Source organism: Strigops habroptila, chromosome W (genome assembly GCF_004027225.2).
Source record: "Strigops habroptila isolate Jane chromosome W, bStrHab1.2.pri, whole genome shotgun sequence".
NCBI lineage: Eukaryota > Metazoa > Chordata > Aves > Psittaciformes > Psittacidae > Strigops > Strigops habroptila.
In genome coordinates, this window is record NC_044301.2 from 12,740,891 (window position 1) to 13,029,248 (window position 288,358).

The following is a 288,358-nucleotide window of genomic DNA, read 5'->3' on the forward strand; positions in this document are numbered from 1 at the left end:
GAATGATGACTAATAAGCTTAGTTTGACTTTGCACTGTAAAAATGCTCTCTTTTAGAGTAAGAGAATGAAATAACTACATTGATTAAGCCAATTATGATTTCTGTATTCCATGAACCAAGGAGGGTGTTGGAATGTAATGCCACATTCATGCTGCTCTTGTAAAGGTTCAACATTCTGTCAAATCTGAGATCTTGATAAGTACCAGGATATTGTCAGAATATATTGCTGTCTTTTTTACAAAAAAATATGTCAGTGTGGTGTGGTAGAAACACTCACCTGGTCTTGTTGACCATTGCTGGCATGCAGCTTGACAGCAAGGTTTATTCCCATCATCCAGCTGTCATGCTTGGACTTCTGTATTACAGATGTTTACTGTTACAGGCTTTTCATGGGCTATGTTTTCTGTGGGTCTTTGTGCTTTGGAGTCTTTGTGAATGGAGTTTTTGCTTTTATTTGCTCATGTGCCCACCCCAAAATCTTCCTGAGCTGCTTTAGAAGTGAATCCATGAATTGCTTGGGGCTTGACTTGAGTATGCTTGGGGCTTGACTTGAGTATGCTGAGTTACTTCTGTTAAAAACAAGGAAAAATAAGACATAAATGCTCTTTGGCCTCAATCAAACTATGCAATATAGCAAGCATACCAGAGAGCTGAATTCCTTGTGATACAGAAGTCGCACAGCTCTTGTGTCCTTCCAAATCCGGTCCTTGATCCAAGGTTAGGAGAACTTGTACTCAGTGGCTGCCCAAGAATCTTGCATCCAAATAACTCAGTGGTTTTCCTACTTCCCCCTGCCTTGCCCATCAGTTTATAAGTGTTTTGACTCTGAATGATGTGTTGTCAAAGTGTATCCCTCCTGTCAGTCTTGTATTGTTGTCAATTGGAGCTTGTCTTGCAAACCCACCAGTGTGGCTTACCCTCTGGAGTGAGTTAGGGGCCACTTTGAGATATTTGCATCTCTGCTGTAGAGCATGTCAGGCATTCTGGTTTTGCCATGCCCCTCCAGGTAGCTGTAGGTCTTGCTTTTGTGCTCCTGTCTTGTTCAGGTGTGGGTGTGGTGCTTACAGTAAAGAATACCTGTGACATTTGCAATCCATCCCAAGTAAGTTTTAATTTCCACTGCTTGTGCGTGTGTATGTGAGTTTGATTTTGCTGCTTCCGTGGCAAAGACAGACTGGGGATAATATGGGCTCTCTCCAGAAGCTAACGGGAGAACTGGCTACCCTGGATTTGGAGAAGGCTGAGATTCTCAATGACTTCTTTGCCTCAGTCTTCACCGGCAAGTGCTCTGACCACACTGCCCAAGTCTCGGAAGGCAGATGCAGGGACTGTGAGAATGAAGACCTTAGGCCCACTGTAGGAGAGGATCAGGTTCGAGACCATCTTAAGAACCTGAATGTGCACAAGTCCATAGGACCTGATGAAATCCATCCACGGGTCCTGAAGGAGCTGGCAAATGAAGTTGCTAAGCCACTGTCCATCATATTTGAAAAATCATGGCAGTCAGGTGAAGTTCCTGATGACTAGAAGAAGGGTACTATAACCCCCATTTTCAAGAAGGGGAGAATGGAAGACCCAGGGAACTACAGACCAGTCAGTCTCACCTCTGCCTGGCAAAATCTTGGAGCAGATTCTCCTGGAAAGCATGCTAAGGCACATGAAAAACAACAAGGTGGTTGGTGACAGCCAACATGGCTTCACTAAGGGCAAATCCTGCCTGACCAATTTGGTGGCCTTCTATGATGGGGCTATGGAACTGATGGATAGGAGCAAAGCAGTTGACGTCATCTACCTGGACTTGTGCAAAGCGTTTGACACTGTCCTGCACAACATACTTGTCTCTAAACTGGAGGGACGTAAGTTTGATGGATGGACCACTTGGTGGATAAAGAATTGGCTGGATGGCCGCCCACAGAGAGTTGTGGTCAATGGCTCAATGTCCAACTGGAGACCAGTAACAAGCGGTGTCCATTGGGTTGGTGTTGGGACCTGTCCTGTTCAACATCTTTGTCGGCGACATGGACAGTGGGATTGAGTGCGCCCTCAGCAAGTTTGCCAACGACACCAAGCTGTGTGGTTCAGTTGATACGCTGGAAGGAAGGGATGCCATCCAGAGGGACCTTGACACGCTTGTGAGGTGGGCCAAATGCCAACCTCATGAAGTTCAACCAAGCCAAGTGTAAGGTCCTACACCTGGGTCAGGGCAATCCCAGGCACTGCTACAGGTTGGGCAGAGAAGAGATTCAGAGCAGCCCTGCAGAGAAGGACTTGGGGGTGTTGGTTGATGAGAAACTGAACATGAGCCAGCAGTGTATGCTTGCAGCCCAGAAAGCCAACTGTATCCTGGGCTGCATCAAAAGAAGCGTGACCAGCAGGTCAAAGGAGGTGATCCTGCCCCTCTACTCTGCTCTCGTGAGACCCCACAAGGGCCACAATGATGATAAGAGGGCTAGAGCACCTCCCGTATGAAGACAGGCTGAGAGAGTTGGGGCTGTTCAGCCTGGAGAAGAGAAGGCTGCATGGAGACCTCGTAGCAGCCTTCCAGTATCTGAAGGGGGCCTACGGGGATGCCAGAGAGGGAGTCTTCATTAGGGACTGTAGTGGTAGGCCAAGGGGTAATGGGTTTAAACTAAAACAAGAGAAGTTCGGGTTAGATATAAAGAAGTTCATTACTGTAAGGGTGGTGAGGCACTGGAACAGGTTTCCCAAAGAAGTGGTAAATGCTCCATCCCTGGCAGTGTTCAAGGCCAGGTTAGACACTCTTGGGTGACATGGTCTACTATGAGGCATCCCTGCCCATGGCAGGGGGGTTGGAACTAGATGATCTTAAGGTCCTTTCCAACTCTTAGGATTCTATGATTCTAATTCAGGGATAAATGATCCATGTGGTCAGGATTTCTGGTAAAGGTTCTTTGTTCTCCCATTGCTTTGTTTTTCCAGTGAGGTTTGTTCCTTGTGTTCCTTTTCTTCCCCCTACTAAGTACTAATGAAACAGGTACACTGTTTTCCCCTAGTTCTACATCTTGTGAATAGCTCTTCTCTACCAGTTGATCACATCTTCTCACCTTTACATGCATTCTTCTGAGTAGTTTACCTATATTTGTCATTTACTTAACCCACCTTGTACCTCACACTGCTTCTCCCTACTAAAACCATTTACTATTTGGTTGTCTTTAATTCAGGTTAAGCTTGATTTGCTCCTCTGAGTTCAAAAAGGAATTTCAGTGTATGCACAACATGGGAGAGAAACAGAAAATCTCTCTGCAGTTGTCTGTATTCATTCCCGCCCCAGCATGTGCAGTATAAGGGGTTCAGCCTCTTCCATTCCCAACCCCAGGTTTTCCCTAGTGCTAGGCAGAACAAAGTCTGAAGGCTTTCTTTTGGTAATTGAAACTATTTGGAGATTTTCTTCTTTGGAAGTAGCCACTGCCAATGAGCAGCTGGCATGCGAGAGGGTCGTTATGCTTCCCTATTCAGTATTTTTAGTTAAGGAACAAATAATTTCTTTTGGGAAAAAAATGTTGGTTTTTTTTCTATTTGTATGTCGGTGGCCTTTATAGGAAAAGCACATAAAATATTTAGATTAAATTTGCTTAGTTGTGTAATTTTAGGGGGGATTTTTGTATTTACAAGGTTTCTATGCATTTTTTACAATATACTTGTTTTGTGTTAGAATTATTAGAAAGATTTTTTTTTAAATGTGTTACCACATTTTTTATGGTTGATCCCTTTATTATCATTCCTTTTGAATGCTACCAAGATTTTAATTAACCCTGTAAATGAATTTTCCCCCACAGATATTTGCATTAAGTCAATATAATGAGTTATAGCATGGGTATGTAGCTTTAAGGGAATAAGGCTAGTAGTGTAGCTTAATTATGGAGAGATCTTTTGGGAGAAGGGCAGTTGCAGTGTTTCAATTGCACTTAAAAGACTAAATTAGGAAATTAAATTTTTGCTGGGATTTTTTAAGCTGTTTCCATCCTGTGTTGTTTACACTCAAGCATTATTTAAATATATTTGTGCAGTGTGTAATTCTCCTTCATTCTGTTGGGATAATACTAATGTAACAGATATGAAAAGTTTGGGAAAGTGTCATATCCCAGTGGATATGACATGAGTTTGGGGGAGGGAGAAGAAAGATCTATTAGTGTATTTTTTCCATTTAATTACATACACATTTTTGCATTAGCTGAGACTAAAGTAACTGAACTTACAATTGAATTGTAAGTAAAATTAGTGTTTTGGGGTGGGGGGAAATAAAGAAGGAGTTTGCAGAACTGCAGGTAAAAATATCCTTCAGTTGCCCTGCAGTGCAATTGCCCTGACTGCCTATGCAAAGTATAACCCAAGTTTGATACATCAGACCCTTCTGCTATTGCTCTGATTTTACCTTCTCTTCTTGAGGTGTTATTGTAAGGCTCACTAAGTAGAACCTTCCCTGGAACATTAATCAAATGACACCTCCATTTTATAATTTTACATTTGTATTTTTGTTCTTGTTTCTGTTTCGTAAGGGATCCTGCCTTATTCATATGTTAGTGCAAGTGCAAGCTTTAGGTGTAGTAACAAATGCACATTACATGCTACCGTGGGTTCTCATAATGGAAGAAAAATGTGCGGTTTTAATGGCACTTTGACCTATTGCTGAAACACTGAGTTTTGCAATGGGACAAACTCTCAACAATTGAAAACACTCTACATCTACATTAGGTGTCCTGAAAGTGCAGAAAAAGGCAGTTACTCCAGTTGTACCCACAGATAATCTGGTCTTGATTTTTTTTTTCCCCCTTCCAATAGTTATATGATCTAAGAAAAATACATGTTCCTTGATTTACTTTAGTTGACATAAATTGCCCAGTGCAGAGTCTGGTCTACCTACATCCATTTATTTTCATGGAGTAGTTGCACATAAAATTGTAAGAGCAGAGCAGGGAAGCTGTTTGGTTACTTACCAGTAACCTCCCTTGCAGCATTGCTTTGTGGCTCACACACAAGAAGAAAAGGGAGATGAGAATTTTCCTGGGTTAAGTAGCACTTGCTTTGTTTACATGTTCAGTATAATGTTGGGTGACAAAAGGGAGGTTCCCTTTTTAAAGTATTTGACTTGTGCTTTGGGGACTTAGTTGCCACTGTGCAAATTGTGCTGTAATATTGTACCAAGGATCAGTGAAAAGTGTTTTATCTTTTTTTAATGTTGTTTGTATTTGACCGGGTTTTATAAAGGTAAGAAATCAGTGTTGTATTTTGATCTAAAATTTGTGTATGGTAAAAGTAACTGTGCTTTTATGTATTGGAGGTTTGTTCAGAACTTGAATTATTTTATAGAAGGGTACAGACCAAAATTAATTCTTAAAGGTGTTTCATAAACTAACCAAATAAAACACTGATGGTTTGAAAACTTGTTAACTGCTCCTTATGCTTTTTCTTTCTCATTTTAAAAGACAGGAAGAACGTAATTCAAGATTTTCTCTCAAGGTCTTATGAAAAACGAAGGGGGGGAAAAAAGGAAAGTAGATTTTATAAATACCATCTCCCATGAGTTATCTGTTTAATAATAAAACACTTGTCGTGGTTTGAGCCCAGCTGGTAACTCGGAACCACGCAGCCGCTCGCTCACTCCCCCCCCTTCTTCCTCTCCCCGCTCCCGGAGGGATGGGGAGGAGAATCGGAAGAATGTAACTCCCACGGGTTGAGATAAGAGCAGTCCCGTAACTAAGGTGTAATACAAAACCACTACTGCTACCACCAATAACAATAATGATAAGGGAAATGACAAGGGGAGAGGATACAATTGCTCACCACCCGCCGACCGATACCCAGCCCGACCCAAGCAGTGATCTGGGCCTTCCGGGTAACTCCCCCCGGTTTATATACTGGGCATGACGTGCTGTGGTATGGAATACCCCTTTGGCTAGTTTGGGTCAGGTGTCCTGTCTCTGCTTCCTCCCGGCTTCCCCTCCTCCCTGGCAAAGCATGAGACTGAGAAAGTCCTTGGTCAGAGTAAACGTTACTTAGCAACAACTAAAAACATCGGTGTTATCAGCATTGTTCCCAGGCTGAAAGTTAAAAAACACAGCACTGCACTAGCTACTAAGAAGGAGAAAAATGACTGCTATAGCTGAACCCAGGACAACACTGCTACATGCCAGAAGTTTAATCAAAGGGGAAAACCCAAAGGAAATAAATGGAGGAGGAAAGGCTAAGGAAATAAGGGGAGATGGGAACGGTCCCTCTCCGTCTCTGTCTGGGCAGTAAATGTTATGGCTGCAGGGCCATGGGTGGTGTTGATGGCCACTCCATGAGAAATGGGAGTGGGAAGGAGCTTCCCTTCACCTGTGAAAGCCCTCACAATTGTTTAAAGGTCTCTTATTCTCCCCTGCAGTCACCTTCACTTGTCCTCTTCACAGATACTGCTGCTTTCATGTGACCTTTAAAAGCAGACAAGAAAAATATGTAAAGCATAACTGCTCCCAGGGCCAGGTACAAACAGCTCCTTCCAGGGCTGCCAGATCTGTGGCGACCTCCAGTTGCACTACAGCGTGCATACATAACTTCTTCAAGTTCAGAGGTCTGGGCTTTTTTAAGATGCCAAGAAGCTGCAACTCAAATTAAGCAACTTGCTTCCTTCATGCTGTGCTTCTCCCTTTATTGATGTACCGGCCACTGCTTCTGCTAGTGCTGCCTCTGACGAGACAGAAGAACCAGACTATTAATAGGAGGGTTTGTTGTCTGTGGCAAGAGGTGGGAGTGCAATGACAGCAATAAACTCTGCCACTGCAATAGTCCTATACCTTTTGACCTTCAGGAAAATGCATCATTTCACCCAGAGCTCTGTCTACTTTTTCTTAAATAAATGGATATTGAGGCAAGGCCAAATGTGAGGTAGGGTCAAGGAAAAGCTGAGGTTCAGGGTAGCTTCTGCAAGGACAGGAAGGGGGGGAGGCAGCAGCACCACAGCAGAGTGTAAAATGGGTGCTCTAAACACGTATTTTAAGAGAGATGGTGGGTGTTAGGAAAGAAAGATGGGTATTTGCTCAATAAAAACCTTTTCCTGCTTAGTTCAACAGCCGTACTAAGCGAAGCACAGGTCCTGAACCACCAGCCGGTTTGTAGAGAGCCTGAGGCCTCCAATGTAAACAAGGGCTGATGATAAGGAATATCATGTTGATTTACCCTTGTTGCTGGTGTTCCCATGGTTATGGCTGCATAGATGGGCTCTGGCGTATCTCCCCTGTCTTACTGAGTCTTGGAAACAAAGACAGAAGGGTAAACTTGGGATTTATCTTTACTCCACAGCCTGGAATCCTAACAGAAAGGGAAGAGGGCTGCTGCCTGGTTTCCTTTACCTTTTATGCACGGAGGAGAAAAAAGTTGAAGTTTCCATTTCTTCCTCTTTTTAACCCCTCATTTTTTTTCTAAAATATTGCAGAAGAAATATAGAAATGGTTCCTTGAACAGAATTTTCAGCTGAGGCTCTCAATACCTAGGAGTAAGGGCTCCCTGTGCCACCTCAACCACACGGTACCTGCCAGGGCAGCCGTGTGCTGTGTTTATGCAACAGGATGTGGGACTCATGATGTCTGTGCCACAGGGGATCACAGTTGTCCATGAGCTTCTACCCCAACCTGAGAGAAGAGCATCCCACCAGCTTTGTCCTGGCAGGAACATGTGAGGAGCGACAATGCAGCTGTCAAAGGCTCTGGAGCTGCTGTGGAGGCATTGGGGTGTGGGAGCAGCCCTGGCTTTGCTGAGCCAGGTTCTTCCCAGGGCTGGTGCCTCCTTGGTAAGAGGTGACATCTGTGTCCCCTGTGGAGCCAAGGTCTCAGAGCAGGCTTTCACTAGGCTGAGTTTCCAGGTGAAGAAGAGAAAGGAGGTGATGTGGGAAGGACGAGAAGCTTTGCAGAGTAGATAACTGGCTCCTGGCCTCCAGAATCTCAAATCCAGCAGCAAGCCCCGCTGTCTGCTAAGCTCTGTGATGCTAAGTCAGCCCTTTGGCACAATGATCACTGAAAATATAAGATTAACAGAAGAGTTAATTGCAGTTCAGAATTCAATATAACCCTTTACTTTTTGTCTGGAAGCTGCTATAAAGACAGAGTAAAAAATTAATGCAGGGTCCTGGGAAAGGTGCAAGTCATTTGAGATTAATTGTTGCCACTCACCAGATTTTGCTGCTCCAAGTGAAGGCAGTGGCAGCAGGATCAGGGATATTATTTTTGCCTTTTCTCCAGTGTATTTTGGAGCTCTGTTATGTGTGGCCTCTAAGGAATCGTGAACCCCAACACCATGGGCTGGGCTGAAGGAATTGGCTAATGGATAATTTATGGTAAGAGCAAAAGGTATTTTTAACCACCAGGATATGCTTATCGCAAGGAAAGGGTAAGCAGCACTCCTGTCTTTCCAGGGAAGGGGAAGTGCTGAGCATGACTTTAGGTTTTTCCAACTTCTTTCCAAACTCTGACAGGGGTTTTTTTCTTGCTGAGACATGTCCTTGGATTAAATCAAGGAGTTAAATAGATGTCAATCCTGGGTCACAGGTGAAAAATATTAAATGCTAGGCATGCAGTGTTTTTCCATTGCATGTGATGTACGTTCAGGAAAGAGTGCTTTGAAATTAGTCTGCTTTTTTAAATATACTAAGAGCCTGTCCAGAAGCTTTTCATTTTTAAGGGCAACTTTGATGTTTTCTGTCTTGAAGAAGAAAGCATATTCCCCTCGCAATACCCCACCCTGCTGCTTCTGCAGCACATCAGGCCCTTACCATTGTGGGCTGCTTTTTGGCTTGGATGCTTTGCTCAGAAAGGGGCTGGATCCGTCCCCTTGCTGTCCATGGTGCCTGTTTGAACTCTGCCACCCCAGGAGAGCGCCCAGGGACGTCTGACCTTGGCTCCTGAAGTGAGTGCAGGGTTCACCTTGCCGGCAGTGGGGCCCTGATGTTCTGCACGGACTGTGCTGCTCTCCTGTTCCTTAATCCTGCCCCGGGACTAGAAAAGCCTTTAAATGAGACACATCGCAATTTACTTGCAGGACAGACAATAAGGATGCCTTTCAGGGCACCTAGGCATGAGAGGTTTTGCTGATCCTGTAAATACCCGCTTGCCTGTTTCAGTCAGTTGTAGGAGTAACAAAGAAAAGAAATGCTTTGAAATGCTAAAAGCTGCCTGACCAAAGAGACAGGCTGAGGTTGTTAGCATGGTGCCTCATACCATTCCCACCTATGAGCAGTGCTGCTGCCCACCTCCTCAAAACCAGTCTAGTCTCTCCTCCTGCTGGTGTCCTCATCAGCTGCAAGACCTCCCTCTTCCCCCTCTCCAGGCCCTTCCCCAGCACACCCTTCTCCATGGATGGTTGAGTCCTTAATGCTCCTGCTCGTGCTCTTTTTTGGCAGTCTCAGATGTAAGAGCTGTAGCCCATACACTGAAATAACTGCACAGTGCTGTAGAGCTGGCTGCAGTCTCCATGAGATGAGGTGGCTGGGCAGCGGGTTAGGTATGACCCTGTGGCATGCCATCAATGCCCACTTGCAGTTCACCTCGGATTTTCTTTCATCACTGGATGTGGTGACCTTGCAGGGAGGGGGAGGGCTGTGCTGCACTGCTCCTCCCAAAGGAGTGGGCTTGTCCTAGACTGCTTCTCCTTCATATGCTTGTGTCTGAGGCACTCACTCTGGCACTGGGGAGAGGGAGGTGCTCCCCCAGGGACTGCTTGGTCTGAGATCTGAATGTCTCCTTGGGAAGGGAAAGATATAAGGAAGAAGTTCATTACTGTGAGGGTGGTGAGGCACTGGAACAGGTTGCCCAAAGAAGTGGTACATGCTCCATCCTTGGCAGTGCTCAAGGCCAGGTTGGACAGAGGCTTGAGCGACATGGTCTAGTGTGAGGTGTCCTTACTGTCGTGGTTTAAGCCCAGCTGGTAACTCAGAGCCATGCAGCCGCTCGCTCACTCACTCCCCCGCTTCTTCCCCCCTGCTCCTGGAGGGATGGGGAGGAGAAGCAAAAGAGTGTAACTCCCATGGGTTGAGATAGGAACAGTCCACTAAATAAGGTACCATACAAAACTACTACTACTACCACCAATAATAATAATGATAAAGGAAATAACAAGGGGAGAGAATTGTCCTGGGTTCAGCTATAGCAGTCATTTTTCTCCTTCTTAGTAGCTGGTGCAGTGCTGTGTTTTTTAACTTTCAGCCTGGGAACAACGCTGATAACACTGATGTTTTTAGTTGTTGCTAAGTAATGTTTATTCCAACCAAGGACTTTCTCAGTCTCATGCTTTTCCAGGGAGGAGGTGAAGCCGGGAGGAAGCAGAGACAGGACACCTGACCCAAACTGGCCAAAGGGGTATTCCATACCACAGCACGTCATGCCCAGTATATAAACCGGGGGGAGTTACCTGGAAGGCCCAGATCACTGCTTGGGTCGGGCTGGGTATCGGTCGGCGGGTGGCGAGCAATTGTATCCTCTCCCCTTGTTATTTCACTAATCATTATTATCATTGGTGGTAGCAGTAGTGGTGTTGTATTATACCTTAGTTGCGGGACTGCTCTTATCTCAACCCGTGGGAGTTACATTCTTCTGATTCTCCTCCCCATCCCTCCGGGAGCGGGGGGAGGAAGAAGGTGGGGGGGGAGTGAGCGAGCGGCTGCGTGGTTCCGAGTTACCGGCTGGGCTCAAACCACGACAGTTCTTTTTGGCACCCAACGTGGGGCACGAAGGGTTGAGATAACGACAGATCTGACCAGAGTGTGTCTAATCATATTTGTGATAAGCATTCATTGTTACTACTCGTCACAATGGTGATTATTTGGCTCTCAGACTTGTTGCGCTTGATCTCAGAGTTTCAGCATGTTGTACCTTACTTACAGCCACTATTTGCTGTTTTAGTGCTTATCGGCTGGGGGGCCTGGGCTAAGGTTCTTGTTTCACTGTACTTCATGGTAATGACTTGTAATACAATAGACTCATTGATCATGAAACTGGTCTGGTTTGTGCTTCCAGCGTGGCCATCACCTCTATACTTTTTGGGAGGTATATAATGAAATATTTTAGCAATTGCATATCTTTTTTTTTTCTCCTCGGGGGGTCAACTTACGAAGGAGGCATTCTCTTTCACCCCCCATTCCCCCACCAGCCTATTTGCAACAGCAGTTGAGAGTTCTGAAGGTTTTAGATGGCCTTTGAATACCCTTGAAACCTGCCTGCTGATTGTGCTGGGGATCAGCATGTTGGCAAACATAGGGAGTGTGTTTTACCCACGGCCATCCCGCCCTGGGAAAACCCTATTTCGTCTGATCTCGAAAGTTAAGCAGTATCAGGTTCAAATCTGGTCTAGGGTTAGACGATGATATAGGAGGACCACCAAGAGGTTTTCCCTGAGGCTGGACAGTCATGAGTGGCAGGGTGCGTGGGCTACTATGGGCAAGTATCTAGACCAGTGGGCCCCTCCAGTGCTTTGGAACTTCACCCCTGAAAAAGTGCAACATCCGGAAAAACTAGTAAAACACTTAAACGAGGTGTGCTGTCGTCCTGGTTATACCAGAGAGGGACAAATCTTGGCAACGTGCTGGGGCTTGGCCTACGCCTACAGAGCCCTGCTCAACACTCTCCAGCACCTTCAAAGGGAAAAAAATGTCTCTAGATCTGATGGCAAAGCAACAGACAACGCAGCTATACCAACTACAAGTACAACAGCTACTCAAACTCTGACCACAACAGACAACGCAACTACTCCAACTTCAAATACAGCAGCTACACCAACCCCAGTGACAAGCACAGCAGCTACTCAAACCCTGACAGCAACAAACAATGCGGCTACTCCAAGCACCACAGCTATACCAACCCCAGTGACAAGCACAGCAGCTACTCAAACCCCAACAGCAACAGTCAACCTGGCTACTCTAAGCACCGCAGCTACACCAACCCCAGTGACAAGCACAGTAGTTACTCACACCCTGACAGCAACAGACAATGCAGCTGTTGGTGTTACTCAACTCCCAAGCACAACAGCTGCACCAACCCTGGCAACAGAAACTGCAGCCACGTCAACCCTAGTGGCAGACACTGCAGTCACTCCAACCACAGTGACAAACACTGCAGCTAAGCCAAATGGCCAGTTTGTGATAATGTCTGTTGCCCCTGTAAGCAAAAGCAAACGAGATGCACAAAGAGCAACCGGTGAAGCGAAGAAAGATGAAGAACCAATGCCATTACTACACGGAACAGCATCATAACAGAGTTACTACTGCGTGGATCAGAGGAAGAGGAAGAAGAAGAAGAGGTCACTTCTCGACCCCGGACCTCAACCGAGCTGCGGAATATGCGAAAAGATTTCACCCGTCTTCCAGGGGAGCACATTGTCACCTGGTTGCTCCGATGCTGGGACAATGGGGCCGATGGTCACGAACTAGAAGGTAGGGAAGCCAAGCAGCTGGGATCACTTGCTAAGGAAGGAGGAATTGACAAAGCGATTGTAAGAGAGAAGCGAGCCCTCAGTCTTTGGAGGCGGCTCCTGGCAGCTGTGAAGGAAAGGTTTCCCTACAAAGACGATATAACAAGTCGCTCAGCCAACTGGACCACGATAGAGAAAGGCATCCAGTCCCTGAGGGAATCAGCCATTATAGAGATGATCTATCCTAGGCCGGATGCCAGGAACACATCCGTAGATCCAGATGAAGTTGAATGTACACGACCCATGTGGTGGAAACTTACACGGAGTGCACCATCATCATATGCCCACACATTGGCATCAATGACCTGGAATGACGGAATATCACCAACAGTGGATTGCCTGATTCGTCAACTCCGAGAGTTCGAAGACAATCTCACCCCTTCCATCATTTCAGCTGTGGAAAAACTGTCCCAGGAGTACAAACAATTGAGAGACGATTTATCCGATCTATCCAGCTCCCCACGTGTACCAACCCATGTCTCAGCTATTAACAGAAGGCGCCCTACTGCTCGAGAAAGAAAATATAGGAGGTACACGCCACTGGCCACCCTATGGTTTTACCTGCGGGATCACGGAGAAGACATGAGAAAGTGGGATGGAAAACCTACTTCAGCTCTGGAGCAACGGGTGCATGAACTGAAGAGGAGAACAATGGTCAAGGATGATCCTCCCATGAAAGCTGCTGCTCCAGTCTCTGGAGAGCAGTTTCCCAGATGGAGTGAAAGAGCTGATTTTACTCCAGCTCCTGTGATAAGGAATACTAATCCCTTTCAGCAAAACATAAAAGGACAATCTTATGACCACCATTACAGGGGCCCTGCCTCCAGCCAGGTGGAGGAGAGGGATAATCGGGTTTACTGGACTGTGTGGATCAGATGGCCTGGCACATCAGTCCCACAGAAGTATAAGGCTCTAGTAGATACCGGTGCACAGTGCACCCTGATGCCATCAAGGTATCAAGGGGTGAAACCCATTTATATTTCTGGAGTGACAGGAGGATCCCAAGCGTTAACTATGCTGGAAGCTGAAATCAGCCTGACTGGGAGGAAGTGGCAAAAGCACCCCATTGTGACTGGTCCAGGGGCTCCATGCATCCTTGGCATAGACTATCTCAGGAGAGGGTACTTCAAAGACCCAAAAGGGTATAGATGGGCTTTTGGTAGAGCTGCCTTGGAGACAGAGGAAATTAAGCAGCTGTCCACCTTACCCGGTCTCTCAGAGGATCCTTCTGTTGTGGGGTTGCTGAAGGTCGAAGAACAACAAGTGCCAATTGCGACCACAACAGTGCACCAGCGGCAATATCGCACCAACCGAGACTCTCTGATTCCCATCCATAAGCTGATCCGTAGACTGGAGAGCCAAGGAGTGATCAGCAGGACCTGCTCACCCTTTAATAGCCCCATATGGCCAGTGCAAAAGTCTAACGGAGAGTGGAGACTAACAGTAGACTATCGTGGCCTGAATGAAGTCACACCACCATTGTGTGCTGCTGTACTGGACATGCTAGAACTTCAATAGGAACTGGAGTCAAAGGCAGCCAAGTGGGATGCCACAACTGATATTGCCAATGCATTTTTCTCAATCCCTTTGGCAGCAGAGTGCAGGCCACAGTTTGCTTTCACTTGGAGGGGTGTCCAGTACACTTGGAACCGACTGCCCCAGGGGTGGAAACACAGCCCTACCATCTGCCATGGATTGATCCAGACTGCACTGAAACAGGGGCAAGCTCCAGAACACCTGCAATACATTGATGACGTCATCGTGTGGGGTGATACAGAGGAAGAAGTTTTTGAGAAAGGGAGGAAGATCATCCAAATCCTGCTGAAGGCCGGTTTTGCCATAAAACGGAATAAGGTCAAGGGACCTGCACAGGAGATTCAATTTTTGGGAATAAAATGGCAAGATGCACGTCGCCAGATCCCCACAGATGTGATCAACAAGATAACAGCAATGTCTCCACCAACTAACAAGAAAGAAACACAAGCTTTCTTAGGTGTTGTGGGGTTCTGGAGAATGCACATCCCAAATTACAGTCTGATTGTAAGCCCTCTCTACCACGTGACCCGGAAGAAGAATGATTTCAAATGGGGCCCTGAGCAACAACAAGCCTTTGAACAAATTAAACGAGAAATAGTTCATGCAGTAGCCCTTGGACCAGTCCGGGCCGGGCCAGATGTGACAAATGTGCTCTATACCGCAGCTGGGGAGAAAGGTCCTACCTGGAGCCTCTGGCAGAAAGCTCCAGGGGAGACTCGAGGTCGACCCCTTGGCTTTTGGAGTCGGGGATATAAAGGATCCGAGGCCAGCTACACTCTCTCTGAAAAAGAGATACTGGCAGCCTATGAAGGGGATTGAGCTGCCTCAGAAGTGATTGGAACTGAAGCGCAGCTCCTCCTGGCACCCCGGTTGCCTGTGCTGGGCTGGATGTTCAAAGGCAGGGTCTCCTCTACACATCATGCAACTGATGCTACATGGAGTAAGTGGGCCTCACTAATTACACAACGAGCTCGAATAGGAAATCCCAGTCATCCAGGAATTCTAGAAGTCATCATGGACTGGCCAGAGGGCAAAGATTTTGGGATGTCACCAGAAGAGGAGGTGACGCGTGCTGAAGAGGCCCCACCATATAATGAACTGTCAGAGAGTGAAAAGCAATATGCCTTGTTTACTGATGAGTCCTGCCCTATTGTGGGAAAGCATCAGAGATGGAAGGCAGCTGTGTGGAGTCCCCTGGGACAAGTTGCAGAAACTGCTGAGGGAGAGGGTGAATCGAGTCAGTTTGCAGAGGTGAAAGCCATCCAGCTGGCCTTGGACATTGCTGAACAAGAAAAATGGCCAGTACTTTATCTCTCTATTGACTCATGGATGGTGGCAAATGCCCTGTGGGGGTGGTTGCAGCAATGGAAGCAGAGCAACTGGCAACGCAGAAGTAAACCCATCTGGGCTGCTGCGTTGTGGCAAGATATCGCTGCCCGGGTGCAGAACCTGGTGGTGAAGGTATGCCACATAGATGCTCATGTACCCAAGAGTCGGGCCACTGAGGAACACCAGAATAACCAGCAAGTGGATAAAGCTGTTAAGATTGAAGTGGCTCAGATGGACTTAGATTGGCAACATAAGGGTGAATTATTTTTATCCCAGTGGGCCCATGACACCTCAGGCCATAAAGGCAGAGATGCAACATATAGATGGGCTCGTGATCGAGGGGTGGATTTAACAATGGACACTATTGCCCAGGTTATTCACGAATGTGAAACATGTGCTGCAATTAAGCAAGCCAAGTGGTTAAAGCCTCTCTGGTATGGAGGACGATGGCTGAAGTACAAGTATGGGGAGGCCTGGCAGATTGACTATATCACACTCCCACCGACCCGCCAAGGCAACCGCTATGTGCTTACCATGGTGGAAGCAACCACCGGATGGCTGGAAACATACTCTGTGCCCCACGCCACTGCCCGGAACACTATCCTGGGCCTTGAGAAAGAAGTTTTGTGGCGACACGGCACCCCAGAGAGAATTGAGTCAGACAATGGGACTCATTTCTGGAACAACCTCATAGACACTTGTGCCAAAGAGGATGGCATTGAGTGGGTATATCACATCCCCTACCATGCACCAGCCTCTGGGAAAATCCAACGGTACAATGGGCTGTTAAGAACTACACTGAGAGCAATGGGTGGTGGGACTTTCAAACACCGGGATACACATTTACCAAAACCCACCTGGTTGGTCAACACTAGGGGATCTGCCAACAGGGCTAGCCCAGCCCGATCAGAACTTTTACGTACTGTAGAGGGGGATAAAGTTCCTGTGGTGCACATCAAGAATTTGTTGGGGAAGACAGTCTGGGTTATTCCTGCTTCAGGTAAAGGCAAACCCACTCGTGGGGTTGCTTTTGTTCACGGACCTGGATATACTTGGTGGGTAATGCGGGAAGATGGGGAAGTCTGATGTGTACCTCAAGGGGATTTGATTTTGGGGGAAAACAGCCAATGAACTCAATTGTATGCTGTTGCCTGCTCTATAACACTTTTATAGCCCACCAGCTAGATATCTTCAGGTCGCCAGCAATTGACCCTGACTTCCCTCCGATCATCACCTCAACAAAGAATGAGTTTTGTGGAAACCAGACAAGCTCAGCAGTGACCAGGCACGTTCGGAGGTGTCATCAGCAGGCAAGAACCCAACACTACACACCGTCCCTCCTGCCCTGAAAGACTATTACAAGAGATGGAGCCTGACATCATGGACTGGATGAGTTCAGCAATTTTACAGGGATTGGTCCATGGACTAGGGAATGATATCTTTCTCTTTGTGTGTGGGTGTGGGTGTATATATATGTGTATATATGGGACAGGGGTGATGGTGTGTTGAGAGATGTGGGATCTGAGCATGACGTGAATGGTATGGAATAAGGGGTGGATACTGTCCTGGGTTCAGCTATAGCAGTCATTTTTCTCCTTCTTAGTAGCTGGTGCAGTGCTGTGTTTTTTAACTTTCAGCCTGGGAACAACACTGATAACACTGATGTTTTTAGTTGTTGCTAAGTAATGTTTATTCCGACCAAGGACTTTCTCAGTCTCATGCTCTGCCAGGGAGGAGGTGAAGCCGGGAGGAAACAGAGACAGGACACCTGACCCAAACTGGCCAAAGGGGTATTCCATACCACAGCACGTCATGCCCAGTATATAAACCGGGGGGAGTTACCTGGAAGGCCCGTAGCACTGCTCGGGTCGGGCTGGATATCGGTCGGCGGGTGGTGAGCAATTGTATTCTCTCCCCTTGTTATTTCACTAATCATTATTATCATTGGTGGTAGCAGTAGTGGTTTTGTATTATACCTTAGTTGCGGGACTGCTCTTATCTCAACCCGTGGGAGTTACATTCTTTCGATTCTCCTCCCCATCCCTCCGGGAGTGGGAGGAGGAAGAAGGGGGGGGAGTGAGCGAGCGGCTGCGTGGGTCCGAGTTACTGGCTGGGCTCAAACCACAACAGGAATATAAAACTAAAAGGTGAAAAGAAAACAATAAACACAAGTGATGCACAATACAATTGCTCACCACCCACCCACCAATACCCAGCTTGACCCGAGCAGCGATCTGGGCATTCCAGGTAACTCCCCCCAGTTTATATACTGGGCATGACATGCTGTGGTATAGAATACCCTTTTGGCTAGTTTGGGTCAGGTGTCCTGTCTCTGCTTCCTCCTGGCTTCTTGTGCCCCTCCTCACTGGCAGAGCATGAGACTGAAAAGTCCTTGATTGGGGTAAGCATTACTTAGCAACATCTCAAAGCATTGGTGTGTTATCAGCGTTATTCTCAGGCTAAAGTTGAAAACACAGCACTGCACCAGCTACTAGGAAGGAGAAAAATAACTGTTACAGCTGAACCCAGTACACCTGCCCACGGCAGAGGGGTTTGAACTAGATGATCTTATGTTCTTTTCCACCCCGAACTCTTCTATGATTCTAAGGGCCTATCTGTTCTCATCAGCTGCCCACAGAGCTGAGGTAGATGCTTTCCTCTGTGAAGGGCTTGGTCATCAGGTGGGGTGATTCTTTACTTCTTGCTATCTGTGCTTCAGCAAGTTTTGCTGATTTGCGATTAAATATTTTTTCATGTTGGTTTTAATTGCCTTCTCATTTCCCCATACTACAGAGTAATGCTGAAGAATCCATTTTCAGTCTTTCAATTAATTTCCTTCTCATTTTATCTGTGTCTGTGCCATTCTCCTTGCTGTTGTAGTGTAAAATATTCAGGGAAAAATGTGAAGTTCCTTCATCTGAAAGTCATGTACCACATCTTAGAGCTTGCCATGAGGCACGAGAACATTCCTGGCTCTACCTGCTTTGAAGAGCAAACAAAGGAAAGCTGCAAGCACCATGTTGTCTGCTCTTGGCAGATGCTTTGGAAACCAGCCCATTTTCATGGAAATTGGGTTGTTGCTGTTGGTTTATTTTTTGTTAGGACTTGACTGATTCCTCACTCATTTTTCCATTTTCATAAAGCAGTTTGTGAATCACATGCACATAAAGCAAAGGAGTTAGCAAATGCTGCTTCCCTTTGATGTACAGTAATCTAGCCTTCTCATTTTTGTAAATGCTCCCTGGAATTTTCCATCTTATTATGAATATTTCAATGAAAGTTGGAAAAGCAAACCCACCCACCCCCACCCCCCCGTGGGATAATTACGGAATATGATTTAGAAATTAAACTTATATTTAAAAATGTAGCATTGCTCACACATAAAGGAAAAACGGACTTTCAGGGTAAGCTGCAGCTGCACGTGGTATGCCAGGAATTCACTCCACAGCGGTTCCCGTGGCAACATTGCTTGATGGAGGATGGAGCAGAGTGGAGATTCTGCGGCCAAACTCTGTCCCAACACCAGCAGAGATGGGAACTAGGTGGTACTTAAAACTGATAAGCTGCATACTTGCTGCCCTGAGCCAACAGCCTGTCATCTTTTGACAAAATGCTGTCCTTTGTGCGAACTTTGCTTCATTATAATGCATTTTAATACAAAAACACACCTCCACCTCCAATGCTACCCGCCTCCAAAGTGAGACCACCCCTCTTTGAGCATGCTCTTTGAATTTTTTGTGGCATATACCTTTAAAAGCGAAGCGAGGAAAATTTACACCAATAACAATAAAGGTATGTATGACTAGAGTCACTCAAGCTCCACCTTGAAAGCGAAAAATACTATAAAAATGACCCAAAAAGTGGGGGGCTTTAGGGAAGACATCATCGTGGACGAGCCGAGGAAAACCCCATCAGCTGACTACTCTCGACTCCTGGGACCGGTCGACGGGCTGGACCTTTCTTCCCCCCCATAGGGACGCCTTTGGGTAAGACTTGCACTGTATCCAGTGCTTCCCCGGGAAAATTAGGAATCTCTATATAGAGTTACTTTTTACTTTTATACTTTAAAGCCAGGCTGTATTATTCATAACTTTGTCGCGCGGTTGTATACTTTATTATTTGCACGTGCTTTTGCAGACAGTGTATTTATCACCGGCAATCCACAAGAACCTGTATCTGTTGCTTTAATAAACTGCACTGTTTAAGTAGCTAATCGTAAATCTCTCATTGAACGCGACCAGCTCCCTCAGTGTGGCCGTGCTAGTTCGTGAGCACGATTAGACTGAAGGTGCAGTGCACTATTAGTGCATCCGGAATCGTGATTATTCAATATATTGAATGCGACCGGACTGATAGTGGCAAATTGGGCATCACTCAGAATCTAAGCCTAGCCGCACCCAGCCCCTCTAATATCTGAGGATCAGCTGGAAAGCAAGGGGGTTTATTTTCTGCCAAATTATTTTACCCTTTTCACGCAACACCCCCACACACTACCTTGTACTTGTTTAAAAGGAACAGGAAGGTTGTGTAAGCTAAAATGAAATCAAAACTGGTTTGAAGCCGAGTGATTGTGAAACCCACATGTTAAGAAATGAGACCAGGAAAGGGCTGAGGAAGAACATTCTGAATCAAACCCCTCAGGTGTGGGGCAGTGGCTGAGGTTAAACAGTCCCTGCTCAGAGAACTGTGCTGGACTCACTACTTGGTACAAGAATAACATTATGCCATTGTAGTATTTTCCTAAGTTGGAATCTTAGGAAACACAGGCATGTTCCATTTCTCTCCATTCAGAGATGTAATGTTAGCATCAGATCCAATGCACCACTACTCGGTTCAATGCGTACAGCATTTCCTAACTTTTTTTTCTCCATGCTGAGTGGCATTTTACGTTCTCCAGATATTAGTCTGGTGATTGACATCAATCAAAATCTAATAATTTCTTGCTACCTGCTATTGACTGCCCACTCCAGCTTTCTGGGCTTCTTTTTTTCCATAGCCTAACCTGTTCCTTGGAGCTGATGTAATTAAAATGGCACAAACTTCAGACCCTGTTCTGAGATGACAGATGCTCCTTGGATTTGCACTTCATTGTACAAACGCATTGTTCTAAAGGTCCTAAAGATTAACTTTTTCTTGCCTAAATAGATGCCAAGAATAATTTAGGGTAGCATAGCTGTTGCCTACTTTATCCTTGAGTTTTAAAAGGAAGGTATATTATTATTCCAAATTGTTTCATACCCGTAGAAGTGAATTTTAACTAGACATCTTCTCTGTTTCCACTCTTTCACTGTCATTGGCAGTATTGCAAGAGAACATCTTCCTACAATATTTCTCTGAAATGTTCAGTTCTGTGGATGTACTTGGATTTGTGGTTAAATAAATAGAGAAATGTCCTCTCTTTCTTTATGATTGCATATAACCATTTGGAAAAGAGAGTTATCTGAGTCAGAGAACACTAGAACAACATAGTTCCATAGAGGAAATAGCCATCATCACAGCCACAGGCACCTATACCCCTGTGAACCAACACCCTATTTCCAACATGGGATGTCAGTGTTGCTCTTGGGGTTGATCCTGAGTTATAAGCAGCGTTAAGACTGCAAAGTAAGGCCCCAGTCCAACAAGCTATGCTTAGGTTTTGTATTTGGTATGACTTTGCGAGGCCCCTGTGGGCATAGGAGACTGCTGGACAGGGAAGTCTTGCTTGGACCTAGAATGACACATGGTTGAAAGCAGAACAGATCAGGAAATCTGAAAATTTGGAGGATCAAGGGAGTGCGTTCTCAGCAGAGCTTCTCACAGATTCTTCCACCACTCCCCTACTGTACCAGTTTATTAAAGAGATCTGGAAAAAAAGCCCTAGTTTTTGCCAGGCTGGGTGACTCCTATCACAGCTATGACAGGTTTATTCCATTTGCAAGTCAAAACAAGTTTCTCCTTTCTCTTGAAGGTACATAATTACCAAGATCATCCTTATTGCTACACCTGTCACCATTGCCTATAATCTTTGGGTATTTGCACTTTCCTGGCACAGTCCTGATTGGCAAAACAAAGCTTGCATGTGTGATGTTTAGCATAAGAGACTCTTCTCATTAGCACTGGATGCCATGAATCAGAATGATTAAGTGATTTGTCCAAAGCACAGAGTAGATTTAGTGTTTCTGCACTGCAGTCCTACTAAATTATGAATGTCACTAAATTCACAAATATTGCCTAAAAATATTAAATCCTAATCTCATAAATATGATCTGTTTCTATTTATACTGGGGCCCTCAAATCTTAACCATTTATTTTTTCCTATGAACAAAAAGTTCCTAGAAACTTGAAATTATGGTAGTTTACATTTCCTCCATGCCAAAAAAAGCCACGAAGGTAGTAGTTCTGTTTAGACAATATATTGTTTGGAGCCAGAAAAGAATCTAAAATTTTACCTGCTTCCTTTGGTTAATTGTTGTTCTTGCTTTGGCTAACTTCAAGTAACCTACATGCAGGTTATCAGCGAGTGAACTGCAGGTAGCAGTTAGGTGAACTGTTACGAGAAACTCAGCAGAGATGAAGACAAATGGTCCAGCAACAAGGATGGACAACCGGTCCCTGGTGGCCTCAGTTTTGTTCCTTGCCCTTCTTTGTACCAGCTGTGTGACTGGCAGGCTAGAGAGAGGTAGATCTTTGAACATGCCAGAAAGTTGTTCAAGACCATCCTCTGATCTCTTGACTTCAAAGTTAGCTTCCTGCCTTGGAGGAGATGCTTCTGTCTTGTTCCCTGTTTTGAGATAGGAAAAACCAGAACTGACTGGTCTGAAGCGCTAATCTGTGATGACCAAAAGGCTCTCGACCCTCCTGAACAGGGGCTGTTCAAGCACCTGCGGTAACTCCAGATGTTATTTGGGGAGCAGAGCCACCACAACGGGGTGTAGACTAGGGGAAGGGGAGGAAAGGCTGCCCACACAGGTGGCTGATACCATCATAATTGGAAGGATTTTGCTTAGAGCTTCTGACACACAGAAAAGCCTGGTATTAGCTGACATCTGTGAGATAAAGAATTTTTTCCTGTACTCCTGCTCTGAAACTGTCCTGTAGCTGCAGAGGCAGATGGATATCTCCTTTTGCCATAGGGCCCAGCAAGATGTACAGAGACTCGCCTTTAATGCTTCAGTGCACAGACATGCAGCTGGAAGGAGGAAGTCTGAACAAGATGAAACTGCTCCAGAACCTTTAGCCCTCCGTGCTCGCTCTCTTTGAGTTTCCAGTCATCTTAATCCTCTTCCACTGCCCAGCAGAAACATGCCATATTCTCAAGGGAGATTGTCCTGGGTACAGCAGTAGCAGTCATTTTTAGTAATGTTTACTCCGATCAAGGACTTTGTCAGTCTCATGCTCTGCCAGGGAGGAGGGGAAGCCAGGAGGAAACAGAGACAGGACACCTGACCCAAACTACCCAAAGGGGTATTCCATACCACAGCACATCATGCCCAGTATATAAACTGGGGGGGGTTACGGGGAAGGCCCAGATCGCTCATCAGATCGGGCTGGGTATCGGTCGGCAGGTGGTGAGAAACTGTATTCTCTCCCCTTGTTATTTCCCTTATTATTATTATTGGTGCTAGTAGTAGTAGTTTTGTATTATACCTTAGTTACTGGACTGTTCTTATCTCAACCCATGGGAGTTACATTCTTTTGATTCTCCTCCCCATCCCTCCAGGAGTGGGGGGAGGAAGAAGGGAGGGGAGTGAGCGAGCGGCTGCATGGTTCTGAGTTACCGGCTGCACTTAAACCATGACATACTGTAAATGGCCTGGGTTCAGCTATAGCAGTCATTTTTCTCCTTCTTAGTAGCTGGTGCAGTGCTGTGTTTTTGACTTTCAGCCTGGGAGCAATGCTGATAACACTGATGTTTTTAGTTGTTGCTAAGTAATGTTTACTCCGACCAAGGACTTTCTCAGTCTCATACTCTTTCAGGGAGGAGGGGAAGCCGGGAGGAAGCAGAGACAGGACACCTGACCCAAAATGGCCAAAGGGGTATTCCATACCACAGCACGTCATGCCCAGTATATAAACTGGGGGGGGGGTTACCCGGATGGTACAGATCGCTGATCGGGTCGGGCTGGGTATCGGTCAGTGGGTGGTGAGCAATTGTATATTCTCCCCTTGTTATTTCCCTTATCATTATTATTATTGGTGGTAGCAGTAGTGGTTTTGTGATATACCTTAGTTACTGGACTGTTCTTATCTCGACCCATGGGACCTACATTCTTTTGATTCTCCTCCCCATCCCTCTGGGAGAGGGGGAAGGAAGAAGGGGGGGAGTGAGCGAGCGGCTGCATGGTTCCGAGTTACCAGCTGGGCTTAAACCACGACAACCCAGGACACAGTTGTAGGAGTAGATTCTGGAAAAGTTATAGATCTTGAATATCCTTTCAATGCCCTTGAAAGCACCCTTCTCCTTTTCCTGGGAACCACAACAGTTCCTTCTGGCGCTCAACGTGGGGCATGAAGGGTTGAGATAATGACAGATCTGACCTGAGTGTGTCTAATCGTATTTCTGATAAGCATTCATTGTTTGAGATTAACAGTCACTCGTTATGATATTGCTTTATTTGCTCTCAGAGTTGTTGCGCTTGATCTCAGAATTTCAGCATGTTGTACCTTACTTACAGCCAGTATTTGCTGTTTTAGTGTTTATCGGCTGGGGGGCCTGGGCTAAGGTTATTGTTTCACTGTACTTTATGGCAATGACTTGTAATGCAATAGACTCATTGATCATGAAACTGGGCTGGCTTGTGTTCCCAGCATGGTCATCACCTCTATACTATGGGTGGTATATAATGGAATTTTTTAGCAATTACACATCTTTCTTTTTCCTCCCCTTGGGGGGTCAACCTATGGAGGAGATATTCCCTCACACTCTCTACTCCCCCAGCAGGCCATTTACAGTAGGAGTAGATTCTGGAAAAGTTACAGATCTTGAATATGCTTTCAATGCCCTTGAAAGCACCCTGCTCCTTTTGCTAGGAACCAGCTTGTTGCTGCATATGTTCTCTATGTTTTGCCTACAGCCACGCCACCCTGAGAATGCCCAATCTTGTCCGATCTCGGAAGTTAAGCAAGGTCGGGCTCAGGTCTTGCCTAGGGTTAAACGACAATATAGGAGGACCACCAAGAGATTTTCCCTGAGGCTGGACAGTCATGACTGGCAGGGTGTTTGGGACAGTATGGGCAAGTATCTAGTCCAGTGGACCCCTCCAGTGCTTTGGAAGCGTCGGAGATGGAAGGCAGCTGTGTGGAGTCCCCTGCAACAAGTTGCAGAAACTGCTGAAGGAGAGGGTGAATCAAGTCAGTTTGCAGAGGTGAAAGCCATCCAGCTGGCCTTGGACATTGCTGAACGAGAAAAATGGCCAGTACTTTATCTCTCTATTGACTCATGGATGGTGGCAAATGCCCTGTGGGGGTGGTTGCAGCAATGGAAGCAGAGCAACTGGCAACGCAGAAGTAAACCCATCTGGGCTGCTGCACTGTGGCAAGATATTGCTGCTCGGGTGCAGAACCTGGTGGTGAAGGTACGCCACGTAGATGCTCATGTACCCAAGAGTCGGGCCACTGAGGAACACCAGAACAACCAGCAAGTGGATAAAGCTGCTAAGACTGAAGTGGTTCAGATGGACTTAGATTGGCAACATAAGGGTGAATTATTTTTAGCTCGGTGGGCTCATGACTCCTCAGGCCATCAAGGCAGAGATGCAACATATAGATGGGCTTGTGATGGAGGGGTGGACTTAACAATTGACACTATTGCCCAGATTATTTATGAATGTGAAACATGTGCTGCAATTAAAAAAGCCAAGCGGTTAAAGCCTCTCTGGTATGGAGGACGATGGCTGAAGTACAAGTATGGGGAGGCCTGGCAGATTGACTATATCACACTCCCACTGACCCACCAAGGCAACCGCTATGTGCTTACCATGGTGGAAGTGACCAGCGGATGGCTGGAAACATATGCTGTGCCCCACGCCACTGCCCGGAACACTATCCTGGGCCTTGAAAAACAAGATTTGTGGCAACACGGCACCCCAGAGAGAATTGAGTCAGACAATGGGACTCATTTCCAGAACAACCTTATAGACACTTGGGCCAAAGAGCATGGCAGTGAGTGGGTATATCACATCCCCTACCATGCACCAGCCTCTGGGAAAATCGAACAGTACAATGGGCTGTTAAGAACTACACTGAGAGCAATAGGTGGTGGGGCTTTCAAAAATTGGGATACACATTTACCAAAACCCACCTGGTTGGTCAACACTGGGGGATCTGCCAACAGGACTGTCCTGTCCCAATCAGAACTTTTACGTACTGTAGAGGGGGATAAAGTTCCTGTGGTGCACATAAAGAATTTGTTGGGGAAGACAGTCTGGGTTATTCCTGCTTCAGGTAAAGGCAAACCCACTCGTGGGGTTGCTTTTGCTCAGGGACCTGGATATACTTGGTGGGTAATGCGGGAAGATGGGGAAGTCCGATGTGTACCTCAAGGGGATTTAATTTTGGGGGAAAACAGCCAATGAACTCAATTGTACGCTGTTGCCTGCTCTATAACACTTTTATAGCCCACCAGCTAGATATCTTCAGGTCGCCAGCAATTGACCCTGACTTCCCTCCGATCATCACCCCAACAAAGAATGAATTTTGAGGAAACCAGAAGAGCTCAGCAGTGACCAGATGAGTTCAGCGGTGTCATCATGTTGCGTGAAAGGGTAAAATAATTTGGCAGAAAATAAACCCCCTTGCTTTCCAGCTGATCCTCAGATATTAGAGGGGCTGGGTGCGGCTAGGCTTAGATTCTGAGTGATGCCCAATTTGCCACTATCAGTCTGGTCGCATTCATTATATTGAATAATCACGATTCCGGATGCACTAATAGTGCACTGCACCTTCAGTCTAATCGTGCTCACGAACTAGCACGGCCACACTGAGGGAGCTGGTCGCGTTCAATGAGAGATTTACTATTAGCTACTTAAACAGCTACTTATTAAAGCAACAGATACAGGTTCTTGTGGATTGCCGGTGATAAATACACTGTCTGCAAAAGCACGTGCAAATAATAAAGTATACAACCGCGCGACAAAGTTATGAATAATACAGCCTGGCTTTAAAGTATAAAAGTAAAAAGTAACTCTATATAGAGATTCCTAATTTTCCCGGGGAAGCACTGGATACAGTGCAAGTCTTACCCAAAGGCATCCCTATGGGGGGGAAGAAAGGTCCAGCCCATCGACCGGTCCCAGGAGTCGAGAGTAGTCAGCTGATGGGGTCTTCCTCGGCTCGTCCACGATGATGTCTTCCCTAAAGCCCCCCACTTTTTGGGTCATTTTTATAGTATTTTTCGCTTTCAAGTTGGAGCTTGAGTGACTCTAGTCATACATACCTTTATTGTTATTGGTGTAAATTTTCCTCGCTTCGCTTTTAAAGGTATATGCCACAAAAAATTCAAAGAGCATGCTCAAAGAGGGGTGGTCTCACTTTGGAGGCGGGTAGCATTGGAGGTGGAGGTGTGTTTTCATATTAAAATGCATTATAATGAAGCAAAGTTCGCACAAAGGACAGCATTTTGTCAAAAGATGACAGACCGTTGGCTCAGGGCAGCAAGTATGCAGCTTATCAGTTTTAAGTACCACCTAGTTCCCATCTCTGCTGGTGTTATGACAGAGTTTGGCCGCAGAATCTCCACTCTGCTCCATCCTCCATCAAGCAATGTTGCCACGGGAACCGCTGTGGAGTGAATTCCTGGCATACCACGTGCAGCTGCATCTTACCCTGAAAGTCTGTTTTTCCTTTATGTGTGAGCAATGCTACATTTTTAAATATAAGTTTAATTTCTAAATCATATTCCGTAATTATCCCACACATCAGCAGGCAACAATCTGTGGGAGAGGATGGAAAGTATTTGATTATTGCCAAAGAGAAGTAACTGTTGGGCTGGAGAAGAAAGAGTTAAAGAAGAAACGAAGTACATTCTGCAATCAAGCAGAGCAACCCAGGTGGACAGAAGCAGGAGAACAGAAAGATAAGGAACTGGTTATTTTGGGACTGTTTGTGAAATGACAAAGAATGTTGAAAAAACAAAACTGTAAACCAGGAACTAAACATGATGTGATAAAATAGCTTGGTATAAGACTTAGAGCAATAGGCTAAAGATAGCTTTTGCTAGAATGGTATAAAAGCTACAGCAATAGGCAATAAAGTGATTCGCTGCATGAAGATGCTTTGAGTCCGTACCTTTCATATGTCACAAAAATCCTACACTACACACCGTCCCTCCTGCCCTGAAAGACTATTACAAGAGATGGAGCCTGACATCATCGACTAGATGAATTCAGCATCTTTATAGGGATTGGTCCATGGACTAAGGAATGATATCTCTCTCTTTGTGTGTGGGTGTGGGTGTGTTTTTATATATATGTATGAGACAAAAGAGATGGTATACTGAAAAATGTGGGATCTGAGCATGACGTGAATGGTATGGAATAAGGGGTGGATACTGTCCTGGGTTCAGCTATAGCAGTCATTTTTCTCCTTCTTAGTAGCTGGTGCAGTGCTGTGTTTTTTAACTTTCAGCCTGGGAACAACGCTGATAACACTGATGTTTTTAGTTGTTGCTAAGTAATGTTTACTCCAACCAAAGACTTTCTCAGTCTCATGCTCTTTCAGGGAGGAGGGGAAGCCGGGAGGAAGCAGAGACAGGACACCTGACCCAAACTGGCCAAAGGGGTATTCCATACCACAGCACGTCATGCCCAGTATATAAACTGGGGGGGGGTTACCTGGATGGTCCAGATAGCTGCTTGGGTCGGGCTGGGTATCGGTCGGCAGGTGGTGAGCAATTGTATCCTCTCCCCTTGTTATTTCCCTTATCATTATTATCATTGGTGGTAGCAGTAGTGGTTTTGTGATATACCTTAGTTACTGGACTGTTCTTATCTCGACCCATGGGACCTACATTCTTTCGATTCTCCTCCTTATCCCTCTGGGAGTGGGGGGAGGAAGAAGGGGGGTAGTGAGTGAGCAGCTGCGTGGTTCTTAGTAACCAGCTGGGCTTAAACCACAACAGTCCAGGACATAGTTGTAGGAGTAGATTCTGGAAAAGTTAAAGATCTTGAATATCCTTTCAATGCCCTTGAAAGCACCCTACTCCTTTTGCTGGGAACCAGCTTGTTGCTGCATATGCTCTCTCTGTTTTGCCTACAGTGTGACCACCCTGCGAATGCCCGATCTTGTCCGATCTCGGAAGCTAAGCAGGGTCCGGCTTGGGTCTTGTCTAAGGTTAAACAACCATTTAACAATACTACCAAGAGATCTTCCCCAAGGCTGGACAGTCATGAGTAGCAGGGTATGTAGGATCGTATGGGCAAGCACTTAAGCCCGTTGGCTCCTCCAGTGCTTTGGAGTTTCACTCCTGAACAAATGAGGAATCCGGAAAAATTAGCAGAACACTTAGACGAGGCATGCTGTTGTCCTGGCAATACCAGAGAGGGACAACTAGCCACAACGTGCTGGGGCTTGGCCTATGCCTATAGGGCCCTGTTCTGTAAGGAGGAGGAAAAAGAGGTCCCTGGATGTGATGGCAAAGCAACAGACAATGTAGCTACTCAAACCCCAAGCACAGCAGCTACCCCAACTCCAGTGACAAGCACAACAGCTACTCAAACCCTGACTATAACAGACAATGCAACTACTCCAAGCACAGCAGCTACACCGACCCCAGAAATAAGTGCAGCACCTACTCAAACCCAGACAGCAACAGACGATACAGATGCTGGTGCTACTCAGCCCCCAAGCACAACAGCTGCACCAACCCTGAAAACAGACACTGCAGCCACTCCAACCACAGTGAAAGACACTGCAGCTAAACCAAACGACCATTTCGTGCCAGTATCGGTTGCCCCTGTAAGCAAGGGGAAAAGCAAACAAGAGGCACAAAGAGCAACTTGTGCAGTGAAGAAAGATGAAGACCCAGTGCACGTACTAGAGGGGACAGCATCTGAACAAGAGTTATTACTACGTGAATCAGAGGAAGAGGTAACTTCTCAATCCTGGACCTAGACTGAGCTGTGGAATACGCAAAAAGATTTCACCCATCTTCCAGGGGAGCACACTGTCACCTGGTTGCTCCGATGCTGGGACAATGGGGCCGACGGTCATGAACTAGAAGGTAGAGAAGCCAAGCAGCTGGGATCACTTGCTAGAGAAGGAGGAATAGACAAAGCAATTGCAAAAGAGAAATGAGCCCTCAGCCTTTTAAGGCGGCTCTTGGCAGCTGTGAAGGAAGGGTTTCCCTATAAGGACGATGTTATGAGTTCCTCAGGCAAGTGGACCACAGTAGAGAGAGGCATCCAGTCCCTGAGGGAATCAGCCATTATAGAGATGATCTATCATAGGCCAGATGCCGGTACTGCATCTGTAGATCCAGCTGAAGTCGAATTTACACAATCCATGTGGCAGAAACTTACACAGAGTGCGCCACCATCAAATGCCCGCTTATTGGCATCAATGACCTGGAGTGAGGCAGCACCACCAACAGTCAATGAATTGAGTCGTCAACTCCGAGAGTTCGAAGAAAATCTCACCCCTTCCATCATTTCAGCTGTGGAAAAACTGTTCCATGAGTTCAAACAATTGAGAGATGATTTATCCAATCTATCTAGCTCCCCCTGTGTACCAACACCCGTCTCAGTTATTAATAGAAGGCGCCCTAGTGCCCAAGAGAGAAAATATAGGAGGTACACGCCATGGGCCACCCTATGGTTTTACCTGCGGGATCAAGGAGAAGACATGAGAAAGTGGAATGGAAAACCTACCTCAGTTCTGGAGGAACAGGTACGAGAACTGAAGAGGAGAACAACGGTCAAGGATGATCCTCCCAGGAAAGTTGCTGCTCCGGTCTCTGGTGGGTGGTTTCCGAGATGGAGTGAAAGAGCTGATTTTACTCCAGCTCCTGTGATAAGGAATACTAATCCCTTTCTACAAGACATAAGTGGGGAATCTTATGATCACTATTAGAGGGGCCCTGCCTCCAGCCAGGTGGAGGAGAGGGACAATCGGGTTTATTGGACTGTGTGGATCAGATGGCCTGGCACATCAGTCCCACAGGAGTATAAGGATCCAGTAGATACCGGTGCACAGCATACCCTGATGCAATCAAACTAACATGGGTGGAACCCATTTATATTTCTGGAGTGACAGGAGGATCCCAGGAGTTCCCTGTACTGGAGACTGAAATCAGCCTGACTGGGAGGAAGTGGCAAAAGCACCCCATTGTGACTGGTCCAGGAGCTCCATGCATCCTTGGCATAGACTATCTCAGGAGAGGGTACTTCAAAGACCCAAAAGGGTACCGATGGGCTTTTGGTATAGCAGCCTTGGAGACAGAGGAAACGAAGCAGCTGTCCACCTTGCCTGGTCTCTCAGAGGATCCTTCTGTTGTGGGGTTGCTGAAGGTCGAAGAACAACAAGCGCCAATCGGGACCACAACAGTGCACTGGTGGCAATATCGCACCAGCTGAGACTCCCTGATTCCCATCCATAAGCTGATCCGTAAACTGGAGAGCCAAGGAGTGATCAGCAGGACCCGCTCACCCTTTAATAGCCCCATATGGCCAGTGCAAAAGTCTAATGGAGAATGGAGACTAACAGTAGACTATCGTGGCCTGAATGTAGTCACACCACCATTGAGTGCTGCTGTACCGGACATGCTAGGACTTCACTATGAACTGGAATCAAAGGCAGCCAAGTGGGATGCCACAATTGATATTGCCAATGCATTTTTCTCAATTCCTTTGGCAGCAGAATGCAGGCCACAGTTTGCTTTCACTTGGAGGGGCGTCCAGTACACTTGGAAACGACTGCCCCAGGGGTGGAAACACAGCCCTACCATCTGCCATGGATTGATCCAGACTGCACTGGAACAGGGGCAAGCTCCAGAACACCTGCAATACATTGATGACATCATCGTGTGGGGTGATACAGCAGAAGAAGTTTTTGAGAAAGGGAAGAAAATAATCCAAATCCTTCTGAAGGCCGGTTTTGCCATAAAATGGAATAAGGTCAAGGGACCTGCACAGGAGATTCAATTTTTGGGAAGAAAATGGCAAGATGGACGCCGCCAGATCCCCACAGATGTGATCAACAAGATAACAGCAATGTCTCCACCAACTAACAAGAAAGAAACACAAGCTTTCTTAGGTGTGGGGTTCTGGAGAATGCACATCCCAAATTACAGTCTGATTGTAAGCCCTCTCTACCACGTGACCCGGAAGAAGAAAGATTTCAAATGGGGCCCTGAGCAACAACAAGCCTTTGAACAAATTAAACGAGAAATAGTTCATGCAGTAGCCCTTGGACCAGTCCGGGCCGGGCCAGATGTGAAAAATGTGCTCTATACCGCAGCTGGGGAGAAAGGTCCTACCTGGAGCCTCTGGCAGAAAGCTCCAGGGGAGACTCGAGGTCGACCTCTCGGCTTTTGGAGTCAGGGATACAGAGGATCCGAGGCCAGCTACACTCCCACTGAAAAAGAGATACTGGCAGCCTATGAAGGGGTTCGAGCTGCCTCAGAAGTGATTGGATCTGAAGCACAGCTCCTCCCGGCATCTTGGTTGCCCATGTTGGGCTGGATGTTCAAAGACAGGGTCTCCTCTATACATCATGCATCTGATGCTACATGGAGTAAGTAAGTGGGCTGCACTAATTACGCAGCAAGCTTGAATAGAAAATCCCAGTTGTCCAGGAATTCTAGAAGTCATCATGGACTGGCCAGAGGGCAAAGATTTTGGAATGTCACCAGAAGAGGAGGTGATGCATGCTGAAGAGGCCCCACCATATAATGAACTGTCAGAGAGTGAAAAGCAATATGCCTTGTTTACTGATGGGTCCTGCCATATTGTGGGAAAGCATCAGAGATGGAAGGCAGCTGTGTGGAGTCCCCTGCAACAAGTTGCAGAAACTGCTGAAGGAGAGGGTGAATCAAGTCAGTTTGCAGAGGTGAAAGCCATCCAGCTGGCCTTGGACATTGCTGAATGAGAAAAATGGCCAGTAATTTATGTCAATACTGACTCATGGATGGTGACAAATGCCCTGTGGGGGTGGTTGCAGCAATGGAAGCAGAGCAACTGGCAATGCAGAAGTAAACCCATCTGGGCTTAGACTGGCAACATAAGTGTGAATTATTTTGAGCCCGGTGGGCCCATGACACCTCAGGCCATCAAGGCAGAGATGCAACATATAGATGGGCTTGTGATCAATGGGTGGACTTAGCAATGGGCACTATTGCCCGGATTATTTACGAATGTGAAATGTGCTGCATTTAGGCAAGCCAAACAGTTAAAGCCTCTCTGGTATGGAGGACGATGGCTGAAGTACAAGTATGGGGAGGCCTGGCAGATTGACTATATCTCACTCCCACTGACCCACCAAGGCAAGCGCTATGTGCTTACCATGGTAGAAGCAACCACCGGATGGCTGGAAGCCTACACTGTGCCCCACGCCACTGCCCGGAATACTATCCTGGGCCTTGAGAAACAAGTTTTGTGGCGACACGGCACCCCAGAGAGAATTGAGTCAGACAATGGGACTCATTTCCGGAACAACCTCATAGACACTTGGGCCAAAGAGCATGGCATTGAGTGGGTATATCACATCCCCTATCATGCACCAGCCTCTGGGAAAATTGAACGGTACAATGGGCTGTTAAAAACTACACTGAGAGCAGTTGGTGGTGGGACTTTCAAACACTGGGATACACATTTAGCAAAACCCACCTGGTTGGTCAACACTGGGGGATCTGCCAACAGGACTGTCCCGTCCCAATCAGAACTTTTACGTACTGTAGAGGGGGATAAAGTTCCTGTGGTGCACATCAAGAATTTGTTGGGGAAGACAGTCTGGGTTATTCCTGCTTCAGGTAAAGGCAAACCCACTTGTGGGGTTGCTTTTGTTCACGGACCTGGATATACTTGGTGGGTAATGCAGGAAGATGGAGAAGTCCAATGTGTACCTCAAGGGGATTTAATTTTGGAGGAAAACAGCCAATGAATTCAATTGTATGCCTTTGCCTGCTCTATTACACTTTTATACCCCACCAGCTACATGTCTTCAGGTCACCATCACCTGACCCTGACTTCCCTCCCATCATTACCACAACCAAGAATGAACTTTGATGAAACCAGAGGAGCTCAGCAGTGACCAGACAAGTTCGGTGGTGTCATCAGCAGGCAACAATCCAACACTACACACCATCCTTCCTGCCCTGAAGGACTGTTACAAGAGATGATGCCTGACATCATGGACTGGATGAATTCAGCACCTTTATAGGGATTGGTCCCTAGACTAAGGAATGTTATCTCTCTTTGTGTGTGTGTGGGTGTATATGTATATATTTTTATATGTGTGTATTATATATATATGAGACAAAAGCGATGGCATATTTTAAAATGTGGGATCTGAGCACGACCTGAATAGTATGGAATAAGGGGTGGATACTGTCCTGGGTTCAGCTACAGAAGTCATTTTTTCTCCTTCTTAGTAGCTGGTGCAGTGTTGTGTTTTCGACTTTAGTCTGGGAACAATGCTGATAATACACCAATGTGTTTAGTTGTTGCTAAGTAATGTTTACTCCGACCAAGGACTTTCTCAGTCTCATGCTCTGCCAGGGAGGACGGGAAGCCAGGAGGAAGGAGAGACAGGACACCTGACCCAAACTGGCCAAAGTGGTATTCCATACCACAGCACGGCATGCCCAGTATATAAACTGGGGGGGGTTTACCTGGAAGGCCCAGATTGCTGCTCGCTTCGGGCTGCATATCGGTCGGTGGGTGGTGAGCAATTGTATTCTCTCCCTGTGGAGACTGAAGGCACAGACTCCGGCGATCTGCAGCCCAAAGACCTTTATTGCTTTAACAGAGCCTTATTTATACAGTAAGAAATGTAAGCAGTTGCCACCAGGCAACTCCTGATAGGGTTTAGCCTTTGTTCACACACCCCTGCTATACGTTGATTGGTTAAGGTGTTACCTACACGCGCGCAGTCTCTGTTAGCCAAGTCCCTGCTTTTCTACTAACTATGTCTCTTCACTCAGATAACTTTCTCAAAGTGATTTTTTCTTTTCTCTTCAGAGGCACAGGGCTCTATCATCAAGGTCAAATACTCCTATTCTGTTGCCGTCCAAGTCAGGGGCCTCCTGCTACAATTCCCCCTTTTTGTCTTTCTACCACTAGAACTTGATGAAGCATTTTTTGTATCATATTTTGCAAGCACGTCAATATGCAAGGTATTATAAGCACTATACAGATAATAATAATTCCTAAGAACAGCAGCCCTCCTTTGACCAGTGATAGCAATAGTGCAGTTATGCCCCAACCCCTCAGAAGGCTGTCGATCCCAAAAAAACCATCATCTTCTCGTAACTTCTGTGTCTGTTCCATTAAGGTTCTGATGTTGGCATGTATAGATTGTGAGTGATCAGATAAATTCACGCAGCACATCCCCTCTAAATCCTGGCATCCATGTCCGTGTGCTAACAACAAAAAATCAACGGCTGCTCGATTTTGTAGAGTAGTGTGCCTAATAGACTCAACGTCTAGCAAAAGCCCACTTAAAGCTAATGATGTTGCATTACTTTGTTTGGCAAGCCAGCATCCTAATCTGTTTAAAGTTGTGAGAGCTTGTGCAGTGGCTACTCCTGGTGTAAAAAAGGATGCTGAGATTATCTGTGCAGGATTCCAGAATGTAGCCGTGTCTTTGCAGTCAGGAGTAAAAGCATGAACAGATCTCTTTAACCTGTAGAGACGGTGAAATCTAGCATAATTTAGTATCATAGAGATATTTGGGGTTAATATTGTTAGTCTGCCTATACTACATGGTCCCCCACGAGCGTGGGAGGGAATGCCAGGCCATGCTCTGTCACCACATATTAGGAAAAAAACGGGTGGTAACCATAAAGGTTGATCAGTGGATCGTGACATGTTATTGGACGTATAGTTACACCAGGCACTGGCATTACGGAATATAGGTAAAGTAGCATTCAACCATTGTACAGTTCTGCCGCTATTGCCTCCAGAGTAGTTAAGGTAGAGACAATAGTCCATTTTTACTGAGCCTAGCAGGTCTATTTCTTGTGGTTCCAAGTCAGCGTGGGACAGGTATGGCACCCACTCATCCCAATTGTCCACTACTCCATTCTTTTGTGCCACTACCTGTTGGGCTGGAGGAACAGGCCAATTATCGGCAGGCTGCCCTACAAGGCAAGTGGTAAATAGATTGGATGGAGACGACATCGATAAACATAGTGTATCTTGTCCTGTGTAATTTGCCAAGGTGACCCATATATTTGTTTTTGGCTGGGATGGGACCCAAATCGAGCTACTTAATGTAAGGAGGGTGAAAAAGACGACAAGACAAAATAGGCCTCGCTTGCCAAAACTCATCATTTCCCAAGGATCTTGGCTGCAGGGAGCGATTTGGTCCCTTTGAGTCAACAACTCCTTTTATCACCTTTCTAAGTTTCCATTTAAACCTACGTGCACACTTATCCTTTGTCTTTTCCCAATCACTTTCCCAAACCTGCCAAAGGTGCGGGACTAGGTGAGTCTTTCCACACACTAACCCCACAATTTGAGGTCTGTGTGTTGTTACTGTATCTTTCCTGCACCGCTTACACAATGCCTCTCTCAACTTGGAATCACAGAACCACTTCCGCCCACATTCCACACATTCACATTTAGTCCATACAGTATGTTCATTCGTATTACAAACGATACAAGGAATTCTTCTCTCTATACGACTTTCCAAAGGTGCTTCCTCAACCTCTCCCAATCTAACGTAAGCAGGCCACTGGTCCAGTCGCAGTATACTCCAGAGCGAGAAATGTTAACAGACATATGATTACACCATATAGAAGCGTTTCAATAGACAGACAAAGAAGAGCTAACAATTTGCATTAATGATTGATTCTGACCTGTATAATTAAAATACAAACATTCATCCATTCTAACAGAACCTAACAAATCAATTTTTTGAGGTTCAAAAAATTAAGAACATTCATAGGGTGTGTATCCCCCACTCCCACTTTTTTGTTTTGTTAGCATAGTCTTGAGGGTACCATGCGCACACTCAACAATTGCTTGGCCCATGGGAGAGTGTGGGATATCCGTTGTTGGAAAAGGGCTAAGGTAGTTTTGGCTGTATATCCAGGTCTATTATCAGTTTTTACTCTTTTTTTTTTCCTCTCTTTTTTTTTTTCTTCATGCAGCAAATCACTTCATTGCCTATTGCTCTAGCTTTTATACCATTCTAGCAAAGCTATCTTTAGCCTATTGCTCTAACTCTTATATACCAAGCTATTTTATCACATCATGTTTAGTTCCTGGTCCACAGTTCTGCCCTCTCAACATTCTTCGTCATTTCACAAACAGTCCCAAAACAACCAGTTCTTTACCTTTCTGTTCTCCAGCTCCTGTCCAGCTGGGTTGCTCTGCTCACACAGTGTACTTTGCTTCTTCTTTAACTCTTTCTTCTCTGGCCAAGTAGTTATTTCTTTTTGGCAATAATCAAATAGTTTCTATCCTCTCCCACATAGTGTATTGCATGTCCGTCATTATCAAACGAAACGACATTTTAAAGTCATTTGGGGTAAATACATGAGTATCACAGAGAGTCTGTATCAAATGAGTTGTATACGGACTCCCAAGTCCATGGTCCGTCACTGTTCGTCTGATATCTTTGATAAGAGCATACAAGAGACCTTCCCATCGCGGATCTTGATCAGGCATATACAACACAGGGAAAGCACACAATACATTCATATCCCCCGTTCGTCTCGCTTCTCCCTTTACACCTGCCCACTTATCATGAGGGTCTGGGGGATATAAATCAGGCTCCTTTTCCGGATCAATAATCCCTGGGTCAAAAGGGACATTTGGGTCATCATAGGAATTATCAGGAGGCAGAACCACAGGAGCAGTAGCAGCAGCAGCAGGCTGAGTTTTTGGTCTTACGGCAGAGTCCGCCAAAGAGGGGGACGGAGGAGGAGCCAAAAGTGCTGCTTCTACTTCCTTTGATTGTGAGCAGACACGAGCTTTTAAAGTTTCAAAAATAGTTCGCCAAGGGGTCAGTAAAGTGGCAGCTACCTTATCATTTTTCGTGGCACAGTCCCACAGTACTTCCCCAGCTCGCAACCATGTCTCTACATGAAAAGCAGTTTTTGCATCCGCTGCTACGCCTTTGTTTTTAAGCCAGGCGAGTAACAAGCGGAGTGTATTCTCATCATAAGCGACACCTCTTCTTTGCAGAATCTTTTTGAAAATGCAGATAATGGACTTTTCTTCCGAGGACATATTCGCCCCCATCGTAATGCCCCAGCCTCTCACCTTTTATCACGGTGATTATTCCCTGGGGTGCAGCTCTCTGGTCCCGCTGCTCCTGTCTCTAGAATGGCTGGGGTCTCCACCGGTCGCTCTAATTGCTGCGTTCAGGTCCTGCGTGGGGCGCCATTTGTGGAGATTGAAGGCACGGACTCTGGCGATCTGCAGACCAAAGACCTTTATTGCTTCAACAGAGCCTTATTTATACAGTAATAAATGTAAGCAGTTGCCACCAGGCAACTCCTGATAGGGTATAGCCTTTTCTTCACACACCCCTGCTATACATTAATCGGTTAAGGTGTAGCATTTGCCACTCGGCAACTCCTAATAGGTATAGCCCTTTGTTCTACAGTAACAGATGTGAGCATTTTGCCACCAGGCAACTCCTGATAGGGTATAGCCTTTGTTCACACACCCCTGCTATACGTTGATTGGTTAAGGTGTTACCTACACGCGCGCAGTCTCTGTTAGCCAAGTCCCTGCTTTTCTACTAACTATGTCTCTTCACTCAGATAACTTTCTCAAAGTGGTTTTTTCTTTTCTCTTCAGAGGCACAGGGCTCTATCATCAAGGTCAAATACTCCTATTCTGTTGCCATCCAAGTCAGGGCCTCCTGCTACATCTCCCCTTATTATTCCCCTTAGCATTATTATTATTGGTGTTTGTAGTAGTAGCTTTTTATTATACCTTAGTTACTAGACTGTTCTTATCTCAACCCGTGGGAGTGACATTCTTTTGATTCTCCTCCTCATCCCTCTGGGAGCAGGGGAAGGAAGAAGGGGGGGAGATAGCGAGCAGCTGTGTGGTTCTGAGTTACCGGTTGGGCTTAAACCACAACAGAGATGAACCTCATGTGAATGCCCCTGTGGTTTTGATGGCTGGAGGAAGGAAGGCTGAGTCTCTTTCCTCAGAAATTTAGACAAGCCTCTTTAGTATATTCACACATCTCAATTTGTTTTCACAAGGCAAGTTGGTGACAAGTAACACCATAACCTCCTCTGAGACTTCTCACCCAAAGCATTATGCAAATTTTATGTAAACTTACTCTCACCATGCAAGATAAGTCAAGCCTGAATGGCATTTTTGTTGATGGATGTCCTGGGGCTCAGAGTGCCATGTCCTACCAGGGGTCCCCTGAGGCATGCACCAAGTCTGGAGCATTCCCAAGGGGTAGAGAATTTAGGAGCAGTGGTGGCTCACAAAACTTGCTGGGCTCAAGCTTACACTCAAGTCCTCCTGCTGCAGCATCCAGCCCTCCCATGTGGCAGCAGGGTTGTTCTGCTACATCAGCATCATCGTGGCTCTGTCTAGGAAGGAGCCACTCTCACCCAGGCCACAGGGAAACCCGCAGTAGCCACTCAGTGGGAAAAAAATCTCTTTATGTGCCCGCTGTCACGGGCAGCTTGGGAATTGGCACGCTGAGGGTAAATAAATGAATTTATAGTAAAGCCTGGTTATTGTTTTTAAAGACCTATTGAAAGGAGAAGACTGTTCTTAATTTTCTCTCATAATCTCATTTCAAGGTGTTTAGCTCACAAAGGTCTGTCAGAACATGGGGCCTGGACTTTTATCTTCACTCTCTAGTTGAAAACCAGGAGGACACTGTTTTTTCCCTCCTGGCTGTGGTCAGGAGAAGCCATAGCCGATATGGGACAGGATCCTGTGGGCCACAGCCATACCGATTCCTTGTCCAGAAGTGAAAAGAGCTGTTAATCCTGCCTTGTTTGCTTTGCACACCACACCCCTGCTTATTGCCCACAATCTCGATTACAGAGGCGGTCAAACTTGCTTCCTGTTAAAAACAATAGCCCTGGCTGACACATTGCCTCGTAATGCACAGAGCAAAGTGCTGGGGAACGCCAGGTGGGTTTTAGGAGCAGATGGGCCCTGTGGCTGGGGCTGCTGACACTGGGGGTCCCTGCAGAGGGGTCACCGCCTGCACCCCAGGCTGGCAGCAGACTGGAGAAAAACAGGGCACTGGGGAAAAATGTAAGGGTGGAAAGAAATGCCTTTACAAAGGATGTTAATTAGGGGAAATGTATCTGTGAACATGGGGAAAACTTCCTGAAAACAGGCATTAACAGGATCATCAAAGGCTTATGAATTTAATGGGAATTTCTATAGGGAAGCTAGTTTGTAAGTGTTCAACTGTTTCAAAATCTGAGTCATGCTTTTCTCTGTAAGAAAGAGGATATTACTTTGTTGCAGAAAAATAATTAGTTTTCATTTGAAGGATTGTAAGTTTGTTTTACTTCTAGGAAATGTGTGTAACAATCAGAGCCAATGTTATTCCTGTCTAATAGCACTATTGGGAAGAGTTGTGCTGCATAGGAGTCCCTCTGCAGAGGATATATAGAAAATGTCCCAGGTATTTCTCAGGAACTATGCTGGATGGCAGCCAAAATGCCATGGAGGACGTAACATACCCAGCACTTCCATGTACAAACATTTTTGTGTTCGCAGTGTCTGACTAACAAAGGACAATACAAGCTGGTGTGAGCAGATTTGCTGTCCTCTGAATACCCGGCCACCAATGCCAAAAATCTCTGATTTTTGGTATATCAAGATACGACCAGTGACTGTGTCTGTGGTCTTAGGATGTGTACCAACTTCCAAAAATGGGAATTACCTTTCTCTTGTTTGAAATCGAGAATGTCATTGTCTTGTGTACAGGGCCACTGCCATTTACCCTGGTGAGGTGCCACTGGGTTCAGTTGTTTACGCTGCAGCTGAACTGACCAAACAGTGCAATGAAGGGGTGGTGAGTCAGGCCCACAATTGTTTAAGTGCAGGGAAACAAGCTGTGTGTGCAAAGTGATCTGGGCACCAGAGCTGGAAAATCCATCCAAACCCTTTTGCTATTGGTTTGAGGAGACTCATGTTATGAAAGTGTTCCTGGGCAATGGCCAGGAACACTTATTATTAAGGCTTATTTTTCAAGGGATGCTGGCATGTTGGGAAACTTTGCATTTACTTTGATTTTAATGGGGTTTTTTGTTCTGCATTCTAACTCAGAATAATACCTCTCCCTGTGAGCTGGAATTACAGCTGGAACCAGGTTACGGGTTCAAAATTAATCTGGTATCCCAGATGTGATAGCAGTTAGAAATAATTTTCCCTATTTCTGCCTACAGTTTTTAAGGGAATCCTGGGCATACCTTGGTTTTAGCCTTGCTTTAGGATCGGATGACATCTGACTCCATCGCTTTGTGAGCCTTCAGATAATTTACTGTTTCCATTTCTCTTCCAGCATGATCTATACAATCCTCCCCTGAGACGTTTTAATGTCTGGAATGAACTCCCCCATCTTCTCCGGTGAACACTGAGGCAGATGATTAATTGTAGCCAAATCTACCCCTTTTTCTCTCGAAATTATTCCTTACTGTCTCCTTCTTTTTTTCCTTGTTTTTTGACTAACAACAACCTCATGAAATGTCTGACTCTCTGTTTTTTCTAGGGAAAAATTTTAAACAAAACCACATTCAGACACACAGACATAGACACAGAAAGCATGAACAATGAGCGCTCACAATCAACCAAGAGCATGCTCACAGAGGCATGCCTATATAGAGATACAATGACGTAAATCAACACCCAGAAGCATTTATTAAGTTACCCAGATATATACACAGAGGGCAGGCAGATGGGTTAAGGCTGGGGTTTTACTGGTTGATAAATGAAAACATCACTTTAAGGCCCACAGGAGAGTATTTTGGAAAAGCACTGGCAGCACCAGATATTAAAGGTGATAATATCTCTTTATTCAATCTTGCAGACTAATTGGTTTATCCTAGGATGTGGCAACTCCTGCTGCACAGCAATTGTGAACCCATACACTTTCATAATCAAAATCAGTATGAAAACAGCATAGCAGTCTTTCTTGAAACCATCCTGTTCCCTGGCAAGGCATGATTCCTGGAACTTGCATCCCTAAACTCCCTCTTTGGATTGCCCTGGGCAGCCTTCTCTTTTTTCTTTCTAAAAGATATGAAAGCAATCTGAATTCCCTGTGTACAATCATGGGAAGAATTATTTCCAGAACCCAGCTGCGCAGCTCCCCATGTGTTAAATAGACTTTTTCTTGATTGCCCATTGTCCTCAGAATATGGGGAATTAAGAAATACTACAGTCTACTAATGCCTGGTACTTGGTTACCCCCACACCCATTTAGGGAGGCATTTTAGCCACAGAAGGAAGTTAACTGAAACAGCTGCATGAAGTAAACCAGCTGAATGTCTTTCTTTTCTGGCCTACATGCAGGTTTTCTCATTAAAAACTACTGCTAAGCTAACTATAATCTCTTTAGATGACCTAGAACCATGGGAGTCACCTGTATCTTCTATGCTTATATATGTAAGCATATATACTTATATATATAAGTATATGCTTATACTGAGTTGAGTTCTGTAGTATGAGGCCCCTAAACATGTTAAATCAGCCCCATGATCCCTACTTGAACCTTTCTACCCAGTGCCCCAGTCCTTCTAACTTCACCTAACATTTTATTTCTTGTTTCACTGTTAAAATTTGGATAGTGTTTAGAACTGTAATGACCTTTGTTCTTGACTGCAGGACAAACAAGAGGCCAAACCCCGGCTATCTGTACTCACAAACAAGACCCAGTACACACAGAATGCCCTTATTCTGCTACTGTTGACAATGGTAAGGTAGCCCAACTCCACGTGTTACATCCACTATCTCCTGCAGCTCCTCCCTTTCCTCCCATCACCTGTGTAGATGTGGTAAACAAATGTAAATTGATACCTGCATTGGTGCAATTTGCTGATGGAGTTACCCAAGTCACAAGTTATTTTGCAGTAACAGCTCTACCATCCCTAATGCTCTCAAGGTCTTACTAAAGGCTCCAAGAGCTGGTGCTAGATAGGAGGTGTTTTCCTAGAGTGTCTTTTTCTGCTTTTGTATCTTAAAGCTTTCCCTAGCATTAGTGAAAAGCTCAATCAAAATGCACTCTTTTTAGCCTTTTTTTTTTTTGTATTATGGAAAAATAGCCTTATATACTGGAAGCTCATAGAAAATGCCTCTGTAGTAGCTCAGAAACTCTGATTTTGATGGTCAGCTGCAGCCTTAGGGACTATCAAAGTTATATGTGTGATTTTTGTTTTCTTTTTTATGCCTCTTTTTTTTTTTTTTTTTTGGTTATTATGCATTTCTTCTAGGTATATGCTACAGCCTGTCCATTACTGACCATCTGTTCTTTTCAGAGAATTCTCTGGATTTGTCATCTTCTTCCTCTGTTGCGTGTCAGCCGGGGACTGTCCTAAGCAAATTGCTGCCCTTCTCTTATTCTGTTTCCCCTTGGATTGTAAAGCCTCTAAGGATATTATACTTTCAAGAAATCAGCTATACTCAGCTGATAGACAGGTAAAAATTGCAAAGTGTGTAATTACTACAGCGTACCCAAACATCTGATTCTTTCAGTTTGTATCTGGGAATCTATAAATCATGAAAGATAACTACATTAAACTGATGCTTCTCTCTGTCCTTCGTATTTGTTTTCTTAGACTTCTTAGGCCAAGGACTGCATTATATTTACAAGGTGCTTAGCACAACAAAGCCACAACAAGCACTGGATGATGTACACTATCATCAGATGGGAGTTCGTACTTTGCTTTATAACCCTGCTCGTATTAAGGTAAGGAAGGGACTGAGGACAAGTGGGAGAGTTTTAGCTGCCTTTTGTGTAACATTGTTTTGAAATTATTGTAACACAGGAATTTATTACTAAAAACAGTAACTAAGGATGTTATTTTATCTTATCTTTTTTGACTCTGATACCTCTTCACCAGAGGAAGTATCTGGATACTAATCTTGCTAATACTTGATGCTCTTTCCTATTCTGCTTTTTCTCCCTCTGGTCTTTCAAAAAAGAATCCAAGTCTTTCAGCATTTCATCCACTTCTAATTTCACTTCCTCAGCATGTTGGTTCAGTGAGTGAAGATATACTTCCCTAATCCATGGACTACCTTTTTCTTTTTCAGTTGTTCTTCCTCTGTTTTGGGGAAACTTCATCTCGCTGTGACAAGCTCTCAGCTGTGCATCATATTCTGTTTCCCTTTGACTTCTAATGCTTATTTGTGTTACAGTGATGTTTTATATGCAAGAGATAATAGAACATTTTGGACCGATGAGCACTCAACTTGGAATGGCTGGTAGGATGTGACCTGTTGATGAAATAGGAAATATTAGCTGGGGGTGGGAACAATAATGCAGACTTTTCACTACATCCTGCCAAATGACAGATTTTTACATACATCTTGATGGTAGTAAGCACTAAAGGAAAAAGGGATGGCAGCCTGATGAGTTTTGTTGGGAGCTCTTCTTTTTCTAGGCCTTTTTCCATGCCTGGGTGTGGGTGGCCCTGGAAGAATGTAGATGCTTTTAGGGAAGAAGTTCACCACTTAGGGCTGCTGTCACTCAGAAGGGTGAATACAGGAGAAGGACAGCTGATACCTTAGCTGCACTATCTGATCGGGTGCAGCAAAGCAGAAAAGACATTTCCGGCTGTTCCCCTTCTTTGTATCTTCTGCTTATTTCTTTCCTATCTACTTGTTTGTTTTAGTTGCCTCTTTGTTTCTGTTTGTTCAATTCAGACTTAGACCTGAGGTTATAGACTTGAGACTTCCTCTTTTCACTTAAATAAATTCTTTCACCACACCAGGTCTGTTAATGCTGCTTCTGTTCAGATGTATTTTACCTACTTTGTATAGTGCTCCATCCTACTAGTATCAGATCAGGTGAAAGTCAGACTGGAGCACTGTTCAGATCAGCAGATGGCAGGCTCCTTCTAGCAATCAATACCACCAGCTTCATCCTACACCCCCCTACATCAGAACATCTGATGGTGACAGGCAGGAAAAAAGTACAATTTCTGCATCATGCACTCAAAAGCGTGCATTATGTCAGTGAGGAATCAAAGATATTTGTCACCAGAGTCTGCGCAGCATGCAGTTAGCCCTGTAGTGTAATGTGCATCAGCTGGGAAAAAAGAAACACAGCTACTACTGAGTAAAACAGACAAGATGAGAAATCTGGATGTCAGAGATGTCAGAGAATTACAAGTTCACATCAGAGTCTGATTTCCTGCTTACTACTCCAACTGTGAGGTGTCCTTCAAAATTAGTGTTAGGCTCAGAAGTGGGTGATGAAAAATTCAGGGAAAAGAAAGAGATGCTTGTAAATGCAGTCTTTATTTTATGTGTCTGTGATCAATGGTACCCTAATCGAGCCTTTCCTTCCCTTAGGGGCAACTACAGGACTGCTCCTTGCAGGGTGGTTTCTTTAATTTTTATCTAGTTAGGTTTTAAATGTCCATCACCCCTTTTAGGAAACAATTCTGTCTCCCAAAGTTTTACAATTTACTGAATCTCCTTAACACCACCATGCTGATTAATTTAAACTTCAAATGCAGGCCACTTAGCATTACTGAGACAGCATCTCTTTTATGTTTTATATGTTTGATTGAATGTGTCGTATTCCCCAGTTTCACTAAAGAATGGTTTAAAAGTATTTTTTAACAATACAGCATTGTTATGAAAATGAGCTGACTAGTGAGTTTGATAGCGGGAATTTGCTCTGAGTCAACAGTGGCAATTTGCAAGCATTGACTAATGAATTCCATAATCCATGCAGCACCTCTGTGAATAAGGGAAGAAAGCTCCATTATCTCTAATATGCTTTGGGGATTCAAACATGAGAGGGACAGCTGCTGTGTGAGTCTGAATGGATATTGAATACAAGCTGGGAATTCCTGGTGCTTGCTTCTCTGCCTGGAAAAATTGTATCTCGCATCTCTGTACGGACAATTCCCAGGGACATAGTAAGCAGACAAGAGCAGCAGGGGTTTTTGACAGAAAGTGTGAATGTGGTAGGCCCGCACAGCCTCCGACAGAAAACTTCAGTGAGAGACAAATAAAAGGATTGACTTGGGGAAAGAGGTTACCAAAACATCTGTTAATACCATAACATTCTGTAAAATAAATCAGGAATAATTAAAAGGTGTAGTAAGGGCTTATTTTATTCCTTTTTCTTGTTTTCCCTTTTAAAGTATACTACAAATCCAGCAAAGCCCCTCTGGGGACAGTGCTCTCTCCCCTGGTAAGCGCATCCCCTGCTGAGGCACCTCAAGGTTTGTATCTGGCCCATGCCACTGCATGGATTTACTCTCAAGCAAGGTGCCTTTAGGCAGTATTTTTTTCCTGCATAGGTTTTTGCATCTTAAGTGTTTTCTCATGGGTTTTTCAAGCCCCCTACTGCTATGCAACCTGTGTTATTGGCACTGAGCACTACTCACAAATTGCTGTCTTTTCCTTCAGAATGTCACATTGTTTTTGTTTTAACACATGGTTATAAGTGGGTGTTACCAAGCTTCTTAAGAAGCTATGTCAGGACAGTGCTTCTGTTTTGGCACCCAGCAATGACCTCTGCAGAACACCTGGTGGACTTGATCATAGACAGGCAAGAGACCAAATGCTGAAAAAGTGTTTTTTCTTAAGACTGGAGTCCCAGCTGGTATTTGCAAACAATTGTGTTTCTGGGCCTTCCTGGTTTTATGGGCATAAAACTGAACAGGTGTTCTGAATAATACAGATCACAACCAAAGTAGTTTTGAGGAAGGGAACAAAAAGATAGACCCAGAAGTCTATCTGCCTTAAACTGCACGGTGGGTATATCCCAGTTTTCCAGGCTGTGGTGTCTTTCAGGAAGTGAGGATTCTCTTTACAAAGCCCATTACAAAATGGTGGTGAAAAATAAAAACAGAGCAAGATACAAAGAAAGGCAAATGAAAAGGCAGAGCTCAGGAGTAGGGCACGGGACTGGCAGGTGGGATCTGAACTGTACTTCTGCCACTGACCTCTCTTCTGGAGGAACCATCTTTACCTCTGCCTACTTCCTCACCAGCCTGACTCTGGTTTTGGTCTAATTGCACTGATATTTCTGCAGAGCAGAATAAATCTCTATCTATATCTCTTTCATCCTTCAAATTTAACCCATATCTAGAGGCCTTAACTTAAAAGAACTACTTGGTAGTAATATCAATGAAATAAACTACTCAATTTTTATTTCCAAAGCCCGTGTTTCTCTCTGAGCACAGAAATTAAGTATTTTATAGAAAACCTCATGAATTCACAGATTATTCAAAACCGATAGGCTGGAGAGTATGGAACTCTGTCTGGGGATGGGTGACGAGTCAACAGAGTGTTTGTGGGTCAGGATCAAAGGGAGAACAGCAATGGGGGACATCATTACTGTGGAGATCTGTTACAGGCTGCCTGATCAAGAGGACTCTGGATGAAGCTCTCTACAGACAAATAAGAGCAGCCTCACGCTCACAGGCCCTTGTCCTCATGGGGGACTTCAACCATCCTGATATCTGTTGGAGGGACGGTACAGCCTGGCACAAGCAATCCAGGAGATTCCTTGATTTTTGTGAAAGACAACTTCCTCTTGCAAGTAATAGAGGAGCCGACAAGGAGAGGTGCTATGCTTGACCTCGTGCTCACCACCAGGGAGGGGCTGGTTGGAAATGTGACACTCCAGGGCAGCCTTGGCTGTAGTGATCATGAGATGGCCGAGTTTGAGATCCTCAGGACAGTGAGAAGAGCATGCAGCAAGCTCACTGCCCTGGACTTCAAGAGAGCAGACTTTGGCCTCTTCAGGAACCTGCTTAGTAAGGTTCCATGGGATATAGTCCTAGAGGGCAGGGGGGCCCAAGACTGCTGGTTGATATTCAAGGATCACCTGCTACATGCTCAGGAGTGTTGCATCCCGACTAGAAGGAAGTGTGGCAGGAGGGCCAGGAGACCTCCATGGATGGACAAGGAGCTGCTGAGGAAACTTAGAGGGGAAAAAAGCAGCTTATAGAAGGTGGAAGCGAGGACAGGCGGCCTGGGAAGAATATAGGAACATTGTCTGGGAAGCTAGGGACCAGGTTAGGAAAGCTAAGGCCCCCCAGTTAGAATTAAATCTGGCAAGGAATGTGAAAGATAACAAGAAAGGATTCTGTAGGTACGTATCAAAAGACTAGGGACAACGTGGGCCCTCTCTGGAAGCTATTGGGAGAAATGGCTACCCTGGATTTGGAGAAAGCTGAGGTTCTTAATGACTTCTTTGCCTCAGTCTTCACTAGCAAATGCTCTGACCACACCACCCAAGTCTTGGAAGGCAGATGCAGGGACTGTGAGAACGAAGACCTTAGGCCGACTGCAGGAGAGGATCAGGTTCGACACCATCTTAAGAACCTGAACATGCACACATCCATGGGACCTGATGAAATCCATCTGCGGGTGCTGAGGGAGCTGGCGAATGAAGTTGCTAAACCACTGTCCATCATATTTGAAAAATCCTGGCAGTCAGGTGAAGTTCCTGATGACTGGAAGAAGGGTAATATAACCCCCATTTTCAAGAAGGGGAAGGTGGAAGACCCGGGGAACTACAGACCAGTCAGCCTCACCTCTGTGCCTGGCAAAATCTTGGAGCAGATTCTCCTGGAAAGCATGCTAAGGCACATGAAAAACAACGAGGTGGTTGGTGACAGCCAACATGGCTTCACTCAGGGGAAATCCTGCCTGACCAATTTGGTGGCCTTCTATGATGGAGCCACGGAACTGATGGACAGGGGCAGAGCAGTTGACATCATCTACCTGGACTTGTGCAAAGCATTTGACACTGTCCTGCACAACATACTTGTCTCTAAATTGGAGAGACATCAATTTGATAGATGGACCACTCAGTGGATAAAGAAATGGCTCGATGGCCGCACGCAGAGTTGTGGTAAATGGCTCGATGTCCAGTTGGAAACCTGTAACGAGTGGTGTCCCTCAGGTGTCTCTGTTGGGACCGGTCCTGTTCACCATCTTTGTCGGCGACATGGACAGTGGGATTGAGTGCGCCCTCAGCAAGTTTGCTGACGACACCAAGCTGTGTGGTTCGGTTGATACGCTGGAGGGAAGGGATGCCATCCAGAGGGACCTTGACATGCTTGTGAGGTTGGCCAATGCCAACCTTATGAAGTTCAACCAAGCCAAGTGTAAGGTCCTACACCTGGGTCAGGGCAATCCCAGGCACTGCTACAGGTTGGGCAGAGAAGAGATTCAGAGCAGCCCTGCAGAGAAGAACTTGGGGGTGTTGGTTGATGAGAAGCTCAACATGAGCCAGCAGTGTGCGCTTGCAGCCCAGAAAGCCAACCGTATCCTGGGCTGCATCAAAAGAAGTGTGACCAGCAGGTCAAAGGAGGTGATCCTGCCCCTCTATTCTGCTCTTGTGAGACCTCACTTGGAGTATTGTGTGTGTCCATTTCTGGTGTCCTCAACATAAAAAGGACATGGAGCTGTTGGAGCAAGTCCAGAGGAGGGCCACGAGGATGATAAGAGGGCTGGAGCACCTCCCATATGAAGACAGGCTGAGAGAGTTGGGGCTGTTCAGCCTGGAGAAGAGAAGGCTGCGTGGTGACCTCATGGCAGCCTTCCAGTATCTGAAGGGGGCCTATAAGGGTGCTGGGGAGGGACTCTTCATTAGCGACTGTAGAGGTAGGACAAGGGGTAATGGCTTCAAACTTAAACAGGGGATGTTTAGATTAGATATAAGGAAGAAGTTCTTTACTGTGAGGGTGGTGAAGCACTGGAATGGGTTGCCCAGGGAGGTTGTGGATGCTCCATCCCTGGCAGTGTTAAAGGCCAGGTTGGACAGAGCCTTGGGCCACACGGTTCACTGCGAGGTGTCCCTGCCCATGGCGGGGGGGTCGGAACTAGATGATCTTAAGTTCCTTTCCAACCCTAAGTATTCTACGATTCTATGATAGCACACCCATAAGCACCTTGTGAGTAGCTAGAGGTACCTTTCCACTGATGTACTATTTATTATCGATTATTTGCTCAGGGATTATTATATGAATGAATATCTCCCTATTTCACAACGAATTTATGGTTGGATTTGCACACAAAAATTAGGTTTTGGGGAGAAAACCGAAACATACAGCAATCCCCAAACGTCATCTTGAAATACTGCCAAGCATGTATACCCGAGATGTCTATTGGGCCGCATGGAGACAGAAGAGGAAGTGTGGAAAAACACAAAGCCAGGAATGCAATTCATCCAACTTGTGTTGGTGTAATTTATTAGAGATATGAGGAGGGGTGTTAGTTTCCACGTGTTCAGCCTTGGGTCATATACCAGCCATTTACTGCAGGTTGGATGTGTGTTTTGGCAAGCTGTGCAAGCAGTGTGTTTCAATTTCACTTCCCTAGACAGGGCTTTTGGTTGCCCTGTTCTGGCAGGCAGTGTGAGATTTCATACCTTGATCTTATGGTTCTGTGCCGAGTTTATTTCAGAGAGAACACCTGTAGCCCGAGAGTGTGGATCCAGTGGGAGCTGCAAATGCAGAGCACCTCTGAGGGCTTGGACCTCTGTCCTTGACAGGGGTTGCTAGGAGTGGCACTGCCTGATGTGCTGGGCTTTTGAAATATTTCAATCGATTTCAACACTTCAGAATGGTGGATTTCCAGCGGAGGCTTGGATCTTTTTCAGGTACCTCTTGGGTTGACCACTATAGACCAGCCTTGCTCTTTTTTTTTTTTTTTTTTTTTTTTTGCTACCTTCTGTGGAACACAAGTGGAAAACATCTGCTCTAATTTGCCAGGAAATTCACTTAAGAACACCAGTCTCTTTACATATCTTCCTCCCATTGATGCAGCTCTCAGAGGTGACAATTACAGTAGATTTAAAGCAGTGGTTTGAGCAGGTGGCTAGTTTGCACAAACTTTCACCAAAATAGTCACACTGGTTGCAGTTCTTACTGAGGGAAGTGTTGGTGCAGGCGAGTGTATGCGCATAATCCTACTATTGACACTGTTATTGTTTTACCACAACAGGGCCTCAGGTCAAACAAGAACAGGTGTCCCTTTTACCATACACCCTAGGAACTCTTAGAAAGGGTAAACAGTTTACATCTAAACAAAGCTGTCCTTTTAAAATTTGGCTTGCAAGTCATCTCTTTTATTATTATTATTATTGCAGATGCATGCATAGTTACAGGCATGAATAGATCTGGTTTTATTTCAGTGTAAATGCATGTGTCATTCACCCCTAAGCATTACGTGGTATCCAATGCTCTGTGGGAACCGCCTGTACTGTTTAGTGCATAATACCCAGTGGGTTTGTTTAAGTTCAGGAGGTAAGTAATTACCAGTGCTATGAGATACTGACAATTTGAACCTCTATAAATGAGATTTTTGTCTTCCTGTTGGTTGTATTATTCATGTCATTAAATGAGTGTCTGTCTTCTAACCTTTGCCAAATTGTGTAATTCTGCATCATTCATGGAGTATTCCAGAAACATCCTAGCTTTTTATAAACAATTTTGATGCTAACATGCAACAAAAGTATCCCTCAAATTTGCTAGTAAGTGATAGGTTATAAAACCTTCCCTCCTGAAAGTGTTTAAACAGCAATTCTCCTGTCAAATGTGAGCCTGTTTCAACATGACAGCTCTATAACACGTGATGGATATGCTTGCAGTAATTGTAGTCCAGCTTGTCTTAGCAGCCACTACAAAAGGCTTTATGGCAAAGGATCCCAAACCCTTCCAGAGATCATCCCTTTCCCAACCTCCCTCAATTAGAGATGAGCTTAAACTTTTAAGCATGAAGGCTTAATGCTTTCTCCAAGTATTTTTCTAGCATCAAGTAAAACAGCCTTGTAAATACCTTCTGCATTCTGGACCTTGGCAATATCCACTACGATGAGTTCCACAGTTTAATAGCAAGTGCATGTATTATATAAAGTGTAATATTTTTTTTGTTGGTCCTAACCTGATTGTTCAAATGAGGAAATTGAAAAGGAAATCCAAGTTCTACTGCTACCTTTTAAATAGTTGAGAAAGTATAGTTGAAGCAAGTATAAACAGTGCCATTCCTCTTGACATGGCATCCATACTGCACACAGCTGAGCTGTTAAACAGTTAGAGGTCTTAGAAGGGAATTAATTTTTTCACTTTTTTTTTTTTTGTAAACAACTGTTCTGCTTCATGGACTGTCAGCATGGTACTAGCGAGGTACCACTCTCCTGGGCTTGTGCTCCGACCCCCTGCCATTCCCAGGTTCGTGCTTCAGGGGAGCACAGCAGTTCCCAGTCCCCCTGTGAAGCCAGAGGAACACCAGTGGGGGAGCCACTGGTGAAGCGACAGCCACCAGGAATGGGGCTTCCCTCGCCCTTTTCTGCGGCGGCTGCACAAAACCTTAATACCGGAATGACTACGCCCGAAACTCAACCTGTAGCGTACCATCACCTCACGCTTCCCTCCTCCCCATGGCAGAGTCGGCCACCCCCAGGGCTCCCGTCAGCGCGAGGGTTGAACCAAAGCGAGATTTACCTCACTACCCCCTCGCCCCTTTTCCCTCGCGTCCTCCCCGCGCTGGGGGTTCCTCTCATGGCGGAGAGCCCAATGGCGGCGGGGCTGCCCCGCGCAGGTGTGCGGAGTACCCGCGCACCTCCCACCCGCCCCGCTCCAGCCACGTCCCCTAAGGGGGACGGGACGGGGACGCAGCCCCTCTGACGGGAAGAGGCCAAAGGAGGGGGAAGGGGAGTGGCGCAACAGCCGCTCGCGCCGCTTCCCGCGCACCTCGCGCGGTCGCTGCCCTCAGCGGCCATTGACGTCAGGGAGGGCGGCACATGATCCCGCCGTAGCCAATCGGGTGTGCCCGGCGCCGCTCCGGCGAGAGGCTGTCGGCAGTCCTCGCTGTTCTCACCATCTTCTCCTCTTGCGGCGGTGGCCGCGCGCGTGGGCACCCGCCCCGTGGGGAAGGAAGAAAGGATACGCGGCTGGACGTCCCCCTGTCAGCCGCCACCGTCGGCTTTTGTCCGCAGCCCCCGCCAGGAGCCGATCTTCCGCTCGGCCGGCGTCCGCCTGCGAGCATGGACACGACGCTCTGAGGGCGCGGGGGACCCGCCGGGGGCGGATTTGAAAGTTTGAATAAGAATTTTTATCGCTTCCATTTCCTCCTGCCCCCTCTCCTGCTCCGGTGCGGTTCAGTCCCTTCCCCCATCTTCCCTTGGCAGGCTTTTTTTTTCTTAATATTTTTTTCTTTTTTAATCCGCCGCGTGGGGTTGAATTTTTTTATTATTTTATTTTATTTTATTTTACTTGGTTACACTCGTTTCTACCGCCCGTAGAGACCGGTGTCCTCGGGCGGCCGCCGCCGAGCGCCACCCCGACCCGCGGGGCTGCCATGGATCGCACCGGCGGCTCTGGTGGAGGCAGCGACTGCAGGCAGACTGAGGAGAGCAAGCCGCCGCTGGGCGAGATGTCTGCTCCCGAGGGGAATAAAATGGGTGCCGCGCCGTGCCGGAGAGCCCTGCTCCACGGCAACGGCATGAGGTACAAGCTGCTGCAGGAGGGGGACATCCAGGTGTGTGTCATCCGGCACCCCCGGACGTTTCTCAGCAAGATCCTCGCCTCCAAGTTTCTGCGGCGGTGGGAGCCGCACCACTTGACCCTGGCGGACAACAGCGTTGCCTCGGCCACGGTAAGAGCCCGGCGGGGGGCGGCCACAGCGCGGCCCCGGCGGCTTCCTCGCCCCGCGGGGCATCTGCGGGGACGGTGACGCCTGCGCCGGTGTGTGCGGCGGGTCCGCGCCGGGCCCCTCCGGGGGCTGTGTGTATCTTGTGTGTGTGAGGGGGGCTTCCGGAATGCCTGCGGGGGTTTGGTTCCCTCTTTGTAATGCTGGGGATATTTAATTTTGCAGTTTCGGTGGGGTTTCTCGAGCAAGTCTAGTCTTTTGTTATTATCCTCCTTCTTACTACTACTATTATTAATATTATTTGGGCTTTTGCCCCCTCCCCCCTTTTTAAATTTTAATTCCTTCTCTACATGATACTGACACGAAATCGCCACACTGAGCCGTTTCAATCAAAACCCAAAGCCGGCAGATCCCTGTTGGCACATTGGCCAGGTTGGAAGTGAGGGATGCTTTTAATTCGAGAGTGAAGGCTTGGGGTTTGCACGGTCTGGATGGTTTAGGCCTGGTTTTGGGGCTCTGATTTTGACAGTCATATCATACCCTGCCCAGGCACTGGCAATGTGATTGTAAAACATGGAGATTCCTTCACGGTTTTCTTCCTAATGGAAAATGATGCTAGAGAAAAATGCAAGGTGGTACAAAAGCTGTACAATAGATAGTCTTTAACACATACAACTTAAAATTTCATGACCAGTGTTATTTGAACATTCGTATAGTATGTGATATGACTACACCCATATTTTGTCTAACAGTGATTAACACAGGTTACAAAACATGCTTTGTACTGATTTTTAATCATTCAGCACTTCAATCCTGTCACTTTTTGATTTATATGTGAATGTATCATTTTTCTCAATTACTTCATTCTGGCCTTCCTATAGGACACTGGTGATATGAGAGTGTGGATTGGCTTTTGTGTAGATTTCTGTTAATGGTGTATTGAAATGGGTTTCATACAGCCGGGGCTGTGCTCAGAGGGTGGATTTTTTCACACTTTGATATGCAGAGGCATTGTGTGTGTAAATGTCTCCCCTGCACCATGCTCTGGTGTGGAGTATTCAAAGCAGGTTTTCAGTGGGAGCTACTTTAACCTTCAGGTAGGCCATCTGCCTGTTCTCACAAAGCTCTTTTTTTGTGCCACAACATCCCTGCTTACCATTTCCACTGGGCTGTCAAGGATGTTTCTAAGGGAATATTCTTCTTTGATGGAACTACTGTGTAAAGGGAGAAGGAAAACTCAGTCGAGCATTGAGAAACCCCCTGAAAGACATGAGCACTATGAGTTTTTGCAGCTCTTCATTTTATTAAGATACCATCAGTGTAGAGGGGAAGGTGAGTATCAGTGGAGATGAGGCATTTTCCAGGCAGTATCCATAGTTGATTATTTCTGAGCAGAGGAGAAAGATACTGGTAGAGAGAGGCATGATGATGCTTCAGATGTTAATCTCTGCAGTGTGGCAATACTAGGCATGAAGTCGTATTTGTACAGGAGACATCAAACTCTGCTTGCTGGCAAAGCTGTTGCCAAAGAACCCATCTCTGAAAAAATGTATGAAGTCCTATGGGGTTGTGATTTAATTAACATTGACATGTTCTCATTCCCAATTATTTTACGTATATAAATAGCAAGAAGATACTAAAACATTGTACGTACCGTTGCAGGCTCCATTTCGTTCAGCAGTGCTCTTTGTGCTTGGTCTTGTGCCTTATATTTTTTTTCAGTACTAACTCACCAAGTAAATACCGTTGGTCGCAGAAATATCTGTGCTTTATTATTTCAAATAGTGTCTTCAGTTTCCATGGGGTAATTGGGGCACTAGGATAAGATCCGTGTTCACTTGTTGCCTGAATGTGTGGGTATGTTTAGCAGGTATCTTTCAGACATTGGTTCTATGATATCTAGATTTTACTACTCTTTCTTTTTTTTTTTTTTTTTTTTTTAACTGAAAAGGTGGGATTTAAGCAAAATCCATGGCAGTTTAACCCCAGGTAGATATTTAAACACAACTAATTTGGTTTTCAAGAGCTGTGGAAAAATATCCATACCATCCATTGAAAGTGAGCATTGGGAGCACTTAACTTTGATAACAGGGTTATTTTTACACATAGGTCTTTCCACTGGCAGGGTGCTTTATGAGCAGCCAGTAATTGATCTTCACATCATCCCTTTGCAAATCCTCTGGCATGACCAGTTTTACTGCATTCTATATAATGTGAATAAAATTGAACAGGAAAATAACATCACTTTGTTTTGCATTTGAAAGCAAAAGTTGTAATGACAGCTAAATCCAGATCTGGCAAATTATGTCCCTGACTACAGTGGATAAGTTATTTGTTGATTTTATCCTTTTTTTTTGTTGTCACTTGAGACATATTTGAATTCAAGTTTTCTTCCCACAAGCTCTTACTTGTCAATGCCTGGGCTGTAATATAGGAGTTAGCATTAGTTTGTGCATGGGATTGTTCATCTGCAGCTTTTTCCATGAATAGACACTGTATGTGCCCATATATAAGTCTGAATAATGAGACCTTACCTACTTTTTTTTTGAGATGTGATTACTTCTGTTTTTTTTAATTAGACAGTTACATGATTTGTGCTGACAAGATAGCAAAGATAGCAGAAGCGCTACACAAGAATGCAATGGAACAAGCATTAGGCCTCTTAGCTAAATTCAGGGAGGAATAAAATAATGTTCTCTACAAAGTGCTTTTCCTGACATTATCACAAACAACTGTTACAATTAAAGTAAGTCCATGTTAATAAAATAATAATATTCTAAATTGGTATATGTGCTCAGTTAACAAATGGAAAGGTATTAGCTTGTGGAGTGGAGAGTCCTGTAACTGTAGGTGTTGGGAGTTTATCTGATTTATGTGTTGTTTCCATTGTTTCCTTCATGTTTCTCATTTGTGAAAGAATGGGTAAAATGTAGTACAGTTTCACTCCCATCTTGGCCAGGCTTTCATTCTGGTTAAGGTTTATTTGGTGACAATAAATACAGATCTGTAACTTTATTTATTTATTTATTAAAAAAAGTAAATGCTAAAGTCCCAGTAGGAAACTTCGATACTAAGAAACTTTGTTTGCCAGGCATCAGCTTGCCTGGGGATTAATCTGCCTTTCTCCCCCATGGGAGGAATAATGTTTATTTTATAAACACCTACCAAACTCATAAGTAGCTCTCTTACTAATTTTTTTTTTCCTAGTGAGATCTGTCCTTGCACAGCCTGAAGGGCAGCAATTGTAAATACAAAGACAGAAGTAAAATCCAATTTAATATTCCTTGTGTGACTCCGTGTGTGTGTGTGTGAAGAATAACCCTGTGGCTATCTTCAGCAGACATGTTAAATTTTAATTTTCAGTAGTTTAAAGGTAGCTGTCATAACTGAACTTCCATGCCTTTAATGTCCTTCTGCCTTGTCCGTTTCATGTCTCTGCCCTGCTTTTTTCTTTCCTTCTTTTTCTTTCACCAGTTGGGAGTAGATGTTTAGGTCAATGAGTTGTAGAGTACGTATGTATGCGCAGCAGGCAAGGGAAGAATAAACAAGTGATTAATTTTCCCTGGCTAGGGACGACCTCTCTAATTCCCATCTGGGAAGATAAGACATAATTGAAACCATGAAGTTACTCATTATTATCCTTCAAGGAGGTGGAAACTTTGGCTTTTCATGTCCATTTCACATTTCTTGGTTTTGCCTTGGCAGGTGAGTTTAATGTAATGTCGTATTCAAAGCTGGTGACAATCCTGAAAAGATGTGTCTCTTACACTTTTTCCTGTACAAAAGTGATGTGAGGACAATAGTTTGTTGACAAGATAGCTAATCAGAAGTATATTTGAAACAAGAATGTAGGTGGATTAGGGACCTACATTTGTATTTTTTTTCTAGAGACAAGAACATACCCAATTAATATTAAATGAGGTGGGGGAGGATGATCTGTTTCAAATAGGAGAAGTGGAGTAGAAAATTGTCTTCTAATTGTTTTTTGAAATTCAACAATTCTGCTACTGCATGTGTTTCAGCATGCTATTGCATGTCTTTCCTTCCTTCTTTTGGTAAAGAGAGAGCAAAAATTCCTATCAAGCTGGACTACTTGTGTACTTTAACACAGGTTCCTATTAGTTAGAAAAACACACTTTTTAAAATTAAATTTCCCTTGAAAAACAATTAGCTCAAGTGGGAAGTATTATGCACAGCTCAGAAGTTTCAAAGCAATCTTATAAGTTTGGTTTTTTTTTTTTTTGTTTAAGCTTTCCTGGAAAAGGAATATTGTAGCGTTATCCATATTCTAAATAGAATAATTATGAATTAGCTATAATAATAAGGAGTAAACTGTCTGGTGAACCAAGTGCTGTCCCTAAGCCCTGTGTTATTGATGGAGCTCTATGAATGTGATTCAAAATTAGCTTGATAGACCTGCCATCATTACATGTATAAATAAGTATGAACACATAAATAACAAAGCAATTTAAGATTTTTTTTATCTGTTGTAACATTGGAATGATAAATTATTATTTAAATTTAACATTTCTCATTCTTTACTATTGCAAATGATTGTTTTCATTTGACAAGAAGTTTTTGGTGTACATGATTTGCCTATTCTGTTGCTATCTATCAGGTATTTTCTTCAGGCACATCAGAAAGAACATTGGATGTTGTAATTGGCGCATAACCCATAATAATTTAGAATTCTCTGCACATTGAGACCAAATTGCTCTGTGTTATCTATGCTGGTGAAATTGAGATTCTGTTTCAGAAGTGAACGTAGGCATGCACCTGCATTAATGAAACCCAAATTTTTCTAAAGACTTGGTGATTTAATGGAATGTTACTCTGTTGTGACAAACTTCTTTTGCTATATTAGTTAGTAGCTCGGCATAAGAAAAAATGGTATTTCTTTAAAGTTGTTTAATGCCTATCAAACATACCTTTGAATATATAGTTCCTACAGTGGCTAAAAAGCATATTTATAAATCAGTAGTGTTAAGGTATGTGTTTATATATCACAGAGCTTATAAAATATGAAAACAGAAGCTATATTCATTGATGGAGAGCTCTCGAAGCTATTAGCATTAACACCCAGGCAGTAAATTTTACATGCTTAGGAGCATAAATAAAAAGGATACTCAGAAATACTTCTGCCTCATTTTTTGTTTTGGCTGGGGAGTAAAGATGTGGTGCTAGCCACAGCATGATGGTAATAGTCCCCCTGAGGAAGCTTCTAAATTGCCTCTGGTCCTCAATAGAGACCTGATCCTGTATCAGAGCAGGGACTGGAGGAGCTCAGCATCCCTCATGGGGCTGGGCCTTCGTGGAGCTGTGAGATCATCTTTTTTGTAGTGGAACATTCTAACTGGTGATGGAAAGAATGTGCTAGATCATCGAAGATGGGGTGTGGTCCTTCTAGGAAAGGAGGTACTGCCCTGAGAAACTGTGGATGCCCCATCATTGGAAGTGTTCAACGTCTGGTTGGATGGGACTTTGAGCAACTTTATCTAGTGAAAGATGTCCCTGCCCAGGTCAGGGGGGTTGGATGAGATGATCCTTAAAGGTCCCTTCCAGCACAAACTGTTTTACGATTCTGTGATTCTGTAAACCACAAAAAGGATCTTTAGTTTTTTGGAGGTGAAAGGCTAGGTTGAGAGTCCCATCTGCATTGATGTTCCAGTTTGCAAGTTGAGGTTTGTGTTGTTAGCAAGAGTGGGAGAACAGGCTGAAGCTTTGGTCCCACCAAAATCATTGACAGAACTGTGTACACTGAGGGATGTTTTCAGAGGAGAATGGTGGTAGGTTTAATATGTAGAAAGGAGTTTTGTGGGGGGGTTTTTTTGTGTTTTTTTTTTTTTTTTTTTTTTTAGCAATTTATTGCATATAACTTCTTTGTACTTTTGAAGTTCCTAAATAACAGGTGAGTTTTAACATGATACAATAAAAAGGCTACTCTCATTTCCTTCTATGTTAGTAAGCATGGCTGGACTAATAGGTTTTTACTCATCTCCCTGTATAGGGTTTATGAAAGAAGAGACCTACCTCAAATAGTTCAGTCTTTAGAAGTAATTAGATTGTGGGTTGCATGGGTAGGTTGTGGCTTGTTTATTGGTGTTTTGAGCAGTGCTAGTTGTATCAGTTTGTTCTGTGTCTGCATGTGTTTATAGATATGTAGTGCTTAATTCGATAAGCAATTGTGTGTTTGAAGATGATATTGATGCTTTAGCATGTGTAATCCATATAGAGTGCTTATGCAGGTATGTGCACTCAATAAAATAACTTTTTTGCACAGTCTGACAATGGAGTGTCATTGGCAGTAATGCTGTCTTAGGTAGTCCTGGCCAGTGCTGTTCCATTTCTTCATCTGTGCCGTACTGTGTCAATCTGTCTTTTGTATGTGTTTAACAGTTTGCAGGGTCATGTTGAGAAAATCTGTGTGAACTGGCTGGGGAACACTTTCTCTGTTTGAACCTTTTGCAGATTTGTTGTCTTTTAACTGGATCAGGGAACTGATCTGTTTCAGTGTATAGTCTGCCAGATTGTTGAGGAAGAGGAGACAGGGAAACATGGTAGGCTGGAATTGCCACTAAAACCAATGTATTATTAAATCATTGCATAAAATTTTCCTGTTTTGCACAATATTTAAGAATGCAGGGGCAATACCAGGAAAGAGAAAAGACAATTGAAAAGCATACATTATAGCTGAACACATCAGTGGTGAGCGAAGTTTCAGCTCTTGTGGTTGTGGAAGAAAACATGAAGGAGTCAGAAACAGATGCTAAATTAAAAGGCCTTCACTACATAGGCTTAAAAGTTAGGACAATTTAACAATACTCTCTAGGTTTTGGAGGAAGGTGGTCTTGTTTCAGGGTTTGTGGATATTTGATGTTACCAGTACTGGCATTTCCAGTAATTAAAGTGATTTCTTGACTTTGCCACTTGGGCTGTCCCATGTCTGATGGGACAGGACCAATAGGGTGGGAAATACAAAAGCAGGTTAACATGCTGGTCCACAGACTGTGGTGTCCAGGGCATGAGTTTATGGTGCAGGCTATTTCCTTCTGCTTTAATCTGAGTTTTCAGTATGTTTTAAAATAATTTTAAGTCTTTTTTTTTTTGGGAGGGGGGGAATCTTGGGGAAAAAAGGCATCTGTGTGTTTTCTGGATTTGAGCATGTCTGCTAGATGTGTGCCATTACTAATTGAGCTTAAGAAACTTGTCAAGTTGCAATGACTAAAATGTGAATTGGAAGTACACTCGGTCACGTACATTCTTGGTCTCACCCTGTTGAAATCAGTAGGGTAATATGAGGAGAGGGATTACCATTCATTGCCTGTAATGTGAATGGCAGGATGTGTTGTTCAGAGAGCCAGAAAGGTTCAACAAAAGATCACGTGCAGCTTTCAGGTTGGCTGCTGGCTGTGGGGGATAGCTGGCTTTGCTGCCAGGCTCATACAGCTTTCTGCAGAATAGAGCCCTGCTTTTTTTCTTTGGTTGGCTCTTTCGTGAGCAAGAGGATTGCTAGAAATTTCACTGTTAGACAGAACTGATGTAGAAGCTGTTGCTATTTCACCCATTTTATGTCAACATTTAGATGGCACTGTCCTGATGGAAAATGAGTTTGTGACTTTACTTTCTTCTATGGGGAAAATGGGGGCTGAGGACAGAGAAACTAATGAGGACTGCTCACCACAGTCTGAAAGCCCTGGCATGGACAGCAATGAACATCTTCAAGACATGACAGACCATGGGACCAAGTGCTTTCTCTGTACCTTCATACCCTGCAAAGCTGAGGAAGACACGTGGTTTGCTGCAGTGTATTAGTGTTTAATTATTTAGTAGAGTTGTGGTGGGTCAGCAAATATACTTACTGACATCCCCGTAGCTGATAAGTGAAGGTACCGTGGGAGGAGTGTAAGCTGATGTCAGTGATGCAGGGAAATGTGATTTGGCTTGCTGAGCAGCCCTGGGTCAGACTGCACTGGGGTGCATGCCCTTCTCATTCAGTATTCCCAGAAAGGTCCTGCCAGCCGCTGCTGCTGCTCTGTGGGGCATGTGCCAGCTCCCCCGTGCATCTCTTCCCCAGACAACAGAGGTTTATTAAGAAAAAATTGCTGCTTGCTGCAAATTGATCTCTCTTCCCCCATTTTGGTCTTGAAATTCACTGAAATAGTGCTGTGGCATGTGGTCCTGGCTGAAGCTTGCATGAGGGTGTATCCTCTACAGGGGCTGCCCCAAATTTCTTGGAGGTGTAGGAAGATGATGCTGCTGCTTCTGCTGTTGCCTTGCTTGATATTCCTACCTGTAGCCATTTTCGCTTTGGAGGCAGTGGCAAAGTCTGAGGTTTAGAGTGGAATAAGCCTTTTATGGGCCCTTGAAGTGTGTCTCTCTCTTGTCTGCTCAGAATTAACACTTGTTTCGGAGGCAAGAGCTCTTGCACTTTTCAAAGTATGTTGCAGTTTCTCTAAAGTTCATTCTTGTTCCTGTGACTAAGAGACTGCACGATTTTTCTCATTGGCCAAAAAAATTAAAAAGAAGAAATTGCTTTCACTGTTATTGAGAAGATTAATAATCAGGGCTTCAAAAAGGATGAAGAAAAAATGAATATCCAATGCTTCTGAAACTTCAGATCTCTAATTCCATGATATTAAGAATGGGGATGTCAAAAGCTTGGAACCGTCACTAAAGGGCTTTTGCTTTTTGGATTTCCAGTGCTTAGAGAATGCTGGCTATTTGAATACAAGCTTTTGGGATTGGCAGGTGTCTCTTACCATGTCTGGTTTCTGTTGTAATGGGGTTCTATTGTTCCATGGAGTTTTTTGTTTGCTGCTGTAATACAATCAGTGTGTATTATGAGCAGGCTATGGTTTTACTCTGTTTGTGCAAGCACCTAAGACTTTGTTATCCATTTTCAGGGATAGGTATTATTAATAGTAGAGTAGAAACTGCTTTAAAAAATAAAGTGTCTGAAACTTGCCGAGTGGAATCCAACTTTTTAATCAAAATACTAAGGGTGTGTATGTTTTCTCCATAAAAATGAATGTCTGACCTTCTGTGAACAAAAAAAAAAAAAGAGGGATGATTTTTGGCCTTTAAAATAATCAGAAATAAACAATTTTTGAATGACAGTATAATGATTTCATTCTGCAAGTCCTTGGGTTTCAATGTCACTGTACTTCAACTATCCCAAAGTGCTTTATCATCAGTGGGTGTGGGTGTATATATTTGTGTATATATGGGACAGGGGCGATGGTGTGTTGAGAGATGTGGGATCTGAGCATGACATGAATGGTATGGAATAAGGGGTGGATACTGTCCTGGGTTCAGCTATAGCAGTCATTTTTCTCCTTCTTAGTAGCTGGTGCAGTGCTGTGTTTTTTAACTTTCAGCCTGGGATCAATGCTGATAACACTGATGTTTTTAGTTGTTGCTAAGTAATGTTTACTCCGACCAAAGACTTTCTCAGTCTCATGCTCTTTCAGGGAGGAGGGGAAGCCGGGAGGAAGCAGAGACAGGACACCTGACCCAAACTGGCCAAAGGGGTATTCCATACCACAGCACGTCATGCCCAGTATATAAACTGGGGGGAGTTACCCGGAAGGCCCAGATCACTGCTCGGGTCGGGCTAGGTATCGGTCGGCGGGTGGTGAGCAATTGTATCCTCTCCCCTTGTTATTTTCCTCATCATTATTATTATTGGTGGTAGCAGCAGTAGTTTTGTATGGTACTTTAGTTACTGGACTGCTCTTATCTCAACCCGTGGGAGTTCCATTCTTTCGATTCTCCTCCCCATCCCTCCGGGAGCGGGGGGAGGAAGAAGGGGGGGAGTGAGCGAGTGGCTGCGTGGTTCCGAGTTACTGGCTGGGCTCAAACCACGACATGGGGAAAACAGAGAGACTTTTCAGGCATGTCTGCTACTGTTGGTTCATGGTTAATTTGCAGTTGGTGTATGCATCTGTGGTTCACTCTGGAGTGTCTTAGGTTGGACACCAAGAATCAGTAGCATGTCGTGCCTTGCCCTAATGTTCATGATGAATCACTGATAGGGGTTGGAGCAGAAATGTAGTTCCTTTGCTTTGTCCGCCAGGCTGCATCTTCGCTCCTGATTTTGATGGCTATTTGTTTTCTTAATGGTTGTAAATCTCCTTAAGAATCAGTGGAAGTGCTGGGAGAGTGTTTCTCGTATCTATGCAGTTATTCTAGTTGGGGATCTCAGTGTCGAGTTGTTCTTGGCAGCTCGAAAGGTAGTTGCACAAAGAGAGATTTCTTTGCCCATTGGATGTCAGTGACGGAGAGTTGTGAGTGCGAGCCTGCCTTGAATGCTCTGGCTTCCATGATGCTCTGACTATAGCTATGGTGTTCTGTCATCTCAACAGTTTGCTTAGTATCTTGGCGCTGAGAAAAAGTGGGAGGAGACCAAAACTGTGAAAGCCCCGGTGATTCTTTGAAGAACAGCCTTTACTTTTGCGGTGGAGGAGACTTCCATCTATTTGGATGGACTGTGTTGAATGAGATCCAACTGTGTCCTTGTCTTACTGCTCAGTTATGAAATGCCCATAGTTTGAGTACCTGTTGATTCCTTGTAAAGATGAATCATGTTCAATGAAGTGTTCCTTATCCAACAGTAAGTTAGAACAGAGAGAGGTTTATTTGGATGTCTGGAGAAAGAGAAAACAATGTCATGTTACAGATGTCATTCAGTCATTGTTTAAACCAGATGAAAATCTGTGCAACTATTCAGTGCGGGAATACTGATGCTTCTTCATATATTCCTTACAAAAGGAATAGCAGCTCCAGCTGTGTAGTAAGGCCTCAAAATAATATTCCTGATCATTTTTGTTATGAAATGCAGCCAGTTTTCTTTCCTGGTATATGGAGGTGAGGAACATTGATGAAATAGATTACACAAGTACAAATTATTAGTCATTACTTTGTTTAGTATTTCTTTCAACTTCTTTTTTTGTCACTGCTATTAATTTTAGATTTTTTTTTTTAACTAAAAAGTATCTTGACATCCAGAGGCACAGAACAGGCTCTTGCTCTTCTCCCAGAGGAGCAAGCAGCTTGGGTGGAGTCCTGGCACTGAAAATCCCATCTGATTTGCAACCAAATAATGTGGACATTGAAGAAAACAAAATGTGCTGGCACAAAACTTTGTCGCTGAAGGTGAAAGTACAGACACAGTCAACATGTCTTGTCTGGCTGAAAACACATTTTCTAAGGTTAGATAATTCATATTTTCTGATTGCTGTGAACAAAACGGGAAATAAAGCTGGATGAGTTTGAAATTAAATGAAATGTGCAGGACCAGACGTGCACTTTGGTATTAAATATTGACATACCCCTTAAAGGTAACCACTTTGCCTTTGGAGCCCAGCATTTGCCTGAAGACTCTAACATCTTGCTCTTGTGTTTATGGTGGAACTCTGTCTGGGGACAGGTGATCAGTCAACAGAGAGCTTGTGGGTCAGGGTCAAAGGGAGAACAGCGATGGGGGACATTACTGTGGAGATCTGTTACAGGCTGCCTGATCAAGAGGACTCTCTGGATGAAGCGCTCTATAGACAGATAGGAGCAGCCTCACGCTCGCAGGCCCTTGTCCTCATGGGGGACTTCAACCATCCTGATATCTGTTAGAGGGACGGTATGGCCCAGCAGAAGCAATCCAGGAGGTTCCTCGACTGCGTGGAAGACAACTTCCTCTTTCAAGTAATAGAGGAGCTGACAAGGAGAGGTGCCATGCTTGACCTCGTGCTCACCACCAGGGAGGGGCTGGTTGGAAATGTGACACTCCAGGGCAGCCTTGGCTGTAGTGATCACAAGATGGTCGAGTTTGAGATCCTCAGGACAGTGAGAAGAGCATGCAGCAAGCTCACTGCCCTGGACTTGAAGAGAGCAGACTTTGGCCTCTTCAGGATCCTGCTTAGTAAGGTTCCATGGGATATAGCCCTAGAGGGCAGGGGGGCCCAAGACTGCTGGTTGATATTCAAGGATCACCTGCTACGTGCTCAGGAGTGTTGCATCCCGACTAGAAGAAAGTGCAGCAGGAGGGCCAGGAGACCTCCATGGATGGACAAGGAGCTGCTGAGGAAACTTAGAGGGGAAAAAAGAAGCTTATAGAAGGTGGAAGCAAGGACAGGCGGCCTGGGAAGAATACAGGGATATTGTCCGGGAAGCTAGGGACCAGGTTAGGGAAGCTAAGGCCCAGTTAGAACTGAGTCTGGCAAGGGATGTGAAAGATAACAGGAAGGGCTTCTATAGGTACATAGCAAATAAAAGACAGACTAGGGACAACGTGGGCCCTCTCCGGAAGCTAACAGGAGAACTGGCTACCATGGATTTGGAGAAGGCTGAGGTTCTAAATGACTTCTTTACCTCAGGCTTCACCAGCAAATGCTCTGACCACACCACGAATGTCTTGGAAAGCAGATGCAGGGACTGTGAGAATGAAGACCTTAGGCCCACTGTAGGAGAGGATCAGGTTCGAGACCATCTTAAGAACCTGAACATGCACAAGTCCATGGGACCTGATGAAATCCATCCGCGGGTCCTGAAGGAGCTGGCGAATGAAGTTGCTAAGCCACTGTCCATCATATTTGAAAAATCCTGGCAGTCAGGTAAAGTTCCTGATGACTAGAAGAAGGGTAATATAACCCCCATTTTCAAGAAGGGGAGAATGGAAGACCCAGGGAACTACAGACCAGTCAGCCTCACCTCTGTGCCTGGCAAAATCTTGGAGCAGATTCTCCTGGAAAGCATTCTAAGGCACATGAAACACAATGAGGTAGTTGGTGACAGCCAACATGGCTTCACTAAGGGCAAATCCTGCCTGACCAATTTGGTGGCCTTCTATGATGGGGCTATGGAACTGATGGATAGGAGCAAAGCAGTCGATGTCATCTACCTGGATTTGTGCAAAGCATTTGACTCTGTCCCGCATGACATCCTTGTCTCTAAATTGGAGAGACATCAATTTGATAGATGGACCACTCAGTGGATAAAGAAATGGCTGGATGGCCACCCACAAAGAGTTGTGGTCAACGGCTCAATGTCCAGTTGGAAAACAGTAGTGAGTGGTGTCCCTCAGGGATCGATGTTGGGACCTGTCTTGTTCAACATCTTTATCGGCGACATGGACAGTGGGATTGAGTGCGCCCTCAGCAAGTTTGCCAGTGACACCAAGCTGCGTAGTTCGGTTGATACGCTGGAGGGAAGGGATGCCATCCAGAGGCACCTTGACCTGCTTGTGAGGTGGGCCAAATGCCAACCTCATGAAGTTCAACCAAGCCAAGTGTAAGGTCCTACACCTGGGTCAGGGCAATCCCAGGCACTGCTACAGGTTGGGCAGAGAAGAGATTCAGAGCAGCCCTGCAGAGAAGGACTTGGGGGTGTTGGTTGACGAGAAGCTTAACATGAGCTGGCAGTGTGCCCTTGCAGCCCAGAAAGCCAACTGTATCCTGGGCTGCATCAAAAGAAGCATGACCAGCAGGTCAAAGGAGGTGGTCCTGTCCCTCTACTCTGCTCTCGTGAGACCTCACTTGGAGTATTGTGTGCAGTTCTGGTGTCCTCAACATTAAAAGGACATGGAGCTGTTGGAGCAAGTCCAGAGGAGGGCCACGAGGATGATAAGGGGGCTGGAGCACCTCCCGTATGAAGACAGGCTGAGAGAGTTGGGGCTGTTCAGCCTGGAGAAGAGAAGGCTGCGTGGAGACCTCATAGCAGCCTTCCAGTATCTGAAGGGGGCCTACAAGGATGCTGGGGAGGGACTCTTCCTTAGGGACTGTAGTGGTAGGATGAGGGGTAACGGGTTCAAACTGAAACAGGGGAAGTTTAGGTTAGATATAAGGAAGAAGTTCTTTACAGTGAGGGTGGTGAGGCACTGGAACAGGTTGCTCAAAGAAGTGATAAATGCACCATCCCTGGTGGTGTTCAAGGCCAGGTTGGGCAGAGCCTTGGGCGACATGGTTTAGTGCAAGGTGTCCCTGCCCATGGCAGGGGGGTTGGAACTAGATGATCTTAAGGTCCTTTCCAACCCTAACTATTCTATGATTCTATGACTTGGGTTGATTAATGTACTTTAAATCTGGTGAAATCAAATCTGTCCTGGGAGTTGACTGTGTATAAAGCTGCTCCCTCTTGGAGATAGATGACATGGGAGAGCACTGCGCCCTCGGTGCTTGTCCAAATACAGAATCAGTCCTCTGTTGCTTTAAACCTGTGGACTGGTGTGTAGGTTGGTTGTTTGGTTTTAAACCTGGGGTGAGTTGGCATTGAGGTAGCACTAACTACATGCATTATCTATGTATCATGCGGGCTGTATGCATTTATGGTACTACAGCATGGGCTGAGTGGACTTGAAGGGGGAAGGGAAAGAAACGAGGCGATGATGTGAAAAATTTAAACAAACCAGCTTCAACTTAGAGATTGGATCTGTGTGTTCCAGCTGAAAAGGCAAGTCTGAGTTAGTGGCTGCAGCGTGCTTGTGACTGGAGTTTTTTGACTCATCTTGAAGGGATGTAGTCCACAGTGCAGCCTTTTCATATGAGGTGAAGATGGCCTTCTGGGGCAGCCCATAATGTATGAGGCCTATGCCATTGTATCTTCCATTTGAATCCAGCTTAAAAATCATGGAAATACTTAAATATGGTGTATTATGTTTTTCCTAATGCCTCTTCATTTATCATACCCACTTTAACTGAGATAAAGGTGCAGTGCTGTGTTACATTATTTAGCTTTAGCATCAAGGATTTGAGAGGTTGTGTCTCTGTTTATCAGATTTTCTTAGCAGAAATAGGAGGGGAAAAATCCTTACCCTGTGCCTCTTGCCTGTACAATCTGTACCTGGTGATCTTTAGAGAGCTGCTGTCTTGAGACTCTTGTGCTGTGCTCTGATTTCGTGTTACCCTTCCCCCCCTCCATGGCATTTGTTAGAAAAGCCTGTACAATGCTCTGCTGTTTCCAAACACTGGGAAGTTTTCCCCTTAGCTTCCTGTTTTTGTAGTGTGCTTGTGAAAAAACCTTGTCTTCTTTGCACTGGAGTTAGCATTAATGTAAATGCATTCACCATGAGCTACTGTGTGTTCCAGCATGTAGGGACCCAACCGTATCTTCAGCAAGCCTTATTACTCTTTATTTATGGTAGGACTAGATTAAAAAAGACTTGTGCATGTAAAAGTGAAAGCACAGGCAGTGTTAAATTATGCAGTCATGAGCTTGTTATTTCCCTTCCCCCCAAGCATGCAAGCCAGTTAGTAACCTAGTGATCTATACATGAGGCTTTAATTGGATATATGCCCAGAGTGCAGATTAACATGGAAAAGCTATAAAGGCATGGGTTCACAAACTTTATTTGACCACGCAAGGACCCCTCTGCATGATCCCATGTAGAATGTGTGAGGGCTTCTCAAAACAAAGAAATACCTTCATGTATTTGGGCAGATCTCCATGTAAAGCATAGGATACAGCAGTGATGTCTCTGTGCTAAGGTCAATAGACTGTTGCTTAAATAGGACTTCCTCAGCCTAGTTTTCACTTCATGTTCTTGGGAGTGCTTTAGGTGGGGCAGAGGCACATCTGTGGCCTCTGTGCAATTTACCTGACTACTTAAGTTTTAGTTTTGAAATTGTCGAAGTTTTCTTTTTACAATTGGATGTAATCTTGGCTGCCTTTGGAGGTAAGGAGGGAGGTGAAGCTCCCTGTAGTGAAATGAAAACAAGCAGATGTCTTGACTGCAGCTGACTAGAGATGAATCATTTTGTATAAACTTGCCTAGAGAACATGATCTTATTCCTCTATAAACCTATACTCCAGAGGGAAGGGAGAATCCCCATTAGTCAATAACAGCCTCCTGGCCTAAAATTCCAGTGTTTCTAGTTTGCAAATCACATGAAACACATACAGGCTACTAGCTGTATTCAGCAATTTCTCAAGTTTGAAAACACTTCTAACATGGATTCTGTGTCTCTTCTGGGATTTCTTTTATACTAAATGAAAATTACAGTATCCCTAAATCATATGTGTAAAACCAGCTACAGTCACACCCCTATGTCCCTTAAACCAGTTCAATAATGATAAAATATCTTTTAAATTGCCATAGTATTGCAATAGTTTAGTGGCTTAGGAGAGCCATGTTGCAGGCATAGTAGACCTTTCTGACCCTTCATATGATGGAGAGCAGTAAGGCATACCACTTATCTCAAAACTCTCTTCTTTCCCCCCTTCCACTTCCCATGACTTACTGGAAAGGGCTGACATGTTCAGAAATGAGAGTGGTGGCCCTGGGTCTCCCTGTGGGAATGGTGCTGAGCTTGGTCATACATTTGGGTCCCAGAGTGATCTACCCATGTTGGCTTCTTCAGCCATTGCTGTCTTATTTCCTCCTGCAAGTTAGGGTCCTGTGCCAGGATAGCATTGCAGTTTATTTGTAATATAGCTCAGCGTTGGCGATGTGCTGCTTGCAAGCCTCCTGCTATCTTGGTACTGTTTATAAACTTACACAGTTGTTCCCTGAAGATGGTGGTATAGAAATGTTATCTCCTGTAACATAAGTCCTAATCAACACAGAGTGGAGAGCTGATGGTAACTATGCTTGAATAGTTGCAGAAAATAAGGTAACCCTAATTAAAGTTTTGTGCAAGTAGTTTCAGCATTTGATTCCCACCATTTGCCTGGCTAATGAAGACAGAGAACAGTCCTTAGCTCTCTGCCTGCAGCAAGGACATGGGAATTGAAGCGACTCATTCTCAGGGACACGGCAGTGGGAATGAGGCACTGTTGTGGTTGCAGATAATTCCCTGTAAGTCTCTGTTGTGCAGAATGCATTAATTGAAGAGATTCATGAGCTGCTTAATGTCACATCACTTTGCTCATCAGGGAACTGGAAATCTCATCCATACAGGAAAAAAACCAGGAACTCTCTGGTTGTGAGTAAATCTTAACAGTTGTGAAGAGAATATGTTGCCCAGCATATTGTCCTGTATTGAACCTCTTGCCATCCTATCTGCTGTGGGGACAGAGACAGCAGTGAGTAGTGGAGATGATGAGAGAACTGTTTGCTGCTGGTTTCTTCTGTGAAGTACAGCAGAAAGATGGATGCTTCCTGTTTGTAACTGATCACCATCTGTGATGATTGCATTGGTCTTGGAAGTGGCATCTCTTTATATTCGAGAGAGGATGTGGCATAGGATACCCCTGCAGAGAGCTGGAAATACAACATGATACTGTGTGGTCTTTGCCTGTTCTGTAGTGGATGGGAGCTTATGTATCTCAGGGGAGCATGCTCCTACGTGTTCCTAGTAGGCAGATCTGATGCATTGTGTAGGTAGCAGAAAATAAACAGTGCAGCCCACCATTTGCAGATTTAAACTGGAGAAGGGAATGTGCTGCACTTACGGAAATCAGTCTTGCCATGTGCGATATCTGTTTTGAGAATCAAATGTACCCTAATTCTGTTTTTCACCAAGTGCCTGTATTTCTGACTGTCTTGCCCATTGCAGGTCCAGGTGAGAGCTAGTACAGAGTGAGTCCCATGGCATTTGCCAGAGTTTATCACATGGCCTTTTAAGACAGTGCTTCAGCCTGAGTTTTTATCCCTGTATTAGTTTTATGACATGGGGAACATTGCACAGAAAAATACAGTTTAACACTTTAATAGCTACTGCTTAAAAAAATGGGATACACTTTTTGTGTTGGTTTTTTTTTTTTGTTTTTGGTTTTTTTTGTTGTTGTTTTTGGTTTTTTTTGTCTAGAAATTAGTCAAAATCAAAATGTGGCTGCCCAATTCCTGGCAGTGTTCAAGGCCAGGTTGGACAGGGCATTGACCAACCTGGTCTAGTGGAAGGTGTGCCTGCCCGTGGCAGGGGGTTGGAACTGGATGAGCTTTAAGGTCCCTTCCAACTCAAACCATTCTATGATTCTATGAAGATTCCTGCGTATTGATTGAATTACTAAGTGTAAAGCATTTCTGAAGATGTCCTGGGTCCAGCTGTAGCAGTCATTTTTTTCCTTCTTAGTAGCTGGTGCAGTGCTGTGTTTTCAACTTTAGCCTGAGAACAATGCTGATAACACACCAATGTTTTTAGTTGTTGCTAAGTAATGCTTACTCTGATCGAGGACTTTTCAGTCTCTCATGCTCTGCCAGTGAGGAGGGGCACGGGAAGCCGGGAGGAAGCAGAGACAGGACACATGACCCAAAGTAGCCAAAGGGGTATTCCATACCACAGCACATCATGCCCAGTATATAAACTGGGGGGAGTTACCCGGAAGGCCCGGATCACTGCTCGGGTTGGGCTGGGTATCGGTCGGTGGGTGTTGAGCAATTGTATCCTCTCCCCTGAGTATTTCCCTTATCATTATTGTTATTGGTGGTAGCAGTAGTGGTTTTGTATTATACCTTAGTTACTGGACTGTTCTTATGTCAACCTGTGGGAGTTAGATTCTTTCGATTCTCCTCCCCATCCCTCCGGGAACAGGGGGAGGAAGAAGGGGGGGAGTGAGTGAGTGGCTGTGTGGTTCTGAGTTACCGGCTGGTCTTAAACCATGACAGAAGATCATTTTATCTTACAGCTTTTGATCTGATCCTTGACAAAGGAGAGCTGGAGCGAAAGGAGATGCTCTTTCCTGTGGCTTTGTGTCACTGCTATCCTGAATTTTGGGAGAATCAATGAGACCTTAGGGCTGGACTTTGGATACCTTTTGTCTTTCTAGCATCTGATTCCACCAGGAGGTTGTAGTGGTTTTTGTTGCATGACTCAAACTCGCATCTACCATGAACAGCCATAATTTTACCATTTTGCCAAGGTGAGTAGCTCCAGAGAGGATGCCTTCAGCACCGGAGTGTGAGGAAAACACAGCGTCCAGGAGTCTTGACCCTGAATGACAAGAGCCAACAAGGGAGCCTCAAGTCCTTGTCAGGACTTGTCTAGGACATGGCGGCTCTGTTGACATGAGCAGCTGACTCATAGGGGGCGGCGCCAGGAGGGACGGCACCATCCTGAGCAGATAAAATGGCCCTAGGGAGCGCGGGCGACCAGGGTGTGGCACGGCAGTTCACGCATGCCGGTGAGTGGAAAGGATCCAGTAGCTTGGCAGGCTTCAGAGGTAAGCTCAGCCAACAATCATTGAGAAAGTGCTCTAGGATGGCATCCTCTCGACAGAAAGCAAAGAAAACTAAGTCCTCTCTGCTGGCCAGGAAGGACATGGTGACCCAGACAGAGGTCCCTTATAAACATGTAACTGTCCAGGCATCTGGCTGTAGTGAGTGCCAGAGCCTGTTGGTGATGTTAGATGATGGCTGTATAAGATGTTAGCAGGTCAATGATTTGCTCTGCATGGTGGTAGAGCTACGGGAAGAGGGGGAACGGCTAAGGAGCATAAGGGAATCTGAGGAGCAGATTGACTGGTGAACCCACACTCTACCGTCACCGAGAGTAGCAAGCCAGCCACCTGAAACAAAAGAACTTCAGGATCCACTACCTTCTTGCCATTGAGCAGATGGAAGGAGCCTAGAAGACAAGGGAGGTTGGAAATGGGTTTCTCATTGGAGTAGATGGCATATTACCCCCCAGAGGCCCTGGTACTTCAGGATCAGGAAAGTGAGGAAGATGATGATAAGGGATCATCCAGGTTAGAAGAGCTCCCACAGAAAAGTCGGAAGACACCTCATTTTATGACCAGCTGTACTAGGAAAAAAAAAAAAAAAGAGTGGTGGTGATTGGTGACTCCACCCTAAGGGGAACAGAGGGCCCCATATGTCGGCCTGACCAGACTCACAGAGAAGTCTGCTGCCTCCCTGGGGCCAGGGTAAGGGACGTCACCAGAAAACTCACTTGTCTGGTATGGCCCTGCGACTACTATCCTTTATTAGTCTTCCAGGTGGGCAATGAAGAAATTCCCTCAAGAAGCCTGAGGGGACTCAAGAAGGACTTCAGGGCCTTGGGGCGACTGGTGCAGGGTTCAGGAGCCAAGTAGCGTTCTCGTCCCTCCTGCCAGTTGCAAACAATGACAATGGTAACATCAGAAAAATCTCATTAATTAATTCCTGGCTCCATGACTGGTGTCAGTGCCAGAATTTTGGGTTTGTTGACCATGGGTCAGTTCATATAGCACCAAGCCTGCTGGCAGCAGATGGGGTACACCTGTCCCAAAGGGGGAAAAGGATTCTAGCCCAGGAGCTAGCAGGGCTTATAGAGAGGGCTTTAAACTAGGTTTGAAGGGGGAAGGGGATAACACCAGGCTCGCTAGACATGAGCCACGGGGTAGCATGCCACTGTTGGAGTCCAGATCCACAGGGCAACTTAAATGCATTTATGCCAATGCCTGCAGCATGGGCAACAAACAGGAGGAGCTGGAAGCTATTGTGCAGCAGGGAAATCGTGACATAATCGCCATCACAGAAACGTGGTGGAATGATTCACAATTGGAGTGCTGCAATGGATGGCTACAGGCCCTTCAGAAGGGATAGGAAAGGAAAGAGAGGTGGTAGGGTTGTGTTGTATATCAGGGAGTGCATTGACTGCCTTGAACTCAATGTTGTGAGTGAGAAGGCTGAATGTTTGTGGGTGAAGATCAGGGGGAAGACCAACCAAGCTGATATCCTGGTAGGAGTCTGTTATAGACCACCCAGCCAGGATGAAGCTACAGATGAAGTGTTCTTCAAACAACTGGGAGAAGTTTCACGATCGCTTGCCCTTGTTCTCGTGGGGGACTTCAACCTACCAGATGTCTGCTGGAAGTACAACACAGCAGAGAAGAAACAATCCGGGAGGTTCTTGGAGGGTGTGGAAGATTAATTTTCTAACCCAGCTGGTTAGTGAGCCAACTAGGGGAGATGCCTGACTAGATTTGCTGTTCGCAAACGGAGAAGGACTGGTGGGTGATGTGATGGTTGGAGGCCGTCTTGGGAAAAGCAATCATGAAGTGATTGAATTTTCAATCCTTGGAGAAGTCGGGGAAAAAAGGTCAGCAAAACCTCCACCTTAGAGTTCCGGAGGGCTGACTTTGGCCTGTTTAGGACGCTGGTTGGCAGAATTTCTTGGGAAACATTACCGAAGGACAAAGGGGTCCAGGAAGGCTGGACACTCTTCAAGAATGAAACCCTTAAGGCACAGGAGTGGGTGGTGCCTATGTGCAGAAAATCAAACCAGCGGGGAAGAAGACCAGCCTGGCTGAACAGGGAGATGTTGCCTGAACTCGGGGGGGGGAAGAGAATTTATCACCTGTGGAAGAAGGGACAGTTACCCCATGAAAAGTACAAGGATGTTGTTAGGTTATGTAGAGAGAAAGTGAGAAAGGCGAAGGCACAGATGGAACTAGATCTGGCCACTGCCATAAAAGATAATAAAGAGTACTTTTTCAAATATATTAGCAATAAAAGGAGGGCCAAGGAGAACCTCCCATCCTCTGCTGCGTACTAGGGGAAAACTAGTGACTGAGGATGAGAAAAAGGCTGAGGTATTTAATGCTGCTTTTGCCTCAGTCTTTAATAGTCACACCAGCCATCCTCAGGGTACTCAGTTCCCTGAGTTGGATGGCAGAGATGGGGAGCTGATTCAAGTCCCCATAATTCAGGAAGAAACAGTTAGCGACCTCCTGCTCCACTTAGACGTATACAAGTCCATGGGGCCAGATGGGTTACACCCAAGAGTGCTGAAGGAGCTGGCAGAGGAGCTTGCCAAGCCACTCCCCATCATCTATCAGCAGTCCTGGTCTAGTGGGCAGGTCCCAGAGGATTGGAGGTTGGCCAACGTGATGCCTCTCTACAGAAAGGGCAGGAAGGATGACCCTGGAAACTACAGGCCTGTCAGCCTGACCTCAGTGCCAGGGAAGGTCATGTAGCAGATGATCCTAAGTGAGATCATAAAGCATGTGTGGGAAAACAGAGGGATCAGGCCCAGTCAGCATGGGTTCATGAAAGGCAGGTCCTGCTTGACCAACCTGATCTCCTTCTACGGTAAGGTGACCCGCCTGGTTGATGAGGGAAAGGCTGTGGACATTGTCTATTTGGATTTAAGTAAAGCATTTGACACCTTCTCCCACAGCGTTCTCCTGGAGAAATTGGCTGCTCATGGCCTGGATAGGTGGATTCTTCGCTGGGTTGGAAACTGGCTGGATGGCTGAGCCCGAAGAGTGGTGGTAAATGGCATCACATCTAGTTGGCGACCATTCACTAGTGGTGTCCCTCAGGGCTCAGTGTTAGGGCCAGTGTTGTTTAATATCTTCATTGATGATCTGGATGAGGGGATTGAGTGCACCCTCAGTAAACTTGTGGACGACACCAAGTTGGCTGGGAGTGTTGATCAGCTGAAGGATAGGAAGGCTCTGCAGAGGGATCTGGACAGGTTGGATTGATGGGCTGTGGCCATGACATGAGGTTCAACAAGGCAAAATGCCAGGTCCTACATTTGGGCCACAACAACCCCATGCAACGCTCCAGGCTTGGGGAAGAGTGGCTGGAAAGCTGCTCAGCAGAAAAGGACCTGGGGGTGCTACAGTAAGGTGACCCGCCTGGTTGATCAGGGAAAGGCTGTGGACATTGTCTATTTGGATTTAAGTAAAGCATTTGACACTGCCTCCCACAGCGTTCTCCTGGAGAAATTGGCTGCTCATGGCCTGGATAGGTGGATTCTTTGCTGGGTTGGTGTCCTGGGTCCAGCTGTAGCAGTCATTTTTCTCCTTCTTAGTAGCTGGTGCAGTGCTGTGTTTTCGACTTTAGTCTGAGAACAATGCCGATAACACACCGATGTTTTAGTTGTTGCTAAGTAATGTTTACTCCGATCAAGGACTTTCTCAGTCTCATGCTCTGCCAGGGAGGAGGGGCACGGGAAGCCAGGAGGAAGCAGAGACAGGACACCTGTTCTTAACCCATGGGATTTACATTCTTTCGATTCTCTTCCCCATCCCTCCGGGAGCGGGGCAGGGAAGAAGGGGGGGGAGTGAGCGAGCTGCTGCGTGGTTCTGAGTTACCGGCTGGGCTTAAACTACGACAGTTGGAAACTGGCTGGATGGCCGAGCCCAAAGAGTGTTGGTAAACGGCATCACATCTAGTTGGAGACTGGTCACTTAGTGGTGTCCCTCAGGGCTCGGTGTTAGGGCCAGTGTTGTTTAATATCTTCATAGATGATCTGAATGAGGGGATTAAGTGCACCCTCAGTAAATTTGTGGACAACACTGAGTTGGCTGGGAGTGCGTAACGGATGGGATCCTAGCTGAGAGTTGATTCCCTCTCATGACTGAGACACATAATAAAGTATGTTTTTTTTTGTCACAGTGTATTTGGTAGAGTATATATATTTAAGTTCATTGTGACTGTTTGTCGGAAAGAGACAGGAAAACATAGGTGTGAAGCTGTTCTATGACCTTCATACTTGGCTGCACTGGGGCGCCTGGCCAACGCTCTCGGCACGGACAACAGTGAGATTATGAGAAACTGCGCAGGCTCACGAGTAAACAATTAGAGATCTGGCATAAAGCCGGTTGTTTTTCTAAGGGTATAAAAGCGGGACCCTCTTGTGGCCAAATCTGAAGCCACGCCTATGGGTGGATGCACTGTGTAGGAATTTTCCCAATTACCTGAGACTCCTGGTATCGGCTGCAACGGGGCTTCCCAGCTGGAAGTGGGGGCCTGGATGATGATTCAGTGCTAATTGGTGATGTATTTCTTCTTAATCTCTGTTCTCTCTATGCAGTAATGATTTGATGCATTGCTAATTTTCCTCTGTACTTTACTCTCTCTGCATAGATCTCTGATTTGCTTCATTGTACTTATTTACTGTATATATAGAGATATATACCCGATTTGTGTTAGTGCACTTATTCGCTTTAGTGTGCTTGCTTAATAAACTGTGCACGTTATACAGCTAGTGCATGGTCATTTTGTGGCGTACCCTGCCTATCAGCAGAACAATTTGGCGTAGTCAGCAGGACACAAAACAAAATGGCATTTTTTTAAGATAAAGAATAAGGTTTCTAAGATGGTGGAGCTGGATAGCCCCGGCTGGGAACAATTACCTTATCATAACATAGCTGCTGAAGGGTCGTGTTATGGTTTATGTGAGAACTGGGACTTCTGATGTAGTTAAATGTTTGCAAAAAGTTTCAGTAGAAAAAGGGGAGGAATTGATTGCTCTGGGGAGATAAGGGTGAATTCTGCTGGCTGCATACCGAAAGCAGCATCAGCAGAGAGCAAATGCAGAAGATTGATTTGGAGAAACAAGTTTGTGAATTGCAGGGAAAAATAGTTATGGTGCAGTGCCCAAATCGACTATTAACTGATAAATTGGACACTTATCAAACAGTAGCAGAAAAAGTGGCTGTTCGGGTCACCCAATATAAATATCAAAAGCAAAGGGGTTGAGTTAACCGGAAAAAAGTGCACACAGTGATCACAGAGGCAGGAAGGAATTGGGACCCTGAGAAATGGGATGGAGAGGTGTGGGATTCAACCAATTTGGATAGTAGTTCAGAGGGTGAGGTGTTCATTGAAGCAAAGACAATATTACAAAGGAAATTGGAACACGACCCTCTAGGTCATCCGGTTAGGTGGGATGTGGTAGATTTCACTCAGCACACAATTAATGATATTATGGACAGGTTCAAACAAAAGCCCGGAGAATCTTTGCTTTCTTGGGCCATCAGGTTGCATGATTTAAGGGCTTCGGGAGTTAAATTGGATCCAGACAATGTTAAGAAATTTGTAATGTTAAGCTCCAACTCATTTGTTCAGGACACTTTCCGAGGCACCGAGGATGAGACTAATTTGTTAGCAGTGGTAGTGGAAGGCTGTAACAGAAAATACCCCACAGAAGGGGAATAGGCCGGTGCAGATCGACCTTGACATACTTTACGGGATTGTGTTCCGTGTGTTAAGGAGGAGGGGATGAAGACTGCTGTTTTTGTCGGAGATGCAGAAGCTGTGCTGCAGGTTCCACTATCACTTTCAGTTCGGAACAGGATTATTAGGACCGCACCACATAGAATCATAGAATAGTTAGGGTTGGAAAGGACCTTAAGATCATCTAGTTCCAACCCCCCTGCCATGGGCAGGGACACCTCGCACTAAACCATGTCGCCCAAGGCTCTGCCCAACCTGGCCTTGAACACCGCCAGGGATGGAGCACTCACAACTTCCTTGGGCAACCCATTCCAGTGCCTCACCACCCTCACTGTAAAGAACTTCTTCCTTATATCTAACCTAAACTTCCCCTGTTTATGTTTGAACCCGTTACCCCTTGTCCTACCACTACAAGTCGCTAATGAAGAGTCCCTCCCCAGCATCCTTGTAGGCCCCCTTCAGATACTGGAAGGCTGCTATGAGGTCTCCACGCAGCCTTCTCTTCTCCAGGCTGAACAGCCCCAACTCTCTCAGCCTGTCTTCATATGGGAGGTGCTCCAGCCCCCTTATCATCCTTGTGGTCCTCCTGTGGACTTGCTCCACCAGCTCCATGTCCTTTTTATGTTGAGGACACCAGAACTGCACACAGTACTCCAAGTGGGGTCTCACGAGAGCAGAGTACATGCATATAAAGGTATTATGATGACTTTATTGATAAATGAAACTGGAAACCCCATAGGAGAAGTCATAGAAAAAACCCGGCCGTTAGGAGATTTGGGGGAATGGGGCCCCAAACAAAACACGAGAGGCAATAACAGGAGGGGCAAGGTGAAAGAGAATCGACTCTCTCGGAAAGGTATGTTTGCTGCCTTGCTGGAAGATGGGATGGCCCGAGACAAGATTGACGGAATTTCCACCAATGAAATGTGGAGATTGTACAAGCAACGTGGGTTGCATAAATCTGTGAAAAGGGTAAACAATTCAAGCTCAAAGTTGACGACATGACGGATGGAGCAATTTGACCTGCTCCCCACTTCGAGCCTCAACGGGACGGTACACTTACCAATGGAGGGCCCCCCATTGGCGAGTCGATGGTTCCGGGGGATGAAAAGGGATGGGATCAGTACACTGATTTTTATCCGTGACCAGATGTTAAAACGTTAAAACAATTGAGAGAATTAAAAACGAGCTGAGATGAGGGCCATGCTCCAGCACAGGGATGGGCGAGATACGAGCGAGATGAGTGTTAATCAGCTGAAGGATAAGAAGGTTCTGCAGAGGGATCTGGACAGGTTGGATTAATGGGCTGTGGCCATGACATGAGGTTCAACAGGGCAAAATGCCAGGTCCTGCATTTGGGCCACAGCAACCCCATGCAATGCTCCAGGCTTGGGGAAGAGTGGCTGGAAAGCTGCTCGGCAGAAAAGGACCTGACGGCCAGCTGAACATGAGCCAGCTGGTGTTCAGGCAGCCAATGGCATCCTGGCCCGTATCAGAAATAGCGTAGCCATCAGGGCCAGAGAGGTGATCATCCCTCTGTACTCAGCACTGGTGAGGCTGCACCTCGAATACTTCTGGGCCCCTCACTACAAGAAAGACATTGAGGTGCTGGAGTGTGTCCAGAGAAGGGCAACGAAGCTGGTGAAGGGTCTGGAGAACAAGTCTTATGAGGAACGGCTGAGGGAACTGGGGTTGTTTAGCCTGGAGAAGAGAAGGCTTAGGGGGGACCTTGTTGCTCTCTACAACTATCTGAATGAAGGTTGTAGTGAGGTGGGGTTCAGTCTCAAGTAACAAGCAATAGGACAAGAGGTATTGGCCTCAAGCTGCGCTGGGGGGGTGGTGTGTGTTTAGATTGGATATTAGGAAAAATTTCTTTGCAGAGAGGGTGATAAGGTATTAGAACAGGCTTCCCAGGGAAGTGGTGGAGTCGCCATCCCTGGAAGTGTTCAAAAACTGTGTAGATGAGGCCCTCAGTGATATGGTTTAGTGGTGGTCTTGGAAGTAATGATGTAATGGTTGGACTTGATGTTCTTAAAGGTCTTTTCCAACCTAGTTGATTCTATGATTTTATTCTATGATTCTAATGTGCTCTCTACATTCTGTCTGTGGCAAGCTGGTTATGTAATAAGTATCTTTTAGATCCACTAATAACCAAGTTTTCCTTTTTCTATGTCTTTGGGAACATTTCATTATTTTGTCTGGCAGTGTATCACTACTCTGAATCGTGTGTGGAAAAGTGTCTGAAGCAAATTAAACAAAATGACTTGTGAGTAAAATATCAAGCCAAAACACTGTTGAGATGAAGATCATTGAGTTGATGGGTATAGTCTATATTGAACTGGGAAACCTTTAATGATACCGGGAGAAAATTTGACCATAATAGACAAAGTTGCACTTGAGGTTTCTGTGATTTAAAAAAATTATCTCTCTATCTCTGTGGTTTATTTTTCCTGTGGTCATATGGCATGAACTATTACAAACATGAAGGAGTCTTAGCGGAAGATCCATCAGGTTGCCTGTTCAGGAAAGCCTCGCTTGGACTACAGCTCAAAAAAATGGAGAGGATGGGAGTGAAAAAAAAAATAAAAATTAGTATTTATATTTGTGGATTGGCATTTCTAGATCCTGGGAGTTTATTCCGTTGTTTTTACTCAAAGCATCTTTCTTGGGAATCACTAAGAGCGATTTGGCATCTGTACCATACTAGTAAAAACAATCTTAACTACTTATAATTAATCAATCGTGTAAGCTGGCAGTCACTGATTTGAGGGGATGGAATAATAAACATAAGGACAGTGTGAATTCTGCATTGACTGGCAACATATGTCAGAGTAAGAGCTGCTTTATTTTTCTGGTGCTGAATTGCTTTAGTGTGTGGACTTTTAAATAAGCAGCACTTTAAGAAAGTGTATAAGTTGCTTGAGCTGAAGTCTATATCTTGGCTGAAATATGGCATAATTGTATGTCATCATGTGTATCGTGACATACGAGATCCTTGTGAAGAGAAGAAAGAGAAGATGCTGTCATGTTTTCCCTGTTGTATCTATCTGGTTTTACTAGGTGGGAAAATAAACCATTGAACTGGTTATATTGTGCTTGTTGCTTCCTGCTCCCCTGTTTATTTCTTTTTTAAATTAGGATGGCTTAGTGTAAAAACAAGAAGCCAGATAGAGATCCAGCAAGGGAAGGAATGATGGTTTTCAAATGGTGAAACTTGTTTTTGAGTTTTGTTTTTCTTAATGGAGAGAAAGTGGTAATTTTACTTTTTCTTATCAGGTTAATTCACAGCAAGATCTTTAAACAAAGCAAGCTACTTGGACTTATTTTTGAAGAGAGGATTTTTTTTGGGAACACTTTATTGGTTCAGACTTTTATGGTCCCTCTTGGACTGTCTCCTTAGGTTGTATATGTATGTCTCTTTCAGTCGAACTAGACAGGACAGTACTCCCTTTGCTTTGATTCTTTTATTTTTTGAGCATCAAAATCTTACAAAATGCCTGTTTCCCTATGGAAAGAGAACCGCTTTAGGGAGAGTTGATGTTCTGGGCAGTATATCCAAGATAACTATAGATGCTAGAGGAAGAGAAAGCAGCCTTGGGAACAATAGGGGGGCTTTAAAAAGCTGTTTAAATTGTGCCAAACTGCTACTTTTTTTTTTTCCTTTTTGATTGTCATAGAAATGTGCCAGTCCATGTCTCTCACAGATGAGCTCACTGAATGGCTGTGCAGGATGAGTCTGGTTTCAATGAAGATGTTTATACTTGAGGAACACAGATGGACTTAAAACACAGCCCAGAATCTAAACACCCCATAGCTCCTGGGGGAGGGGAGTAATAGGAAATGAAATCTGGGTTTTATAGCTCAGGCCTGCATCTGTCCTCCTTGATTTGGCTTTCTGAGTTGTTATGGGAAAGTGGAAGAGGAATATTGTCTGCAGTAAAGAGGGTTTGTTTGTTGTTGGGCTTTGGGGGGAGGATGATTTGGCTCAACTCCATTGAGCTGGAAGAACTTTCCTGCCTAGATGTCTTTGCGGGACTGTCACGGCTGAGGTTAGTTGGCTGCAGAGATGTTACTCAAATGTGCAGTCTTTAACCGGTAATTTTTCTGTCATTTCTGTTCTTGCTGTTACTCTTTGCCTTTTGAAATAAAATGTTTTGAATGAGAGCTGACAATCTTATCTCCTGTGCAGCAGGCAAAATGCTGTGATATAGGCTTGGTAGAAGTTACGCTTAAATTTTGCTGGCGCAAATGACTGCAAATGGTAGAAGCAGTATCAGACCTATGAGATACCAAAGAATTTGCAGATAACACAACTAATAATCTTCAGTGAGGTGTGTCATTGAGCATTGAACAAATGTGGTGCAGTCAACAAACACTGTACTGTGGTGAACGGGGTGGCATTCAGTGCAGGCAAAAATGTTGTCTGCAGGATTTAGTATCTGGATTGCTTATGAGCATAATTCTGTGAATTCTTTTTACTTCTAAGCAGCCCATTAATTATTTTCATCTACGTTTAGCACTGTCAGAATGCCTCAAAGGAGCTTAGGTGTAAAATGATAATAGCTGCAGTATCTCCAGGGTTTTCAGGTATCCAAATGATTTATCTGTCTGTCTTGCTTTCCTTGGTTTTCTATTCCTGGAGCTCAACTGCTGGAAACGATGCATGTTGCTGAATGCAGAATAGTCCTTGCTGTGCCAAGGCTTGTACTTGGAAGAATGGGATACTATGTCCTATTAATTGGTATAAATAATCAAGCATATGGAATAAATGAAATACGGGCTGGGTTTTTTTGTTTTAAAAAAGTATTCCCAACAATTGGAAGGGTGGAACGTAGCATCTTTTAAAATTAAATCCACCTTTACCAGAAGCTTTCACTGTTGGAGAATACTTAAAGACTTTCCACTCAAACCTGTTTGAGTATATTTGAGCCTTGTCTTTGACCAAAGTGTTGAATTCAGCTGTTCAGACTCTTCTCTTAATACTCCATTTTTTCTTGTTATTCACTTTAAAGTGTCCTGCTTGAACTTGTATTGGAAGACAGGTTGGGCTAGAATTGCCTTGCCTTTTATTAAAAAATATTTATTTTAAGGTAAGATGAATTCTTCACATGCAACAAGCTTTGGGAAATGCAATTTCTGTGCAGAGAAATTCCTCTTCTGCTGGCTTTACCCATATTTTGTGGGATCTTAAAAGGTTCTATCGCTCTGTTAAAGACCTTGCTCAGTCAACTGATCTCATCCTCAGAGGGGGAAGAGGGACTCTTAGTAGAGGTGTAGTCTCTCACAGATGAGGATGCTACTACATGTGTGTCGTGTGCTGTGCATCTCAGCGCTTTGCTGGCGTTAGCTGTCAGGCAGCTCCAGCCAGTTAGGAAAGCTGCAGATGAGCAAAGTGTTAAATAAGAACAAAATGGTTGTTTTAACTGAGCTAAGTAAAATGCCAGAGTTAAGGTGTCCGTTTCCTGCTTCTCACCAAGGGATGGTCAGCTTGGCAGGGACTGTGGGACCGGGAGCTCCTGTGCTCCTCCAGCTCTGCCACCGACCCATAGCCCACCAGGCAAAGTGCCTGGGAGCCCTGCCTGTTTTCCCATTCCCATTGGAGAGGTGGTGTTAACAGGCTTGCTTACTGTATGTATGTATTTTAAGGCTTAATCAATTAGGCATCAACTGGAATTTTTGAGAAATTAATTTATAAAACTACTCAGTTTTGTGCTAGAGTTCTCTGAATAATTCATCTTGTATTTCTTCTAGTTTTGTAATAAATATAGAAAACTGACAATAGCTTTTTCTATTCCCAAATCCATCTCTTTAATTCTTTTTTCTAAGGGCCTTTCTGGAATGGGAGTGCACAACTCCCATTGTACTTACTTATATTGTATTTAAGGAGCTATAGTGATCAGCATGACTGCTGCCAGATGTGTGGGATTATAGAATCAAAATCCTAGAATGGTCTGGGTTGGAAGGAACCTTAAAGATCATCTAGTTCCAACCCTCCTGCCACAGGCAATGACAATTAAAATGGAATTAAGATGGAAATAGTTAAATGACCATTTTAAAATATTTATTTTCAGTTATAGCCTAGAACCCAGACCACAATATTTTAGACAGAAGTTTTCTTTGGGTAATGCCACTGTTTTCAGTATGTCCTGGATAGGTTAAAACAGTGTGTCAGAGCAGGAATCCTAAATGATCAGAGAGGCCATGTTTTTATAGGACATTTGCTGTCCTACTTGCATGAGAAGTTTGCAGTGATGTAATAATATTAAAAATGATCACTTTCACTGTAGGAGCATTGATGCAGTGCTATTGGAAATTACCAGTTTCACTGTAGGAGTGTTCACTTTTCATTTGAGATCATTAAAATAATCTTGTTTTTACTTTTGTAATTGGCTTAGGTTGCCCTTCTTGGGGGAGGGGAGGCTTTGGGGTTTTGTTGGTTAGTTTGGTGGGGTTTTTGTGGTGTTGGGTTGTTTTGTTGTGGTGTTTTTTTTGGCTTTTTTTGTGGGTGGTTTTTTTTTGTTTGTTTGTTGGGTTTTTTTTGGTTTTTTTATTTTTTTTTTTTTTACTTGTAACACAGTTTTAACATTTGGATTGTTTGAAACAAAAACAAGAGAAGTCCCAACATGAGCAGAGCAGAGAATATTTTTAAAGGACTTTATGGCTCTAAGTTCCTAACACAGTCCAGATGTCTCCTATCTCTGCTCTTTCCATAGAATTTTCTTGTGTATTGTTGTTGGATTTTGAACTTGGTCCAAGCTGTGTGCCAAGTCCTGAAATAAAGTAAGTCAGTGAATTGTTCTTAGATGTTTCTCCTTAATCCAAGCCAACCCAAATCAAACTTTAGCTCTGACCTCAGGACTGCACATGCAAATATTTTCCTTTGCCTCCTCAGTTTCAAAGTAGTAAAAGCAGGAGATTACCACTGTGCAGTATTTAAACAGAGGCCTATGCGACATCTGTGCAGCTGAAGCAACTGCATTACTTGGGACCCAGTGCCTGTTAAAACACTAGTGACGTTTGCTAGTGCTGTGATTCTTCATCGTGATTCCTATTGGGTCAGGATGCACACTATGACCACACTGGAAAAGAATTTATTTGGAGGTGTGTTATGTCTACAATTAGATAGCAACCAAAAGGAAGTTTCTGTAGTGCTCTCTTGCAAATGTTTCTGCTTAGATGTCCTGGAAATTATTGATGGGGAAAACATGGTAACCCCCAAAACATCCGAACTAAGTTCTAGGATAAACTGACTGTAGATTCTTTCCTTAGGCAAGTACTTGTCTCCATTGTATTTAAGCACTCCAGTCAAGTTGGCCTGGCATGCAAAAAAACTGTGACTGAATGGGCCACCTATCATTGTTCAACATTCTAGTGACAGCACAGCAGCTTATGTGGGGGGAAAAAAGCATTGGGAAGGTAGTGTTATTTTGAACAAGTTGAGTTGCTGGACAGAAGTAGACTTAACAGTATGCAACAAATTCTCTGCAGAACGTCAGTGGGTTTGAGATCTGCTGGTTTAAATCTTAAGTTTTGTCTTTTGATTGGTCAGGTTCAGATAAGTTCAACCATATCTGTTGTCTAACCTTTTGTTAGACCCAGCTTTCACTGAAATTGATGTGGAGCTTTCCTTTGGCTCAGCAGGCTTTGCACTGTGTCCTCAAATGTGTGTGGTCTACCGGGTGTTCTGGTGTAGCTGATCATCCTTGGTACAGTCGTCAAAACAGGTAGGATGCAGGAGTCTGACAGTACTGTCTTGCATCAGGGAATGAGAGTTTACAGCATGCTCTGTGTTTGCCTCAGTTCATGTTTTTTGGGAATCTCACAACAATTGTATATGCATATTTGGCTGCTCAGGGAATACTAATACAAAACTTTTCTGTAGAGTAAAAGAAAGCTCATTTTTTAACAAGGGAATAGCAATAACCCTATTTGATAGAAACGTGTCTAGGAAAGTTTACTTGCCTGACTATATTGCATATCATCTGGGCTAGTAGGATTACTTTAATCAGTTTTATTCCCTCTGGTCTTCAAGCCAGTGTGTGTCTTTCTGGCTCAATTCTGTATAAACATGAAATGGGTAACTAAGAGATCCTGCTTTGGGGCCAGAGAGCTCAAAATTTACCTTTCAGAAGTAGCCAGAACAGCCATGTGCTTTAAAATAACCAATGACTTTCATGATGAATTCTCTAACTTGAGCTAAGTGTTGGCCGGCACATTCGCATGCTATGTGGTAGCAGTTGGACATGCAATTATGAAGTTTTTATGCAATGATGAATACCAGGGACAGCAGTAAATGAGTTCTTTTACAGAGAAATGCCATAAAAAAACCCAAACATTTCAGCCCTGGCATGTCTTGTAATTCTTTCATCACTTAGAGCTTTTGTATGCACATGACTTTGTTAGAATCATAGAATGGTTAGGGTTGGAAAGGACCTTAAGATCATCTAGATCCAACCCCCTTGCTATGGGCTGGGATGCCTCACACTAGACCATGTTGCCCAAGAGTCTGTCCAACCTGGCCTTGGACACTGCCAGGGATGGAGCATTTATCACTTCTTTGGGCAACCTGTTCCAGTGCTTCACCACCCTCACAGTAAAGAACTTCCTTATATCCAACCTGAGCTTCCCCTGTTTAAGTTTGAACCCATTACCCCTTGTCCTGTCACTACAGTCCCTGATGAAGAGTCCCTCTCCCTTGTTTCCTGTGAGATGCTGTGTTTGATGCTCATCTCTTGGATGTTCAGGACTATTTGCTTTCCATGTAGAACATCAGGCATGGATTGACCAGTCACCCTAGGCTTCCCTTGCTTGTGCACCGTGTGTGGGATTTTTCCCTTGAGTGTGGACCTCATCTGAATTCCATGTCAGAGCCTCTCTGCTCTGTCTGTTGGCTCCTTGCACAAGGGCTGGACCTGATTGGTTTGGAGAGTGACCTTTCCATCAGGGCTGACCTGCTGAGCTCACTGGCATGGGATCAGGAAACCAATTCCTGACTCAGTCTGGTCTTCTGCTGCTGGTAATTTGTTGTAGCACCCTCAGCCTAAACACTGATCTGCATGATATACCCCACGTCAGAAATTGCCTGGGTATGTGAAACTAGGTTCCATTCTTTGTCACATCAGGAAAGATGTAAAGGTGAATTTTGTGCTCTGCCCTGGAGGAACTGGGAATCAGCCTGCCAGAGCAGGAGGTATATATTGGAGTCACAGGAAGTTTTCTTTCCTTTGGTGCTGCTCAGAGCTTCTCTCTGGAAACAGCTTAGTAAAGATGCTGGGAGAAAGGCTGTGGCAGGCACAATGTTCGTATGTGTGTTTACAGATAGATAAAATCTGCTCAGGAGATCTTTTGACCTTCGAAAAAGGGATGGTTAGAGATAAAACTCTGTCAGGGGACAATGATAAAAGAACTGAGGCTGAAAATGAAAGAGCTGCTGGGTGATAAGAGGAAGCTCCTGCGTTTTGAGAGTTGGACTTCAGCTAGATAAAAATCTTAAAAGCCCTGTGCAGATCAGCAGAATAGGTTTCACTAGGTTTCACTTCATTTTCCTTCTGCCACCCAGCCTGTAGGAAGCAGTTTTCATGCTTCCCTGGCAGCAAGATTTTTTTGAATGTGGGAAACCTGATAGTGTGTTTGCTTAACTACCAGACTATGGCCTAGTGCCCTTTCTGGTTTCCTTATGGAGTAAGTGCAGTGATGGGAAGAATGTGCTTCTTAGACATGTAGTCATCTCGGTGATGATAGTAAACTGTAACACTGATACTCTGTTTAGCCTACCTCTGACTGCGGAGCCATTGCCATGGTATGTGGGGGTCACTGACAGGATAACAAGAAGTCTGCTTTAGGTTTTGAATGCAAAAGAGAAACTAGAAGTGAATTTTTTTTTTTTTTCTGATTTGGTTTTTTGAGAAACTGTAGATGTTTGTTCTAAACTGTCAACCTAATACATGTTAATTTAATCCATCGAGACTTTTGCAGTGACATGCCAACGGAAAGCCTCCACTATATGCTAGCAGGGGTTTTCACAAATTAGTCCATTTTAACTGTACTTAGTGTGACCAGATTGCTTGCAGAATATAAAGAGAATTTGCTTGGGTGTTTAAAAGCCATGCTACAACCATTTGAATGACTTAGAGTAGATGTATACAAAGAAAACCCCATGAATTTTGGAGGGTTCCTCTTAAAATTTTACATTTGTAAAATGGCTTTAGTATCATTTTGCTTGATGTTCAGGTCAATGGAAAGGAATTTAAATAATACAAGTAAGAACAGCTACCCCCTAAGAAGCCCCAGTCTGTATATATGACTGATGGCTTACTGAATTGAATTTGTAAAACCTGCCAACCAAAAGCAAAATGTTTTGAATTATAGAAACTTAACATGAGCCAGCAGTGTGTGCTTGCAGCCCGGAAAGCCAACCATATCCTGGGCTGCATCAAAAGAAGCGTGACCAGCAGCAGGTCAAAGGAGGTGATCCTGCCCCTCTACTCTGCTCTCATGAGACCCCACTTGGAGTACTGTGTACAGTTCTGGTGTCCTCAACAAAAAGGACATGGAGCTATTGGAGCAAGTCCAGAGGAGGGCCACGAGGATGATAAGGGGGCTGGAGCACCTCCCGTATGAAGACAGGCTGAGAGAGCTGGGGCTGTTCAGCCTGGAGAAGAGAAGGCTGCGTGGTGACCTCATAGCAGCCTTCCAGTATCTGAAGGGGGCCTACAAGGATGCTGGGGAGGGACTCTTCCTTAGGGACTGTAGTGGTAGGACAAGGGGTAATGGCTTCAAACTTAAACAGGGGAAGTTCAGGTTAGATATAAGGAAGAAGTTCTTTACAGTGAGGGTGGTGAGGCACTGGAACAGGTTGTCCAAAGAAGTGATAAATGCTCCATCCCTGGCAGTGTTTAAGGCCAGGTTGGACAGATTCTTGGGCGACATGGTTTAGTGCGAGGTGTCCCTGCCCATGGCAGGGGGGTTGGAACTAGATGATCTTAAGGTCCTTTCCAACCCTAACTATTCTATGATAGAAATGTAAACTGAAAATATTAAGGCAATGAACTTGTACTGGAGACAAAAGGCTCTTCTGAAATTATGGCAAAATGGGTTTATTTTATTGGAATTTTAATGTTTGTGTTTTGTTTGTTTCTATTTGGGGTATGTGTTTAGAAAACCAGCTTGCTGGAGTTGTGTGCTAATTTCAGACTGCTTTTCAGCAGTCTCAAATGGAAATGAAACTAGGTGTCAAACACAGTAAAAATGAGTTTAAGATTCTGAGGAATCAACAGCTAGGACTTGTAGGTTTTGATACTGCAAAATACTGCATACTCTCAAATCCTGTTGGAAATTGAGTGCTCTGCAATGTGCAGAATCGGAGCCAAGAAGCTATCAAGCCAGGTAGAGGTGCACTAGGAAGTGATTTGGCAAACATTTGTTTCATCATGACAGAGCTATTTGTGATTGTAAATGCTTACAGGATCCTCATGCCTTGGTCCTGAGCTACAGCCTTGCACAGCTGCAGTGTAGGAGCCTGATGCAAAGCCTAATTAAATTAGGGGACATTTGAATTGGCTACACTGGCTTTTGGATTAAAACTTGAGACTTTAGTTCTTCAGAAGACTTTTACTTAGTGTATAAGTAACATATACACTAAAGATCATGATTTCTAACAGTTGCTGTTATGGGAAAGTGCTTTGGTTTTCTGCCTGGAAATGTAATTTACAGGGAAGGATATTTGTAAAATATTTTAGAAGGTTTGTATATAGTATGTGTCAAGTGACACCTTATTGGTGTGGTGTCATACAAAGGGGTGTTTATTAGTTACGTATTAAGATTGTCTGGTGTAGTTCTGCCACTTTGTAAGATACCCATTGTGGACTGTTGTTCTGCTGACAGGCAGGGTATGCTACAAAATTGACCACACACTAGCTGTATAATATGCACAGTTTATTAAACAAGCACACTAAAACAAGCACACTAATGTGAATTAGGTAAATATCTCTATATGGTGAATAAGTACAATAAAGCATACCAGAGATATAGGTATATAAGTAAAGTACCGAAGAAAGTTACCAATGCATCAAATCATTACTGCATAGAGAGAGCAGAGATTAAGAAGAAATACATCACCAATTAGCACTGAATCATCATCCAGGCCCACACTTCCAGCTGGGAATCCCCATTACAGCTGATGCTGGGAGTCTCAAGTAATTGGGAAAAATCCTACACGGTGTGTCCACCCATAGGTGAGGCTTCGGATTTGGCCACAAGAGGGTCCCGATTTTATACCCTTATCAAAACAACCGGCTTTATGCCAGATCTCTAATTGTTTACTCGTGAGCCTGTGCAGTTTCTCATGATCTCACCGTTGTCCACTCTGAGAGCATTGGCCAGGTGCCCCAGTGCAGCCAAGTATGAAGGTCATAGAACAGCTGCACACCTATGTTTTCCTGTCTCTTTCTGACAGTCATGACGAACATAAACATATATACTCTACCCAATACACTGTGACAAAAAACATACTTTATTATGTGTCTCAGTCATGAGAGGGAATCAACTCTCAGCTAGGTTCCCATCCATTACAACTGTTACCCCAGGGAATCTGATAAATCATGACGTGCATTGTTATGATACGCTTTATAATTGGGCAGTATTATCTGTGTATCTTTGGTGGGGAAGTGGAGCCATAGACTCTTGTACAAAGCCAAATCCAAAGTCTGAGTCAGAGCAAGAAGTGGAAGAATACCTTCAGAAGTCCAAGTTAAACAATGGAAATGAATTAATTTGGGGGGGGGGGGGAAGTTTTTATACAGGTACTTCTAACCCTGATTGGTAGAACCTTCTCTTAACATGCAAGCCAGTTGTTATTACAGACACCTTTGGTGATTAAGGTTTTCCAAGTCAAATTGTGTTTGAGTTGTACAAAAGCTGAAGAGCTGTTCTTAAAAGAATACTCTCTCCTGCAAATGCTCAAGAAATTTTACAGAATTGTTCCAGCACCCCTCTCATACTGAAGGCTTTTTTGAGAGATGATTTTTCTAATACTTGGTGTGACAGGTTTATATCTTCAAATCCTTGTAAAAAATGAAATAAAGCATTTAACTACGTGCTACTGGAAAATAAGGTTCAATGTTCAACTGTAGTGCCTCATTCAGCCTTTTCTCTTTCCGGTTTCATTCACCAAAGAATTCTCAATAAAATGCTGTTTCTTAGTCATGGGTGACTTGTTCTGTGGTGCTGAGGGTGTTTTCTGATCATCTGTCTGTGTCTTATGTGGCATTATTAATCTGTTTTCCCAGTCACATGTATGGATGTGTAATAAAGGCCAGGAAAATAGGTCAGGGTCAGTCAGTATCTCCAATACTACTAAAACACCTCACTTGTCAGTTCCTACATTTTATAACTTTCTTGTTGCTGCTTGTTCATTATTTCTTTACCTCTGGAGGTCAGAGATGAGTTTTAGGAAGCAGGTTTTCAGTTTGCCTGACAAATATGTTGTAATTAACTTCCATATGGTACCAGACAAGCGTTTCTTCCATTTCATTAGCATTGTTGTTGACCATTTCCTAAAGAATTGTAAGTCTGCATTTCTATCCCTTGGGGAATGAATTGGAAACCCCCTAGTAACAACAAAGGGGAAATTAATGGTATATCTTCCCAATGTTGAAGTGGGAGAGAAAGAAGGCAAGTGTTGCAGATTTACCTGAAATTGCCAAGTTAGGAGGGATAGCTGCAAGGAATGAAAATAAAGAGAGTAATTCTGGTTGGAGAAGTTGCCTTAACTCATAGGATGAACGTGATGTCAGGCGTGATGTTTTCTCCATTTCAGTGAGTCAGATGTTTGTTCTGTTTGTCTGGATCTTTGTCCTGGGTTCAGCTGCAGCAGTAATTTTTCTCCTTCTTAGTAGCTGGTGCAGTGCTGTGTTTTTGACTTTCAGCCTGGGAACAATGCTGATAACACTGATGTTTTCAGTTGTTGCTAAGTAATGTTTACTCTGACCAAGGACTTTCTCCATCTCATGCTCTGCCAGTGAGGAGGGGCACGGGAAGCCAGGAGGAAGCAGAGACAGGACACCTGACCCAAACTGGCCAAAGGGGTATTCCATACCACAGCACGTCATGCCCAGTATATAAACCAGGGGGAGTTACCTGGAAGGCCCAGATCACTGCTCGGGTCAGGCTGGGTATCGGTCGGCGGGTGGTGAGCAATTGTATTCTCTCCCCTTGTTATTTCCTTTATCATTATTGTTATTGGTGGTAGCAGTAGTAGTTTTGTATTATACCTTAGTTACTGGACTGTTCTTATCTCAACCCATGGGAGTTATATTCTTTCGATTCTCCTCCCTGTCCCTACGGGAACAGGGGGAGGAAGAAGGGGGAGAGTGAGTGAGCGGCTGCATGGTTCCGAGTTACCAGCTGGGCTTAAACTACAACAGTCTTTCAGACAGCAGCAGAGGAATGATGAACACTGGGACTGAAACCTTCTGAAAATGAAGCCATTTTTTCCTCAGGAAGAGTTTCACTGCACATGGGAAACTTGCTCTGAGTAGAATTGCAGACATTCAGCGGCACTGTATTATTTAAAGAATTGAGGGCGTTCATTCTTTTTCACCCTAAACGGGGTTTTGCTGTACTTGCGGTCATCCTGAGCAAATCATTGTGTCTTTATTTGTGTGTTTTACTGCATTAGGCCAGCAGCCTTCAATAAACAATGTTAACTTTTATGCAGCTGTTAAATACACTGACCTTTAGTATTGGTTTGCACAAGCCATGCACAATGTGAGTACCACTGAAATATCACGGCTGATTTAAGCAAGTTGTTGTGCTGCAATCAAAATATGACATTTCTATTACTGAACAGATGCTTCAGCTGTGAGCGCGATGCTGTTTCCCAGACCTGGTTCTCTCTTTCCATCTTTTGATGCTTTGGTGTGGCACCATTTCTCTTTCAGTCTTGGCTTCCTTGCCTGAAAAATAGAAATAAAAATTCTGTGTTTTTGGGAATAACCAGGTTAATATTTACTGAGTGCTCTGAAGCTGTATTGTCCCATGATACACTGCACGGGGTCAACGTGACTATTGCTAAATCACACTCTAGTCAGAATTAGTGTCATTAATAGCTCTGAGTCTGGGGAAAGAGTCACTGCAAATACTTTAACAGCTACTTTAACTGTTTCCTTTTAAGCAAACAAAACCTCTTGACATTTCTGCTGAGCAAGTTATAATGGCTTAACTTATTAAAATGCTGCAGTGTGTTGTTCCTTACTGGCTACAGTAGGCTTTTTTCTTTTCATTGAACCAACTGATTATTGAAATACCACCGAAAATGATGGCAGTTCTTCAGCTCAGTGGATTGGGTGAATGGCTTGCTGTTACTCAAGTTTGTGCCCTGAGAACATGCAAGCTACAGTAATTCAGCAACAGGAGAAAAGGGGAACCTAGAATCAGTGACACACGTTCAGTAATTCTACTTTCCATTCCCAGTGTGTTGACTTTAAGGAGGGGAATGCCCTGTTTTGACACAATTTAACTCTGTATTTCCCAGTGGGTTGATACTACTGTAGCAGGTATCCTTTGAGAGATCAAGAACAGGGAGAGACTGGTTTCTGGTTGAGTCCATTCAAACAGCTGTACTAGGGGCTCAGTTTCACCATGACAAATACTGTAGAAGAGGTATTTTCATTACAGGACCTCCCTGTGTGATATGCATTGTGCCCCCTTGAGATGAGAAGAGTGAGAGAGACTACATGTGCATGAACATTCTGCAAGGAGAATGGGAAAGATGGGTGTCCTGGATTCAGCTATAGCAGTAATTTTTCTCCTTCTTAGTAGCTGGTGCAGTGCTGTGTTTTTTAACTTTCAGCCTGGGAACAACGCTGATAACACCGATGTTTTTAGTTGTTGCTAAGTAATGTTTATTCCAACCAAGGACTTTCTCAGTCTCATGCTTTGCCAGGGAGGAGGGGAAGCCGGGAGGAAGCAGAGACAGGACACCTGACCCAAACTAGCCAAAGGGGTATTCCATACCACAGCATGTCATGCCCAGTATATAAACCGGGGGGAGTTACCCAGAAGGCCCAGATCACTGCTCAGGTCGGGCTGGATATCGGTGGGCGGGTGGTGAGCAATTGTATCCTCTCCCCTTGTTATTTCCCTTATCATTATTATCATTGCTGGTGGCAGTAGTGGTTTTGTATTATACCTTAGTTACTGGACTGCTCTTATCTCAACCTGTGGGAGTTACATTCTTTCAATTCTCCTCCCCATCCCTCCGGGAGCGGGGGAAGGAAGAAGGGGGGGAGTGAGCGAGCGACTGCGTGGTTCCGAGTTACTGGCTGGGCTTAAACCACGACAATGGGAGAGGAGGAAGGCGCAAGATCTGAGGAGTTCTTGCCTATAAAAATTACTTAAACTTCTAATATCTTGTATTTGCCATCTGTGAAATGGATGTGATTTCTCTGTGCCCAAAGGCAAAACCAGCCCATAAAAGAAATAGTAGAGCCAAGTGAGGTTGGAGAAGCTATTGGGTTTTTTCTCAGGTATGAACTGGTTAGAAATTCTTCAGTCAATCCTTCCCTTTGTTTGTCGCAAACCAGAAAGTATTTCTATAGGGAAAATGAATGAAAATACTGCAAATAAAAAAACAGCACTAGAAGAGAGAAGCGAAATATGCTAATTTAGTTAAAATCTGTGTGAAAGTGTGGGATTATGTTCTCCTCTGTGGACAACTAAGAAAACAAGACTGGTTACCAGTTGAATGTATGTTTGCCTAAGTGTATGCTTGCAAGTGAGAGATGTTGTCCTGGGTTCGGCTGATGTCAGGAGAGAGGAAGCGGGTTAGTCCTTTCATATAATTCTCATTTTGCACGTCTCAGCTTTCTGCTTTGTAAACTGTTGTGAGAGATATGCAAAGTGAAAGGTTTATTAGTCAAAAGATTCAGGAAATAGATTCAAATTGAGAGACTAACTCTAACCTTATTCACAGTCTTCTCTTTTTCATTGACTAGAAAGAAAGAAAAGAGGAAAGAAAGAAAGAAATCCACAACAACCAAACCCCCTCCTTACTTTTAGCTAGAATCAACTGCAGTAGGCAGCTCCATTTTGTTTTGCTTTTCCTCTCAGTTGGAGCTCTCATGTTGCTCAGGCCTTCAATTAGGAGGACTCCTCTTCAAGATTCACATTGGGACTATGATGAGCAGCTGCAGAGTTGGATTAAAGATGTGATCAACCTGCAGATTTTTTTTTATTCTTTATTGCAGCATTAATTTTTAGCCCTCAGTTCTGAGTTTAAACTGCAAAATTTGTCTTTCAAATTCCCTTGTGAGTGGATAGGAGTTGAGGGTACTCAGCCCTTGTGGGAAGACCTTGGTGTTTTGCAGGATTAGACCACAAAGTCCTGTGGTGATTTGCACAGTGCACATATTTAGAGCAGCCTGAGATATTTTGGGTAGAAGATTATTTGGGGAAAAGTGGGGGAATTCCTGCTTTTCTGGTACAGAACAAAAATTCAAATAGTTTCTCATAACTTCAGGCTCTGAAGGTTTTGGTTTACAGTTTGCATGTGATGGGCGTAACCTGTGAGGAAAGAAATGGTGTTTATCTGAGATGCGTGACAGTGAATGACAGGACAAAGGTTAGGTGTGTGTGGAAAAGGTTGGGCATTGATGTCCTAAAGATGTTTTTTTGAAAGCTATAGCTATCAGGGAGCAGAGACCTCCCTCTACACAATTAGGCATGTTTTGATCAAAAAGTCACTGGTGGAGGTCCTCCTGCAGCAGGTGGCTGAGCTGCGGGAGGCTGTTGGAGAGCTAAAAGATGCCAGGGAAGCTGAGAGGAAGCTGGGCTGCTTGCTCCAGGCCCAAACTGCGCAGGGGCTGCAAACGTCCAGCATTGCTCGTATAGGAAAGAAGGAGGGCAGCAACCCAGGAAGCTGGGAATTAGTCACGAGAAAAACGAACAAAAAAAGGAGGAAGAGGACAATTAACGACAAGGGGCTTCCTCCTAAATCTGATGTCCCCACCCAGAACCGCTTCGCGGTTCTGCAGGAGGCTAATGAGAAAGCACCCACCACACCTAATGAGCACCCTGCTGATGCACCAGTAAAGAGGATCGCTACTGGTGCCTCCAGGAAAAAGAGGAGGGTCATAGTAGTAGGGGACTCTACTTTGAAAGGCACAGAGGCGCTCATCTGCCGGCCTGATCCAGTCTCGAGGGAGGTGTGTTGCCTGCCGGGGGCTCGGATCAGGGATGTTGCTGAGAGGCTGCCTGCTCTAGTAAGTCCTGCTGACTATTACCCCCTTCTAGTGGTCCATGTGGGTGCTAGAGATATAGATAGCAGTAGCCTGGAGGACATTAAGAAGGACTACAGAGCCCTGGGAGAGGTGGTTAGGGGCTCTGGAGCTCAGATAGTTTTTTCATTGATTCTCCAGGGCAAAGGGGAGGACCTTAAAAAAGCTAGGCGTGTCTGGCAGGTTAATAAATGGTTAGAATGGTGGTGCCATAGTCAGGGGTTTGGCTATTTAGAACATGGGGCTCCATTTGGGAGGCCAGATGTACTGGAGGCTGGTGGAGCTGGTCTGACAAAGAAGGGGAAGAGCTGTTTTGGTAGGAGGCTTGCCAGGCTGGTCAGGAAAGCTTTAAACTAGATGTGTTGGGGGAGGGGAGCATTGATCCATCCCAACACTCCTGGTCAGTTGCCAGCACCTGTAATAAGTGCTTGGAGCCATGTAGAGATGTTCCAGCTGCCCCAGCCATTGAGTCGGCTTCATTTGGAGCTCGGCTAAGGTGCCTCTATACAAACGCCCGTAGTATGGGGAACAAGCAAGAGGAATTAGAGATGTGTGCAAGGCTACGGGAATATGATGTCATTGGTATCACAGAAACATGGTGGGATGGCTCCTATGACTGGAATGTCGGAATGGAAGGTTACAGGCTGTTTAGAAAAGACAGGCCAGGCAGACGGGGAGGGGGCATTGCTATCTATGTCAGTGATAGGCTAGAGAGTATGGAACTCTGTCTGGGGACGGGTGATGAGGTAACAGAGTGTTTGTGGGTCAGGATCAAAGGGAAAACAGCAACAGGGGACATTACGGTGGGGATCTGTTACAGGCCGCCTGATCAAGAGGACTCTGTGGATGAAGCGCTCTACAGACAGATAGGAGCAGCCTCACGCTCGCAGGCCCTGGTCCTCATGGGGGACTTCAACCATCCTGACATCTGTTGGAGGGACGGTACGGCCCGGCACAAGCAATCCAGGAGGTTCCTCGATTGTGTGGAAGACAACTTCCTCTTTCAAGCAGTAGAGGAGCCAACGAGGAGAGGTGCCATGCTGGACCTTGTGCTCACCAACAGGGAGGGACTGGTTGGAAATGTGACACTCCAGGGCAGCCTTGGCTCTAGTGATCACGAGATGGTTGAGTTTGAGATCCTCAGGACGGTGAGAAGAGCGTGCAGCAAGCTCACTGCCCTGGACTTCAAGAAAGCAGACTTTGGCCTCTTCAGGAACCTCCTTAGTAAGGTTTCCTGGGATACAGTCCTAGAGGGCAGGGGGGCCCAAGACTGCTGGTCGGTATTCAAGGATCACCTGCTACGTGCTCAAGAGTGTTGCATCCCGACTAGAAGAAAGTGCAGCAGGAGGGCCAGGAGACCTCCATGGATGGACAAGGAGCTGCTGAGGAAACTTAGAGGGAAAAAAGAAGCTTATAGAAGGTGGAAGCAAGGACAGGCGGCCTGGGAAGAATACAGGAGCATTGCCCGAGAAGCTAGGGACCGGGTTAGGAAAGCTAAGGCCCAGCTAGAATTAAGTTTGGCAAGGGATGTAAAAGATAACAGGAAAGGATTCTATAGATACGTAGCAAATAAAAGACAGACTAGGGACAATGTAGGCCCTCTCCAGAAGCTATCAGGAGAACTGGCTACCATGGATTTGGAGAAGGCTGAGGTTCTTAATGACTTCTTTGCCTCAGTCTTCACCAGCAAATGCTCTGACCACACAACCCAAGTCTTGGAAAGCAAATGCAGGGACTGTGAGAACGAAGACCTTAGGCCGACTGTAGGAGAGGATCAGGTTCGAGACCATCTTAAGAACCTGAACGTGCACAAGTCCATGGGACCTGATGAAATCCATCTGCGGGTCCTGAAGGAGCTGGCGAATGAAGTTGCTAAGCCACTGTCCATCATATTCGAAAAATCCTGGCAGTCAGGTGAAGTTCCCGATGACTGGAAGAAGGGTAATATAACCCCCATTTTCAAGAAGGGGAAGGTGGAAGACCCAGGGAACTACAGACCAGTCAGTCTCACCTCTGTGCCTGGCAAAATCTTGGAACAGTTTCTCCTGGAAAACATGCTAAGGCACATGAAAAACAACGAGGTGGTTGGTGACAGCCAACATGGCTTCACTAAGGGGAAATCCTGCCTGACCAATTTGGTGGCCTTCTATGATGGAGCCACGGAACTGATGGACAGCGGCAGAGCAGTTGATGTCATCTACCTGGACTTGTGCAAAGCATTCGACACTGTCCCGCACGACATCCTTGTCTCTAAATTGGAGAGACATCAATTTGATAGATGGACCACTCGGTGGATAAAAAACTGGCTCGATGGCCGCACGCAAAGAGTTGTGGTAAATGGCTCGATGTCCAGTTGGAAACCTGTAACGAGTGGTGTCCCTCAGGGATCGGTGTTGGGACCGGTCCTGTTCAACATCTTTGTCGGCGACATGGACAGTGGGATTGAGTGCGCCCTCAGCAAGTTTGCCGATGACACCAAGCTGTGTGGTTCGGTTGATACGCTGGAGGGAAGGGATGCCATCCAGAGGGACCTTGACACGCTTGTGAGGTGGGCCGATGCCAACCTTATGAAGTTTAACCAAGCCAAGTGCAAGGTCCTACACCTGGGTCGGGGCAACCCCAGGCACTGCTACAGGCTGGGCACAGAAGAGATTCAGAGCAGCCCTGCAGAGAAGGACTTGGGGGTGTTGGTTGACGAGAAGCTTAACATGAGCCGGCAGTGTGTGCTTGCAGCCCAGAAAGCCAACCATATCCTGGGCTGCATCAAAAGAAGCGTGACCAGCAGGTCGAAGGAGGTGATCCTGCCCCTCTACTCTGCTCTTGTGAGACCCCACTTGGAGTACTGCATACAGTTCTGGTGTCCTCAACATAAAAAGGACATGGAGCTGTTGGAGCGAGTCCAGAGGAGGGCCACGAGGATGATAAGAGGGCTGGAGCACCTCCCATATGAAGACAGGCTGAAAGTTGGGGCTGTTCAGCCTGGAGAAGAGAAGGCTGCGTGGAGACCTCATAGCAGCCTTCCAGTATCTGAAGGGGGCCTACAAGGATGCTGGGGAGGGACTCTTCCTTAGGGACTGTAGTGGTAGGAGAAGGGGTAATGGGTTCAAACTTAAACAGAGGAAGTTTAGATTAGATATAAGGAAGAAGTTCTTTACAGTGAGGGTGGTGAAGCACTGGAATGGGTTGCCCAGGGAGGTTGTGGATGCTCCATCCCTGGCGGTGTTCAAGGCCAGGTTGGGCAGAGCCTTGGGCGACATGGTTTAGTGCGAGGTGTCCCTGCCCATGGCAGGGGGGTTGGAACTAGATGATCTTAAGGTCCTTTCCAACCCTTACGATTCTACGATTCTACGAAAAAGATATGTTAGTCTCACTCTTAATCTCTTACACAGAGGTGATAATACTGTCAGCTTTCTCATACTTTACTGAAATAAAGTGTTATGTTAGAGACTGGCTCAGTGATTTTTCATGGACTTCACCCCATGTTTAAGATAATTGCTACAATACATTTCTGCCTAAGAATAAATTGATTTCTGAACAGCATATTTTTTTTTTTTCCACTGCTTATCAAACTGGTCTCTCCAGGCAGTTTGTTTAAAGATCAGATGCTTTATGCTTATGGGGCACTGCAGGAAGGTTCGTTGATGGATTGGTAAACAAAAAAAAAAAATCCTAACTCAGGAAACACTGGGCTTCATGAAATAGAGCATGGTAGGTATTTATTTTGACTGCCAGGTTTAATTGAGCTTTGTGTTCTCTCAATTTTTAAGAATGCTATGTGGTCTTAAGTGGTAACTTAAGAGCATTTAACATACCTTTGGCAGTTCTGTCCTCAGCACCTGCATGAGCTAGTCATTACCACAGCAAAAACCCGATGCTTTGTTCCTGCTAAAAAGCCCCAGTATCCCCCTGGTTTGTCCGTGCAGCTTACTTGAGCTGTCTTAGATGAAAACAAAAGCAAGGGAGAAGCAAGAAGTGGATCTGTTGACAGCTATGACAGAGATCAAATTCCAAGCCAGGCCATGGGATTCCTGAGAAGGGGCTACTAAACAGGACTCTCCTTTGATTAATTGGAGATAGGGTGACACCTTGGATGTCAGAACTGTATTTGAGCTTGGAATCAGACACAGAGGGTCAAAGAGATAAGATGCTTAAGGGCTGAAATGTGATCTCTGCTGCTTCCCTTTCTCCCTTCTCTGCTTTCTGGCTGTTGTATAGACCTGCAGGTCCTTCCTGGTCATGTGGCTTCGTTTTATGTTCAGCACTAGCTCTGCTAATCATGAGTTCAGAAACATGCAGCAGAATTGGTTGCTTTTTCTGCATTACCTGACATTTTTTAGTATTGCCACCCTAGTAATCAAACTTCTTTACAGCCTTGTAGTTCCCTTGGCTCAGGCTTTGGACACTTCCACCCATTGCTCAACTAGCCTTTCAAGACTTGCTTCTTTTGCCCCAAGTAAGTTTCTCATCAAAGACAATGTTTTTTGAGTGGTTAATCACTTTTCCTTATCTTCCCTGACACACTGATAGCAACTCTTGTACATTTATTTATTTATTTATTTATTTTAATAAATACAGATTGTCAATGTTTAAAGAAACAGAAGGAAAAGAAGGTCTATGGAAATCAAGATTTACTACCTTCGGTGCCTCATTAGTGGATGCTGTGGAGAAATGCAAAGAAATAGCCTACAGTGTCAATGTAAATATAGTTTAAAAATTAAAAATATCTGTATATTTGCTTGATATCTCCGGTAGAAGAATATTTCGTCTCTTTTCTTTCACTTCACTCTTTCCTTGGGCTTGGACAGGTTTACTTTAGCCAGACTGCTGACCTAAGATGAAAGGCTTGGGATGGAATTCAGTTTACTTGACTTGAACAGTATAAAGCTTGTTATAAAGGCGTCTAATTAAACCAGTCTGCTAAAAATCCTTTTGTTGTCAGCTGAATTCAGTGGCTGCTGAGAGTAATTCATACTCTGCAGGTTTAGTCATTTGGTGTCTGAAGGGCAGTCATGTAGTTGGGACTCAAATCAGGCCATTTATGGAGCATGGATACTTGGGCAGTGCAGGTTACGGTGAGGCTACCTTCATGTAGCCATTTTCTGGGTCTTGGTGATAGTCCTGTGTGTATGTAACCTATAGATTTAGATGCTACAGGGCTTTTTTAATCAGACCTATATGTTAAGTTCTCTTTGTCCCCAGTGCATGCACATCACTCGTGTGGTTACAGGTTTGAAATCACTCAACTGTCTATAAATGCTTGGAGGGCAGCAGGTAGCACCTGCAGCTGGTTTGCTCAGAAGTTGCTTCCGTGCCACACTGAACTCCAAGCATCTTAGGGAGACCAACTGACAGAACTAAGGTTTCTAAAATGTGCAGGACCATTCTTTGTAAGGCAATAATACTTTAAAAGTATTTAAAGAGGCAGTTTGAAACTGTATGAAAACCTCCAGAGATGAGGAAAATACTAATTACCAAAGCTTTTAAATTGTATTCCATTTTGAGTCTGGTCTACTTTGATAGTGACCAGAAGCTTTCAGTATGTAAAGACTTTTCAGCTGTTACCAACACTGTTGTTTGGGAGTGCTTTTCCAATTTTTGATATTTTGATTATAGGGATGCCCCAAAAGCATTGCCTTTCACTGAGCTCCTCAGCAGGCTGGTAACTCGCCTCTCCTGGGCAGATCTGAGAAATTTTAACAGGGACAGTGTGAGATGATGACAGTCCTTTGGCAGGTGTTTCTCCCCATACCTGTTGGTTGGGCTCCTTTTTCAATGTTGTTTTTCTGAGTTCAAATTAGGAATACCTAAAGCATCCTATAGAATTTCTCTTATGCAAACACTTGAAGGCTAACTGTTGGGGGAGCATAAATTATTACATGTTGCTGTTCTGAAGCAGTGTCTTGGGAGTCTTGGATGTGCTTTTGTTAACAGAAGAATTATAAATCCAATTCTATGCCGAGCTTAGGCAAAATGCTGGGAAGTGATTTAGGATAGAGTAGTGCTGCTCCCTTAACTTAGGGTCATTAAATGATGGGGTGCTTTCAATAAGTTCAAGTGACCTTGCTTTTAAAGCTTGCTTCTTAATTGAGGTGATCCTGCATTGAAAACTGTCAAAGAGGAAACACCTCTTTGGAAAAAAGGCAGGCAGTGTTTGTTTGCATCCAGAAGTGCTCTCTGTGGTAGCGTACTCTTTACAAAAGAAATAATTATGCAAAAACACATTCTAAGAACAACATGATTGAGGAATTTGATTCATTACCTGAGTATAATAACCAAAGTTTGAACCCAACATGCAACCAAGAGGCCATTTAAAACAATTATGTGTTTTAAATTGGGAGACATAAAAAGCAGCAGAAGCGTAACTTTCCTTGTAGTTTACCTGTGGCCAAAGGCCTTTTCACTTTTTTGAATGCCATAAATGAGATGCCATGGAAGTTGCATAGGGTTCTCCTAGTCACTACCTATCTTTAAAATCCCATTTCAAACCCCCAGATTTTATCAGCTGGTTTACAACCTTCGTTAAGGTAGGGTTTGAATCCGACCAGCAAAGGATGAGGTCCTTCCTATTATGTGATATGACCCTGCTGCTGTTCTTGGATGTATGGCAGATGACCAAAGACCTTAGCAGGAGGCTGTGTTTGTGTGTACTGACCATGGGAAGAGATTATTAACTCTATAAGCTTGTTTTTTTGTTGTGTTTTGAAGGAGCCTTACAGTTTTCACTGATTATGCTGAACAATATAAAGTTGTTTGGTTCTGGACTTGGTTGGTTTTCTTTTTTCCCTTTCCTTTCCTTGATGGCTTTTGAGACTGGCCTTAGAATAGGCCTTGAGTGGTTGCTCTTTTTGTGGATGGATCATTATTTGTAAAAATGAGCAGTACTGCAGTTACCAGAGATGCTATGCAATGGCATTTCTGGAGCAGAAGTTGCAATGACAGGGAGACAGGACTTTTTAAAAGAAAACCTCTCTTTAGCTGATCTTCCTTTTTTCTGAATGACACGTGGTTTTGTTTACATGAATGGTCTACATACATAGTCCATTTATGTATGTTCTGTACATTGAGCAATGTATTTTATAGACTGAAAAATCTAACATTCATGAAATGCTTTTTTTTTTTTTTTTTTTTGACTGTTGGGAAGATCTCAAATCTAGAGTTGTTTCATAATCCCTCAGCCTCTCACAAAATTATTTTGTGAAAACTTTGGCTTTCAATAATGTATGGTTTTCAGGTTTGGCAGCATAGTAGTGCTTTTGTTGTTTAACTCATGCAACAATAGATTAATGTGAGGCAGAGCTGTGTGCTAGGAAAAACTAATTTAGTTGTCTCTGGAACCTTTGAGATTTTTGTATGCTTCTGAGATAGGGTCACTTGTCTTCAGTGCAGTACTGTAAATGGGAATGTTTCATAGGTTTCTGTTTGTATTCCCTATATCATGATGTGTCTGTAAACCCCTGTCTTGGGGCTGGTGGCTGTACAGATGCAGAGCACAAAGACAGCCTCTGTCAGGAGCCTTGCAGTCAGTGGAGTAAGAGATACCTTGGTCAGTTCAGGCCAAAGGGTCTCAGGGAGGTTTTTTCCTTAATCCTTCATAATGGATCAGTCTGATACAGTGGCCTCATAGTATTTTTACTATTATTTTAATCTTGCTTCTCCTTCTCACTACACTTTTTGACACCACTGAATGCAGCTTTTCATCAGCTGCTCATGCTCACTCCTAGGGTCTAGTCTGAATGCTCACCATTTCTTTCAGGTGGTATATTTATGGTAAGACACGGAAAAACCTCGAAGAATATGCTTTTCTTCCCTTCATCTTGGAACAGCAATAGACCTTGGGTGGGCGTCTTCCCATTTTTAGGTAAGGTATTGTGGTAATTACACAATTTAGGTGTATCCTAGATGAAAATAATGTATTACCTAATATAGAACAGTTCAGGAAACAATATGATGCCAACATTGTATTTTTTCCATTTGTGTTTTGAGGTTGTTTGTTTCCTCCTAGAAGAATACGTGTCCTTGGATAAGGTTGTTTGTGCATATAAATAGCTGTTTCAACTTCTTGGGTAATTGATCAGAAGATAGTCCAGTTATAGTTAGTAAACCAGCCTGTGAAATGAAAACAGAGTAATTTTTTATATGAGGAGTAAACACAAAACTGCTAAATCCTTTTCAAGCATACCGTCTTCCTGTATTGTATTGATTGCTAACATATCTCAGAATATGATTCATAGATATTGACCTGCACAGGAACTTGGGAAGGTGGTTGAAAACCAAGTGAACAACATTGCTTGGGCCCCCACCCTTACTGTCTCAGATTTGTCCCTCTGCCATCCAAATCCTGATGACTTCTTGGGGCAGGTGCTCACTGAGCAGTGTGGTTTCCTCTTAAATTAGCCTCTTGTTCAAGTGATGCTCACACAGAGTGGAATTGGGTCCTGAAAAGCTCCAACCTCAGTGATTGCTTTTAGCTCCAGCTCATGCTCCTCAGGTGTTGAAGGGTCTATAATAGACACATATGTTCATTATTTCCTGTTTGGTTTAATTTTAGATGAACCAGAAATGAGGTATGATTTCAATGAAAAACAGTGTCAGAGGGGTGAAGAAAGAGTTGTTGAGATGTGTGAGGAAAAACAATGTTGTATCAAGTCTGCAATACCTAAGAAGAATTAGTCATGTTCCTCAAAAATAGGCAGTGACTCTGTTCACCTTTCTAATTAATCAATTTTAGGTTAATCATTTATTAATTCTGCTTGAACATGAAACCTTTGAGTGGGTGTTTACTTTTGGTCACTTGCAGTTGATCTCTTAGGACATAAGTAATGTTTGCATGTCTTATGATAATTTTGCGTGTTTAGCTGAGTGATACCCTAGAAATTTTTGATTTGCAGCTGACCCTGCACATAGTCTTCAGAATGGTATTTATTTTCTCTTTCCACCTTAGTTTCCTTCCCTGTAAAACAGTATTAATCTTTAATTCTTTGCACAATAGATTATAAAAGTATTAATCATCTAATGTTCTTGCAGTGGCCTTATCTTCAGTGCAATAGTCACTTAAATGAGTACACTCACGTCATAGGACTTGGATGGAGGAAGGAGTGACTGGGGTGTGAGACATCAGGAAGCTGTGTGAGGGAACTGGCTGAGCAGAGAGGCTGGCTCAGCCAGAAGTGGTTGATGAGTTACTAGTGCTACAGGCTGAAGATGAAACTTGAGTTACAGTTTGAGCTTGTGAACATGATAAAGTCTTTATAGGTGGATCTGTAGCATTATTTATTTTTACTCCACAGAACCTGGCTCGTTCCTGCATTCAAAAACAGAGTCCTAACTTGAAATGTAATAATGCAGTCAGCTGTTCACAAGTTAATTTCAAGGAGGAAAAGGCAATTAAAAAAAGAAAAAGGGCAGCAATTATTATTAATTTGTATTAAAAACAGCTTCTCTTGGTCAATATTGACATATTCACTTGAAACCTGCCACTCTAAACAAGAAGCCCCTTGCAGGGAGTAGAAATACAAAAGCAAAATGATAGCTTTCCATGTGCTGTCTAAACTCTTTCAATAGCTGTGGCCTGTTCCTTTGTCTGCGTGGTACACAATTTCCAGGTTGTGCCAGGGTTATTGTAGTTCTGGCCTTGAAGATGGTTTTACTGCGGAAGGAGGAATAAGGACCTTACAACTGGAGTATGATAAAAGTCTGTTAAAACCTGAAAACTTGCTTTTTGGACCTTGATTTTTATTGCCTTTTTTTTTTTTTAAATTTTATTTTTATTTTAACGTAGTTTAAGGGATTTTTGTAGTGGAATTGATCTATGTGGGGTTTTTTTTCTGTCCAGAGGAGTCATGAATTGCTGGAGGCTGGAAAGGTATTACAGGGGAAATCACTGTGTTTCCCTATTCTTAGATTCTTCACTAGAGGTATGTTGGTGGACAGTGCCAGAGGAAGAGGACAAGATGGGACATTTGAGCTCATGAGTAGGGCTTTCTTATGTTCCCTCTCTGCCAGGGGGGCAATTCTAGCAGTGGATGCTGGAAAAGGTGTAATCTAAAAAAGAGTATTTAGTTTGGTCTGGGTATTCTTGTGGTCTGAGGGAGACTGGGTTTCGAGTCTCTGCTCTGAGGACATTTCTACATAGATATTTCAAGGCAAGCAGTAGTGAGAAAGTACAGTTAATTACCTCCTCCTGCATGATCTCATTTGTGCACTAATAAGAACTTTATAAAAGGCAGGAAATCGGACAGAACAAAGCTTTAACCTGAATCCCCATGTTTTCACCTGAAAACCCTGGCTTTACAGCTGTTCTTTTCATCAGGATCTGAGAGAGGGAGACCTAGAGTGCACATTTGTTTGCTTTTCTTTTTATCTTATTTATATTTATTGGGAACACAAAAAGGGTGCCACAAAATAGTTTGAAAATGAAAAGTGGGTTTGTTTGCAGTGAAAATAATATTGCTTGTACCTTTTGAATTAAAATTTCTTGGGTGAATCAAAATTCTCCTGCAGGATAAGAACTAGAAACAACAACAACAAAATCCTTAGATAAGTGCTGTGGTTGTACAGGAAGGAGAAAGGAGAATTGCAGGGAGGTATTGGCTCATAACTCAAAATTTGGTTTCAACTTGCAGATACTTCTGCTAGTAAAACAGTCGCCAAACTTTTGATCCAGATGGAGTCCTGATAGTAATTACTTGTTCGTATGGTAAAATGTTGTGGTTTAAGCCCATCTGGTAACTCAGAACCACGCAGCCGCTCGCTCACTCCCCCACCTTCTTCCCCCCCTGCTCCTGGAGGGATGGGGAGGAGAATGGAAAGAATGTAACTCCCATGGGTTGAGATAAGAGCAGTCCAGTAACTAAGGTATAATACAAAACCACTACTGCTACCACCAATAATAATGATGATAAGGGAAATAACAAGGGGAGAGGATATAAAACTAAGAGACGAAAGGAAAAAAACCAATAAACACATGTGATGCACAACACAATTGCTGACCACCCTGACCGATACCCAGCCCGACCCGAGCAGCGTTCTGGGCCTTCCAGGTAACTCCTCCCAGTTTATATACTGGACATGACGTGCTGTGGTATGGAATACCCCTTTGGCTAGTTTGGGTCAGGTGTCCTGTCTCTGCTTCCTCCTGGCTTCCCGTGCCCCTCCTCCCTGACAGAGCATGAGACTGAGAAGTCCTTGATCAGAGTAAGCGTTACTTAGCAACAACTAAAAATATTGGTGTGTTATCAGCATTGTTCTCAGGCTAAAGTCGAAAACACAGCACTGCACCAGCTACTAAGAAGGAGAAAAATAACTTACAGCTGAACCCAGGACATACAATCATTGCTACTCCTCTCACAGCTATTCTTGAAGAGAGTCGGGTGTTTTTGTCTTAGGTATCTATTGCTGCTCCCTCTGCTTTCTAGGCACAACATAACACTATTTTGTGGGAGTATTGCTCTTGGCATTGATACTTCCTGTCTGGATTCTAGTGCATCTTGGTTGTGGTTTTTGACAACTGAATTACATCTTTTGGATTTTTTTTTCTTTCTATTTATACTCCCTCCCTGTAACTACCCAGAAGATACTAAAGCCTCAAGGGCGTAAGTGAATTAACTGATTTCATAGGAAAACTACCAGCGTGCTATCATGTCTGTGCACCTCAGGTCACATCTGATGCAGGTGTTGTTCTCTCTAAGAATGCCTTTTCTGCACACAGGCATGTTTTGGTGAGAGGTGACTGCGCTATGACCAGGCAGCAAAGTCCTGGCCTGGTGCCATGGGCATTACGTGGGGAGGCTCTGTGCCAGGAAGTTAGGGGCTGCACAGTTGCATCACCTCTGTCCCTTTGTGAATCTCTCCCGAGTATCTGTGCCATCTAAAAATTCAAACAAAATGTCAGTCAACTGTGGTTCCACAGCAACTGTCAGTATTCTTGTTGGAGGACTTAGAGGCCAAAGAACAAACCGGTGACAGAGCTGCATTGCTATGTATATAGGGGCTGCTCTGTGGTGAAATAGGGCAGTGGCCTCATCGTGATGCCTTTCACCTGCTCATATCTGATGTTAAGTTCACCTTTGAAACCAAGTCACTAGTCTAAATTCTGTTGTGACAACAGGAGTGCAAACAGGCTGTGTTAATCTGTGTTCAGTATGGAGGCCCGGCGGCTCTGATGTCAAGTGACTTGTGCCACACTAAAAAAGTAGAGAGAGAAGCTGTTAAACAATCCAATGCAGCAAAGTTAATAAGTAGTTCAGCAGCTGAAGAGGCCAGAGGGACAGCCTACGTGACAAGTGTTTCAGATGCCCTCCCTGTCTAGTGTTACTAGTGGAGCTTGTCCTATGGATAGAGTAGCAACATTTTGCCTTGGACTGCTTGGGTGAACAGTTGGGCCAAGAGCTGCTAATGCTCTGGGACTGTGTCTAAAAGGTGGGATGTAGCAGCGTAAGCCAAAGAAAGTGAGTGAAAAGCAGAAGTTAGGAAAAGAAATATTCCAGAAACTGAGCTGAGAGCTCTCTTCTTTCTTCCCCCTTCCCTGCCCTCACAGAAGAAATGTAAAAGAGGGTTATATACCATCTGAGGGGAAAATAGTTGCATGGAAAGGCAGTTAGAAAACCTCATCACTAATTTTAAATGTATTTAATTAAATGCTGTGCTAAGTAATGTGCTGAAATTGAGCCATTTTGAGCAGAAACACAGAATACCAGTATTGTACGTAGACCTATAAAAAAGCTGGTTGTGTTGTAGGTATTTAGATGATGCCAAAACATGGCAGTCTGTCACTTGTGCCTGCCATTGAAATTGATTGCAAAAGTCCTTTTAAAATTCATTGAACATCCTAAGACATAAAGTTTTATGAGTAACCTACCCTTGCAGGTTGTGGGTTACAAGGCCTTTTACCACCTTGAACTTAAACATTATATTTGAGCTAATTTTACAGCTGGGGCTAAAATACGAAGAACTGCATCCATTGCTAGTTTATCTTGATCATCATAAACAATAAAATGTGTGCCCTCTGACAGCCCTTTATATGTATGACTGAAATTTATACATGTAAGTGCTGCCACTGAAGTTAAGAGCATTCTTTTAACAACTTGGGTCCTCATTTCTTTAGGTTGATTTGCCCAGCACAACCACTGGAAAGTTTTATTCTTTAGTTTCTTTACATTTTAGGCTTGCAGTGCATATCAGATTTCTAATATTTGGGTATCATTGTAGAGATACAGTCGTCTTCTGTTACCACATATTCAGTCTTCCATTGTTGGTTATAAAAACACAAAACTGATAATTGCAGTAGCAATTGATCTTATAATTCAGATTTAAAATAACAGATCTTAAAATACACCTAATCTCCCCCTAACAGCTGTTTATATTTCTTTTGGAGAGATACTTCTAAGTATCAGTCTCTGATTTATGCAGTGGAGAGGTTACTTGATTTAAATCCAAACACTAAAACGAGTTTGTAGAGTTAGGTGCCAGCAGAAATTGAAACACTGGTTTGCTGCTGGTGTGGTATTTGCAGCTAATTGAGTTGTGGATACTAAGAAAGGAAGACCTCAGCTTGATGTGACACTGCAGAATTTTTACCCTGGTTAGTAATTTTGAAGACTTGCTTGCAAACAAGGGTTCAATGGGCACACTCATGAAATTGTGTGGGTAGTGATGTCAGAAAAATTTACCAGCTGCATGTTACCCAGAAGCCTAAATCTTCTGCCTCAGAAATGTAAGGAGAATGAGAACTGACCTATGGGCTTTGTAAGAATGCCAGTTAGGAGAAACTGAAGGAGATACTAATTTGATTTTTGCTAACACAAAGCTAATGGTAGAAAATGGAGTGATTTGATCTATTTTTAATAGTTCTCTAAATCTCAACCAGTACATTATATTCTATGAAAGGGACATTTGAAATGATTTGGCTTGCCATTACGTTCTATAAATTTGAGTAAGTACACTAGCAGCTAACTAAATAAAATAGATAATACAGGAGTATAGGCTAGTAAAAGCATTGCCAAAGGAAAAACAGAAGAAAAAGGGAAAAACTGGAAGTAAATATCTTTAAAGGTACTAGGAGCTATTACCTTCAAACCTCATTAACTGCTTTCCTTTTCCCCCTATTTAGAAGTGTCTTACCTCAAAGGTAATTGGTTTCATGCTCATCAAACATTAATGGTATTAATTTTTAATTAACTTAACAGTAGCATTGTCCATCTGTCAGTGCAAACCTAATCTGTTAAACAGATAAAATCAACAAGTCTACAAGTTCATTGTAGGTCGGCAGGCAACACTTGCATATATGCATTCAAGGTTCTCTGTTATATAATGGAGAGACTTTTATAGAAATACACAAATGCAGAGACTTCTGAAATCAAATGTGCCTTGATGTGCTAATACAGGATGGCAGATGAAGTGTCCTAGCTCACGGTTAGAGGGTACCTAAAGCTGGTAATCTCTTTAGCCAAAATCTGAAGTTAGTCTCTTTGACAAATGCCCAGATTTTCAGAAGAGTGGAGCCCTTTGGAGATGCTGATGAAGAACACTACAGAATGCTCAATGTTTCTCAAATTTGGCCTCTGGTTGAACATCTTCATTTGGAAACCCCATCCCCTCCATGTGCACCACCCCCTGAGTTTGGATTACAAAAGGCATTTTGAATGGAAACAATTGCTGCATGTGTTTTTGCTTTTGCACTTTTTAAAGTTGGCTGTGCAGCTGTGAATAGAGGAGCATGTATATGTATCTGTGGGAACACTCAGCTTTTTATGAAAATGTTACTTGTGCTACTAGAGGTTGAGAACTGCTCTCTTAAAATAATTTGAAGTAAGACAAGTGGTGTAAAACTATTCCAGTTTCCTGTTTGGATGCTAAAATGTGCTTTTGAACAACAGTTAAATTTAACACTGTGGTTTTGGTTTGGACAGAGATAAGCATCGGCAGCATGAGGAGAGCAGTTTCCTTTGCTATGCTTGAAACGGTGTCTAAATGGTCTGTTTTGTGTCTGTTTTGTACCTGACTGGTGGGAGCTAGAGCAGTGCTGTTTCTAAAAAGTGGGCAGATACAGGCTTAGATTCCTCAGGAATTTTTACTTTTGCAATAACCTCCTCCAACAGCAGTTTAAAGCAGGCTCTTGCATCTCACCATGCTGCTCCAGATTTAAACCGTGTCGCCTAATCCAGTGATACTTGGATAGAGAGTTTACTCATCTTTATCACTTGAGCAGCACGTGTCCTGTGTTCTCGGCTGTTGTTGGGCTTGTATCTCAGGGAAAATCTCCCTGAGCTCATGTCAGGCTATGGATTCCTCTCTGGACCACAGAGAAGAAAAGCAGATTCTGTCAGCCTCTGTAGCTACAAATCATAGCTCCAGTTGTAAATTCATCCTAAAATACTCTACTGTCGTAGTTTAAGCCCAGCTGGTAACTCGGAACCATGCAGCCGCTCGCTCACTCCCCCCCTTCTTCCTCCCCCTGCTCCTGGAGGGATGGGGAGGAGAATCAAAAGAATGTAACTAACTCCCATGGGTTGAGATAAGAGCAGTCCAGTAACTAAGGTATAATACAAAACCACTACTACTACCACCAACAATAATAATGATAAGGGAAATAACAAGGGGAGAGGATACAATTGCTCACCACCCACCGACCGATACCCAGCCCGACCCAAGCGGTGATCTGGGCCTTCCGGGTAACTCCCCCCGGTTTATATACTGGGCATGACGTGCCATGGTATGGAATACCCCTTTGGCCAGTTTGGGTCAGGTGTCCCGTCTCTGCTTCCTCCTGACTACCCCTCCTCCCTGGCAGAGCATGAGACTGAGAAAGTCCTTGGTCGGAGTAAACATTACTTAGCAACAACTAAAAACATTGGTGTGTTATCAGCGTTGTTCCCAGGCTGAAAGTCAAAAACACAGCACTGCACCAGCTACTAAGAAGGCGAAAAATGACTGCTGTAGCTGAACCCAGGACATCTACACAATGCCTAAGACTAGCTGGCATGTTGTACTAGCCTTTTAGCTAAAAAGCTAAAATTTTGGTTTTAAAATCTCAGGTTTTCTTAACAAGGGTATTACCAGACACTGCTAACTAGCTCTGTTTCTTTTTCAAAAGAGGAATGTCCTTCCAGTTTCTGGAGTGATGGCAACTGTTAAAGAACTAACTTCATTGGGGGGAGTTGCTTTCCACCATTCATTGTTTGGAAACTAATTGCTCATTGTTTCAAACTTCACTGAGAGTACCTGCATTGAGACCAGCAAATGGTTGGCCAGTAAAAGCATGTTGAGAAAGGAGGTTTTTCTTGTTGCCTTTCCACAAATGGCTGTTCTGAGCCAGTTGGGAAGGTTTTACAGATATTTATGGAGTTTGGGCCCCAAACTGACCCATAGTCTTTATCGGCCAGTATAATATCTGCAGTCATGTGAAAAGAGAATGTGTGGTGGATCTCTTCCTAGCCCAGCATCTGTGATGAGGCAGCATCGTAAAGTTTGGTCCACAGAGAAGTGATTTTACTTGTTTTCTAAAAGTGCTCTGCTAAGGTGAGATGGTTTGCCTGGTGGAGGTAGACCTGTGGTGGGAAGAGACCTCACATGGGAGCGTTCAGAGAAAGACAGCTTAGTTTATCTGCCTTTACTCTCACCATCTTTCACTGAGCTGAGAAATTGGCATCTGTATGTTTTGCTTTCAGTGCCAGCATTGGCTGCCAGGAACTGCTGCCTCCCTGGGCAGGGCTCTCAGAGTGGAAAACCAAGGGAGCACAGAAGAGTTGTTGATTACTGCAGATAGACAAATTGGCTTCTGAAGGACCACCCATGGCCTAAGCACACTAGTAAAGATATGCTTGGGTAGGGAGTACCAGAGGGATCTGGACAGGCTGGATCCATGGGCTGAGGGCAATTGTATGAGGTTCCACAATGCTCAGTGCTGGGTTCTGCATTTGGGTCACAACAACCCCGTGCAATGCTATGGACTTGGGGAAGAGTGGCTGGAAAGCTGCTCGGTGGAAAAGGACCCAGGGGTGCTGATCAACAGCCAGCTGAACATGAGCCAGCTTGTGCCCAGATGGCCAAGAAGGCCAACGACATCCTGGCCTGTTTCAGAAATAGTGTGGCCAGCAAGGCCAGGGAAGTGATCATCCCCCTGTACTGGGCACTGGTGAGGCCGCAACTCAAATACTATGTTTGTTTCTGGGCCACTCATTCCAAGAAAGACGTGGAGCTGCTGGAGTGGGTCCGGAGAAGGGCAATGAAGCTGGTGAAGGGCCTGGAGCACAAGTCTTCTGAGGAGTGGCTGAGGGAACTGGGGTTGTTTAGCCTGGAGGAAAGGATGCTGAGGGGAGACCTTATAGCTCTCTACAAATATCTGAAAGGAGGATGTAGTGAGATGCGGTCAGTCTCTTCTCCCAAGTAACAAGTGATAGGACAAGTGATAGGATTTGAACTAGATGGTCTTTAAGGTCCCCTCCAACCCTAACCATTCTTGATTCTGTGACAAAAGGAAATGGCCTCAAGTTGCACCAGGGGAGGTTTATATTGGATATTAGGAAAAATTTATTCACTGCAAGGGTTGTCAACCATTGGAACAGGCTGCCCAGGGAAGCGGTTGAGTCACCATCCCTGGAGGTATTTAAAAGATGTATAGATGTGACACTTAGGGACATGGTTTAGTGGTGGACTTGGCAGTGCCAGGTTAATGGTTGGACTTGGTGATCTTAAAGGTCTTTTCCAACCTAAATGATTCTATGATTCTATCCCCTGAGAACTCTGGGGAACCTTTCCCTTGAAATATGAGCAGAAAATTTGTTTTCTGTATTCCATATCTGCTGGACTACAGATGTATTCACAATCTTTTCAGCACTGTATGAAGTTTTCAGTTTTCAAGAGCGTGAGAGAAGCAAAGAGAACGGACTTGATGTGAATGCTGCAATGTGGTGTGGCATTCTGACATTCTCATAGAATGGCTTTTGATAAAAGTCTGGGCTGATGAAGGTCACCACCTACATAATATATCTCCCAGCAAACTCAGGTACCGGGACTATTAAACTCTGCATCACTTTCAATCCAGTCCCTTCCTCCTGCTCTGCTTTCTTCACATCACACACCATTTACCAGTTCAGGGCAGGTGAAGATGAGTTCAGCCATTGCATTGTGGGTCTGCCCATGTTTAGGGAAGGTTCTTGCATTTGTGCAAAAATTGCACATGAACAACAAGTTATGCTTTTTTTGGGAATGGTACTTCTGTTTTAGTGTATGTTCAACTCCAGCTAATAACTGATGTGAACAAGTGCCAAGTACTAAGCAAAGAGTAGAGGAGGTTGAAGGGCATGAACAGAAATGCATGGTGGTTGCTGAAGACATCATTTGCTCAAGTTTGTCAGGAAATTTGGTGATTGTAATTTTTCTTGGTCAGTAAAGTGTTAGCGTTTTAGAAGTAGGCAGGTTTTCCAGCAAATATGAAGGTAAAGTACATTTGCTGTGGGAGAAAAAAGTACTTTTATGATAGTTGGGAACATACTGAACTCAGTCCTTTGAAGCACAACAAATTGTCATGAGGTGTTTTTTTAAAACATTAGATCTATTTAATTTATTTTCAGATGACTGTCTAGTGGTGATTTTTGTAAATTCTACTTTGTAAAGTACACTTCTGATTCAAAAAAATGTCCATTTTTATACCATTTCCACTAACGTTTATCCTGTTCTGGACATTGACTCTGGATGAAGTACATTAGAAGTAAATTTGGGAAGAATTATCTACTGTTTCACAGACACCTGGGGTGTGTGGCTTTTATTATGGTGTATATTACTAATACAGGAGTTGGGTGGAGACTATCATAATTTTACTGTTCAGTGTATAAATAGTAATTACAAATGGAACTTGAACATCTAGTAATTTCTAACAGTATTTGACTGAGTGATCTGTGCTTTTATGATTGTAAGGATGCAAATTGTGCTGAAGATCCTTTCTTCCAGAATCCTTTGTGCATGTCTCTGTGTGTATATATATATATGCATGAGTACTTGGCCTGTGTAAGTAGGAGAGAAAATCGCTTGCTGAGATCTAATCTTTTATTCTTGGTGTAAATATTCTTGTACTTTTGCTTCCTTCATTGTTTTGCTAACAGCTGCCATCCTTTGAAAAGGGAGCACTGAAACATGAAGGGAGATGGGAGGAGGGGGAATCTCCCATGCTGTGTGCAAATGTACCATAATTGTTTACGTTCATTTTTGGTCTGGTTGTGAGTGCAAATCTTGTAACTCTTCACATCTGTTTTGGGCGTTTTCATCCAAGAATGCGACAAAACTTTAATGAATAGCTTTTTTACAGTTAAGTTTTAATAGCCGGGTTTAATTGAGGGAAAACCGATACGCTGGAAGATAAGCTCTGAAAGCGACCGGCTGGTTGGATGACTTCAGTTTTGGGTGACTGGGTTAAGATACTTGTGAGCCATTTTCAGAGGAGCTACATATCTTCTTCTAAGCCTGCTTGTGATGGGGATTTCAGGAGTCCGAATCCTAGATGTCTAGGTCCTGTTGGCTGAAATGAGCACAAATGTCTAGCCACCAAGAATTAATGGGAAATTAATGTTTGATTGCAGGAAACTTGGTCATATCTCAAGTATTTGATAGATCAGAGTAGAACACGGCTCTGTGAACTAAACACAAATGAGTCTTTCTGCTTTCTGTTTGAGTTTTTAATCTTTGTTTTAGAAGATTGAAGGAACAAGGTAATCAATTAAACTAGCTGTTTACCCTGAGGTATTTTCTGTATTCTTCATATGCATACAAGATCTACTTCCTCTTTATCCCCCTTTTCTTCTTTTACAGGCTAACGGTAGGTTTTCTGACCAAAGTTAATTTAGGAGTTGTGAGGAGGTTTTTGTTAATTGCAGGCCTAGAAATCTGATGTCCTAAGATGTCTAATCTGTCTGTCACACTCGTTGCTCATTTGATTGTTCTTTGTCAATGCCTCGCAGTTCCTACTGGGATTTTTGACACATGCAATTTGAACTTGTTTATCTTTTGCACAGAAAACTTTGTTAACATTTTGCTAGAGGCTGACAGCAAGGACAGCATCCCAAATAATCTCCAATCAACAACTTTTACAACAAGTTGGACAGGAAGCAACACCCATGCTGTGCATTTACTGACCAGCCCTCAGATCAGGCACACAGCCATTTCCAATCACCCAGCAATTGATTTTTGTTAGAGACAGCAGCTGTGCACAAGTGGGAACCTTAATACATGCCTCCTGGCATGGGCCTCTCTTCTCTGTTTACTTACTAGCAGTGCTGACCTTTAGATAATTTCTCTCCTTTTGATGCTGACCTCTTAGGATGACAGCGATTCATAATAGAAGCATCCAAAAAATGTCGAGCTAGATGTAAAAGTGCCTCACCCATGTTTCAGGCCTGAATCTTTTCTGGGGGAAGGGGTCATTACTTAGGATGATCAGTGTGATTTGATCATTCACCTGCAGACCTCTGCTCCATGCATGCTACGGTGCCTGTTTTCATAGGCAAGGTGAAGTCTTCGCCTTCTTGGTGAGCCTTTCTTTAGGTTTCTATTTATTTATTTAATTTATCTTTGCTGTGGTGCTCCTGCCTGTGGGTACTTTGTACTTTTAAAAACTGAAGCAAACATGCCGTGTTAGCTACAGTAGATAAAGCAACTGTGTAAATATACAGTGACCACACTTTTGAGCCCCTTTGTTGGAACAGCTGAGTTTATGAATGATTCCCGTGTTCCTCAGCAACCAGCCCTGGTGCAGAAGGTCCTGGCTGCGGGTGGAGGAGGAGAGGTCTCCTTTCTTCTTTCTCAGATAAAAAGATTTCTCTGGGATAGCCTATTAGTGGCTGATCTTTGTAGATCAGAATTGGGTAGTGGGGAAGTACCCCATCCTTGTGTGCACCATTGAATCTGCTAGTTGAGATGTGTGTGGGGATGGTCAGAGTTGGTTCCTCGCTATAGCTGTAGGCTCAGGTACTGGTCCTTCCCAGTTTTGTAGAATTGCTTTTCAGACTTGTCTTTTTGGTACAGAAGTAAAGGTTTAGCAGAGACAGGAGTCCTGGGTGTAGGCTCTGCTGTAAGGATTTGCATGAATGTATTTTTGTATGAATGCAAAATGTCTTTTTGCATGAATGTACTTTTTGATGTCTCCTTTTTCTTGAATTAAATCAATGTTTATAACATCAGGTAGCTTTCTTGAGTAATTAATCAGGGTGTGACCACAATGTTCCTGCAAACATCCTTAATAGCGTACTGATGTGATGCCTCTGTCCAGGTCAGCCAGTCACTGGCGTAAATGGCAGCACATCAGTGTGTTCCTTGCCTTGTCCTGCCCTGAGTCAGAAGTAGATGTTAAGAGAGAGCACTCGATTGGCTGTGTATGAAGCAGAGTACCACCTTCACTGCCTACAGACTCCTGGGACCAAGCCTCAGTGGGCTGCACTGCAGGCTCCAGCACGCAGAGGGAAGCTGCTGAGCCTCTGTGGGACAGCAGAGACTTCTTGACATTTGAGCTCTTTGGAGTAGCTGTTCTTGCATGGTGCTTTCAGATTGCAGCCTGGTGCCTTTTCGTCTCCTCCACAAGGAATGTATAAGTACACCAGAGCCACACACATGATAATGTGTTGGTTACCCATGTTTGCAAGAGCTGCAAATTTTTTGTCATTGTTTCTCATATAAATACTAACAGATGTGTCCTGGGTTCAGCTGTAACAGTTATTTTTCTCCTTCCTAGTAGCTAGTGCAGTGCTGTGTTTTCAACTTTAGTCTGAGAACAATGCCGATAACACACTGCTATTTTTAGTTGTTGCTAAGTAATGCTTACTCTGATCAAGGACTTTTCAGTCTCATGCTCTGCCAGTGAGGAGGGGCATGGGAAGCCAGGAGGAAGCAGAGACAGGACACCTGACCCAAACTAGCCAAAGGGGTATTCCATACCACAGCACATCATGCCCAGTATATAAATTGGGGGGAGTTACCCGGAAGGCCCAGATTGCTGCTCGGGTTGGGCTGGGTATCGGTCGGTGAGTGGTGAGCAATTGTATTGTGCATCACTTGTGTTTATTGTTTTCTTTTCCTTTTCCCCTTTTAGTTTTATATTCTCTCCCCTTGTTGTTTCCCTTATCATCATTATTATTATTAGTGGTAGTAGTAGTAGTTTTGTATGGTACCTTAATTACTGGACTGTTCTTATCTCAACCCTTGGGATTTACATTCTTTTGATTCTCCTCCCCATCCCTCCGGGAGCGGGGGGTGAGGGAAGAAGGGGGGGAGTGAGTGAGTGGCTGCGTGGTTCTGAGTTACTGTCTGGGCTTAAACCACGACAAGATGTAACCAGTGGACTCCATGAAATGTCGGCATGAGGAAGGGAACATTTGCATTTAAAACCCATCTAAATATATCAATACAAATAAACATTTGAACAAGAGGCAGGCCGTAAACAGCCTTGGGAGAGTGCTCTGTCCTAAGGACTCTGCTTTTTTATTTTCCCTAGTTTGTTCTCTGACAGATGCTAAATGTAGAAAAGGAGGATTTCAATGGTGGTTTGTGCAGCTGGTGTATATGACTGCATCTCTAACAGGTTATTTTTCATTTCCCAGTGCCAGCCGTTTGAGAAAAGCCTTGTTCTGTCACCTTCATTTTAGTTTAGTTTTAGAGTTTTAATAGTGTTGAAACAGGGAGAAAAGAGGGGAGTGCAGTCTTACACAGTTACATAACTTTTTGTAGATCAGTAGTTAGAAAGGATGGGATTCATTTACCTCTACATAACTGAGGGGCCATCTATATACTTAAAGATATCTAGGACATACACAGGCTGGCAGATGGGACAACCTGCAGTAGACCTGAGCCCTTCTGCAAAGGTCACTGGGTCTTGCTGTATCCCAAATGGCACTAGACATCTGGGCTGCTGGGGAAAAAATTTTTGGGAAAAGTTCTTGTAGCACTTAGGTACCTGTGGGCAAGGCATCCTTTTTGCCTTCTTATTGATTTGCTGAGTAAGAAGAGATAACTGTTTTGTGCCTTAGTTTTCCTGTCAAAAAAGCAGGGGTGATACCATAACTCGTCAGAGTTGCTACCAGGCAAGTTCATGACAGGGGATATCTCCTCCTAATGTGTGTCCCGTTTAAGTATCAAACAGACCGTGATTATATTGTTGCTTAACATACATATTAATTACATTTCCGATAAACGTCATACATATTCATTAGTTGTCTGGGAATCGTTTTATATAATTCCACACCTATTTTCGCATGTGCATAACAACGTGGTAGTGGTCTTTGGTGGTCATTTTACTTCTTCCAACAGTCTTCATCACTTGGCCGTTCCTTGAACTCTTGTTCTGGAAGTCTTTGAAGCATGCGCAGTAGATAAATGCTTACACCAGCTTAATTAGTTCGGTAACACTGCTGACATAAGTGAGTGATTTCTCCCCGTCCCTCTACTTATCAGTTAACTTAGCTACAGCACCTCCTGAACATCTGCTAGTTTCAGATACTCCTTATCTACAGTGCTGTTTTGCTTACAATAATTTTGTATGAAGGTCATAAGGTTCTAAAACTATGTCAGCTACAACGATTTATCTTATACAAGGATCCTTATTATGTTCTTTTGGTTGGGCTTTTTAGGTTTGGAAAGTTTTGTTGTTATGTATAAAGCCACCAAGCTTAATGTTACTTGAACTGAATTTTCTTATTTACAAAGGGTTATATTTCATTTTGTACTTCCTTGTCTCAAATCCCCCCTTTTTCTGTCCTTTTGCAAATTCTTTTGCAATCTTTTTAAATTATCCCATTACCATTTAAGGTTTTTTTCTAAAATATTTCCCTGTTTCTACCTGGTGCTTAACTTTGTTCCTTTTCCATTCTTCATAATTCATCATTGACTGTTTGCAACACCAAAAGAAACATTGAATTGAAACACAAGTGACTACAATTAGAATTATCAATATTATTACTCCTATGAACAACTGTCTCAACCAGGAGAGATTTGGCAACCAAGATGTCAATTTCTTCCAGATTTCCTCAAATCCCCATGAGGTATCATCCTCAGCGACCTTATGGAACACCTTAACCTGTTCCCATATTCAAGTCCTTGGTCTGAGGTATGATTTCATGATATATTTTGGGGAATGGGAACTCCAGTTAAAGGGATGTCAAACTTCTCTCCTGATGTAAGGCCAATGGTTAATGCCTGATACCAGTACAAATTTGTCTCTTGACAAATCTTACCAATTTGTTGTTTGATTAGATGATTCATCTTTTCTACTTGTCCACTGGCCTGAGGCCTATATGGAACATGTAATTGCCAATCAATTTCTAATTTCCTGCTGATTTCTTGCAACAATTTTGCACTGAAATGCGAGCCTCGGTCAGAGGAGATAGTCGCTGGTACCCCAAACTGAGGTATTATTTCATTTAATAGTGTTTTAATTACTTGTCTCGCATTATTCATTCTACAAGGGGATGCTTCCGGCCGGCCTGAAAAAGTGTCTGTCAATACCAACAAATACCGATAACCTCCTTTCCTAGGTAATTCAGAAAAATCTATTTGCCACTGCTGTCCCGGATAATTTCCTTTCCCAATTGTCCCAATCTGATTCTTGTTTTCAGTTTTAGGATTATTTTTCAGACACAATTGACACTGTTTTGCTACCAGTTGGACTGCAGTATATAAATTTCTTCCTACAATTTGTTGGTCTAAATATTTATACAATGAGTTAGCACCCCAATGAGTCTTATTATGTTCTTCCCTTATTAATTTCCACAACTGGTTATATGGAACTACAATTTGCCCGTCAGATATTTGAACCCAACCTTCTTCATTTTCTTCTCCCTTCAAATCCTCAATTAATTTCTTATCTTCCTTTGAATATCTAGGTCTGGTCTGTTCAATTGCTGGTTTACCGTCAGGAATTAAGGACATAATTTCGGCCTGTTCTGCAGCTCGTTTAGCTTCATGATTGGCCAAATTATTTCCAATTTCTTGATCAGAATTACCTCTTTGATGTCCTTTACAATGCATAATTGCTACTTCCTTAGGTAGTTGCACAGCCTCTAGCAAGTGCGGGATTTCTGTTGCATGTTTAACTTGCTTTCCCTGAGTAGTTAAGAGTCCTTGTTCTTTCCAAATAGCACCATGTGCGTGAACACCACCAAAGGCATATTTAGAATCAGTCCATATATTTATCCGTTTATCTTTTGCCAATTCCAAAGCCCTAGTCAGGGCTATTATTTCAGCCTTTTGTGCCGACGTGTTAGAAGGTAAGGGTTTAGCCTCTACTACCTGTGAAGTTGTGGTTACAGCATATCCTGCTTTTCGTTTACCGTTTTTCATGAAGCTGCTGCCATTGGTAAACCAGGAATCTGCACCTTCCAAAGGTTCCTCCTTTAGGTCTGGTCGACTTGAGTATACTGTCTCTATGGTGGTCAGACAATCATGGACCAGCATTTCAGTAGGGGTTTCCTTAAGAAAAGATGCTGGATTTACAACATTAGTGACCACAATTTCAATATCATCTTGTTCTACAAGGGTGGCCTGATATTTCAAGAAGCACGATGGAGATACCCAATGAGTTCCTTTTTGTTCCAGAACTGCTGACAACGCATGTGATACCAGCACAGTAATTTTCTGTCCCAAAGTAAATTTGCGGGCTTCTTGGATGTTAGTGACGACTGCGGTCACTGCCCTTAGGCATCCTGGCCAGCCTTTGCTCACTTCATCCAATTGTTTTGAAAAATAGGCTACTGCCCTTTTATAAGGTCCTAATCTCTGGGCTAGGCCCCCTAGAGCTACTCCTTACTTTTCATAGGAGTATAACCAAAAGGGCTTAGTCACATCCGGAAGTCCCAAAGCTGGAGCTCTCATGAGTTCTATTTTTAAATGTTCAAACGCCTCCTCGGCTTGATCAGTCCATTAGAAAACAGAGGGGTTTTCTTTTAGCAGTTCGTATAATGGTCTTCCCAGTATACCATAATCATGGATCCAGAGTTGGCACCATCCAGTCATACCCAACAATGTTCGAAGGTCCTTGGTTGTGGACGGCCTTGGTGTTTGGCAAATGGCTTCTTTTCAGGCTGTTCCAAGTTCTCGAAATCCTCCTGTTATTTCATATCCTAGATAAGAGACTCGAGTTTGAATTAATTGTGCCTTCTGTTTGGACACTCGGTATCCGCTTAGTCCCAGAAAATTCAACAATTCAACAGTCCACTGTACGCATTCTTACTTAGTTTCAGTAGCAATTAACAAATCATCAACATATTGTAGCAAAGTTCCTGTCTAAGTGGGTGCATTCCATGATTTTAGTTCTCGTGCTAATTGGTTTCCAAAAATCATTGGACTGTTTTTAAATCCTTGAGGTAACACTGTCCAAGTTAACTGAGTTTTTCTTCCCGTATTGGGGTTTTCCCATTCAAAAGCAAACAAATTTTGGCTTTCTTTGGCTAAGGACAGGCAGAAGAATGCATCCTTTAAGTCCAGGATGGTAAACTATTTTTGGTTATTGTTTAATTTGGTTAACAAGGTATATGGATTAGCCACTACTGGATGAATATCCTCCACAATTTTGTTGACTGCCCTTAAATCTTGAACTAACCTATAACTTCTTCCATCGGATTTCTTTACTGGTAAGATAGGGGTGTTATATTCTGATTCACACTCAACTAACAATCCATATTCTAAAAATTTATCAATGATTTCTTTCCACTTTTAACAGGCAAAGCATTTTTCGCCTTACCTGGAACTTCAGATGCCCATACCCCCGCTATGCCTGATTAAAGGCTTCTATTTCAGGGAGGTCCTCCTTTTTCACTTCTCTGTTGAATTAAAGATAAACTCAGGATTTCAATTAATTGTTCATCCTTAACTCTTAATTCCATTTCTCCTTCCTTAAACGTTATAGTTGCTTCCAAATGCTGTAGTAAATCTCGCCCCAACAAAGATTCTGGAGAATTTGGCATGTATAAAAACTTATGCATTCCTATTTGTTTTCCCAATTTGTATTCTGAAGGTTTCAGAAAGAATGCTTTTTCTTGGCAGCCAGCAGCTCCCACAACTGTAACAAATTCTTTTCCTAATGGAATCCAACTTTGATTTAACACTGAATAGGTTGCTCCTGTGACTGGAGCCACCTGGAGATTCTTTAGCTTAGGGCAGTCTCACTTCCAATGTCCAATTTCCCTACAGTATGCACACTGATCCGGTCCCAAAGGAGAAGAATTTATTCCTCCACCCCTGCCTGACATTCCTCTTCTGCCTCTGCCTCGTCCTCTCATATTAGTCCCTCTACCAATTTCTACTTGTCCCAAAGCTGCCACTGTAGCCGTGGCTATGGCACCACCCAGCTTTTTCTTCCAACTTTTCTGTATCACGATTATCTGGTTCTTTAAACTTCTGAAGCTTCTTTCTAATATCTTCTGATGATTGCCCTAAAAATAGATTGGCTATCTGGTGCTTCCCTTCCTCTGAGGAGGGATCTAATGTAGTGATCTCTCGCATTGCTTCTCTCAACCTGTCCAAAAACTCAGTCGGTGTTTTGGCTTGCCCTTGTTTTGTAACAAATAGGGCTGACCAATTTACTGTTTTAGGAATTGCATTTTCTAATCCAAATTTTATCCAATTTTGAAATCTTTTCAGAGTGGCATAATCTGCAGGCTCATCATAGTCCCAATCTGGTGTTGTGGTGGGAATATGGTCTTCTACTCTGCCTGCTAATGCTCCTGCAGTAATCTGAGCACTCACATGAGTGCGGGCAGTTTTTAACACCAGCTGTTTTTTCCGTTTCGGTTAAAGCATCCAGCATTACATCTATAGCTGCCCAGTCAGGATCTTGGCTTTTAACAATCAACTCAAACCTTTTTGCCACTCTTATCGGATCATCTTGATAGTCTTTCACAGCTAAATTCCAAGCATCTAAATCTCCCATTGAAAAATTCACCTTTATTATTGTCTGACCCTCCGGTCCCATTGCCTGTCCTGCTCAGTTGTCAGCAACAGCAACCCTCTCCTCCTTGTCAGTATCAGAAGGATTCGGGGCAGGGGACGCTCCTCTTGGCGGTCTCGGTAATACATAATCTTCTACCCTATCTTCCTTCTTTTTCCTTAATTTTAAACACATTTCTCCAATATCACAACCCAAACAACACCTCTCCAACTTAGGTTTCTATTGCTTTTTTGTTGTTTGTTTGGTCGTTTTTTGGGTTTTTTTGTTGTGGTGTTTTTTTTTTTTGTCCCTTTCCAAAGCTAAAATTAAGGGATCTGGCAGAGCTCTCTTGATTCCACATTCCTTCTGCCACTCTTGCTGTTTTCTTAACGTGAAAAACATATCTGCATACATTACTTTGCTCTGTTGATGTCCCATTATTAATTTTACACACACACACACACACACACAAGGGATCCCACAAACACACTTCACACAACTACAATACCTAAAACACAAACAGAATCCAATTAGACAAACAACTATTAATGACACAATCACAACATACAGTACAGCCTTAATCATATCATATCGTCAATACCAAAATCGTTACCATGATAATCTGCAAAAGTAGGTCAAGTACCAGCATGTCACAAACAGAAACAAATCCAAATGTATACCAATCTAGCGCTAGCAGCCGGGTATATGCCTTGCCTACAAGATTTCTATATCTCGATTTACGGAAGGCTCCAAACAAAAGGTTAACCCATCAAAATCCAAACTTCAGACAGACTCCCGTGCAGGACGTCTCCTACGACTTATGGAATGTTAACCAAAACAAAACAATATTTACAAAAGAATACCTTCTTAAAGATGGTCCTTGTCTGCTCCTGCAGTGATCTGAGTGAGTCGAGGGGTCCCTCTGGGAAAATTCCCCGGGGGCCCTATGGAGCCCTGTTCTCAGCAGGTCCTGCAGCTGAGCAGAGAGGGTCCCATCTGGGGTGCCAAATTACATTATTGAATATATATATTACATTATTGAATATATAATGAAATTGTATTTCATTTTGTACTTCCTTGTCCCATCTCTGGCTGTTTTCCTACATTTTTACTGTATCGCTAGCCTGTAAAATGTCTTTATCTATGGTTTTGTCTGTATAACAGACAAGAAAAAGAGCTCTGTGCAAGTGTTGCTTCACCATTTGTTGTCATTTGTTGTTCCTCCATAAATTCACCCCACTGAAATTAATAACTTCTGGGAGGATTCATTGAGATTTACTTATTTTCTTTCTGGTCTAAAATGTTGTTTAGAAATATAGTTTGTACCTTGCTGCCAGTGCTAAGACCAGCTTTAAAAAAAGAAAGGTGGTAACAACGTTTTCTGCTCCATTTGTTGTGTCTTGTCCTTCTGCAATCTGGGGAGCTGGGGGGGGGACATCTCTTCTACAGAAGTGTGGGTGAAGGAACACTTGCCTCTGTGAGCGGCTGCATTTCTTGGTTGCAGAAGCTGCCAGTCCCTGTCATACCTCCAGCCCTTTGCAAACATACCAGCTCCCTCTGTGCAAAGGTATGCAAGTAGAGGAGACTGAGTGCTGAGCTGAATCAAAAGTCAGACCTCACCAGCCATGCATTGCTTCCCTCACTCCTGTCCTTTCTTCCAGGAAACCAAGGCTGACTCTGTTTACCTGCATCCTCCTCACACAGTGAAAAAGCCCTGGGCTTCAGTTTCCATTTCAAAGGCAGTGTTGGCTGCTGCATTGGAGATAGAGCCTGATAATTTTGGTTATGAGTGGCTGATATGTTCCTCTGGCTAGAATTACTGCTGGTGGAACAGCCTTGCTGAGTGATGTCATCTGCCCATAGCGAGGGCAGACGGCTGGAAAAACAGCGTCCTTGCAGTGCTCTGCCCTTGTGGTGAGACCACCTCTAAGAGATCCTGTGCCAGTCATTTCTGGGCTTCTCCACAGATGCTCTTTGAAAAGGTGCCAGCTGCTGCCAACTGCAATGGTGGTTTTTGTGATGTGTCTACTAGTAATTGAAATCAGGGAAACCTGTGGGCTTTGGCTCTATAAGAAGAGAAAGGAAGAAGTGTGTCTGCTGCATTATCACTGCATGCCACTGTAAAACCAATGGCTCGTGTATGTCTTTCAAGAGAAACCATTTGGCCTAGTCTAACTGGTATGTGCAACCGTATTTTTAGATTTATGGTGAGGTAGCACTGGAAGAAACTGACAACTTTGGATTTGGGTGTTGTATGCAGTGGCTTGTGCAATAGTACAGCTACTCAGAGGATCTCTTAAAGTGTAACTGTGCTTGCTCATTCAGTGGTTAGAGTACAGGAAGTTTGTGTTGGGGTGTGTGTAATAGTGGTTGTTTTTAAAGGTTTTGGTAAAGTAATAAATAGTAATAAATAGGTCATAGGAAATGAAGCAGCTGCTAGCTAATCCCTAGATGTGTTCTCTGCTTTCTTCTAAACTGCAGTATTTACTTTAAAAAGTTGTTATGCAAATATACAAACCAAAGTGCAAATGTATGTCTTATATTTTGGAATCAAAACCACCCTGTCTTATTTTGAACCTTTGAGAAAAGTGATCTAGAGTTTTAATTACACTTTCCAGCCATGTAAATTGCAGAGATAATTGTATACATCAGCACTATCTGACCTAGTTCTGCTGCCGTGCCTTTCATCTGTGGATCTCCAAGTGCCTTACAAAGAAAATTCTTTCATATTAGAAGACGGGGAACCTGGGGCACAGAGAAGCAAAGTGAATATCCAGCCTGAAAGGGACTGAACCCCAAAGAGAAGCAAGGTCTGCTGAGTTCCAGTGGGCTAAGTGGCATTTACTCTTTGTACAAGTGGCCGCCATTACTGACTACTTACATCATTGTGCTACATGCTGTGTAACTGCATGCCCATCTTTTTCGAAAGATTTGTCTTATGTTTTTTCTCCTGAGTCGATGTCATATGTAATTTCCTTCTAAGCCTCTCAGATTTTGTTATAATTTGTGGTTCTGGAGATTGCTGTTGCATGTAAGTTAGATGTGTGTTTTCTGTTGGGTTTAATATTTCCTTTCATGCCTGTGACACATCCCATTTTCCCTAGAGTTGGCAGTAGGATAGTAGGGGAACAAAGAGTCATGTTTGTCCTGGGTTCAGCTATAGCAGTCATTTTTCTCCTTCTTAGTAGCTGGTGTAGTGCTGTGTTTTTGACTTTCAGCCTGGGAACAACGCTGATAACACCGATGTTTTTAGTTGTTGCTAAGTAATGTTTATTCCGACCAAGGACTTTCTCAGTCCTATGTTCTGCCAGGGAGGAGGGGTAGTTGGGAGGAAATAGAGACAGGACACCTGACCCAAAGTAGCCAAAGGGGTATTCCATACCACAGCATGTCATGCCCAGTATATGAACCAGGGGGGAGTTACCCGGAAGGCCCAGATCACTGCTCGGGTCGGGCTGGGTATCGGTCGGCAGGTGGTGAGCAATTGCATTCTCTCCCCTTGTTATTTCCCTTATAATTATTATTATTGGTGGTAGCAGTAGTGGTTTTGTATTATACCTTAGTTACTGGGCTGTTCTTATCTCAACCTGTGGGATTTACATTCTTTTGATTCTCCTCCCCATCCCTCCGGGAGCGGGGGAAGGAAGAAAGGTGGGGAGTGAGCGAGTGGCTATGTGGTTCTGGATTACCAGCTGGGCTTAAACCATGACAATGTTGCATTTAATTTTCTGACACCTTTTTTCAGAAAGTGACTTGTGAAATAGTGGTTTCACTGACATATAGATACGTGATGTAGATAAATAATCACACGTATGGTTAGCCAAGGCTTTGCTTATCTAAGCGGAGAGTTGTTTTTAGCTGCAACGCTGTTTTGCAGTGTGTAAGCTGATCTTTTTCTGAAATTGGAATCAAAAGGGGACTGATGGGGATCAGTGGCAGTTACACATTGCTCTGAAGTTGTATCTGTTTCAGTCCTGATGAAAGCTATTTGTTTATCTTCTTCCAGAATCAAATCTTTGTTTATCTACAGAGCTGGAATATCAACAATACAGTCTCCCACTACTACGCATCTCATCCCTTCGTCACTGGGGACATTGTGCGAGGTCAGAGGTGTTTTAACACTCCTGACCCAGTTTTTCCTTTGGCCTTCATTCTGACTCTGCTCGTCACTGAGTCCATGCCAAGCACAGTTGTGCTAGATAGTGGTTATTACCAGTCTCTTTCCTACAGAGGCAAATATGTGGTGGCTTTGTATTTGTTGTGTTCCAAGATTTTAGCACAAAGAAATTAAGTGGGATAGACAAAGAGATTTCAAGGCTGAATGACATTGCTTTCCTTCTTTTCATTGATAGCTAGCTGTCACTTTGCAAAGCCCCAGTGTTGCATTTGTAACACGAGCTTTCAGATCAAGAGCAGGAATGTGAATGCTGTCCTCTGTCCTAGGGGGTATGTTTCTCCCTTATTTCTCCACCACTTTATGTAATTCACAGTGAAACGTCCCTCATGTTCTTGCTTTGTGAAGCACTCACGGTCAGTACTGCTCACATGTTGGTGATTGGGATGTGCCTCATCTATGGTCCAAGGATGTAGTAGCCTGTGCTTCATCAAAAGCTGACACCAGTACAATTTATGGACTGATTGACATTGAATTAAATGAACTATTGACATTGTTTGAACTCATTATCTTTGCTGGTAAGTGGACAATGTTAGTTGAGAAGCTTAGGGTTAGCTGTGCCTGTGAGAATGTGGAACTTGCAGGCTGTGAATGGTTGCTTTGTAGAAATGGCATGTAGTGTAAGTTTGTATGATGCCATGTTATGAGTGGTGCTGTCCTAACTTTTGCCAAGTTAATTTAGGCAGTTTAAGAAAACAAACTAAGCTCAGCTGTTGCGTGCTTCTTTGTGATAAGGTGTCTTATGTGTGAAATGATTTTATTTTGACAGATTCTTCAAGATTGGGGCTGTGCCTTTTTCACTATTTTATACAAAATAAAGATGAAGTGGCTATCTCTCCATGACAGCAAATGGGTTTGGGTCATTTATTTTTTGTATTTGACATACTTGGTTTCTTTTGGCTGAGAATAAAAATTTCAAAATGAGCTAAGCAAGAAAGTCTGTGGGTAGCCAGTGATACAGTCTAAGGCATGGCCTAAAAGAAAGCTTATGAAACCTAGAAACCCTCAAGAGCCTTAAAGGTCAAAGCAACCTGTTAAAACCTGCAGGATAGATTGCTCAAAGCCAGGGCAAAGCTGCCAGAAATGCAGTAACATGCTGGTCAAGCTTAGCAGCTGAGGCTCCTCTCCCTTGTCATGCAATTAAAATGCTTCTGATTTTCCAGGTTTGGTTGTTTGAAAGGTCTGCCTCTCCTCCAGGTACGTGTTTAGCTGCAGATGCTTGTGAGATTACAGTAGCACTTTCAGTATATTGACTGACATTGCGCTTGCTGGAGTAACCCTTGCTGAGCCCTGGTCAGGCAGCACAGCTTGCTGCATGCAAGGTCATCTTTATCTTATTTGCATGGCTGGCCAAAGATCAAGCTGCTTTTAACACCAAACCTGAAATTGGAAGCTTGCTCTCCACAGATTTTTCTCTGCTTTCTCAAGGAGTAAGGAGTAGAAAGTCCAGTTGCTGATGTCTTTCAGCTTCTGCTGAAGCAATTAGGGGGTGCTAGCTGCAGGGTTCAGCTCTCCCCTTGCTGGTCCTGGAAGGCCATGTGAGGGAGGAAGCTCTTTGGTGGGCACTGGGACAGTGGTTTCGTAATCTTTGGTGGGAAGGCAGACCATGTCACTGCAAAGAAGTGTCTTCGGAAGTCGCTCATCACAACACTGATGTAAGCACCCCAAAGCATGTAGAGAAATTATCTTTTTTTTCCCCCCTTCAACATAAGCATTTGTGAAAATGTGTTTATTTTTGTATTATGTATTCTTTACCTAAGCTTTTTCCTCTGCAGTTCAGAGTCTCAAAAAACAAAATATATGTGTCATCAGAGCCTACTGCCCAAAAATCAACATTATGCTACCTGCTGTCATTGTTTTTATGGAACACAGCACAAAAAGTTGGGGAATAACACAAATGAGAGTTAGTGAATCACAGCGGTAAAATACTACTCCAAGCAATGACTGGTGTCAGTTGAAAAAATAATTTTTCCCTCCTTTTGAAAAAGAGAAATAGATGTCAGAATTCAGAAAAAAAAGCTTTAATTTAACAAAAATAAAGCTACTGTTTAAGTGTTAGTTTTTAAATGGAAAGCAAAGCATGAAACCACAGGCCATTTGTGTGTGCAGTGTTGCAAAAGACACAAAAGTGACTGCCAAGCACAGCAGACCCAAGCTTAAGAAGCAAGCATTCAGAAAGACTGTCCAAAAATGTACAGTGAAATCTGAAAAGTATGCTGCGCTTTTTCCCCTGTTCTTTTTAAGCATGTAGAGACTGGATGTTAAACACCCCTTGTGTGTAATTAAGGTCACTATCTCAAACTCACACCCTTGTGTACAGGCACATTCTGGTTAGAAGTGGAAGCGTTTACTGGAATACATTCAGAGAGCCCAGATCCTCACTGGGTGCTGCTGAAATTTTTCTTGCTAATTTTTAAACAGTTGTTTGTCTGCACAAATTAATTTCTTTTGTTACTTGTCTTTTGACATTGTAGACATCAAACTTCAAAGGCTTGCTTGACTGCCAGATAAAATATTGGCATCCTTTTATTTCTAATAGTCCCTAAGATGAAAGTGTGTTACAGGTTCTGAGCTGTAAGGAGTAAGTCTTGATCACGTTGGAATACAACTGGAATGAGAAATCTCATTTGCTCTTTAAGAATAATTTATAAAGAAGTTGAGCGGAGCAGGAGACATGACTTGGGTTTTCTGTTTTGCTGTGCCAGGGGAGGTTTAGATAGGATATTAGGAAAAATGTATTCACAGAGAGGGTGATCAGGTATTGGAACGGGCTTCCCAGGGAAGTGGTGGAGTCACTATCCGTTGAAGTGTTTAAAACCTGTTGTTCTGGGTTCAGCTGTAGCAGTCATTTTTCTCCTTCTTAGTAGCTGGTGCAGTGCCGTGTTTTCAACTTCAGTCTGAGAACAACGCTGATAACACACCGATGTTTTTAGTTGTTGCTAAGTAATGTTTACTCCGACCAAGGACTTTCTCAGTCTCATGCTCTGCCAGTGAGGAGGGGCACGGGAAGCCGGGAGGAAGCAGAGACAGGACACCTGACCCAAACTAGCCAAAGGGGTATTCCATACCACAGCACGTCATGCCCAGTATGTAAAATGGGGGGAGTTACCCGGAAGGCCCAGATCGCTGCTCGGGTCAGGCTGGGTATCAGTTGGTGGATGGTGAGCAACTATATTCTCTCCCCTTGTTATTTCCCTTATCATTATTATTATTGGTGGTAGTAGTAGTGGTTTTATATTATACCTTAGTTACTGGACTGTTCTTATCTCAACCCATGGGAGTTACATTCTTCCGATTCTCCTCCCCATCCCTCTGGGAGCCCGGGGGAAGAAGGGGGGGAGTGAGCAAGCAGCTGCATGGTTCTGAGTTACTGGCTGGGCTTAAACCACAACGCCTGTGTCGATGAGGCCCTCAGTGATATGGTTTAGTGGTGGTCTTGGCAGTCCTGGGCTAATGGTTGGACTTGATCTTAAAGGTCTTTTCCAACCTAGTTGATTCTATGATTCTATAAATTACATTCTTCTGATAGAAGAGGTTTTGTTGCATGCTTTTGACGAATTCTGCCAAGAAGGCATAATTTATTATCAGTGCAACTGGATTTGCAAATTTGCTGTTCCATTTGCTGGGGGTGTATGTTGCTAGAAAAAAAAATAATATGGCAATTTTTTTTTTTTTTTGATTGGGGGTTTTTTCCTCTTTTTTTCAGTCTGCTTTCTGATGGGTGGTGCTAAACTAATTTCTTAATATTGTATCAGATACATGTAGTGAAAGAAGAGACTTGTAAAAACTGATGGGTTCACTTGGTAAGGTTTTGTATTTTGTGAACTGCAGAATCTTGTTGAGGGCACCAGAGTGACTGTGTGTCCTCAGCTGTGATCGCCATTAGCTTTGGGTCTTTGGTGCATTATGTAGCACTAATATTAAAAACCAAAACAAAACCACAAAAAAACCTTTATAAGAAAATCCTGTAATATTTCATAGAGTATTTCTAAGAATTTTTTAAAGTATAGACTTCTTTATCACAGAGTTAGTTCACTCCAGTGAATCTGAGTTTTAGGGAGAGGGCAGGACTCCTGCTAACACTGTGAGAGGTGATTTCTACTGCCACTGTTTGCCAGTTCTGTAAACCCCAGTGAAATGTCAGGACTGGAACACAGTATAGAAACCAGGGCACCTGATTTTGGGTCTTAGCATCTGATTCACTGGGGGGTGCATTTTCCTGGACTTGGGGGAATTGGGTAAACAAAGACTCATGTCATCTTACTAAATTCTCAGGTTTCACATACGGTTTAAATTATGTTCCTAGAGCACTTTGGGATCATTCAGGAGAAAAAGGAAGATGCAGGAGTGTGTACTTCTTATTTTCCATAATGCAGTTGCATGTGGCTATACTAGATTTACTCTACTTCTGTATTTGAGTAACTCAGAGGGGATGTCTTTTAGCCTCTTGAATTTTGTCTGTAGTCTGAATTCACACCTATGATGTTTTCCTTTGTGGAGAGCATTAGACTTGGTTACAGCTCAAGACAAAAGTGCGAACTTCTGATTTAGTCACATAGAGCATCAACTGAGTCATCTCCATCCTCAGCCTGGTTCAGTCTCAGCCTTCTTAAAGCTGTGCTGATGGTTGAGCTGCTAATTTCTGTCTCCAAATAATGTCAGTGTATATTAATGAATGTCATTAATTGATTTAAGTGGTTCATGAGAGGACTAAGATCTCAAGGAGTCCAAGTATAATGACATAGAAACTGCTGACTGTCTGTGTCTGACTTGGGTAGTGGCTGGAGTCATCTCTGGGAGTGGTCTGATAACTTTGCATTCAAGATTCCTGTAGAACTGTCATTTCAAAGTCATTTTAATTAGGTGGTGTGGAGAGCAATTGTGTGGTGTAGATTATTAGGGAAAAAACAAATCCCATAAAGCTTCAGTCACTGTGGGTTTTCTTTTTTTTTTCCTCATAAACCTTCAGCAACTGCAGACTGCATCAGGATGCTCAGAACAGGTTTGGATGCTGTTAAGAGGACCAGCAAAGTCAGGGGTAGCATTCATCCTGCAGCGACTAGTGAAATGTATGATGATTTCTGTGTGTATGCCTTAAACACTTTTTTTTTTTTTTGGAAGTAAAAGTGTCATCTTCAGCTCTTTTCCTCCAATATTTTAATGGTCTGACATGGCTATTTATGCTTTTGTGTCTGGTAATGCTGATGGACAGTTCTCATAATGGGCCTTGTCAATAGCTTTGTGTATTTGTTGTGGCAGTGTTGAGAGCTTGTGGTACTTAGTTCTTGGGAAGGACAATACAGTTGCCATTCCTCTTTGACCTAGTATGCTTTTTTCCTGGTAGGAAAACAGAATGGGCGCAGCATTAGTCAAGGACCATAGTATTTAATGTCTGAGAAGAAACACTGTGATTGTCTAGTTTGATGTCCTCGAAACCTAATCCAGTGAGTTTTGCATTGACTTGCACTAGCTTTTCATTCTGTTCATGAAAGTGTGAGGGAATAGATGACAAGTTTAGAAATCATAGAATCATAGAATAGTTAGGGTTGGAAAGGACCTTAAGATCATCTAGTTCCAACCCCCTTGCCATGGGCAGGGACATGTCGCACTAAACCATGTGGCCCAAGGCTCTGTCCAACCTGGCCTTGAACACCACCAGGGATGGAGCATCCACAACCTCCCTGGGCAACCCATTCCAGTGCTTCACCACCCTCACTGTAAAGAACTTCTTCCTTATATCTAATCTAAACTTCCCCTGTTTTAGTTTGAACCCGTTACCCCTTGTCTTGTTGCTACAGTCCCTAAGGAAGAGTCCCTCCCCAGCATCCTTATAGGTCCCCTTCAGGTACCAGAAGGCTGCTATGAGGTCTCCACGCAGCCTTCTCCAGGCTGAACAGCCCCAACTTTCTCAGCCTGTCTTCATACGGGAGGTGCTCCAGCCCCCTTATCATCCTCGTGGCCCTCCTCTGGACTCACTCCACCAGCTCCATGTCCTTTTTATGTTGAGTTGAATCTCAGTTCTTTACTCACGTAATGAATGTTGTTGCAACTACTGGTGGCTTGTCTCAAATGCATCTGCAAGATCTGGACTTCTAAATGAAGTGCAGCAACAGTTTTCCTAATAACTTGCCCTAGCTGCTCTTAGTTACTGAAGGACAGAGTTATTTTTCACTCTCTTCTCATGAGTAAAAGCCTAGTGCGGCCACTGAAATAACCAATTTGGTGCTTCATGATGCAGCCTTTGTTCTTGAAAGTACCAAGGCTTGTATTCATCCTGAAGAGAGTACTCTCTATGCAATGTTGTTGAATCTTGTGTGTATCTGCAGCTGTATATTTAAAGTTGGATATACTACTTCTAGACTGACAACAATATATTTAATTTAGTGCTAGATCACTGCCAGGATTACCTGTGTGGGCCGTGATTTAAGAGGTGCTGTTAGAATTCAGTGACATCTCCAGCACACCTGCTGCCACTGATGCATTCCTGCTGCATCGCTGCCTCTTACAGGGGTCACAGCAGCAGGCTGGAACATTGTGTTTCCAGCTCTGTGTAATAACCTCTTGAATGATATACTGGAAAGTAACTGAAAATATTGATGAAAATATTAATGAAAATAAAATGATAGAGGGGCTGATGACTACATGTATCTTCCTTGTAACTGAGCATGTAGAGAATGTGCTTGGATGAGATAAAAAGAAAATGGGAGATGACAAGAATTTCAGAGGTGTGGTTTGTCTGGCACTGGCATTTCTGGCTGAGCTTGTAATGCTCTGATATGCACAAGATATGCTCATAGGCAGTTGCGCCTTTGAAAATATTATTCTTTCTTCATGCCTAATCCTTGCATCACAGGAATGGCTCTGAATGTACAGTAAAACCTTTGATCTGTACTCTGAGAGAGGTATTGGCAAAAAATTATTAGGATTGGCTGCGGAGGTGTTAGGATGTGGGTCAAAATGAAACTTTATATCAGTACCTTGGATCTGAGTCTGATTTTCTTATTTTGCAAAGAACGGGATTTGAGGTTAAGGTTCTCAGCTTAAATCTGAAGCAGAGAAGCATATTCCTCAATTGTTCTTTGAACGCTTTTGACTTGGGTTTAGTGATCCAAAATCTTGCAAAACATTGTAGTATTTGGAAGTAATCTCCTACAGTGTTTATAGTGTTAAATTTGGTTTTGGTTTCTGTTTTATTCATTTCCAGTAAGAGCTGGTAATTTGTTGCAAGGAAGCAGGAGTAGAGTCTGATTTGGAATTCAAAGGTACGTAGTTTTAAATTATATTTTTCAGAAAGAGAAAGCAAAAAGGTCTTTCTCAGCAGGATGCAGGCTAGAGAAAAAGGCAGATGTTACTTTATTGTGCAAAATTTATATTTCCTTTCCAATAATAATACTTCCCTAAAATGCCTTGATAATGTCTGGTTGAAGCTTGCTGATCACTTGGGCCTTTTTCAGAGGTTAACATGGATGCTGGGCCTTATTTTAAGATGCTTTCAAAAAAACTTCTTTTTTTGTCTCTGGGGAAATGATTAATAAACAATCTCTATATTAAGCATTCTTCTTTAAATGTTTCCTACATACATCTGGGAAGATGTATGTAGGAAAATGAAGTAGTTATATTCTTGATGCTCAACCCTTCGTATTAAACTCTGATCTGGTTGTTTTTCTGATAAGCCAGATTTTTCTCTCTGGTTGCAAACATAATAGTGCCATGAGATTCTGTTAATGTTGTAGGAACATGCAGCCAAAGCAATTAGAAGGAAGAAAGCTGGTATTAACAGTAAGTTCATATATACACTTTTGTTCAGCCATGGTTAGTGAGAGTTGAGTTTATCAAATAAAATGTTAAGAAACTGAAAGATGAGAAATAAATCCATGCACAGTTCAGTGCGAGTGGCTGATTGTCCTTTTGGGCTGGCCTGTGGTCATTGATCCTCTGCCGTCTGGGGAAGCAGGATAGGTCTGTAATGCAGAACAGGTCTTAGCTCTGCAGGGAGCCTGACTTGTGGATTAGAGGGAGTAGGACTCCTCCTTGGTCACTGTTACACTGTGTGTGGCAGTGGTGTCATACAGAGATGTGGTAGTATTTAATTACACAGAGGAGGGCAGGAACAGTTATCCTTTTGTTCCTTTCCTGCCTTGGGTAAAGCTGATGTAAGCAGAAGTGGGCAAAACCCATGATGTGTTGTCCTGGGTTCAGCTGTAGCAGTTATTTTTCTCCTTCTTAGTAGCTGGTGCAGTGCTGTGTTTTCGACTTCAGTCTGAGAAGAATGCTGATAACACACCAATGTTTTTAGTTGTTGCTAAGTAATGTTTACTCCAATCAAGGACTTTCTCAGTCACATGCTCTGCCAGTGAGGAGGGGCACAGGAAGCTGGGAGGAAACAGACAGGACACCTGACCCAAAGTAGCCAAAGGGGTATTCCATACCACAGCACATCATGTCCAGTATATATAAACTGGGGAGAGTTACCCAGAAGGCCCAGATGGCTGCTCCGGTCGGGCTGGGTATCAGTTGGTGGGTGGTGAGCAACTATATTCTCTCCCCTTGTTATTTCCCTTATCATTATTATTATTGGTGGTAGTAGTAGTGGTTTTATACCTTAGTTACTGGACTGTTCTTATCTCAACCCATGGGATTTACATTCTTTCTCCTCCCCATCCCTCCGGGAGCAGGGGGAGGAAGAAGTGGGGGGGGGGGGGGAGTGAGCAAGCAGCTGCATGCTTCTGAGTTACCGGCTGAGCTCAAACCATGACAGTTCTTTTTGGCACCCAACGTGGGGCACGAAGGGTTGAGATAATGACAGATCTGACCAGAGTGTGTCTAATCATATTTGTGATAAGCATTCATTGTTTCGGATTAATAGTCACTCATTACAATGCTGATATATTTGCTCTCAGAGTTGTTGCATTTGATCTCAGAGTATCAGTATGTCATACCTTACTTGCAGCCAGTATTTGCTGTTTTAGTGTTTATCAGCTGGGGGGCCTGGGCTGAGGTTCTTCTTTCACTGTACTTCATGGTAATGACTTGCAATACAATAGAATCATTGATCATGAAACTGGTCTGGTATGTGTTCCCAGCGTGGTCATCACCTCTATGCTTTGGGAGGCATATAATGGAAGTTTTTAGCAATTAGACATCTTTCTTTTTCCTTTCCTTGGGGGGTCAACCTATGGAGGAGATATTCCCTCACACCCTCTGCTCCCCCACCAGGCTATTTACAGCAGCATTTGAGAATTCTAAAGGATTTGGATGGCCTTTGAATACCCTTGAAACCTGCCTGCTGATTGTGCTGGGGATCAGCATGTTGCCACACTTACGGAGTGTGTTTTACCCACGGCCATCCCACTCTGAGAACGCCTTATTTCGTCTGATCTTGAAAGTTAAGCACTGTCAGGTTTGGGTCTGGTCTAGGGTTACGCAATGATATAGGAGGACCACCAAGAGATTTTCCCTGAGGCTGGACAGTCATGAGTGGCAGGGTGTGTGGGATAGTATGGGCAAGTATCTAGGCCAGTGGGCCCCTCCAGTGCTTTGGAACTTCACCCCTGAACAAGTGCAACATCCGGAAAAACTAGTAAAACACTTAAATGAGGTGTGCTGTTGTCCTGGTTATACCAGAGAGGGACAAATCATGGCAACGTGCTGGGGCTTGGCCTATACTTACAGAGCTCTGCTCAACACTCTCCAACACCTTCAAAGGGAAAAAAATGTCTCTGGATCTGATGGCAAAGCAACAGACAACGCAGCTACTCAACCCTCAAGCACAACAGGTACACCAACCCCGGTGACAGACACTGCAGCCACTCCGACCACAGTGATAGACACTACAGCTAAACCAAAGGACCAATCCATGCCAATATCGATTGCCTGTGCAAGCAAGGGGAAAAGCGAACGAGAGGCAAAAAGAGCAACCCATGCAGTGAAGAAAGATGAAGACACAATGTGCATACTACAGGGGACGGCGTCTGAACAGGAGTTATTGATACAGGAATCAGAGGAAGAGGAAGAAGAAGAGGTAACTTCTCAATCCCGGAGCTTGACCGAGCTGCAGAATATGCAAAAAGATTTCACCTGTCTTCCACGGGAGCACATCATCACCTGGTTGCTCCGATGCTGGGACAATGGGGCCGACAGTCATGAACTAGAAGGTAGGGAAGCCAAGCAGCTGGGATCACTTGCTAGGGAAGGAGCAATTGACAAAGCGATTGCAAGAGAGAAGCGAGCCCTCAGTCTTTGGAGGCGGCTCCTGGCAGCTGTGAAGGAAAGGTTTCCCTACAAGGACAATGTTATGTGTCGCTCAGCCAACTGGACCATGATAGAGGCATCCAGTCCCTGAGGGAATCAGCCATTCTAGAGATGATCTATCATAGGCTGGTTGCTGGGAATGCACCTGTAGATCCAGATGAAGTCGAATGTACACGACCCATGTGGCGGAAACTTACACAGAGTGCGCCATCATCATATGCCCACTCATTGGCCATCATTATATGCCCACTCATTTGCATCAGTGACCTGGAGTGAGGCAGCACCACCAACAGTTGATGAATTGAGTCATCAACTCCAAGAGTTCGAAGACGATCTCACCCCTTCCATCATTTCAGCTGTGGAAAAACTGTCCCAGGAGTTCAAACAATTGAGAGACGATTTATCCGATCTATCCAGCTCCCCACGTGTACTAACCCGTGTCTCACCTATTAACAGAAAGCGCCCTGTTGCCCAAGAAAGTAGATATGAGGTACACACCATGGGCCACCCTATGGTTCCCTGATCGGGAAACAATTGGCATGGCCCCCTCGCATGGATGGCATGCAAATTCCTGAAGTGTTCCATTTTTTTTTTTAAAAGAACTGTCATGGTTTAAGCCCAGCCGGTAACTCAGAACCCTGCAGCTGCTCGCTCACTCACCACCATTCTTCTCCTCCCACTCACGGATGGATGGGGAGGAGAATCGAAAGAATGTAAATTCCACGGGTTGAGATAAGAACAGTCCACTAACTAAGGTGTAATACAAAACCACTACTACTACCACCAATACTAATAACAATAAGGGAAATAACAAGGGGAGAGAATACAGTTGGTCACCATCCACCGACTGGTACCCAGCCTGACCCGAACAGCGATCTGGCCTTCTGGGTAACTCCCCCCAATTTCTATACTGGACATGATGTGCTGTGGTATGGAATACCCCTTTGGCTACTTTGAGTCAGGTGTCCTGTCTCTGCTTCCTCCCGGCTTCCTGTGCCACTCCTCACTGGCAGAGCATGAGAGACTGAGAAGTCCTTGATCGGAATAAACATTACTTAGCAACAACTAAAAACACTGGTGCGTTATCAGCACTTTTCTCAGACTAAAGTCAAAAACACAGCCGTGTTTAATTACTTTAAAGCAGATTTTGATATGAAACTGGGAGGAAGGTGGGGAGTCAATCTAGCTTAATATGTGAAGCTGTTTTGTTGGGAGGGTGTTTTTTCACTGAACATTTAATTCTCAAGTGATATTGTATAAGCCACCTCTGTGTTGATATGTAGTGTGCTACATATGTTTTCTTTTTAAGCAGTAGCATTGTGGAAATCCCAAAAGCCGTCTGATCTTTCCCGTAGCCTGGGAAGCATTTGTATTGCTTCTCACTTTCAGGTGTATCTCACTAGCTGCTGGCTGGGTAAGTAGCTGTTTTTCCCCCAAAATTGCATCGCCTAGCGACACATCTGCATAGTCTGGTGTGTTGTGTTGTGTGAGCCCCTGCCTGGTCGCTTGAAACAGAAGCCATGAGGGCATGTAGCTCTGTTTCACTGCCCATGTGTGAGCCCTGTATCAGGGCATACAGAGGAGAGCGAGCGTGGAACGGAAAATATTGTTGGAGGACTAAGGTTGTTTAGTATTCAAAAAAACGGTGTGAAAGAGCAGTGCATTAGCATCTGATAAACACGGCTTCTCTGGAAATGCCCCTCTTTAGAGCCACATGCATTGTGATCCCTGGAGGGACTATTGCAATTCCTTGGAATTCTCCAACCTTTCGGGAGCCACACAGATAAAAGGGTTTGCCAGTTTCACAGTGCCTGATTGAAAGGTTGCTCTCTGTTCTGCTTTACAAAGGATGTGTGGTGAGATGATAACACCTTTCATAAGCAGGTGCCCATGCTTCACTTTAGGCACTCGTATTTACCTATCTTGAATAATAACTTGCTAGGCTAATAAATATTGTATTGGAACAAAATGTTTGCTATTTGGGTATGTCACTTTCATACCACTTCATTCTCTGTGAGTACAATGCCTTTATGGTTTTAGTGAAATATTCATATTTTTTAAACTAAGGAGAAAGTATCACTTTATATACTTCATTGTATTCTTTTGCATAGTAGTGGAGCTTACAAAGGTAATTTAGGTTCTAACTGTGCTCTGTTAGCATTTACCAGTCAACTGACACTTTTCTCAAATATTTACTCTGATATTTCACTGCAGTTGCCCTCTCCTTCTCCATTCCCCCACCATCTCCCTTCCATCGAGATATCACACATGTTTCAGTTACCCTCTATTTAAATAGCAACAGTCCCTCCCAGTACAAACAGTTGGTTAGTCATTAATGAGGAAGACCAGCAGTGGAGGAGGTTATGGGTAGGGCCAGGAGCGTGTGAGCACAGTTTTGCAGAAGACTTCCTGCTGAAAAGAAGGGCACTTTTCGTTAGCGTCAGAGTGTCATTCTGTAATGCTGAGGGAGACACAAAATCAAGAGGAAATCACTGCAACAGATGTGAGAGCTGGATCTCACTTAAAATTATGTGGAACCGTCCAAATTATTGTTGAAGGTAAGACACGTGAAGCACAACACTGGCACTTTAATTATGTTTTCCCACCTCCTCCGGTAGCAGAAGGTGATTCCAAGTGCCTGTGACTCATCCTCAGGAGGTCGCTGGGGTTTTTTTGCCTAATAACTATCATTAACAGACAAATAGCTTTTTGAAGGCTCAGCTACACGTCCTTTCTTTTATCTAATGTACAACAGAGAGCTGTATTAATATTTTGCTGGGAACTCAAGACCTGCTCATCTGTTCTCCAAAAAAGGTCAGAATAGAGCATTCAGAAGCATAGTTGGGTTACTGCACTCCCTGTCCCGTACTTGTTAATTGGATTGAGATTGGATGTGGCATCCTGGGAATTAAAAGTGCATTAAAAATAAAAGGAAAAAATTGTTAATGGAAACCATTTGCTATTACAGCGTCTAGGGGTTTCATGGCTCTACAGGTAAAAGGCATGGGCATGATAAGTAGTGTTGGAGAATGCTTATTTAAACAAAGAACTTAATATATAGCATATGTATACTATGCTTATTTTTACAACTGTGTGGTTCTGAGTTACCGGCTGGGCTTAAACCACAACACTTGTAAAGAAAACATAGTAAGAAATGAGCTGGGATGTGCATTAAGAAGGTGATGAGAACTCTCAGGATCGCAGAGACCTTGAGTCAAATTTTGTATTTCTAATGGAGCATGGGATTCTAGGTAACTCAGCTTCATACCAATTCAGTACTTTATACTTGGATCACCTTTCAGGTTAGACTTCATATGCACAGGTGACAGAGGTGAATGCATTGCTTCCCTTGCAGCTGCCTTCAGCCTTCTTGGTTTGCAAAACCCTAAAATTTTCCATGGAAGGTGCAGATCCTTGTGCAGCAGATATGACCCTACTGATAACAGATGTGGTTTCCTTCTTCACCTTTTGTTGACCTACTAGAAATAATGAACAACAGGCCTTTGGAGATCTGTAAACCAGAAGTAAAAGCTGCTGTAAGTGCAAGGACAATGTGCAACAGGAACATGCTATTGCAATTACCTAAACCAGTTCTGAAAAACACAACTGAGCAGAGATCTCCTGTTTGTAGTATGTGTCAGTTTTGCCACATTTCTAGTTATTTAGCAGACTGATTATTTATCAGGTGCCAACTTTGTATTTGGAATTTGGGGGGGATGTGATCATTGTGCCTAAGCATCTGAAGGGAGGGTGTCAAGAGGTTGGGGCCAGACTCTTCTTGGTGGTGCCAAGCGATAGGACCAAAGGCAATAGCCATAAACTAAGTTACACCTGAACACGAGGAAGAACTTTACTGTGAGGGTGACTGCGCATTGGAATAGGTTGCTCAGAGAGGTTGTTGAGTCTACTTGCCTGGAGAGATTCGGAAGCCATCTGGACACAATCCTGAGTAATGTTGCTTGGGGGGTGACCTGTCTTGAGCAGGGAGGTTGGACTAGATGACCCCTAGATGTGCCCTTCCAACCTCAACCATTCTGCAATTCTGTGAAATTAGCTGATGATCTTTAATTGGCAGCTATTAGGGCTGCCCCTGGTTAAAGTAGTCATTAAAGGGTGGCATTTTAGTATAGCATACATTGTGTCTGTATGTGTGGTGCGAAATCCTTACACACAACCCTTTTTCCTCTGGTTTATCAGCATTTGGTGCATTTCATGGCATGTGATACGCCTGATTTATTGAAAGAGAATTAAAAATAGAGAGCAGCCTTGACTTGAGAACAGTTTGTGGATGCAGTTTTGTTTTCTGTCACATCATTGTTGCTATGGTGACTTAGCAAAGATCTGTTTAGCAGTCAGTAGATGTTCTGGGCAAAAGTTAGGGATTTTCCAATATTCCTCTATCCTGGGCTGCATCAAAAGAAGCGTGACCAGCAGGTTGAAGGAGGTGATCCTGCCCCTCTACTCTACTCTCGTGAGACCTCACTTGGAGTATTGTGTCCAGTTCTGGTGTCCTCAACATAAGAAGGCTGTGGTCAGCCTCCAGCTCTGTAATGGGGCAGGTGCACCTTGCAGCTTGTTCTCATCCCTGCCAGCAGAGGCTTGAAAGTGGGAGACAAGGTTTCGTATATAGGATTGACCTCAGGGAGAGCTTTTTGGACATCAGCACTGCAAATGATTAAGTGTTCAGTGCTCCTGGAAGTCCCAGTGGGATTCCCTCTGTCATGCGGAGGTAGCCAGAGAGAAGGGATTCATTTCTTATGGGCTACTTAATGGGATCATCTTGACGATGGGCGTCTTTAGAAAGTGAAGATATGTGTTTTATTTTACACCAGAAATTCCAATAGCTCTGTTGGTAAGATAAACTAAACACTCAGAAGCACTCCTTCAGCTGGCTTTGACAGTAAAAGAGAAGGATCTCCTAATTAAAACAAAACAAACCCAAGGAAAACTAATTTCAGCTAAATAATATTTTCCATATGTCATGGTACATGTCCCATAATATGACATTATTTTCCCATCTTCTTAATGATGAACTTCTGTGCTTTAAACTTATTTCAGATCTGAATCAATTTGAAGTCCTTCCCTCTGCTGGTGTCTGCTGTGCTGGTTTCACAGATTTTGTAGCTCATATGTATTAATGACAAGACCAGTTTTTTCTTGTCAGCTATTTGATGAACAGTTTTGGCCTGTCCATTTTCTCTACAGAAATGATAATTCAGGCCCACTGCAGATTAGAAGGGTTTGTTTGTTGTTGTTTTTTCCTGCACAGTTTGGGGTAATCTGTTTCTTACTGGCAGCTCTTAGATTTTTAAGAGTTTGGTAAGGTTAGTTAATGCAACAGCCTCTAGTCTTAGTTGTCTTAAATATTTAGAGGAAAGAGATTTATGCACATTTTTGCTGCAAAGCTAGATTGGTTGAATTTCTCTTGAATTTCTGAATTGGATTCCCAGCTGGTATAAATCAGTGAAGTTCCACTGAAGCCTTTTGGAAGATCAGCTCAGATAGGGATCTGGCCTTTCTCAATTAAATGGTGTGTCGTGGTGTGAGCCCAGTTGGTAACTTGGAACCACGCAGCCGCTCGCTCACTCCCCACCTTTCTTCCTCCCCCTGCTCCCGGAGGGATGGGGAGGAGAATCGGAATAATGTAGCTCCCATGGGTTGAGATAAGAGCAGTCCACTAACTAAGGTATAATACAAAACCACTACTGCTACCACCAATGATAATAATGATAAGGGAAATAACAAGGGGAGAGGATACAATTGCTCATCACCCGCTGACCGATACCCAGCCTGACCCGAGCAGTGATCTGGGCCGTCCGGGTAACTCCTCCTGGTTTATGTATTGGGCATGACATGCCATGGGATGGAATACCCCTTTGGCCAGTTTGGGTCAGGTGTCCTGTCTCTGTTTCCTCCCAGCTTCCCCTCCTCCCTGGCAAAGCATGAGACTGAGAAAGTCCTTGGTCGGAGTAAACATTACTTAGCAACAACTAAAAACATGGGTGTTAGCAGCATTGGTCACAGGCTGAAAGTCAAAAACACAGCACTGCACCAGCTACTAAGAAGGAGAAAAATGACTGCTATAGCTGAACCCAGGACAGTATCCACCCCTTATTCCATACCATTCATGTCATGCTCAGATCCCACATCTCTCAACACGCCATCGCCCCTGTCCCATATATACACATATATATACACCCACACCCACACACAGAGAAAGATATCATTCCCTAGTCCATGGACCAATCCCTATAAAATTGCTGAATTCATCCAGTCCATGATGTCAGGCTCCATCTCTTGTAATAGTCTTTCAGGGCAGGACGGACGGTGTGTAGTGTTGGATTGTTGCCTGCTGATGACACCGCCAAACTCGTCTGGTCACTGCTGAGCTCGTCTGGTTTCCTCAAACTTCATTCTTTGTTGGGGTGATGATCGGAGGGAAGTCAGGGTCAGTTGCTGGTGACCTGAAGATATCTAGCTGGTGGGCTATAAAAATGTTATAGAGCAGGCAACAGCATACACTTGAGTTCATTGGCTATTTTGCCCCAAAATTAAATCCCCTTGAGGTACACATTGGTCTTCCCCATCTTCCTGCATTACCCACCAAGTATATCCAGGTCCCTGAGCAAAAGCAACCCCACGAGTGGGTTTGCCTTTACCTGAAGCAGGAACAACCCGGACTGTCTTCCCCAACAAATTCTTGATGTGCACCACAGGAACTTTATCCTCCTCTACAGTACGTAAAAGTTCTGATTGGGCTCGGCCAGCCCTGTTGGCAGATCCCCTAGTGTTGACCAACCAGGTGGCTTTTGGTAAATGTGTATCCCAGTGTTTGAAAGTCCCACCACCCGTTGCTCTCAGTGTAGCTTTTAACAGCCCATTATACTTTCGGATTTTCCCGGAGGCTGGTGCATGGTAGGGGATGTGATATACCCACTCACTGCCATGCTCTTTGGCCCAAGTGTCTATAAGGTTGTTCCGGAAATGAGTCCCATTGTCTGACTCACTTCTCTCTGGGGTGCCGTGTCACCACAAAACCTGTTTCTCAAGGCCCAGGACAGTGTTCTGGGCAGTGGCGTGGGGCACACATATGTTTCCAGCCATCCGGTGGTTGCTTCCACCATGGTAAGCACATAGCGCTTGCCTTGGCGGGTAGTGGGAGTGTGATATAGTCAATCTGCCAGGCCTCCCCATACTTGTACTTCAGCCATCGTCCTCCATACCAGAGAGGCTTCAACTGTTTGGCTTGCTTAATTGCAGCACATGTTTCACATTCATGAATAACCTGGGCAATAGTGTCCATTGTTAAGTCCACCCCTCGATCACGAGCCCATCTATATGTTGCATCTCTGCCTTGATGGCCTGAGGTGTCATGGGCCCACCGGGCTAAAAATAATTCACCCTTATGTTGCCAATCTGAGTCCATCTGAGCCACTTCAATCTTAACAGCTTTATCCACTTGCTGGTTATTCTGGTGTTCCTCAGTGGCCCGACTCTTGGGTACATGGGCATCTACGTGGCATACCTTCACCACCAGGTTCTGCACCCGGGCAGCGATATCTTGCCACAATGCAGCAGCCCAGATGGGTTTACCTCTGCGTTGCCAGTTGCTCTGCTTCCATTGCTGCAACCACCCCCACAGGGCATTTGCCACCATCCATGAGTCAGTATAGAGATAAAGTACTGGCCATTTTTCTCATTCAGCAATGTCCAAGGCCAGCTGGATGGCTTTCACCTCTGCAAACTGACTCCATTCACCCTGTCCTTCAGCAGTTTCTGCAACATGTCCCAGGGGACTTCACACAGCTGCCTTCCATCTCCAATGCTTTCCCACAATACAGCAGGACCCATCAGTAAACAAGGCATATAGCTTTTCACTCTCTGACAGTTCATTATATGGTGGGGCCTCTTCAGCACGCGTCACCTCCTCTTCTGGTGACATCCCAAAATCTTTGCCCTCTGGCCAGTCCATGATGACTTCTAGAATTCCTGGATGACTGGGATTTCCTATTCAAGCTCGTTGTGTAATTAGTGCAGCCCACTTACTCCATGTAGCATCGGTTGCATGATGGTGGGTAGCGGAGACCCTGCCTTTGAACATCCAGCCCAGCACAGGCAACCGGGGTGCCAGGAGGAGCCGTGCTTCAGTGCCAGTCACTTCTGAGGCAGCTCGAACCCCTTCATAGGCTGCCAGTATCTCTTTTTCAGTGGGAGTATAGCTGGCCTCGGATCCTTTATATCCCCGACTCCAAAAGCCAAGGGGTCGACCTCGAGTCTCCCCTGGAACTTTCTGCCAGAGGCTCCAGGTAGGACCATTCTCCCCAGCTGCAGTATAGAGCACATTTTTCACATCTGGCCCGGCCCGGACTGGTCCAAGGGCTACTGCATGAACTCTCTCTCGTTTAATTTGTTCAAAGGCTTGTTGTTGCTCAGAGCCCCATTTGAAATCATTCTTCCTCCGGGTCATGTGATAGAGAGGGCTTACAATCAGACTGTAATTTGGGATGTGCATTCTCCAGAACCCCACAACACCTAAGAAAGCTTGTGTTTCTTTCTTGTTAGTTGGTGGAGACATTGCTGTTATGTTGTTGATCATGTCTGTGGGGATCTGGCGATGTCCATCTTGCCATTTTATTCCCAAAAATTGAATCTCCTGTGCAGGTCCCTTGACCTTACTCCGTTTTATGGCGAAACCGGCAGGATTTGGATCATCTTCCTCCCTTTCTCAAAAACTTCTTCTGCTGCATCACCCCGCACGATGATGTCATCAATGTATTGAAGGTGTTTTGGAGCTTGCCCCTGTTCCAGTGCAGTCTGGATCAATCCCTGGCAGATGGTAGGGCTGTGTTTCCACCCCTGGGGCAGTCTGTTCCAAGTGTATTGGACGCCCCTCCAAGTAAAAGCAAACTGTGGCCTGCACTCTGCTGCCAAAGGAATTGAGAAAAATGCATTGGCAATATCGATTGTGGCATACCACTTGGCTGCCTTTGCCTCCAGTTCATATTGAAGTTCTAGCATGTCCGGTACGGCAGCACTCAATGGTGGTGTGACTTCATTCAGGCCACGATAGTCTACTGTTTGTCTCCACTCTCCATTAGACTTTTGCACTGGCCATATGGGGCTATTAAAGGGTGAGCGGGTCCTGCTGATCACTCCTTGGCTCTCCAGTCTGCGGATCAGCTTATGGATGGGAATCAGAGAGTCTCGGCTGGTGCGATATTGCCGCTGGTGCACTGTTGTGGTCACAATTGGCACTTGTTGTTCTTGGACCTTCAGCAACCCCACAACAGAAGGATCCTCTGAGAGACCAGGCAAGGTGGACAGCTGCTTAATTTCCTCTGTCTCCAAGGCAGCGATACCAAAAGCCCATCTATACCCTTTTGGGTCTTTGAAGTACCCTCTCCTGAGATAGTCTATGCCAAGGATGCATGGAGCCCCTGGACCAGTCACAATGGGGTGCTTTTGCCACTTCCTCCCAGTCAGGCTGATTTCAGCTTCCAGCATAGTTAACGCTTGGGATCCTCCTGTCACTCCAGAAATATAAATGAGTTCCACCCCTTTATACTTTGATGGCATCAGGATACACTGTGCACCGGTATCTACTAGAGCCTTATACTCCTGTGGGACTGATGTGCCAGGCCATCTGATCCACGCTGTCCAGTAAACCCTACTGTCCCTCTCCTCCACCTGGCTGGAGGCAGGGCCCCTCTAGTCGTAATCAGAAGATTATTCTCTTATGTCTTGTAGAAAGGGATTAGTATTCTTTATCACAGGAGCTGGAGTACAGTCAGCTCTTCCACTCCATCTGGGAAACTGCTCACCAGAGACTGGAGCGGCATCTTTCATGGGAGGATCATCCTTGACCATTGTTCTCCTCTTCAGTTCATGCACCCATTCCTCCAGAACTTAGTTAGGTTTTCCATCCCACTTTCTCATGTATTCTCCGTGATCCCGCAGGTAAAACCATAGGGTGGCCCGTGGCCTGTACCTCCTATATTTTCTCTCTCGAGCAGTAGGGCGCTTTCTCTTAATAGTTGAGATATGGGTTGGTCCGCGTGAGGAACTGGATAGATCGGATAAATCGTTTCTCAACTGTTTGAACTCCTGGGACAGTTTTTCCATAGCTGAAATGATAGACGGGGTGAGATTGTCTTCAAACTCTCAGAGTTGATAAATCAGGTTTGTGATGCTCCGTCATTCCAGGTCATTGATGCCAATGTGTGGGCATATGATGATGGCGCACTCCGTGTAAGTTTCCGCCACATGGGTCGTGTACATTCAACTTCATCTGGTCCTACGGATGTGTTCCTCGCATCTGGCCTACAATAGATCATCTCTATAATGGCTGATTCCCTCAGGGACTGGATGCCTTTCTCTATCGTGGTCCAGTTGGCTGAGCGATTCGTAATATCGTCTTTGTAGGGAAACCTTTCCTTCACAGCTGCCAGGAGCCATCTCCAAAGGCTGAGGGCTCGCTTCTCTTTTGCAATCGCTTTGTCAATTCCTCCTTCCCTAGCAAGTGATCCCAGCTGCTTGGCTTCCCTACCTTCTAGTTCGTGACCGTCGGCCCCATTGTCCCAGCATCGGAGCAAGCAGGTGACAATGTGCTCCCCTGGAAGACGGGTGAAATCTTTTTCATATTCTGTAGCTTGGTCTAGGTCTGGGGTTGAGAAGTCACCTCTTCTTCTTCCTCCTCTTCCTCTGACCCACGTAGTAGTAACTCTTGTTCAGATGCTGTCACCTGTAGGAATTGCATTGGCCTTCATCTTTCTTCACTGTAGGGGTTGCTTTTTGTGCCTTTTGATTGTTTTTGCTTATAGGGGCAACAGATATTGTCACAAACTGGCCATTTGGTTTAGCTGCAGTGTTTGTCACTGTGGTTGGAGTGGCTGCAGTCTATGTTGCCGGGGTTGGTGCAGCTGTTGTGTTTGGGGGTTGAGTAACACCAACACCTGCATTGTCTCTTCCTGTTGGGGTTTGAGTAGCTGCTGTGCTTTTTGTTGGCATAGCTGCATTGTCTGTTGCTTTGCCATCAGATCCAGAGACATTTTTTTCCGTTTGAAGGTGCTGGATAGTGTTGAGCAGGGCTCTGTAGGTGTAGGCCAAGCCCCAGCACGTTGCCATGATTTGTCCCTCTCTGGTATAACCAGGACGACAGCACACCTCGTTTAAGTGTTTTACTCGTTTTTCCGGATGTTGCACTTGTTCAGGGGTGAAGTTCCAAAGCACTGGAGGGGCCCACTGGCCTAGATACTTGCCCATACTATCCCACACACCCTGCCACTCATGACTGTCTAGCCTCAGGGAAAATCTCTTGGTGGTCCTCCTATATCATCGTGTAACCCTAGACCAGATTTGAACCCAATACTGCTTAACTTTCAAGATTAGACAAAATAGGGTGTTCCCAGGGTGGGATGGCTGTGGCTAAACACTCTCCGTAAGGGTGGCAACATGCTGATCCCCAGCACAATCAGCAGGCAGGTCTCAAGGGTATTCAAAGGCCATCCAAAACCTTCACAACTCTCAACTGCTGTTGCAGATAGGCTCGTGGGGGAGCAAGGTGTGTAAGGGAATGCCTCCTTCGTAGGTTGACCCCTCGAGGAGAAAAAAAAAGATATGCAATTCCTAAAAATTTTCATTATATACCTCCCAAAGTATAGAGGTGATGGCCACACCGGAAGCGCCTGCCAGACCAGTTTCATGATCAATGATTCTATTGTATTACAAGTCATTACCATGCAGTATAGTGAAACAAGAACCTTAGCCCAGGCCCCCCAGCCGATAAACACTAAAACAGCAAATACTGTCTGTAAGTAAGGTACAACATGCTGAAACTCTGAGATCAAGCGCAACAACTCTGAGAGCCAATAAATCAACATTGTGATGCGTAGTAACAATGAATGCTTATCACAAATTTGATTAGACTCACTCTGGTCAGATCTGTCATTATCTCAACCCTTCGTGCCCCACGTTGGGCACCACAAAGAACTGTCGTGGTTTGAGCCCAGCTAGTAACTCGGAACCACGCAGCCGCTCGCTCACTCCCCCCCTTCCTCCTCCCCCCACTTCCGGAGGGATGGGGAGGAGAATCAAAAGAATTCAACTCTCACGGGTTGAGATAAAAACAGTCCAGTAACTAAGGTATAATACAAAACCACTACTCCTACCACCAATGGTAATAATGATAAGGGAAGTACTCAGGGGAGAGGATACAATTGCTCACCACCTGCCAACCGATACCCAGCCTGACCCAAGTAGTGGTCTGGCCCTTCCGGGTAACTCCCCCTGTTTTATATACTGGGCATGACGTGCCATGGTATGGAATACCTCTTTGGCTAGTTTGGGTCAGGTGTCCTGTCTCTGCTTCTTCCTAGCTTCCCCTCCTCCCTGGCAGAGCATGAGACTGAGAAAGTCCTTGGTTGGATTAAACATTACTTAGCAACAACTGAAAACACCGGTGTTATCAGCGTTGTTCCCAGGCTAAAAGTTAAAAACACAGCACTGCACCAGCTTCTAAGAAGAAGAAAAATGACTGCTGTAGCTGACCCCAGGACATCATGTCATGAGCTGCTTTGCACTGAGCATGTGACAGTTGCTGATGTATTTTTGTGTAGAGGAATATGGACTATATTTCTACTATCTTTTATCTCTATGTAGCTATAAAGACAGGCACGTGTGTGTGTACATTTATACACACACATACACACATGGATGTTTATTGACACAGTCACCCACACACAAATAAATGTGGTTGGAAAACCCCTCCCTATTTTTCCTATCATTAATTATGCACTAGTACATTGTAGGCTTCAACTGACATGGATGGCTAGAAGCTCACGGAAGATTTGGGCAGTTGTGTCCAAATTTTTTCCATGTATCAAAAAGCTCCAAAACCAACCAACCAAATCCCCACCAAGCAGCGCTACCAAATTTGGAGACACTTGGGAGCACAGCAGCTCCAAGCAGAAATAATTTAGATTCGTCCCGTGGAGAGATCCCTTCTCCGCAGTTTCCCTGCATTAAGCATCTGTTTCACCTCATGTAGTCCTACTTACAACAGAGCAAGTGACATCTTTTGTTATGCTTCAACACATGAAATCTACTACTTATTGGGAGGAGCGGGAAGGGAATGGTGATGATGGGCAGACCGGGGGTCTGGGAAGTTTGATGGATTAGATGCGATGTTGTTCCAAGGAAGCTCAGAAATTCTTTTGTGCAGCTTTGGGGTAGAGTTGGGTGTCTCCCTGCTGTTAGTCTTTCAGTCTGTTTTCTTATCACATCAATTTCTGCGAGATTAACGTTGACTTTAAACTCTTTTAAGTTATTCTGACAAGTGTGCATGGCAGTAAATTCTTCCATATCAAGAGTGAGACAAATTGTGCTGGCGTAGTACTACTAATTATTTAACTTGATAAATGTCGCCTGATAGGTTGTATAGTTAATTGCCCTTATCTGAACTAGCTATGTTTGCAGGGACCATATCTAGAGCCATGGATGTCTCCTAACAGAGATTTATTTGATATTACTCATTGTTTTCAGCAGTTTCAGAGTCCATTACCCTTCAGCGTGCTGACTGAATAGTCTCCACCCACATCAAAGTTTTGAGAGCAATAAACTCTTCCTACTTGTTAATTAGCAGGACTGAATTTTATTTGGGTATGGAAAACTTATATGTAATACAGTATGCTCATCATCCTGGGCTACAGCAGCATGGCTCATTCTTAAGAGCAGCCAAGGGAGAAATAAGCGCCTGACAGTGGAAGAGCAAGGGTCTGGAATAGCCCCATTTCCCCCACCATCTAGAGTATTTAATTGGGAAAATTGTTCTTCATTGTTGCTGTGTTGGTAGGAGTTGTCAGTCTAAATATGTTTTAATGTAAATAACCATCTCTATTTGTAGAATTCATCTTTTCTAGACACTTTCTTTGGAAAATATGTAGCTGAAGATTTAGTATGTTATTATATGAGTAAGTGCATACAAGCCTCATATTAACAATGGATGTCATGTTTATTCTTTCCCTTTTAGAATTTCCTATGGAAACAAGTGGGCAGATTTTTGCATTATTGAGTAGTCTGCTGCTGCTGACTTTTCCCAGAAACACTAAGAGAAAACTAGCCTTATGTGTGAGCCTACATGTTCTTGAAGTTTTGGGAGCACTAGATTCCCCTAAGATTTGATTTATATTAGGTTTTGGTGTGTGGCTAGTCTGGTACAAAGTTGTTTCAAAGATGTATGATTAATAAATCTTTATGGAACTGAAAAAAGACAAAGTTCTCACTGAGGTTAAAACGTACCTGATTTCCTAGTAGAGAAGTTGCATGTTCCGTTAGGAGGCTAAAGGCTAATGTGAAGAGAAAAATGTTTCCTTGCCATTCATCCGTTCAATTAATCTGGCGGTTTGTGGATAATATGGTATGTGAAATATCCATTGTATGTTGTTCATATCAGCAACTTGTTGTATTTTCTAAGTGTGAACCATTGTCACTCTGAATTTGCAAAGGAATGCCATAGTATGAAATAATCAATTCCAGTGTTTTAATTGTACTATACTGGGTTGCTTGTCTACATGGATGTGCTATTAAATATCCAGATTATGTGTCAGCGGCTGTACAAACATATCGACAACCCCGATAGGCTGGCAGAGGACCTATATAATCAATTTGCCAGATTTGCCCTGGTAATTTTCCCCGATTCAGTTGCCCTCGTACTATATGCAGTATGGTCCTTTGCTATGTATGTTGCAGACATGGCACTGGGCTATCACCATTTTAATGATATCCAAATTTATAATAATTCCGCAGTCCTGGGCCCACCTGTTAGTGGCTTTCTCTCCAAGATGACCATATTTCCGGTGTGCCTATTAGGCCAAACCCATCTGTTGTTTGTGATGAGGGTCTTCCACCATGATTTGGGAGATTTTTGCTTGTCCATCTGCAACAGAATTATGCCATCGTTCTAGGGTGTCAGTTCCACAGTGGGCATCTACATGGAACACTATGACTCGAGTTTGTTGGACAAATGCCCAAATATCTTGCCACAATTCCTTCCTCCATACTTCTTTGGAATGAATTTTCCAGTCATGTTTGGCCCAAGTTGGGAGCCAGGTAGCTAAACCATTGGCACCTGACCATGAATCCATAAAAATACAACATTGTCCTAGTTCTTCTTGTTTAATTGCCACATATATGGCATATAATTCGGCATACTGGCTACTTTTACCTTCACCCATAGTGACTTGGAACTTATTCTGGGATGGGTTATAGGCTACGGCTTTCCAAAAATGTTTCCCATTAATATATTTAGCTGACCCATCAGTAAACCAGGCATGCTTCCTCTCTCCTCCTGTCAATTGGTCTAGGGGTTTTCCCCATTTTACCTGTGATTCTTCTTTTCTATCCAGGTGATCTACATTTGCTGGTTCACTTGCAGGGGCTCTGGCAACTTTCTCATGAAGCGCTGCCACTCCCCCAATCCCTACTTTAGCTCTGTCTTGGATATACCATTTCCATTTAATTATGCTAGCTTCCTGAGCATGACCTATCCTGTGCATCTTGGGTGAACTGTTTACCCACTGCATTATCAGAATTTCAGGCCTTAGTGCCACATCATGTCCGATTGTCATTTGTTCCATTTCCACTAAGGCCCAGTAACATGCCAATAACTGCTTCTCGAATGGTGTATATCTTTGTCCAGCTTCAGGTAATTTTTGGTTCCAAAATCCTAAGGGCACTTTCTTCCTACCCTGCTTCTGCCAAAGACTCCAGTTGGCATAATTATCATTTACAGAGACATTCAATTCCACCTCTCCGGCCTGTATTGGCCAGAGGTCCAGAGCCTGTTGAATTGCTTGTTTAGCTGCTCATTTCCCCACTCAAATTCATATTTCTTTCGTGTTACTTTATATCATAGAATCATAGAATCATAGAATCGTAAGGGTTGGAAAGGACCTTAAGATCATCTAGTTCCAACCCCCCTGCCATGGGCAGGGACACCTTGCCCTAAACCACGTGGCTCAAGGCTCTGTCCAACCTGGCCTTGAACACCGCCAGGGATGGAGCATCCACAACCTCCCTGGGCAACCCATTCCAGTGCTTCACCACCCTCACTGTAAAGAACTTCTTCCTTATATCTAATCTAAACTTCCCCTGTTTAAGTTTGAACCCATTACCCCTTGTCCTACCACTACAGTCCCTAAGGAAGAGTCCCTCCCCAGCATCCTTGTAGACCCCCTTCAGATACTGGAAGGCTGCTATGAGGTCTCCACGCAGCCTTCTCTTCTCCAGGCTGAACAGCCCCAACTCTCTCAGCCTGTCTTCATATGGGAGGTGCTCCAGCCCTCTTATCATCCTCGTGGCCCTCCTCTGGACTCGCTCCAACAGCTCCATGTCCTTTTTATGTTGAGGACACCAGAACTGTACGCAGTACTCCAAGTGGGGTCTCACAAGAGCAGAGTAGAGGGGCAGGATCACCTCCTTCGACCTGCTGGTCACGCTGCTTTTGATGCAGCCCAGGATGCGGTTGGCTTTCTGGGCTGCAAGCGCACACTGCCGGCTCATGTTAATCTTCTCGTCAACCAACACCCCCAAGTCCTTCTCCTCAGGGCTGCTCTGAATCTCTTCTCTGCCCAGCCTGTAGCAGTGCCTGGGGTTGCCCCAACCCAGGTGTAGGACCTTGCACTTGGCTTGGTTAAACTTCATAAGGTTGGCATTGGCCCACCTCACAAGCGTGTCAAGGTCCCTCTGGATGGCATCCCTTCCCTCCAGCGTATCAACCGAACCACACAGCTTGGTGTCATCGGCAAACTTGCTGAGGGTGCACTCAATCCCACTGTCCATGTCGCCGACAAAGATGTTGAACAGGACCGGTCCCAACACCGATCCCTGAGGGACACCACTCGTTACAGGTTTCCAACTGGACATCGAGCCATTTACCACAACTCTTTGCGTGCGGCCATCGAGCCAGTTTTTTATCCACCGAGTGGTCCATCTATCAAATTGATGTCTCTCCAATTTAGAGACAAGGATGTCGTGTGGGACAGTGTCGAATGCTTTGCAGAAGTCCAGGTAGATGACATCAACTGCTCTGCCGCTGTCCATCAGTTCCGTGGCTCCATCATAGAAGGCCACCAAATTGGTCAGGCAGGATCTCCCCTTAGTGAAGCCATGTTGGCTGTCACCAACCACCTCGTTGTTTTTCATGTGCCTTAGCATGTTTTCCAGGAGAAACTGTTCCAAGATTTTGCCAGGCGCAGAGGTGAGACTGACTGGTCTGTAGTTCCCTGGGTCTTCCACCTTCCCCTTCTTGAAAATGGGGGTTATATTACCCTTCTTCCAGTCATCGGGAACTTCACCTGACTGCCAGGATTTTTCGAATATGATGGACAGTGGCTTAGCAACTTCATTCGCCAGCTCCTTCAGGACCCGCAGATGGATTTCATCAGGTCCCATGGACTTGTGCACGTTCAGGTTCTTAAGATGGTCTCGAACCTGATCCTCTCCTACAGTGGGCCTAAGGTCTTCATTCTCACAGTCCCTGCATTTGCTTTCCAAGACTTGGGTTGTGTGGTCAGAGCATTTGCTGGTGAAGACTGAGGCCAAGAAGTCATTAAGAACCTCAGCCTTCTCCAAATCCATGGTAGCCAGTTCTCCTGATAGCTTCTGGAGAGGGCCTACATTGTCCCTAGTCTGTCTTTTATTTGCTACGTATCTATAGAATCCTTTCCTGTTGTCTTTTGTGTATAGAATCCTATCCTGTTATTTTTATATAATGGAGCAAGTATTTGCCCCAAATGAGGGATGCGTTGTTGCCAAAAGCCAAACCAACCAATAAATCGCTGAGCTTCCACTTTGCTTTGTGGGTTAACAAAATCTAAAATCTTCTGCTTAGCTCTGGGCAATATTTCCCAATGACCACAGTGCCATTGAATTCCTAAAAAATTCACAGTTTGGGCAGGTTCTTGAATTTTGTCTGGATTAGTTTCCCATCCTTTAATTTTCGTATGCTGCAGTATGAATTCTAATTGTTCTTGTACTTCTTGCTCAGTTTCTCCCTGAATCATTATGTCATCAATATAATGTATCATTTGTACCATCTTTGGCAATGACAACTCATCCAAGTGTTCCGCCACAATTCGGTGGCAGAGGGTGGGACTATGGAGCTACCCTTGAGGTAAGCAGGTAAACGTATATTGCCTACCTGGCCAAGTAAAAGCGAACTGATCCCAATGTTCCTCAGCAATGGGTATTGTAAAGAAAGCATTAGCTGTATCAATCCCTGCATACCAAGTTCCAGGGTGCCATTGTATTTTTTAATTAAAGTAACTGTGTCTGGTACTGCAGCTGTTAGTGGTGGGGTGTACTTGTTAAGCTCCCTATAGTCCACTGTCATTTGCCATGTCCCATCACTCTTCTTAACAGGCCATATAGGATTGTAAAGGCAGTAGTTGTTGGTTTTAATACACCCATATCTAATAAATCTTTAATAGCCTGTGAAGTCTCTTCGTGTCCTCATGGTATACAATATTGTTTCATTGTGATTACCTTGGTGGCAGATAGGATTTGTATCAGAGGCATTTTAACTTTCCCAACTAAAACTGGCTGAGCTGATACATATGTCCTGGTTCTGAATTGATACTTACCATCAGGTAAGCATAAAGTCAATCCTTTTAAAATGTCAATTCCAATTATATATTCAGTGACAGGAACAATCATCACTGAATAAGTTGGTTTAGGCAGAGTGCCAATTTTCATCTCAACAGTGTTTTGGCTTGATATTTTACTCACAAGTCATTTTGTTTAATTTGCTTCAGACACTTTTCCACACACGATTCAGAGTAGTGATACACTGCCAGACAAAATAATGAAATGTTCCCAAAGACATAGAAAAAGGAAAACTTGGTTATTAGTGGATCTAAAAGATACTTATTACATAACCAGCTTGCCACAGACAGAATGTAGAGAGCACATTAGAATCATAGAATAAAATCATAGAATCAACTAGGTTGGAAAAGACCTTTAAGAACATCAAGTCCAACCATTACATCATTACTTCCAAGACCACCACTAAACCATATCACTGAGGGCCTCATCTACACAGTTTTTGAACACTTCCAGGGATGGCGACTCCACCACTTCCCTGGGAAGCCTGTTCTAATACCTTATCACCCTCTCTGCAAAGAAATTTTTCCTAATATCCAATCTAAACACACACCACCCCCCCAGCGCAGCTTGAGGCCAATACCTCTTGTCCTATTGCTTGTTACTTGAGACTGAACCCCACCTCACTACAACCTTCATTCAGATAGTTGTAGAGAGCAACAAGGTCCCCCCTAAGCCTTCTCTTCTCCAGGCTAAACAACCCCAGTTCCCTCAGCCGTTCCTCATAAGACTTGTTCTCCAGACCCTTCACCAGCTTCGTTGCCCTTCTCTGGACACACTCCAGCACCTCAATGTCTTTCTTGTAGTGAGGGGCCCAGAAGTATTCGAGGTGCAGCCTCACCAGTGCTGAGTACAGAGGGATGATCACCTCTCTGGCCCTGATGGCTACGCTATTTCTGATACGGGCCAGGATGCCATTGGCTGCCTGAACACCAGCTGGCTCATGTTCAGCTGGCCGTCAGGTCCTTTTCTGCCGAGCAGCTTTCCAGCCACTCTTCCCCAAGCCTGGAGCGTTGCATGGGGTTGCTGTGGCCCAAATGCAGGACCTGGCATTTTGCCCTGTTGAACCTCATGTCATGGCCACAGCCCATTAATCCAACCTGTCCAGATCCCTCTGCAGAACCTTCTTATCCTTCAGCTGATTAACACTCATCTCGCTCGTATCTCGCCCATCCCTGTGCTGGAGCATGGCCCTCATCTCAGCTCGTTTTTAATTCTCTCAATTGTTTTAACGTTTTAACATCTGGTCACGGATAAAAATCAGTGTACTGATCCCATCCCTTTTCATCCCCTGGAACCATCGACTCGCCAATGGGGGGCCCTCCATTGGTAAGTGTACCGTCCCGTTGAGGCTCGAAGTGGGGAGCAGGTCAAATTGCTCCATCCGTCATGTCGTCAACTTTGAGCTTGAATTGTTTACCCTTTTCACAGATTTATGCAACCCACGTTGCTTGTACAATCTCCACATTTCATTGGTGGAAATTCCGTCAATCTTGTCTCGGGCCATCCCATCTTCCAGCAAGGCAGCAAACATACCTTTCCGAGAGAGTCGATTCTCTTTCACCTTGCCCCTCCTGTTATTGCCTCTCGTGTTTTGTTTGGGGCCCCATTCCCCCAAATCTCCTAACGGCCGGGTTTTTTCTATGACTTCTCCTATGGGGTTTCCAGTTTCATTTATCAATAAAGTCATCATAATACCTTTATATGCATGTACTCTGCTCTCGTGAGACCCCACTTGGAGTACTGTGTGCAGTTCTGGTGTCCTCAACATAAAAAGGACATGGAGCTGGTGGAGCAAGTCCACAGGAGGACCACAAGGATGATAAGGGGGCTGGAGCACCTCCCATATGAAGACAGGCTGAGAGAGTTGGGGCTGTTCAGCCTGGAGAAGAGAAGGCTGCGTGGAGACCTCATAGCAGCCTTCCAGTATCTGAAGGGGGCCTACAAGGATGCTGGGGAGGGACTCTTCATTAGCGACTTGTAGTGGTAGGACAAGGGGTAACGGGTTCAAACATAAACAGGGGAAGTTTAGGTTAGATATAAGGAAGAAGTTCTTTACAGTGAGGGTGGTGAGGCACTGGAATGGGTTGCCCAAGGAAGTTGTGAGTGCTCCATCCCTGGCGGTGTTCAAGGCCAGGTTGGGCAGAGCCTTGGGCGACATGGTTTAGTGCGAGGTGTCCCTGCCCATGGCAGGGGGGTTGGAACTAGATGATCTTAAGGTCCTTTCCAACCCTAACTATTCTATGATTCTATGTGGTGCGGTCCTAATAATCCTGTTCCGAACTGAAAGTGATAGTGGAACCTGCAGCACAGCTTCTGCATCTCCGACAAAAACAGCAGTCTTCATCCCCTCCTCCTTAACACACGGAACACAATCCCGTAAAGTATGTCAAGGTCGATCTGCACCGGCCTATTCCCCTTCTGTGGGGTATTTTCTGTTACAGCCTTCCACTACCACTGCTAACAAATTAGTCTCATCCTCGGTGCCTCGGAAAGTGTCCTGAACAAATGAGTTGGAGCTTAACATTACAAATTTCTTAACATTGTCTGGATCCAATTTAACTCCCGAAGCCCTTAAATCATGCAACCTGATGGCCCAAGAAAGCAAAGATTCTCCGGGCTTTTGTTTGAACCTGTCCATAATATCATTAATTGTGTGCTGAGTGAAATCTACCACATCCCACCTAACCGGATGACCTAGAGGGTCGTGTTCCAATTTCCTTTGTAATATTGTCTTTGCTTCAATGAACACCTCACCCTCTGAACTACTATCCAAATTGGTTGAATCCCACACCTCTCCATCCCATTTCTCAGGGTCCCAATTCCTTCCTGCCTCTGTGATCACTGTGTGCACTTTTTTCCGGTTAACTCAACCCCTTTGCTTTTGATATTTATATTGGGTGACCCGAACAGCCACTTTTTCTGCTACTGTTTGATAAGTGTCCAATTTATCAGTTAATAGTCGATTTGGGCACTGCACCATAACTATTTTTCCCTGCAATTCACAAACTTGTTTCTCCAAATCAATCTTCTGCATTTGCTCTCTGCTGATGCTGCTTTCGGTATGCAGCCAGCAGAATTCACCCTTATCTCCCCAGAGCAATCAATTCCTCCCCTTTTTCTACTGAAACTTTTTGCAAACATTTAACTACATCAGAAGTCCCAGTTCTCACATAAACCATAACACGACCCTTCAGCAGCTATGTTATGATAAGGTAATTGTTCCCAGCCGGGGCTATCCAGCTCCACCATCTTAGAAACCTTATTCTTTATCTTAAAAAAATGCCATTTTGTTTTGTGTCCTGCTGACTACGCCAAATTGTTCTGCTGATAGGCAGGGTACGCCACAAAATGACCATGCACTAGCTGTATAACGTGCACAGTTTATTAAGCAAGCACACTAAAGCGAATAAGTGCACTAACACAAATCGGGTATATATCTCTATATATACAGTAAATAAGTACAATGAAGCAAATCAGAGATCTATGCAGAGAGAGTAAAGTACAGAGGAAAATTAGCAATGCATCAAATCATTACTGCATAGAGAGAACAGAGATTAAGAAGAAATACATCACCAATTAGCACTGAATCATCATCCAGGCCCCCACTTCCAGCTGGGAAGCCCCGTTGCAGCCGATACCAGGAGTCTCAGGTAATTGGGAAAATTCCTACACAGTGCATCCACCCATAGGCGTGGCTTCAGATTTGGCCACAAGAGGGTCCCGCTTTTATACCCTTAGAAAAACAACCGGCTTTATGCCAGATCTCTAATTGTTTACTCGTGAGCCTGCGCAGTTTCTCATAATCTCACTGTTGTCCGTGCCGAGAGCGTTGGCCAGGCGCCCCAGTGCAGCCAAGTATGAAGGTCATAGAACAGCTTCACACCTATGTTTTCCTGTCTCTTTCCGACAAACAGTCACAATGAACTTAAATATATATACTCTACCAAATACACTGTGACAAAAAAAAAACATACTTTATTATGTGTCTCAGTCATGAGAGGGAATCAACTCTCAGCTAGGATCCCATCCGTTACGCACTCCCAGCCAACTCAGTGTTGTCCACAAATTTACTGAGGGTGCACTTAATCCCCTCATTCAGATCATCTATGAAGATATTAAACAACACTGGCCCTAACACCGAGCCCTGAGGGACACCACTAAGTGACCAGTCTCCAACTAGATGTGATGCCGTTTACCAACACTCTTTGGGCTCGGCCATCCAGCCAGTTTCCAACTGTCGTAGTTTAAGCCCAGCCGGTAACTCAGAACCACGCAGCAGCTCGCTCACTCCCCCCCCTTCTTCCCTGCCCCGCTCCCGGAGGGATGGGGAAGAGAATCGAAAGAATGTAAATCCCATGGGTTAAGAACAGGTGTCCTGTCTCTGCTTCCTCCTGGCTTCCCGTGCCCCTCCTCCCTGGCAGAGCATGAGACTGAGAAAGTCCTTGATCGGAGTAAACATTACTTAGCAACAACTAAAACATCGGTGTGTTATCGGCATTGTTCTCAGACTAAAGTCGAAAACACAGCACTGCACCAGCTACTAAGAAGGAGAAAAATGACTGCTACAGCTGGACCCAGGACACCAACCCAGCAAAGAATCCACCTATCCAGGCCATGAGCAGCCAATTTCTCCAGGAGAACGCTGTGGGAGGCAGTGTCAAATGCTTTACTTAAATCCAAATAGACAATGTCCACAGCCTTTCCCTGATCAACCAGGCGGGTCACCTTACTGTAGCACCCCCAGGTCCTTTTCTGCTGAGCAGCTTTCCAGCCACTCTTCCCCAAGCCTGGAGCGTTGCATGGGGTTGTTGTGGCCCAAATGTAGGACCTGGCATTTTGCCTTGTTGAACCTCATGTCATGGCCACAGCCCATCAATCCAACCTGTCCAGATCCCTCTGCAGAGCCTTCCTATCCTTCAGCTGATCAACACTCCCAGCCAACTTGGTGTCGTCCACAAGTTTACTGAGGGTGCACTCAATCCCCTCATCCAGATCATCAATGAAGATATTAAACAACACTGGCCCTAACACTGAGCCCTGAGGGACACCACTAGTGAATGGTCGCCAACTAGATGTGATGCCATTTACCACCACTCTTCGGGCTCAGCCATCCAGCCAGTTTCCAACCCAGCGAAGAATCCACCTATCCAGGCCATGAGCAGCCAATTTCTCCAGGAGAACGCTGTGGGAGAAGGTGTCAAATGCTTTACTTAAATCCAAATAGACAATGTCCACAGCCTTTCCCTCATCAACCAGGCGGGTCACCTTACCGTAGAAGGAGATCAGGTTGGTCAAGCAGGACCTGCCTTTCATGAACCCATGCTGACTGGGCCTGATCCCTCTGTTTTCCCACACATGCTTTATGATCTCACTTAGGATCATCTGCTACATGACCTTCCCTGGCACTGAGGTCAGGCTGACAGGCCTGTAGTTTCCAGGGTCATCCTTCCTGCCCTTTCTGTAGAGAGGCATCACGTTGGCCAACCTCCAATCCTCTGGGACCTGCCCACTAGACCAGGACTGCTGATAGATGATGGGGAGTGGCTTGGCAAGCTCCTCTGCCAGCTCCTTCAGCACTCTTGGGTGTAACCCATCTGGCCCCATGGACTTGTATACGTCTAAGTGGAGCAGGAGGTCGCTAACTGTTTCTTCCTGAATTATGGGGACTTGAATCAGCTCCCCATCTCTGCCATCCAACTCAGGGAACTGAGTACCCTGAGGATGGCTGGTGTGACTATTAAAGACTGAGGCAAAAGCAGCATTAAATACCTCAGCCTTTTTCTCATCCTCAGTCACTAGTTTTCCCCTAGTACGCAGCAGAGGATGGGAGGTTCTCCTTGGCCCTCCTTTTATTGCTAATATATTTGAAAAAGTACTCTTTATTATCTTTTATGGCAGTGGCCAGATCTAGTTCCATCTGTGCCTTCGCCTTTCTCACTTTCTCTCTACATAACCTAACAACATCCTTGTACTTTTCATGGGGTAACTGTCCCTTCTTCCACAGGTGATAAATTCTCTTCCCCCCCCCGAGTTCAGGCAACATCTCCCTGTTCAGCCAGGCTGGTCTTCTTCCCCGCTGGTTTGATTTTCTGCACATAGGCACCACCCACTCCTGTGCCTTAAGGGTTTCATTCTTGAAGAGTGTCCAGCCTTCCTGGACCCCTTTGTCCTTCGGTAATGTTTCCCAAGAAATTCTGCCAACCAGCGTCCTAAACAGGCCAAAGTCAGCCCTCCGGAACTCTAAGGTGGAGGTTTTGCTGACCTTTTTTCCCCGACTTCTCCAAGGATTGAAAATTCAATCACTTCATGATTGCTTTTCCCAAGACGGCCTCCAACCATCACATCACCCACCAGTCCTTCTCCGTTTGCGAACAGCAAATCTAGTCAGGCATCTCCCCTAGTTGGCTCACTAACCAGCTGGGTTAGAAAATTAATCTTCCACACCCTCCAAGAACCTCCCGGATTGTTTCTTCTCTGCTGTGTTGTACTTCCAGCAGACATCTGGTAGGTTGAAGTCCCCCACGAGAACAAGGGCAAGCGATCGTGAAACTTCTCCCAGTTGTTTGAAGAACACTTCATCTGTAGCTTCATCCTGGCTGGGTGGTCTATAACAGACTCCTACCAGGATATCAGCTTGGTTGGTCTTCCCCCTGATCTTCACCCACAAACATTCAGCCTTCTCACTCACAACATTGAGTTCAAGGCAGTCAATGCACTCCCTGATATACAACACAACCCTACCACCTCTCTTTCCTTTCCTATCCCTTCTGAAGGGCCTGTAGCCATCCATTGCAGCACTCCAATTGTGAATCATTCCACCACGTTTCTGTGATGGCGATTATGTCACGATTTCCCTGCTGCACAATAGCTTCCAGCTCCTCCTGTTTGTTGCCCATGCTGCAGGCATTGGCATAAATGCATTTAAGTTGCCCTGTGGATCTGGACTCCAACAGTGGCATGCTACCCCGTGGCTCATGTCTAGCGAGCCTGGTGTTATCCCCTTCCCCCTTCAAACCTAGTTTAAAGCCCTCTCTATAAGCCCTGCTAGCTCCTGGGCTAGAATCCTTTTCCCCCTTTGGGACAGGTGTACCCCATCTGCTGCCAGCAGGCTTGGTGCTATATGAACTGACCCATGGTCAACAAACCCAAAATTCTGGCACTGACACCAGTCATGGAGCCAGGAATTAATTAATGAGATTTTTCTGATGTTACCATTGTCATTGTTTGCAACTGGCAGGAGGGACGAGAACGCTACTTGGCTCCTGAACCCTGCACCAGTCGCCCCAAGGCCCTGAAGTCCTTCTTGAGTCCCCTCAGGCTTCTTGAGGGAATTTCTTCATTGCCCACCTGGAAGACTAATAAAGGATAGTAGTCGCAGGGCCATACCAGACAAGTGAGTTTTCTGGTGACGTCCCTTACCCTGGCCCCAGGGAGGCAGCAGACTTCTCTGTGAGTCTGGTCAGGCCGACATATGGGGCCCTCTGTTCCCCTTAGGGTGGAGTCACCAATCACCACCACTCTTTTTTTTTTTTTTTCCTAGTACAGCTGGTCATAAAATGAGGTGTCTTCCGACTTTTCTGTGGGAGCTCTTCTAACCTGGATGATCCCTTATCATCATCTTCCTCACTTTCCTGATCCTGAAGTACCTGGGCCTCGTATTGCTCTGTCTGGGCGAAGTGCCAGGCAAACTGCTGCACCATGCTCCCTAGGGCCGTTTTATCTGCTCAGGGGTGGTGCTGTCCCTCCTGGTGCTGCCCCCTATGAGTCTACTGCTCAAGTCGGCAGAGATGCCATCTCATGGCAAAGTCCTGATAAGGACTTGAGGCTCCCTTGGTGGCTCTTTCCATTCAGGATCAAGACTCCTGGACAATGTGTTTTCCTCACTCTCTGGTGCTGAAGGCATCCTCTCTGGAGCTACTCACCTTGACAAATCATGAGAAAATAATTCATAAAAATAATGAGCTCTATTCTCTTTCAAGTCATGGCCAGTCCAGGGGTTTTCCACATGGTGGGATTAATCATTTTTGTAAGAAAACAGTTTATCTGCCATAGCAATACTAATCGGTTTGCTTACATTGTAGATAAACGAAATAAATTACATCTTTGAGGACCTCTCTTAAAGATTCAAATTTTTTAAACAACATGAAGACTTGCATAACGTATAGTGTATGTACTCATACTTGATAGATACACAGCTATATCTCTGTGTATTTACTTATGTTTAGGGCATAAGTTTACGTGTGTTTGTGTATGTACATTTATATTTCAGCTTATCTCAGAGATAATTGTACTTCTGTAATGCCTAAGAGTTATGGGGATACTAAAGAGTTTCAGGTTTAAGTTTGTTTAAACTGGGCTTCAGCAGTCTGTGCAGGAAACCAGTGCTTACCTATAGGCTGAGATGAGTAGGTTGGTTGCTCTACTTAAACTTGTTTGAGTTCACAAGCTGAGGGTTGAATCTTTGGAGCCCCAAGAACCACTGTCAAATGTAGCAGTCTAGATTTTGATGATTTGCTTGATCAACCTTGCAGCCAGGGAGAAGAACAAGTGGAATAAACCTACTTTAATATAGTACACTGCTGTTCTGTCTGTGTGATTGAGGTGCCGCTTCATACACAGTTAGCACATGTATGGCCAGATCCCTTCATGCTTAATTCAACTTGAAATTAGGTTCCGTTGATTTTGGGTCCAGAACAAATGCAGTTTGACATTTTCATATTTCAGGCACCTTGTTCTAGCCTGGTTTTGTTTTTATGAGTGATCTTAATGCTTGAGTTGAATGAAGGTGGCTGGATGGATCTCTCTGTTGAATGGCCTGTATAGGAATTTTGCTTTCCAATTAGATATTTTGCAGATATTTTCAACAGCAGGAGTAACTTTGATAGTGCTGTTCTTACTTTGAAATTGTGAAACTTCTGATGACTAAATAAACATTTTTTTTCCCCTCTCCTTTGTTTTCTTGCAGCCAACTGGGTACATGGAAAACTCCATTTCCTACATTGCTATTGAAGATGTTCAACTACTCTCCTGGGAGAATGCCCCTAAGTACTGTTTACAGCTCACAATCCCAGGGGGTACTATCTTATTGCAGGTACAGTAAACACCAAAGTACAATTTTCTTTCTCTCTTACTATGAATCTCCTTTAACTTCTGTTTGCTATGCATGAAATCTTAATTAAATGGACTCAGAAAAGACAGAGAACTCAGTGCTGTCAAATTATCTAACCACCAGAAAATTTGCTCAGGGTGATAAGTCTGAAACTCTTCATGTTGTTTGACAGTCAGAATGGAAATTTTGGGCCACAGTGGTTAAATCTTTTTGCTGATTTTGTGCATCAAAATAATGCTCTATGGAGAGGCACATTGATTCGGGCCTGGAACAATCGTGTTTTTACATATAGTCCTATTCCTGCACAAAACAAATTAAAAATTTCATCCTTCGATTCATATAGGAAACCCATAACTTGCACTGATACTGACAGGTATCTTTTTAAAAAATATATCTGATCTTCACTGGAAGATTTCAGTACATTTGTATGTCTACATATGCTAGTTCTCTAAGTGTTGTTTTCAAACAGAACATGCTGTGTTTATGTTATTCCAGATTTCTTCATCCCCTTGTGAGGCTTTGTAGGACTCCTTAGGTCAGTGCAAGTTTTAGAGACAGAAAAGCACTCCACAGCACTGAGCTTTGGAACTGCTTTCGAATAGGAAAAGAAAAGCAACTGAAAACCCAGCTGCTGTGCCCTCAAATAACTTTGAACAGTCAGAACTTAGGCTGAGTTGACTCCAACTTAACTCTTACCATAGTTTTTCACATTGTTTCAAAGACAATTTTACCTGTTACCCTTTGGGAATTTACTTTTTCACTTGAATATACAACTATGACTATTGTGTATATGCATTTCACGCAGATAGATAGGAGTGTCAAGAGACTGGGTGAGCAATTTCTGCAGAAAATGTGAAGATCAGTTTAAACTGTGGATAACTCATGAAAAATCAAAAGGGATATTTTTTTCTTGAAAAAGTATGAATCACTTCAAAGGATTGATCATAATAGAGCTTGTTTATTTGGGTGTGTACACTCACACATTAACTATACTGCTTTTGCACAAAATGTAGTCCAATAGATAAAAAGATGGGAACATACTGAATGATATGCTAATGACTGTGATAACCATGTCTGCTGGATCATTTGTCCAAGAAAATCATGGTACACATTGCACTGATCCATGGTGTACAGTCCAGCATTTCATCATTTCTTGGTGGTGAATTGTTTGCTGGAGCCCCTATAGGGCCACAAAGTGTGTGACATCATCTGTATCTAGAGAGGATTTAGTTAAAGCTCTTCTGAAATGGCTCTACCTGCAGATCATGAGAAAAATAACCTAAGTGGGTATCGTTCAGTAGACCAAGGCTAGGTGCCAAGCTGGTCCATGTTTTCCATACTATAGACTTCTGTAGAGATGTGGAACAGCAAAGTTGACTCTGAGTTGGGAAGCCAATATGACTAACACTAAGTGGTGCTAATATTAGGTCCAGCTCTCCTTTGCTTTGATTTCAGACAGGCTGATGGGTCTGTCCGTACACAGAGCTGTTTAGCAGCAGCCCAAGCAACACAATACTTGACTTCAGCCCTTCACATGGATCCTGAGCCTGGGGTTTGGGATGGTTTTGGAATGTCATAAAAATATCATGAGGTTTTGATGATTCTCAACATAGCAAATACACTTTCACTCTGAAATGCTTAGAGGTGTACATGGAAACATTCACGGCCACATCCTTTGTGAAGTATATTTCTGGAGCTCCCCTTCATTTTCTTCAGTGGTGTAATCCTGGGGTTTTACAGCCCTGTAAAAGGATGCTGCAGCCACTCCCCCATTCTAATCTGAAAATGGTGCAGTAAAGTATGTTTGGGATGACATGGGAACATCTAACTTGGTGGACTCTCCTGATCTATAGGTGGCATTTGTGTCTTTTCATGTGTCCTTGAAGCACAGACATATGCCCCGTCACACACAGAGACATATATACACGCCTCTGCTTGGTGCCTAGTGAGTTTCTGTGGCTCAAAATGACTTACCAATTTTAAGCATTACTGGGGGGGTGTAGAGAGTCTGAATTTCAGACAGGCTGCTGCAAGTCCACTTAAGTCCTGATTCTGTGGTTTGAAAAGCCTCTACTGTGTGTGACACTGGGGAAGGCAGGAAGATGAGCCATGATTTCCCAACAGCTAGATTAGGGTCCTCGTTACTGATGAAATCTTCCTTGCTCTATCCATTAACTGAATTAAGTAGAAACTCATTTGTCAAGTTGGATGATTTTTATGTTTTTCTTGTGATAATTTTGACTGTTTTTTTTCATAGATTTCCTTAGTGGGAGCATTTTTGTCTGTATCTGTTTCAACAGCTAGAATAGTTAGATCTGTCTTTACAAATTCCATTTCTAAATCTTTATTCTATAGTTTGTGGTAGCTGCCTTTATGGGCCTGCTTAATAGAAAACAAGATAAAGTTTGAAGCCACAGCTCCCTACTGAGTTTAAAGGAAATTGGTAGGGTATGCAGACTAATCTGGAGCAGCCTGCCATTTGTTTCTTTAAATAAAACCCAACAAACTGAACACACAAATAATTACATTTGTGAGAAAGTAACATCTTAGCATGGCTGCTTTGGTATTTTCTTGGAAAAGATCTGTGTCTTTATGTAACCTCATAGGACTCAAGAAAGGAGTGGAGTGAGCTGGGCTTCTGTTATGTTTAGTGCTGACTGGCTGAGCAGACTGGATCAGGTTACATTAGAACTCTATGGGAATTTCAGCATAATTGAAAATACAAACTTTAAAAATGTTTTTAGTATGACTTGGTCCTTGGTAGTGTCTCGATTCATCAAATATGGTCAGAATACAGGAGTATAAAAATAGATTTCCCTTATACGGTTGTAATGTGTATTCAAAAGTCCAAACCAGTACTAAAACTTATGTTTAGTATACTTAAGAGATCAAGATGGAAAAACTGGATTTATCAAGTAGTTGAGTTCAGCAGAAATTCTCTAGTATATGCTGTGTTTCGGCTTTAGTCTGAGAACAATGCTGATAACACACCAATGTTTTAGTTGTTGCTAAGTAATGTTTACTCTGATCAAGGACTTTTCAGTCTCATGCTCTACCAGTGAGGAGGGGCATGAGAAGCCGGGAGGAAGCAGAGACAGGACACCTGACCCAAAGTAGCTGTCCTGGGTTCAGCTATAGCAGTCATTTTTCTCCTGCTTAGTAGCTGGTGCAGTGCTGTGTTTTTTAACTTTCAGCCTGGGAACAACGCTGATAACACCGATGTTTTTAGTTGTTGCTAAGTAATGTTTATTCCAACCAAGGACTTTCTCAGTCTCATGCTTTGCCAGGGAGGAGGGGAAGCCGGGAGGAAGCAGAGACAGGACACCTGACCCAAACTAGCCAAAGGGGTATTCCATACCACAGCACGTCATGCCCAGTATATAAACCGGGGGGAGTTACTCGGAAGGCCCTGATCACTGCTCGGGTCGGGCTGGGTATCGGTCGGCGTGTGGTGAGCAATTGTATCCTCTCCCCTTGTTATTTCACTAATTGTTATTATCATTGGTGGTAGCAGTAGTGGTTTTGTGTTATACCTTAGTTGCGGGACTGCTCTTATCTCAACCCGTGGGAGTTACATTCTTCCCATTCTCCTCCCCATCCCTCCGGGAGCGGGGGGAGGAAGAAGGGGGGGGGGGGAGTGAGCGAGCGGCTGTGTGGTTCTGAGTTACCGGCTGGGCTCAAACCACGACAATAGCCAAAGGGGTATTCCATACCACAGCACATCATGCCCAGTATAGAAACTGGGGGGAGTCATCCGGAAGGTCCAGATCGCTGCTCGGGTCGGGCTGGGTATCGGTCAGCGGGTGGTGAGCAATTGTATTTTGCATCACTTGTGTTCACTGTTTTCTTTTCCCTTTTACAGTTTTACATTTTCTCCCCTTGTTATTTCCCTTATCATTATTATTATTGGTGGTGGTAGTAGTAGTGGTTTTGTATTATACCTTAGTTAGTGGACTGTTCTTATCTCAACCCTTGGGATTTACATTCTTTTGATTCTCCTCCCCATCCTGCTGGAGAAGGGGGGGAGTGAGTAAGCAGCTGCATGGTTCTGAGTTAGCAGCTGGACTTAAACCATGATAGTTCTTTGTGGCGCCCAACATGGGGCACAAAGGGTTGAGATAACAACAGATCTGACCAGAGTGTGTCAAAACGAATTTGTGATAAGCATTCATTGTTTCAGATTAATAGTCACTCATTACAATGCTGATTTATTTGCTTTCAGAGTTGTTGCACTTGATCTCAGAGTATCAGTATGTCATACCTTCCTTGCATCCAGTATTTGCTGTTTTAGTGTTTATCAGCTGGGGGGCCTGGGCTGAGGTTCTTCTTTCACTGTACTTCATGGTAATGACTTGTAATACAATAGACTCATTGATCATGAAACTGGTCTGGTATGCGTTCCCAGCGTGGTCATCACCTCTATACTATGGGAGGCAAGTAATGGGAATTGTTAACAATTCCTCATCTTTTTTTTCCTCCCTCAGAGGGCTGACCTATGAAGGACACATTCACTCACACCCCCCGTTCCCCCACCAGGCTATTTACAATGGCATTTGAAAATTTTAAAGATTGCGAATATCCTTTGAGTACCCTTGAAACCAGCCTGCTCCTTTTACTGGGAACCTGCATGTTGCTGCATATGCTGCATGTGTTTTACCTACGGCCATACCATCCTGAGAACACCCGATCTCATCTGATCTCTGAAGGTAAACAGGGTTTGACTGGGGTCTTGTCTAAGGTTAAACAACTATCTAAGAAGCCCCACCATATAATAAACTGTCAGAAAGTGAGAAGCAATATGCCTTGTTTACTGATGGGTCCTGCCATATTGTGGGAAAGCATCAGAGATGGAAGGCAGCTGTGTGGAGTCCCCTGCAACAAGTTGCAGAAACTGCTGAAGGAGAGGGTGAATGGAGTCAGTTTGCAGAGGTGAAAGCCATCCAGCTGGCCTTGGACATTGCTGAACAAGAAAAATGGCCAGTACTTTATCTCTATACTGACTCATGGATGGTGGCAAATGCCCTGTGGGGGTGGTTGCAGCAGTGGAAGCAGAGCAACTGGCAACGCAGAGGTAAACCCATCTGGGCTTCTGCATTGTGGCAAGATATCGCTGCCTGGGTGCAGAACCTGGTGGTGAAGGTATGCCACGTGGATGCTTATGTACCCAAGAGTCGGGCCACTGAGGTACACCAGAACAACCAACAGGTGGATCAAGCTGCTAAGATTGAGGTGGCTCAGATGGATTTAGGTTGGCGAGGATGAATTATTTTTAGCCTGGTGGGCCCATGACCCCTCAGGCCATCAAGGCAGAGATGCAACATACAGATGGGCTTCTGATCGAGGGGTGGACTTAACAATGGACACTGTCACCCAGGTTATTCACAAATGTGAAACATGCTGCAATTAAGCAAGACAAGCGGTTAAAGCCTCTCTGGTATGGAGGACAATGGCTGAAGCACAAGTATGGGGAGGCCTGGCAGACTGACTATATCACACTCCCACCAACCCACCAAGGCAAGCGCTATGTGCTTACCATGGTGGAAGCAACCACCGGATGGCTGGAAACATACGCTGTGCCCCACGCCACTGCCCGGAACACTATCCTGGGCCTTGAGAAACAAGATTTGTGGCGACACGGCACCCCAGAGAGAATTGAGTCAGACAGCGAGTCTCATTTCCGGAACAACCTCATAGACACTTGGGCCAAAGAGCATGGCATTGAATGGGTATATCACATCCCCTGTCATGCACCAGCCTCTGGGAAAATCCGACAGTACAATGGGCTGTTAAGAACTACACTGAGAGCAATGGGTGGTGGGACTTTCAAACATTGGGATACACATTTACCAAAAGCCACCTGGTTGGTCAACGCTAGGGGATCTGCCAACAGGGCTGGCCCAGCCCAATCAGAACTTTTACGTACTGTAGAGGGGGATGAAGTTCCTGTGGTGCACATGAATTTGTTGGGGAAGACAGTCTGGGTTATTCCTGCTTTAGGTGAAGGCAAACCCGGTCTTGGGATTGCTTTCACTCAGGGATCTGGATGTAATTGGTGGGTAGTGTGGGAAGATGGGCAAGTCTGGTATGTACCTCAAGGGGATTTGATTTTGGGGGAAAACAGGCAATGAACTCAATTATATGCTGTTGACTGCTATATAATACTTCTATAGCAGCTAAATTCCCATCTCCACCACTCTGGGCTTTGAAAAGAAAATATGTGCTGTCATGATCGTCAGCAGAGAATAAAGTCATTGGAAAAGCCTGCAGTAGCAGTGGGAGTCTCCCAATACTTTCCTCAGGTCACCATGGACTGAACCTGACTTCCTTCTGATCATCACCCCAACTAATAATGAACTTTGATGAAAGCAGATGAGGTCAGCAGTGACCTGACTAGTTCAGCAGTGTTGTCAGCAGGCAACAATCCAACACTACACACCGTCTCTCCTGTCCTGAAAGACTGTTACAACAGATGGAGCCTGACATGGACTGAATGAACTCAGTGACCTTTGTAGGGATAGGCCATGGACTAAGGAATGATATCTGTCTCTGTGCGTGTGTGTCTATATATATATATAGCAAGAGACAAAAGCAATGGTATTTTGGAAAATCTGGGGCCTGATTGTGATGTAAATGGTATGGAATAAGGGGTGGATAGTGCCCTGGATTCAGCTGTAACAGTTATTTTTCTCCTTCTTAGTAGCTGGTGCAGTGCTGTGTTTCAGCTTTAGTCTTCCTTACAATTGGGATAGCAGGTGTGAAAGAAGGTGTTGCTGAAGCTGGCTTGTAGGCCACAAGCTTTTAGGCCATTTGTAAAGCAGAATGTTGATTATGGTATTGCGTGGATGATTATGGAGAGGATGCTGCTATTGATAGTAAAATAACTGGAATAACCTTTTGAAACACATTGGAAAAAACTTCAGAGTATCATTTCACAAGATGCTTAGCACCAAATGTAGGAAGAGTCCTGGGAAAAAGGCTTTGGTGTCTCAGTCATGATAAGTACGGCCTGCTTTCCCACAGTGTCCTTTCTTTTGGATGGGTCCTAAATGCCTTCCATCTGTATCGCTAGTGTTGCTTTATTAATTTCTTGGCAATCAAGTGTAGTCAGAAGGAAAAACAGAAAAGGAAGCCTTGACAAGTTGTTTTGGTTTAAGCCTAGCCGGTAACTTAGAACCATGCAGCTGCTCACTCACTGCCCCCCTTTCTTCCCCCGCTCCCAGAGCGATGGGGAGGAGAATCAAAAGAATGTAACTCCTACGGGTTGAGTTAAGAACAGTCCACTAACTAAGGTATAATACAAAACCACTACTACTACCACCAATAATAATAATGATAAGGGAAATAACAAGGGGAGAAAATGTAAAACTGTAAAAGGGAAAAGAAAACAGTGAACACAAGTGATGCAAAATACAATTGCTCACCACCCGCTGACCGATACCCAGCCCGACGCGAGCAACGATCTGGACCTTCCGGATGACTCCCTCCAGTTTCTATACTGGGCATGATGTGCTGTGGTATGGAATACCCCTTTGGCTACTTTGGGTCAGGTGTCCTGTCTCTGCTTCCTCCCGGCTTCTCGTGCTCCTCCTCCCTGGCAGAGCATGAGAGACTGAGAAAGTCCTTGATCAGAGTAAACATTACTTATCAACAACTAAAACATTGGTGTGTTATCAGCGTTGTTCTCAGACTAAAGTCGAAAACACGTCACTGCCCCAGCTACTAAGAAGGAGAAAAATGACTGCTACAGCTGAACCGAGGACAGCTGGACTCTTGTCCTTGCATGACCTCTCCACACCAGCAACATCAGCTAGACTTGCACTTAAAACAAAAGCCAGGTTTCTCCAAGGAGACTAAAATAAAATGTTACTAAAAAAATCCGGTGGAAATGTTTACTGTGGGGACTCCCTGGAAAAAACAGTGTGCTCAAGCACTGAGCTGAACGTGTGACTGTTGCACAGTGATTTCCCTTATCATCATTATTATTGGTGGTAGCAGTAGTAGTTTTGTATTATACCTTAGTTACTGGACTGTTCTTATCTCAACCCGTGGGATTTACATTCTTTTGATTCTCCTCCCCATCCCTCCAGGAGTGGGGGGAGGAAGAAGTGGGGAAGTGAGCAAGCAGCTGCATGGTTCTGAGTTACTGGCTGGGCTTAAACCACGACACCAGGAGAGATGGGGAATATTTTCAGGAGGAAAATAGCATTTCTAGCAATTACCAGCAACTCTCTCTTTACCTTGAGTTAAGCCATAAGAGTGGCAGATTTCACTTGCAGGCCTAACCATGTCATGGATGTGCAACACTGGGGTTTGCGTCAGCAGTATAAATTTTTTGTACAGTCTGCTTGAAGCAGCAGTGTGTGTGCCATGGGGGTTTGACTTCCTGCAGCCCCGAGCTGTTCTGCTCTGCTGTTCCTGTGGCTGATAATAAATTGGTGCAGAGAAGCCTGCAATATTTTATGGATCCCATTAATGAATATTAGCTGGAGGAAAGCATATCAAAACCTTATCCCACTGACCAGAAAGCAAGCAAGGGAGAGAAACATAGATTGAAACCAGGAAGAGTTAAAAACAAAATCTGGATCATCAAATCCCATTTATTGCCACATCTTTTCAGATGGCAAAATCCCTTAGAAGGGTATGTGTGAAGGATGTTGTTGTAAGGAAAAGTGGGAACTTTTTGCTGCATGGACAAGCCTATTTTTGTATTGAGTAACACACATGCCAGTAAAAAGGGATGCCATAGTGCTAACTTACTGTTAAAGGAACTTGGTAGCATGGCATGTGTGGTGTGGTAGAAATGACAAATTTTCTGCTGATGCTTGCTGCTGTAGAAGTATTGGTATCAGTGGAGCTGTGAGTGTATTAGCTAAAGGTCTTCACCATCATTTCTGGAGTGGTTGGTTTCTTGCAGTTTCAGTCGTTCTGTTTCTCAGCAGCATGCAGGTTCCTATTTTGTCTCCTCCTTGCCTGGGTGGAAATCACTGCAGGGGCTGTAATGCTGTCATGAAACAAGTGTTCAGTTTCCTACTTCTGTGAGCAAAAAGAAAATCTGCTTTTAAAAAGTTTGCTGCTTTTTAATGAAAAAGTGTATTCATACTCGTTGACTAAGAAATGAAGTAGTTTGGGTGCAGAGAAAAATACTTCCCCTTTTTGAGCAGAGATGTAAATTTATTCATGTTGACCAAAGCTCTGCATATGCAGACATTTAATCTTTTGCACAGTTTTGCTCCCCTGAGCAGTCTGTTTGAAGCTGATTAAATTAATCCTATGAGCAAACTTGGTACTGGAGCTGATCCCAGGTAGCTTTTCCTCTCTGACTGAACATTTACACCCCAAAAATTAGACTATAAAATCCTTCAGAACACAATTCCAGGATCAACTCACCTTAAAAAAAAAAAAAAAAAAAGTATTACCTACAGTAGGCATTCTTAAAGTAAATATTCTTCCTCATTGGAATAATAATAAATAAGCTACAAGTAGTCTCAATCTTCTTGCACTTCTAAGAGTTTTACTACCACATTTTCCTGTTTTCTAAAGTACTTTTCTACAGTGTTGTCATTGTGCAAAACCAACCAGAGGCCTTGATTGTGCAAGAAGCTCCCATCAGTTGGACCATGTGCCACCCACAACCCTGCTAAAGCCATTGCATTTGAGAACAAAATTCTTAGCAGAATTGAGGCCTGAACATACCAAACACAGAGGGCCCAAACTATTATTTTACATAGATATGTTATAAAATCTCCATGGTACTTCATTCCTATCTCATCGACTATTTGTAACAACAACACGTAAAACAATTCCACGTTGAATCTTTTTTTAAGTTGGAAAGGTAGCATCTCCCTAGAATATTTTGGATTTTATCATTTTAAATAGCAGTATCTTAGTTTGCATAGCTCATATATACTCAATCTGCACATGGTTGGGGTTTTTTTTAAGGAATTAATGAATCTGTAACTTGCACTATTATTAGTGCTTGTCCTGGGTTCAGCTATAGCAGTCATTTTTCTCCTTCTTAGTAGCTGGTGCAGTGCTGTGTTTTTTAACTTTCAGCCTGGGAACAATGCTGATAACACCGATGTTTTTAGTTGTTGCTAAGTAATGTTTATTCCGACCAAGGACTTTCTCAGTCTCATGCTTTGCCAGGGAGGAGGGGAAGCCGGGAGGAAGCAGAGACAGGACACCTGACCCAAACTGGCCAAAGGGGTATTCCATACCACAGCACGTCATGCCCAGTATATAAACCGGGGGGAGTTACCTGGAAGGCCCAGATCACTGCTCGGGTCGGGCTTGGTATCGGTCGGCGGGTGGTGAGCAATTGTATCCTCTCCCCTTGTTATTTCACTAATCATTATTATCATTGGTGGTAGCAGTAGTGGTTTTGTATTATACCTTAGTTGCGGGACTGCTCTTATCTCAACCCGTGGGAGTTACATTCTTCCCATTCTCCTCCCCATCCCTCCGGGAGCGGGGGGAGGAAGAAGGGGGGGAGTGAGCGAGCGGCTGTGTGGTTCTGAGTTACCGGCTGGGCTCAAACCACGACAGTGCTATTGCTTAGTATACATGTTCAAGCCTACAAAAGTTTTCAGTTTTACTTATTCTTTAAAGGGCTTTGATGCTAGCATTTGAAATGAAGGTTTTTTTGTTTCCCTCAATTTCAAATTGAATTTTTAAAGGAAATCTAGTGGGTTTTTAAAGCATTTTGTCTGGACAAAGATAGGAAATATCTAAGCATATTTACTTCATGCCTTCTAATTATGTTAAAAATGTTCTTCAGGCGTTTTGTGGCAAATTATTTTTGACCTTTATTATATTAAAATATAATATGAAGTATATTGAATTGAAATTAAATACTATAAAATATATAGGTAAAAGGTCTATTTTATCATATGTTATAATGCACACATATACAGAAAATACTGTGTAAATAACAGGAAGAAAATCATTAAATATTGGCAAACCAAAAGATCCTGAAGATCTGCACTCTAAATGTTTTTACAGTTTTTCATTGGGGGGGGGAAGAAAAAGGAGTTATGCTTTTTGTTTCCATTTGTAGCAAATTCATATTCTGATATGTCAGCATTCTTTGTGAAATGGGAAGTTTGGTTTTGATAAACTCTGTGGTCAGCCAAGATTATTTATCATAGATTTATTCTGCTTTATTGCCTAGAGATCTACTGGAGGAGCAATAGATTCTCATTATTTCATAAATAAATAATATGTAATACATATATAAATGAGCATTATTCCATTTAATTCAGAGAAACCAGTCCAAATTTATGTCACCAAGACATCAATGTCACCTTCAGCTTAAACATGGTTTTGGTAACAATTCATCATTTGTACTTCCAGTATTCTTGCCAATATCAGTGAACTAAACCAGTGTCAGGAAATGAAATTCATTCTGTGGTGTGGATTTTGCTTACCTGAAAAGGTGTTGGGGAATGAAATTTCATGAATGATGCTTTAATTTGCTAGAAGTATGTGGCTTTTAGCTGGTGAAGTACCTCACTTTTTATTTTTGTTTGTTTTTTAACATGGATTTATAGGCTATCCTGTAATTTTCACTGGTTGTGTAAAGCATTTTGAATTGTAAGTAAAAATTGCTCATTGGCAGCGATGAGAGAGAGTCGGAAAAGCCAAAGGGCATCTCTACCCACTCAAATATTTCAAACTTATGTCACCTTGTTAAGGCATGCATATTTATGTCACTGTAGATGCTTTTATATTTTTTGATACTGAGCCTTTTGACCTTTGGAAGCATTGAACTATTTCTTCATTGGCTACGAACCTGGCTTCACACTGAGCATTTCTGGCAGCTGTGCTCAATGTGGACAAAAACAGGCGATCTCTGGGAGTGATTATTGCAACATTTATGCTGTTGCTGCAAACAGTCTGTGCATGTAGCTGTACGTCTGTGTGTGTTACGCTTTTCACTCTGGTTTAATATCACTGAAAGAGCTAAGATGTTGTTTGAATTGCTTTGGGGTCAGATGAGGAACAGGACAAGAAGAGAAACTAGAATATGGATGCCTTCCCCCCATGTAAAATGTCAACCCATCTTCTTACTCTGCTCCTGATGATTAATAGCAAAGGCAAATGTCCTACAGACATTAAAGATCTGACCAAAACCTGATTGAAACCAGGGAGGATTTTTCACAGTCTTTGTCTCGGACACTGTTTTATAGGAGGTTAATGTTTTGTAAGGTTTTGGTTCAGTATTTTACATTTGCAGCAAGATCTTCATGTCACTGCTTTCTCTGAAAATAAACTGGTTATAATGTGAAGTTGTAGCTTTGAGCAAAGATTTTCCTTCATTCTGATGAGGCTGGGGTAAAGTTAACCAGAGTCATAAAGTTCAGAAGAATATGGTGAGTGCAACCTCGTTGGGTTTAGGGCACACATGGGTGATTTGCTTAGTTTTGGCTGGGTGATCTGAAACGCTGGTAGAAACTAATGATTCTGTAACTTTTGTTTGTTACAGGCTGCAAACAGTTACCTGCGGGATCAGTGGTTCCATTCTTTGCAGTGGAAGGTAAGTAAGTTCTGCACTTCACTGTCTTCCTTGTCTGCCTCTAAGAATACCTTTTAGTATTCCCTATTCCTTCATTGTAAGAGCCCTGAATGGATAAAGTCCTTGTCTTTCAGAAACCTAAATCAGAACATGTATGCAGTTTTAACTTGTTTATAAGGTGAATAAAGTGGACAAATTAACTTGTTACATAGCCCAGCTTTATCAACATGTGATTGGCTTCAAAAAGTAGATAGCCAGTAAATTCACATTTAAACAGTATAGAGATTGGATGGTTTTGGTTTTGTACTATGAAGTGTAATATGTTGCAGAATGCCTACAGCCCGATCACATGCTCTGGACTCTGGAGATACTTGGGGGTTTTGTTGGGTTTTTTTCTGAGAAACCAGGGAGAAAGGGTGTCTTTTAGAGTTGCTTACTGCAAGTAGCATCAATCTGTTATGCATCAGTCTGTGTTTATGCTTTAGGATGATTTTGATTTAAGGGCAGTTTTCATTTCAAATGTCTTGAGCCCTTTCTTATTTTCAGTGGGAACAATGGATTGATTGCCCTCAGTAGGGGAAGTGGATCACAGTGACAAGATTGTCTCTCAAAAACAGCACATTCCTCATCGAAAACTGTAGCTGCTGACCTTTGGATGGAATCTGTATGCATTTTTGATGCAGCTGGAAACAAGTTTTGGCCAGATGCTGAATATGGTTGTCCTCTCTTGTCTTGTGGTGGAAACATAAGCAGTAGCTTTTCAGCTGGGGACTTGTCTTTGGCAGGGCTCCAGTGAGGTCAGCCAGGTTGGCTGTGTAGCATATCAAGATTTCAGCCTGCTGACAGCAGCCACATATGAAAATATAAGGAAGCCCCTCCCACCAAACTGGTTTTGTTGTAGTTGTGTTTTATAGTTGCAAAATAGTTGTGTGGCAAAACTACAGTATTGGTGTGCTTTGTATAGCCATCAGCATGCGGCAAAATCATACTCTGAGCAGATCCAGGTTCTTATCAGTAAAAGCCAAGTGTCGAGATCTTTTCCAGACCACTGGCATATTCTCCAGCCTGTTACCCTGATTGCCTAAAGGAACGTGGGACAGTAGTGCTGATAGCAGAAGGCCGGGCTGTGGTGTGGCACTTTATTTTGGCCTCTTGACAGTATCATTAACACAATGCCTAGGCAGTCTTGCTTTCTTTGCAACTCCTGAGGATAACAAAGAGCTTAAAGCATGCAGAGACAGTATCTCCATGTGGCCATTATTTTCCCTCCTGCTTTGGCAGGCAAGGATGATCAGAGAAAGCATAGACAGAAATGATGCTGGAATTTCTTTTTCTACCTTGCCCCCAACAAGGATGGTATTGATGTGCTGGTGGCATGTGCCTGCTTTGCTCCTGCAGTGAGGGGAAAATTTGTGTCGGAGGTGCAACTCTATAAAAAAAGTAAGGAGTGGTAAAAATGCAACCTGGCCCTACCACCACACACCCTGTCAATTAAACTGTAGAAAGAAAGGAAAAAAAAAAAAGCAAGCCTAGACAGAATGACCTAGCTTGCTCACATGCCTTTCAGTCATGGAGAGGGAGCTTTGCTCTGTGGAAGTTGTTTTTAAAGGAGTATTTCTTAAACTTTCCAATGCTTCTGACCAAGCCTCTCATTTTGGGAAACTGAGTAATTTAACTTGTTGCAAAGTAGAATTTATTTTTGCTTCCTTGCTTCCCTTCCCACCCCTATTGTTTGTTTCTGAAAAACAAGTGAAACATTATCTTGATTTGAAAGACCTTCCCTTTACCAAGAATAGCAAGTAGCTTTTTCCCATAAGAACAGTGACAGGGTTCGGTCACTGCCCAGGTACTTTACACTAACAAATTCCTCTTTGCTAAAATGGAGATAGTTTTGATGGGTTTTGTTGCTTAATAGTTCAGGGGAAGAGCACCTGGTAGCTTTCTGCTCTTTACTTTAGTTGATATTTGGCAGGTTTAAGTGAGATCACAACAGAACTAAGAGGCAAGACAAGTGGTGTATCTAGAAGGGGAGCAGAGTGCAGTTATGTGGTCTACCTTAGTGAGGTTTATCACTTTACTAGCACCATAACCTATGACTTTAAGAGCCAGGTGCCAAGGTTCATCTCACTCCATAATTTGTATGGTTTGATGATTAAGCAGGTAGTGAGGGAACCCACAGAAAACCAGGAAGCCTATTCTTCTGGAATGGGTCATTTACACAAAGCACTGGCTGGCAGAGAGATTGCTGCAGCTGTATTATAATTGGGTGGCTGTGTTGATGAATGATATATTTGTCCAGTGGTCTCACAAATAATAGGTCAAAACATTTCTGCGGGCATGTAGAACACAGATGCAAACTGGTGCAGATAGCTGAAGCAGTTATTCAGGGGAAAACATTCAACAGAGATGAGCTTGCTATTGTTCATACTTGTGTGGTGGAAGCATTGAGGGTCTCCAGCTGAACCCAGAGCCCCACTCTACTAGGCACTAGTATGTAGGTGGAGCAGGGGACCTTCACTTCCTCTGCCCTGCCCAAACAAGAACCCATTTTACAGATAGCAAACTAATACTCTGAGAATTTCCAGCAGTGGGGATTGCCCCTCCCCAGATTACAGTTGTGGGAGCAGATTCTGTCAGTGTCCTTCTGGCTCCTTTTCCTATGCTTCAAGCTTTTGGGAGTCAGATGCTGCATGTAATCTGGGCTACCTGGAAAATGGCTGGGTCCAGTGAATAGCAGTGGTGTTAAATATTTGGGGAAGCCTTTTAGGTTCAGGCACATATTAGTTATCTTTTGGTCTTGTATGAAGGTGCTAAGGTCTGTGAGAGAGCTTTTATGTAGTGCAGTTTTAAGGATTAACACGCTGTGGGAATTAAATTTGCCAGCCAGCACCCTGGAAATAATTTTTTGTTCTAAAGACAAACATTGAAATAAAAATCAAGAATAATTTATTTCTGCAGTCCAGAAAATAATAAAAGAGATGCTACAGATAAACAGAAATAAAAGAAAACCAAGCACATAATTATCCATGTTTTAGATCCAGCTCCAAGTGGTTTTATGTGTTATCCAACTAACTAGCTGTCAAGATGCTTACACAGCTTTTTAGATGCGACTTTCTCCTTGAATGCTGTGCTCATTGAAGAGAGCATGGATGTAGGGACAGACTGTTCCTTATGTAGTCATTTTCTCTTTGGGTTTTCCATTTAAACCCTCCCAGTAAGGGTTACTCATAATTCCTCATTTAATCTGGATATCTATGTGTATCACAACTCCTCAAGGATTATTTGCCACCTCAGCCTATTTTTAGAAATCCTGATTTCCTTCAGGTTAGAGCTAAGCCAAACTATCTTTGTCTAGAGAATAAACAGAGCATGTTAACAACTCTTCAGATCCTCAAACATAAACAAATCATTAATCCATTGTGTAAGGAATGTTCCTTTCAACCAAGGAGATTGGATTGAAACCATGATATGTAATCTTTGGTATTTGAAGCTGATAAGTCATAACAGTGTATCAGTAAAGATAACATTTTTTGTGAATATATAAAAGAGAATAACACATGCAGTTCATTGCCATTTCTGGATCTAGGCTGGATACAGTGGTAACCAACCACTTCTGTAGGGGTTGAACACAGCTAAGCTTGGCTTTGAGGGGTACTGTGACAAGTAATTTTGGGGGACACACAAATAAGAAAATATGTAGCCTTGGCATTTTCCCAGAGAGCATCTATCTGCGTTGTTGCTTGTTTGTATCTTGCATCTTTGGGTTTAGAATCATAGAATCATAGAACCAACTAGGTTGGAAAAGACCTTTAAGAACATCAAGTCCAACCGTTACCTCATGACTGCCAAGACCACCACTAAACCATATCACTGAGGGCCTCATCTACATGATTTTTGAACACTTCCAGGGACAGTGACTCCACCACTTCCCTGGGAAGCCTGTTCCAATACCTGATCACCCTCTCTGTGAAGAAATTTTTCCTAATATCCAATCTAAACCTTCCCTGGCGCAGCTTGAGGCCATTACCTCTTATCCTATCACTTGTTACTTGGGAGAAGAGACTGACCCCTGTGAGATAAAAACTTTTCTTGTAAAAGCTCAGGGTAGACACAACAGTGAAACAGCAGCTATTTATTTAACATTTTTGCAAAAACGGGTGTCCTGGCAAGTAGGCACATATGGCAAAGGCAGAACTTTGATTTATATTTCCTATCCCATCCACAAGTTCCCTCCCTTGTTTCCCCATTGGTTGGGTACTCCAAGGTTTACAGCCTATCCGATGCATGTGGGAGAGGATGGAAACTATTTGATTATTGCCAAAGAGAAGTAACTGCTTGGCTGGAGAAGAAAGAGTTAAAGAAGAAGCAAAGTACACTGTGTGATTAAGCAGAGCAACCCAGGTGGACAGGAGTAGGAGAACAGAAAGATAAGGAACTGGCTGTTCTGGGACTGTTTGTGAAACAAAGAATGTTGAAAAAAACAAAACACTAAACCAGGAACTAAACATGATGTGCTAAAACTAGCTTGGTATAAAAGGTAGAGCAATAGGCTAAAGATATCTTTTGCTAGAATGGTATAAAAGCTAGAGCAATAGGCAATAAAGTGATTCGCTGCATGAAGATGCTCTGAGTCCGTGCCTTACATACGCCACAGATGCGTATAATCTACGCGCTAACTGTCCCGCCTCTGGTTACATCTCCCCTTACTCGATTTCGTACACCCCTTCCTCTTATTTATTTATCTCCTTTTATGGTTCAATTTCATAACTCTCTGGCAGACACGTGGTACCCCAACTTACTGTTTAACCAGCCTGCACCTGCTTAGTTTCATAGGTTGTACAAAGATAGTATTCTTTTTAACCACAGAGTGTATCTTTCGTCCAGAGATGATATTGTCTTTAACCACAGAGTGTGTCTTTCTAAGTTATGGTATCTCGAACCCTTTGTTTCGTTTCCTTAGTAACTTAGCCCCAGCCCCAATATGCGAAAACAACACTTTCTCTCACACCCCCACCTCACTACAACCTCCTTTCAGGTAGTTGTAGAGAGCAATAAGGTCCCCCCTGAGCCTTTTCTTCTCCAGACTAAACAACCCCAGTTCCCTCAGCCGTTCCTCAAAAGACTTGTTCTCCAGACCCTTCACCAGCTTTGTTGCCCTTCTCTGGACGTGTTCCAGCACCTCAATGTCTTTCTTGTAGTGAGGGGCCCAGAAGTGAACACAGTATTTGAGGTGCAACCTCACCAGTGCCAAGTACAGGGGGATGATCACCTCTCTGGCCCTGATGGCTACGCTATTTCTGATACAGGCCAGGATGCCATTGGCCTTCTTGGCTGCCTCGGCACAAACTGGCTCATGTTCAGCTGGCTGTCAATCAGCACCCCCAGGTCCTTTTCCTCCAAGCAGCTTTCCAGCCACTCTTCCCCAAGCCTGGAGCATTGCATGGGGTTGTTGTGGCCCAAATGCAGGGCCCAGCATTTTGCCTTGTTGAACCTCATGCCATTGGCCACAGCCCATCGATCCAACCTGTCCAGCTCCCTCTGCAGAGCCTTCCTATCCTTCAGCAGATCAACACTCCCAGCCAACTTGGTGTCGTCCACAAATTTACTGAGGGTGCACTCAATCCCCTCATCCAGATCATCAATGAAGATATTAAACAACACTGGCCCTAACACTGAGCCCTGAGGGACACCACTAGTGAATGGTCGCCAACTAGATGTGATGCCATTTACCACCACTCTTCGGGCTCAGCCATCCAGCCAGTTTCCAACCCAGTGAAGAATCCACCTATCCAGGCCATCAATCTTATCTCGGGCCATCCCATCTTCCAGCAAGGCAGCAAACATATCTTTCTGAGAGAGTCGATTCTCTTTCACCTCACCCCTCCTGTTATCACCTCTCGTGGTATGTTTGGGGCCCCATTCCCTCAAATCTCCTAAAAAAATAAAAGAAAACTTTCTGTCAACATCTTGTCTGTTTTTCATCTATTCATTTCCACTCTCTCAAAGTGAGATCAATGCCCTTCTACTGTGACAGCGCTGTTACCTCTAGCAAACTGAGATCCCAAAACCAGAAAACAAGGCCAAGATTTTTCAAATAACTTCTGATAACAGATGGCCTAAGACTGTCAATCTTGTGGGGGAAAATGAGAGCCAATGGACTTCATGTGCTATGAGGATGTCCTAAGAAAAAAATAAGAAGAAAAAAACCCCCAACAAAATGACACACCCCCTCCACACACACACAAAAGTAGTAGCAGAGAATACTTAACTACAAAAAATAAACATTATTGCCGCATGAAGAGCAAGGGGATGTCACTGCAGAGCCTCACGCAGGCAGACACAGCTGCCTTTCATGTTATCTTTCAAACAGAAAAGAACAAATCTTGGCAGTAAACATCAACCTAACCATGAGAAGGGGCATCAGGAACTGAAAAATACCAAGATATATTTTTAGTTCACCAGAAAGCTGTAACTGGTACCATCTTCTCGGCAACACAGATCCATTAACATACTACTTGGACCCTCTATCTGTCCCCTAGAGTATAAAGTCCAATCTGAAACTCCATCAGGATGCTCAAAGTCCAGCAGGAGAGAGGCTCTGACTATTTTAAAAACCTGCTCATGGTCTCCCACAGCTGGTACCTGTGCATTCCACAGGAAGCGTAAAATCACCAGCCAAAAACTTGTGGGTTGCCTTTTATTCATCAAAGCAAGAAACTTGCTCATCCAAAACTCATGTGTCATTGTCGTGGTTTAAGCCCAGCCGGTAACTCAGAACCACACAGCCGCTCGCTCACTCCCCCCCTTCTTTCCCCCAACTCCTGGTGGGATGGGGAGGAGAATCGAAGGAATGTAAATCCCACAGGTCCAATAACTAAAGTATAATACAAAGCTACCACTACTACCACCACCTGCTGACCGATACCCAGCCCGACCTGAGCAGCAATCTGGGCCTTCCAGGTGACTCCCCCCAGTTTATATACTAGGCATGACGTGCTGTGGTATGGAATACACCTTTGGCTAGTTTGGGTCAGGTGTCCTGTCTCTGCTTCCTCCCGGCTTCCCATGCCCCTCCTCACTGGCAGAGCATGAGAGACTGAAAAGTCCTCGGTTGGGGTAAGCGCTACTGAGCAACAACTAAAACATTGGTGTTTTATCAGCATTGTTCTCAGACTAAAGTCAAAAACACAGCACTGCACCAGCTACTAAGAAGGAGAAAAATAACTGTTACAGCTGAACCCAGGACACTCCCATAAGGTACGTATGCAGCAGTGGCAGCTGATCACCATCTGTGCTTTGCATTGGCTCAACATGAATCACTTTAAATCTGGGAGCTTCATATCTGTGTCAGCACAGCACTTTGTCCAACCGAAAGAGGCTTTTGGCAACATGCTGAGATGCCAGCCTGGATCTGAGCTGCTGCTTGTAGCTGCTCTTCCCTCATCCAGCCATATGCACACATGGTTTTTATACCCATCGATGCCTCCTGCATTGCCAAAGCAGGCTTTTTTAAGGAGTCGGAACTCAAGCCAATTCATGGCCTATTGGTGAAATTTGAGTAGAAACTAGATAGTTATTTTCTATCTTGCTTTAGCTAAGTCAGGACCAGCTCTAAATTTTCCCCTCTAGACTCGGATGCTATCCTATTCAAACTAATATTAGGTCTGAAGATAGAGGGGTGTCAAAAACAGCTGAATAAACAGGTCAGCTCATTATTGTGTACATAGATCTCTGAAAAGGAATAAATACAATTGCTGGAGTATGTTGCTTCTCATGAACGCTGAACTGCTGGCCAAGAGGGATCCTTGGGTTTTGTGCTGGTGAATTGTTCCTCCACATTGTTCCAGGGCTGACCTTAAGACTAATTCTTTGCACTTCAGGACTTCCAGGTCATGGTGACCACTAGTTTCGCCAAATCACAACTTCTCATCTATAGCTGTCATCATACAGAGTTGCACCAACATTAGTCTCTCGTTGAGGTTCCTAGCTGCAGAAAAATCTGCTTTAGGAGATCTCTTATGAAGACAGGACAAGACTGGTAGTCTTTCCTAGGAGTGTAATTATCCTCCTTGCATGATGCACTGGGTTGAAAACCTAATTCTGTGAGTTGATACGTGCTAAGTGCCTTGTTAAGCTGCTGTCATGGGGCCCAATTCTGCATTACGGATGTTATAAGGACTCTTGGTGTCAGAAAACCTACATAAGCCTGAAGGAGCAAAAGGGATCTAGGTGAGGTGGTGTTTTAAAATTTTCTTTCCTTTCTTGCACAGTTTTGTCCTTACATTTATTTCTTCCAATATAATTAGTGCATTGAGTGCATCATAGTATACATAATGTATTAGAGGATTATAAAACTGCTGCTAATATAAAAAAAAAAAAACTGAAACAGTATCTTGTGAGAGTCACAACCTGTATCATCTGCCCTAGCTCTTGCTATAAGTCACACGCTCATCTTGTCTGTCACACCCTCTTGTCTTTTTTTTACCCCAGAATAGCAATTGTTTCAAAATTTAGGAAAATAAATAAATAAAACCAGAAAGCAATGCTAGTAAAAGTATGCCCTTCATTTAGAAGCCATTGCATCATAGCTGTTTATCATAGCCTGGTCTCTGGTGCTCTTTACTGTAGTATTTAAGATGGGAATACTAGATTAGGCTGTGTGACCAGAGGCAAGATCCATCAAGGACAATGGAGTGGTTGTGAGTGACTGACTTGCATTGGCTGGTCTCTGAAGGTGAGGCGGGCAGTGGTTTCAGTAGCACCCCAGTGGTCTCTGATCCTCTGTGAAGAAGCTAGCTTGGGGATGAGAGAACTGAACGCTGAGAGACTTGATTCAGTCTCGTGTGTCACACACCATTTGTACAAAGGAGAGAGAAAAAAGCAAATTGAAGAGATTCAGTGGCATTTTGGTAGGCTAAAGACTTGCAGGAGCTTTGGGGATTTGTGTTGTTGTGGTGCAATAAGATGCAATATAAAAACATGGAACAAAGTGATGGTTTCAGATGCAAATGCTGTTCTGAAATCTGGTATCTCCCTGGGAGAAACAGGACAATTCAGATCTCCAAAGCCCAGAGATCTGAAGACAGAAATACCCTGCTTTTCTGAAGTCCCTTTTAAGATGCTTGCAAGCATCACATCAGTATCCAAGCTGTGCACTCCCTAAGGCTCTGCAGCAGCTTTCTAACACAAACATGTTCCTCGAGCTGTGCACATCTCTCTTGCTGACGACATTGATGATGCAGGTGCACAAGAGAGAGAAGCCAATTTCAAAGCTATTTATGGTGTTGCAAGTGCTAGAAACTCAGCAAAATAATACATTTGCCAAGGAGGAGAAAGTGAAACAGGTGGATAAATGTCCATTTGGAAGATTTTGCTGACTGGTGAGAGGGAAGGAGGGCAGGGAAAGCCAAGGGTGCCCACTGCTAGCAATGGAGAATAATAAGGAAAAGGGATGACGTGACTTTTTAATCCGGTTTACATATCTGGGAAGAAATAATTGCTTTGTGTGCTATCCGGTGCTACCTAAGCTTAGTGGCATTTCCTGGAAAATAGAAGGGGGATGGATTATCTTTCAGAGATTATCTTTTCTTAGCAGTTACTTCAATGTATTAGTAGCTGCTTAATCCCAATTTGAGGTGATTTCTCAGGTGACAGGTTCTTCTGATCAGAGTTCTTATATGCCTGAAATGACTGGCATGTGTTTTGCAGCCTTGAAAATGAGGTAATGTCCTGTTTTCCCGGTGATGACCAGCTCTCTCATGCCTGAGTGGGATCTGAAGGGTGTAGTGCCAGAGCGTGGGGGTTTCTGCACAGCAGGTATGCTGCCTGGCTATTCTCCACTGTGGCCTTGCACATAGCCTTTTCTTTGGCAGACCTGGTCAAAGTGCAGTGACGATAAGATTGTGCATGTTCTTTTTTTCCTACACACGTATGTATTCTCTGCAGTGGCAAAGTCATTTATTCCCACCACAGGCTGAGAGCTGGTGGATGTCAAGGGCTAGGCTCCACAGGCACATTCATCGTGTGGATTATAAAGTGCATGAATGTAAAGGTATTAGGAACATGGATCAGTTCAGCTTGGTGTCAGAGGCATTGTGTAATGTGGTCAGTAATGGTAGGTCTCTGCACAGAGAAGCACACAGCAAGGACCACATTTAGGTGGCAGTTAATGTCACGGTGCTTTGTCTTATGCTTTCTCTTTGATACATGCTAAACTCCACAGTCACACAGTGGCTGCTATAGTTAATTTATTTGACACTATTTTTTTTCCTCCCCCCATGCACTGCAATGCAATTAGTCCACTGAAGGTTTTGGAAAGTGTGGAGTGTATATGGTACACATATTCCTGCTTTTCATCTAATAGTCTTTTCTATTATTATTTTTATTATTTAAATGGAATATGATTTTGCTGACTCCAGCTCATACTGCATAATCTCAAATATAGGAGCACATCAGACTTGCACCCCTCTGGAAACTGTGGGTTGTGCCAGAACATCGAGATCCTGGCATCCAGACAGTGTCTGTGTTGAGCATTTGCTGCTCTGGTGAAAAGGGCCAGAAATGCTGCAGCAGGCAGCAGTGAGGTCCTGCAAGAGGAGGAGGTAGTTGTGCCTAAACATGTTTGAAACCTTCCCTCTGATGATGAGTCAGAGGCTGTTACAGTGCTGTAGATCAAGCAGCGTGTCTGGATCCTGTCCTAATTATGTGAGTCCAGCAACCTCTGCATGAAGGTTTTTGTCACTCATTCTGCGTAAGAGTTTAAAGCAACTCAGGAGGGTTTGTGAATCCCCACCAGCCTGCAGCTAGGGCAGATCTTCCCTGTACATGTGGGACAACTGTGTTGTTCAATTGTATTGAAGTTGTTGAAGTTCTTCCTCCTGCCCAAGATCAGGATGAACAGGTGTTTTGTGACTTTTGCTTAAAAACCCAAACAAAAACATCCAAACACCCAGGACAATATATTTTAAAATATTTCTTCTTTGGGGGAGATGTTACATAGGATTTGCAACCCAAGATAGCAGCTGTGTCTCTACCAATGCTTTTCACAAGTAGGGAGTGGCTTGTGCTTCTTCTAGGAATGTATCTGCATTCATAGTGGAATTCTGCATAGCCAAAGCAACATTAAAAACAAACCCCAGCTTGGCTTTGACATGAAAAATACAGAACAGCAGTTGCTGTGTGCAGGATGGAAGCTGATGTTTTGCCAACCTGAAGTGTAAAGCTGGTGCTGGAACTGGGGCCTGAAGAATGGGAGTGTTTGCCAAAAGGAAATGGAAGCAGGGATGGATGGTTTCGGGGAATGCATCAATGTCGGCCATGCCAAAAAACATCTTCCCTGTGGACAGGTCTGATTACAGTAGTAACCACATTAGCCCATGCAGAGTGCAGCTGGAGCCACAGTTGGCCTTTTGTGTTTTCTAGCTGGGGAAACAGCATCTTGAATGCACACCTAAAGGTAAAGCTGGGTCTGGACCAGCCAGCCGTGTTCCTGCATCATAGTGACCGAAGGGCTGGTTGCAGGGAGTTGAGAGAAAGACAAGACACCAGCAAAAACAAAGCCCAGTTTCTCTGCTTGGTAGTGGGAAGGTCTACCAAAGATGACCTCTTCCCTCCCCCCTTAGGGGGCTGGAAGGAAGACACAATTTTTAAGTTGCTTTCAGTTTTTGGAGGCACACATATTGCACACAGGTTTGTCTTCAGTGGAGCCTCTGAATTTCAGATCTGCTTGACCAGTGTTGTTAGTTTTCTTTTTTCCCTTGGATAGAATATCCTTCCCTTCCCAGCCTTTCATCCCACCTTGTTGCTGAATGGTATCTATCTTTGCAGTACTGGAGCACATTGGAGAGCAGAAGCCCAGAAGGATGGTTAGTCAGGTGACAGCTGTGTGCAAAGGAGATGGAGATATATATATGTAGATATATAATACGTTTTGGCAGCAAGTTGTTCAGTGCATTAATGTCGCAGCTGCCCAGTGTCATGCTGGGAGGCGAGGAGGCTGCCCTATGCACTCTCTGATCCCACATCCACTTTGTACTTGGTCTGAGCAGAAATGTGTTTCATCAGTGTTTCATCCTTTTAAATTTTTGTTTATTTCAGCATTCCTTTACTTTGCAGTGGTACTGTCCAAGTGGTATCTGAGCAAAGGGCAAACTCTGTGCCTGTGGGAAGTATCTGTGTGGTTGTTCCAGTTGTGCATTAGTAACAGATGAACCCATTGAGTTCTGTTGGCTTTGAAACAGTGTGATCTGAGTATTTGGGGTTCTTGCCTGGATTAGTGAGATCTGGAGCAAGGTGGTAGAGACTGGTGGGGGAAAAAATAGGTGTATGTTTGTAGACTGAAACAAGGGGTGGGGGAAGATGATGTTATGGGGAAGCACAGCAACGGGGTATCAACATTCAACTTGCTTGCTAAGGCCCTAGTGCATGTTGGTGGTGCTTTTACTTAGGGGTGCCATGAGCTAGCAATTAATATGGAGGCCTGAGAATCAGAAGACCTCAGTTCTGCTCTGGTCCCGAACTGCCATATAACCTCAAGGAAAACAGCTTGGTTTTCTTGCTCTGTCTCTCCTTCTTGCTTTAAATCATCAAGACTGTGAGCTGCTCAGGGCAGGGACTCACTTGATTGATACATTTATTCAGGGCATAGATTCATGGGTGCCAATCTCAGTGCAATAAATAATGGTGATTTCATCAGGATATTTATTTGCATGAATTGGCAAAAAATGAAGTGTTATTTAGACCTTAACCGAGTGAGAATCAGGACGTGTCTAGCTTATAATGTTTCCCCCCACTTCTCTGGCCTGTGGCAAGGAGTTTTCAGGCAAGTGAGCATTGACCAAATTGATTGCATTCAGAGAAGCAACCAAAGCAGAGGAGCTGATGCACTTCAGCATTTATCACTGGCTAAAATGTAAAATGCAGAAAATGCCTTGACCTGAAAATATGGTGGAGTGCAAAAGTTTGCTGCTGCTGTTTTGAAACTGTTTTAGAGAGCAGCACATTAGTCTTTATGTGCAAAACCTTCAGAAGGTCATGAAGAGTATGAATACTGCAGCATGAGCAGTCCTGATTTGGAAGAGTTTCTATAATCTCATCCTGGCCCCAGGCCTTTGCCTGGAATGGGACTTTTTATAGACTTAGTCTTTTCAGGTGAATTGCTTTTTTTCTTCATATTGGTAAACGCTGCAAGTAGGAACTTAGTTCAGAAGGCTTTCAGTGGATCCAGCTAGTGATTTAAGCCAGTCTCTGGCTATCAGGGAAACTTCTCCTAGCAACAAGTTACTCTTGCATATTTTTCAGAATATTGGGAAATAAGTGATGCCTGCTAGTGTTAAAAGTAGAATATGGATCTAGCATGGCATGGGGATGTGTTGCTGTCTTTGTTTCCATGAAGGTGAAGAGTTAATAGACAGAATGCCAGCAGGTGGTGCTCAAGAATGCATGATGCAGCTTCTGGGCTTTGTAGGACAAGCCAAGCATGTGGGTTGAACATCACAAGCAACTCTTCCTGTTTCTCGTTGTGCAGCATTTTAACAAAATGTGCTGCTATGGCGGCGAAGACCGTTCTGGTGTCTGCTCTTTGTGTCTTTTTTCCTCTGTACATTGGCATCTAGCAAGAGGCACCTCCATTTAACATAAGCACTGTCGACATGAAACTGTAACATTATCTTGGCTCAGCCATCGCCACGATGAGCTGGGGAGGACCTCTGTGCGGGAGGTTGACCTTTTCCCTTTGCTGGAACTGCCCTTGTTGCTCATCAAGAAATAAACAATTGCTGGCACACGCAGCCCTCAAAGTCAGCATATGTGCCTGCAGTAGCTCCAGCTTCTCCAGTGAAGAAGTGATGAGTTACATGCTGCTGTGTGGTAAAGGGCTGAAGAGCAGAGAGCTAGAATTTAACAGGCTGTTCTGGATTAGGGTTGGTAATTAATTTTTTGTAATGTAATGAAGATATTTGCAGATAGGTTCCCAAGAGCACAGAACATTTCCTGGCCACCAGTAGCAAAGCAGGGATGAAATTTGGTCATAAAGAAGGCTAACTTTCTTGCCTGTTTTGGATCAAGTGCTTTAAGATGTTCCTAATATGAAAGGTCTTGCTGGGGCTGAAAAAGGCAGTTGTTCCATGCCATCCAATTTTGTGCATTAGAGTCTCCATTTTTCTTAGATGTCAACTACATCAGTGTTATCATCTTTTCCAAGGAAGTGGTGTTTGAGCAAGGGCTATGGGATGAGGCTATTATGGGATTGAAAAACGTATAAAGATGTTACTTAAAAAAGCTAAGTTTCCTAGGCTTTCCCGAACTTTCTGTTCACAGCAGTGTTCAGGAGCTTTTGAGAACTGATGGCAAAAACCACTGCTTACAGATTTTTGTCACATTTGCTTGATTAATAACACTGGAAAAGTAATTTTTCACATGTGGACTTCAATTCCTCCTTCTCTAAAAGAGGATTGAGACTTAGGTCTTTGGATTTCTGCATGACTTAATTAATTGAGTGATTTGAGAATGAAGGATGCCCTGTCAGTGTCACTTAATTCCCCATGCTGCTTCTTCTGGGTACTTATTAAATTCAGTGGGTTTGCTTTTAAAGTCAGCATAGCAAGATTTTGGAATTACACTAGCTGTGTGGTTCTGGCTGGTCAGTAACTAGGAGGGTCAAATTCCAAGTTGGCATGTGTTATTTTCACTCACATAAATTGTTGCAGGAGCTGCTGCTTTTAGTGAAATCCCAGAGAAACTTCATTCCCACCCCAGTATTTTTCTTGTACATGCTATTAATGATGAATGTTGTGTGAGTATTTTCAGCAGCTGAAGGCATCTTTTACATCTATATCCAGGGGGAATGAACTCCTCACACATGTCGACATGCCTGTTCTCAGATACGGGTCTTTACCAGGCAGCTTTGCTTTTAAGCTTGTGAGTGATTGATTATTGTTTCTCCTTGCTCTGGAGTCAGCACAGGTAGAATAGAGCAGATGGCTTGGTGTTGCTGATGCACAGCAAATTGCTTCTGTAACTGACTGATAGGTTTCAAGCTTTAATTGAAGCTTTCAGCAAGGCGCTCAACAGTGAAAAGCATTCTGATGAGAAAAACAGCAGCATAACCATGGGCAAAGGTTCAGGATAGCAGAGTTCAACCCTCTTGGGGATGGCTCCTCTATTTATTTATTTTCTGCTGCTTTCCCACCATCATTCCAGACTTCTGTAATATCATTTGCAGATTACAACTCAGTACATCAGTGCAGCACAACCATTTGTGCTGAAAACATGATGCAGAGACTGATAAGTTTGGATTTTATTTTTTTTGGTGGGCTCAGCATGTCTACAAAGGTAGCTGTCCCCTGATGCTCCCTTGGAGTCACTGTCTGCCTGGTCTAAGCAGCAGCTTGTTTAGGTCTCTTTTGTGTAGCAGGGAGTACAGCTCCTTCTGTCTTTTCTTTTATGTACGTCATCATCATCCGAACTTTTATTTTTAATGGACATGTCTAAAAGGGAAAGGAAGCCTCCCTTACTCCTCCCTCCCCCCAAGCAAGAGTGGATTTGACAGCAGAAGAAAGATATTTGTGGTAGGGTTGTCTGAGCAGCATCCTGTTGGGCAAGAGGGTTTCCTTCAGCAGTAAGGGGCAGCCCAGAGCAGGCAGGGATGTAATAACCTGTAGTTCACAGCTACAGGTTGGGCAGAGAAGAGATTCAGAGCAGCCCTGCAGAGAAGGACTTGGGGGTGTTGGTTGATGAGAAGCTTAACATGAGCCAGCAGTGTGTGCTTGCAGCCCAGAAAGCCAACCATATCCTGGGCTGCATCAAAAGAAGCGTGACCAGCAGGTCGAAGGAGGTGATCCTGCCCCTCTACTCTGCTCTCGTGAGACCTCACTTGGAGTATTGTGTACAGTTCTGGTGTCCTCAACATAAAAAGGACATGGAGCTGTTGGAGCGAGTCCAGAGGAGGGCCATGAGGATGATAAGGGGGCTGGAGCACCTCCCGTATGAAGACAGGCTGAGAGAGTTGGGGCTGTTCAGCCTGGAGAAGAGAAGGCTGCGTGGAGACCTCATAGCAGCCTTCCAGTATCTGAAGGGGGCCTATAAGGATGCTGGGGAGGGACTCTTCCTTAGGGACTGTAGCGGTAGGACAAGGGGTAACAGGTTCAAACTTAAACAGGGGAAGTTTAGATTAGATATAAGGAAGAAGTTCTTTACAGTGAGGGTGGTGAGGCACTGGAATGTATTGCCCAAGGAAGTTGTGAATGCTCCATCCCTGGCGGTGTTCAAGGCCAGGTTGGACAGAGCCTTGGGCCACATGGTTTAGTGCGAGGTGTCCCTGCCCATGGCAGGGGGATTGGAACTAGATGATCTTAAGGTCCTTTCCAACCCTAACTATTCTATGATTCTATGATTCTATGATTCTCCAGCTCTTGTGCTCCCCCAGCCCCCACTTCTCATCCAGCTTTGAATTCTGCTTTGAATTTGATTTCTTCATAGTACAGGACCAAGGAATAAATTTCAATGTGGAAAATGTATCTGTTGAGCTAGCTTTGTTTAGTGTCCTCAATTAGTAAGAAAGGAGTTGCTTCAAGTTACAAAGCTGGATGGTTGGCTTTGAAGTTTAGATTTTACTTAGTGCTGGGGTAGGTCTAACGAAAAGACCGTAAAGAAAAGCACTATATGAATAATAGAAATTCAACTCTGATTCAAGTTTCCTAAAGATTCTAAGAAATCTGTGATTATGGTAGAAGTAATGCTGGTGGCATTTGCTCAGTTCTGAAATTCCAAACATTTGATAGTGTCTGCAGTATGTGTTTTTATGTTCCTTTAGCATTACAGTGGCTTAAAATGCACTGAAAGTGTAAACTACTGCCAGTGTGCTTTTGTTCTTACATGAATTTAATTAAAAATATAATTGAATTGCTTTATCAGCCTTTTACATGTCAGCCCAGTGCCACCCTCTTCTCCCCCCTCTAACAACATTGACAAACCCAAGGCATCTGAAATGTTTATTTTTCTGTATTGTTCTCTTCTCTTGTGTTTCAGATAGGGTACAGAGGTGACTGTGTTTTCTGTTGAGCATTAAATATGCTGCCACGATGGGAAAGAAGCAGCTGATAAGCAGAGAGCCAGCCTGTTCAGATGGTTCCTGCAGGGGCTGCCCTCTGCGAGTGGAGGAGGAAATGCCATATAGCAGCAAAGCTCCAAACCAAAATAGAGCAGGCTGACCCTTTGCAAAGTTCTCTGCCTTTATTACACTGGCGATTGAAAGCCCAAAATGTGCAGCTGAATCTGCAAGCTTCACGACATGGGCGTTTTTTGTGATTTTTTTGGAAATGCTGCCTAGGAATGTAAGATCCATTTTTTAGTGCAAAACACTGATGTTTTCATGTAAACATAGAAGTGCCATCCTGTGTTGTTTAATAAACCTGAGGATCTATCCAAACTTCTTGACATCCCTCTGACCAGAGGACCAGATTCACACACAGCGATGAGTGGAAGGGCATATGAACTGAACCAAGTGCTGTGGTCCTGGCAGTCGCTCTCCTTGGGCAGCAGAGCTCCTTCCCTGCCAGCTCCAGGGCCAAGCGCTGCATCCAGTGCTGCCTCCAGTGCTGCTCACCTTAGCAAGCCTCTCCTGGTTCCAGTGCACCCTTTGGGCTGTTTTTGGGAGCAGCCTTCTAATGCTCGTCATCGTTTCCTTGAACTTACAGAGTTGCATCAAGCCACCTCTGGGGATTCAGGAGGGTGGGTTTTCTCTAAAGAATACTATTTATAATACAAAGCAGTCTCTGCTCCAGTCATTTGTGGCAACATGGCTGCCGAGGAGGTAAGAATTGTCTTCTGCTGGTCTGTGGACGGGGCAATTGGTGAAATAGCTTGGGCATGTACATATGTAATGCAGGGGCATGCAGAGAACTGGGGCAGATGGGATTAGGCAGCTGGGAATGCTTTTCTTGAGAATAGAAATGCTGTTGCATGGAAGACTTGGAGACTTTACAAGTTAGTTTCTGTTACAACTGAAGGATGACAGCGTGACTTTTCAGGATCTTTCAAGACAGAAAAAAAATCCTGTGTGTTTACTGGGATTTTGCACTTTGATACAATTGATTTTAATTAATTCTGAATGTGAATTCATCAATTAGCAGTGTAGAATAAAATGTCTATAGAATGATGCTTTGATGGCCTCTCTCTCTCCCTATAATAACAGGTATCTGTTATTAGCACGAGGAATAAGGTGTTTGCAAGAGGAGATGATGGAAAGAAAGATGCTCTGGAGTTTAAAACTTAAAGTGAAAAAAGGAAATCACAGTTTTTCATTGCTTCCACAGAAGAAATTGGTATAGACATATGAGGTTTTCTTTTCCATTTAAATGTTTCAAGTACAGCTTTTCAGCAAACAGAAAAGGCAAAACTCAAAATACAAAGCAGCCCACTTGGCAGTTGCATGTAGGAAGCGCATATCCAGTCAATTGTTTCAAGGGGTTGATGGTGGTGTCAGCGTGACCCTTTCATTTTTCTTGCAGAAAAAGATTTACAAGTACAAGAAGGTGCTCAGTAACCCCAGCCGCTGGGAGGTGGTGTTGAAGGAGATCAGGACACTGGTAGATATGGCGCTGACGTCTCCACTTCAGGATGACTCCATTCACCAAGCACCACTGGAGATTGTCTCAAAGCTGTTCTCAGAGGTATGACCTCAGTAGTGCTCCTGCAAGACGCTGTCGCATTTAGATGAGAGACAAACAGTTAAAAGTTTGTGGTGGGTTTTATTTTAACTTGAGCTGTCAAAATTCTGCCTTTGAGTCTGCTCCTGACTTCTGCTGACTTGAGTGGAATTTGTTACTTGCTGGGGAGAAGGAGAATTTGACCCATGTAGATTTCTAGAAACAAAACAAAACACATTTCTCTTGAGGCTTTTTGTTTGTTTTTGTTGATTGTTTATGGTAAATTTATCATGGGTCTGATTCATGTCTTATTTCAAGTCAGTGACAAACCTCCCTTGGACTTCCATTGGCTTTGTTTCCATGACTGATAATTCTTGTAGCAATAATGTATATACCAATAAATTTATTGTGCAGCTATTTATTATTACCAGTTCTGTCAAAAAAAAAAAAAAAGTTATTCTTCAGAGGTATCTATCCTCCTTTTATGGCATCTATTTCAAATAATTAACTTTTCATGGACAGAAAATGTAATGCCAAGCAGGTTTTTCATGTCAGTTCTGATGTGCAAAGATTTGTGATAGCAAAAATGTTGCTAGCTGCTTTTCTTGCAGTAGGCAAAGATCTTAGCAACTCACAACTCTCTAATCTCTGAATGGATCATGCTGCTGAGAAAGCCAAAAGCAATCTCTTTTACACAGGTGGTAGCATAGGTGACTTCCAGTAAATTTATTGGCTTTCACTGGTTCCATGATTGAAGAAGGAATTTCAGAAAAACTGCAGCAGTTAGTTTGCTACCAACAAGTGGTATACAACACAACAATCCTATTATTAATTTTTGTAGGAAAAAAAAAACCAAAAAAAACCCCCACACACAAAAAATACAGCCTGTCATAAGAAAACATTTTTAAGAAATGTATTGCTGGCTTCAGTTTTCCAAATGATTGAGACCTACTCTGGCATCCTGGTGTTTGTATGCTCGGCTTTCATGGCTGGGGTGACTTGGATCTGAATGCGCTGAGGGAGAAATGGAAGCTTGCACAAGGCCTCATAGCAGAGAGTATACCACCTTCTTTAAGAGAATGATTTCAAGGCGATGATTTTTATTCTGAAAATAAGCAATTGCAGTCTTGAGCCTTTCTGCTTGTATGTGGTGGTAGCCAAGAGGACTGTGTATGCTGATGTGCCAACTGAGAGTACTCTTTGCTCATTCATTTCTTCTATTCAACTCTTTCAGAACAACTTAACCGCTCAAGACCATGAGAACATTATTGTGGTGAGTATCTTTGACAAAATCCAAGGACAAATCTGTATTGTTTGTTAATACTTCTATTAATGCTTGCCTCTGCCCCAGTGAAGCAGGCAAATATGAAAATGTTTCCACCAATGCTGGTGAACTTAAGCAGGATCACACCCATTTGTTCTACTGGGATTTGTGTGGTTTTGTCATTTCTCTTTTCTTGTTTCATAGATGAGTAACAATAACATTTCCTTGTCAAGCACAGCATGTTGAGGGTTAATGGCCTCCTTACTAGGCTACACAATGCAATGTTCACATGTATATATGTACTTGAAATAGTCAAAAAACATCATCTCCAGACATGCCCTATAAAACCCTTAGGCTTAGTAGTTTTCTGAGGGGCTAATGCTACCATATACAGAATGTCTCCGTTGCTGATGGTATGTGAGCAAGTGATTGTTTTTGTAAGTGTGGATACGTGTATGTGTCACTGCAGTTTAACCCTCTGCTTACTTAATTTATAAAAATATCTTCCTCAACTTTTTTCTTTTCTGTAGTTTGCATTTATTTAGACATAGAAATAAGTGAATCAAATGGCATCTCTTTGTGCAACAAAATATAAAATCTCAACAATTTATCAGAAAGGTGGAACTTGGTTCCCCATCACTGTAATTTAATTTCAGTCACTGGCAATTACCAGGAGATTTACCCAGTAATCTAATCTAGAACCTCACCACCACCTGATCTTATCACATTCCCATGACTCTTTCTGCAAAATGACAAGGTGGCATGTAGCTGCCAGTAGGTGTGACTGCTGCTTAATATACCATGTTAGTTAGAATCAGCCACTGAGATAAGTTTCTGAAGTGGTATTTACTTCTCTTTGAGATCTGCTGCAGCTTTCATTTTACTCTAGTGCCAAGGGCAATTCAGGCCCCAGTTACGACTAGTTGTTTTGGGGGAAGGATTTTTTAATAAAAGATGCAAGGTGGCCCTGTTGTGAGCAGGGAGGTTGGACCAGATGGCCTTCAAAGGTCCTTTCTGCCTACATTATTTATCGGTTCTGGGTGATGGCTTCAAGTCCTGCCCTTCTGTAGGTTGTGCCTGAACTATTAAGGACATGGCAGTTTCTGGGCATTCAGAGCTCGCTGCTATTACACAGCTAACCTGTGCCTATTCTTAGGAAGTATTGCTAATACTATGTATTTAAGTAGTATCTTGAAAGTACACAGTGATTTGCCATGCAGATGGAACCAGATTTCCTTCTCTAGATGGTTCTGGAACAGATCAATATTACAACTTATCCTTTCCTGGTAAGGAAGGGGAAGCACATGTTGACATAACTGGGCAATGCAAGACAGCAAGTTTCTGCTTTTACCCAGAGCACACATAAGAAAATACAGTGTGCTTTCATGCTGTCACTGTTCCACAGTGACCTTACAGGCGGAGCCATGACCCACTTGACTGTGTCTGTTGAGGTTATTCCCTACATTCAGAATGGACTGGGCTGAAACAATAAAGCTCATTTCCTTGGGCTGACAGCCAGCCAGTTACATCCCTGATGCAGTGATCCTCTGACAGTTACCAGACAGGTGCAAACACTTGGTGGTTTTGCAGCACATGGCTCTGTGGTTTGCCAGGTCCTATAGCAAACACTCCAAAAGATGAATTGAAGGGAGATCTTTAGCTCAACTGTTAGATGGGGAGTGAGGATATTCCAGTCCCACTGAATAGTGTTACAATCTCCATCATAGAATCACAGAATCATAGAATAGTTAGGGTTGGAAAGGACCTTAAGATCATCTAGTTCCAACCCCCCTGCCATGGGCAGGGACACCACACAATAAACCGTGTCATCCAAGACTCTGTCCAACCTGGCCTTGAACACTGCCAGGGATGGAGCATCCACAACTTCCGTGGGCATCCTGTTCCAGTGCCTCACCACCCTCACTGTAAAGAACTTCCTTATATCTAAACTGAACTTCCCCTGTTTTAGTTTGAACCCATTACCCCTTGTCCTATCGCTAGAGTCCCTAATGAAGAGTCCCTCCCCAGCATCCCTGTAGGCCCCCCTCAGATACTGGAAGGCTGCTATGAGGTCTCCACGCAGCCTTCTCTTCTCCAGGCTGAACAGCCCCAGCTCTCTCAGCCTGTCTTCATACGGGAGGTGCTCCAGCCCTCTTATCATCCTCGTGGCCCTCCTCTGGACTTGCTCCAACAGCTCCATGTCCTTTTTATGTCAAGGACACCAGAACCGTACACAATACTCCAAGTGAGGTCTCACGAGAGCAGAGTAGAGGGGCAGGATCACCTCCTTCGACCTGCTGGTCACGCTTCTTTTGATGCAGCCCAGGATATGGTTGGCTTTCTGGGCCATGAGCACACACTGCTGAATCATGTTAAGTTTCTCATCAACCAACACCCCCAAGTCCTTCTCTGCAGGGCTGCTCTGAATCAGTTCTCCACCCAACTTGTAGCTGTGCCTGGGATTGCCCTGACCCAGGTGTAGGACCTTGCACTTGGCTTTGTTGAACTTCATAAGGTTGACATCGGCCCACCTCTCAAGCGTGTCCAGGTCCCTCTGGATGAAATCCCTTCCCTCCAGCGTATCAACCGAACCACACAGCTTGGTGCCATCGGCAAACTAGCTGAGGGCGCACTCAGTCCCACTGTCCATGTCGCTGACAAAGATGTTGAACAGGATCAGTCCCAACACCGATCCCTGAGGGACACCACTCGTTTCCCATCTCCAATTGGACATTGAGCCATTGACCACAACTCTTTGCATGCGACCATCCAGCCAGTTCTTTATCCACCAAGTGATCCATCCATCAAATTGATGTCTCTCCAATTTAGAGACAAGGATGTCATGCGGGACAGTGTCAAACGCTTTGCACAAGTCCAGGTAGATGACATCAACTTCTTTGCCCCTGTCCATCAGTTCTGTAGCCCCATCATAGAAGGCCACCAAATTGGTCAGGCAGGATTTCCCCTTAGGGAAGCCATGTTGGCTGTCACCAACCACCTCATTGTTTTTCATGTGCCTTAGCATGCTTTCCAGGAGAATCTGCTCCAAGATTTTGCCAGGCACAGAGGTGAGGCTGACTGGTCTGTAGTTCCCTGGGTCTTCCATTTTCCCCTTCTTGAAAATGGGGGTTATATTACCCTTCTTCCAGTCATCAGGAATTTCACCTGACTGCCATGATTTTTCAAATATGATGGACAGTGGCTTAGCAACTTCATTCACCAGCTCCTTCAGGACCCGCAGATGGATTTCATCAGGTCCCATGGACTTGTGCACGTTCAGGTTCTTAAGATGGTCTCGAACCTGATCCTCTCCTACAGTGGGCCTAAGGTCTTCATTCTCACAGTCCCTGCATCTGCCTTCCAAGACTTGGGTGGTGCGGTCAGAGCATTTGCCAGTGAAGGCTGAGGCAAAGAAGTCATTGAGAACCTCAGCCTTCTCCAAATCCAGGGTAGCCAGTTCTCCTGATAGCTTCCAGAGAGGGCCCACGTTGTCCCTAGTCTGTCTTTTGTTTGCGACATACCTGTAAAAGCCCTTCCTCTTATCTTTCACATCCCTTGCCAGACTCAGTTCTAACTGGGCCTTAGCTTTCCTGACCTGGTCCCTAGCTTCCCAGACAATGTTCTGATATTCTTCCCAGGCCGCCTGTCCTCGCTTCCACCTTTTATAAGCTTCTTTTTTCCCTCTAAGTTTTCTCAGTAGTTCCTTATCCATCCATGGAGGGCCTTCCTGCCCCATTTCCTTCTAGTCAGGATGCATCACTCCTGAGCTTGGAGCAGGTGATCCTTGAATATCAACCAGCAGTCTTGGGCCCCCCTGCCCTCTAGGGCTTTATCCCATGGAACCTTACTGAGCAGGTTCCTGAAGAGGCCAGAGTCTGCTTTCTTGAAGTCCAGGGCAGTGAGCTTGCTGCATGCCCTTCTCACTGTCCTGAGGATCTCGAACTCGACCATCTCATGATTGCTATAACCAAGGCTGCCTTGGGGTGTCACAGTCCCCACCAGCCCCTCCCTTTTGGTGAGTACGAAGGTCAAGCATGGCACCTCTCCTTGTCATCTCCTCTATTACTTGCAAGAGGAAGTTGTCTTCCACGCAATCAAGAAACCTCCTGGATTGCTTGTGCCAGGCTGTACCATCCCTCCAACAGATGTCAGGGTGGTTGAAGTCCCCCATGAGGACAAGGGCCTGGGAGTGTGGGGCTGCTCCTATCTGTCTATAGATAGCTTCATCATCAGTCCACTGTCACTGGACCACCACCAGAGGAAGAGTGAACAGTTGCAGAAGGATGGCACATGATAATGAACAGAAACTTCACAAATGTTATGTGTAACCAAAACAGATCTTTGCAGATGTGCTTGGGTTTCACTGTTAAAATTCACTTTAATCTCGACCTGTTTGTGCATGAAAATGGCTATTGCGAAACACGGTCATTCTAAGCAGAGTCGCCAGGGCTGAAATCCCTAAGGAGATAAGATGTAGAGCAAAAGCACAAAGCAGGCTGCCTTAGTAAAACTCCAGATGCCATTCAGATAAAATATCTTGTGTTCACTTGCTTAATACAAAATGTCCTAGCCGCTGTATTTAGAGTCTTATTTTTAAATGGGTACTGGGAATCCCTTTAGCTCAAGACTGGAAAAGACAGAAGGCACTATCACATAGAGAGAATACATTATTCTAGTGCCATTTTCTAATTTACCAAGGAAGTAACAACAACATAAGTTCATTACACCCTCAGTGGCATGTATGACCTCTAATGTATTTACTGAGCGTAAGCACATTGGTTTGCTTAGCAACAGAGAAGGAATGGTTGATCTCAACTTGCACGAAGTTAGATGCTTGATTTTGATGAATAGGGTCCACCAAGGTAAGAACAGTGCTATGGTACTTGTAGTGACTTATTTCTCACAAAAAGAGCTTGAACGCTTTCATAAAGGATGTAAGGATGTGTGTGTTTTTTCTTTTGGGGAGATGTTGTAACTGAAACAGGGATCCTGATTCATCCTTGCTGTATTACATCCTGAAACAATTGGCCTGCTCCTGTTTTCATTTAAACCATTATAAAAATTGTGCTTCTTTTGTTGTGTGTTATGTATTTACACTGATACTGTTAAAGGCAAAATTTTACAGAGGATGCATAGCAAAGGTGTGCTTGAGCTTACATGTAAAATAAACACACATGTAAAATAAACACACGGCCCATCTCTAATTTCTCTGTCGATGCTTCTGTCCTTCCTTTTAAAAAGTGAGCTGCTTTTTTTTCCCCCAAGAAAAATATTTCCCTGCAAAACGCTTACTCCAATTGCAGTCCTCTAAATTGTTCTCTCTCTTTCTGTCTTTCTTTTTAAAGGCAATTGCACCTTTGCTGGAAAACCATCATCCTCCTCCTGACCTCTGTGAATTCTTCTGCAAGGTATCAGAACAGCTTTGCTTTCTGAAATCTCATAGTTGTCTATGAGTGTAGTTCTTTGAGGGGGTGGTTGGGTTTTTTTCCTATAGTGCCTTACCTCATGCCCAAATTGATTTCAGTTTTTGGTCAACAACCAAATAGTTAACAGCACCGTTATGATAAATAGATCCATATTCTTCGTACATCAGACTGCATAGTTGTGATACTCTGTGAGAGTTAAAATCTTCAGACTCCCACACCTCAGTCTGGATACAAGAAATATCCTACTGCATGTTCTATTTAGCTAATGCAAAAATCATTGGAGTCACTGTGTTCAGATGAGTTGGTAATGTGATGCATAACTCAGCCCTAATGGTATTATGTCATTGGGTAATGGCAGTGGGAAGACCATAAGGACCCATCCTCTTTTCTGGTAAATCCTTGCTTGTGTTGTATTTTGCATAGTTTCCATAAACTTCTGAGTACTTTGGATTGCAGAGCTTCTGGATTCGAAAATACTACTTTTCTTCTAGGCCTGTTTGTTAGTGTGTCATCTTAAATTTGCTTACTGATGACTGGGTATATATTTTTCAAACATTCTGGATGCTGCTTATAATTCCCATCCAGAGTTATTAATCATCAGCTTCTTCCTACAGAATCTAAGTCAAGCTTCAGAAACTCCTCTGACTGTTGCATTTTTATAAGCCAGTCTTAGGGTCATATCTAGCCTCAGATTCAAGGCAATCCCTTGCCTTGAGCAGGAGGTTGGACCAGATGACCTCAAAAGGTCCATCCCAACCTAAGTTACTCTGACTGATACATTATGATTGTATGTTTTAGCCTGTGATGGGAGAGTGGCTTGTTGGTACCCTCCCAAGATCCGCCACAGGTTTTTAGCCTGGATCCCAAGGAAAGGAGGTCTGTGCCATTACACTGCCTGTGTCTACATATCTTTTTGTCCCCAACCCATTTACTTTTAAAACTGCTGGCAAGTTTTAAAAGGGGTAGAAGTCCCAAAAATACTACATTTCAATGAATTTTGTGGAGAACGGGCAGCAGGGAAAGGAACTCATGTAGTTCATAAGCTCCTGTTCCAGGGATCGAAGGATTCCAGGTGGAGAAGGACGTAAGCCACGCACACACACACACACCAAACTGCTGGAAAGTTTATTACAAGATCCAGAATAGATATAAAATCCAGAGATATAACCAGCTAGAAAGAGAGATAACTAAAGGCTACCAAAGAATAGGTTAGGCACAGATTCTTACCGACCCACACACTTATACAATGACCAAGAGGCCAGCTCCGAGGTGCATCGTGAAGAGATGGGGTGGCAGGCACTACTTTTAGCGGGCATCCTCGCGGAGGTAATGTCGACCATAAATTGTAGTTGGATCTGCCTCCTTCTTGATCTCTCTTGAACCCTCAGGCTTTTTATATGTCAAAAGTGCAGACTCATCCTGACGCAGGGGGCCAGCCTGTGTCAGGAGGAGTGGCCTTGTTGGCTCTTTGCCGTGCACACTCATTCCAGATGATTGGGGTGGTCCACCATGGACCAATTCCACAGTGTTAGACCCATCTAACACAAACCACCGCGTGGTCCGTGTATGGACCATCTCTGAGTCAAACTAATCGTCTCCATCTGTGGAGATTTTCCTCCTCCCCTTCCTTCTTCGTCATCACCTCAGTAATAGCTCCAGCAAATAGAGGAAGTTAGCGGAGTATTAGGAGTGGGCCGCCACGGACCAATTCCACAGTGTTAGACCCATCTAACACAGCTCCCATGGTAATCTTCCATTAGATGCCAGCAAATACATAGGAAGAAGCAGTGTTACAAGTACCCTAATCCCAGGAAAGATTAATTTAGCCCTTGGATCTTGTTAATTTTGGAATAATCCATGCATGAGGTGCGAAGCCAGAGGAGACCCCTCTTCATGATTTCCGCAGCTCACAAAATGACTTGTTACTCATTACAGCACTGCCGAGAGCGCCCGCGGTCCATGGTTGTGATAGAAGTGTTCACACCAGTGGTACAGAGGATTCTCAAACACAATATGGTGAGTGCATGTGTTACAGGAACTTGGTCAGTTTGGAGAAGTTTCTCCTGGGTTCAGCTGTAACAGTCATTTTTCTCCTTCTTAGTAGCTGGTGCAGTGCTGTGTTTTTTAACTTTCAGCCTGGGAACAACGCTGATAACACCGATGTTTTTAGTTGTTGCTAAGTAATGTTTATTCCGACCAAGGACTTTCTCAGTCTCATGCTTTGCCAGGGAAGAGGGGAAGCCGGGAGGAAGCAGAGACAGGACACCTGACCCAAACTAGCCAAAGGGGTATTCCATACCACAGCACATCACGCCCAGTATATAAACTGGGGGGAGTTACCCGGAAGGCCCAGATCACTGCTCGGGTCGGGCTGGGTGTTGGTCGGTGGGTGGTGAGCAATTGCATTGTGCATCACTTGTGTTTACTGGGTTTTTTTCCTTTTCCCCTTTTAGTTTTATATTCTCTCCCCTTGTTATTTCCCTTATCATTATTATTATTGGTGGTAGTAGTAGTAGTTTTGTATTATACCTTAGTTACTGGACTGTTCTTATCTCAACCCATGGGATTTACATTCTTTCAATTCTCCTCCCTATCCCTCTGGGAGTGGGGGGGAAGAAGGGGGGGAGTGAGTGAGTGGCTGCGTGGTTCTGAGTTACCACCTGGGCTTAAACCACAGCAGATGATTTTAATTGCAATACCAACTATGGAATCACTTACAGTCCCTTTGCTGGGTGAACTTACCAGGTAGCCGTTCAGTGCTAGCAAAGAGTGACACTTAGACTTGAAGATATTGTTCTGCCTAGGCATTTTTGGTAATTTTCTGTAGCTGTAAAACCTTTGAGAGATATATATAGGTCGTGCTATAGAAGTGCCTGAAACCAAAATAAGTTACAAGGTTTCAGTGCTTTGGGAGTGTATCCTCCCTTTTACAGACCTCCAGTTTGTTACCCCTTGTGGCATTTCTTTAAATTTCAGTTGCCATTTATTTTTTCAGGATGACTCTTCTTCTGCAGCCAGCTGCTTGAGGGATAACTGGGAGGGCTTGTTTGTCCTCCATGGGCCTTGTTCACCACTTTAAATTTATCTTTGTAATTCAGTAACACCTGTATAATAAAGTTACACCTGTGTAAATGTGAAGAAATGTGCTGGAACACTCACCAGACAGCAGATTCTACTTTCACATCTAAAAATGTCAGGTGATGTGAGGAGATGCAGGATTTCAGTTAGCAGGTGCCTTTCCAACTGCAGGATTTGGAGAAAGTGAGCTCACCTGTCAAATTCACATTGTGGCTGGAATAAAACCCCTGGAGAAAGAACTGGTCTCTAGTTTTATACTTGATCACTTATTGATTGCATATCAGAAACATTTTCTAAAAATCCAGAATAGATAGAATGTAAAAAATGGAAGTAAAAAATTATTTTTGAGTTGCATTTCAAAAAAAACTGGAGTTATGAGTGTAAGCAAAATTGCAAAACAATAAAAAATGCATTTCAAAATAAAGGTGTAAAGTGAAGTGTACAAAAGAAATGTAAGTGCAGGTGGGGTTTTGTTTTGTTTCATTAAACATGTCTTTTGTTTCAAGGTGGGTATGGGGAAAAGAGGAGAATTGGCAAGCATGCCATTATTAGTGGGAAGAACATTACTTCAGCATGGAGTGATACTGTGCTCTTGAAGCTGTCAGCATAATACAAAGTGAATTTGGTTGCGTTTGAGTTGATTTCTTTTGAAAACCCACAGTTTTAACGTCCATTGCAGCCATGTTTCGCTATCTTCACTGAGTCTCTACTTTTTGGACAGGATTTTGGGAAGTGCCCTCTGTTGCGGCTGTTTACTCAGGAGTATGTTCTGGCTTTGAATGAGCTGAATGCTGGAATGGAAGTGGTGAAGAAGTTTATTCATAGGTTAGTTACATTTAATTTATGGTGTATTTCCAGTCCTATTTACATGCCAGGCTTAAACCACGACACTGTTACTTCTCACAGCCCTGCTCATCTCTTTTCTTGCTGTTAAGAGTAGTTGGTGCTTTTTGGTACTGGCAAACAGCAAATAAATTAGAAGAGTCCATGAGGCAATGTTGCTGAAGTTTCTTTTTTATTATTTTATTTTTTATTTTAAAACTAATTCTCAAATATGGCTGGTGTTTTCTGCCTAGTTACACAGTGGAAGCAAATGGACTTGGCTGTGTGTACATTCTTTTTATGTATTTAGATTCAGAGCCTCTCCAAAGATTCACATTAACTTGAGACCACATAATGCTCGGTCATGGTGAAATTTTGGGGGGGACTGTAGAGATACATTTCATAAACAAGGCCATTGGGTAGGGATTTACAGGGTTAAAACAACTCTCTGTTATGGCCCTTCTGAAGTTTCCCAAGGCAGTCTATCCAGTTCTGGCACCCCATTCTATCTGACTGCTTTTGCTCACAGAAATCTTTACAATGATGTCACCTTGGTTTTTGTTTTTCAGCATGCATGGTCCAACTGGACAATGCCCCCATCCCAGGGTCCTGCCAAATCTTGTAGCTGTCTGCTTAGCAGCCATTTATTCATGTTATGAGGAATTTATCAACAGGTCGGTATGAATTCCCAGCTGACTGCATGTTACTCACTTCCAAACGCATGGCATCTGTAAACAAGATCAATGTGAGCACGGGTGTGGGTATGTGAGAGCGTGTCTTCTCATTGTTAGTGTTACATGTGGGAGTTCTGGTCAATCACGTGCATGTTTTGGGAGATATGTGATTATATTTCAAGATCTGTGCTTGAAAACCTGAAAGATGCTGAACCTTCATTCACTTGTACTCACTGCGGCATGTTTTGGGGCAGTGAGCGTGGCAATCTGTTATTGCACATCTTTAGCTCCCATGCTTGAAAATGGGGGCAGTGCTGGTGCTGCAAGGAGCTCAGCAGTTCCCAGTGCAGAAGTACTGCAAGCTGCAGTAACTTCCAGGATGAAGTTCAACAGCCAGCCAGCTGCATGCTGATCTTGGCCACTGTTGAGATATTTCTCTGAGGCAGACTGCAGCCATAACCACCCTTTTCAAGCCAGCAGCAGATGAAAGTGCTCAACAAGAGTCTCTGTGAAGTAAGCGCTGCCCAGAGCAGTGTCCATTTTGCTCCCTTTCTGGCACATGAAGTGTGTGTTACACCTAAAGCAAAGGGAAGGGTGAGATCTTGAAGGAGGGGTGGTGTGTAAATCCCTGTGTATCTACAGCTTTGAACGTGAGCTGGTTTCACAATGCTGTCTCCAATATTGTGGAAAATTTGATTCCTGACTTACCACAAAATAGATGCCACAGTTCTTGACACACGAGCCGGTTTCCAGTAGACACTGAGGGTTCCCCTCGCTATGTTTTCTGTTTGTTTATGCCTATCTGACTTTCCTCATTGTAGAGCATGGACAGGGGCTGCTTAATGTCTAACAAAAATTCCAGACGCAAGGGCTGCAGACAAATGTCTGGGCATGTACTGTAGCCAGATACATACTTGGACATGGATTCTGTTACAGCTTTGCACAATTTGGATGGGAAAGTTCACCTTTATACTAAACTGGCATGTCAATTAGAGTAATGAAAAGCTTGAATCTTTGTAGAACAGGGGCTTCAGAACAGTCCTATTGGAGCCTTTTAATGTTTTTAATTTATTTCAGTAATTCAATTACATGGAAGAAAGCAATTCAATGGGCTGGGGTGAAATGCAGTGGGAAATTGCAAAAGATCTTGGCTTCTCAGTGTTGAACTCTCTTTGCTGCTCTCTGCTGCTATGTCTGTCTATTGAAATTGTTTATTTTTAAAATTCAGTCGAGACAATTCGCCGAGCCTGAAGGAAATCAGGAATGGCTGCCAGCAGCAGTGTGACCGAAAACCTAATCTGCCACTCCGCCTTCTTCACACAAGTCCTGACCTGGTCTCTCAAGAGGCCATCTTGACTGAATCCCGTCTCAAACCAGTTATTGTCACTTCAAATGAAATCCACGTGGAAGTGGAATACAACACCACAACTAATCAGAAGATGACAGCCAACGTTGGCAATGACAGTGAGCCCAACCTGATTGACTGCTTGATGGTCAGTCCTACCTGCAGCACCATGAGCATTGAGCTGAGCACCCAGGCAGACAGGATCCTTAGCTGTTATGTTGAAATACTCAAGATGCTGTGAGTAACTATTCTAAACAGTTTTTTGAACAATGTCATCTTAACAATGGGGGCTTTTCCCACAAACCTGTCATCTTCAACATCTGTGGCCAGCAAGCACATGGTTATAAATCTTAACTCCAGCTCTGAAGAGTCCAGCCTTTGAAAGAGACATCTGGCACTGCCAATATGTTCTAAAAATAGCATTAGGAAGATGAAAATGGAAAGCTTATTTGTACAGTGATCCTCAGGCATATTACAGAAGATGAGATGCTGTTGGCAGTGGTTTCTGTTTTGTTCTTGCCCACCAAAAAAAAAATAAAATCAATTTGTCTCCTCCAGGGCTTTTGGGATTGCCCAAGACAGAGCTAGAAAAAGACAGGTCTGTGCTAGGCTCAGTGCCTGTGCAGTGATAGGCAGTACTGCTCCCCTAGCTTCAGCAGGAGTTGGATGAGGTCAGCGTCTTGTCTTCCACTTAGGTGTTTTCCTTCACATGTTTGTAGAAGTTTTATGACTTGTTTGGATTTACTTGTATTAGAGTGGAGTTTGTCAACCAGTTGCTTTGGTGCAGCAGACCTGTATTAGTGAACGAATGCTCAAATAGCCTTTACAAAATGATGGCTCCATGGTTTCCTGGGAAGCAAATCCTCTGAATATCTTGAAGAGGAATATAAAATAAGTTCTTCAGGAAAAGCTTGTTTTTCTCCTGGATAAATAAATTAAAAGGAGAAAAACAAAAGGTGGACTGCAGAATGGAAGCTTGTAATAGAAGTGTAGTAAAACAACCCCAAAACAACTCTGTTGACTTTGACAGCCAGCTCTGCTACTGAGCTGAAGTATGCCTTTGGGCAAAACTGTTATATGTCTACATTAATTATTTTTAAGCAATGGAGGATTTTGTGAAAATTTTGTCCCACGTTTCAATTTTTTTCAAGATATATAGTACCAATCTGTAACACAATTCTTTAAATCACTGCAGAGCTGGCTTGCAAATGCATCCATAAGCACACACTCAGAACTAGAGACAGGACAGATGAATCTAAGATACTGTTCCTATTAGATTCTTGAGCAGGAAGTTGCTGAAAGCTAATTTTATGGGTTTGGAGTTTTGTGGGGGGTTTTTGTTGAGTTTTTTTGTTGGTGGTGGTGGTGGTTTTTTGTTGTTTTTTTTCCTGGCCTAGCCTCTTCTGCCTTTAGAAAAGCTTTATAATTAATGTTTTCTTCCTACTGGCATGTTCTGCAACTCTCTTCTGTGGTGATACTACAGAATTGGTGCAACTCTTCTCATATTGCCTTGCCAGAATCCACAGTCTGCTTGAGAAGTCACAACCTATGAGAATACAGGATGATTTCTAAGGCAGAGCCACTGATTTGGGTTCCCTTTCATTCCTATTCATCCCTTGATTTTCTTCGGACCTGAAAGCATTAATGCAGAAATGAGTTCTGCTCCTGATTCTGCCACTGTCTTGCTGGGAGGTTTTAGATAAGTTGCTTCTTTTTGTGCCTCAGTTTCCTTATCTTTAAAATACAGGTAAAGGTTTTGAGTGTTGATTTTTAAACTCCTAAACCAGTGATAGAAAAGCATTGTAGAAGGGCTGGTAGTTATTAACAAAAATGCAAGATAATGCTGTTGCGATGCTTATTCCTTGCATGCTCAAATTCTTCTTGAACAATGGCTTTTAGGTGTCTGACTCAATATCATCATCAAAACAAGAGAGTCACCAACAATGATATCTTTTTTACATAATTAACTTAGGACAGCAGGGAATAATTTATTTGGGCAGATTTTAATTATTGAAAGTCTAGCAAATAAGGATTCTTAACAGTACCTTCAGCAGAGGACATTTTATTGTTCACCTAACTCCTACACAGCCCTCCTCTGGAATTGCTCCAACAGCTCCATGTCCTTCTTATATTGAGGACACCAGAACTGCACACAGTACTCCAAGTGAGGTCTCACGAGAGCAGAGTAGAGGGGCAGGATCACCTCCTTCGAACTGCTGGTCACGCTTCTTTTGATGCAGCCCAGGATACAGTTGGCTTTCTGGGCTGCAAGCGCACACTGCCGGCTCATGTTCAGTTTCTCATCAACCAACACCCCCAAGTCCTTCTCCACAGGGCTGCTCCAAATCTCTTCTCCACCCAACCTTTAGCTGTGAAATCTTTCGGTTCATCACATTAAATTAGAGGCTCTGAGAACTGCTTAGTGTTGTCTAGAGACTACTTGCATGTTAATGATTCCATGTATTATAGAATTTCTTGTACAGCCAAACTTGTGCTTGAACAGCACAACTGTGGTCGGAGACATTTGCAGTAAAAGGGGCTGTGTGTCCTCTTCCTTGGACTGGAACAGGCCTCCACTGTTCACAGTTGGTGAGTTGGTGCGATAGCATCAGGAAACAGCAATGCAAGTTCGCCCAAGGAGCCGACTCTACCCTGGTCCCACAGACCCCAGAGAGGGGTCCAAGTGTTTGGGCATCTAGAAGGACCCTTTTCTGTTCTCAGCAGCCAGGGCAGGACCTTTCTAGGGCCATTCTATGGTTCTACATTTTTTTCTTTTGGAAAAGCAAACAAGTCCTGCTCAAAGGTGGCTGAACATAAAAAGACACCTCGCTGTTTTGCAGATAGCAGGTTTATGCCTTATATGACAGGGGGTCCAATGGGGCTTTTTCTCAGCCTGCCCTGTAGCCCTGAGTGAATTGTATCGTACAATTCAGAGGAGTTGGACCTAGAGCAAGGGAAGGAAGGGATAAGGTATGCATCTGGGGGCCTTGGCCATCTTATTATTTTCTAATAACAGAGGAGTTACCTGAAAGATTTTTGATCTTGCCAAGCTGTTCACTCTGGAGAAACAAGCTGCTTCCATGTAGTTGCTCCTTGTGTCTTTATTGCCCTCTAAAAACAGAGGGCTCTGGGCTTGCAATCTCTTGGTGATAAGACTGACAGCTTTCTGAACGCAAGCACCCACTGGAGCTTCCCCTGCCTTCTCTGCATTCCCCAATAGGTCAGTGGCATGCTCTGAATATCCCAAGTGGATTCTCTTATGTCATGTTTATCAGGGTTGCCCCAGATTGCTAGTATGTTTTGGATTGTTTGTGCCACATACGACACATGGGCAGATTTTCATTTTGGTGAAAGGTGATCCCGGGGAAGGAAAATGTATTATGTTGGCAGGCCAATAGTGACGATGGCCCAAAGGCACAGTCACTGCATTTGGGGATTATTTAATTATTATGGTTGGCCAATGTTCTGGCTTTCCCCTAAAAAAGGTTTCTGGGTAAGTAAAGCTGTGTGCAGCAGCAGGTGACTGCTCTGATATCCTTCACTTGCTTGGCACCCTGACCTCCAGCCCAGCACACTGTGCTGCTCACCTAAAAGTGCAAATCCTGCAAAAATCAGAGCCAGTGAGTACATCAGGGAGTCATTCTCCCCCTCTGCTTTTATAAGGCCAGTCCTGGGATTTAAGCTGTGTGATGAGTGTGAGTGTTCAGCCCAGCACCCTTTGAAGAGCTCCAAAGGGAGTTTGTCACAGGTGCTCCCTCCTCTTCCTGGCATGGCCTCTTTGTCTGGCTCATTGCAGTGGTTGTTAACTGCAGCCAGAGCTAATCTCCCTTTCTTTCCCTGCTTCAAACACTTCTGTCTTGTATTAGAGCTTTGAATGGATTGAAAAAAAAACAGAAAAGAAAAAAGCGACTGTCTGAAGTAAGAGTGCAGATGAGATGAGCACAGACAGATGGAAGATGATTTTAAAAAGGGAATAGGTAGGAGGAGGAGAAACACCGTAAGCTTTTAATAAGTAGTTTAGTTTTATTCTTGTGCTATGTTTGTTTCATGTTTCCTAGCTCATATTGAAGGGATTATAGGCTGTGTAGATTTTATGTTCGGGTCCCATTCATGTGACCAAACTCTATATATTTCATAGGACATGGTTTTCTTCTTCTCCTCCTAGGAAAACAGGCTATAGTTTATTTCCACTGTCCTCTCACAGACCTGCTCTGCAAATGGATGCCATATATAACTCCCACTTCAAGAAAAGTCAGAGTGTGATACTGTCCAATTCTGTCTGCAGTTTCACTTGGTCTAAGTCTATTACAAAGCAGCTTTTTTCTTCCTCTTGCAATTTCCTTTGAAGATCAGCCATGAAAAATTGATTGGTTTACATTATTACTAATCACAACTCCACAGATTGCTCAAGGAGGAATTTTAGTGGTGTAACACTTAACCTGAGATATCACAGGAACTAAGCCTCCAAGTGGGTCTCAGCTTTTAAGCTTCTGTTAGGAAAGATTTGTAGGTACCGTATCTTGTGATGTGAAACACCTTTAACACCTTTGAATTTCCTAACTCAGCCTTTTCTCTCCTGCTCAAAAATCTCTTCTTAAAGTTGTTTGCATCTATCAATAAAAATGTGTTAGTTTTAGAGTAAAATCAGCCACTGGTTTAGTAGGAATTTCCAGAGGATATGTATATTAAAAAAAAAGGAAAAAGACTACTCATTAGACTTGCCAGTTTTTTGAGGACCCAAACACCAGTTCTGATGTTGCTTCTTAAGAATACCCTACTCGTGCACATAAGTTTTCTTTGTGTCCATGAACATGCCTTTGTGGACTGTCCAACATAATGTGTATTATTAATTTATAGAGCTTTCTGGTTTATGTGGTTCAATAAATGGATGGGACTTTTGGAAATGCATCCATCTTCAGTTTCTCTGGGCTAGAATCTTCTCTTTGCAAAAAAAAAAAAAAAAATGCATTATTTTGGAATGGTTCCTGTGCATATGTTGTCTATTTCTAATGCTATCAGTAGTTACTGTCCATTTGAGAACATTACACTTCCTTCCTTCCTAAAGAAACACCATACTTTTGTGCCAAGTTTGAGTAAGCTGCAGCCAATAATCTGGCTTTTAAAACTGAAATCCAAAGGGTAGCAGCAGTAAGAGGAGATGGTAGGCTCTTCTACATTGTCTTCTACAGACATCCCAAGGTGCTTTTCCCCATATGAGATTTACTACTCTTACTTCCATGTGTACTCAATAATATTAACTGGAGCGAGAATGGCCTCTCAGGTGGTGCCGGGATCTGGGCTTTGGCTGGTGGGTTCTGTGCCTTGTTTTGGTGCTGACTTGCCCAATTCTTTTATCTTCTGTGTTCTTCATCCATCCTACAATGATTGTACCCTTCATGCAGTGCATTGGTAGGGCAGTTAATTAGTGCTAACTAACCACTAAATGTTTGAGATCATTTAAAGGAGAGGGGTGGCAGTGCACAAAGTGCCATTCCTGCACAAGAAGCCATACTGCTCCACCACATGTGCTCAAGCAGCTGGTATTTTGCAGGTAGATTGAGATGATATGGTGCCAGATTAGTTTGCACTGACCAATGCATGCAAAATGTTCTCTATCCTAGTTCACATGAGCATCCCCTTATGGATGCCTCCTCATAGAAGGACAGGCCTGTATATTGACAGCAGAGATGAAAACAAAATGCATCAGCTGGGAGCTGTGGTGCTAACACAGCAGAGGGGAGACACTTCATACTGGGTCCACTGGCCTGAGCTCTCTGCTGTGGTTATCCTCATTTATCCTCTTTCACTCCTAATAATTTTCACAGGGCTTCCTTCTCTAGTCTCTCTCCTCTTAAGCTAAAGACTTTGTACTGTTTAAATTGACCCATTCCTTTGTGCCAAGGTCAAAACGGATTGGGGGGTGTCTTTGTTTTTACAAATGAGCTTATGTCTTATAGCAAAAACAAACAAAAAGTTAAAAATTCCAATTAAATGCAGAGCAGAGCTGTAAATAGCAATGGCCTGGTAATTGCTATACCAACTTAGATGAAAGTATTACTTAGTGATTAAATGTCAACAGGTTTCATAAACAGCAAATGTCTTTAAGTTGACATAAAGAAGGCCTCTCTGGAGGTCATTGTAAATACCAGATTTATTGTTCCTCAGTGGAGAATGTGCTGAAAATGGAAAGGGAAATGTCACTGTGGATTTTTTGAGTGTCTCAGTAAAACAGAAGGGTTGTTGGTGCCTGCAGTAAGAAGCTTTTAACTCCTTGAACTAACTGTTGATAAGCCATATTTAAAACTTGGTAACCTGTTAACAAAACATTCATTTTTCAGGTCAGACTATGATGACTGGAGACCAGCCCTGGCCAGCTTGCTTCAACCTATCCCATTTCCCAAGGAGTAAGTTTGCACTCTCTTAGTATTTACTGGGTTATTCTTGTTACGGTTGTTTTATGGTGAAATATAACGTCAAGTAAAAACTGATGGTAATAGAAGCTTTGTGCCTCTAGTGTTGATTTAAAATTGAGAGTTGATTTTGGCTGAGGCAGAGGGACATCATCTTCCTTCCCCATTTCTCTAAGATGATCCTGAAGAGAAAAATGGTTAACTGCAGACAGGCAGACAGGAAAGGAAGGAAAGCTGGTGTGGAGAAGAGTGAAGTGAGTGATTTAGTGGAGGAGGATGCTTTACTGATGTCACGGAGACTCATATCATTTGTATTTTGCATTAAATGAAGAAGCTACCCTACAGATCAGCCAAGCTTCCTCGGAAACCTATTAATGAACAGTAGTGTTTATAAAATGCAGACCTCCATGGACAAATATTACAACCTGTAATTGTACAATTTGCTAGCTTATCCCCTAATGACCTGATGTCTTGAATCAGAGAGGTCTAACCCTCCATGCCAGATTACCTGAGCTACAACGAGAGCTTGGAGATAGGCAACAGAGGCATTTACCCAAGTCAAACGCGTGTCCTGGGGGAGGTGTAAACCATAACACAATGCAAAGCACTTCACAGAATGACCGTTAATTGCTTTATTGATGCATGATGTTAATTAGTTCTGACCATACCTTAATTGCACTGCAATTAAAGAATTCACCTGACTTCTAGGTAGCCAAAATTCTGTTTGTAATGATATAGCCTTATTATAAGTCTTCTACTTGCTTCCTTCTGATTCAAAGCTTTCACTGACGTTAGTCTAAGTCCTTAGACAGGATTCAGGAAAAGCTACAAGATTTGTTCCAAGTGATATTTTGTTTTTCATTCATTTTTCCCCCTAGATTAATGAAAGAGACTTTACCTGTTAAGTGATCTTTTTGGAAGGATTATTCTTTTTGTCTTGTGTGCTGCAGTTGCTTAGCAAATCCTTTTATTATGTGGAAAGAACTGAGAAGTAGTTGTGTTTTGGTTTGCTTTGTTTTTTCTTTCGCTCTTTACCTCTCCCTTCCTTCTCTCAAATCCTCATACTCTTCTGTTTTAAATTTCAGGGCTCTTGCACATGAGAAATTCACAAAGTAAGTTTTTGGGGCTTGTTTGTTTTATTGAAGGGGAGTAATTTCTTAAAATACTTGTACTAGTCAGTAATAGCAATGGTACGTTATTCAATATTGTGTCTCTAATGTTTTTTACCTGTGAGGGGCTGTAAGCATGTTCTGTTAGTAATAAAAAGATGTAATTTTCTTTGTAATTTACTGTGACAGCAGGATCCCAAGGACTAAAGGCACTGGGTGCTGATAGGATTTACAAACATGTTTGTCACTGCACATCTCTGAAAGCTTTTCTAGACTATTGTGAATAGACACTGTCCTTGGTAATCACTTTTAGACCTCACATTTCCTTCCTGTGGAAGCAGTTCAACTTGTTTCTCTCTAAAGTGCATGAATATATATTGTTTAAGGTGTAATCATAGAATCATAGAATAGTTAGGGTTGGAAAGGACCTTAAGATCATCTAGTTCCAACCCCCCTGCCATGGGCAGGGACACCTCGCACTAAACCATGTCACCCAAGGCTCTGTCCAACCTGGCCTTGAACACCGCCAGGGATGGAGCATTCACAACTTCCTTGGGTAACCTGTTCCAGTGCTTCACCACCCTCACAGTAAAGAACGTCTTCCTTATATCTAATCTAAACTTCCCCTGTTTAAGTTTGAACCCATTACCCCTTGTCCTATCACTACAGTCCCTAATGAAGAGTCCCTCTCCAGCATCCTTATAGGCCCCCTTCAGATACTGGAAGGCTGCTATGAGGTCTCCACACAGCCTTCTCTTCTCCAGGCTGAACAGCCCCAACTCTCTCAGCCTGTCTTCATATGGGAGGTGCTCCAGCCCCCTTATCCTTGTAGCCCTCCTCTTATGTTGAGGACACCAGAACTGTACACAATACTCCAAGTGAGGTCTCACGAGAGCAGAGTAGAGGGGCAGGATCACCTCCTTCAACCTGCTGGTCACGCTTCTTTTGATGCAGCCCAGGATATGGTTGGCTTTCTGGGCTGTGAGCACACGCTGCCGGCTCATGTTAATTTTCTCACCAACACCCCCAAGTCCTTCTCTGCAGGGCTGCTCTGAATCTCTTCTCCACCCAACCTGTAGCAGTGCCTGGGATTGCCCCGACCCAGGTGTAGGACCTTGCACTTTGCTTGGTTAAACTTCATAAGGTTGGCATCAGCCCACCTCACAAGCGCGTCCAGGTCCCTCTGGATGGCATCCCTTCCCTCCAGCATATCAACCGAACCACACAGCTTCGTTTCATCAGCAAACTTGCTGAGGGCGCACTCAATCCCACTGTCCATGTCACTGACAAAGATGTTGAACAGGATCAGTCCCAACACTCCTGAGGGACACCACTCATTTCCCATCTCCAATTGGACATTGAGCCATTGACCACAACTCTCTGCGTGCGGCCATCCAGCCAATGTGACACTTGCATGAATACTGCAACCAGCAACTGCTTATTCTTGTCCTTTTAACTTTTTTTCCCCCAGGGAGCTGAAATATGTGATTCAGAGATTTGCAGAAGACCCGAGGCAAGAAGTGAGTCTATTGACAGGTTACACAGAGTATTGATTTGAGGAGTTGCATGTACACTTGTTCAGAAGCTCTCTCCTTAAGTAGTTTGTTTCAAAACATGGTGTGGTTTTGCTGTACTTAAGTCTCTTAGGCAGTAATAGCCACTCAGGGCACGCGGTGTTAGTATGAATGGTTTCTTGCCTTATGTATAAATATGTGTTGTGACCTCCTTGTCTGGCATCAGTTAATGTCCTTGCTCTGCAGTAAACTGCAACCAGCAAGATTTTCCCACTCTGAATCTCTCAGAGCTTTTCATCTTCTGTGCAAAAATAAAAAAAATGAAAGCAAAATCCATGGATCCTTACAGCTTATGAAATAACAGGTTTTATTTAGCTGCTTTTCAGTTACATTGTGTGCAAATGACCATAATTCCCATGAATTAGCAGGAGGAAGGGGGTGGGAGGTGTGTTACTGGAAAGAGTGCATAGCTGTAGCCTCATGGTGGCTGACTGCTTCATAGCTGCATGTGTAGTTTGTTCAACATCGTCAGCTGGAAAAAAACCTTAATTATGACTCCTCTATTAAACTGTGGGAACAAATACAGTAATCTCTACAGTGGGCAAAATTTAGACTAATGGTAGCTCACTGGTGCCAGTTCTTCTGTGCAACTTCTGTCTTATGTATCCTTGTTAAATTTTCCTTGTGGATTTCCTTCACCCTGACTCTGGTCACATTTTATTATAGCAGGAGTAATAAGAATTTTTAATGACTGGAAAGAGCAAGCCATCAGCCACTGCATTTGGTGTGCAGATCCCATCAAAGTATAGACGCACATGGCGGGAGAATGAGGGGAAATTGGCAGAAGCTCAGAAATTTGAGTCTTTGTTTTGTTTTGTTTTCATTTGTGGTTTTGTTTTATTTCCTTTTGGGAGGGTGTTGGGTTTTGTTTTGGTTTTTCATGTGAAAGGAGCTGTTCTAGATTAGAGCAATTGCATGTTTGATTTGTGTAAAGGGAATTAAAAAGGCCACGCAATGAGCGATGATACCACTTCCCTCCTTGTTTATACTGCAAAAATGGATTCTGAGTGGAGACTTGCCTGCGGCTCTGTAAATTGGAATATTAACCATGAATTTCTAACAGTCCCTGGTTTTGTAGTGACTTCTTTTGGCCAAGCGTGGGAGATACTGGTGCTTACTGGCAGGAACTGTAACCTTCTCAATGTCTTCACTTTTTGGCAGGTCCATTCATGCTTGCTGAGTGTGCGGGCTGGCAAGGATGGCTGGTTCCAGCTCTACAGCCCTGGAGGAGTGGCATGTGATGATGATGGAGAGCTGTTTGCCAGTATGGTATGTGTCTGCAATAATGTGAGTTTAGTAACTTCTTTGCAGTAAGTAGCTAATGCGTAGTTGGCGGTAACAAGATTTACTTGCTTTTGTCAAAAAATTATCAAAATCATGGTTCTGCAAACCACGAGTGTTCACCAGGAAATCTAAATCTTTGTATTGCCAAATCCATTGAACTTCATTGCAGTCACAATTTGGTTAACATGTTAGCTTTCTCTTGAACTTGGTGTGATTTTTTCACTGGTAGTGTAATGCACAGAACCATGCATGTATATGCGTGTGCATATGCATTTATGTATTTTTGTATTTATAAATACATGCGTTTGTGTGTCTGTATGTGTATCTTAGAATATGGAATACTGGGAGACGGGAGACAGACTGTTCTGCACATCCACACCTATAGTTTTCATTTATAGGCTACCCTGGAATTTAGAAACAACAGTAACATTGGATTAATCAAAGGATAGATAGATAGATAGATAGATAGATAGATAGATAGAAAAAAATTGTTAGCAGTTTCTCTGCCCAATTACATTGGAAACCAGCATTCCGTTTCCCATAGTTATTTCTTTTGTAACTCTTAGAAAGACTAGACAGAAAATAACAAGTTTTAATCACTGATGCTGCCACTGTCTTCCTGTGCAGCCTGAGTCAAGTAACATAGGTCTCACTGTGTATTAATTCTCCATATAGCAAGTAAGATGGAAATTATATTAATTCCTTTCCCTGGTAAGGGGAATAACATTTTTTGAATGTTAGTCATTTTAAAATGGGTGTTGGGTGTACAGTGAAGTGACTTTCAGGGGGATCTACACTTTGTGCATCTCCCCCATGCTGAACATTTTGGGACATAAAGAACATGCATGTCTGTTTATACACTTAAATCCAGATGGATCAGATACCTTTGAAACAGAAAATGGACAAAGACTGTTCACAAAAGGTTTCATCCCTTTTCACTGATGTTGTGGTTCTGTCTTTTATGTTTGGAAAGAAAACTTCTTCAGGACTATATAATTTCTCCTGAGAGCTTTTGTGGTCCAGGATGTTTATGAGCATCAGGAGATGGCATGCATGAGAGCACAATACTAACATACATCAATATGCCGTACTCTGTGCCCTTTGTAAGGATGTTGATAAATACTTACAGAGCTGCTAACAGCTAACCTTAAAGTTTGAAAAACATCCTGTTCAGAGATGGACCTTGCATTAAGTAGTAGCATCAGTATTTTCCATCACTCAAGAAAACCTCCTAAAAAGCTTAATGATAACTGCATGAAATGAAATCCTTCTTGGCTTGAAGCTTACTGTTTTTAAAGGCCACCTGAGCTCATGGATGCTTAAGAAAAAAAGATTTTGTGTTTTTTCTAAAGGCCTTGCTGGCAATGAAGCCACGAGGAAGAAGAATTGCATTGTAGCACATGATCTGCATAGAACTGACCCCACTACGGCGTGCTTGCGATATTTTCAGCAGTATTGAACATAGTCCAGGCAATACCATGAACCAGGAGAACCACAGAATGTGTTTACAAGCTTATTGTAAAGTAGTGCTGATGTTGAGTCTACATAATGGAGCTCTTACTGCCCAGGTCATTGGAAATTACAAATTCTCACATAGTGCTCTGACAGCAAGCTGTCTGGGCCATAAAATAGGACTTTAGCTAGGAAATTCTCTACAGCTAATCTCTAGGGCTTTTAAATGGGAAAGAATATTGCCAACATCTTTTGTGAGAAGAGACTCTTATGTTTGATTTGTATGAGTGGCTTTGCATTTCTGCCATAGGTGTTACTATGTGATATCCAATGCTTTCTGGAGCTAGGAGTCTGCAGGACACTTTTGTCAGCTAGTGGACTCAAGAGTTTTACTCAGGCAGTGTTCTCAGCATTTCTTTCCTTTCAGGGAAAACTGAGCAAAAGGGAAAGCAAGATAACGACCCAAGAGCACGTGAAAGCACATGAAGTTATCTCTGACTTAGGGCTCAGGACTGCTTTCTTAAGACATTCCTTCCTTTCCCAGTCAGTTCCTGTCTGTTCATTCTGAACAGGTGATTTTGTCTGTCACCACCCTTTAACTGATGCTAGTGTTCAGCCAGCAGATTGCCAGCACCACTGCTTTTTACCTAGACATCCAGCCCACACAATCCTTGCTCACCAGCTGGCATTTCCAGAGAAACTGAACTGCAAACAAAATCTCCTGTGGTTCCCCTGGGGCTGGGTTCATCATGTTACTAGGGATGGGGTTAATTGCACAGCTGCTCTGATGTTTCCTGGGGAGCCTATATCAGGCCTCTGGGCTGTCAGCTGAGCTCCTTCATGGAGGAAAACTACCTGCTCCCTCAGATCTTGCTAGGCATCACTTCCAATAAAGCTGTTGAGAGACTACAACAATAATCATAATGAGGGACCCCTTTTCTTTAGGTTTGTCACGAATACTTATATTTGTTTGACTGCCTAACAATGTCCCTTCAGAGGTATATGTGTTTCTTAGGCTTACACCTCTAATTTTAGCTCTGTTTCTCAAATAGGTTCATATTTTAATGGGATCCTGCTATAAAACAAAGAAGTTCCTGCTTTCACTGGCTGAAAATAAATTAGGACCTTGCATGCTACTGGCCTTGAGGGGTAACCAGACGATGATAGAGGTAAGCCCTAAACATATGTGGTCATGGTTTATGAGCAGTATTCAGATTTGGTTTCACACTGTCTTTCCCGGAATTAGATCTAGTGGAACTAGAGAAGCCAAGTTCAGGTTTGTGTCATATCAAACACCAGCAGTTGTGTTTCTCTTCATTAAGTGGAATGGAATATTGTTGTTCTGCAGGTGTGAGTGCAAATTACATGAAAAGCAGGTGCAAGAATTTTTGGAGAGAGATTGCTCTAATTCAGTTGGAGAAGCTAAGATGGGAAATAAATGGCCATGATGATGTAGGCTGTGGTGGGGGGTCAGAACTCAGAACCACAAGGCTTTTCTGTGACTAAATACCTGATGCTTATCTTGCCACCTGCAAAATGAGCAGTGCATAAGTAGTGCATTTACAAAATCTTATTTACTTACATTAATAAACATTTTTGTGCTTATGATTAGTTATTTTTGTTGCACTAATAGTTTATGCATAATTTTTCTGGGTTTCTTTAAAGATGTTTCTTGATAAATGCCATCATACATGGAAATAGAGGATGGTTAAATAGGTAGAAGGAGTTACAATTTTTCCTTAAGTTAGATCTGTGCATGCTAATTTAATCCAGTAAATAAAAGTGTGCTGCATGAATTTGAATATAATGTTGCTTGATTTTTTTCATTAAAAATAATTAGAATGATGGAGGGAATAATAGCTTTGCATTTTAATTTCAATGGCATGATGTGTAGCTGAAAAGGCAAGGCAGCATGAGGGGGGCAGCTTGTGTCCTAAGCCCATGCGACCCACTGGAATCATTCCCTGGTGTCTAACTTGCTCCTGGCAGCCCCTTGCCCAGGGGTGAGTCAGGCATATTCCCAATGAGATGGAGGGTGTCCTGGCCACAGCAGCAAGCTCCCAGCATCACCTTCTCTGGGAACCTCCCTGAACTTTCCTCATCCTGCCTCATAGACAGGATACACTTCACCTGCATTCTGCTTGCACAGAAACCCCAGCACTTAGGGACAGAAAATCCAGCACTTAAGGAACTGCTTGGCTCTGCTGCTCATGTGTAATATCCCAAGTGTGCCAATCTGCAGTCTTGTCGGTGTACCTGGGAAATACTGGATCGATTGTACCTGTTCTGAAGCAGGCCATGGCATGAATCCATCTTTCAGGACTGATGCAAAGTAATTGCACCTCTTGGTCAGAAGGAATGAGCACTAATGGAAGACAGGATAGATTAGATAGGCTGACTTTCAGACATTAGAGTTCATTCTTTATGAATAAAAATTGGTTTCTTGTGTTGGAAGGTCAGCAAAGGTTGCTATGATCCTCTAATCTAGCCTGCATAATGTGTGCTCTAAGAACTTACCCAAGTAATTTAAACTAGCGTGCCCAGTGTAATTAGGATATTTGGAAGAAACTGAATGTAAGTACTGCAGTAACCATTCTTCTTTCATTCTGCTGCTAGATTTTGTGTTTGATGCTGGAATACAACATCATTGATAATAACGACGCCCAGCTCCAGATCATCTCTACCCTGGAAAGCACGGACATGGGAAAGAGAATGTATGAACAGCTGTGTGACAGGCAGAGGGAGTTAAAAGAGCTGGTATGTCACCCTGCATGCAGTATTGCCATAGCACATTGTGGTCTGTCCTCTCCAGAAATGGAGATACAAAAGACAGACAAGCAGGGTGTGAAATTACCAGTTAACAACAGGATGGGAGTGGTATTTGGAGGATTTTACTGTCAATATATACACTGTGTGATATTTACTCATGTGTCTAATCCCATACTATGTTTATGAATGATATTCGATAGCCTGCTTAGACTGTGTGAAAGAATAAAGGTGGAATCCTGCTGTCTTAAGATCTTACAAGTCAGCTTGTCAAATTCTGCCACCTTTTGACATATGAGTAGCAAATGGTTCTAGTCCTGGCCAGCCCAGCATTTCTTAATGTTTTGACATTCACAACATTTCACTGAGATGGTCTTTTAGGTCTAGTTCTCAGAGCTAGAGCCTATGAGAAAAAGATCTTCTCCCCCCCCCCGATTTTAAAGACAGGATGACAGGATCTACAGATTGAAGATAGATGTACTCTCATTAGCACTTTTTCACCTATGCAAACATACTCACAATCTTTCTCTTCCCTCTTTCACATTTATATTTGCCTTCTTTAACCCCTGCTCCCAGCCTGAAAAGTATATGCTTTTTTTGAAGGTGTTTTTTAACAAATGATTTTATCAGCTGTGCAGCCTCAACCCCTTTACTATCGTAATCCAGCATTTTAAGGCTGTTTCCTTTAAAGTGAAAGTAACCAACTAATGGCAGGCTGAATCAGACAAAATGCTGACCCATGGCACAAAGACCACTAACTGCAGTTAGTGGATGTCCCCTAGGTAGCAACAGGCCTGCATCTAGCACACTCAGGAAAACATCTGTCAGTGCAGAAAGAGCAGGGACAAGGTGGAAGGGCTGACAGGGAGCTTTGAAATTAGAGCAGGGTTCGCCCTAGCGAAGAGCTTTCTGTACTTCAGTTGGTCTGAAACGTAGAAAGGCAACTTGTTTGACTAAAATATCTTCTCTTTTACAGCAAAGAAAAGGTGGTCCCACAAGGTTAACACTGCCATCCAAGTCCACAGTAAGTTAATCACATCAATAGAAAAACAAGCTTTATCTTGCCATATTTCACTACTGGTGCCTCCAGGAAAAAGTGGAGGGTCATAGTAGTAGGGGACTCTACTTTGAAAGGCACAGAGGCACTCATCTGCTGGCCTGATCCAGTCTCGAGGGAGGTGTGTTGCCTGCCAGGGGCTCGGGTCAGAGATGTTGCTGAGAGGCTGCCTGCTCTAGTAAGTCCTGCTGACTATTACCCCCTTCTAGTGGTCCATGTGGGTGCTAGAGATATAGATAGCAGTAGCCTGGAGAACATTAAGAAGGACTACAGAGCCTTGGGAGAGGTGGTTAGGGGCTCTGGAGCTCAGACAGTTTTTTCATCGATTCTCCAGGACAAAGGGGAGGACCTTAAAAAAGCTAGGCGCGTTTGGCAGGTTAATAAATGGTTAGAATGGTGGTGCCATAGTCAGGGGTTTGGCTATTTAGAACATGGGGCTCCATTTGGGAGGCCAGATGTACTGGAGGCTGGTGGAGCTGGTCTGACAAAGAAGGGGAAGAGCTGTTTTGGTAGGAGGCTTGCCAGGTGGGTCAAGAAAGCTTTAAACTAGATGTGTTGGGGGAGGGGAGCATTGATCCATCCCAACACTCCTGGTCAGTTGCCAGCACCTGTAATAAGTGCTTGGAGCCATGTAGAGATGTTCCAGCTGCCCCAGCCATTGAGTCGGCTTCATTTGGAGCTCGCCTAAGGTGCCTCTATACAAATGCCCGTAGTATGGGGAACAAGCAAGAGGAATTAGAGATGTGTGCAAGGCTACGGGAATATGATGTCATTGGTATCACAGAAACATGGTGGGATGGCTCCTATGACTGGAATGTCGGAATGGAAGGTTACAGGCTGTTTAGAAAAGACAGGCCAGGCAGACGGGGAGGGGGCGTTGCTATCTATGTCAGTGATAGGCTAGAGAGTATGGAACTCTGTCTGGGGACGGGTGATGAGGTAACAGAGTGTTTGTGGGTCAGGATCAAAGGGAGAACAGCAATGGGGGACATTATGGTGGGGATCTGTTACAGGCCGCCTGATCAAGAGGACTCTGTGGATGAAGCACTCTACAGACAGATAGGAGCAGCCTCACGCTCGCAGGCCCTGGTCCTCATGGGGGACTTCAACCATCCTGACATCTGTTGGAGGGACGGTACGGCCCAGCAGAGGCAATCCAGGAGGTTCCTCGATTGTGTGGAAGACAACTTCCTCTTTCAAGCAGTAGAGGAGCCGTCAAGGAGAGGTGCCATGCTTGACCTCGTGCTCACCAACAGGGAGGGACTGGTTGGAAATGTGATGCTCCAGGGCAGCCTTGGCTCTAGTGATCACGAGATGGTTGAGTTTGAGATCCTCAGGACAGTGAGAAGAGCATGCAGCACGCTCACTGCCCTGGACTTCAAGAAAGCAGACTTTGGCCTCTTCAGGAACCTCCTTAGTAAGGTTCCATGGGATACAGTCCTAGAGGGCAGGGGGGCCCAAGACTGCTGGTCGATATTCAAGGATCGCCTGCTACGTGCTCAAGAGTGTTGCATCCCGACTAGAAGAAAGTGCAGCAGGAGGGCCAGGAGACCTCCATGGATGGACAAGGAGCTGCTGAGGAAACTTAGAGGGGAAAAAAGAAGCTTATAGAAGGTGGAAGCGAGGACAGGTGGCCTGGGAAGCATACAGGAGCATTGCCCGGGAAGCTAGGGAGAAGGTTAGGAAAGCTAAGGCCCAGCTGGAATTAAGTTTGGCAAGGGATGTAAAAGATAACAGGAAAGGATTCTATAGATACGTAGCAAATAAAAGACAGACTAGGGACAATGTAGGCCCTCTCCAGAAGCTATCAGGAGAACTGGCTACCATGGATTTGGAGAAGGCTGAGGTTCTTAATGACTTCTTTGCCTCCATCTTCACCAGCAAATGCTCTGACCGCACCACCCAAGTCTTGGAAAGCAGATGCAGGGACTGTGAGAATGAAGACCTTAGGCCCACTGCAGGAGAGGATCAGGTTCGAGACCATCTTAAGAACCTGAACGTGCACAAGTCCATGGGACCTGATGAAATCCATCCACGGGTACTGAAGGAGCTGGCGAATGAAGTTGCTAAGCCACTGTCCATCATATTCAAAAAATCCTGGCAGTCAGGTGAAGTTCCCGATGACTGGAAGAAGGGTAATATAACCCCCATTTTCAAGAAGGGGAAGGTGGAAGACCCGGGAAACTACAGACCAGTCAGTCTCACCTCTGTGCCTGGCAAAATCTTGGAACAGTTTCTCCTGGAAAACATGCTAAGGCACATGAAAAACAACGAGGTGGTTGGTGACAGCCAACATGGCTTCACTAAGGGGAAATCCTGCCTGACCAATTTGGTGGCCTTCTATGATGGAGCCATGGAACTGATGGACAGGGACAGAGCAGTTGACGTCATCTACCTGGACTTGTGCAAAGCATTCGACACTGTCCCACACAACATCCTTGTCTCTAAATTGGAGAGACATCAATTTGATAGATGGACCACTTGGTGGATCAAAAACTGGCTCGATGGCCGCACGCAAAGAGTTGTGGTAAATGGCTCGATGTCCAGTTGGAAACCTGTAACGAGTGGTGTCCCTCAGGGGTCAGTGTTGGGACCGGTCCTGTTCAACATCTTTGTCAGTGACATGGACAGTGGGATTGAGTGCGCCCTCAGCAAGTTTGCCGACGACACCAAGCTGTGTGGTTCGGTTGATACGCTGGAGGGAAGGGATGCCATCCAGAGGGACCTGGACGCGCTTGTGAGGTGGGCTGATGCCAACCTTATGAAGTTTAACCAAGCCAAGTGTAAGGTCCTACACCTGGGTCAGGGCAATCCCAGGCACAGCTACAGGCTGGGCAGAGAAGAGATTCAGAGCAGCCCTGCAGAGAAGGACTTGGGGGTGTTGGTTGACGAGAAGCTTAACATGAGCCGGCAGCGTGTGCTCACAGCCCAGAAAGCCAACCATATCCTGGGCTGCATCAAAAGAAGCGTGACCAGCAGGTCAAAGGAGGTGATCCTGCCCCTCTACTCTGCTCTTGTGAGACCTCACTTGGAGTACTGCGTACAGTTCTGGTGTCCTCAACATAAGAGGAGGGCTACAAGGATAAGGGGGCTGGAGCACCTCCCATATGAAGACAGGCTGAGAGAGTTGGGGCTGTTCATCCTGGAGAAGAGAAGGCTGCGTGGAGACCTCATAGCAGCCTTCCAGTATCTGAAGGGGGCCTACAAGGATGCTGGGGAAGGACTCTTCCTGGGGAAGTTTAGATTAGATATAAGGAAGAAGTTCTTTACAGTGAGGGTGGTGAAGCACTGGAATGGGTTGCCCAGGGAGGTTGTGGATGCTCCATCCCTGGTGATGTTCAAGGCCAGGTTGGACAGAGCCTTGGACCACGTGGTTTAGGGCAAGGTGTCCCTGCCCATGGCAGGGGGGTTGGAACTAGATGATCTTAAGGTCCTTTCCAACCCTTATTATTCTATGATTCTATGATATTTAAACACTTGGTTTATGTTTGCCATGTGGCACAGTGGTTTTGTTCAGTCAAGAGGGGAGCCACGCCACTTGCTCTGTCAGCACAACTGGAGTTTACACAAGTAAGGGCATGTTTCTGCTCTTGGGTCTGTGCAGCAGTTTCCAACACAAGTCCAAGCATCAGGCTGTCACGTTTATACCGGTGTGCAGATTTGGAATGGTAGATTTGAAGGAAGAATTTTGCATTAAAAAACAGACTTCACAATGTCCAGTTCTGGATCTTAGACATGAAAGTCTGAAAGAGACCCATCATTGTTGCAGTTAAGCCTGGTGTAGACCCAGACTAACTTCACTGAGGCCAAGTAATGGTCCTGAATATGGTTTGGATCTAGAACTTGCAGTGAAATCTTCATTAAGTTAAAATGCCTACTGAAGCCTTTGTGTCTTGTAAAGATACACAAAGAAAATTTTTGTCCTAATGTCTGGATAAATTTTTCCCCGGGTATGTGAAGCAACACTGCCACAAGAGCCCAGCTGCTTGCCAAACAAACAGAAACTTCTCTGTGTGGTTCTCTGTTACTGTAAACAAATCTTATAATTGTGCAACTCCTGCTGGTTAACAGTATTGGTGACACCACTGCAGATTGCAGGCTGAGGAGTCAATAATCTTTTTATCAATCTCTTGTTTGCTTTCAGGATGCAGACCTGGCCCGCTTGCTAAGCTCGGGATCTTTTGGAAATTTGGAAAACCTCAGCCTAGCCTTTACCAATGTGACAAGTGCTTGTGCTGAGCACCTCATTAAACTGCCTTCACTCAAGCAGCTGAACCTGTGGTCAACTCAGGTAAGCGCTTTGCAGACTGAAACTCAGAGCAGGAACCAATGCTAACTAATTCTGAAATTTCACGTTATGTCAGCACAGGAGTGTGTGAAGAGGCTTGCTTAGAATGAGTTTGGTTTTGTGCTATTTTTACAGGGCCTTTCTATGGTCTAGCTCATCTTGGAGGCTGATTTTTCTTTTCCACCCTTTTTTTTATTTTTTAAATTTTATTTTATTTATAATTATAAAAGAGTTGCTGCTTGGGTTGAATGTTCCAGTTAGGCATTGTACATGTGCTGCTGTTCATCTGAGAAGTGCTTATGCTTTCACCCATTTGGGATGAAAAAAATGAGCCTGTGCAACTCATCTGGTCAAGTAAAACAGAGAGTCTGTGCAGTGCAGGCAGTGAATTGCTCTGAATGCTGATCAACCAGAATTTCTTTAAAAACAACAGCAGCAAAAAGAAACTCAAACAATTAATAAGTAGAAGGAAACTGTAATGAGAATGTGGTTATTTTGTAAGCAAAAAGAAGCCAAGTTAACCAAATAAATTGTTCAGCTGTTAATCGAAAGAGCTTTTAAAATTAATTTTTTTTTTCTACATTTCCCTGTTGGTTTTGGTCTCTGAGGTTCTCCACTGAACAGGTTTTCCCCATTTTCTGTTAGCACCTGTTTGTAGTGCTCACTGAAAATATGTTTATTCTCGGCGCAACCACAAAAAGCAGCTTTTTTTTTTTCACTCAAATGTCATGTAAATAATCTTTTGTTTTCCTAACTACTTTTGTATCCCAGAAATTTCCTCTTTTTGTGTGGGGAATATGAAGTACAATCTGATTGCTTGCTTTTTTTGAGACTGTCTTGTATCTCTTCCAGATTTGTTCTAACAATGTAACTTTTGGATTTGAAAACTTTGATGCTTCTTGCTCAAAATGAGTTTGATTTCACTGGACAAAGAGCCTGCTTTTTTATCATCTTTTTTTATTATAAAAAAAAAGAGTTTAAATTCCATTTATTTTGCGATATCCTGGTTTCCATTAATCTAGAATTTAGAAACAGCAGAAACTAAGTGGGTCAATAGAACAATTACCAATCAATAGTACATTGTTCTTGAGACCAACATAGCTAATTAATACCACTTACATTGTGCTCTTGTTTTGTGATGTGGTTGGGAACTGGCTGAGACCATCATAACCATCTTGTATAGCCTGAGTGGGAGTGCTCTCATACAAAGTCCAGACTTCAAAGGCACCATTCTAATTAAATGATGGCTTGCAGTTAAGTGCGCACAAGTCACTTAATTTTTCCGTTTCCCATCTGCAAAATGGGGATAAAACTATTTGCTTTCTCTCCTGTAATTTGAGATTATGGAAAACAATCCAAGTGTGGCTTTGAGGGCTCATCTGCAAATCTCATTTCAATGTGCCCTGTTTGCACTGAGCTACTTGCACATGATGTTCATGCATTGTTTGAAAACTCTGCTTATGCCCCACAGTTTGGAGATGCGGGGCTGCGACTTCTCTCTGAACACCTCACGATGCTGCAAGTGCTCAACCTCTGCGAGACTCCTGTCACGGATGCTGGGCTGCTGGCACTTAGTTGTAAGTGACCAAAATAAGCTACAGAGGAAAATGACATGGGTTTAGAGGAATTCACATGGGTTCAGACAGAAGATTGATTTCTCAGCTGCCACAGCGCTGCTTCTGCAGGGATTTAGAACAGGCTGTGGTTGTGTTTAGGTTTAAACTTCCCTCCTCCCTGCCCACTCAAGTGGCTGTTAAGCTGCAAGCAGGGGAAGCAGGAGGGTGATCTGAGCCCGATAATGCTCAGTGGCCTCCTGTGGGCTTTGCTGTCCCAGACAATACTCTGGCTCCTGCCTCTGACTTTACCAGTGGCACTTGTCTCGATCTCACGTGGTGACCTGTTGCCCTGGGGCTTCCCAGCTGTTTTTCATGCACACTGTCCCCTTGGGTGGGAGTCTGACCTTGTGATGCCGGAGGGGAAGATTGCAAAACCATGTAGCAACTTATTAGTGAGTTTATCAACTGTGAGTAGCAGGTTTCATACCCTCTCTGGCATTTTTTTGTTCCTTCTTTTTTTGGGGAGGTGAAACTCTCACTATTCTTAATTTAAATAGGGTGAGGCAGAGTGGGGCCATCTAAGCAGCGTTCAGGATTCCCCCATGCACTGAGAGCTGCTCAACATGCCAGAATGAAACCCTTTCCTGCATCCAACAGTGTATTATAAACCTCGCCTGTTGGGTTTAAAGGGCTCCTTTAATAGGCTCGATCCTACACAGACATGCCAGACAGGCCAGTAGTTATGGCTCATCTTAGGAAACTATTCTGCTAAGTACTGGAGCCTAAAATGGAAATGGGGGGAGGGAGGACTGCTAGATCAGCATGGCCCCTGTGTGCACCATGCAGAGCACTGAGAACAGGCACTATTCAGAATAATGTGCAGGAAACTGATTATGAGAAGTTGCCTAAGCTCCTTTGAAGTCAGTGGACTTAAGCATATGCTTAATGGCCCTTCCTAAATAGGGACTTTTTCCTGGATGAGGGCCCAAACAGCTGTTTATCCATTTGTACTTCTATATTTTACACTATTCAGCTTTTTCCTGAGTGTACTGCACGTAGTCATGTCTTGTTTATGCTTTGACCTACCATAAGCTTGATATTTTAAGAAAATGCAGCATGATGATAAATATCTGTGTGTTCTCTTTTAGCCATGAAGAGCCTGTGTAGTTTAAATATGAACAGCACCAAACTTTCAGCAGATACCTATGAAGATCTCAAGGTATTTCTGAATTGCATCCACTAAAGCTGAAAAGTAGCTGGCCCAGGAGGTCTTGCAGATTTAGCAAGTGCATGGTGGTAGTGTCTAGGGCAGAGAGAACTGGCTTCATGGAGTAGGTAGCATGAAAGTCATCTGAAGAGGGTGAACTGGATTATTTTGGGGAGATAATTACTGAAAACAGCATTGTGAGGTTGCTGGCTTTGGTGGACTCAGGAAACAATATGCTGAATAGATGAGCATGAGATGGAATCAGAAACTGAATCTTCTTGCCAGTGCTATCAACAGTAAAGGTTTCATAAATAGGAGCATGTTGGTTGTTTCTGATGAGTATACAGAGACAGGTAAAATCTAGTGCAGACCTCCAAAGCCATGTCCTGTACTATTAGCAGGACCAAAAGTAATGTGGGTGAACAGCATTACAGAGCCGTGATTCAGAATGCAAAGGGAGAATTAAAAGCACTGGGGAAGGTGCAATTTTCTCTTTGACGCCTCTTGGGCTGGAATTGGGCTTTAAATAGAAATGCCTGCACTAATGCCCAGTTCCTGAGTTTGACATGTGAGATTTATACTGTGAATTTACAACTGCTTTGGCAAAATGGTGTAAAGAACTAGGATGTAGCTGTGGGAGGGGAACAGTCATAGAATCATAGAATCATAGAATAGTTAAGGTTGGAAAGGACCTTAAGATCATCTAGTTCCAACCCCCCTGCCATGGGCAGGTACACCTTGCCCTAAACCATGTGGTCCAAGGCTCTGTCCAACCTGGCCTTGAACACCGCCAGGGATGGAGCATCCACAACCTCCCTGGGCAACCCATTCCAGTGCTTCACCACCCTCACTGTAAAGAACTTCTTCCTTATATCTAATCTAAACTTCCCCTGTTTAAGTTTGAACCCATTACCCCTTGCCCTACCACTACAGTCCCTAAGGAAGAGTCCCTCCCCAGCATCCTTGTAGGCCCCCTTCAGATACTGGAAGGCTGCTATGAGGTCTCCAAGCAGCCTTCTCTTCTCCAGGCTGAACAGCCCCAACTCTCTCAGCCTGTCTTCATACGGGAGGTGCTCCAGCCCCCTTATCATCCTCGTGGCCCTCCTCTGGACTTGCTCCAACAGCTCCATGTCCTTTTTATGTTGAGGACACCAGAACTGTACACAGTACTCCAAGTGAGGTCTCACGAGAGCAGAGTAGAGGGGCAGGATCACCTCCTTTGACCTGCTGGTCGTGCTTCTTTTGATGCAACCCAGGATACAGTTGGCTTTCTGGGCTGCAAGCGCACACTGCCGGCTCATGTTAAGCTTCTCATCAACCAACACCCCCAAGTCCTTCTCTGCAGGGCTGCTCTGGATCTCTTCTCTGCCCAACCTGTAGCAGTGCCTGGGATTGCCCCGACCCAGGTGCAGGACCTTACACTTGGCTTGGTTAAACTTCATAAGGTTGGCACTGGCCCACCGTCCAGATGGTTTCAAAGACTGCCTGAGATGCATTGGCTTTCATGACTTCACATGGACTTTGTCTTCACACTGGTGTTGTGTGAGTCACATCTCCCAAAGTCTTGCCTTATAAACCCAAGGGCTCAAGATGAAACTCAACATTATGTTGTCTTGTGTGTTGAAACCTTAGACTGTGCCAGGCTTACAACCTTGAGTTGAGTTTCGAACTTGAGGCAAGTCCTGAAGCTGCTCTGCTTTCAAAATTCACTGCAAACATCTCTCTTCGGTTCTGGCTGTAGAGCCAGGGCTCCCCTGGGGACTCAGTTGCAATGCTGCTAGCATGGATTTTTCAAGATCAAGTTTTCAAAACTTGTGTCACAATTGTATATGCAAACAAGTCCTTGGAATTAACAGCTGGCTTGCAGATGGATTCACACGATGGAGCTTGTTTCAGGCCTCAAGCATTTACAGACAATCAAGGTCAATGCTGTATTTGGCCCAGGGCTCTGAAATCAAATCTATTGAAAGGCTCCCCCAGTCCTACCCCTGCTTCTGAGCCCCTTTGCCACTAAGTTCATACTGAAACTCATATTTTCCTAACCAGTTCCCTCTGCTCTGGTATTGCACTAACAGTCCTTAGCAGCAACACAGGAAAGTGACTTGCCAGGGCAAACAGCAAAACTGGCTGTGAGCAAAGTCCCAATGGATTGCAGAGAATTAAAAAAGCTGAGGAAACAGGCATGCATCACTTTTTTCCCCCCCCTCTCAATTGAGACTTATCTTAGTCGCCATTTTTTTAGAGCTCTGTGTGTGTTCAAAGGGAGGGTAATAGTTTCTTTCCCTGAGGCACATGGTTGTAGGTCTGTTGGGAACAGCTTAGACTTCAAAGAATGCATTTTTGATACAAATCTTTCCTCCTTCTCCCCTTGGTCTGCGAGAGCATTTGGGGCACATGCCAGTAATGACATTTCCTTTCAGTTCCATCCCCCACCCCACTAAACATACTTGCACACACATACAGACACCCACATATGTACCAGGCAAGCTGAACCAGACAATAAACTCACACCCACTACTGAAGTAATTATTGCCTAACTGAAAAATTATTTGCCGGCGGTGTCTGTAGGATTATGACTAGCTCTTATCAAAATATGCATGCACATAAATCAAGGAGTGAGGTAATAATGACTCCTAGAAACTTCCAACTCCTCAATTATGCCCTAGCTTAATTAAACATGTTTGTTCTGAGAGAATTAGCTGTATGATTATGGTCAGAGAGCATGGAAGTGGAATCGACAAGTAGGAATACTGCAAACAGCCAATTACCATCTGCCTCACGCAGGGTAATTCAGGAACAATATGTCCAAATGCAGTGGAGTTATGGAAAGGAGACCACAAAGACACCAAAAGTTGCTAACACTCTCAAATTTTTTTAAATCAAGCACTGACTGAGTGTGGAGGTTGAAGAAGGAATCTGGGGTTGTCTGCTGCAGTTTGAGTCCACTGCCTTCATAGCTGGAGTTTGACAAACAAAATTCCAAATTTTCATGGAATCATAGAATCACAGACTGGTTTGGGTTGGAAGGGATTAAAGCTCATCCAGTTCCAACCCCCTGCCATGGGCAGGGACACCTTCCAATAGACCAGGATGCTTAAAGCCCAATTTTGCTAAGCATTTGTATAAACAACAATTATTTTTTTTTTTGTGAAGGCTCTGCACTGTGTCCCTTCATTAACACCTGTATGCTCCAGCTCACTGCTGAGCTCAGCGCTGGTACTCTGCAGGGCCAAGGGTGTAGTGCATCTCCCTGCAGTTTGTGGCCGATGATAGATCAATCCTCCCAGGTTGCTGATGGTACGGATTTGACAGGAACTTTTTTCCTGAGTCCTGAACATGTCATTAATTCTGCCCTTTTCCTACCCTCCCGCACAGGCGAAACTACCTAATCTGAAAGAAGTGGATGTCCGCTACACTGAAGCGTGGTGAACTCCCTGCCTCTGACTCTTCTCTTTTGCTTCTCGTGGGAAGGAAAAGATTTTTAAAACAAAGAGAAAAGCAAACCAGAAAATAACTTTTGGCTAATTCCTGTAGAGCAGTGAATCCTGGGACTTGGTGGCAGGAGTAATGGTTGTGGGGGAGAGGAGTGGTAGTGTTTGTGTCGGGGGGGGGATGGGACAAGCCTGGACCCAACCGGATTCTTTCAGCTTTGTGATTTCAGAGTCTATATAATTTAAATTGAAAAGGAAAAGAAAAAAACCAAACAAACAAAAAAAAAAAGATTTTGTAGCAGCAAGAGGATTATAAAGAGGAAAAAAACCACCTTTGTGAATTTTATTTGCCTTTGTGTTTTATGCCATGTGGAGAAAAAAAAAAAAATTCATTTGTCATAATTTGCCTGGGTTTCCTTGGCTGGCACCCAGCCAGTCAAAACTCCTCTGTCACCAGTTTTGCTCCAGAAAATCCAACTTACAGAAATCTCAAGAGGAAAAAAAACCAAAACCAATACGATTTTCACCTCCCCCCATATCCTTGCAGTTGTTATGCAAAGTAATTTTGTTGTACATAAGATTTACATAATGCACCTATTTAAGAAAATGGTTCACAGGTCTGGGACCTGTCTTTTATTTATGAATTGTTAATTCTTTTACCCTTTTTTTTTCATATAGTACTGTATGAACTAATTTGCTGTCTTGTTGTTTGTTTTTTTTTTTAAAGGAATTGTCCTCCTTGAAGAATTGCCTCTCAGTAACACATACTGTATTATACTCCCTCTCTGTCATGACATTCATCGCATTGTCTTTTTGATTTCAAAATGCCTCAACTGTTATCAAATAGGAAGGAAAATATCTCTCATGGGGGGTATGGTTGTTGGGGGAGGGGTGCAGGGATTAATAAAAGTCACATTTCCTTCCGAAGCCTGAAAGCTTTCTTTAGTCTTTTAAACCATGTCAGGTTTAAACATGGGAGATGGGGGCAAGATGCTGTTTACTTTGCCAATGGGGTATTCACCAAACTCTGTAGATTTTACAAGTTGCCTCTGTTGTTTTCTGTTTACGTCCAATATTTCAGAAAGAGAAAAAAAAGCTCTCCCTCCATGTTGTGCATCAGCTTGTTCTGTTCCCCTCCCCGTTCTGTGCATGCATTGTTCTGCGCATTCCTCTGGGGAGACTGAAGAAATAGCGTTGTTGCTGATCCAATAGCTCTGAACTGTCTGTAAATGTGACTGCTACATTTTTCAAATTCCACAATTGCTTAGAAGATGATTTTTTTTTTTTAATAATTGTGGTTTCTTTTATATCTACGCCATTGACTTTTTTCATAATGAGCCTTCATTGTACAAAGCTGCTTATTTAAAAACCAAACTAAAACAAAAAGATGTTTTTCCTCTGTTTAACACCTTTATTTTATTCTTCAGCACCTCAAGGTTTCACATACAGCCAATGTAATTTTTTATATATAAATATAGATATATATTTAATCTTATTCAATGGAAGCCAAGCTTTGGGGTTTTCTTGTTTTGGTTTTGCTTTTTTTTAACCTTTGTTGCTGCGTAGACAACCCCTGCCCAAATCATGGGGTTTTCCCTTTTTTTTAAATAAATGAAACAGGAATTGAGTCTTAACTCATGTAGTGTGCCAGTTTTTTTCCCCCTTCAAATCCCAAACTGTATGAGGATGAAGTATGGAAAGAAAGAAAAAAAAAAAAAAAAAGAAAAATTAAGCCAACTTTTTCCTTAGCGCTGTTGCTTTTACCAATGGTTTACTACTACTGTTCTGTAGCTGTGTACAAAGAGACGTGAAATAATTTCAGGCAAAAATAAACTGTAAGTGAATATCTTTTAGCTGCATGCTTTGTGTTTTCTTTGGAAGAAGCTTTCTCTGGCCTGGTGACATGGAGATGCTGTGGGAGGTGCAGAGACACCAGAGCTGGAGGACAATGGCTTCCCATGGACAGGGTCTCAAAGAGCCACAGGCTCTCACAACTTGCTCCATGCTGCTGTCCCATGCTGTGCACCTTGGTGTGCCTCAGCACTGCCCCTTTCCTCCATCTGCAAAGCAGGGGCACCAGCAGGCAGCCAGAGTGGGTGTTTTCCACCAGTCATCAGATTTCGAGGCCCCATCACCTAGAAAGGACAAGGAGGAGGAGGAGGACAGCTGAGCCTCTGCGCATCCGGTTCTTGCATCCCTACCCAAGACTGTTTATCTCTGCACCGTTCCTAATCCTTCACAGGCTCAAGAAGTCCTTGCACTGGTTATCAAAAGCTGCATTGGTGGTTTAGTTTGGTTTTTGTTTTTCTCACTGGTTGTCTGAAGTCTGAAGTAGTACTGGGAACTCTGGGGCATTTCCAGACTCGAGAGGGGGTTCTGTATGTTAAGATGCATTTCAGGGCAGCATCCAAATGGAGCGACCTGCTGCATTTGCAATCTGCTCACTGTACTTGATAAAACACACCGGTGTGCTGGCTGGGTGCCAACAGAAAATCCAGCTGGAGCTTCACAACTCTGCTTCAATCATCTAGAGAATTACTAAACTTCTTTAGCTTTTAAACAAATGGGACCCACTTGAAACCAATTCCTGCAGATGTTCTGAGAGCCACCTTCATCATGTTACCTGGTTCCTATACTCTTGGTTTTATCTGTATTTCTGTCCTGTTCCACAAAACAGACCTTAGAACATAGAGAAAGACAAGATTTGTACTGTGTTTCCAGCCAAGGTAAGAAGTGCTCACAGGATGGCCCTTGATAAAGAGAATAAACCATGCCTTTATTTTTTACCTTACTAAAACAAGACATCTGGAACTGAGGCCATCAGGCTTTTTGAGCAGCCACTGCTATGTATGGGCTGTCCTCCCCTGGGAACAGCAGGGACTTCACAAAGCCATTCTGGACCCTGAAGAGCCAGAAATACTGCAATGTTGCATGAGGGACTGAGAAGTTTCCCAAGGAAGGAGAGCTTTAGGCCTCGGTGAAGCGTAGGCACGGTTGGACACAGCTGCTTTTCCTCCTGCGGGTGATGGCCCCTGCCCTGCTGCTCCAGGCCCTGCCTCCTGGGGAATCTGCAACAGTGGCTGGGTTCTGCAACCTCAGCTGGCTCATCGGCAGTGGAAGGAGCTTGGACATCCACGGCGCGCTGGTTTCGCTGGAATGCCATGTCGGTGACTTGGTGTGAGCAGGGAACGGGCATGTGTGAGCCCCCCCCGGCAGCACCAGTCCTGCCTTGTGCAATGACCTCCAACAAATCACTGCTTTGTGCTTTGTTCCCCTCCTGACCCAGCAAATCCTCATCCCTCGATGGCAGCAGGCTGAACAAAACCGGAGTGAGCTCAAAGGTGATCAATGTCTTGTTAAATAAACTGGTACCTGTGGTCTGTCTCACCTCGCTGGAGTCCTGTCTGGGCCAGGGCAGGTGCCTCTGGCCTCCAGCCCACGGCAGTTACAGAGCAGCATTGTTACAAGTTCCTAAGGATTGCATTGGACCAGGGATTCTCGTATTGGTTACAAAGGGGAGGATTAGCCGTGGCATAGGAAGAGTTGCTGTATCTCAGCTTACGCTCAGAAAGCTTTTCCTGATTTTTTTTCTACTATGGCACCGGGGCCCTGGTGGTTTCACCTGGATAACGATGCCTTCCTGCCTTTCAACTGCTGCTTGCTCATAATATGAGCCATGAAAAAGCTGCCCGATTTAATTTGTGAGGTTACTGCAGCCCATCTTCCCAGGGACTGTGAATACCAGGGGTTTGTCTAACCTATAGCTTTTGGCTTTCAACCCGAACTAATGCAGTAGCTTTGATGCAAGTCCAAAGAGCATAAAGAAGAGCATAAAGCTGCAACACTGCCTGTTTCAGGAGTATTTTTCTCATGTCCTCGTTAAAACTCTGCAGTTGTCCTACCTTCCTATTGCTTCTTCCACTGCTCACAGCTATGTTCTGGGTTTCAGAAGACCAAACACAGAGATGAATCTCACAAAGTACCAGTTGCCTCCAGTTTCCCACTGGGTGGGTACAGCTTGTTGCTCAGAGTAAAATATATGCCTAAAATCCTGACAATTCACCATGGATTTGCTTGGAGGGGAGTGCTAAAACAGCTGCTGCCCTGAAGCATTGTGTGGGTGTATTTTTACCAGGTAAGAGCTTGCTATGTCATGTTCATATGATGCTTTCACACAAGGTAGAGCCTGGGTTATCTACAAGTCTTGTCTGTGAAGACCTGAGGGCTGGTTGTGGGATCTCATGGGAGATGTGGTAGATGGCACGAGGGTGTGGAGCATCTGGGCTGTCCTTGGGGCAGATCTGCAGATTGCTCGGTGCCCTGTTGAGGTCTGTGGGTATTCTGATCTCCTGAGAGACAGCTGCGTGTCCCCAGAGTGGACAAGCTTTGTCAACGGGCTTTGAGCAGGTTTGTCCCCATGTCAGGGCCACCCCTGCCAAGCAGGGGAGAGGCTCCATCTCTGAGCCTCGACACTGAGCACAGAAAGTGTCTCTGATATTCTTCTTTTCTTACACTTTCCAGAGAGCATCAAAGCCTCTAAAGACCCCCAAAGACTCTGAAAAGGTAAAGACCTCTTGGAAATATAAATAAATGCAGTAAAGGTATGAAATAGTAATGATGGGCTCAAAAGCAAAGCATAGATACAATGCCACCCAAGACTGCTGTCTTCTGGACAACAGCAGGAGTTGGGGTTGTTCCCTTCTTTGGGATTTCCACTCCCCTGATAGCTGGGAGCAGGAAAAACCTCCTGTCTTATATGTACAAGGATTTCTAATCCAAAAAAAGAGTTCCTTGAAACTTTCTATACATCTATGAGCAATACGACCATAATGTTACCACCATTCTCACGCTAAAGGCAATGCTGACCTCTCCCAGCCTCTGTAAAGCCAACCAGCTGTACTTCTTAGAACACATCAGTCAACTATATTGCTGTCTTGAATTTTTAATGATTTTTTACAACTAAATAGAGTACATATATAAAAATATTTGTTTTAAGTGGATGTCATCATGCAGTTTTTTCCTTTTTCTTTTCTATTGACTGGGGAACATCTTAAGTAAATATTTGAGATAAGCCATTTTTATTAATAACAGATCTTGGAATATCCTTTTTGTCAGTAATATTAAACATGCAGGTATTTTTCCTGCTAGCCTGGTATTTGCTTTTTTATTACTTTTTTTTTTGTTTTGTTTTAGACCTCACTTTTATGCTTTTCACCTACCAGCTAGAACAAGTTCTGTAATATATTTGTAATTTTAAAATAGGCCCTATCAGATTTTAAATATATTCATACAAAAACCACAAGTCAGTGCTTTTGTATTAAATTATATTAAGTTATTTTAAAAAGAAAACTTTGCTTTGAATATTGGGTCACAGACCAATATTCAAAGCAAAGTTTTCTTTTTAAAATAAAGAAAACTTCCCACTGTCTCACTTTAATGAAAGTGTTGTTCATGTCTTTGGTATGCAGTATACATTGCTATATTTAAAATACAGAAACTTGGCTTAAGGATACTTTTCATTCCATATTTTACCAATTATGATGACATTAAGGATAACTAATGTACTGACTCATTTAACAGGTGCTTTGAGATCTTGGAGCTCGGTTTTGTTATTTATTACTGCTCTGAGAGGCAGGGTTGTGAACCTTGAAGGTTGCAGAAACACATTTATCAGAATGCTCTGAATTTCAGTTTAAGCATCATGTTAGAAAAACACAAGTTTTGGTTGACCGTTGTTTGTAAAAGAGAAGAGGTATTTTAAAACTGTTCTATTGACTAGGATTTCATGTCATTCTCTGATCCTGTTTTACCAGCCACCTCCCTTCCACATGGCACTTTCCCCAGCCTTGATGGATGGGATGAGCAGTGGCAAGGCCAGGTGAGCATCCCCATGCCTGTGTGCCTGGAGCCAGCTAGATGAGGCCCATCAAGATCATCTTCCTGATAAGTAAAACAGCAGATTCCACTCTGCATGACAAGCTAGTGTAGAAGCAGGATTTATCCAATGTAACAAAAACAACAAAAATAAATCAGACCTTTACCCGGAAGGCCCAGATCGCTGCTCGGGACAGGCTGGGTATCAGACGGCGGGAAGTGAGCAATTGTATTGTGCATCACTTGTGTTTATTGTTTTCTTTTCCTTTTCCCCGTTATCCTGCTTTAAGCCCAGGTGGTAACTCAGAACCATGCAGCTGCTTGCTCACTCCCCGCCTCTTCTTCCCCCCCACTCCCGGAGGGATGGGGAGGAGAATTGAAAGAATGTAAATCCCACAGGTTGAGATAAGAACACTCCATTAACTAAGGTACCATACAAAACCACTACTACTACCACCAATAATAATAATGATAAGGGAAATAACAAGGGGAGAGAATATAAAACTAAAAGGGGAAAAGGAAAACAAACACAAGTGACACAGAATGCAATTGCTCACCACCTGCTGACCGATACCCAGCCCAACCCGAGCAGCGATCTGGGCCTTCCGGGTAACTCCCCCCAGTTTATATACTGGGCGTGATGTGCTGTGGTATGGAATACCCCTTTGGCTAGTTTGGGTCAGGTGTCCTGTCTCTGCTTCCTTCCGGCTTCCCGTGGCCATCGTCACTAGCAGAGCATGAGACTGAAAAGTCCTTGACTGGAGTAAACATTACTTAGCAACAACTAAAAACATCAGTGTGTTATCAGCATTGTTCTCAGACTAAAGTTGAAAACACAGCACTGCACCAGCTACTAAGAAGGAGAAAAATGACTGCTATAGCCAAACCCAGGACAGTATCCACCCCTTATTCCATACCATTCATGTCATGTTCAGATCCCATATTTTTCAATATACCATCGCTTTTTGTCTCATAAATATATGCATATATATTCACACACACGCAGAGATATCATTCCTTAGTCCATGGACCAATCCCTATATAGTTGCTGAATTCATCCAGTCCGTGATGTCAGGCTCGATCTCTTGTAACAGTCTTTCAGGGCAGGAGAGACGGTGTGTAGTGTTGGATTGTTGCCTGCTGACGACACCGCTGAACTCGTCTGGTCACTGCTGAGCTCCTCTGGTTTCGTCAAAGTTCATTCTTTGTTGGGATGATGATCGGAGGGAAGTCAGGGTCAGTCGATGGTGACCTGAGGAATGTTCTGCTGCTGCCGGCTTTTGCCCATGACTGTATTCTGTGCTGATGATCATGACAGCACATATCTTCTTTTCGAAGCCGAGAGTGGCAGAGATGGGCATCCAGCTGATGGGCTATAGAAGTGTTATGGAGCAGGCAACAGCATACAATTGAGTTCATTGGCTGTTTTCCCCCAAAATTAAATCCCCTTGAGGTACACATCGGACTTCCCATCTTCCCGCATTACCCACCAAGTATATCCGGGTCCCTGAGCAAAAGGAATCCCGCAAGTGGGTTTGCCTTTACCTGAAGCAGGAATAACCCAGACTGTCTTCCCCAACAAGTTCTTGATGCGCACCACAGGAACTTTATCCCCCTCTACAGTAGGTAAAAGTTCTGATTGGGCTGGGCCAGCCCTGTTGGCAGATGCCCTAGTGTTGACTAACCAGGTGGCTTTTGGTAAATGTGTATCCCAGTGTTTGAAAGTCCCACCACCCGTTGCTCTCAGTGTAGTTTTTAACAGCCCATTATACTGTCGGATTTTCCCAGAAGCTGGTGCATGGTAGGGGATGTGATATACCCACTCAATGCCATGCTCTTTGGCCCAAGTGTCTATGAGGTTGTTCCAGAAACGAGTCCCATTGTCTGACTTTCTGGGGTGCCGTGTCGCCACAAGACTTGTTTCTGAAGGCCCAGGATAGTGTTCTGGGCAGTGGCGTGGGGCACAGCGTATGTTTCCAGCCATCCGGTGGTTGCTTCCACCATGGTAAGCACATAGCGCTTGCCTTGGCGTGTCGGTGGCAGTGCGATATAGTCAATGTGCCAGGCCTCCCCATACTCGTACTTCAGCCATCGTCCTCCATACCAGAGAGGCTTTAACCGCTTGGCTTGCTTAATTGCAGCACATGTTTCACATTCATGAATAACCTGGGCAATAGGGTCCATTGTTAAGTCCACCCCTCCATCACGAGCCCATCTATATGTTGCATCTCTGCCTTGATGGCCTGAGGTGTCATGGGCCCACCGGGCTAAAAATAATTCACCCTTATGTTGCCAATCTGAGTCCATCTGAGCCAATTAAATCTTAGCAGCTTTATCCACCTGTTGGTTGTTCTGGTGTTCCTCAGTGGCCCGACTCTTGGGTACATGAGCATCTACGTGGTGTACCTTCACCACTTGTTGCATTCCTGCATGGTGAGAGCCTCAAGTGCTGTCCAGAGCAGGTCTGCCAGTGTGAGCCATCTCCACAGTGCAAAGCTTCTCCCCAGGTCACCTTCATGTTTTGGGAGCTTCCAAACCATCTTCCTTGGAAATACTGTCAGTTTACGAAACTGAATGATGTGAGGAGGGCTCTGGGTCTGGTGGGCACCCATGGACGCTGCTGCAGGGCCCTGTGGCGGGGTCACCTCCTGAGGGAAATGTACAAGTCAATAAACAAACAACAACAACAAACGGGGGGGGGGGGAGAAAAAGAAAAAAAGAAAAAAGTTGTACTTGAGGTTAAGGTGCTGCAGAGCTGATGACATCAATGCTGCCATGGCAACCAAATCTTCACTTAGGTATGGTGAATGCCCTGAGCTCTGGCTGCCAAGGAAACCCTCCTGAGCTCCTGCACACAGCCACCACTGCTGCCCTGGGCCTTCCTCCTCCTCCTCCTCACCCTGCCCTGCTGCTGAGGAGCTCAGGGCTGCACCCTGCTCCCTGTCCCTCACTGAAGTTAGTTGGTGAAATCTTCCATTTTTCATCCCAGCAGTTACTTTGGGTTTTGGGGCCCAATTTGGACTGACACTGGGCTCAGGAGGCACATGGAGCCCAGCGTGGTATGGAACCTCTTCCTTTACAAGGGGAGCACCAGCCACAGGGTGCAGTGTGTGTGGCCCCATCCCCAGTACAGCGAGCGGCTGGAGGGTGACTCACGTTGGAGCAGGAGGGTGGGACATTTCACATTCCTCCATGGCTTGAAAGGCAGGATAAAGCAAACCCATCTGCAGCCATTTCTTTGCTGGGAGGCTGTGCCAGCACAGCATGGACCAGTTCTGTGTTATTCTTTCCCCCCTGTGTTTCAGGTTCACAGAATCACAGACTGGTTTGAGTTGAAAGGGACAGGTTAAAAGACTGTGAGTGCCTTCAGCATCAGGGACCACCCCCCAAGGAGAATTAGGGGAATTAATGAGATGAAGCAACAGTGTTTATCCTCCACCACCATGTTTCTCCCCCTTTTCATCAGTACAAATGAGAAACTCCTCCTAAAGCTTGATTATTCCACTGAAATCCACTGATTTCAGACAAGAGCTGTCAGTCACTAGGGTGAACCCATAGGCTAAGGAGCAGTGATTCAAGCGAGGAAAACAATTTGGTGAGAGGTTTGGAACTGAATAAAGCCCTGATTTCAGTGCTATGCTCAGCTGAAGCCATGCCACAGGCTGGCCAAGCATGAACATCCTGACCAGTGCTCCCACAGCAGCTTTGACAGCCCAAAAGGATCCAAAAGGCCTCTCCAGCATTGCGGAAGGTCGTTTGGTGGCTGCTGCTGCTGGGCCAGTCCTCCCATGAATTCACCTCCAGTGAAAATGTATAACACAAATTCCATGAAAGTTGATTGAAAAGGTTCTTTTTTAGTGTATTTTAAGGCAGGCCTGAGTAACTATTAAGCAGTCTGGGTGTCCTGGGTTCAGCTACAGCAGTCATTTTTTTTCCTTCTGAGTAGCTGGTGCAGTGCTGTGTTTTTGACTTTCAGCCTGGGAACAACGCTGATAACACTGATGTTTTTAGTTGTTGTTAAGTAATGTTTATTCCGACCAAGGACTTTCTCAGTCTCATGCTCTGCCAGGGAGGAGGGGAAGCCAGGAGGAAGCAGAGACAGGACACTTGACCCAAAGTAGCCAAAGGGGTATTCCATACCATGGCACGTCATGCCCAGTATATCAACAGGAGGGAGTTACCCAGAAGGCCCAGATCGCTGCTCGGGTCGGGCTGGATATCGGTCGGCGGGTGGTGAGCCATTGTATTCTCTCCCCTTGTTATTTCCCTTATCATTATTATTCTTGGTGGTAGCAGTAGTGGTTTCATATTATACCTTAGTTAGTGGACTGTTCTTATCTCAACCCGTGGGAGTTGAATTCTTTTGATTCTCCTCCCCATCCCTCCGGGAGTGGGGGGAGGAAGAAGGTGGGGAGTGAGCAAGTGGCTGCATGGTTCCAAGTTACCGGCTGGGCTGAAACCACAACGGTTCTTTGTGGCACCCAACGTGGGGCACGAAGGGTTGAGATAACGACAGATATGACCAGTGTGTCTAATCATATTTGTGATAAGCATTCATTGTTTTGGATTAATAGTCACTCATGACAATGTTGATTTATTTGCTCTCAGAGTTGTTGCGCTTGATCTCAGACTTTCAGCGTGTCGTACCTTACTTAAGGCCAGTATTTGCTGTTTTAGTGTTTTTCGGCTGGGGGGCCTGGGCTAAGGTTATTGTTTCACTGTACTTCATGGTAATGACTTGTAATACAATAGACTCATTGATCATGGAACTGGTCTGGCATGCGCTCCCAGCATGGTCATCACCTCTATACTTTGGGAGGTATATAATGAAATTTTTTAGCAATTACATATCTTTTTTTTTTCTCATCGGGGGGTCAACCTACAAAGGAGGCATTCCCTTACACCCCCCGCTCCCCCACCAGCCTATTTGCAACAGCATTTGAGAGTTCTGAAGGTTTTGGATGGCCTTCGAATACCCTTGAGACCTGCCTGCTGATTGTGCTGGGGATCAGCATGTTGGCACACATACGGAGTGTGTTTTACCCATGGCCATCCCACCCTGGGAACACCCTATTTCGTCTGATCTTGAAAGTTAAGCAGTATCGGGTTCAAATCTGGTCTAGGGTTAGACGACAATATAGGAGGACCACCAAGAGATTTTCCCCGAGGCTGGACAGTCATGAGAGGCAGGGTGTGTGGGATAGTATGGGCATGTATCAAGGCCAGTGGGCCCCTCCAGTGCTTTGGAACTTAACCCAAGTGCAAAATCCAAAAAACTAGTAAAACACTTAGAAACGGTGTGCTGTCATACTGGTAATACCAGTGATTCGTAGACCTCGTTAAGGACTTGCCAACAAAGTTTAAGTTGACAAGCAGGTATTCTTTATTGCGGCACCGGGGAACACAGGGGATAGTTCCTCCTAGCATGTCCCATCCGAGCATCAAACAAACTGTGATTATATTGTTGCTAATCATACATATTCATTACATTATATGCATGTTTATGAAGTTGCTTATACATGACATCACATTTTTAGAACATTCCTCCCGCATGCGCACTTTATTATGGTAGTGGTCTTTGGGACCCCTGGTGGTCATTTCTTCATCATCTTCCTCTTCATCGCCTTGTCCTTTGGCTGAACGTCAAGTTTGGAAAGTCCCGTTGTCAAGCCAACTACCACTAGTCCAATTCTGGCTGGTCATCGTAAAACATTTACCCAAGATACTTTCTTACTGTCATCTATTACAATACCTTATTTTTTCAATGATGTCATCTATTACAAGGCCACAAAGCCTAACTGAATTTCAAAGATTTGTACTTCCTTGTCTCAAATCCCCCCTTTTTCTGTCCTTTTGCAAATTCTTTTGCAATTTTTTTTCCTGAAATATTTTTCTGTTTCTACCTGATCTTTAATTTTAATTCTTTTTCATTCTTCATAATTTATCACTGACTGTTTGCAACACCAAAAGAAACACTGAATGAGAATGCAAGTAATTACAATTAGGATTATCAGTGTTATTATTCCTATGAACAACTGTCTTAACCAGGAGAGATTTGGCAACCAAGATGTTAATTTCTTCCATATTTTCTCAAATTCCCACAAAGTATTATCTTCAGCAATCCTATGCAATATTTTAACCTGTTCCCATACATCCTTTACATCAGCTGTGATTCTTCCACTCTGGCCTATTTAAGCGCAACAACTGTCATCGATTATAGAACAAACTCCTCCCTGTGAGGCTAACAATATATCCAAAGCCATTCAATTTTGCAAAACTACTTTGGATAGGCTAGATAGCTCTTCTCTAATTAGTTTCCATAATTGATTATACAGAACTATAATTTGTCTATCAGGTATTTGAACCCAACCTTCTTCATTTTCCTCTCCATTCAAATCCTCAATTAATTTTCTATTTTCTTTTGAATACCTAGGTCTCATCTGTTCAACTGCTGGTTTACCGTTAGGAATCAAGGACATGTCAGCCTGTTCTGCAGCTCGTTTCATAATCGGCCAAATTATTTCCAATTTTTTGTTCAGTGTTACCTCTCTGATGTCCTTTACAATGCATGATAGTCACTTCTTTAGGTAGTTGCACAGCTTCTAATAATCGCAAAATTTCTGTTGCATGTTTGATTTGTTTTCCTTGTGTGTTCAAAAGTCCTTGTTTTTCCAAACAGCATCATGTGCATGAACTACACCAAAGGCATACTTAGAGTCAGTCCATATATTTATCTGTTTATCTTTTGCCAACTCCAAAGCCCTAGTCAGGGCTATTATTTCTGCTTTTTGAGCAGATGTATTACAGGGCAAGGGTTTTGCCTCTATTACTCGTGAGGTTGTGGTTACAGCATATCCTGCTTCTTGTTTACCGTTTCTCATGAAGCTACTGCCGTCGGTAAACCAGGAATCTGCATTTTCCAAATGTTCTTCTTTTAAATCTGGTCGACTGGAATAAACAGTTTCTGTTGTGGCCAAAGTCATGAGTTAATGGTTCAGTGGGAGTCTCCTGAAGGAAAGATGCTGGGTTCACAACATTAGTTACCATAATTTCAATATCATCTTGTTTGTTTCACGAGAGTGGCCTGATATTTTAGAAAACGTGATGGAGACAACCAATGAGTCCCTTTTTGCTCTAAAACTGCTGATATAGTGTGCAATACCAACACAGCGATTTTCTGTCCCAAGGTAAATTTGCGAGCTTCTTGGATGTTAGTGATGACTGTGGCCACTGCCCTTTTATAGGGTCCTAACCTCTGAGCCAAGACCCCTAAGGCCACTCCCTGTTTTTCATAGGAGTATAGCCAAAAGGGCTTAGTCACATACAGGAGCCCCAAGGCTGGAGCTCTCATGAGTTCTATTTTTAGGCATTTAAACACCTCCTCAGCTTGATCAGACAACTTCAAAAAGGGTGGGTTTCCTTTTAACAGTTCATATAAAGGCCTTACCAGGATACCATAATCATGAATCCAAAGTCGACACCATCCTGTCATTCCTAGGAACGTCCGAAGGTCTTTCTTTGACTGTAGTTGGTTGTGGTGTCTGACAAATGGCCTCCTTCCGAGTACCTCTGAGTTCTCATAGTCCTCTTGTTATTTCGTATCCTAGATAAGACACTCGAGTCTGGATTAGTTGAGCCTTTTGTTTGGACACTCGATATCCACTTAATCCTAAGAAATTCAACAGTTCTACAGTCCACTGAACACATTCCTCTTTAGTTTCAGTAGCAATTAATAAATCATCGACATATTGCAGCAAGGTTCCCGTCTGAGTAGGTGTCTTCCAAGACTCTAAGTCTCGTGCCAATTGATTTCCAAAGATTGTCGGGCTATTTTTAAATCCTTGAGGTAACACTGTCCAGGTAACTGGGGTTTTCTCCCTGTGTCAGGGTTTTCCCATTCAAATAAATTTTGACTCTCTTTTGCTAGAGACAGGCAGAAGAATGCATCCTTTAAGTCCAGGACGGTCAACCATTTCTGGTTATTGCTTAATTTGGTTAACAAGATGTATGGATTAGCCACTACTGAATGAATATCCTCCACAATTTTGTTGACTGACCTTAAATCCTGAACTAACCTATAACTCTTTCCATCTGGTTTCTTTACTGGTAAAATGGGAGTATTATATTCTGATTCACATTCAATCAATAATCCTTACTTCAAGAATTTTTCTATAATTTCTTTGGTTCCTTTCTGATTTTCCAATTTTAAGGGATATTGTTTTATTTGAACTGGGTGGGCCCCCCTTTTTATTTTTAACAGGCAAAGCATTTTTCACCTTATCTGGAACCTTAGATGCCCATAACCTCCGGATATACTTGATTAAAGACTTCTATTTCAGGGAGGTCCTCCTTTTTCGCTTTTCTGTTGAATTAAAGATAAACTCAGGATTTCGATTAATTGTTCATCCTTAATTTTTAATTCCATTTCTCCTTCCTTAAACGTTTCCAAATGCTCTAGTAAATCTCACCCCAACAAAGATTTTGGAGAATTTGGCATATATAAAAACTTATCATTCTTATTTGTTTCCAGTTTGTGCTTTAAAGGTTTCAAAAAGAATGCTTTTTTTTTTTTTTTTTTTTCCTTGGCTGCCAGTAGCCCTCACAACCATAACAAATTCTTTTGCTAATGGGGTCAAACTCTGGTTTAACACCGAGTAAGTTGCTCCTGTATCCACTAAAAATTCCGCCTCATTTTCTCCAGTCCCTAGCTTCAATTTAACCAGTGGATCTGCTAGGGTAGATTCCCCAGGTCCCTGTCAATCCATCTCCAATTCCATCACCGGAGCTATCTGGGCATTTTTCAACTTAGGACAATCTCGCTTTCAATGTCCGTTTTCCTTATAATATGCACACTGATCTGATCCCACAAGAAAAGGACCTGCTCTTTCACTTCTTTCTGACATTCCTTCTCTACCTCTGCCCTGACTCCCTGTGCTAATTCCTCTACCAATCCCTGCCTGTCCTAAAGTTGCCACCGTGGCTGTGGCTATAGTACAACCCAACCTTTTCTTCTCTATCTGTTCCCAATTTCTGTACACTCTCCACACTTCTATCAATTTTTCTATATCACGATTATCTGGTTGTTTTTTGGTTTTTTTTTTTAAACTTCTGAAGCTTCTCTTCTAATATCTTCTGACGATTGCCCTAAAAATAGATTGGCTATATCATCTGGTGCTTCCCTTCCTCTAAGGAGGGATCTAATGTAGTGAACTTTCACACTGCTTCTTTCAACCTATCCAAAAACTCAGTTGGTGTTTTGGCTTGCTCTTGTTTTATAACAAATAGGGCTGATCAATTTACTGGTTTTGGAATTGCATTTTCCAATCCAAATTTTATCCAATTTTGATATTTTTTTCAAAGCGGCATAATATGCAGGCATATCATAGTCCCAATCTGGTGTTGTGGTGGGAATATGATTTTCTACTCTACCTGCTAATGTTTCTGCAGTAATCTGAGCACTTAGTTACATGAGTGGGGGCGGTTTTTAACACCAGCTGTTTTTCTGTTTCAGTTAATGCATCCAGCATTACATCTACTTCTCCCCAGTCAGGATCTTGGCTTTTAATGATTAACTCAAACCTTTTGCCACTCTGTTGGTTTCGTATTATTAATCTTATACACTCACACATGGGATCCCACATACACACTTCACACAACTACAATATTTAAAAAACAAAAACAAAATCCAATTAGACAAACAATTCTTAATGACACGATCACAACATACAGTACAGCCTTAATCATATCATATCGTCAATACCAAAATTGTCACCATGATAATCTGCAAAACTAGGTCAAATACCAGCAAGTCACCCTTGTCGCCTTAAAAACATTAATTATAACAAAAAGTGTTATAATTCAAAGTTCCATTTTTAGGCCATTTTTTCTGATCTTCTAATGTATATAATGGCCACCATTGATTGCAATACTTTACCAATGTTTTCTTGTTTACCGATCCGCCTGGAGATCCCCCGATCTCTTTTCAATGACTCAGAATACAGCCCAATGGGCTCTTTTTCCACCTTGTTGATTTCCCATTAGGATTATTCTGTATTCCCAAGTCTATATTAATTTCTACTTTATCCCTCAGTGTATGCCATACGGACGCTAGCAGTCGGGTATACACCTCTACCTACGTAGCTTTTGCACGACGTATGGGAGGCATCACACAAAAGAGCTCTCTTTTCCACTACCGGTTTATCGATCAATATCAGAAAGAATACCTTAATGTGGAGATGGTCCTTGTCTGCTCCTGCAGTGATCCGAATGAGTTGAGGGGTCCCTCCGGGAAAATTCCCCGGGGGTACCCAAGGGAGCCCTGTTCTCAGCGGGTCCCGCAGCCAAGCAGAGAGGGTCCCATCTGGGTCGCCAGCTTGATTTGTAGACCTCGTTAAGGACTTGCCAACAAAGTTTAAGTTGACAAGCAGGTATTCTTTATTGCGGCACCGGGGAACACAGGGGATAGTTCCTCCTAGCATGTCCCATCCGAGCATCAAACAAACTGTGATTATATTGTTGCTAATCATACATATTCATTACATTATATGCATGTTTATGAAGTTGCTTATACATGACATCACATTTTTAGAACATTCCTCCCGCATGCGCACTTTATTATGGTAGTGGTCTTTGGGACCCCTGGTGGTCATTTCTTCATCATCTTCCTCTTCATCGCCTTGTCCTTTGGCTGAACGTCAAGTTTGGAAAGTCCCGTTGTCAAGCCAACTACCACTAGTCCAATTCTGGCTGGTCATCGTAAAACATTTACCCAAGATACTTTCTTACTGTCATCTATTACAATACCTTATTTTTTCAATGATGTCATCTATTACAAGGCCACAAAGCCTAACTGAATTTCAAAGATTTGTACTTCCTTGTCTCTCCAGAGAGGGACAAATCATGGCAATGTGCGGGGGCTTGGCCTACACCTACAGAGCCCTGCTCAACACTATCCAGCACCTTCAAAGGGAAAAATACATCTCTGGATCTGATGGCAAAGCAACAGACAACGCAGCTACTCCAACTCCAAGTACAGCAGCTACACCAACCCCAGTGACAAGCACAGCAGTTGCTCAAACCCTGACCACAACAGACAACGCAGCTACTCCAACTCCAAGTACAGCAGCTACACCAACCCCAGTGACAGGCACAGCAGTTGCTCAAACCCTGACCACAACAGACAACGCAGCTACTCCAACTCCAAGTACAGCAGCTACACCAAACCCAGTGACTGGCACAGCAGTTGCTCAAACCCCCAACAGCAACAGATATTGCAGCTGTTGGTGTTACTCAGCCCCCAAGCACAACAGCTGCACCAACCCCGGCAACAGACACTGCAGCCACTCCAACCCTAGTGGCAGACGCTGCAGCTAAACCAAATGGCCAATTTGTGACAATATCTCGGTTGCCCCTGTAAGCAAGGGGAAAAGCAAATGAGAGGCACAAAGAGCAACCCCTGCAGTGAAGAAAGATGAAGTCCCAATGCAATTACTACAGGGGACAGCATCTGAACAAGAGTTACTACTACGTGGGTCAGAGGAAGAGGAGGAAGAAGAAGAGGTGACTTCTCGACCCCGGACCTAGACCGAGCTGGGGAATATGCGAAAAGATTTCACCCCTCTTCCAGGGGAGCACATTGTCACCTGGTTGCTCCGATGCTGGGACAGTGGGGCCAACGGTCACGAACTAGAAGGTAGGGAAGCCAAGCAGCTGGGGTCACTTACTTGCTAGGGAAGGAGGAATTGACAAAGCGATTGCAAGAGAGAAGCAAGCCCTCAGCCTTTGGAGGCGGCTCTTGGCAGCTGTGAAGGAAAGGTTTCCCTACAAGGAAGATGTTATGAGTCGCTCAGCCAACTGGACCACGACAGAGAGAGGCATCCAGTCTCTGAGGGAATCGGCCATTCTAGAGATGATCTATCGTAGGCTGGATGCCGGGAATGCATCCGTAGATCCAGATGAAGTTGAATGTACACAACCCATGTGACGGAAACTTACACAGAGTGCACCATCATCATATGCCCACTCATTGGCTTCAATGACCTGGAATGACAAAGCACCACCAACAGTGGGTAAAGTGACTCGTCAACTCCGAGAGTTCGAAGACAATCTCACCCCTTCCATCATTTCAGCTGTGGAAAAACTGTCCCAGGAGTTCAAACAATTGAGAGACGATTTATCCGATCTATCCAGCTCCCGATGTGTATCAACCCGTGTCTGAACTATTAACAGAAGGCGCCCTACCGCTTGAGAGAGAAAATATAGGAGGTACATGCCACGGGCCACCCTATGGTTTTACCTGCGGGATCACGGAGAAGACATGAGAAAGTGGGATGGAAAACCTGCCTCAGTTCTGGAGGAACGGGTGCATGAACTGAAGAGGAGAACAACGGTCAAGGCTGATCCTCCCATGAAAGTTGCTGATCCTCCCATGAAAGTTGCTGCTCCAGTGTCTCGTGAGCAGCTTCCCAGATGGAGTGGAAGAGCTGATTTTACTCCAGCTCCTGTGATAAGGAATACTAATCCCTTTCTACAAGACATAAGTGGACAATCTCGTGATCACTATTAGAGGGGCCCTGCCTCCGGCCAGGTGGACGAGAGGGATAATCGGGTTTACTGGACTGTGTGGATGAGATGGCCTGGCACATCAGTCCCACAGAAGTATAAGGCTCTAGGAGATACTGGTGCACAGTGTACCCTGATGCCATCAAGTTATCAAGGGGGGGAACCCATTTATATTCCTGGAGTGACAGGAGGATCCCAAGAGTTGACTGTACTGGAGGCTGAAATCAGCCTGACTGGGAGGAAGTGGCAAAAGCACCCCATTGTGACTGGTCCAGGGGCTCCATGCATCCTTGGCATAGACTATCTCAGGAGAGGGTACTTCAAAGACCCAAAAGGGTACCGATGGGCTTTAGGTATCGCTGCCTTGGAGACAGAGGAAATTAAGCAGCTGTCCACCTTGCCTGGTCTCTCAGAGGATCCTTCTGTTGTGGGGTTGCTGAAGGTCCAAGAACAACAAGTGCCAATCGCGACCACAACAGTGCACTGGTGGCAATATCGCACCAGCCGAGACTCCCTGATTCCCATCCATAAGCTGATCCGTAGACTGGAGAGCCAAGGAGTGATCAGCAGGACCCGCTCACCCTTTAATAGCCCCATATGGCCAGTGCAAAAGTCTAATGGAGAGTGGAGACGAACAGTAGACTATCGTGGCCTGAATGAAGTCACACCACCATTGAGTGCTGCAGTATCAGACATGCTAGATCTTCAATATGAACTGGAGTCAAAGGCAGCCAAGTGGTATGCCACAACTGATATTGCCAATGCATTTTTCTCAATCCCTTTGGCAGCAGAATGCAGGCCACAGTTCGCTTTCACTTGGAGGGGCATTCAGTACACTTGGAATTGTATACCCCAGGGGTGGAAACACAGCCCTACCATCTGCCATGGACTGATCCAGACTGCACTGGAACAGGGGCAAGCTCCAGAACACCTGCAATACATTGATGACATTATTGTGTGGGGCGATACAGCGGAAGAAGTTTTTGAGAAAGGGAGGAAGATAATCCGAATCCTGCTGAAGGCTGGTTTTGCCATAAAAGGCAGTAAGGTCAAGGGACCTGCACAAGAGATTCAAGTTTTGGGAATAAAAGGGCAAGATCGATGTCGCCAGATCCCCACAGGTGTGATCAACAAGATAACAGCAATGTCTCCACCAACTAATAGAAGGAAACACAAGCTGGAGAACGCACATCCCAAATTACAGTCTGATTGTAAGCCCTCTCTACCACGTGACCCGGAAGAAGAATGATTTCAAATGGGGCCCTGAGCAACAACAAGCCTTTGAACAAATTAAACGAGAAATAGTTCATGCAGTGGCCCTTGGACCAGTCCAGGCCGGGCCAGATGTGAAAAAAGTGCTCTATACTGCAGCCGGGGAGAATGGTCCTATCTGGAGCCTCTGGCAGAAAGCTCCAAGGGAGACTTGAGGTCAACCCCTTGGCTTTTGGAGTCGGGGATACAGACCAGCTACACTCTCACTGAAAAAGACATACTGGCAGCCTCTGAAGGGGTTCGAGCTGCTTCAGAAGTGATTGGCACTGAAGCACAGCTCCTCCTGGCACCCCGGTTGCCTGTGCTGGGCTGGATGTTCAAAGGCAGGGTCTCTTCTACACATCATGCAACCGATGCTACATGGAGTAAGTGGGCTGCGCTAATTACACAACAAGCTTGAATAGGAAATCCCAGTCATCCAGGAATTCTAGAAGTCATCATGGACTGGCCAGAGGGCAAAGATTTTGGGATGTCACCAGAAGAGGAGGTGATGCGTGCTGAAGAGGCCCCACCATATAATGAACTGTCAGAGAGTGAAAAGCAATATGCCTTGTTTACTGATGGGTCCTGCCCTATTGTGGGAAAGCATCAGAGATGGAAGGCAGTTGTGTGGAGTCCCCTGCAACAAGTTGCAGAAAGTGCTGAAGGAGAGGGTGAATTGAGTCAGTTTGCAGAGGTGAAAGCCATCCAGCTGGCCTTGGACATTGCTGAACGAGAAAAATGGCCAGTACTTTATCTCTAGACTGACTCATGGATGGTGGCAAATGCCCTGTGGGGGTGGTTGCAGGAATGGAAGCAGAGTCGGGCCACTGAGGAACATCAGAACAACCAGCAAGTGGATAAAGCTACTAAGATTGAAGTGGCTCAGATGGATTTAGGTTGGCAACATAAGGGTGAATTATTTTTAGCCCGGTGGGCCCATGACACCTCAGGCCATCAAGGCAGAGACGCAACATATAGATGGGCTCGTGATGGAGGGGTGGACTTAACTATGGACACTATTGCCCAGGTTATTCACAAATGTGAAACATGTGCTGCAATTAAGCAAGCCAAGCGGTTAAAGCCTCTCTGGTATGGAGGACGATGGCTGAAGTACGAGTATGGGGAGGCCTGGCAGATTGACTATATCACACTCCCACCGACCCGCCAGGGCAAGCGCTATGTGCTTACCATGGTGGAAGCAACCACCGGATGGCTGGAAACATACGCTGTGCCCCACGCCACTGCCCAGAACACTATCCTGGGCCTTCAGAAACAAGTCTTGTGGCGACACGGCACCCCAGGAAGTCAGACAATGGGACTTGTTTCCGGAACAACCTTATAGACACTTGGGCCAAAGAGCATGGCAGTGAGTGGGTATATCACATCCCCTACCATGCACCAGCTTCTGGGAAAATCCGACAGTACAATGGGCTGTTGAAAACTACACTGAGAGCAACGGGTGGTGGGACTTTCAAACACCGGGATACACATTTACCAAAAGCCACCTGGTTGGTCAACACTAGGGGATCTGCCAACAGGGCTGGCCCAGCCCGATCAGAACTTTTACGTACTGTAGGGGGGGATAAAGTTCCTGTGGTGCACATCAAGAACTTGTTGGGGAAGACAGTCTGGGTTATTCCTGCTTCAGGTAAAGGCAAACCCACTTGCGGGATTCCTTTTGTTCGGGGACCCGGATATACTTGGTGGATGATGCGGGAAGATGGGAAGTCCGATGTGTACCTCAAGGGGATTTAATTTTGGGGGAAAACAGCCAATGAACTCAATTGTATGCTGTTGCCTGCTCTATAACACTTCTATAGCCCATCAGCTGGATGCCCATCTCTGCCACTCTCGGCTTCGAAAAGAAGATATGTATGTGCTGTCATGATCATCAGCACAGAATACAGTCATGGGCAAAAGCCGGCAGCAGCAGAACATTCCTCAGGTCACCATCGACTGACCCTGACTTCCCTCCGATCATCATCCCAACAAAGAATGAACTTTGACGAAACCAGAGGAGCTCAGCAGTGACCAGACGAGTTCAGCGGTGTCGTCAGCAGGCAACAATCCAACACTACACACCGTCTCTCCTGCCCTGAAAGACTGTTACAAGAGATCGAGCCTGACATCACGGACTGGATGAATTCAGCAAACTTCATAGAGATGCTACATGGACTAAGGAATCATATCTCTCTCTTTATGTGTGTGTGTGCGTGTATATATATGAGACAAAAAGCAATGGTATATTGAAAAATGTGGGATCTGAGCATGACGTGAATGGTATGGAATAAGGGGTGGATACTGTCCTGGGCTCAGCTGTAGCAGTCATTTTTCTCCTTCTTAGTAGCTGGTGCAGTGCTGTGTTTTTTACTTTCAGCCTGGGAACAGCGCTGGTAACAGACCGATGTTTTTAGTTGTTTCTAAGTAATGTTTACTCCAACCAAGGACTTTCTCAGTCTCATATTCTGCTAGTGAGCAGGGCCACGGGAAGCCAAGAGGAAGCAGAGACAGGACACCTGACCCAAAGTAGCCAAAGGGGTATTCCATACCACAGCATGTCGCGCCCAGTATATAAACTGGGGGGAGTTACCCAGATGGCCCAGATCGTTGCTCGTGTCGGGCTGGATATCGGTGGGTGGGTGGTGAGCAATTGTATTTTGCATCACTTATGTTTATTGTTTTCATTTCCTTTTCCTCTTTTAGTTTTATATTCTCTCCCCTTGTTATTTCCCTTATCATCATTACTGTTGGTGGTGGTTGTAATAGTAGTTTTGTATTATACCTTAGTTAGTGGACTGTTCTTATCTCCACCTGTGGGATTTACATTCTTTCGATTCTCCTCCCCATCCGTCTGGGAGCTGGGGTGGGAAGAAGCAGGGGAGTGAGCGAGCAGCTGCATGGTTCTGAGTTACTGGCTGGGCTTAAACCGCTACAGTCTGCTTCTGCTGAAATCATTTCCTGTGCTACTGCTGCCAAGTGCTGGGCCTGGGCCTGGGCCCAAGAACTGCTATGATGCTGCCCAAACAAAGCAAGCAGAATTAAATGAAAGCAGAGGAAAACAGGCCCTTCATCTTTTACCACCCTGTGAATTTATGTAGGGGTGCCCAAAGCCTAAGAAACACAAGCACCAAATTCTAGTTGAAATCCCTTCTTTTTCAAAGCTCTCCCATCTATGTGCTAGGGTCCTGGTGCTGGAAGAAGTCATCCTTAATGCAGGAGCCCCACAAGGTCCGTGTTATCCCCAAGGCAAAGCTGCTTCGATACAGGCAAATGGGACTGACTTGGTGGAAAATACATCACTTTGTGCCTCTGCAGGTGCTCACCTAATGAAAACTGTAAAGGACCAAAGTGCTTGTGCAAAGCTATTGGTCCAAGTGGTTCTTTCTAAGCCCCCTGTCACACTTCCATCCAGCTGCTAGGGACCATTTCCAAGAGCTACACCAACCTCATGCAGAAGATCTTATTTTTAGGCTGTTTGCTGTCTTGACAGCAACCCATTTCCTTGCAAGTGGCAGAGGAAGGAAAGCACCTTGTGTCTCAAGGCTTAAGCCAGCGGGGACCAAGTTTTTCTTATTTCCTTCTCTAGAATACATAGCTACACTTCTGAGAGCCACACATGGGAAACTGTCAACTGTAGAGGGCATGGACTCTGTCTGTCTTGGAGAGACATTTTATGTTCTTAAGCCCAGGACTTTAATAGCTCTGTGAGGGAGACTGAATAAATAACAAGATAATGTAGACAACGATTTAGGGACCAGGTATGCAGACAGTTTGACTAAGGCTGAGAGGATAAATTCATCTTATTATTGATAGAACATCACTGAAGCTCAACTCTTATCCATGTCATTGAGCCACACAATTGGTCTTCTGTCCTTTCTTGAACAGCATTTTAGCAGAAGAAGGACTTTTAATTTTTTTTTAAGTGGATGGATTAAGATGCTGCCCCTAAACACGTGCAGGCTGCAGCTCTCCCTGACAGCAGCAGATGCTGGCTGGCCAGTTGTGCAAGGTCTGGAGCTTGGCTCCCACCAGGAGCTGCCAGCATACCACAGAGGACCCAGCCTGGCTTGTCCTGCACCCCAGGGCCAGGAGGATTACTGGGAGCACAAGGAGAACACCAGCGTGCAAATCCCAGCTTGCTCAGCTGGGAGCAGGCATGCCGAGGAGGGTGTGGGCACCTCCACCTGCCTCCTCCTCAAGGGCTTGGCTGAAGTCCTCCTGGGGCCTCAGGCCTGGATGCTGGGGACCCAGCACTTCACCCACTGAGCCCTTAGCTGGATTCAAGTCACATCCTTACTCTGGTGTTTGCTAACCAATCACAGCACCTGATAGGCAGAGATGTGAGGACGTGCTTCCCTTACCCACTGGTGTTTGAAGTACTTGGAGGCTGGGCAGGAATGTGATGCCAGTTGTGATGGGTTATGAACAGAAGCCAGAGCAGTGTACCATGGTCATGTAATTAAATAAGAACAGATTAGGCAATCTCTGTGCTTCATGTTGACAAGCCTGAAGGGAAGAACAGAACATGTAATCAAATGATGGGGGAGTTAGTTCGTTCTTTATTTTAAAAGAAAGACAATATTACAGCAATACAAGAGGTGGCATAGCATGCACTGATTATGCTGCCGTGGATATTTCTCTCTTGCAGGTTTGAGGATAAGAATGAAATTTTTATTAAAGCCCAGGGGAGCAGAGAACTGGAGGAGCTGGCATTTGTTGGGAATCAAGCACCCAATTCATTTAATGCTTATTCAATAGCTTTTGCCCCTCCGTTTGGCTAACCTGCGTAGGAACGCATTCAGCTCTCACATCAGCAGCCTGCAATCAGAAAAATCACCTGTAATCCAACTTCCTCCAGGAACAGACCGATATCTACATGGTCTTCTTAATGACAGATCAGGCTGAATCAAAAGCACAAAATCACAATCTGCTATCTGGAAACATCTGAGGCTTCCTTCTTTTGATGATTTCTGCAGAGATACTCCTGCTGAGTCACTGGGTTTGCAGTGTCACATGCTAACCTGGGGCAGGAGCTGCCCGCTGCTGTCTGTGATCCCCGGCTGTGGAGCCTCAATGAGAGATGTAAGGAGCACCCGGGTGATTTCCTTGGGCTTTCTTGACCAAAGCAGCAAGCCAGGATTGGAATGAAACTGTAACAAAGAAATCATCTGACCTGTACATGAGGCTTTTTAGCTGAATTGCTTCACTGACTTAACTAGCAACTAGACAGCTAGTTATCCAGCTACCCATTTCTCCAACCCAAGGATGTAATTTGGTGACTCACCACCATTCAGGTATCAGTAATGACAGCTGGAGATTTTCCCCAAACAACTGATTTCAGATACGTAATTTGTTTAGATCCTGTTAAAAAAAATCTGCTCCTGTTTTTTGTCTCTGTGGTGCTAAACACATCAATATTGAGTAACGCTTTCTGCAGCAGTGACCTTGCTTATCCTGCTTTTGGGAATCATCCAGACAAATGAGGATCTTTGACTTTTTGAATCACCTTTCTGAAGTGATCTGTGGAGAAAAGACCTGCCTGAAAAGTGACAACCCCACATTGCTAATAAATGTCCTCAGACTTTAGCAAACCCACTACAAAGCTCACTGAAATTAGCCCAGCACCTTTGGTTTAGTAAAGACCTGCTGCCGCATGCAAGGGGGCAGGTATCCTGGGCTGCAGCAAGCCACAGTCCATATGTGCAAAGCAGCATTTTGCCCTATTTAGGAAATTGCTGGCTGACAGGTGACACTATTCACTGGCAGCGTCATTTGCCCCAACACCTTTCCAGTGGGAAGGCAACTCGTCACAGCCGAAATGTGTGTGTGGAGTTGCCTTATTTACTATCCTGGGGTGGCATGAATCAGAGTTGAAAAGTGCAGTACGTTGAAGCCAGCCCAAATTCCCATGATGTGTGAGCGTGAGTCACTCAGCCGGGAGATTCAGCCAGGGTCCCTCCTGGACGACCTGGCTCTGCTAAACATGCCGGAAAATCTGTGGATAAAAGCAGCCCCAGTGACACAGCAGGCTCCAGACCTTTTTGGGGAAGCTTCTGAAATGCTGACATTTCCTCTTGATCAGTAATCTGGCTGGCAGAGCAGGGCTTTGAAGCAGCCCAGAAAAGACAGCTTTCTGCTTGCACAGTCACTGCTGTTTCTCTCTGGAAAGGTGACAGGCTGCATAACTCCAGGTGCAGGCAGGGGAAGGATTTCTCTTCCATGTATATTTAAAGCCGGGCTCTCCTGTAAGAGCTCTTGCTTACAGAGAAGATAATGCAGGATGTGAACAGGCTTTCTGTGCATGTGCAAAAAAAAAAAAATAAAAAAAAAAATTAGAGAGTCCCATCCCAAGGTCCCAAGGCTGATTTCTCTTTTTCCTCATCATGTCCTTTCTCCCTTCTCTCCATCATAAATACTGCTTATGGGGTTATCATGGAATTCAGGAGCAAACCAGGCTGTGTACTGCAGCAAGTCAGCCTGATCAATCAGAATGGGGATTTTTTGCCTTTAAACCCATCACTCATCTGATCCTAGGCTTACCAGAGCTGACCCTCCAGTCCCTGCGATCATCACAGCAAGGGCACTGGTGTCCTCAGCAATGAATTCCATGCTATCATCCTGACTCGGACTACAAAGAAAAGCCACTGACAGGAATATTTCCAGATAAATGTCTCATTAATTTTAACCACAGGGAGCCGTGAGTCACTTCCCCTTAAATACACTCCTCTCTTGTGAACAGAAATTGGGCAGTGGAGATCTGGTACTGTGTAAAATTCGTAACTATTTTGAAAGGATATCGATAATTTGATAATTAGTATTGAAAATTCAGGACTAAAAAAAATCCTTCACTTTTCTCAGAGATTTGCTATTAGATAATAATCTTTGCTCCTACCACAGCTGTATAATGAAACTAAGTCATTTTACTGCATCTTTTAGAGTTCAAGAAGCAGGTTGGGCTTCCCTTGAACTGTAGTTCTGCCTCCTGGTAAATTGTGTGTCGTGGTTTAAGCCCAGCCAGTAACTCAGAACCACACAGCCGCTCACTCACTCCCCCGCTTCTTCCCCCCCCACTCCCGGAGGGATGGGGAAGAGAATCAAAAGAATGTAAATCCCAAGGGTTGAGATAGGAACAGTCCAGTAACTAAGGTATAATACAAAACTACTATTACAACCACCACCAATAATAATGATGATAAGGGAAATAACAAGGGGAGAGAATATAAAACTAAAAGGGGAAAGGAAAAAAAAAAGCAAGAAACACAAGTGATGCACAATACAATTGCTCACCACACGCCGACTGATACCTGGCCCGACCCAAGCAGCGATCTGGGCCTTCCGGGTGACTCCCCGCAGTTTATATACTGGGTGTGACGTGCTGTGGTATGGAATACCCCTTTGGCTAGTTTGGGTCAGGTGTCCTGTCTTTCCTTCCTCCTGGCTTCCTGTGCCCCTCCTCACTGGCAGAGCATGAGAGATGGAAAAGCAATGAAGTAGTAGCGAGAGATCAGAGTAAGCATTACTTAGCAACAACTAAAACATTGGTGTGTTATCAGCGTTGTTCTAAGACTAAAGTTCAAAACACAGTGCTGCACTAGCTACTAGGAAGGAGAAAAAATAACAGTTACAGTTGAAACCAGGACAGTGTGTCTTACCCCCCTCCCCCCGAACTAAACCCATCGTGAGGCAGTGCTCACCAGTGGGCACCCGCTGCAGCATGCCCTTGGTGGGGTTCCCCATTGCCAGCCAGCTCCTGCATACCGTGTGGGATCTGCCAGCTCCTGCATGCTGCTGCTGAGCTTTTCGGTTCCTTTCCTTTCCAGCAAGTGGCTCAAATCAGCCAACTCGGAGCCTGATTAATCGCCGCCCCTGAAGCCTAAAAGTCAGCAGTGTCTCACATGCCAGCAGATGTTTCTCTTTTAGATGGATATGGATCGGTTCTTTTTTACTTTTTTTCTTTATCTGAAATAAAGAGAGCTTGACCAAGATCCAACCCCCTCAACTTCTAAAATAAAAGCTATAGAAGTACCTCAGTGTGCAGAGAAGCAACTGGAGAGTGTCCACTAGGGTCACACAGGGCTGGCTGCTGCTGCATTTGGAGTGATGGATCGATTGCCATGACACATCACTAGAGCCTTGAGGCCTGTACTCAATATCCACTTATAAAAAAACCAAACAAAATTCCCCAGTATCATGGTTCAAGCCCAGCTGGTAACTCGGAACCATGCAGCTGCTCGCTCACTCCCCCCTCTTCTTCCTCCCCCCACTCCCGGAGAGATGGGGAGGAGAATCAAAAGAATTCAACTCCCACGGGTTGAGATAAGAACAGTCCACTAACTAAGGTATAATATGAAACAACTACTGCTACCACCAAGAATAATGATGATATGGGAAATAACAAGGGGAGAGGATACAATTGCTCACCACCCACCCACCGATATCCAGCCCGACACGAGCAACGATCTGGGCCATCTGGGTAACTCCCCCCAGTTTATATACTGGGCGCGACATGCTGTGGTATGGAATACCCCTTTGGCTACTTTGGGTCAGGTGTCCTGTCTCTGCTTCCTCTTGGCTTCCCGTGGCCCTGCTCACTAGCAGAATATGAGACTGAGAAAGTCCTTGGTTGGAGTAAACATTACTTAGAAACAACTAAAAACATCGGTCTGTTACCAGCGCTGTTCCCAGGCTGAAAGTAAAAAACACAGCACTGCACCAGCTACTAAGAAGGAGAAAAATGACTGCTACAGCTGAGCCCAGGACAGTATCCACCCCTTATTCCATACCATTCACGTCATGCTCAGATCCCACATTTTTCAATATACCATTGCTTTTTGTCTCATATATATACACGCACACACACACATAAAGAGAGAGATATGATTCCTTAGTCCATGTAGCATCTCTATGAAGTTTGCTGAATTCATCCAGTCCGTGATGTCAGGCTCGATCTCTTGTAACAGTCTTTCAGGGCAGGAGAGACGGTGTGTAGTGTTGGATTGTTGCCTGCTGACGACACCGCTGAACTCGTCTGGTCACTGCTGAGCTCCTCTGGTTTCGTCAAAGTTCATTCTTTGTTGGGATGATGATCGGAGGGAAGTCAGGGTCAGTCGATGGTGACCTGAGGAATGTTCTGCTGCTGCCGGCTTTTGCCCATGACTGTATTCTGTGCTGATGATCATGACAGCACATACATATCTTCTTTTCGAAGCCGAGAGTGGCAGAGATGGGCATCCAGCTGATGGGCTATAGAAGTGTTATAGAGCAGGCAACAGCATACAATTGAGTTCATTGGCTGTTTTCCCCCAAAATTAAATCCCCTTGAGGTACACATCGGACTTCCCATCTTCCCGCATCATCCACCAAGTATATCCGGGTCCCCGAACAAAAGGAATCCCGCAAGTGGGTTTGCCTTTACCTGAAGCAGGAATAACCCAGACTGTCTTCCCCAACAAGTTCTTGATGTGCACCACAGGAACTTTATCCCCCCCTACAGTACGTAAAAGTTCTGATCGGGCTGGGCCAGCCCTGTTGGCAGATCCCCTAGTGTTGACCAACCAGGTGGCTTTTGGTAAATGTGTATCCCGGTGTTTGAAAGTCCCACCACCCGTTGCTCTCAGTGTAGTTTTCAACAGCCCATTGTACTGTCGGATTTTCCCAGAAGCTGGTGCATGGTAGGGGATGTGATATACCCACTCACTGCCATGCTCTTTGGCCCAAGTGTCTATAAGGTTGTTCCGGAAACAAGTCCCATTGTCTGACTTCCTGGGGTGCCGTGTCGCCACAAGACTTGTTTCTGAAGGCCCAGGATAGTGTTCTGGGCAGTGGCGTGGGGCACAGCGTATGTTTCCAGCCATCCGGTGGTTGCTTCCACCATGGTAAGCACATAGCGCTTGCCCTGGCGGGTCGGTGGGAGTGTGATATAGTCAATCTGCCAGGCCTCCCCATACTCGTACTTCAGCCATCGTCCTCCATACCAGAGAGGCTTTAACCGCTTGGCTTGCTTAATTGCAGCACATGTTTCACATTTGTGAATAACCTGGGCAATAGGGTCCATTGTTAAGTCCACCCCTCCATCACGAGCCCATCTATATGTTGCGTCTCTGCCTTGATGGCCTGAGGTGTCATGGGCCCACCGGGCTAAAAATAATTCACCCTTATGTTGCCAACCTAAATCCATCTGAGCCACTTCAATCTTAGTAGCTTTATCCACTTGCTGGTTGTTCTGATGTTCCTCAGTGGCCCGACTCTGCTTCCATTCCTGCAACCACCCCCACAGGGCATTTGCCACCATCCATGAGTCAGTCTAGAGATAAAGTACTGGCCATTTTTCTCGTTCAGCAATGTCCAAGGCCAGCTGGATGGCTTTCACCTCTGCAAACTGACTCAATTCACCCTCTCCTTCAGCACTTTCTGCAACTTGTTGCAGGGGACTCCACACAACTGCCTTCCATCTCTGATGCTTTCCCACAATAGGGCAGGACCCATCAGTAAACAAGGCATATTGCTTTTCACTCTCTGACAGTTCATTATATGGTGGGGCCTCTTCAGCACGCATCACCTCCTCTTCTGGTGACATCCCAAAATCTTTGCCCTCTGGCCAGTCCATGATGACTTCTAGAATTCCTGGATGACTGGGATTTCCTATTCAAGCTTGTTGTGTAATTAGCGCAGCCCACTTACTCCATGTAGCATCGGTTGCATGATGTGTAGAGGAGACCCTGCCTTTGAACATCCAGCCCAGCACAGGCAACCGGGGTGCCAGGAGGAGCTGTGCTTCAGTGCCAATCACTTCTGAAGCAGCTCGAACCCCTTCAGAGGCTGCCAGTATGTCTTTTTCAGTGAGAGTGTAGCTGGTCTGTATCCCCGACTCCAAAAGCCAAGGGGTTGACCTCAAGTCTCCCTTGGAGCTTTCTGCCAGAGGCTCCAGATAGGACCATTCTCCCCGGCTGCAGTATAGAGCACTTTTTTCACATCTGGCCCGGCCTGGACTGGTCCAAGGGCCACTGCATGAACTATTTCTCGTTTAATTTGTTCAAAGGCTTGTTGTTGCTCAGGGCCCCATTTGAAATCATTCTTCTTCCGGGTCACGTGGTAGAGAGGGCTTACAATCAGACTGTAATTTGGGATGTGCGTTCTCCAGCTTGTGTTTCCTTCTATTAGTTGGTGGAGACATTGCTGTTATCTTGTTGATCACACCTGTGGGGATCTGGCGACATCGATCTTGCCCTTTTATTCCCAAAACTTGAATCTCTTGTGCAGGTCCCTTGACCTTACTGCCTTTTATGGCAAAACCAGCCTTCAGCAGGATTCGGATTATCTTCCTCCCTTTCTCAAAAACTTCTTCCGCTGTATCGCCCCACACAATAATGTCATCAATGTATTGCAGGTGTTCTGGAGCTTGCCCCTGTTCCAGTGCAGTCTGGATCAGTCCATGGCAGATGGTAGGGCTGTGTTTCCACCCCTGGGGTATACAATTCCAAGTGTACTGAATGCCCCTCCAAGTGAAAGCGAACTGTGGCCTGCATTCTGCTGCCAAAGGGATTGAGAAAAATGCATTGGCAATATCAGTTGTGGCATACCACTTGGCTGCCTTTGACTCCAGTTCATATTGAAGATCTAGCATGTCTGATACTGCAGCACTCAATGGTGGTGTGACTTCATTCAGGCCACGATAGTCTACTGTTCGTCTCCACTCTCCATTAGACTTTTGCACTGGCCATATGGGGCTATTAAAGGGTGAGCGGGTCCTGCTGATCACTCCTTGGCTCTCCAGTCTACGGATCAGCTTATGGATGGGAATCAGGGAGTCTCGGCTGGTGCGATATTGCCACCAGTGCACTGTTGTGGTCGCGATTGGCACTTGTTGTTCTTGGACCTTCAGCAACCCCACAACAGAAGGATCCTCTGAGAGACCAGGCAAGGTGGACAGCTGCTTAATTTCCTCTGTCTCCAAGGCAGCGATACCTAAAGCCCATCGGTACCCTTTTGGGTCTTTGAAGTTCCTTCTCCTGAGACAGTCTATGCCAAGGATGCATGGAGCCCCTGGACCAGTCACAATGGGGTGCTTTTGCCACTTCCTCCCAGTCAGGCTGATTTCAGCCTCCAGTACAGTCAACTCTTGGGATCCTCCTGTCACTCCAGGAATATAAATGGGTTCCCCCCCTTGATACCTTGATGGCATCAGGGTACACTGTGCACCAGTATCTCCTAGAGCCTTATACTTCTGTGGGACTGATGTGCCAGGCCATCTCATCCACACAGTCCAGTAAACCCGATTATCCCTCTCATCCACCTGGCCGGAGGCAGGGCCCCTCTAATAGTGATCACGAGATTGTCCACTTATGTCTTGTAGAAAGGGATTAGTATCCCTTATCACAGGAGCTGGAGTAAAATCAGCTCTTCCACTCCATCTGGGAAGCTGCTCACGAGACACTGGAGCAGCAACTTTCATGGGAGGATCAGCAACTTTCATGGGAGGATCAGCCTTGACCGTTGTTCTCCTCTTCAGTTCATGCACCCGTTCCTCCAGAACTGAGGCAGGTTTTCCATCCCACTTTCTCATGTCTTCTCCGTGATCCCGCAGGTAAAACCATAGGGTGGCCCGTGGCATGTACCTCCTATATTTTCTCTCTCAAGCGGTAGGGCGCCTTCTGTTAATAGTTCAGACACGGGTTGATACACATCGGGAGCTGGATAGATCGGATAAATCGTCTCTCAATTGTTTGAACTCCTGGGACAGTTTTTCCACAGCTGAAATGATGGAAGGGGTGAGATTGTCTTCGAACTCTCGGAGTTGACGAGTCACTTTACCCACTGTTGGTGGTGCTTTGTCATTCCAGGTCATTGAAGCCAATGAGTGGGCATATGATGATGGTGCACTCTGTGTAAGTTTCCGTCACATGGGTTGTGTACATTCAACTTCATCTGGATCTACGGATGCATTCCCGGCATCCAGCCTACGATAGATCATCTCTAGAATGGCCGATTCCCTCAGAGACTGGATGCCTCTCTCTGTCGTGGTCCAGTTGGCTGAGCGACTCATAACATCTTCCTTGTAGGGAAACCTTTCCTTCACAGCTGCCAAGAGCCGCCTCCAAAGGCTGAGGGCTTGCTTCTCTCTTGCAATCGCTTTGTCAATTCCTCCTTCCCTAGCAAGTAAGTGACCCCAGCTGCTTGGCTTCCCTACCTTCTAGTTCGTGACCGTTGGCCCCACTGTCCCAGCATCGGAGCAACCAGGTGACAATGTGCTCCCCTGGAAGAGGGGTGAAATCTTTTCGCATATTCCCCAGCTCGGTCTAGGTCCGGGGTCGAGAAGTCACCTCTTCTTCTTCCTCCTCTTCCTCTGACCCACGTAGTAGTAACTCTTGTTCAGATGCTGTCCCCTGTAGTAATTGCATTGGGACTTCATCTTTCTTCACTGCAGGGGTTGCTCTTTGTGCCTCTCATTTGCTTTTCCCCTTGCTTACAGGGGCAACCGAGATATTGTCACAAATTGGCCATTTGGTTTAGCTGCAGCGTCTGCCACTAGGGTTGGAGTGGCTGCAGTGTCTGTTGCCGGGGTTGGTGCAGCTGTTGTGCTTGGGGGCTGAGTAACACCAACAGCTGCAATATCTGTTGCTGTTGGGGTTTGAGCAACTGCTGTGCCAGTCACTGGGTTTGGTGTAGCTGCTGTACTTGGAGTTGGAGTAGCTGCGTTGTCTGTTGTGGTCAGGGTTTGAGCAACTGCTGTGCCTGTCACTGGGGTTGGTGTAGCTGCTGTACTTGGAGTTGGAGTAGCTGCGTTGTCTGTTGTGGTCAGGGTTTGAGCAACTGCTGTGCTTGTCACTGGGGTTGGTGTAGCTGCTGTACTTGGAGTTGGAGTAGCTGCGTTGTCTGTTGCTTTGCCATCAGATCCAGAGATGTATTTTTCCCTTTGAAGGTGCTGGATAGTGTTGAGCAGGGCTCTGTAGGTGTAGGCCAAGCCCCCGCACATTGCCATGATTTGTCCCTCTCTGGAGAGACAAGGAAGTACAAATCTTTGAAATTCAGTTAGGCTTTGTGGCCTTGTAATAGATGACATCATTGAAAAAATAAGGTATTGTAATAGATGACAGTAAGAAAGTATCTTGGGTAAATGTTTTACGATGACCAGCCAGAATTGGACTAGTGGTAGTTGGCTTGACAACGGGACTTTCCAAACTTGACGTTCAGCCAAAGGACAAGGCGATGAAGAGGAAGATGATGAAGAAATGACCACCAGGGGTCCCAAAGACCACTACCATAATAAAGTGCGCATGCGGGAGGAATGTTCTAAAAATGTGATGTCATGTATAAGCAACTTCATAAACATGCATATAATGTAATGAATATGTATGATTAGCAACAATATAATCACAGTTTGTTTGATGCTCGGATGGGACATGCTAGGAGGAACTATCCCTGTGTTCCCCGGTGCCGCAATAAAGAATACCTGCTTGTCAACTTAAACTTTGTTGGCAAGTCCTTAACGAGGTCTACAAATCAAGCTGGCGACCCAGATGGGACCCTCTCTGCTTGGCTGCGGGACCCGCTGAGAACAGGGCTCCCTTGGGTACCCCCGGGGAATTTTCCCGGAGGGACCCCTCAACTCATTCGGATCACTGCAGGAGCAGACAAGGACCATCTCCACATTAAGGTATTCTTTCTGATATTGATCGATAAACCGGTAGTGGAAAAGAGAGCTCTTTTGTGTGATGCCTCCCATACGTCGTGCAAAAGCTACGTAGGTAGAGGTGTATACCCGACTGCTAGCGTCCGTATGGCATACACTGAGGGATAAAGTAGAAATTAATATAGACTTGGGAATACAGAATAATCCTAATGGGAAATCAACAAGGTGGAAAAAGAGCCCATTGGGCTGTATTCTGAGTCATTGAAAAGAGATCGGGGGATCTCCAGGCGGATCGGTAAACAAGAAAACATTGGTAAAGTATTGCAATCAATGGTGGCCATTATATACATTAGAAGATCAGAAAAAATGGCCTAAAAATGGAACTTTGAATTATAACACTTTTTGTTATAATTAATGTTTTTAAGGCGACAAGGGTGACTTGCTGGTATTTGACCTAGTTTTGCAGATTATCATGGTGACAATTTTGGTATTGACGATATGATATGATTAAGGCTGTACTGTATGTTGTGATCGTGTCATTGAGAATTGTTTGTCTAATTGGATTTTGTTTTTGTTTTTTAAATATTGTAGTTGTGTGAAGTGTGTATGTGGGATCCCATGTGTGAGTGTATAAGATTAATAATACGAAACCAACAGAGTGGCAAAAGGTTTGAGTTAATCATTAAAAGCCAAGATCCTGACTGGGGAGAAGTAGATGTAATGCTGGATGCATTAACTGAAACGGAAAAACAGCTGGTGTTAAAAACCGCCCCCACTCATGTAACTAAGTGCTCAGATTACTGCAGAAACATTAGCAGGTAGAGTAGAAAATCATATTCCCACCACAACACCAGATTGGGACTATGATATGCCTGCATATTATGCCGCTTTGAAAAAAATATCAAAATTGGATAAAATTTGGATTGGAAAATGCAATTCCAAAACCAGTAAATTGATCAGCCCTATTTGTTATAAAACAAGAGCAAGCCAAAACACCAACTGAGTTTTTGGATAGGTTGAAAGAAGCAGTGTGAAAGTTCACTACATTAGATCCCTCCTTAGAGGAAGGGAAGCACCAGATGATATAGCCAATCTATTTTTAGGGCAATCGTCAGAAGATATTAGAAGAGAAGCTTCAGAAGTTTAAAAAAAAAACCAAAAAACAACCAGATAATCGTGATATAGAAAAATTGATAGAAGTGTGGAGAGTGTACAGAAATTGGGAACAGATAGAGAAGAAAAGGTTGGGTTGTACTATAGCCACAGCCACGGTGGCAACTTTAGGACAGGCAGGGATTGGTAGAGGAATTAGCACAGGGAGTCAGGGCAGAGGTAGAGAAGGAATGTCAGAAAGAAGTGAAAGAGCAGGTCCTTTTCTTGTGGGATCAGATCAGTGTGCATATTATAAGGAAAACGGACATTGAAAGCGAGATTGTCCTAAGTTGAAAAATGCCCAGATAGCTCCGGTGATGGAATTGGAGATGGATTGACAGGGACCTGGGGAATCTACCCTAGCAGATCCACTGGTTAAATTAAAGCTAGGGACTGGAGAAAATGAGGTGGAATTTTTAGTGGATACAGGAGCAACTTACTCGGTGTTAAACCAGAGTTTGACCCCATTAGCAAAAGAGTTCGTCATGGTTGTGAGGGCTATTGGCAGCCAAGAAAAAAAAGCATTCTTTTTTAAACCTTTAAAGCACAAACTGGAAACAAATAGGAATGCATAAGTTTTTATATATGCCAAATTCTCCAAAATCTGTGTTGGGGTGAGATTTACTAGAGCATTTGGAAACGTTTAAGGAAGGAGAAATGGAATTAAAAATTAAGGATGAACAATTAATCGAAATCCTGAGTTTATCTTTAATTCAACAGAAAAGCGAAAAAGGAGGACCTCCCTGAAATAGAAGTCTTTAATCAAGTATATCCGGAGGTTATGGGCATCTAAGGTTCCAGATAAGGTGAAAAATGCTTTGCCTGTTAAAAATAAAAAGGGGGGCCCACCCAGTTCAAATAAAACAATATCCCTTAAAATTGGAAAATCAGAAAGGAACCAAAGAAATTATAGAAAAATTCTTGAAGTAAGGATTATTGATTGAATGTGAATCAGAATATAATACTCCCATTTTACCAGTAAAGAAACCAGATGGAAAGAGTTATAGGTTAGTTCAGGATTTAAGGTCAGTCAACAAAATTGTGGAGGATATTCATTCAGTAGTGGCTAATCCATACATCTTGTTAACCAAATTAAGCAATAACCAGAAATGGTTGACCGTCCTGGACTTAAAGGATGCATTCTTCTGCCTGTCTCTAGCAAAAGAGAGTCAAAATTTATTTGAATGGGAAAACCCTGACACAGGGAGAAAACCCCAGTTACCTGGACAGTGTTACCTCAAGGATTTAAAAATAGCCCGACAATCTTTGGAAATCAATTGGCACGAGACTTAGAGTCTTGGAAGACACCTACTCAGACGGGAACCTTGCTGCAATATGTCGATGATTTATTAATTGCTACTGAAACTAAAGAGGAATGTGTTCAGTGGACTGTAGAACTGTTGAATTTCTTAGGATTAAGTGGATATCGAGTGTCCAAACAAAAGGCTCAACTAATCCAGACTCGAGTGTCTTATCTAGGATACGAAATAACAAGAGGACTATGAGAACTCAGAGGTACTCGGAAGGAGGCCATTTGTCAGACACCACAACCAACTACAGTCAAAGAAAGACCTTCGGACGTTCCTAGGAATGACAGGATGGTGTCGACTTTGGATTCATGATTATGGTATCCTGGTAAGGCCTTTATATGAACTGTTAAAAGGAAACCCACCCTTTTTGAAGTTGTCTGATCAAGCTGAGGAGGTGTTTAAATGCCTAAAAATAGAACTCATGAGAGCTCCAGCCTTGGGGCTCCTGTATGTGACTAAGCCCTTTTGGCTATACTCCTATGAAAAACAGGGAGTGGCCTTAGGGGTCTTGGCTCAGAGGTTAGGACCCTATAAAAGGGCAGTGGCCACAGTCATCACTAACATCCAAGAAGCTCGCAAATTTACCTTGGGACAGAAAATCGCTGTGTTGGTATTGCACACTATATCAGCAGTTTTAGAGCAAAAAGGGACTCATTGGTTGTCTCCATCACGTTTTCTAAAATATCAGGCCACTCTCGTGAAACAAACAAGATGATATTGAAATTATGGTAACTAATGTTGTGAACCCAGCATCTTTCCTTCAGGAGACTCCCACTGAACCATTAACTCATGACTTTGGCCACAACAGAAACTGTTTATTCCAGTCGACCAGATTTAAAAGAAGAACATTTGGAAAATGCAGATTCCTGGTTTACCGACGGCAGTAGCTTCATGAGAAACGGTAAACAAGAAGCAGGATATGCTGTAACCACAACCTCACGAGTAATAGAGGCAAAACCCTTGCCCTGTAATACATCTGCTCAAAAAGCAGAAATAATAGCCCTGACTAGGGCTTTGGAGTTGGCAAAAGATAAACAGATAAATATATGGACTGACTCTAAGTATGCCTTTGGTGTAGTTCATGCACATGATGCTGTTTGGAAAAACAAGGACTTTTGAACACACAAGGAAAACAAATCAAACATGCAACAGAAATTTTGCGATTATTAGAAGCTGTGCAACTACCTAAAGAAGTGACTATCATGCATTGTAAAGGACATCAGAGAGGTAACACTGAACAAAAAATTGGAAATAATTTGGCCGATTATGAAACGAGCTGCAGAACAGGCTGACATGTCCTTGATTCCTAACGGTAAACCAGCAGTTGAACAGATGAGACCTAGGTATTCAAAAGAAAATAGAAAATTAATTGAGGATTTGAATGGAGAGGAAAATGAAGAAGGTTGGGTTCAAATACCTGATAGACAAATTATAGTTCTGTATAATCAATTATGGAAACTAATTAGAGAAGAGCTATCTAGCCTATCCAAAGTAGTTTTGCAAAATTGAATGGCTTTGGATATATTGTTAGCCTCACAGGGAGGAGTTTGTTCTATAATCGATGACAGTTGTTGCGCTTAAATAGGCCAGAGTGGAAGAATCACAGCTGATGTAAAGGATGTATGGGAACAGGTTAAAATATTGCATAGGATTGCTGAAGATAATACTTTGTGGGAATTTGAGAAAATATGGAAGAAATTAACATCTTGGTTGCCAAATCTCTCCTGGTTAAGACAGTTGTTCATAGGAATAATAACACTGATAATCCTAATTGTAATTACTTGCATTCTCATTCAGTGTTTCTTTTGGTGTTGCAAACAGTCAGTGATAAATTATGAAGAATGAAAAAGAATTAAAATTAAAGATCAGGTAGAAACAGAAAAATATTTCAGGAAAAAAAATTGCAAAAGAATTTGCAAAAGGACAGAAAAAGGGGGGATTTGAGACAAGGAAGTACAAATCTTTGAAATTCAGTTAGGCTTTGTGGCCTTGTAATAGATGACATCATTGAAAAAATAAGGTATTGTAATAGATGACAGTAAGAAAGTATCTTGGGTAAATGTTTTACGATGACCAGCCAGAATTGGACTAGTGGTAGTTGGCTTGACAACGGGACTTTCCAAACTTGACGTTCAGCCAAAGGACAAGGCGATGAAGAGGAAGATGATGAAGAAATGACCACCAGGGGTCCCAAAGACCACTACCATAATAAAGTGCGCATGCGGGAGGAATGTTCTAAAAATGTGATGTCATGTATAAGCAACTTCATAAACATGCATATAATGTAATGAATATGTATGATTAGCAACAATATAATCACAGTTTGTTTGATGCTCGGATGGGACATGCTAGGAGGAACTATCCCCTGTGTTCCCCGGTGCCGCAATAAAGAATACCTGCTTGTCAACTTAAACTTTGTTGGCAAGTCCTTAACGAGGTCTACGAATCACTGGTATAACCAGGATGACAGCACACCTCGTTTAAGTGTTTTACTAGTTTTTCCGGATGTTGCACTTGTTCAGTGGTGAAGTTCCAAAGCACTGGAGGGGCCCACTGGCCTAGATACTTGCCCATACTATCCCACACACCCTGCCACTCATGACTGTCCAGCCTCGGGGAAAATCTCTTGGTGGTCCTCCTATATTGTCGTCTAACCCTAGACCAGATTTGAACCCGATACTGCTTAACTTTCAAGATCAGACGAAATAGGGTGTTCCCAGGGTGGGATGGCCATGGGTAAAACACACTCCGTATGTGTGCCAACATGCTGATCCCCAGCACAATCAGCAGGCAGGTCTCAAGGGTATTCGAAGGCCATCCAAAACCTTCAGAACTCTCAAATGCTGTTGCAAATAGGCTGGTGGGGGAGCGGGGGGTGTAAGGGAATGCCTCCTTTGTAGGTTGACCCCCCGATGAGAAAAAAAAAGATATGTAATTGCTAAAAAATTTCATTATATACCTCCCAAAGTATAGAGGTGATGACCATGCTGGGAGCGCATGCCAGACCAGTTCCATGATCAATGAGTCTATTGTATTACAAGTCATTACCATGAAGTACAGTGAAACAATAACCTTAGCCCAGGCCCCCCAGCCGAAAAACACTAAAACAGCAAATACTGGCCTTAAGTAAGGTACGACACGCTGAAAGTCTGAGATCAAGCGCAACAACTCTGAGAGCAAATAAATCAACATTGTCATGAGTGACTATTAATCCAAAACAATGAATGCTTATCACAAATATGATTAGACACACTGGTCATATCTGTCGTTATCTCAACCCTTCGTGCCCCACGTTGGGTGCCACAAAGAACCGTTGTGGTTTCAGCCCAGCCGGTAACTTGGAACCATGCAGCCACTTGCTCACTCCCCACCTTCTTCCTCCCCCCACTCCCGGAGGGATGGGGAGGAGAATCAAAAGAATTCAACTCCCACGGGTTGAGATAAGAACAGTCCACTAACTAAGGTATAATATGAAACCACTACTGCTACCACCAAGAATAATAATGATAAGGGAAATAACAAGGGGAGAGAATACAATGGCTCACCACCCGCCGACCGATATCCAGCCCGACCCGAGCAGCGATCTGGGCCTTCTGGGTAACTCCCTCCTGTTGATATACTGGGCATGACGTGCCATGGTATGGAATACCCCTTTGGCTACTTTGGGTCAAGTGTCCTGTCTCTGCTTCCTCCTGGCTTCCCCTCCTCCCTGGCAGAGCATGAGACTGAGAAAGTCCTTGGTCGGAATAAACATTACTTAACAACAACTAAAAACATCAGTGTTATCAGCGTTGTTCCCAGGCTGAAAGTCAAAAACACAGCACTGCACCAGCTACTCAGAAGGAAAAAAAATGACTGCTGTAGCTGAACCCAGGACACCCAGACTGCTTAATAGTTACTCAGGCCTGCCTTAAAATACACTAAAAAAGAACCTTTTCAATCAACTTTCATGGAATTTGTGTTATACATTTTCACTGGAGGTGAATTCATGGGAGGACTGGCCCAGCAGCAGCAGCCACCAAACGACCTTCCGCAATGCTGGAGAGGCCTTTTGGATCCTTTTGGGCTGTCAAAGCTGCTGTGGGAGCACTGGTCAGGATGTTCATGCTTGGCCAGCCTGTGGCATGGCTTCAGCTGAGCATAGCACTGAAATCAGGGCTTTATTCAGTTCCAAACCTCTCACCAAATTGTTTTCCTCGCTTGAATCACTGCTCCTTAGCCTATGGGTTCACCCTAGTGACTGACAGCTCTTGTCTGAAATCAGTGGATTTCAGTGGAATAATCAAGCTTTAGGAGGAGTTTCTCATTTGTACTGATGAAAAGGGGGAGAAACATGGTGGTGGAGGATAAACACTGTTGCTTCATCTCATTAATTCCCCTAATTCTCCTTGGGGGGTGGTCCCTGATGCTGAAGGCACTCACAGTCTTTTAACCTGTCCCTTTCAACTCAAACCAGTCTGTGATTCTGTGAACCTGAAACACAGGGGGGAAAGAATAACACAGAACTGGTCCATGCTGTGCTGGCACAGCCTCCCAGCAAAGAAATGGCTGCAGATGGGTTTGCTTTATCCTGCCTTTCAAGCCATGGAGGAATGTGAAATGTCCCACCCTCCTGCTCCAACGTGAGTCACCCTCCAGCCGCTCGCTGTACTGGGGATGGGGCCACACACACTGCACCCTGTGGCTGGTGCTCCCCTTGTAAAGGAAGAGGTTCCATACCACGCTGGGCTCCATGTGCCTCCTGAGCCCAGTGTCAGTCCAAATTGGGCCCCAAAACCCAAAGTAACTGCTGGGATGAAAAATGGAAGATTTCACCAACTAACTTCAGTGAGGGACAGGGAGCAGGGTGCAGCCCTGAGCTCCTCAGCAGCAGGGCAGGGTGAGGAGGAGGAGGAGGAAGGCCCAGGGCAGCAGTGGTGGCTGTGTGCAGGAGCTCAGGAGGGTTTCCTTGGCAGCCAGAGCTCAGGGCATTCACCATACCTAAGTGAAGATTTGGTTGCCATGGCAGCATTGATGTCATCAGCTCTGCAGCACCTTAACCTCAAGTACAACTTTTTTCTTTTTTTCTTTTTCTCCCCCCCCCCCCGTTTGTTGTTGTTGTTTGTTTATTGACTTGTACATTTCCCTCAGGAGGTGACCCCGCCACAGGGCCCTGCAGCAGCGTCCATGGGTGCCCACCAGACCCAGAGCCCTCCTCACATCATTCAGTTTCGTAAACTGACAGTATTTCCAAGGAAGATGGTTTGGAAGCTCCCAAAACATGAAGGTAACCTGGGGAGAAGCTTTGCACTGTGGAGATGGCTCACACTGGCAGACCTGCTCTGGACAGCACTTGAGGCTCTCACCATGCAGGAATGCAACAAGTGGTGAAGGTACACCACGTAGATGCTCATGTACCCAAGAGTCGGGCCACTGAGGAACACCAGAACAACCAGCAAGTGGATAAAGCTGCTAAGATTTAATTGGCTCAGATGGACTCAGATTGGCAACATAAGGGTGAATTATTTTTAGCCCGGTGGGCCCATGACACCTCAGGCCATCAAGGCAGAGATGCAACATATAGATGGGCTCGTGATGGAGGGGTGGACTTAACAATGGACCCTATTGCCCAGGTTATTCATGAATGTGAAACATGTGCTGCAATTAAGCAAGCCAAGTGGTTAAAGCCTCTCTGGTATGGAGGACGATGGCTGAAGTACGAGTATGGGGAGGCCTGGCAGATTGACTATATCGCACTCCCACCGACACGCCAAGGCAAGCGCTATGTGCTTACCATGGTGGAAGCAACCACCGGATGGCTGGAAACATACGCTGTGCCCCACGCCACTGCCCAGAACACTATCCTGGGCCTTCAGAAACAAGTCTTGTGGCGACATGGCACCCCAGAAAGTCAGACAATGGGACTCGTTTCTGGAACAACCTCATAGATACTTGGGCCAAAGAGCATGGCATTGAGTGGGTATATCACATCCCCTACCATGCACCAGCTTCTGGGAAAATCCGACAGTACAATGGGCTGTTAAAAACTACACTGAGAGCAACGGGTGGTGGGACTTTCAAACACCGGGATACACATTTACCAAAAGCCACCTGGTTGGTCAACACTAGGGGATCTGCCAACAGGGCTGGCCCAGCCCAATCAGAACTTTTACCTACTGTAGAGGGGGATAAAGTTCCTGTGGTGCGCATCAAGAACTTGTTGGGGAAGACAGTCTGGGTTATTCCTGCTTCAGGTAAAGGCAAACCCACTTGTGGGATTCCTTTTGCTCAGGGACTTGGATATACTTGGTGGGTAATGCGGGAAGATGGGAAGTCTGATGTGTACCTCAAGGGGATTTAATTTTGGGGGAAAACAGCCAATGAACTCAATTGTATGCTGTTGCCTGCTCTATAACACTTCTATAGCCCATCAGCTGGATGCCCATCTCTGCCACTCTCGGCTTCGAAAAGAAGATATGTGCTGTCATGATCAACAGCACAGAATACAGTCATGGGCAAAAGCCAGCAGCAGCAGAACATTCCTCAGGTCACCATCGACTGACCCTGACTTCCCTCCGATCATCATCCCAACAAAGAATGAACTTTGACGAAACCAGAGGAGCTCAGCAGTGACCAGACGAGTTCAGCGGTGTCGTCAGCAGGCAACAATCCAACACTACACACCGTCTCTCCTGCCCTGAAAGACTGTTACAAGAGATCGAGCCTGACATCACGGACTGGATGAATTCAGCAACTATATAGGGATTGGTCCATGGACTAAGGAATGATATCTCTGCGTGTGTGTGAATATATATGCATATATTTATGAGACAAAAAGCGATGGTATATTGAAAAATATGGGATCTGAACATGACATGAATGGTATGGAATAAGGGGTGGATACTGTCCTGGGTTCGGCTATAGCAGTCATTTTTCTCCTTCTTAGTAGCTGGTGCAGTGCTGTGTTTTCAACTTTAGTCTGAGAACAATGCTGATAACACACTGATGTTTTTAGTTGTTTCTAAGTAATGTTTACTCCAGTCAAGGACTTTTCAGTCTCATGCTCTGCTAGTGACGATGGCCACGGGAAGCCGGAAGGAAGCAGAGACAGGACACCTGACCCAAACTAGCCAAAGGGGTATTCCATACCACAGCACATCACGCCCAGTATATAAACTGGGGGGAGTTACCCGGAAGGCCCAGATCGCTGCTCGGGTTGGGCTGGGTATCGGTCAGCAGGTGGTGAGCAATTGCATTCTGTGTCACTTGTGTTTGTTTTCCTTTTCCCCTTTTAGTTTTATATTCTCTCCCCTTGTTATTTCCCTTATCATTATTATTATTGGTGGTAGTAGTAGTGGTTTTGTATGGTACCTTAGTTAATGGAGTGTTCTTATCTCAACCTGTGGGATTTACATTCTTTCAATTCTCCTCCCCATCCCTCCGGGAGTGGGGGGGAAGAAGAGGCGGGGAGTGAGCAAGCAGCTGCATGGTTCTGAGTTACCACCTGGGCTTAAAGCAGGATAACGGGGAAAAGGAAAAGAAAACAATAAACACAAGTGATGCACAATACAATTGCTCACTTCCCACCGTCTGATACCCAGCCTGTCCCGAGCAGCGATCTGGGCCTTCTGGGTGACTCCCCCCAGTTTATATACTGGGCATGACATGCTGTGGTATGGAATACCCCTTTGGCTACTTTGGGTCAGGTTTCCTGTCTCTGCTTCCTCCTGGCTTCCCGTGCCTCTCCTCACTGGCAGAGCACCAGAGACTGAAAAGTCCTTGTTCAGATTAAACATTACTTAGCAACAACTAAACCATTGGTGTGTCATCAGCACTGTTCTCCGAATAATGTTGAAAACAGAGAACTGCACCAGCTACTAAGGAGAAAAAATAACTGTTACAGCCCAACCCAGGATACTCTGCGATGTTGCAAAAGCCAGGTACTGCCCAGGAGCAGGAGGAGCCCTTCTCCCTGTGACTTCTGAGTGCCACCATGCTGCACAGTGGGTCCAGGGCCCAGGGACAATGGGATAGTCCCCACAGAGATGGCTCAGGAGCTGGCTTCTGGTAGAGCAGCACTGCCCTTCAAAGCAGGACAGTACAGACGGACACAAGCAGGGTGGGCTTGCCCGTGAGCCTCTTAAGAGGAGTTTAGTGTTTGACAATGTTGGATGTCTGTCCATGACGAGCTGCTCTTTCCCACAGTGCTCAGGCGTTCTCCTCTGCCTTGCTCAGAGTGATTAAGGCAGTTTGCATGAGCAAGCAGTTTTTGGCACCCAACCTACTTAATATTTTGTGTTCTGAATCTTGTTTGCTGGGCTGGAGTTACCTAGCCTGGTCATCTGCAGGAGCTTTCCACTGCTCCCTTGCAGCTGTGTTTCCACCCAGTCCCACACCCAAAGGGGCTTTCTGTGATGTCCTGCTCTTGCTTTACTTAAGCTCTCCAAGCTGTGTGCTCAGCTGCTGGCCTGTATGGCAGGAGGCACGTTTCAGCACAATTGCAAACAGCAAAGTGGCTTTACTCCCTCAGCTAAAATCCATGTACTTGCATCTTTATATAGATTGAAGAGCAGCACTGGTATCAGGCCAGTGTCCATCACTGTTCCTTCTCACCGTGCAGAGCAAGGAGCTCTCCTGCTATACATTTATCAGAGCTTGGGGAATCAATGCCATTTTAGAGCTGCAGTTAAGCAGTCACACAAAATTACCTGTGTAAAAATACAGTGCAGGGAATGTTAGCTTAGTTCCACTTAGATCACTGCAGATGTGCTATTTTGGGAGAACATTCATAATGTGTAGTCCTTATTCAGACAAAACTGCAATTGATGTAATTTTTTCCATAATGTTGCTTTTATTTGAAATCATATCTATAGATCTTGTACAAATCAAACTAATAATAAACATTTCCATGACAGACTCTACTTACATATTCATTTTGGAATTCAGTTTGTACACAGTCCCTAAAAGGACTGCAGCATCACAGGACAAACGCTAGAAAGTGGCTTTTTTTCTATAATTCAACATATTTGTTTGTGGAACCCTGAACAATGTTCTAATCTTCCATCTGAAAATTGCCTTGTCACCTTTTGATTTAGAGCATTTTCCTTTGCCTTTCCTCTCTAGGACCCAGTTGGTATTTCTTACAAGGCAGGTATTGTCAAATATCTTTCTTCAAACATATAATAACCACCTTTTGTATTGAACAGGCATATAAATTACTTGGCTTATATGACAGAACAGAAAATAAAGGGTTGAGTATCTGGCAGAGATGCCAAAGAGTGATGTTATTATAACCTTACTGTGAAAGATTTGCCAACAGAAAGTTACAGATCCATGAGGTAATCGACAACGTTTCCTTTATTACACCAAATATTAGAAAACATTATCATATGCTGTATTTCCAGAAAAATCACACCTCTCATCAGGATGTTCAGAAGCCTTCCTTGTGCATAACAGATGGGATTCATAGCTTAAATAGACCCCAGGCACTGAAAGGCATACAATCACAGGGTTTACGCCTGTCAGTATGTCCTGGGTTCAGCAGTAGCAGTCTGTTGCTAAGTAATATTTACTCTGATCAAGGACTTTTAGTCTCATGCTCTGCCAGTGAGGAGGGCCATGGGAAGCTGGGAGGAAGCAGAGACAGGACACCTGACCCAAAGTAGCCAAAGGGGTATTCCATACCATGGCACGTCATGCCCAGTATATAAACTGGGGGGAGTCACCCAGAAGGCCCAGATTGCTGCTCGTGTCGGGCTGGGTATCGGTCGGCAGGTGGTGAGCAATTGTATCCTCTCCCCTTGCTATTTCCCTTATCATTATTATTGGTGGTAGCAGTAGTTGTTTTGTATTATACCTTAGTTACTGGACTGTTCTTATCTCAACCCATGGTAGTTACATTCTTTTGATTCTCCTCCCCATCCCTCTGGGAGTGGGGGGAAGAAGAAGGGGGGGGAGTGAGCGAGCGGCTGCATGGTTCTGAGTTACTGGCTGGCCTTAAACCATGACACAGTATTACAGCCTCATTATTCAGACCTTCTTGGGAATTTTTCCAAGATGCTTGTTTTTTAAGTGGAAAATAGTGTTCCTGCAAAATTAAAATCTTGCAGGTTTTCAATTTTCCTTCAGGAAAATTATACCAGGAATAGAATAGCTGTTTCAAGGTGGAGCAGTCCAAATGAAATCAAATCGCGATGCTTGGCTTGGAGCAGTTTCAAACATCCACCCATCCTTGCCTGTGCTGCCATCAAATATATGGGATTTATGTTCAGATGCTTTGTCTCACCAGTTTCTGCGAACAGACTTGGCTTCCTAAGGCACCTGCAGTCATCTTCTGGGTGGAGCAATGCAATCCACCCTGGCAGCCAGCATACACAGTGTCCCTTGGGCATAGAGGTAAAAGGAAACACACTAGAGCCATGTAGGAACAGCTGAAGATTTCAGTTTATAGGGGAAAGATTACAGGGTCAAGAGGCAGCTTAGAGAAAAGCATCTGTAGGTTCCTTTCCATGTTGGGGTTTATCCACTCAAAATTGTTCTTGGCCCTCTTTAAGCCTGAGAATAAAGTGGCCTTTCCAAGAGTAAGCGGGACAGCACAACACAGCTACTGAAACAGAAACCCAAACCATTATCTCATCAGCTCCATTCTCAGTGGCTGACTTCATCCCGAGGTAACCCTGTTACCTAGCGAAGGGTGGCAAGGGCCAACCCTCCCCTGAGTATCACCTACAGCACCCAAGCAATAGCGAGCAGCACTGTCATCAGCCCTTTCTGCTTGATTTATTGGTGCTTGTAAGTGTTAGAAACTTAAAAGCTTTTCTTGTAAAGGCTCAGGTTAGACACAACAATGAAGCAGCTATTTATTTAACGTTTTTGCAAAAACGGGTGTCCTAGCAAGTAGGCACACCCTGGTTACAAGGCTTCTCCTTTTTATCCCCTACTCCCAACTGCAAAGTCCCTCCCTTGTTTCCCTATTGGCTAGGTACTCCAAGGTTTACAGCCTATCTGAAGTGCCTAAGTTGCCCACGCAAAGTCCATCCCTGGTTACATCTCCCACTACTGTACTTTAAGTGCCCCTTCCCCTTACTTACACATTCCCTTTTATGGTGTATTCTCTTTATTTTCTGTTCTGTCATATAAGATGAGTAATTTATATGGCTTTGGAGAAACCTTCTGCTAAAGTAAACTAGTTGTGGATACAGGACGAGAGGGATGTGAACATGCATCTGTCCTAAAACAGGCTTTCAAACTTTATTATTTTCCTTTTCATGTGTTCATGTTCCTGAGCTGAAACATTTGCCAGCTTGAGGCAGAGCTGTGCTTTGTAAGTGCTTCTTGCTGTTCCCATCTGAATTAAATAAAAAACATTAAAAGTTTAAAATATTGTGGCCTCAGTAGAGACTTATTTATCATCTATTCTCTGGATGCCAGGTTTGGTTCCTCATGGCCTCTGCATCCCATGAGATGTCCAGCGCAGAGTGGGGGAGTCCCTGCAACTTGTCTCCAGCCGCAACCAAAGCAGACACCAAAGCAGCCAAGGGTGGCCAGGGACACCCTCCAGGTCAGTGCCACCCAGCCCTGTCCCTGCAGAGCCCTGGCACAGCAGCTCCCCGGTTCGCAATCTCTGCTGCCCTCGCATGGCACGTCTAGGCAAGAAAACGAGCCTCTTCTGGTGCAAAAACAAAGGCATGGTTTGAATATGACATCTTTCATTTGTGAATACTAATACAGGCTCATGGGCAGCTTTGCAAGTGCTGATGGAACCCTTTCCACAGTAATAATACAGAAAATTAATCATCTCTGGACTTCAGCACATTCAGTAATAAATCTGAGTTTCTGTAAGAAAGGTCTGGAAATATCTACCTAACAAACCAACCTATCAATCTGCACTTGTCCAGGCAGGGAGTCCTTGTCTGCTCTTTGGTAAGAGGTTGGGGTTTTTTTCTTTATAACGTCATTTTGCTCTTCACTAATGCTTTCCATCCAAGGTTATCAGGAAGCTAATCAGTGAGACCTCCCAAGACCAAGTCATTACCTAGGAAAATATTACTCATCCTGAAGACCAAACATGGCCTCGAGCCCTGCTTTGAATAGATATAAAAGGATGCTCCAACCTGTTAGTAATAGTAAAAATTTTGTTTGCATGATGGTCTTCTTCCTGCTGTTACCAGTAAACGTTGTATTTTATGAAAGTATCATATTACAGATCTAACTATCAAGAAAGTCTAAATTCAGTTTGCTTCTTACTGATGTGAAACTCTGGTACTCTGAATGTGGTCAGTACAGTATCCTGCATCCATTTCTAGTTATAACTTAGTAGACCTTTGCTTTCATTTTATTTAAGCTTAATTTTAGCACAAGATTGTTCTTACTGTTCACCTCCCTGTTGCTGAATCCCAAGATAATATTTGCAATATGATGTACAACTGTGTGAGTTCTTGTAGCATTTACTAAACCCAAAGAAAGCTCATTGTACAATGGCTAGTAACATATAGCATGCAAAGGAGTAAAACCATCCTGTCATGGAATATGTGCCATATTCAAATATAAGGTCACATGTGCAAGAGCAGATTTGAGAAGATGCTAAACTGGCCTATCTCTGGAAGAAAGTCAAGCTGGCAGGCTGAACCTGCTGAGCTGATAGCTAAATTGAATTTTAATCCATATTTGTTATAAACTATCTAGAAAGAGATCACTAGGCACTAAGTAGCCTGCATGGATGAGTTAAATGATAAAACCTGAGAAAAATCACTGAGAAACTGAGAAAGCGAAGATTTTGAAGCCTAAAAACTACTGTAATGGCATAATTGTATGAAGTACAAGGCAGAAGAAAGGCAACCTTCTTTTCTTGATGCCAGGCAAACAAAACACAGATGGTGTTACTCTGGATTAGTTCTTTGATCTGGTTTACCATATGTCTGTGCAAAAGCAGCACCCTTGGGAAGAGCAGATGCAACTGGTGAAGGCGGGGTGAAGGCGTTTGGTTGTGTCATGCATTTTCAGTTCTATGATGGATGAAGGGCTGTGGCACAGACAGAAAGAGTGTCTTTCCTGGTTATTGTAAGGTTTTATAGCTGTCAGAGGACTGGAGTAGACCTTGTGCTGGTGGCTGTTGGGGTGTCTGGAGGTGACTTTGCTGATGAAGTCAGATTTAGCTGCTTGATTATGTTTCCCCTTTGAAAGAGACCAGTCAAAAAAGATCCAGTGGGTGCACAGCATGAAGAAAGGCACTGAGGAGCCAAGCCAGAAACTTGTATGCTTCTGCTGAGGTAGCAACATTTCTACTAAATGAATCCCAAGCAGAAAGTCTGCTAATACTGGATGTAGGCAGTGAGCGGCATCGTGGTATCACAGAAGAAGCAGAAGAGCAAAAAAATTAGATGATTAGACACAGCAGAGAGATGAGAGGCTGAGGAAGGGTTATTCTCAGGATGGGGATCCTACTTGTATTTCAGTGTCCTGCTCATATCGTTCTGCTGACAGACAGGGTACGCCACAAAGTGACCACACACCAGCTGTATAATATGCAGAGTTTAATAAACAAGCACACTAAAGCCAATAAGCACACTTGTCCTGGGTTCAGTTATAGCAGTCATTTTTCTCCTTCTTAGTAGCTGGTGCAGTGCTGTGTTTTTTAACTTTCAGCCTGGGAACGACGCTGATAACACTGATGTTTTTAGTTGTTGCTAAGTAATGTTTATTCCAAACAAGGACTTTCTTAGTCTCATGCTTTGCCAGGGAGGAGGGGAGGCCGGGAGGAAGCAGAGACAGGACACCTGACCCAAACTAGCCAAAGGGGTATTCCATACCATGGCACGTCATGCCCAGTATATAAACCGGGGGGAGTTACCCGGAAGGCCCAGATCACTGCTCGGGTCGGGCTGGGTATCGGTCGGCGGGTGGTGAGCAATTGTATCCTCTCCCCTTGTTATTTCACTAATCATTATTATCACTGGTGGTAGCAGTAGTGGTTTTGTATTATACCTTAGTTGTGTGACTGCTCTTATCTCAACCCGTGGGAGTTACATTCTTCCGATTCTCCTCCCCATCCCTCCGGGAGTGGGGGGAGGAAGAAGGGGGGGAGTGAGCGAGCGGCTGTGTGGTTCTGAGTTACCGGCTGGGCTCAAACCACGACAGTTCTTTTTGGCGCCCAACGTGGGGCACGAAAGGTTGAGATAACGACAGATCTGACCAGAGTGTGTTTAATCATATTTGTGATAAGCATTCATTGTTACTACTCGTCACAATGGTGATTATTTGGCTCTCAGACTTGTTGCGCTTGATCTCAGAGTTTCAGCATGTTGTACCTTACTTACAGCCACTATTTGCTGTTTTAGCGTTTATTGGCTGGGGGGCCTGGGCTAAGGTTCTTGTTTCACTGTACTTCATGGTAATGACTTGTAATACAATAGACTCATTGATCATGAAACTGGTCTGGTTTGTGCTTCCAGCGTGGCCATCACCTCTATACACTGGGAGGTATATAATGAAATATTTTAGCAATTGCATATCTTTTTTTTTCTCCTCGGGGGGTAAACTTACGAAGGAAGCATTCTCTTTCACCCCCCGTTCCCCCACCAGCCTATTTGCAACAGCAGTTGAGAGTTCTGAAGGTTTTAGATGGCCTTTGAGTACCCTTGAAACCTGCCTGCTGATTGTGCTGGGGATCAGCATGTTGGCAAACATATGGAGTGTGTTTTACCCATGGCCATCCCGTCGTAGGAACATCCTATTTCATTTAATCTCAAAAATTGAGCAAAAATCTCAAAAATCCTGGTCTAGGATTAGACGACGATATAGGAGGACCACCAGGAGATTTTCCCTGAGGCTGGACAGTTATGAGTGGCAGGGTGTGTGGGATAGTATGGGCAAGTAACTAGGCCAGTGGGCCCCTCCAGTGCTTTGGAACTTCACCACTGAACAAGTGCAACATCCGGAAAAACTAGTAAAACACTTAAACGAGGTGTGCTGTCGTCCTGGTTATACCAGAGAGGGACAAATCTTGGCAACGTGCTGGGGCTTGGCCTACGCCTACAGAGCCCTGCTCAACACTATCCAGCACCTTCAAAGGGAAAAAAGTGTCTCTGGATCTGATGGCAAAGCAACAGACAACGCAGCTATGCCAACTACAAGCACAGCAGCTACTCAGACCCTGACCACAACAGACAACACAGCTACTCCAAGTACAGCAGCTACATCAACCCCAGTGACAAGCACAACAGCTACTCAAACCCTGACCACAACAGACAACGCAACTACTCCA

At 44.2% G+C, this 288,358-nt stretch overlaps 1 protein-coding gene and 1 long non-coding RNA gene across 2 annotated transcripts; both read left to right on the plus strand.

Annotated features, from left to right (window-relative positions):
• The first annotated feature begins 52,555 nt into the window (after positions 1-52,555).
• On the plus strand, positions 52,556-236,627 carry LOC115618971 (C-Maf-inducing protein-like). Its single transcript, XM_030510968.1, has 21 exons — positions 52,556-53,258; positions 166,293-166,418; positions 178,921-178,971; positions 197,457-197,618; positions 198,829-198,867; positions 204,204-204,266; positions 206,220-206,300; positions 208,084-208,187; positions 208,754-208,858; positions 210,087-210,440; positions 216,542-216,607; positions 217,699-217,725; positions 219,194-219,242; positions 220,458-220,565; positions 223,085-223,201; positions 224,649-224,789; positions 225,775-225,822; positions 230,000-230,146; positions 231,615-231,720; positions 232,848-232,918; positions 236,282-236,627. The coding sequence occupies exons 1-21, from the start codon at positions 52,962-52,964 to the stop codon at positions 236,333-236,335; spliced, it is 2,316 nt and encodes a 771-aa protein (XP_030366828.1). The 5' UTR covers positions 52,556-52,961; the 3' UTR covers positions 236,336-236,627.
• On the plus strand, positions 104,193-122,747 carry LOC115618972. Its single transcript, XR_003994885.1, has 3 exons — positions 104,193-104,202; positions 104,947-104,954; positions 122,251-122,747. It is a non-coding gene; the product is annotated as an uncharacterized LOC115618972 (long non-coding RNA).
• Positions 236,628-288,358: the final 51,731 nt, after the last annotated feature.

Bases quoted from the DNA above. Each gene is read 5' to 3' on its own strand.
- LOC115618971 (XM_030510968.1), top strand. From the start codon at position 52,962: ATGGATCGCACCGGCGGCTCTGGTGGAGGCAGCGACTGCAGGCAGACT. The intron at 178,972-197,456 runs GTAAGTAAGTTC...TTTTTCTTGCAG, and splicing joins TCCATTCTTTGCAGTGGAAG to AAAAAGATTTACAAGTACAA. The intron at 220,566-223,084 runs GTATGTGTCTGC...TTTCTCAAATAG, and splicing joins GAGAGCTGTTTGCCAGTATG to GTTCATATTTTAATGGGATC.